Source organism: Apium graveolens, chromosome 2 (genome assembly GCF_009905375.1).
Source record: "Apium graveolens cultivar Ventura chromosome 2, ASM990537v1, whole genome shotgun sequence".
Lineage (NCBI taxonomy): Eukaryota > Viridiplantae > Streptophyta > Magnoliopsida > Apiales > Apiaceae > Apium > Apium graveolens.
Window position 1 is genome coordinate 319,309,992 of NC_133648.1, and position 287,117 is coordinate 319,597,108.

At 35.7% G+C, this 287,117-nt stretch overlaps 24 protein-coding genes, 3 long non-coding RNA genes and 3 other non-coding genes across 36 annotated transcripts in view; 13 read left to right on the top strand and 17 right to left on the bottom strand.

Moving 5' to 3' along the window:
• The window catches only part of LOC141708993 (AT-rich interactive domain-containing protein 6-like), an 8,556-nt gene extending 5,331 nt beyond the window's left edge, over positions 1-3,225 (bottom strand). The window contains exons 1-6 of the mRNA XM_074512872.1: positions 3,065-3,225; positions 1,511-2,058; positions 1,295-1,428; positions 1,147-1,186; positions 837-892; positions 28-73 (exon numbers count right to left, since the gene is read on the bottom strand). Of these exons, the coding sequence (XP_074368973.1) occupies positions 28-73; positions 837-892; positions 1,147-1,186; positions 1,295-1,428; positions 1,511-2,056 (822 nt within the window). The 5' untranslated portion in view covers positions 2,057-2,058; positions 3,065-3,225. The remainder of the gene's footprint in view (positions 1-27; positions 74-836; positions 893-1,146; positions 1,187-1,294; positions 1,429-1,510; positions 2,059-3,064) is intronic.
• A 26,407-nt stretch (positions 3,226-29,632) lies between these two features.
• On the bottom strand, positions 29,633-30,869 carry LOC141706444 (uncharacterized). The gene is made up of 3 exons (XR_012568826.1): positions 30,687-30,869; positions 29,967-30,106; positions 29,633-29,810 (listed from the first exon to the last, which is right to left on the bottom strand). It is a non-coding gene; the product is annotated as an uncharacterized LOC141706444 (long non-coding RNA).
• A 7,453-nt stretch (positions 30,870-38,322) lies between these two features.
• LOC141708994 (protein PIN-LIKES 3-like) lies at positions 38,323-42,681 on the top strand. The gene is made up of 11 exons (XM_074512873.1): positions 38,323-38,459; positions 38,545-38,897; positions 39,841-39,920; positions 40,002-40,126; positions 40,387-40,508; positions 40,750-40,974; positions 41,126-41,218; positions 41,399-41,499; positions 41,741-41,793; positions 41,880-42,065; positions 42,305-42,681. Exons 2-11 carry the CDS (start codon positions 38,763-38,765, stop codon positions 42,427-42,429), a joined length of 1,245 nt encoding a protein of 414 aa, XP_074368974.1. The 5' UTR covers positions 38,323-38,459; positions 38,545-38,762; the 3' UTR covers positions 42,430-42,681.
• A 3,633-nt stretch (positions 42,682-46,314) lies between these two features.
• LOC141708995 (protein PIN-LIKES 3-like) lies at positions 46,315-51,185 on the top strand. The gene is made up of 11 exons (XM_074512874.1): positions 46,315-46,466; positions 46,557-46,807; positions 48,050-48,129; positions 48,228-48,352; positions 48,600-48,721; positions 48,960-49,184; positions 49,394-49,483; positions 49,695-49,795; positions 50,021-50,073; positions 50,160-50,345; positions 50,757-51,185. Exons 2-11 carry the CDS (start codon positions 46,673-46,675, stop codon positions 50,879-50,881), a joined length of 1,242 nt encoding a protein of 413 aa, XP_074368975.1. The 5' UTR covers positions 46,315-46,466; positions 46,557-46,672; the 3' UTR covers positions 50,882-51,185.
• On the bottom strand, positions 51,171-54,294 carry LOC141708996 (cyclin-dependent kinase B2-1-like). The gene is made up of 8 exons (XM_074512875.1): positions 53,944-54,294; positions 52,668-52,809; positions 52,487-52,548; positions 52,270-52,381; positions 52,076-52,169; positions 51,874-51,943; positions 51,648-51,786; positions 51,171-51,558 (listed from the first exon to the last, which is right to left on the bottom strand). Exons 1-8 carry the CDS (start codon positions 54,162-54,164, stop codon positions 51,466-51,468), a joined length of 933 nt encoding a protein of 310 aa, XP_074368976.1. The 5' UTR covers positions 54,165-54,294; the 3' UTR covers positions 51,171-51,465.
• Positions 54,295-55,769: 1,475 nt separating this feature from the next.
• Positions 55,770-62,395, bottom strand: LOC141708997 (pyrophosphate--fructose 6-phosphate 1-phosphotransferase subunit alpha). The gene is made up of 19 exons (XM_074512876.1): positions 62,165-62,395; positions 61,073-61,245; positions 60,642-60,754; positions 60,204-60,278; positions 60,000-60,113; positions 59,856-59,923; positions 59,630-59,713; positions 59,444-59,497; positions 59,203-59,283; positions 59,005-59,098; positions 58,850-58,923; positions 58,566-58,676; positions 58,443-58,487; positions 58,301-58,357; positions 57,393-57,497; positions 57,181-57,297; positions 56,817-56,920; positions 56,493-56,658; positions 55,770-56,086 (listed from the first exon to the last, which is right to left on the bottom strand). Exons 1-19 carry the CDS (start codon positions 62,252-62,254, stop codon positions 55,967-55,969), a joined length of 1,845 nt encoding a protein of 614 aa, XP_074368977.1. The 5' UTR covers positions 62,255-62,395; the 3' UTR covers positions 55,770-55,966.
• A 2,482-nt stretch (positions 62,396-64,877) lies between these two features.
• On the bottom strand, positions 64,878-68,015 carry LOC141708998 (bZIP transcription factor 50). The gene is made up of 3 exons (XM_074512877.1): positions 67,348-68,015; positions 66,735-66,958; positions 64,878-65,319 (listed from the first exon to the last, which is right to left on the bottom strand). Exons 1-3 carry the CDS (start codon positions 67,806-67,808, stop codon positions 65,075-65,077), a joined length of 930 nt encoding a protein of 309 aa, XP_074368978.1. The 5' UTR covers positions 67,809-68,015; the 3' UTR covers positions 64,878-65,074.
• A 28,695-nt stretch (positions 68,016-96,710) lies between these two features.
• Positions 96,711-96,817, top strand: LOC141709767 (small nucleolar RNA R71). The gene has a single exon (XR_012570328.1). It is a non-coding gene; the product is annotated as a small nucleolar RNA R71 (small nucleolar RNA).
• A 5,161-nt stretch (positions 96,818-101,978) lies between these two features.
• LOC141708999 (uncharacterized) lies at positions 101,979-109,914 on the top strand. The gene is made up of 8 exons (XM_074512878.1): positions 101,979-102,138; positions 102,403-105,815; positions 105,898-106,056; positions 106,185-106,364; positions 106,576-106,770; positions 108,301-108,399; positions 108,480-109,085; positions 109,211-109,914. The coding sequence occupies exons 2-8, from the start codon at positions 102,411-102,413 to the stop codon at positions 109,571-109,573; spliced, it is 5,007 nt and encodes a 1,668-aa protein (XP_074368979.1). The 5' UTR covers positions 101,979-102,138; positions 102,403-102,410; the 3' UTR covers positions 109,574-109,914.
• A 1,927-nt stretch (positions 109,915-111,841) lies between these two features.
• On the bottom strand, positions 111,842-114,248 carry LOC141709000 (protein RGF1 INDUCIBLE TRANSCRIPTION FACTOR 1-like). The gene is made up of 5 exons (XM_074512879.1): positions 114,087-114,248; positions 113,959-114,015; positions 113,111-113,311; positions 112,807-113,022; positions 111,842-112,532 (listed from the first exon to the last, which is right to left on the bottom strand). Exons 2-5 carry the CDS (start codon positions 113,959-113,961, stop codon positions 112,212-112,214), a joined length of 741 nt encoding a protein of 246 aa, XP_074368980.1. The 5' UTR covers positions 113,962-114,015; positions 114,087-114,248; the 3' UTR covers positions 111,842-112,211.
• A 4,300-nt stretch (positions 114,249-118,548) lies between these two features.
• LOC141709001 (soluble inorganic pyrophosphatase 1-like) lies at positions 118,549-121,350 on the top strand. Its single transcript, XM_074512880.1, has 8 exons — positions 118,549-118,688; positions 119,527-119,555; positions 119,645-119,710; positions 119,807-119,914; positions 120,016-120,081; positions 120,190-120,310; positions 120,391-120,472; positions 121,067-121,350. The coding sequence occupies exons 1-8, from the start codon at positions 118,562-118,564 to the stop codon at positions 121,107-121,109; spliced, it is 642 nt and encodes a 213-aa protein (XP_074368981.1). The 5' UTR covers positions 118,549-118,561; the 3' UTR covers positions 121,110-121,350.
• A 1,969-nt stretch (positions 121,351-123,319) lies between these two features.
• On the top strand, positions 123,320-124,225 carry LOC141704856 (agamous-like MADS-box protein AGL80). The gene has a single exon (XM_074508021.1). It carries the CDS (start codon positions 123,320-123,322, stop codon positions 124,223-124,225), a length of 906 nt encoding a protein of 301 aa, XP_074364122.1.
• A 4,960-nt stretch (positions 124,226-129,185) lies between these two features.
• Positions 129,186-137,587, bottom strand: LOC141709002 (DNA glycosylase/AP lyase ROS1-like). The gene is made up of 20 exons (XM_074512881.1): positions 137,432-137,587; positions 136,670-137,074; positions 135,085-136,428; positions 134,606-134,971; positions 133,737-133,827; positions 132,665-133,646; positions 132,475-132,554; positions 132,200-132,284; positions 132,026-132,117; positions 131,890-131,958; positions 131,763-131,799; positions 131,588-131,670; positions 130,791-131,255; positions 130,544-130,580; positions 130,406-130,463; positions 130,117-130,256; positions 129,971-130,036; positions 129,760-129,874; positions 129,649-129,687; positions 129,186-129,527 (listed from the first exon to the last, which is right to left on the bottom strand). Exons 2-20 carry the CDS (start codon positions 137,064-137,066, stop codon positions 129,406-129,408), a joined length of 4,668 nt encoding a protein of 1,555 aa, XP_074368982.1. The 5' UTR covers positions 137,067-137,074; positions 137,432-137,587; the 3' UTR covers positions 129,186-129,405.
• LOC141709003 (uncharacterized) lies at positions 130,803-140,912 on the top strand. The gene is made up of 7 exons (XR_012569681.1): positions 130,803-130,931; positions 131,035-131,151; positions 131,907-131,971; positions 132,049-132,338; positions 132,488-133,871; positions 134,121-134,222; positions 140,767-140,912. It is a non-coding gene; the product is annotated as an uncharacterized LOC141709003 (long non-coding RNA).
• Positions 140,913-142,097: 1,185 nt separating this feature from the next.
• On the bottom strand, positions 142,098-147,151 carry LOC141706445 (uncharacterized). Of its 2 annotated transcripts, none has more exons than XR_012568827.1 (3): positions 146,547-147,151; positions 143,874-146,361; positions 142,098-142,787 (listed from the first exon to the last, which is right to left on the bottom strand). It is a non-coding gene; the product is annotated as an uncharacterized LOC141706445 (long non-coding RNA). The 2 variants fall into 2 exon arrangements; XR_012568828.1 differs by having other exon boundaries at positions 142,119-142,787; positions 143,874-144,023; positions 144,506-147,151.
• Positions 147,152-147,614: 463 nt separating this feature from the next.
• LOC141709005 (glucomannan 4-beta-mannosyltransferase 2-like) lies at positions 147,615-151,213 on the bottom strand. Its single transcript, XM_074512883.1, has 9 exons — positions 150,600-151,213; positions 150,417-150,515; positions 150,048-150,300; positions 149,842-149,952; positions 149,582-149,718; positions 148,968-149,081; positions 148,685-148,884; positions 148,394-148,585; positions 147,615-148,001 (listed from the first exon to the last, which is right to left on the bottom strand). The coding sequence occupies exons 1-9, from the start codon at positions 150,927-150,929 to the stop codon at positions 147,839-147,841; spliced, it is 1,599 nt and encodes a 532-aa protein (XP_074368984.1). The 5' UTR covers positions 150,930-151,213; the 3' UTR covers positions 147,615-147,838.
• Positions 151,214-152,639: 1,426 nt separating this feature from the next.
• On the bottom strand, positions 152,640-154,473 carry LOC141704866 (AT-hook motif nuclear-localized protein 7-like). The gene is made up of 3 exons (XM_074508025.1): positions 154,270-154,473; positions 153,603-153,761; positions 152,640-153,094 (listed from the first exon to the last, which is right to left on the bottom strand). The coding sequence occupies exons 1-3, from the start codon at positions 154,471-154,473 to the stop codon at positions 152,804-152,806; spliced, it is 654 nt and encodes a 217-aa protein (XP_074364126.1). The 3' UTR covers positions 152,640-152,803.
• Positions 154,474-156,286: 1,813 nt separating this feature from the next.
• On the top strand, positions 156,287-158,652 carry LOC141706446 (protein PSK SIMULATOR 1-like). 3 transcript variants are annotated; one of them, XM_074509207.1, is made up of 3 exons: positions 156,287-156,396; positions 156,500-156,620; positions 156,725-158,652. In XM_074509207.1, the coding sequence occupies exon 3, from the start codon at positions 156,790-156,792 to the stop codon at positions 158,503-158,505; it is 1,716 nt and encodes a 571-aa protein (XP_074365308.1). In that variant the 5' UTR covers positions 156,287-156,396; positions 156,500-156,620; positions 156,725-156,789; the 3' UTR covers positions 158,506-158,652. The 3 variants fall into 3 exon arrangements, with proteins under 3 accessions (XP_074365308.1, XP_074365309.1, XP_074365307.1); XM_074509208.1 differs by having other exon boundaries at positions 156,500-156,581; XM_074509206.1 differs by having other exon boundaries at positions 156,290-156,396; positions 156,500-156,543; positions 156,725-158,651.
• Positions 158,653-159,746: 1,094 nt separating this feature from the next.
• LOC141709004 (leucine-rich repeat receptor-like protein kinase PXC1) lies at positions 159,747-162,066 on the top strand. The gene is made up of 2 exons (XM_074512882.1): positions 159,747-161,079; positions 161,155-162,066. Exons 1-2 carry the CDS (start codon positions 159,786-159,788, stop codon positions 161,820-161,822), a joined length of 1,962 nt encoding a protein of 653 aa, XP_074368983.1. The 5' UTR covers positions 159,747-159,785; the 3' UTR covers positions 161,823-162,066.
• Positions 161,803-171,673, bottom strand: LOC141709006 (uncharacterized). 2 transcript variants are annotated; one of them, XM_074512885.1, is made up of 9 exons: positions 170,804-171,673; positions 170,278-170,422; positions 170,078-170,131; positions 169,892-169,980; positions 164,007-164,242; positions 163,724-163,903; positions 163,341-163,521; positions 162,764-162,855; positions 161,803-162,675 (listed from the first exon to the last, which is right to left on the bottom strand). In XM_074512885.1, the coding sequence occupies exons 1-7, from the start codon at positions 171,544-171,546 to the stop codon at positions 163,424-163,426; spliced, it is 1,545 nt and encodes a 514-aa protein (XP_074368986.1). In that variant the 5' UTR covers positions 171,547-171,673; the 3' UTR covers positions 161,803-162,675; positions 162,764-162,855; positions 163,341-163,423. The 2 variants fall into 2 exon arrangements, with proteins under 2 accessions (XP_074368986.1, XP_074368985.1); XM_074512884.1 differs by having other exon boundaries at positions 161,803-162,855.
• Positions 171,674-173,842: 2,169 nt separating this feature from the next.
• On the top strand, positions 173,843-183,069 carry LOC141709007 (pyruvate kinase 1, cytosolic). Of its 3 annotated transcripts, none has more exons than XM_074512887.1 (17): positions 173,843-173,979; positions 174,384-174,470; positions 174,607-174,703; positions 175,514-175,611; positions 175,958-176,113; positions 177,092-177,169; positions 177,361-177,492; positions 178,222-178,302; positions 178,427-178,498; positions 178,625-178,714; positions 179,568-179,712; positions 179,984-180,072; positions 180,418-180,513; positions 180,663-180,730; positions 180,863-180,962; positions 181,812-181,871; positions 182,581-183,069. In XM_074512887.1, exons 2-17 carry the CDS (start codon positions 174,402-174,404, stop codon positions 182,731-182,733), a joined length of 1,584 nt encoding a protein of 527 aa, XP_074368988.1. In that variant the 5' UTR covers positions 173,843-173,979; positions 174,384-174,401; the 3' UTR covers positions 182,734-183,069. The 3 variants fall into 3 exon arrangements, with proteins under 3 accessions (XP_074368988.1, XP_074368989.1, XP_074368987.1); XM_074512888.1 differs by lacking the exon at positions 173,843-173,979 and adding an exon at positions 174,086-174,127; XM_074512886.1 differs by lacking the exon at positions 173,843-173,979 and having other exon boundaries at positions 174,153-174,470.
• A 357-nt stretch (positions 183,070-183,426) lies between these two features.
• TRNAR-UCU (transfer RNA arginine (anticodon UCU)) lies at positions 183,427-183,499 on the top strand. Its single transcript has one exon. It is a non-coding gene; the product is annotated as a tRNA-Arg (tRNA).
• A 3,415-nt stretch (positions 183,500-186,914) lies between these two features.
• LOC141709008 (uncharacterized) lies at positions 186,915-189,015 on the bottom strand. Its single transcript, XM_074512890.1, has one exon. It carries the CDS (start codon positions 188,431-188,433, stop codon positions 187,021-187,023), a length of 1,413 nt encoding a protein of 470 aa, XP_074368991.1. The 5' UTR covers positions 188,434-189,015; the 3' UTR covers positions 186,915-187,020.
• Positions 189,016-190,863: 1,848 nt separating this feature from the next.
• LOC141709009 (large ribosomal subunit protein eL24) lies at positions 190,864-192,772 on the bottom strand. Its single transcript, XM_074512891.1, has 5 exons — positions 192,631-192,772; positions 191,884-191,959; positions 191,688-191,789; positions 191,309-191,457; positions 190,864-191,162 (listed from the first exon to the last, which is right to left on the bottom strand). The coding sequence occupies exons 1-5, from the start codon at positions 192,639-192,641 to the stop codon at positions 191,009-191,011; spliced, it is 492 nt and encodes a 163-aa protein (XP_074368992.1). The 5' UTR covers positions 192,642-192,772; the 3' UTR covers positions 190,864-191,008.
• A 1,120-nt stretch (positions 192,773-193,892) lies between these two features.
• On the bottom strand, positions 193,893-196,220 carry LOC141709010 (GDSL esterase/lipase At5g03810-like). Its single transcript, XM_074512892.1, has 5 exons — positions 195,889-196,220; positions 195,497-195,627; positions 195,053-195,286; positions 194,445-194,700; positions 193,893-194,351 (listed from the first exon to the last, which is right to left on the bottom strand). Exons 1-5 carry the CDS (start codon positions 196,133-196,135, stop codon positions 194,158-194,160), a joined length of 1,062 nt encoding a protein of 353 aa, XP_074368993.1. The 5' UTR covers positions 196,136-196,220; the 3' UTR covers positions 193,893-194,157.
• Positions 196,221-196,940: 720 nt separating this feature from the next.
• On the bottom strand, positions 196,941-201,692 carry LOC141709011 (threonine dehydratase 1 biosynthetic, chloroplastic-like). Its single transcript, XM_074512893.1, has 9 exons — positions 201,227-201,692; positions 199,978-200,157; positions 199,187-199,456; positions 198,894-199,100; positions 198,463-198,711; positions 198,299-198,372; positions 198,007-198,124; positions 197,771-197,905; positions 196,941-197,681 (listed from the first exon to the last, which is right to left on the bottom strand). The coding sequence occupies exons 1-9, from the start codon at positions 201,683-201,685 to the stop codon at positions 197,541-197,543; spliced, it is 1,833 nt and encodes a 610-aa protein (XP_074368994.1). The 5' UTR covers positions 201,686-201,692; the 3' UTR covers positions 196,941-197,540.
• Positions 201,693-215,613: 13,921 nt separating this feature from the next.
• TRNAL-AAG (transfer RNA leucine (anticodon AAG)) lies at positions 215,614-215,694 on the top strand. The gene has a single exon. It is a non-coding gene; the product is annotated as a tRNA-Leu (tRNA).
• Positions 215,695-215,755: 61 nt separating this feature from the next.
• LOC141709012 (peptidyl-prolyl cis-trans isomerase FKBP16-4, chloroplastic) lies at positions 215,756-218,966 on the top strand. The gene is made up of 9 exons (XM_074512894.1): positions 215,756-216,114; positions 216,628-216,683; positions 216,809-216,864; positions 217,037-217,094; positions 217,247-217,321; positions 217,661-217,750; positions 218,125-218,202; positions 218,531-218,571; positions 218,670-218,966. The coding sequence occupies exons 1-9, from the start codon at positions 215,904-215,906 to the stop codon at positions 218,695-218,697; spliced, it is 693 nt and encodes a 230-aa protein (XP_074368995.1). The 5' UTR covers positions 215,756-215,903; the 3' UTR covers positions 218,698-218,966.
• A 712-nt stretch (positions 218,967-219,678) lies between these two features.
• LOC141706447 (polyadenylate-binding protein 7) lies at positions 219,679-224,595 on the bottom strand. The gene is made up of 10 exons (XM_074509209.1): positions 224,226-224,595; positions 223,167-223,285; positions 222,853-223,046; positions 222,505-222,764; positions 222,307-222,413; positions 222,018-222,207; positions 221,512-221,804; positions 221,243-221,395; positions 220,459-220,656; positions 219,679-220,146 (listed from the first exon to the last, which is right to left on the bottom strand). Exons 1-10 carry the CDS (start codon positions 224,410-224,412, stop codon positions 219,949-219,951), a joined length of 1,899 nt encoding a protein of 632 aa, XP_074365310.1. The 5' UTR covers positions 224,413-224,595; the 3' UTR covers positions 219,679-219,948.
• A 27,702-nt stretch (positions 224,596-252,297) lies between these two features.
• Positions 252,298-252,744, bottom strand: LOC141704877 (uncharacterized). Its single transcript, XM_074508040.1, has one exon. It carries the CDS (start codon positions 252,742-252,744, stop codon positions 252,298-252,300), a length of 447 nt encoding a protein of 148 aa, XP_074364141.1.
• Between the last annotated feature and the right edge of the window lie 34,373 nt (positions 252,745-287,117).

A 287,117-nucleotide genomic window follows, 5' to 3' on the forward strand; every position in this document is an offset into this window, starting at 1 on the left:
TTCTAAAAAGGTGAAAACAAACACTACCTTTTCGTAGAAAATGCGAAATGCATAAGCAGCAGTTGTGCATGTCCTGAAAAAGACAAAAAAAGTTAGAAACTAATTACATGATTGTAACGGTAACAGTTTTATCAAACAGAACTGCTAGGCATGAACAAACAAAACTAATTAAATTTAGTGATATTCTCTATGGTACCATTGTACAATTGGCTTTTCTCGTTGGTAACATCAATTTATTGACGTCTACCTATGGTAACCCTGTAAATTTGGTTTTTCGTTCGAGATCCCCCTATGTTAAGTAAAATGTAATAGAATTGATTTAGGACTGAAAAACAAATTGTATATTTGAAATATTTGCAAAACACTACATAAAATGAACCTTTGAATCATGTAAATCGGAGATAAAATGAGTGAGATATATTTAAACTTCATACCAAACTTTGACCATTAATATTTCACTCATATTGACTCCATTTTACATGATTTAAGAATCAATTTTATGTAAATTTTCACAAAAATTTCAAATATACAATTTGTTTTCCATTCAAAAATCAGTTCTATTATATTATACTTAACACGGGGGGTATCCCAGTGAAAAAACAAATGTAGAGGGTTACCACGGATAGAAGTCAATAAATTAATGGTACCAGTGGAAAAAGTCAATTTTACAATGGTATCATTGAGAATATCCCTTAAATTTATAAGTTGCTGTAAAAAAATATTACCCTCCTAGATGCACCGTTCAACATATAAACATGGAACCAAAATTTTAGAGTATGAGGCTACTAGCATCCAAAAGGTTAAAAAAGTTGTATATAAATTTTTTTGATCCTTACTTGGGAGGATTGAAAGATTCTCCTATTTGTCGCCAAACCGATTTGGCTGCAGTAACCTGTCAAATGCATATAGCAAAAGAGGCAGGTCAATTACATATACATATATTAAGACCATTAATTTCCAATTTAGTAAAAGCATTTTAAAACAATTGCTTTTCCATTTATTAGAATATTTTGAATTTTAAACAAAAGAACCAGTTTACCGACTGCATTACACATCTAAGATGAATCACCGTTAAAGTGAAGAATAAGCAACTACATAATTACATATATTGCAAAAGAAATGCAACTATATAGGACAATTCCATACCCGATCATAACCACCGTGTCTAATCACAGATCTGTATAACCTGAGATGCAGGGATAGAAAGAATTAGTTATTACTAAACTATGATTACAATGCAAAATTAATCCTGAGAACGACTTGCAATGCAAAAGTAATCCTGTGTAAAACTTACTTCAAGCAATTTAATAGTTTGCCATAAAATTTAGGAGGTCTGAAAACCATTCCGGTCTCCTTGAAAAAAATCTCTAGTTCTTTCATGAATGCGGCTTGTTCCTCTGGTGTCCCAGTTTCTGCCTCCTCGATCGTCTATGATTGGGGAATTAAAGAGTTAGATTTTGATTGAGATCATTTCACAACCTCTCAAGCCAGATAGACATTATAACATTACCTTTATGTCGTTGGTTTCCACACCTTTAACCTTGAATGTCTCACTAGCAATGGGTGTCACTGGTTCGACTTGATCAGCAGCAGGACGAGTGTGATCACTATCTGGCTTATCGCTAATATTATTAGCACCGCGTTTGCTTTTAGTCTCTAGTATGGCATTCTTAACAGCATCATCAACTTTATCGGCTGCCAAGCCAATCTGATCTGCCTCAACAGCTTGCAGACTTATACACACATTTTTCCCTTTCTCGATTAAATTTTCTCCAGAAATATTCTGATTCTCCAAGGTACCCTTGCTAACCATTTTCTCTCCCAAAATGTCACTACGGACCTCTGAAATCTGCGTGCCGGTTTTGCCAAGTATCTGATGGTTTGACGCAATATCAACACTCTTCTGATCTTTCTCCACTTTAACGGATTTTTGACCCTCCAAATGCATGTCTTCTCCTTCCTGTTTAGTTTCCCTGTTGGTTAGCAAATTTTCTCCACTTGTTACGTCGACCTCCATTCTATCAGCATTCTTTATTTCCACGTCAGTATCATTCATATCTGCAAATTACAAAGAACATTTATCTTAATAAATATACGTGCAAAACTGATAATATATAAAATATTTAGGTTACCAAGGGCCACGGGCCAATTCTAAAACCAATAAGAATACCTGATACTTTTTAAAATTTTACCCACCAATGCGGAAAACAGCGGAAAACAACGAGGGTCGCACTAAAACCTTCCTACCATACCGTTATAAAACAACAATAACAGAATATATCCAAATAAATGTAATATCGAAAACATATGCATGGATTTTAACTTAATAAGACACACAACGTTCCACGTGTCCAAATACAAAAGCCTCCCCTTCAATAACAGGAAAGTTTCTCTTCTACAAAACACGGAAACAATTCTCCAAAAACTAGTAAATAACCAAAACAGACTTCAACCCTAAGAACAAAATTTACGAAAAAATGCCTCGGAGCTCATTGTACACTAAAACTTAATCAACCAGACAATTACTTACACGACACGCGAAATTACAAACATGTACATGTAGAGAAATCGAAACAAAAACATTCGACTATAATTATACTAGAAAATAAAAAACAAAAAAAATAAACAGAATATAACATAAAACCCTAAAAAATTAATTCACAGGAAAAGATGCATTGTATTTAAAACCTCTATAGACACACAAGCAAACAAGTAAAAACAAAATCATTTCAAAAATAAAATAAAAACAAAAAATACCGAAATAAAATAAAATAAAAGCAAACAAGTGTGTGTGGGGAGAGAGAGAGAGAAGGGGGAGGGAGAGAGAGAGAGGGGGGGGAGGGGGAGAGAGAGAGAGAGAGGGAGAGAGAGAGAGAGGGAGGGAGAGAGAGAGGGAGGGAAGGAGGGAGAGAGAGAGGGAGGGAGAGGGGGAGAGAGAGAGAGAGAGAGAGAGAGAGAGAGAGAGAGAGAGAGAGAGAGAGTGGGAGAGGGGAGGGAGAGGGAGAGGGGGAGGGCGGGCGGGAGGGAGGGAGGGAGGGAGGGAGAGAGGTTTGTGAAATTTTACCGGTAGGGTTTGACGGTGGTGAAACTGCGTTGTTTTGAAATCGCCGTTGAAGATAAAAGCAACACTGTAACAGATAAATAAAACAACACGGGCGTATTATATTAAAAACACTTGGATTGTGATCTGAAATGACTGAAATAGCCCTGTGATGGTATCGGGTCGTTTTGACACATGGACTAGAGGGGTCCGAGATGATTTTAGAGCTGGCATAAGATTATTTTTGCCTTTTGTAAACCTAAGGTGAAAAATACTCGACCCAACCCAACTTTAACCCGTATTTTATTTGGACCCACTTATTTAATATTTTAAATAAAAGTTTAAATGGGTAATTTCTTTATTAATCCTATTCGTCGAGATTTATTAAATTTTAGAATTCATCTAACAAAACCCAACATGTTTATTATCTTACATGCTTGTGCACTAATAAAGTCATGAACAAAGTTCAGTAGAGACCATGAGTTTTTTGGAGACTTGGAGACCAGATCTGGATCATCCATCTTAACATGATTGAATGGTCATGATAATTTATATAGACAGCTTTTATGCATGTAACAGTTTTATATGTATGCACATAACAAACTTTTATACGTACAGTTATCATCAAACGTGAATATATAAGAAGGTTATCATGATTTAACATTTATCAAAACTTTGCAATTACTTGTGACATTTACCTTTAAATACAAAACTTTACTAAATTGAAGAAAGTATTTTTCATCTAAATCTCTGATATGCCTAACGAAAAAAATGTAAGGGGTTATTTGGTAAATCTGAATCATTTTTTCTGAATAATTAAAATTTTCTTAACGAATCAAATTCTTAATCATTAACATATATATTAAGTAAGCTATTTGACAAATCTGAATCATATTATCTGAATGGCTTCAAAAAAGTAATTCACCGAAATTTTGAATTCATAGTTTATTTTAAATGTTATTACATACATTTAGGGATGGCAATCGGGTCGGATCGGATCGGGTATTGCATAATCCATATCCAAACCCGAAACTTTTATCCATACCCGAACCCGAAAAATACACGAAAATGAATAACGGAACCCGATCCATCAGATCTCGGATTGGATTCGGGTATACCCGAAATCCGAAATATTTTTGAATTGGATATTCATACCAGAACCCGAAACCCGAACCCGAAATCTGAAAATTTGTATAATTATTGATATTACAAGTATTTGGGATCGAGCACGCAACTTGTAAAGAAATAGTTTTTTAACTTATTATTTTCAACCACTCCACCACATCATTAATTGGGTTATCATATGTATACCTAATATTTAAAAAATCAACTCAATTGATAACCAGTTTTTTAGATTTCACTAAAAGATGTTTTGTTAACCTTATAAACCTTATCACCCGTTTAAATGATTGAATAATTATATTTCATTAAACTTCATAATTAGTTAATTTTTAACATAATTATAAAAATATATGTTCTAAAAATTATATAATAATATGTATAATGTATATTATAATATATATATATATTATATAATCTTATATTGTGTAATATATAAAATTCTGATATTATATATATAATAATAATATATATAATAATTCGGGTTTTTTCGGATTTCGGGTTCAGATCGGATTCAAATAGAGTTTCGGATTTCGGATCGGGTTTCAGATCGGTATAACTAATATCCAAATCCAAATCCAAAAAATTTCGGGTTTAAAAATTAAATCCATATCCAAATCCAAATCCAAAAAATCGGGTTCGGTAAATCCAAAATTTCGGGTTTCGGATCGGTTATCCGTCGGATCGGATTATTTTGCCATCTTTACATACATTAAAAATATATTTTTTTATATGTAATTTTTCAACTCATTCTAATTGTATATTTTTAAACATGTTATAATAATTTTAATTTGTATTAAAGACTAAATACAACATAATTTATCCAAATTTATTATTTTTATTTGTAAAACCAAATATATGTATTATATAAGAAAATAAAAAATAATAATAAAACCTTGATAAATAAAGGGAGTGTATACAATAATAATAATAATAATAAATAAATAAATAAAAATAATAATAAAAGAAAGGTACACCCGGAAGTACGATAGCAAGGCAAGGTAGTACACTCCATCTTAATCATTAGGCTTCCAAAATGTTGCTTAATCGGTAAGACATTTTAAGCTCATTAAGAAATTTAAAATAAAAAACAAACAATCTTATGCATTCAAAATTATATCATTAAGTTAAGTTAAGTCAGTTAAGAAGATAACAAATGACCCTTAAGTCTCTATTATTATGTCTTAATATTGTTATGGGTGCTAGGGTTCTATGCATAACATTGTGTCCTGTAAGTGCAAAGTGTTATCATTTATTTTTTAATAAAGTTGTGCAAGTATAATAAAAAATTCTGTGATAACTCCTGATGGCGGGGCTGCTCCTTCGACGCCGTCCTGGATCCTTCGTCGCTGTGGAGGTGTAGCTGTGGTTGGGTTCCTACAAAACAACACCGGAAGAGGGGTTGGAGTCCCGCGGCGCCTCCGGCGTGAGAGTAAGAACTAGCTTTTTGGGAGGATGAAGATGAATATGAATGTAAGGTGGCTGTGTGTGTATATGAGTGTGAAAGAATGATTAACCCCAAAACCTCACCTTCTTGGGCTATTTATAGCCCAAGGGTAGGGTTTTGGGGTTGGTACCTTTAGATCATAACCATTGGTTCTGGGAGCGGAGGACACCTGGCTGGAGTGGATGCTTTACACGTGTCAGTGCGGGACTGGCCGAAGAATGTTCTGAGGATCCTCTGACACGTGCCCTGATTACTCCCATGATTAATGTGTGACAGTTGTCCCCGTCACGTGCCTGGGCCAACGTCTCACGTGCTGGGATTTATCAAGGTTATGCTTGCGGGACTGAACTAGTTAGGAGTGGTAGTGTGTGGGACTACTCCTTCTAGGAGCTGCGTGGAGTCAGGGGCCTAGGAGTAGCCCTCTCAGGAGCTGCATAGAGTTAGGAGCTTAGGAGTAGTCCTTCCAGGAGCTGTATGGGGTTAGGAGCTTAGGAGTAGTCCTTCCAGGAGCTGTATGGAGTTAGGAGCTTAAGAGTAGTTCTTCCAGGAGCTGTACGGAGTTAGGAGCTTAGGAATAGTCCTACCAGGAGCTATATGTACTATCATGTGCCCCCCACTCCCTTATGCGGATTTTCTGGATGGGGGAGTGAATTTGTGTTTGTCTATAGAACGTGAGCTTTTGATTGTTGTGTTAGAAGAATTTGGGCTTTTCTTGCCCCCTAGTCCGGATTGCGATGAGTTCGGCGAATCAGGACTAAGGTGGTTGTCCTTGTCAGGAGATGAGCTTTTCTTGCCCTCCAGTTCGGATTGCGCTGAGTTCGGCGAATCAGGACTAAGGTGGTTGTCCTTGTCAGGAGTTGCGCTTTTATAGCCCCCTAGTCCGGATTGCGCAGAGTTCGGCGAATCAGGAATAAGGTGGTTGTCCTTGTCAGGAGATGAGCTTTTCGTGCCCCCCAGTCCGGATTTCGCGGAGTTCGGCGAATCAGGACTAAGGTGGTTGTCCTTGTCAGGAGATGAGGTTTTCTTGCCCCCCAGTCCGGATTCCGCTGAGTTCGGCGAATCAGGACTAAGGTGGTTGTCCTTATCATGAGCTGAGCTTTTCTTTCATCCCAGTCCGGATTACGCTGAGTTCGGCGAATCGGGACTAAGGTGGTTGTCCTTGTCAGGAGTTGAGCTTTTCTGGCCCCCCAGTCCGGATTCCGCTGAGTTCGGCGAATCAGGACTAAGGTGATTGTCCCTGTCAAGAGCTGAGCTTTTCTTGCCCCCCAGTCCGGATTACGCTGAGTTCGGCGAATCAGGACTAAGGTGATTTTCCTTGTCAGGAGTTGAGCTTTTCTGGCCCCCCAGTCCGGATTGCGCTGAGTTCGGCGAATCAGGACTAAGGTGGTTGTCCTTGTCAGGAGTTGAGATTTTCTTTCCCCCAGTCCGGACTCCGCTGAGTTTGGCGAATCAGGACTAAGGTGGTTGTCCTTGTCAGGAGTTGAGGTTTTCTTGCCCCCCAGTCCGGATTCCGCTGAGTTCGGCGAATCAGGACTAAGGTGGTTGTCCTTGTCAGGAGCTGAGCTTTTCTTGCCTCCCAGTCCGGATTACGCTGAGTCGGCGAATCAGGACTAACGTGGTTATTCTTGTCAGGAGTTGAGCTTTTCTGGCCCCCCAGTCCGGATTTCGCTGAGTTCGGCGAATCAGGACTAAGGTAGTTGTCCTTGTCAGGAGTTGAGCTTTTCTTGCCCCAGTCCGGATTAAATTGAGTTGTGTGGTCCGGTCTTGGAAGTTGAAATGTTTTTGGTATTTCCCCCCAATGATTTGAATAATTACAGTTGTCTTTTTTCAAAAGACGTGCTGTAATAATGACTCTTCATTAATAACCGTGTGTGATGGGTGGTCAGGATGTTGCCACGTGTCGTGGCGATTAGGTTTTTACCACGCCTATAAAAGGCAGTCCCTCCCCTCTTTCTGGTTTTTTATTTTCTTTATCTTTTCTCTTGCTTTTCTTTTCTTCTCAATTTCTTTTCCGGCGGTGGTTCTCGGAGAAGCTCCAGGTTTTCTTGTTGTTTGCTTGGTCGTCCTCAACTTCTTCGTTATCTCAATCTTGTAAGTGTTGTTCTCTTCCTTTGTATTGAGTTTTGTCTCCTGCTTTTGTTTTTGTCACTTTGTCTCGTGTTGTTCTTGTGTTTTTTGTTTATATATGTGTGTATGTATATGTTTTTGGGCATGATTTGGTTCTATGATCTTGTTTTGTAAGTGTTTCTGGAATTGGGGTTTTTGGTTTGGCCCGGACTGGGATACCTAGTCCGGGCTAATGTTCTTTTATTTGGGGTTTGTAATTGGTTGTTGTTTTTGTGTTATTGTGACATCTGAGTTCGTGGACTAGGTTAGTTTTGAGTCCGGAGTAGCTTTTAGGTTTCGGGTTTTGGGTCTCCGGACTGTTTGCTTTTGACTTGCAATAAAATTGAACATAGTGTAGTCCGGACCATGTAGCTTTGAAGATAAATAAATTGTAGGGTTTTAGACTAACCTTTGTCACTTTTTTTAGGTTTATGGTCCGGACTAAAGCTCTTGACAAGGCCTATATAACTTGCTATCCGGGGCCATCTAGTTCAGATTCTGAGTATTCTGCTGATTCTGAACGAGTTGAAATGGGGAAGAGGGCTTCCACTTCGGACTCTGAGGCAATAACTAAACTTACAGTCGCTAAGATTTCTTCAAGAAAGGTACCTTGCAGTCTGGAGGGTCTGTGGGTGGAGAATCTTGGATATTTCGTTACTAAGAGTGAGGAGATAGAGGATAGCTTTTACTATAGGAGCATTAGGTCCAGATATGCTAAGCAGCAAAACGCTGGTCCGGGACCTTACGATAGGGAAGCGTTTGATAGGAAGTTTGTGAATACCATAGTGGCTAAGGAGCACTATGAGCTTAAGGATCAGTATGCTGGGCTAGATCATGAGGCAAAGGATTCTGCGGTCCGGGCTGCTTTTCAGTTGGATCGCCGGATTGAGTGGAGGTGGCCGACTCCGGACGAGAGGGCTCATCACAGGCCGGCTGATGGATTCGTTCCAGTGTGGCTGGAGCATCTCCGGTCTGGATGGAATCCACACTGGCATCTGTTCCTAAAGCATTTGTGCAGGTACGTATACAAGATTTCTCCGATGCATATAACACCTAATGGTATAAAGTGGATGACTTGGTTCATTGCTACTTGCAATCAATTTAAAGTTCAGCCCACGTTCAAGCTATGGCATCACATCTTTCACCTGGTCCGGTCCAGCCAGTTCCCTTTGTATGAACTTCGGTTCCGGGCTCCGGAGTGCGGCTACGGTGGCTCCTATAGGCCTGTTATTCAGCAATCTTCGCTGAAGTATTGGAATGGGGAGTTGATCATGCTCTGGGGTTTAGACTTGTATTATCTCCCCCATATGGATTCAGAAGGGGTCTGGACTCGCTTCCGTAGGGATGTGCTCCGGGCTGATGCCATCCGGTTAATTTTTGCATTTTGTGAATCTCTGGGTTTCCAAATGACCCGAGACACTTTTATGAATCACAGAACTTTGCATAGGCTAGGCTGTAAGTAGTTTTCTTTCATGTCCGGACCTCTCATATGTTTCCTATTTGCTTTCATCTGTTTTGGTTGTTTATTGGTTTTGACTTGTGTTTTTTTTTCTTTATTTCTTGCAGGTTTGGCACACTATAATCCGGACATGTCATCTTCTGCGTACAGTGATGCGTTGAAAGGTCTGGGCAAGGCTTTCAAGTTGCCCAAGAAGAATGTTGTTGCTGGGTCCGGATCTAACGCCTTAGCGGAGGAGGGATCCCAGAGCAATGCGGTTCCAAATCCGGAACCTGAAGTTGGTGTGAATCATCCTGGTCCGGAGCTGGATACTGAAGTTGAAATTGGGGATATTGCTAATCTGGAGGACCTTGGTCCTATAGGCGAGGCTCCGGGTGGAGATTCTGTGAGGAGGAGGAAGATGCTTCGTACCCTTGGGAGTAAGCCTCCCCGGGCCGAAAACTTTGAAGTTGGTTCCGGGTCCGGGGCTGGCAAGGGAAAGACTGTTGATGAAGAGAGTCCGGATGAAGGAGGTCCAGGGATGGAGGAAAAAGTTGCTCGCTTCATGGCTGGGATTCCTACTCAAACTGAGTGGGGGAGGATGAATCTGAAAGGAATATGTCCTAAGTCCAATCATGTATAAGGATTTAGGAATAACTTTTATGTAATCTGTTTTGATTTCATTGATATTAATAAAAGACTTGTTTTATTTTTATTACGGGCTTTATCTATTTAAGTGTTTAAATAAGATATACCATAGTTTAGAGTAAAGCTTTTTATGGATTATGATGAGATCATAATAGTGAGACCTAAAAAGATGATAACTCTAAACTTAAATAGTTCCTGGTCATAGGATTAATAACTGGTAATTAATAATCCGTAAAGATCGGTACTTACTATGCTTGCTTCATTATGAAGGATGACTGTTCTCATAGACATTTCTGTGGTGACACTATAGATAGTATGTAGGTGCTTATTATAGAATAAGTTCACTGAACATGACTAGCACAGCTGAACAACTGATGTAGTTCACTCACGTGTCAGCAGTTGTTCACATAGTGATAGTTGTACAAGTATCCTTAGACTTGAGGTCATCATAGTCATCTTGTGTACACTGAACTATACTTTGGTTTAGTTCTTAGTCTCCAGGGACAATTATTAGGGCTCTTCTGGGTATAGGAATTTGTACACGAAGATAGTGTATGATCAATAAAGGATCTACCCCTTCCAGTGAAGGAAGCGAATGTTCAAGGCTGATCCACTTATGCTAGTTCATGAATCTCCGGCCAGAGTAAATGAAATTAGAAAGGAGTTTCTAATTTGCATAGAACTACGCATAGTAAATGGTAAGCGAAGTGATTGAATTAGATAGGCTTGACACGAGATCCATGCCTTGTATTTAATCGGGACATTGTAGGGTAGAAGGAGTTTATTGTACGGTAACTATTCACTGAATAGGTTCTTGGTATTCTAAGCAGTGAATTCATATTATCCGGATAGTCGCGATATGCTGAGAAGTATCCCTCACGATGTAGAATAAATGTGATTAATTAATTAATCATATTTAATAAATTAGAGAATTTATATAAATAATGATAAAATAGTTTTATTATTATTTATTTCTACTACCGGCTTAATATTGAACCTACAGGGTCACACCATAAAAAGAGAATGATTTAATGGTGGAGGAATTAATTAATAATGGCTAATAATTATTTATTTATGAAATAAATAAATAATTGGCAAATTTAATAATTGATTAAATGAGATTTAATTGATTATAAATTAATTAAAAAAAGTTCTTAATATTATTAATTAAGGATTTAATTTTTGGAAATTAAATCAAGAGAGAGAATTATTTCTAAAGTGTTTAGAAAAAGGATTAATAATTAAAAGGTGTTTTAATTATTAATGAGAATAATAAATGGGGATAATAATAATATTATTTATGGGAAAATTTCAGCTGAAAATTTTGCCTATAAATACACTATTATAGACCCTATTTTATTCCAACCCACATCGAACCCACACAAAACCCAAAAAGTTTGGAAAACCCAATTATCTCCACCTCCTTCCTCCTCCTTAACATCGTTTTCTTGGTGGATACAGGTGGAGTGCTTCACACTTGAGGAGCAACTGCTAAGGATCTCTGATCGTTGTCTCCGAATTATTTTTAAAGGTTAGATTCGATCCCTCGAATTTTTATTCATGATCTGTATGCTTTTATTTGGATTTTATATGTGTAAAAGTGTTTTGTCATGCCCCCGCTGCGTTTAAAATCCAACAATGGTATCAGAGCATAGGTTGTATGCATATAGATCTGTGGTAAAAATTTCAGAATTTTATGTGCTTGTATGAATTAATTATGATTTTTACAAGTTATATCATGGATTAATTTTGTCTGATAAGAAATCGTTTCTCAGAATAATTTTGAATGTTGATCTGGGTTCTACAAGTATTGTAGATCGTCTGGGTATTTTTTTCATAATTTTATGATGTATATATTTTTTATTATGAATTTTTGAAGTTGTTTCAATTAAAATTCGTATTAAATAATCATATATATATATATATATAAGAGTAAAGTTCTATGGAGTCCACCTTTTAATTGAAGTCCTCGGAGTCCATCTGTACTCCATCTGTTGTGTCTGTGTTGTACTGCTGTTGTTTGCTGCTGCACCGAGACAGACGAGACAAGGGACAGGGCTACAGGTCTGCGGCACGGAATTCCATGGGCGGCGGCGGCTGCTGCAGAAAAGAAAAAAAAATAGGGGTGTAACGCATTCCGGGAATGCGTTACACACCTGTGGCGCATTCACGGAATGCGTTACACCCTTTAATGGCTGAAAAGGGGTGTAACGCATCACCGGAATACGTTTCAGGTCCTGTAACGCGTTCCTGAATGCGTTACAGCCCGTCTATTGATTTTAAAATTGATTTTCTGGGAGTTTCGTAATTCCGTTTTGGGCGTGCAATATACCGTTGGATTCGTTTTTCCGAGACGAATCTAATGGAGTGATCAATTTTAGTTTATATAAAAGTTTTTAACTGTTTATATTCCATGAAGTGTTTTAGAGCTGTTTTTGATCGTTTGAATTGATTTTAAATGCTTTTTGTGATACATAGAGATGTATATTGCTTGTTCTAATATGCTAGATGATGTAACATGCCTACCTTGATGTTTATTCATGTTGATATATGTGATATATGCTTAGTTTATTATGCGATGATAGATTTAGGTGAACTTAAATAAACATAAGGCGTTTGTTAGACAACCTAGTATAGTGAAATTGTTTCATAACCTTAATAATAATATTATGAATACAATCATGAGATTCTTGTGTTTATGAAACACGTAATTGAATATGAATTTTCGATATGAGAGAAAGGATGATTCTGTCAACAACAGATTTCTATCTGTAAGAAAGGGTTATTAAGTGACGTCTCTTGACAATGCTCCACCCGATCTGGGAATCATCTGATTATTGATTATTGATTTGAAATATTTAATTTAAAAGGAAGAATTTCTTTATAATATGATTATGATTGTAACATAATATAATCCCTCTAAAATTAAATAATATCAAGTAGTAATTGGCCAATGATACAACGGGCTTGTGTCGGTCATAGCCTTCCAACATGGTAGAAAGTAGTTCTTATTTTTGAATCATTGTCGTTTCGTGCCACAGCCGAGGGCTTTGAATTCGAAATAAGAAATACTTGTCTATTACATAGAGATGTGTACATTGAATAAGAATCTAAAGGTCGTTACGTGCCACAGCCGTGGGCCTTTGGGGACTGATTCAATTGTACAGAATGTTGGGTTAGACTTGACTTAGAATATTGAGTTTGTCGTGCCACAACCATGACTCAATTATTCAAGAGGCTAAAGTTTGATTAGAGAATAACATTAGATGTAATTGACAAGAGTTGTCTGCCTATTGAACATTACATGACGTTTCGTGCCACAGCCGAGGTTGTGTGATGGAATGTAGGATCCCTATTCCCACTAGCATTATGAATGCTTAATTTTTCACGTAGGGGGTTGAATAAATTTAGATAAACTAGTGAGAGCCACTTATGAATAAAGACCCGATTCATATAGTGTTTTGAAATGAAATCGAATATTTGCTAAGTGTTGTTATGTGTTTATCATTTACAGATTTACTTTGTACGTTATGTCTTCTGCACTATCACTCAGGAGCATACTAGATGCTCACAAATTGACTGGTCCTAATTATGCTGACTGGCTTCGAAACTTGAGAATTGTTCTCAGGATTGAGAAGCTGGAATACGTGATTGACTCACCTAAGCCTACTGAACCTGCTAGTGATGCACATAATGATGAACATGTTGTGTATCGTAAGTGGATAGATGATGCAAATGTTGCTCAATGCATCATGCTAGCTTCCATGAACATTGAGCTATAGAAGCAACATGAGCATATGGATGCTCACACTATCCTCATGCATCTACAAGAGTTGTATGATGTGGCGGGGAGAACAGCTCGATATGAGATATCGAAGGAGTTGTTCGGTTGTAGGATGTCTGAGGGATCATCTGTGAATGTCCATGTACTTAAGATGATCAATTTGATTGAACGTCTTGGACAACTTGGTTTTGTCATGGATGGGGAGCTGAGCCAAGACCTGGTCTTGCAATCGCTTCCGAGTTCGTTCTCGCAGTTTGTTGTGAACTTTCACATGAATAAGTTGGATGTCAGCCTGCCTGAACTCCACAACATGTTGAAGACTGCGGAATCGAATTTCCCCCCTAAGAAGAGTTCTGTTCTTCTAATCGGTGAAGGTTCCAATCCTAAGAAAAGGAAGAGGAACCCTTCCAAGAAGAAGAAAGTAGGTGAGAAAATGCCGGTTCCACCAAAAGCTGAAGACCCCAAGAGCAAAGTTGTTTGCTTTCACTGTAACAAGGTGGGGCACTGGAAGAGGAACTGCAAGGTTTACCTTGCAGAATTGAAGAAGAAGAAGGGTAGTGAGACTACCGCTTCTGATTTAGGTATGTTCATGATAGAAATGAATATGTCATTAAATCAAATTTCTACTTGGGTATTAGATACCGCCTGTGGTTCTCAAATCTGTAATTTGTTGCAGGGACCAAGGAGAAGTAGGACTCTTGAGGAAGAGGAGGTGATTCTACTGATGGAAATGGAGCAAGAGTTGCTGCTGAAGATGTAGAATCATTTCATTTACATAGGCCTACGGGCAAGGCTATTGTTTGAAATAATTGTTATTTTGTTCCCTCGATTGTGAGGAATATTATTCCCATGTTAGACTTGGCTGGAGTTTCATTTATTATTAAGAATAATGAATGTTCTATTCTTAGAGATAATATTCTTTATGGACGTGGTGCTTTAAATAATGGTCTGTATGTATGTGACATAATTTATTTCAGATTGAAAAAACTAATAAAAGAAAAGGGATGATGAAAATCTCACTTTATAGTGGCATTGCAGTCTCCATTTAGTAGACATGGAGAGAGGGCTGCAAATTTGCTAGGAATGGTACACACGGATGTATGTGGACCAATGTCTACGCAATCCATTGGTGGATTTTCATACTTCATTACTTTCATAGATGATAGATCTGGATTCGGATATGTGTTTGATGAAACACAAGTCTGAGGCCTTTGAAAAGTTCAAAGAATATAAGTATGAAGTGGAGAAACAACCAAACATAGTATTATAACTCTTCGATTAGATCGAGGTGGTGAATACTTGAACGGAAAGTTTCTGGATTATCTCAAAGTAAATGGTATAGTCTCCCGGTGGACTCCTCCAGATTAGTATCTGAAAGGAGAAATCGAACTTTGTTAGACATAGTTCGGTCCATGATGAGCTATGCAAATCTTCCAGTATTCCTATGGGGTTATGCATTGGAAACCTCAGCATATTTACTGAATAAGGTGCCTTCCAAAATCTGTTCCTCAAACTTCGTATGAGATATGGAAAGAAAGGAAACTGAGTCTTAAACACGTTAAGATTTGGGGATGTCCAGCTTATATCAAGAAAGTTGACCCAGATAAGCCGGAATATCGATCCGGAAAATGTAGTTTTGTGGGATATCCTAAAGAGACTTTAGGGTATTACTTTTGCACCGATCATCGGGTGTTTGTCTCCAGACATGCTACCTTCTTGGAAAAGGAGTTTATCCTTAAAGGAAACAGTGGGAGCAAAATTGAACTTGATAAAGTTCAAGAAGCACAAACTACTACAAATCGAGTGGAAACACCTGTTCTGACTGAACAACCTTTTGTGGAACAGCCCATTCATAGGTCAGGGAGAGTGTCTCGCCAACCTGCGAGGTAATATGGCCTTGTCATTGAGAATGACAATGAGTTGTCGATCATTAATGATGACGACCCTGTGACCTATAATGAAGCTATGAGTAGTGTTGACTCAGAGAAATGGCATAGTGCCATGAAATCCAGAATGGAATCTATGTATACGGTATACAAAAGACAGATTATAGCAGATGGCCAGGTGGAGACCTTTAAGGCCAGGCTTTTGGGAAAGGATTCAAACAAAGGCAATGGATTGACTTTGATGAAACCTTTTACCTGTAGCCCTGTTAAAATCAGTTCGGATTTTGCTTGTGAATGCTGCTTACTACGACTATGTGATCTGGAAAATAGCCAGATGGTTTTCTTTCCAAGGGAAATGAAAACCTAGTGTGTAAGCTGCTGCGAACCATATGTTGTTTAAAGCAAGCTCCTCGAAAGATGGAACATTCGTTTTGATGAGACAATCAAAGAGTTTGATTTTATCAAAAAACGTAGATGAACCATGCGTCTACAAAAGGGTTAGTGGGAGCGCGGTAACATTTCTTGTATTTGTATTAAATTAGAGTTGACACACATAACAACATAGCAGACCCACTCACAAAGCTACTTTATGAAAGTCACTTTGATCGTCATAAAGACAAGATGGGTATTAGATACTAGAGTGATTGACTTTAGTACAAGTGGGAGATTGAAAGGAATATGTCCTAAGTCCAATCATGTATAAGGATTTAGGAATAACTTTTATGTAATCTGTTTTGATTTCATTGATATTAATAAAAGACTTGTTTTGTTTTTATTACGGGCTTTATCTATTTAAGTGTTTAAATAAGATATACCATAATTTAGAGTAAAGCTTTTTATGGATTATGATGAGATCATAATAGTGAGACCTAAAAAGATGATAACTCTAAACTTAAATAGTTCCTGGTCATAGGATTACTAACTGGTAATTAATAATTTGCAAAGATCGGTACATACTATGCTTGCTTCATTATGAAGGATGTCTGTTCTCATAGACATTTATGTGGTGACATTATAGCTAGTATGTAGGTGCTTATTATAGAATAAGTTCACTGAACATGACTCGCACAGCTGAACAACTGATGGAGTTCACTCACGTGTCAGCAGTTGTTCATATAGTGATAGTTGTACAAGTATCCTTAGACTTGAGGTCATCATAGTCATCTTCTGTACACTGAACTATGCTTTGGTTTAGTTCTTAGTCTCCAGGGATAATTATTAGGGCTCTTCTGGGTATAGGAATTTGTACACGAAGATAGTGTATGATCAATAAAGGATCTACCCCTTCCAGTGAAGGAAGCGAATGTTCAAGGCTGATCCACTTATGCTAGTTCAGGAATCTCTGGCCAGAGTGAATGAAATTAGAAAGGAGTTTCTAATTTGCATAGAACTACGCATAGTAAATGGTAAGCGAAGTGATTGAATTAGATAGGCTTGACACGAGATCCATGCCTTGTATTTAATCGAGACAGTAACTATTCACTAAATAGGTTCTTGGTATTCTAAGCAGTGAATTCATATTATCCGGATAGTCGTGATATGCTGAGAAGTATCCCTCACGATGTAGAATAAATGTGATTAATTAATTAATCATATTTAATAAATTAGAGAATTTATATAAATAATGATAAAATAGTTTTATTATTATTTATTTCTACTACCGGCTTAATATTGAACCTACAGGGTCACAACATAAAAAGAGAATGATTTAATGGTGGAGGAATTAATTAATAATGGCTAATAATTATTTATTTATGAAATAAATAATTAATTGGCAAATTTAATAATTGATTAAATGAGATTTAATTGATTATAAATTAATTAAGAAAAGTTCTTAATATTATTAATTAAGGATTTGATTTTTGGAAATTAAATCAAGAGAGAGAATTATTTCTAAAGTGTTTAGAAAAAGGATTAATAATTAAAAGGTGTTTTAATTATTAATGAGAATAATAAATGGGATAATAATAATATTATTTATGGGAAAATTTCAGCTGAAAATTTTGCCTATAAATACACTATTATAGACCCTATTTTATTCCAACCCACATCGAACCCACACAAAACCCAAAAAGTTTGGAAAACCCAATTCTCTCCACCTCCTTCCTCCTCATTAACATCGTTTTCTTGGTGGATACCGGTGGAGTGCTTCACACTTGAGGAGCAACTGCTAAAAATCTCTGATCGTTGTCTCCGAATTATTTTTAAAGGTTAGATTCGATCCCTCGAATTTTTATTCATGATCTGTATGCTTTTATTTGGATTTTATATATGTAAAAGTGTTTTGCCATGCCCCCGCTGCGTTTAAAATCCAACAGAATCAGTCCGTATTTGACGCGACTATGAAGGAGTGTTCCCGGCTCTGGGGTCAGGTACTTCTTTTTTCTATTCTTGTTTCTTGTGTTGATTTGCCTTAGAATATTTTTCTAAGTTTCTCTATTTTTGTAGCTTGGCGGGTATATGGACGGATCGGCTTCTCTGGCCTACAATGAGCTTAAAAACTCCCGGAGTGCCATTGTTGATAAGGATTCGGAGATTAGTCAGCTCCGGGATCAGATAATTGAGAAAGACAATTCTCTGTCCGGATTGAACAAGCACCTGAATGAAGTAACCATCCGGGTTGAAAATGCTGAAAATGAGGTTTCTGACTTGAAGTCTGAGTTAGCTGAGCTCCGAAGTTAGATGTTCGCTGTGCGTCCGGAGTCTGAAGTTATTGTTGAGTTTAAAAGATCTGAGGAGTACGATAGAGCCCTTGCCAATGTTGGTGCTCCGGAGATAGCTCGGTGCTGGTTGATTGCTGAAAGGCATATCAAGACCAATCCGGACGCGATTGGGATAGCTTCGTCTCTGAGTTTATTAAGGCCAAGGAAGATATTGAGCTCAGATTAGGGGAACCGGAGCCGTTCGACGGGCCCTGTCCCAGCTTCCTTCCTTCCAGTGCTCCGGATTCTTGACTTTTTTTTATGAATTTGCTGTTTGTTGAAGAATTTTGATACATTTGGTTCTTGTAATATTCGTACTTTGCTCCGGGCTCATTTGAGTCCGATGAATCTCTAATATTTGTTTTCCTTGCTGTTATTTTACTCTGTGTCTGTAGTTTATTTTTGCCTTAAAATATTTTTCCAAGTAAAATTTATTGCACTAGTCCTAACTAATCTTTTTGTCCGGACTAGTAGGGAGCTTTTTTACTTGGAAATTTATTCCAAATGAAAAGGGTTGCACTAGTCCGGAATTACATCATGTCCGGACTAGTGGTGGCCCTTTAATTAGAAAATTAATTCTAAGTAAAAGTGGTTTATCTAGTCCTGACTAATAGCTTGTCTGGACTAGTGGTGGCTTTTTAGTTAGAAAATTAATTCTAAGTGAAAGTGGTTGCTCTAGTCCTGACTAATATCATGTCCGGACTAATGGTTGCTTTTAGCTAGAAAATTAATTCTAAGTAAAAATGGTTGCTCTAGTCCTGACTAATAGGTTGTCCGGACTAGTGGTGGCTTTTTAACTAGAAAATTAATTCTAAGTAAAAATGGTTGCTCTAGTCCTGACTAATAGGTTGTCCGGACTAGTGGTGGCTTTTTAGCTAGAAAATTAATTCTAAGTAAAAATGGTTGCTCCCTGACTAATAGGTTGTCCGGACTAGTGGTGGCTTTTTAGCTATAAAATTAATCCTAAGTAAAAACGGTTGCTCTAGTCCTGACTAATAGCTTGTCCGGACTATTGGTGTATTTTTAGAAAATTAACTCCAAGTAAGAGTGGTTGCTCTAGTCCTGACTAATAGCTTGTCCGGACTAGTGTTTGTTTTTGAAAAATATGCAAAGTAAAAAAAAAAGCTTTTCATTGATCATTCATACAAGATAGAAGGAGAAACGGATTGGTTGCTTGCCATATTGGCTACAAGTATTTTGGTTACTTTGTTTGCTTTACTACTGGTAGAATTTCCTTAACCTTAGTTCATGCCAAGTGTTTGGGACTTCTGAGGAATCCATGTTCAGGAGCTTGTAGGTTCCTGGCCTGAGGACTTCTTTGATCTTGTATGGTCCTTCCTATTAGGGCATTAGCTTTCCAGTGTTTGTGGGATCTGATGCTTCAGCGTCTCGAAGAACTAAGTCTCCAACTTGGAAGTTTTTGACTCTTGACTTCTTACTAAAGTGCTCTCTTGTTTTCTCCTTGTATTTTTCCATCCTTTATACAGCTTGGTCCCGGACCTCATCAATTAGTTCCATGTTTGTTTTGAGTCCTTCTTCATTTGCTTCTTCTTCAAAGTTTATTGCTCTGTGGGAAGGAGAGCCCACTTCAATAGGCAACATTGCTTCTGTTCCATAAGCTAGTTTGAATGGAGTTTCTCCGGTGCTTGTCCTTGGGCTTGTCCTGTATGACCAAAGGACACTTGGTAGTTCTTCTGGCCATTTGCTTTTGCTTTCTTTGAGTCTTTTCTCGATACCTCGAAGCATTTTATGTTAGTTACTTCTACTTGGCCATTTCCTTGGGGATATGCCACAGATGATTTCTTGTGCTTGATACCGCACTCTTGGAGGCAGGACTCGAACTCTGATCCAATGAATTGGGGCCCATTGTCTGATACTAGGACTCGCGGTATCCCGAACCTCATCAAAATATTGTCCATAAACTTTATGATGTCTTGCTGATTGATTGTCCTCATTGCTTTTGCTTCAACCCATTTTGTCATGTAATCAATAGAGACTAGTAGGTACCTGAGGTCTCCTTTGGCTCGAGGGAAGGGTCCCATAATTTCAATACCCCAAACAGCGAAGGGGATAGGTGACAGGACTGAGGATGGTAGGACTGGGCTTATCCGGGACACATTGCTGAAGAACTGACAATCCTTGCACTTCTTGACGAATTCTATTGTATCCTGATGAATGGTTGACCAGTAGTAGCCTTATCTTATAATCTTATGAGCTAGGGCTTTTCCAGACATGTGGTCTCCGCATATCCCTTCATGCACTTCTGCCAAATACTACTTTGCTTTTTCTGGACCAATGCATTTCAGGATAGGAGATGAGAAAGTCCTGCGATAGAGTACTCCTTCTTCGAGGAAGAACTTGGCTGCTTTGGCTTTCAGTCTTTGAGCTTTTCCTATGTCTTCTGGGAGCTCCCCTTTGTCAAAGTAGTTTACGAAGGGAGTCATCCAGTTTTGAGTGCTTTCTATCTCCAAGACCTCTCCGGATTCAATGGCTGGTTTGTGGAGTTCTTCGAAGTAGACTGAGCAGTCCAGATCTGATGAGTTCCGGACTAATTTGGATAGTATATCTGCTTCTTCATTTTCTTCACGGCATATCTGAAGGATTTGGTGGCTTGGTATTGAAGCTAAGTAGCTCTGAATCAGTGTTTGGTACTTTGCCAGAGTAGGGTCCTTTGCTATGTATTCTCCATTTGCTTGTTTGACCACTATCTGGGAGTCGCTGTAGATTTTTAAGTCCTGGACCCTTAGAGTCTGGGAGAGCTTTAGTCCTGCGATCAATGCCTCATATTCTGCTTGATTGTTTATTGCTGGGAAGCTGAAAGATATAGATGTCTGGATCTTGAATCCTTCTGGACTCTTGAGTATGAGTCCGGCTCCTGACCTCTCGCTTGTTGAAGAACCATCTACCTTTAAGGTCTAGGCTCCCGAACTTGTATCCTTTTTTGGGTCCTGGTCCATGTCCATTGGTTCTGGATCTTCTTCTAGGAAGTTGCATTCGATTATGAAATCTGCAAGAGCTTGAGCTTTGATTGCAGTCCTGGGAATGAAGCTTAGGTTGAACTGGCTCAACTCCACAGCCCAATTGACAAGTCTTCCCGAGACATCTGGCTTGTGAATTATTTTCCTTAGTGGTTGATTTGTCACTACTCTGATTTCCCTCCCTTGGAAGTAGTGCCTGAGTTTCCTTGAGGTTGTAACCAAGGCAAAGGCAAACTTTTCCAATCTTGGGTATCTTTTTTCTGCGTCTTTTAAAACTTGGCTTACATAGTAGACTGGTTGTTGTGTTCCATTCTCTTCCCTGATTAGGGCAGCTCCTACGGCTTGTGCTCCTGTTGACAAGTATAAGTAGAGAGGCTCTCTCGGCTGAGCTTTAGTTAGGACTGGTGGCTGAGAGAGGTAGAACTTGATTTCTTCGAATGCCTTTTGACACTCCGGACTCCAGTTCACCTCTTTCTTGTTTGTTGCTCCTTTGAGTAAATCAAAGAATGGTAGGCACCTCTCTGCTAGCTTTGAAACAAATCTCTTGAGTGCTGCTAGGGACCCTGCTAGCTTCTGCACATCTTTTTGGGTCCTGTGAGCTTTCATCTCCTGGATTGCTTTTATTTTCTCTGGATTGGCTTCTATGCCTCTGTTGCTGATCATGAATCCTACGAACTTGCCTGCTCCTACTCCGAAGGTGCATTTCTCCGGATTTAGCTTGAGCTGGTTCTTCCTTAGGTTTTTAAAGCATTCCTTCAGATCTTCCATATGCCCTGGTATAGTTGTTGATTTGGAAATCATGTCATCGATATAGCACTCCAAATTCCTCCCAATCTGGGACTTGAATATCTTGTTCATTGCACTTTGGTAAGTGGATCATGCGCTGGTAAGCCCGATGGGTAGCATCACATAAGCGTAGACTGCTCTGTGAGTTATGAATGCTGTCTTGGGGATGTGCTTTGGGTTCATCTTTATCTGGTTGTATCCGGAGAAGGCGTCCATGAAGCTGAGCATAATGTGTCCGGAGGTGGCATCTATCAGTTGATCAATGTTTGGAAGAGGATACGGGTCCTTCGGGCATGCGTCATTCAGGCCAGTATAGTCCACACACATTCTTCATTTGCCGTTGGACTTCTTAACCATGACCACATTAGCTAGCCACTCCGGATATTTGATTTCTTTGATGATTCCTGCTTTGAGTAGCTTTTCTACTTCTTCGTTAATGGCTTTTTGCCTCTCCGGAGCAAAGTTTATTCTCTTCTATTTTACTGGTTTTCTGTTAGGGTTGACATCTAAGTTGTGCATTGTTATGGACTCATGTAGTCCTGGCATGTCCGTTGGACTCCATGCAAAAACATCTATGTACTTCTGGAGCAAGGATACTAATCTCTCCTTGAAGGACTCCTCGAGTCCTGACCCAACTTTCACTTTTTTGCTAGAATTGCTTTCGTCTACTTCGACTTCTTCTGTTTCGACTGCAGCTTCGATTTTTGCTTGTTCTTTGTTTGAAATCATTTGGTGAATTTGGTCTTCAGAGTTCTTTTTCAGATAGATGTTTGCTTGTTCAGGTTATTTTGTTGCATTCATAGTAGGACTAGGTTGGTCTGGGACTTGGTTTGTCTTGTCCAGTACCATGACTTGGTTGCTTGCCAGTTCTTCTGGACTTGTTTTGTTCGCTTCTTCCCGTGTTCGAGGTCGGTGCTTCTTCATGCTTTGTTGCTTGAGAAGGACTGTAGCCTTCCTTTTGTTATCTTGATGTGTCTCTGCCATAACTAATCCCTGGTTGTAGCATGTTTCAGCGACTCCATAATCTCCTTTAATCTCCCCGGCTCCTGTCGGGGTTGGGAATTTGATCTTGAGATGGGAGATTGAAGTTATTGCTTGCATCATGGTTAGAGCTGATCTGCCAATGATTCCGTTGTATGAAGAAGGAGCATTGATCACATAAAATTTGATGACATGAGTCACTTGGTTAGGAGCAGATCCAAAAATGACTGGCAGATACAAAGTTCCTTGGATCGGGACTAAGTTGTGGCTGAAGCCATAGAGTGGGTCCTCTCGACATTCATTTGAGCGGACGCTCCCTAACTGCATTCTATCCACTGTGTGCTGGAAGAGAATATTTACCGAGGAGCCATTGTCTATGAGCATTCTTCTTACTTCATTATCGAAAATGTCTAGAGTGACAACCAAAGCTACATTGTGATGAGGGTTGACTCCTTCGTAGTCCTTGCTGCTGAAGGATATCACCAGGTCTGGGAGTGATTGGATTAAGAGCACTTCTTCGCCGAAGTCCGGGCTCCGGGGTGGGGAGTAGGATCCACCTAGGACCACATTGACTACATTCTATCCTCTCTTCTGTGCTTCCCCTCTGTTGTCCCGAACTAAGTACTTGTTCATGTTCCCCTTCTTCACTTGGTCCTCAATGAAGTACTTGAGTGATAAGCAATTCTCAGTCTTGTGGCCATGGGTCTCGTGGTAATCACACTGCCTATTATAAGGCCTGCTTTCCGGAGGAGTTTGTATTGGTTTAGGAGGATAATAGAAAGCCTTGTCTTTTACCTCTTTCAAGATTTCCTCCCGGGTCATGTTGAGAGGAGTCCAGTCCGGCTCCTGCTTTGGCTCCCGGGGCTGCTTCGCGGGTCCTGGGTCACTGCTTGACTCCTTCTTAGGACCAAGTCTCTGGAAAACTGGAGTAGTTTGTCTTTCTTGGCCTTGGTTGCTTTGCTTGAACTTCTTATCCTGATGGTAACCTCCTTTCGGTCAATCATCAGTGTTTTTGCTCCTGGACCCCCCATTTTGGGTCATCCTCATTGTCTGGAGCACATCTGTTTCCTTAATGAATCTGACATCCATGGAATAAGCTGCTGCCAGACTTTGTGGCTCCTTATTGATTAGCTCCACAATATACCTCTCGTTGTGCTCTGGGTCCAGGTTTCTTCTGAAAATGCTTAAAGCTTCCCTCTCATCCAAACTTGAAACTTTATTGATTGCTTCCTGGAACCGGCACATGTATGCAGAGAGGGACTCATTGTCATGCTGCCGGATCGTCTCCAGGTGACACATGTGCATTTCGTGCATTTTGTTTGCCCGAAATCTCCGAAGGAATGAGGCTCGAAATTCCTTCCAGGAGTGGATGCTGCGGGAGGGGATTCTGCTGAACCATTTCTGGGCCCCCCTTAAGAGTTGAAGCGAAGAACCTTGATTTCGTCAAGTCATTGTAGTAATATATCTGCGCTATCTGCTCAAAGTAGTTCAAGTGCTTCTCCGGGTCCCCTAGTCCATCGAAGGAGTCGAAGTTGTAATGCTTCAAGTTCCGCTGCCGGGGGATAGCTTCCAAGGAGTGGCTGAATGGAGTTAATATTTCCCCAACCTCTACTCCTGAGTCTCTTTCCATCTTTCTCTGCAATTCATAGATCATGTCTTTGAGGTCCTTCTGCCCCTCTTCTTCTTCGTCATCAGAAATCTGTTCCGGAGTAGGATCTCTCTGGGTTCTTTTGCTCCTAGACTTGGCCAATAGCTTTTCTTCCTCTAGCTGCATTCTCTTTTGGATCTTTAGCTCTAGCTTTGCTTCTTCTTCTTTCCTGATTTACTCCCGGACTTCTTCCAACTTTCTCTGCTTAGCAGCTTCTGCTTCTTTCTTGCTTTGATCTTTTTTACTTTTCTTCCCTTTGGCTCCAATTCAGTCGAACACAGACCTCTTTGATTGTTGTGAGTCTCCGGATTCCTCCGGTTCCTCCTCTAGTTCGGCTTCTTCTTGGAGCCGGGTCTGCTCCTGCATGTATAGTCTGATTGCTTCTGCTAGTTCATCACTTGTAAGGTTTGCCATGTGCTCTTCGGCTACCGGGACATTGGTGTACTTGTACTGATTGAGCTCTATGAGGGTCATGGCATCCCTGGTGTTTACAATTCTCTCCACTACAGGAGTGTGTAGTGGCTGCTCCTGGAATGTTTATCTCTCGACTCCCGGGTCGAGGGCCTGGGAGTGGTCCGGCTCCTGGACCTGAGTACTAGCAGATGGTCTTCTAGAGGTATTCTTTCCTGGTCTTGCCATTTCTCAATAATACCAACAACAAATAACAACAATATGCCACAAAGAATATCGGTCTATGGTTGCTTTACAAAATTTGCAAAAACTATACAGAATAACAACAAAAACTAACAAATAGCTTCTTGGGAGCAGTTCAAACAATTTTATGGGACTATTCAACGATGAAGTACAACGCAAATGCCATATTCAAACTTAGAGCAATAACGATTAAAACTAACGATAGCTCACACAAACGTGGCTTAATCAACAAAACGGGTTCACGCAAATGTGGCCTAAAATAACGAGCACACACAAACGTGGCTGAAATAAACAACATTCATGCTTATGGAAAAGGTTGGTTGATTGGGTTCTTACAAGTTTGAATAAATGGACTCTTTGAAGAGTTTGTTGATGAAGGTGAATCCAGGGGCACTGAGACCCAAGGATGGAGAGCCCTTCCTTCTAGCGCCAAATGATAACTCCTGGTGGCGGGGCTGCTCCTTCGATGCCGTCCTGGATCCTTCGCCACTTTGGAGGTGTAGCTGTGGTTGGGTTCCTACAAAATAACACTGGAAGAGGGATTGGAGTCCCGCGGCGCCTCCGGCGTGAGAGTAAGAACTAGCTTTTTGGAAGGATGAAGATGAATATGAATGTAAGGTGGCTGTGTGTATATATGAGTGTGAAAGAATAATTAACCCCAAAACCTCACCTTCTTGGGCTATTTATAGCCCAAAGGGTAGGGTTTTGGGGTTGGTACCTTTAGATCATAGCCATTGGTTCTGGGAGCGGAGGACACCTGGCTGGAGTGGATGCTTTACACGTGTCAGTGCGGGACTGGCCGAGGAATGTTCTGAGGATCCTCTGACACGTGCCCTGATTACTCCCATAATTGATGTGTGACAGTTGTCCCCGTCACATGTCTGGGCCAACGTCTCACGTGCTGGGATTTATCAAGGTTATGCTTGCGGGACTGAGCTAGTTAGGAGTGGTAGTGTGCGGGACTACTCCTTCTAGGAGCTGCGTGGAGTCAGGAGCCTAGGAGTAGCCCTCCCAGGAGCTGCATGGAGTTAGGAGCTTAGGATTAGTCCTTCCAGGAGCTGTATGGGGTTAGGAGCTTAGGAATAGTCCTTCCAGGAGTTGTATGGAGTTAGGAGCTTAGGAGTAGTCCTTCCAGGAGCTGTATGGAGTTAGGAGCTTAGGAATAGTCCTACCAAGAGCTATATGTACTATCATTCTGCATACACAAGTCAATGTCCTGCAAGTTGTGCAAGTCAATTTTTTTATTTTGTAAAATAACAACATACATTTTGATTTACAAGAATTTATGTATTTTTTAACAATCACAACATAATTTCTATTTTGTATAAAAGTACAACATAATTTTTTTAGAAAGAATAATGGTTGTGCAAAAATAATTTTCATAAAAGAACATAAGCTCTATATATTTTTTATAAAGAGTTAAAGTTCTGCAAATATATAATTATGTTATACACAAAAGTTTATTATGTATTTATGTTATGCAAGAAAAGAAGCCTATAAAATATAAAGTTATATATTATCACTAAAAATTACTAAATTCTTTCTTTGGAAGAAAAAAAAGAATTACTCATTTAATGTCTCATGTTAAGACAAATTATAATTTAAAGTTCTACACCCTGATTTTGTTTTTTTTCACTAGGATGTTTGCATTTGATTTTTTTTCAAATTTTTGTAGTTGCAGACTAATTTCTTTTCATTTATTCACAATAAAATATTTTTTTTAGTTGCACAATAATATCTTTTCATCTTTTCACAATAAAATAATAATGGTTACTTATTTGAATGTTTTGCTGTTAGTGTTGATCATCTGTGGCTACACGAGGCTAATGTAGGTAGTTATGCCTTACAGTTATTCTTATTTACATCATATATTATTATTTACTTTTCTTATTATGTCCGTCACACGATATAATGATCTAAGGGTCTTAGGATAGGTCTCACGATCTCCAATTTATCACGGTCTCCCCAGATCCCAACTCATATAGTCATTACGGTTATATTCTAATTCGTTAAATTAGCTTAAAAATATATTTATTCCGTTTCATTTTACGTGAACTGCTTTCATTCAATTAAAGTTAAAAAAAATAAACCTACTCTTTATAATACTGATTTGAGATTTGTTATAATCGTTCAATATATGAATATAAATCAATGTTAGTGGAGTTAACCGTAACTTTATTAAATATCGTGCATGTATTTAATTTTAGTTATATTCGTTGTTGGACTTTTACATCTTCAATACAATATTCGCGTTTCATATAATATAACTAGTTTTAGTTACATACTAGCCTATAACCCGTGGGATGCACGGATTGTTTTTAACATTCGATATTTTTTAATAATATATTTTATAATATAATTTTCAATAGGTGAAAAATAAATTGAAGAATATAATAAATTATAACAATATATGTTTTATAATAATTTGAGACTTGACTGAAAATAAATAATATAATATAATATATTGTTTAAATAAAGAATATAAAAGTTTAAATATAATAAGCTGTTGACGGGGTTCGAACCCTGAATCCATGAGAGCAGTCTAAATATTAATATAATAATATTTTATTATTGTATCCAATGGTTCTCATTTTTCCGACTTTAGATCTAACGGTTATTATTTGTCGTACCAAACAACTGTACCGAGCAACTACCAAACAACTGTACCGAGCAACTACCAAATAGAGGGTGTTCTGCTTATAATAGTATATTATAGATTCTGCTACGTAACTTTATCATCGAACACGTTAATTATGTAAGTTAAATCCAATTTTTGTTAAAATATCATGCACGTTCGTATATTAAACTCACGTGATCATGGAGTTTTAATACTTACAATTTGTAAGTACAGTGATTTTGTATGGCAATATAATTTTTTACCTGGTCAATTCACCATGTTGTTCACGAACAGAACTGTTCGCGAACAAACTCGAGCTCGGCTCGGTTCAGCTCTGTTCGTTAAGAAACGAGCACGAACTCGAACACAAAAATATGTTCGTTAAAAAACGAGCTCGAGCCGAGCTTTTTGTATGCTCGGCTCGTTAAAACTCGAAATAAATGCAATATTTTCTGAATATTTTTATAATACATAACCCAAACCATATACATATACGGAAAGATGAAGAGACAGAGTGATGGAGAGAGACGAGGACCATGGGCAGTGAGATATTCCCCGTATCGCAATCAAATTATACTACTTCAAATCAATTGATACAATTAATTGACAAACATGAACATCTCTTCGTATACTATTTCTTGATATAAAACCGCACATGACTGACACAATTGTGTGTATTTGGTGGTTAAGTGTGTGTGTGTGTGTTCAAGCTATTTAGGTTGGAGATGTTTCTATTTTTTTGTGTTTTTGTGTGTATACAATTGAATTTAAGGATTTGATTAGGAAGAGGAAGAAGCAAATGAGGCGGGGAGAGATGAGAACACTCAGAAAAGGAACCAGGTGACTTTTAGGTTAATATTTTTGGATATTGGACTGGGCTTGAATCTGCGTTGGGCCAACAAAGCTGAGAGTTATTATTTGTTAACGAACTGTTCGGTAAAAGATTGAGTTCGGATCGGCTCGAATTTGTTCGCGAACAAGCTCGTGTTCGGCTCGTTAGTTAACGAGTTCGAGCTCGAACACATTTTTTTGTTCAATAAGGAAGTTCGACTCGGCTCGGTTCGTCAGAAGAAAAAAAAACTCGTCTCGTTTATATCAAAACTCGGCTCGACTCGGTTCGTGAACAACCCTAAATATCTAACCTAACATATAAACGATAAGATTTTCGGTTTAACATACATAAGGTTGGATTATATCACTACATCATATTTGGCCTCTAGCAACACCCAGAAAAAGTGTAAAAATGGCCAAAAAGTGTTACCTAAAGCAAAAAATTGGACTATGGTTACACTTTTTGAAAATTTAGCGGTGTTGGATTTTCTCGTGCTACAATAGGGGTCTATGGTAACACTTTCAGAACCTTTGGTAACATGGATAAAAGTGTAACCATAAACATCCTGTGGTTACACTTTCAGTATCTATGGTAACACTAAACAGGTGTAACCACAATTCTATTACAACACACCTAAACCTTTGGTAACACCAAAAAAATGTTGCAATAAACACTTTTGCAACATCATGTTTGTTATTGTAATATTTTTTTTATAAACACTCTTGTCTATACTTTAATATTCTTCTATTTATTGTAATACTTTTTATTATTTTTACCAACATAAAAATATCAGTTGGTGATACTTTACAACAGTAAAATCTTAAATACATATTTAACTTGAGAGTTGTTCATCAAAGTTGAAATTCAACAAATACAAAGTTCCAACTCAACCAAAATAAATGAAGTTTTAAATTCATCCAAAACTCACAACTTTTTTATCACAATTCTAATTAAAACAATGCTATTCTTTTATCTTTGATTTTCCTGTTTAGTACTTAAAAAATTCTTCAATCTTCGGACCATTCGCAGGCTCTAATTTGGATGCATGTTCTTCTTAAGAAGTAGACACTGAGGATTACTTCTATTTGCAACTTCCGCGAGGAAGTTGAAAGGCTTCCAAAGATCAGCTTTCCCCTCCCTTGTGCTAGCACCATCATTTGTACATTTATAATACATATACATAATACATATAATGTTGAAAAAAATATCAAGAGAGAAGCATATGTGCTAACACTTTTAAAGCTCACTACAGTAGAAGTCTAAGAGTATATGAATCAGGAAAAGAAGTCAGACTTCTAACCTGCCTTACGGTCTGATAAATTTGGTTAATCAAGATATACGAGTGGTAGATTTTTCTCTAAAGCTGACTTTAAATACTAAAACAGAACCCGTCTTAGACTTCCGAAGATCACCACATATTCTTCAAACCTTTTCTTCAATCTGCAAAAACAATACTTATATTACCTTTTCTGGGAAAGCAGAAGTATGGATAAGAATAGTTAGTCTAAAAGAGAAATCTTTTATGACTATTCTATTCTTGTATCCCTAAAATTTTATCAGGCCAAGTGCAATGTATTGCAGGCTTACAGATTTTTAACCAAGAATAAAGAAATTGATCAGTCTGAAGAAGAAATTTAAGCAAAATCCCAATCATCAGGATAACTATAGTAAACTAAATCAATCACGAAAAGTCTAAAATTTCTTTAACCAAGTTATCACCCTCACTCCAGGAATAAACTTTGGCAATGGTTCAAGGACTATTTTGATAAAATTATATAATGTACTAGTATACTAATCCCAAAAAAATAGAGCAATCAATTAGTTAATGATGTGAAAAATTCAAATTCACACAGCAAGCATCATGCTAGCTTCTACGAGGAATTCACATACTAACTTCCCTTTTATTCATTCTCTCATTCTCTGGTAAAAAAATAAAAGTCAAATACGTAAGATAGATAAAGAACATTCATAAATCAAGACCGAAGAGGTATTTTGAGAATTTAAAGTTTTTATTACTTACCCCAACTATAGGTTCCTGAAGGAGGACATCGTCTTCAGAGTAGCCAATTTCTTGCATAAATAATGGAAATGGTTCCTTCGAGAAATGCTAGCAAAGAGTCAGCAAGTTCAGAAGATGTTTAAGTTTAGAACTTACATTAGCTCCAGTTAGTTGTTGACTATCTTTACTACCAAATACACTGGAAACTCTTAGGCACCCCTTCAATTTTTATTTTTTACTTCTATATTTGCAAGGTAATTCACAATATATTAATTAATAATAATAATACTTAGCATCTTACTAGAAGAATATATGAATAAAAGAACACTCACAACAGTCACAAGTTATATATAAGATATGCAAGATCAAAACCACAATCCAGAGGTTAAATACAATCTATATACATATATATTCCTCTCTGTGATTGTACTTCTTAAAAAAGTTCAACCTCGCTTGTCATGAAGTCCATGATTCTTTTCAATCAAAGAAGTAAAAGCTGATTTTAAATAAGTCTTCACGGATACAAGGCTAAAGTAAATTTAGCTATATATTAGGTTAATGGAAATATAGCATACTTGTCAGGATAGGCCTAAATGTGTTAATTTTTAAATTTTAGAATTTTTTTAATAAACATCTATTTTCTTAAAAAACAAAGATACATAGATATGCAAAAACTAATACTATATCAAGGGAAAATGTAATCTGTAAAATTAAGTGAGGACATGGTATTCTCATAATTTTAATTGGACAATACAAGCACCCATAAATTATTGGTCCTAAAAAATAATTAAGATAACATACCTTTAATAAAAAAGAGTAATATTGATTGTATGTATTAATACAAAAAAACAAGAAGTACCTAAAATAGGGCATCAACCAGCTTCATTAACACTTTCTGATTCCGTTTTTTAAAAACCTAATTTTAAAGACAACACATTAGTAAATTTAAAATTGTTATTAGGCTTCTAAATTATTAGACTTTAAGTTACTAGACTTTAAAAGAGTACATTGCAAAGTCTATAAAATAAAAATTGCAGGGTTATAAAGCTTTAAATATAGTATTAGTAAAATAAATTTATACATGCGCATAGAAAAAGGGATCAGCCTATGTCTTGTGCAAAATAAAGAGAAATATCGCATTTAGTTGTGTCAATATTTGTTGAATAAAGAGCAGTCGTGCCAACACGTTAAGAAGGATATTTTATTGAATTATAACGAAGTACAACTGCTAATCACATTTAACAAAAGATTATTACAAAGTTGAAAGAATACCCAATGCAGATTTTGTTAGTTGTTAATAGTTCTTAGATTTAGAACTAATTATTCAAACCTTGGATATATCATCTTCCAACTTCTATATTAATAATTATTGTTCACTAAGTTTTGTCGTAACATCTGTGATTTTCCCTTTAGTTGTCTCCAAAGAAGACTTGGTTTCGGATAGCTTGACCTGAGATAGATGGGAAGTAGGAGTTACTATCTAATATAAATTATTTAATAGATAGTTGTTAATATACAGTGGCCAAAGATCACATCTTAAACGCGATAGATTGTTAGAAGTTTTTATCCTTAGGGGAGTGTACCTACTGACATAGGTATTGCACTAGTAAATTGTACTCTCCGTAACAAGATAATAATACAAAAATTAGATAACAGAGTATCACAATAAGTGATTTTTGCAATCTCAGAAGCCGCGGAAAATAGCATAAAATATGTACAACATATTTGCACTAATAAATTGTACTCCCTGCAACAAGTATCACAATCCTTATTCTCGTCTGCTTTCGTTTCGCATGGTGTATCAATAGCAAAAAATATGACAACATAGATACATCTTAATAACGAGCTGGCTAAGCCAAATAATGCAATTCGCGAATAAAATAACATACACGACATAACTTAAATATAGCCCAAAGTTTTTCTTGAAAAGATGACTTTTTAGACAGACAAGTATATGTTAAACATATAATTTCTACGCATTTGACAAACATTAAGCTCTAGAGCAAGCTAATGCATAATTGCATAAAGCACCTATCTCCATGAAATTAATCAGTGGAATCAAGTTATGTAAAATTTAGAGAATATTTTGCAAGATCAGAAGTTTACATGTAACGCAGTAAATAGTTACTGACTGTGTAGCTTCTTCTGTGAAGTACTTGTGGCCTGCTTATGTCGAAGACTATAAAGATTTTCGCTACTGCAGAACTCCATGAATAAACAATATAATTTATCACTCTCGAAGTAAGCGTATAAGGTGGAAAAAAATAGATGGTCCAAAAGACTAAGAATTTCCCTTTCCGTTTGAGTTCAGATTAGCTTATTTCTGCAAACTTAATGTTAAAAAACACAAAAGAAACATATGTCAATGCTCTATCTAAATCGAAATACATAGGCCAATATTATCAAAAGTAACAAATCAATAAAACTATTCAATGCAACATTTGATTTCATCCAAGATTATAACAAATAAGTGACTGACTGGCCGGTATTGTAAGTATTTTCTATACATTCTAATACTACAAAATCATTAACAAGAAATAAAAATACACAAATCAAACCCAACTACAAGAAAATAAGAGCTCACCCGACTAAATATTGAACCCAATAAGAAGAAAACCCCAAATTACAAGCTCGATTAAGAAGAAAGCCCTGGTTATAAGCCCTAATCCCTGTTGAGGAAAAAACCCCAATTTTTTAAACCCAATTTCACTTCAAGCCTCTAAATACTGGAACTCTAATTTCTTCCAAGCTCATAATTACCCAAACACGACTGAGAAGACTAAAAACACTGAACCCTGAAACTCCATCTTTTCGATTAGCTCTTGTTGTGTATATTTTGTGTGTTTGTTTTGAAGAGAGAATGAGTTTTGATATATTAGAGAGTTTTGTTAGTATGTTAGGTTTAGTTTTTAGACAAATAATTGAGCGGGCTCTAATTTAGTTTTTGGCCGCCCAAATAATTGGTCAAAAATTGACCGCCACAATCAACCGCCTAGATTTTGACCTCTATGGTAACACATATTCCAGTGTCAATCCTAACATTTTTTTTATGTTACGGTAGTAATTTTCTCATGTCTATAGTAACATCGGCTAACCTATACTGTAACGCTAAAAAAATGTGTTAGCTCAGATCAAATTTTAGGGATTTAAGGTAACATTTTTGCTTGTAACACCAAAAAAAGTGTTAGTAGAGGCCATATATGGTGTAGTGTATATATACTTTTGGGGTTAGGAGGTTCATTTTTAAAAACCAAACTAATATTGTTGGGTCGACTTTTCACCTCTATTTCGATAAACCTAAACCATGTTCACCACTGCTATTGACACCGTTCATCTTATTTTAATAGCCTATTTTGATAAAATAATGCACTAAATAGAATTGATTAAATTGTTCTTTTCAAATTGGTTAAGTAATATATTTTGCCAATGGACAATTATCATAATCAATATTGTATTCAAAAGAAAAATTCATGTTTTCTTTCATTTTACTTTCGTGCACCTACTTTAATGTATTTTAATTTAATCACATAACTAAAATTAATATTGTATTTTTGATATTTTAAGCTATATATTTTCGATAAGGGAAAATATTTTTAACTATACAGACACTTTGTTATTCGTGCAAAAAATCAAATGTTAGAAATAAACAATAGATAGAGGGGTAATTTAGTACATCATATATGGTAAGGTTTTTTTTAAGATTAAAAATAATAAAGAAAGTTTAAACAAGTATATGAAATAATGAGCAACAAACTGCATCACAATATCTGGTTGAATAAAAAAATTATCATATCAAAAACATATTCAACCAAGATTATAGTCATAACATTTTTATTCGTAATTTTCTACACTTTTCTAGAAACCTCAACAATAACAGAAGTCAGATATTTATATATATGTATCAAAAATAGAAGTCATGAATACATATTGATTATGTTTGCATGCTTAATCATGTTTATTGTTTACACACCTTTGTCTCGGCTGCTTTTGTGTCGACTAACCAATTATAAACAATAAATTTTCAAATCCATTCGAATGAGGAACTACCGTTACATCAATACAAACATATTTTTCTCCATTTCAACCGGAAACTAACACATCAGTTGTTTTAAGAGTTGATTTGAACCTTGATTATTTCTAACAATGAACAATATATTCTTCAAATATATTCATCCCACACGTGACACCTGCACAAGGGACACTAGCTCCATTTAAATCCCGAACAGACACACACACACACACATATATATATATATATACATATATATTAATTGTATCGTATGAAAATCCTATCAAGCTAATTAGCTAAATCTGATAAGTAAAATAATGGCCCGACCCAATATCCATTGATTTCTTACTCTAAATTTTGAATTTCCGGTAGGTCATAAAATGACCAAGCCCATATTTCAGTTAACTTATTTATTTATTTTTTAAAATACAGAACATATCATGGTTTATATAAGTTAAATATGCATTAACTATCTTATAAATTTAATTATATATGCAAATGTAAATGATAATAATAATTAATTTGGTTCAACTTTTTGTGATTCCATTGTTGAGCTTACTAAACAGGTCTAACTCCACATTAGTATGATATTGTCCGCTTTGGACCGAGTCCGCATGTATTTGGTTTTACGCACCTCCCAAAAGGCCCCATACTAGTGAAGTTAACTGGCTGCTTATATACCAGCAATATGCCCCTCCCACAAACGATGTATGACAACTCCTAACAATCTCCCTATTCACACATCGGGCTTGACACATACCAATTCTGCCTCCTGATTGTGTGATTTGTCTCCCCCTTGACTCATACTAGAAGCCCATCTGACTATCAACTCCCTCTAGACCCATACTGGAAGGCCCACCTGCCTTTTACTTGAGCCCATATTGGGTAGCCTATCTGTCTCCTCCTAGGTCCATTCTGGAGCCCACGTGAGATTGTTATAGACCGTTTGTTGCCCAACATATGGTATCAGAATTTCAGGTTATAACGGTCTATAACAACCTCAAACGGGCTTCAGAATAGATTTAGAAGAAGGCAGATGGACTACCCAGTATGGGCTCAAGGAAAAGACAGTGGATCTTCCAGTATATGCTTAGGGGAGCCAGAAAGCCAGAAAAATTCCAGTATGGGTCAAGGGGGAATCATATCACACAATCAGGTGGCAGATTCAGCAGGTGTCGAGTTCGATATATGAAGGAGGAGGTTGTTAGGAGTTGTCCCACGTCATTTGTGGAAAGTCAGTTTGGTATAATATAAGCAGTCAGATAACTCCATCAGAATGGGGCCTTTTGAGAGATGCCCAAAACCAAATCTGTGTAGTCTCGGCCCAAAACAAATAATATCATACTAATATGAAATTAGACCTACTTAGCAAGCCCAACATCCATTAAGGCTCACAAGTTATAAGGCTAACTATTATTAATACACATGAGATGAATATAAAATAAATACAACTATCCTAATTTCTTTAAATAAGAGTATGTTCAATGCTAAAAACCCCAACCTCCTGAAGTTAGTGATATTTGTTGAACGTCAAATACCACATCATATGTTATCATATTAAAATAAAATATTTGATTTATAACAAATTAAAATAATCATAACATATTATTTTCAAAATATAACAGGAGTCCTATTTTAATATAGGAGCCTTAAATGCGGGTCAAGCTTTCCCGGTCACGTAAAGAGGGTGGAAATACCAGAAAAGAGGGTTGGACTTGGGGATGTTTCGTTGCTGGCTGGTAGCACGTCAGTTACTTTTGTCCTTTCTTAAATTGTACTAACAAACACAAAATCTGATTGCATGCAGTTTGGCATAATCTTCTTTCTAAATAATTCTACTGAACCTGAATTATTAAATAATTTCTCTAGGAGCCGCATGCAGAGTTTGTTGATAATCATTTCAAGATAAAAAATCCACTTAAATACTTGATTTGATAGATCTTTTGCCAGCTAAAATGAGGATACTTGTCCCTGGTGCACCTTCCTAGATCCGTCCATGGTCACACATGAAATATATACACGCTGAGAAGTATAACTTGGCTAGTTGGCTACTTAATTGCACTACTTGGGTTCGTGTTTCTTCTCTTGCAGACTCTGCTGGAGCTGGTAAGTGAATCCTAATCTTCCAATATGAAGCTCTCTTATAGTTAGTCTAAACTCTCTTTGATTTGTCATTTTGTTCTTGAGTTAAACTCTGGTACTTGCTGTTAAGTAACCAGTCGCTCTAAAACCTTAGGTGGTGGAGGAATGCCCGAACAAGATCTTATACTCTTTAACGCTTGCTAATTGCTATGCTGCGGTTTTGAGCCAGCTACGATATGGTATCTCGATCCCAAGGTCCAGAACAAACGTTAGTTGCGGATAATTTCTGTTGCCAAAAATATTATAATTAATATGACTTGTATTCAAGTGCAGAACTATCTATGCAGAATTATGTCCTGTAGGTTCAGATGACTGTTTTTTATTGATTTCATTGCTGAACCAGCTGTTAGCAGTTTTGTCTAGTGATAAGATATTGCCTAAGCCTAATTAACTTTCAAATTGTCTGAAATCCGATCTGATTTTTATTTTTTTGCCCCAGAAAGATATGTTCTTGATATGCGTGCCAATGTCGACTTGCTTAAACGTGAAGCATGTTACATAATCTATAACGTATATTATCGTTATCTGTTTACACGGCACACATAATGTATTTCTTGAGTGAGTTATGTCATGAGTCGTCATAGTTTTGGTTATCTGTATTTTTTGAGTGAGTTATGTCATGAGTCGTCATAGCTTTGGTTATCTGTATTTTTTGAGTGAGTTATGTCATGAGTCGTCATAGCTTTGGTTATCTGCACATGCTTAATTTTTTTAACAAATTTTGTACAAAAAAAATATTGTCAATCCTCAATTAACTGTCGTTCAATAGACCGTCGTTCAACATAATTCACTTTCGCTCACCTTGAAATTTATTGGAATAATGTATAGTAATTCTGGAAAGAAAAAAAGAATAGTGCCTCCGTCTCATCTGATTATATACGTTCACTATTTGTATGTATTTCGAGACTTCTATATAGTATAGTTTCATAATGTTTTTTTTAATTTTTTTTTTATATACAAGTTTAAACATAAAACTTTTATTCAGAAAAAAAATTAAAAAATATTGTGAAGTTATGTTTTAAATAATCATTGAAAAGCGTGCTAAAAAGTAATGTTTAGAATTTAATTGGACAGAGTGAATAACATTTTATATCTACGAGAATGCATTCTGATCTGTATTTGCTAAGATCTAACAACTTTCTTGTTGTCATTCTTAGCTAGATATTGACTTTCTATTACATAGATGGAAATAATGAAATGCTTTGAAAATTGACAAGACTTGTCACATATTTTGGTGAGACAAAGTTGATAGCAATAATCTACAAAATCTAATTGCACAGATTTTTATTTCTTTTCTGGTAAACAAATAATTACGTGTGCATTTTAAATTCTGACCATATGGCTGTGAATTAGATGTAGTTGATAATGCCATTATTATGAATTTAATTTGATTCTATGATTATTGATAAATGTATTTCTAATTTTCAAATTTAAATCTAAAAATAAATCTTTTGGTATTGTTTTAATAGACATCACAATCTTGAGTGAGTATTTACATTTTCTGACAAGGTAGATGCATTATATCCTGTGTTTTTTGGTTACATACCTCATCATGCTTCTTGCATTTCGCAGTACATATCTGTACTATATTATTAAAGACGAATCATTGAAAGTTCTGTAGTCGGTTGGTATACAGGATTCGGGTATTAAGTAAAGTTTTGTAGTTACTTGATAATTATTATTTTCTGACATGGCTTAAGTTCTCATTAAGATCATCATGTTTATCAGATTCTTTAGGTTGTCCAGTAGGGGTCTGGAACGTTGTTTTTGCGCGGAATTTGTTTTTATCTGTGAAGACGTGAAGTTCAACTCAACATCGAGAATTCATAATTAAAGGCCATATACTAGAAGAAGAATTTGACATAATAAGGCTTGTTATTCTGTGATTGGCAAATTCAGGAGCGCGAGGAAAATTCTTGTTTGAGCTGCAGAAGGGATTTACGAAGATGGGATTGCTGACTCTCTTTGTAACCTCTTCAATGCCAGTGCTGAAGGTGCTTTTGGTGACAGCTGTTGGTTCATTGCTTGCACTGGACTATGTCAATATATTGACAGAGGATGCGCGGAAGCATATAAACACTGTAAGAAACAATTAATGCATTTAAATCATCGGTTAATTGTTTTCTCCTGAGCAATCTTTGTGTTGTGAGCCTGTTTTCGTAGACAAGTAGTTTCAGCTGCTATCAAAAATAAAAAATCAATGTAGCCCTGAAACACTATGTTCTCTGGACTTTCCAGTACTGTGTAACATTAGTACTACAGTCTTGTGGATTCTATATTTCATCGTTCTATAATACACTTTTAATTTTCACACTTCAGGGTTTAAGCCCGTCAACTCTTGCCATAGTAAACCAGACTCTACATGGTATGTTTGTTTGCGAGGATAACAGTCTCTCGATTATCTATAATCTGCAATTCTTTTGTCATACTCAATCCTTGGATGTAAGATGTAACCGTATAGATAATTCCAAATCACTTTCTAATTCTTCATTTTTTCGGGGGGGAAGGGGGGTTGTCTAATCCCAATTTCACCTTAGCTATTACTGGATTGTGGAAATGAAGTAAAAAGAAATTAAAATGTATTACATGAGACAACCTAAGAACTATATACAGTACCTATCTAGAACAAATATGCCGGTAATCATGGTATTAGTAGTCCCATGAAACAAACACGGCCTAGGTCTCTTTAAAATCTGAAAATACGTGAAAATGCATTTTAATCTTGCAGCTGGGAAATTCAGGTGCGTCGACCAGTAACATAATCTTCTATGACTGAAAGTATGAAAATGAGTGTTGGATGACCCTTATCTGTTGAACTGTTTTGGTTTTAAATACAAAAGAGATGTATTATTTAGTATTCTCCTATTCATTCTTACAAGTTTTGGGTGCTGCAACAATCAGCTTACTCCTTACCACATTCTTTCATTGCTTCATTGTACACTCTAAAAACAAAAAACGATTTTTTTGTGATGCAAGTCTCTTCAAATTTGACATCACTGACAATTTATATATTTTTGCGGACAGATAGTATTTTATGTTTTAAATCCAGCGCTCATTATTGGAAACTTGGCGAAAACAATAACATATGACAGCATGGTTCAGTTGTGAGTTCCTGTTCATTATCACTAAAGCTTGTTGGACCTATCAGCCTCCCTATTTAGTTCTAACTTCTGTTTGAATCGTAGGTGGTTCATGCCTGTAAATGTCTTCCTTACATTTTTAATTGGCTCCTTGCTTGGTTGGCTGGTTAATCTGATCACAAGACCTCCACCACATCTCCGAGGCCTTGTTATAGGCTGTTGTGCTGCAGGTAAGAAGTGGCAACCAAGTAATTATTTCTGTATACATGTCAAATGAGATTTATGGTCTCACAACGTCGTTACCTAGTACATTTGTCTCTCACCTTTACTTAATCATAGCTCGACTGCCTGCAATATTAAAAATAATCTATATTACTTCCTTATAGTTACACCATAATCCTTGACGGAAATTAGATAGCTACTACCATTGCATGCACTTATTAGTATTAATATGCTTTTCAGAAACAGTTTAACAACTTCGTTCTGACAGGAAACCTGGGCAACATTCTCATCATTATAGTCCCGGCAGTCTGTAAAGAGAAAGGAAGTCCTTTCGGAGATCCCAGTGTATGTAGTACATATGGAATGGCTTATGCTTCACTCTCCATGGCCGTATGTCCCCTCTCTCTCTTTTGTTTAGCTGAATGGCATGTCTCCGCTTTTATTTTAACTTAAGTGGTATTACTTGTTCATGCCAAGCACAATTTTATGACAAGTATATTTTTGTACACCTTGGTTTGTCATTAACAAATTGTTGCAGACTTGCAGTACTCAAATTTAAGATTAATCTGTACATGTGATGCTCTTAGCACCAGGTACACTCATATCAGTCCTTGCTGTTGTTGCATTGCAGATGGGAGCTATCTTTTTGTGGGGTTACGTGTATAATATAGTGAGGATATCAGTAGAGGCGAGTTCTGTTGATGTGAACGGTTCCTCTGCTAGTGAGCACACTAGTGAAACAACTGCTGTAAAACCAGAGAGCATGACTGAACCTTTACTTTCTCCAGAAAAATACAACACATCCCAAGATAGCGATGATTCATTGCCTTGCACTAGATTTGATGAAACAAAACAGGTTAGTTACTGCTCCGCGTTCTTCACTTCTACATCCTTCTAGATTTAACAATCATGTTACTGAGCTCCAGCAATTCTTTCTTATTTTATAAGTTTATTATTTCTTCGATGTTTTTTCCAAGCCTTAATCTTACTAATGGATGTTTTGGCAGCTGGGATTTACTGATAAACTGAAGCAGAATGCAGTGAAAATCTCAAGGAAACTCAACGTAAAGAGATTATTTGCCCCGTCAACCAATGGAGCAGTAAAGTCCTATCTATTATGGTTAACATTCGACGTTTAATATGCTAGTCACTGTTGGTATAAATATTTTCCAGTAAATCTTTGTGTGACACATGCTTTATATTATACAACAAAAAGCAAAAGCCACAAGGTTTTATAAAAATTGATATATTCTCTCTTGACTGCCTTTCTGATTTTACAGATTGTGGGATTTTTAGTTGGACTCGTGCCTATGCTAAGAAATTCAATGATTGGTGATGAAGCACCTCTCCGCGTGATTGAAGACTCTACCATGATGATGGGGTAATGTTCTGAATGCATGACTTGTGTTTAAAAATCAGTGATATTTGGTAGACAGAAGCCAATTAGTAGCCTCTTTAAACTAATTTCCAGATGCCTTGCTTGTCATATGGCTACACAGCAATTTTACAATTAAACATTGACTGTTTAAAAACACTGGATTAAGTTAATCTACAGATGTATGTTTGGTGTTTCTTTGTAACTGAATCATTTACTGTATCGATCTATGCTCCTTGACCTGCAGCGATGCAGCTGTCCCAGTTCTCACTTTAATAATCGGAGCAAACCTCCTGAAAGGTAACAATGGACTATATCTGCTTAACTTAAGGCCGAAAATCTATGAACAATCTAAACCTCTGGTGCTTCTGCATATTTCCATTCAGGTTTACGCGCATCAGGAGTCCAGAAATCCATGATTCTTGGCATTATATTTGTTCGTTACATAGCCTTGCCAATAATTGGAACTTTGGTTGTCAGAACCGCGGTGAAATTCAATTTGGTGCATGCAGATCCTTTGTACCAGTTTGTTCTTTTGCTTCAGTTTGCAGTCCCGCCTGCTATGAACATGGGTAAATAAATCGATCACTTAAATCAAGGCATTAATCTGATAGTTTTAAGCTCCTACTGTTATATCACTTTGCAATCCTGTTAGAATAATATAAGATCCTGAAAAAGTCTTTGTCTAAAACCTTAAGATTCTAGAGTAACTGGTTCCTTGACATGATATCAGAGCTCAGGCTGATAAATCTCCGGACCATCTTTCCTTTTAAGTTTTCATCATTTACAAGAGTGATTCTTGCTGTTTCAGGTACGATAACGCAGTTATTTGGTAAAGGTGAAACCGAATGTTCTGTTATAATGCTATGGACCTACGTCTGTGCTACGATATCGCTTACTCTTTGGTGTACTTTCTTCATGTGGCTGGTTGCTTGATTTCACTTATTCTCTAAGGTCTTAGAAATGCAGATTACAAAACTTCGAAAACCAACAGATTAAGTCAGTTCGAAAGGATGTAATAACAGCCTCTTAATATAGACGAGACGACATATTCATTCTTCGATATGAATGTATCGAAAAACTAGCATTGCTCAGATGATCTAGTCTGAAATCTGAACTGAAAACTGAAGCTGTTGTTCAGCAAATATTTGCTATGGCATGTTTTATGATTAGTACCATTGGGGCTTATTGGGGTCTTCCTCTAGTATCTTAAGATTTTAGAAACGTGGTATCAGAGCTTAGGCTGACGAGAGAACTAATGTTCGATTCTCAGCCATCCCCAATATTCTCACAATTTAATGTGATGGGCCCGGTGTTCCACTCTTCGACCCATAAATGGGCTTTCGAGTGAGGGTAGTGTTAAATATATGATTCTATTGGGGTTTATTGGGGTCTTCCTATAAATGGACTTTCGAGTGAGGGGGAGTGTTAAATATATGATCCTATTGGAGCTTATTGGGGCCTTTTAAGAGGAAGGCCCCAGTAAGCCCCAATTTAAGAGGAAGGCCCCAATAAGCCCCAATATGATCATATATTTAACAATCCCCTCACTCGAAAGCCCATTTATGGGTCGAAGAGTGGAACACCGGCGTGGCGGCGTTCATCTTTGGGGCATTAATTGCCTTTAGTGTCCACATTAAATTGTGAGAATATTGGGGGTGGCCGGGAATCGAATCTTAATTAGCTTTCTTCATGTTTCTTGGCAATTTACATAACTGGACAGTGATGATAAGCTCTTGTTTAACACAACAGTCCGCATTAATGTGCTAGCAGCCCTCACCTATATTATTAAAAGTGTTCGTAAGAATTAGTTGGCACATTGAATATGGGGATAAGTAAGTAGCTTATTCAGTTATAAGCTCGTAGGTGTTTGTAGACCCTCGTCAAATTTATGCTCATAAGTTAGATTTTAGTAAAGACGTATTTTTTTCACTTGTTTTGATTTTTTATTTTTTATTAATTTTAGTTTTAAAATATATATTTGTTAATATTATTTAAATTTAAAATTTATAAATTAAAATAATTATATTTAAAAATTATTTATTTTAATTTATTTAAGTAAAAAAAATGGTTTATAAATAAATTATTTCAACACACATAACTTATAATTTTTCATCTACTTATCACTTGTGAGTCACTCATGTATTATAAGTTATAAGTTATTTATTTTAAAAAAATTCATACGGGCACTACATCAAAATATTACAAAATGGCGTGACCTAACAAGAGTAAATTTGAAAATTGGAAAACAAAAAATTTGTAAACGACGCTAAATATAGTTGTCAGCCATGCACAACGTTCTAAAAAGCGGAAATCAATATTGTTTGGTAGAGCAACATTTCAGTGATTAATCGAATTAATTAATTAATTGAATGTATTTAATAAAATATAAAAATAATTAATTTATTAAATTGAATATATAAATTTTAAAAAAAATACAGCGATTAATCTGGTCATAAAAATCGAATCAACAAAATATATTGAAACAATTAATAAAATCGATAATAAATAAAATCGGTAATTTTAAGAATGGAGGCCCCGCGTTAATTTGTTGGGAGCCGCAATTAGGTGGTGAAATTAATACTCCCTCCATCCCAAATTAGTTGTTCCTTTGACGTATTTTAAGGTGGCTTGACCGCATATCTCCGATAATTATTTTTTTAAATTTTTTTTGTGAATAAAAGTTTGAATCTTAAACTTTTATTCACAAAAAGAAAATTTGAAAAATAATTATAGGAGATATGCGATTAAGTCACCTTAAAATACGCGTAAAAAGTCAAAGGGACAACTAGGGACGGAGGGAGTAGTATTTTAAACGTATCATCGGAGGTGGGGCAGTTGCCAAAGAATGACATCTCCGTTTAAGAGCAAATGTGCAGCACGTAAAATCCTTAGCTAAAAATTATTAATACATACTATAAATAAAAAATATAGAGATTATGTAAAAAAATCTATCTCCAATGGTACATTCCTCTTATCTATAAATATAGCCAATCTCGTAATGTTGGCTATATTTGTTGAATCACTACAAACTTGTAAGAAATCTGTAAAAAACAAATTTAATCATTTATTACTATATTGAAGATATATATTCTATTTATAACAACATAAAATTTTAATAACTTCTTATTTTTAAAATATAACTAACCAATATAGTCAATACCAACGAAGTACAATGTTTTACAGATTAAACAAATTTTACATATTGTCTTACAGGTCCGGTTTACCCAACTAATTATAATCAACACCATTGGAGATGCTCTAACCATACTTTTGAGTGGCTTTTATAAGTTGAACAAATATTATTTTATTTCTACTTTTAAAAAGTATGACTTTCGGCAAGTGTTGTCGTTAATTTTGTAAGAGTAATCATTGTGCCCCTATTTTATATTAATTTTTAAAAAACGTGATCAAAATTTTATTTGACCGCATTTTTTGAATAGAAACCTGAAAACAGTTACTCCCTCGTAAGAAAAATGATAAAATAGTGGAGCAAAATTAAAAAAAAAATGAGTAAAATAGTTGGACCGATTAATATTATATATATAAAGTGGATATAGTGAAGAGGAGTAATGAATTTAATTATTTTTTATATTATAAAAATTTTATTATTTTTAAATTTTTAAAATATAAACTAGGGACATTTAAAAAAAACGTAAACAAATGGAATGAAGATGGGAGTATAAATGACTTTACTTTGACGTCACAAGAAAGTGACATCATTTAATCTATAAACGTTTATGTGTGTACGTAGAATCTCATATCATTATTGATATCGTTACAATTTATATAATTATTTGATAAAATTTTGATAACAATCTTTAGTACACTTAACACTCTTAGTATTTATAAGTGTTCTAAAAATCCCCGATTTTTAAAAAAATCCCCGATTAATTCTTAAAAAATATTTGGCCGATCTATTTTTTAAAATCCGATTAATATTTATAAATTATTTTTGAAATATATATTTCATAATAAATAAGGTAAATATATTAAATATTATTAAAATAATTAAATATATTCGATTTTTGTTCCGATTAATTCCTCCGATTAATCCCCGATTTGCCAATTAATCCTTAATCGGTACCTAAACCGATTAGTATCAATTACCGATTTTTACAACCATGGTATTTATCCATCCCATTTTTCAAAATTTTATAAATCAAATATTGAGTCTAAAAGTGGGGATAATATCTTTGACTCAAGTTGTAAGCAGGATGGCTACCTGGGACTCTAAATAAAACAACAAATTTTTAGACGCACGAGCTTACGTATTTTTGGACGTAATATTGTTTGTTTTAACATTGTTTGGAACACCCATGTTTTGGAATTTGCATGACCTGTATTAGCGTTAGCTGTTGGTAACCTCTTGACAATCATACAATCCGTATTTGATTTCATTTTATCAATTCCGAGCCCTCACATCGCATTCTTTCACTATAATTTCTTATACCGGTGACAAATGATTCAAAACAAACGATTTCTATTAGTATAGTCCCTCCGTCCCTAAAAATGTTTCATCTTTGTGTTGGGTATGTTTGTCAATTCACACTTTTGATTGTTAATAATTTTAATACCGTATTAGTATTAAATATAAAAACTTTATTATATTAAAGTACTCATAAATACGAATCCAACAAAATCAGTCATGACTATGTTTGATCTTATATATTAGACGTAAATTAGTAGTCAATCACTTACCACAAACGGTAGAGAAAGTCAAAATGGGAAAAATAAAATAGGACGGAGGGAGTATCGTATTATGACAGGTCCTGTGATAGGATATGTCATACTTGTGAATATGAATCTCTGCATTCATATCAAAAAATATTATACGTGGTAGGGTATGGTAGATATGAATATGGATCCATATATTCACGCCAAAAATTCTAATGTACGTTGAGAGTGATTTTATTGTGACAATTTTGAGCCATCACGTCTGCTAAGGTTTCTTAGATTGGTTATCTGGACAGGTTGTTGTTGACTACTTGCTTTATTGCCTTCATATTTGTTTAAGTTCTTCCTCCAAACTTTATATAAATTAATAATAATGCACACAACAGGCCTATAATTTGAAGGCTATGTGTTAAACGAAAATAAACGCTTGTTCATTCTGCATTTTTCACCGGGAAGAAAGAAGCTTGAACATTACTTTTCGTTCGAGAAAAGATTGCGAAAAATGGGACTTGTGAGCCTTTTTGTTGCTTCTTCAATGCCGGTGCTCAAGGTGCTTTTGGTCACTGCTGTTGGTTCATTTCTTGCGCTTGATCATGTCAATATTTTGTCCGAGGATGCGCGGAAGCATATAAACACTGTAAGACACAATCTACTGCACTTATATCATGTGCCTGTTTCCGTAGATAAGTAGTTTTTGCACTTGAATCAGCCTGTTTCCGTAGATAAGTAGTTTTAGCTTCTATCTTGTGAGGTTGTTAAGTTATCGGTTCTCCTAAGGCGTTGGGGTTACCAGGATCATATATTTTCTTAACATTCCCTCTCAGTCGAAAGCCTGTTTATTCGGGTTTGAAGAGTGGATCCCTAGGTGGTTCGTCTCTTTTTGGACTTACCAGGATCATATAGTTTCTTAAAATAGTTCCCAGTTGAGTGAATTAAATTATCTAGATACTTGTTTTCTCCTGAATATTCTTGATCTCATGTGCCTGTATCCGTAGATAAGTTACCAGTTCTCCTAAGGCGTTGGGGTTACCAGGATCATATATTTTCTTAACATCCTCTCTCACCCGAAAGCCTGTTTATTCGGGTTTGAAGAGTGGATCCCTAGGTGGTTCGTCTCTTTTTGGACTTACCAGGATCATATAGTTTCTTAAAATAGTTCCCAGTAGAGTGAATTAAAAGAGGAACCAGTGAATTGTGAAGCACTATGTTCAATATACTTTTCATCTATGGAGCATTGATTTCTCAGTTTGATAGAGAAGTAACTTAACCAAGCTCTTGAATCAATACACTGTTTGCTTTTACTAGTACAATCCTAGTACTCAATTTCGAGGTTCAGACAATTGTATAATAGCAACTGAACTCTCAAGCTTTCGAGCTTTACAGGCTATTTTTGATGACTTGCAGTTGCAGATCAGTTTGGGAGGACTATTAGTTTCCTTTTTCACCCTAGATAACTTGACCTGACGGAAATGAACACGGGGCAACTTAAGGACTAAACCTAGTGTAGCATCAACCTGAAACAATCTGCAAGACCCCGGGGATTTATCTTGCTTTGACTTGGGTGCCACAAACCTGTGATAATCTCATATAACTGACAGAATACGAAGATAATTGTTAGATTTACCTTATTAATCTATGTAATTGGTTAATGTTTTGGACTTGGATACAAAAGAGATGTGTTATATGAGCGTATTCACCTATTCATTCTTACGAGTTCTTAGTGCTGCACCAATCAGTTTACTCTGCTACATTCTCTTGCATTATAGTACTTCCATGTAATATCTGCAAAACATGATTCTTTATCAAATGACAAATCTAATCTTTTTTTGCAAAATGACGGATCTCATCTTTGACATCACTGACATATTTTTGCGGACAGGTTGTATTTTATGTCTTTAATCCAGCGCTGATTATAGGCAACTTGGCCAAAACAATAACATACGACAGCATGGTTAAGTTGTGAGTTTCATTCACTACTATTGAAACTTGAAGGAAATATCAGACTGCTTATTTGGTTATAATTTATTAAGGTTGCTAAATTTCTGTTTTTCTCGTAGGTGGTTCATGCCTGTGAATGTCTTCCTGACATTTTTAATTGGTTCCTTGCTTGGTTGGCTTGTTAACCTGGTCACAAGACCTCCACCACATCTTCGAGGCCTTGTCATTGGCTGTTGTGCTGCAGGTGAGTAGTAGCGGCTAAGTAATTATTTCTTAATACCAGTCGACTAGGTAATTGAGGTTCTCCTAGTATCGTGGCTTGACTTGCTTCTAACAATCTTAATCTGCATTTGCTTCTTTTATTGTCCTCCCAAAATGAACTGCAACTGCAACATTTTGGGAGGACTATTAGTATCGTGGCTTGACTTGCTTCTAACAATCTTAATCTGCATTTTACAGAGAGTTTTATAATTCATGATTACAATTTACAGGGAACCTGGGCAACATTCTTATCATTATAGTCCCCGCAGTTTGTAAGGAGAAAGGAAGCCCTTTTGGAGATCCTAGTGTATGTAGTACATACGGAATGGCTTATGCTTCACTCTCTCTGGCGGTATGTTCCTTCTTTTAGTTCAACCTCGAGTGCTGTTCCTAGTTCTAATGTAGTTGGACGTTTATCAGACTTAAATCTCGAGTAGAAATGTATTGACATTTCACATTTCTGTATAATTAGTACACACCTTAGTTGGTTTCTTACTAAGAAATTGTTGCAGTACTCAAATATTAGCTTCAGCACATGAATGTGATGCTTTTTATCATCAGTTACTTATGTCGTGGCTGTTGCATTGCAGCTGGGAGCTATCTTTTTGTGGGTTTACGTTTATAACATAGTAAGGATATCTCTAGAAGCAAATTGTATTGATATGGATGGTTCCGCTGTCAGTGACAGTACAAGTAAAACATCCAGTTTAAAGCCAGAGAGTGTCACTGAACCATTACTATTACCAAAGGATTACAACACAACTGAAGACAGCATTGATTCATTACCTTACACTATATTTGATGGGAAAACACAGGTAGATTACTACTGCTTCTTCACTTCTTGTTCTTTTTATTTTCATCATCCATCTGGATCTCTTTGCTAGGGCGTTTTAAGGAAATCTCGGATGCAATGTTTGAATTTATCTTCTTCTTGCTGCTATATTAACAATTAATACTGAGCTACACAAAAATGGAAGCTAACAATTAATATTGTGAATTTATCTTCTTCTTGCTTTCGCTGCAGGGATTTGCTGAAAAACTAAAGCAGAATATAGTGAAAATTTCAAGGAAGCTCAATTTGAAGAGATTATTTGCCCCATCAACCAATGGAGCAGTAAGGTCCTATCTTTTATGGTTAACAATGAATGTCAAACGCCTTATGTCTATGATAGTTATCGTTAGTGATGATTATCCTTTAAATCATTCTGTGACAAGTTTTTCATCATACAACAGAAGGCAAAAGCAACGGATTTTTATGAAAATTTAAGTAAAATACAGAGTCAAAAGATGAATTGTAACTTAGCAGAAAAGCTTTCCTTCTACAGATTGTGGGATTTATAGTCGGACTCGTGCCCCTGCTGAGAAATTCTCTGATTGGTGATGAAGCACCTCTCCGTGTGATTGAAGACTCGACCACCATGATCGGGTAAAAGTTCTAAACACAACTGCTGCATAAAAAAAACAAGACAAGTTTTGTTATGCAGAAGCCAGTTACCAACTTTGAACTAATTTCCTTATGCCCTGCCTGTTATTGTATGCTAAACAGCAATTTCAGTTTTATGGTCAAGTCTTCACTAGATTGAGTCAATGTACAGTATTTATGGTGTTCTTTATGTGTTGAATCATTTTCTGTATCCTTCTTGACCTGCAGGAATGCAGCTGTTCCTGTTCTCACTCTGATAATAGGAGCAAACCTCCTAAAAGGTAACAAGGGACTAAACCTACATAAGGCTGAGATATCTACTAATAAACCAAGCCTCTAATGCTTCTGATTAAATATTTCCATTCAGGTTTACGAGCATCAGGAGTCCAGAAATCCATGGTTATTGGCATTATAGTTGCTCGTTACATTGCCTTGCCATTGATAGGCACTTTGGTAGTCAAAACTGCAGTAAGATTAAATTTGGTGCATGCAGATCCGTTATACCAGTTTGTTCTTTTGCTGCAGTTTGCTGTTCCGCCTGCTATGAACATGGGTAAATCCATCACTTTAATTGAGCTCAGTTTATAGCTCATTTACTGTATTTTCTTTCTGCACACTAAGATTTTGCATGCTTTCCTCTTCCTCTTCCTCTTCGCTTGCTCGTATATATTTGAGTACAATGTTAAATTTGCCCTTGATGACTTGATTGAAGACAATACAAAGCTGTTTACCCTGAATTTTCCCAACTCTGACATTTGCATTAGGAAGTATCAGTAATATGATGTTTTATCACTTTGCAAAACCTAAAGAGTGCAAATTTCTTGTGTTTTATTCTCCATAGCATCTGTAAAAGTATTACTTAAAATAGCGATGAATCTTCAGACCTTTATTTCTATTCAGATCTCATCATAGATACGAGAGTGCTGTGAATAAATTGTAATGTCTATTAACTTGTCTGTTTCAGGTACAATAACACAGTTATTTGGTAAAGGTGAATCCGAATGTTCTGTTATCATGCTATGGACCTATGTCTGTGCTACGATATCACTTACTCTTTGGTCTACATTCTTCATGTGGATAGTTGGTTAGTATAACTTAATCTCTAAAGACAAGGGTGGAAGATTACAGAACGGCAAATATAAACTAATCAGGCCAGTTACTAGAAAGGATGAACAGCTTCTTTAAACAGATGAGACTTATTTCATTCTTTATTCATTATGTATCTAGAAAATAGCATAGCATAGAGGATAATCTTAAAATGAATAGGAAGCAATATAGGCATAATAAATGAGTGCAGAAGGATATGCAGATGTAATGATAACTATATATGTGACAGAATCCCTACTTGTGAAGTTCTGATCTAACACTTCAAACCTTATTAATGTGCCAGAAAGCTTCAAACTGTCTGTTGAAAGCAGTGATTGACTTGTTTGCACATTGAACATGGGCAATACAACTTATGATTTGTCTTTTAAAATCCGATAGAAGTGAGATTGGAGATTATGATTCCAACTCAATAGATTGCAAAAGTAAAGACAAATACAAAGAAAGTCTTTCAGTTTTGTATGAAGAATGCTTGAGAGAAGCAACATAATCACAAAGTTAGTTGCTTGCTTGAGACTTTGCTTAAAAGGGCACATTTGCTAATCCAGCTGTTGTATAACCAGTTAACCTCAGAGCTGAGCTATGTCTATATCATCAAAGTAAGAGTGCTCCATTGCTTTCTTTGCAGAGATTCGTTGTGATGGCTCATACTTCAACATTTGCTGCAAATCCGCCAAAACATTTAAAGAAGCTCGAACTTTTATAACTTAACCAGAACATGTAGGCTTCAAAAACTGTTCTTAAGACTTACCGATAACAGATCCAGACCATCCTCTTCCAAATTAGGAACAGATGACGACAGTCGCTGTGGTTTCCACTGGGGATACTCATGCCAGTTTTTGAGCGTGCTGACTCCTGGCCACATTTCCTCATCCGGAGTCCCCAATAACCTGTATGATATATCCCAAAAGAACTGTTAGGACTGTTCTCATTAGAGGAGGCAGATACAAATGAAAAATGCTACTACTTCAATTAACCTGAAAATGTGAAGCAACTGCTGCAGCTCAGAATCTCCCGAGAACAGTGCTTTCGTAGTTACCAGCTCAGCTAGAATTAAGATAAAAGTGAATTTCAGTACTCTGGAAAATCTAACATTCATAAATGCAATGAGAATAAAATAAAAGGAATAAAGAATCAAGCTCGATAATCTAGTGAAGGACTTTTCAAAAAGTGATTTACCAAATATACAGCCAACAGACCACATATCGACTGCTGTGGAATAATGGGTAGCCCCCAAAAGGACCTCAGGAGCTCTGTACCACAGAGTCAATATCTGCAATCGATAATATATTAATTCAAAGCAAAAACAACATCTCCACAAGATTTGTACCAAATTTTAAAGTGATTACTGAAGAATGAACCAAATACAATACCTCATGTGTATACTTCTTAATAGGCACAGTAAATGCTCTAGCCAATCCAAGATCTGCTATCTTAAGCATGGATGTCTTTTGGTCCATCAAGAGATTATGAGGCTTAAGATCCCTAATTTAGACCAGTGGAAGGATTATAATCAATTTAACTACAAACAATTTCAAGAATTTATATTGGATGTAAGATGATGTGAATACATGATTTATGGCTACATACCTGTGCAATACACCGTGACCATGGCAGAAAGCAACCCCCTTGCAAAGCTGATACATCAAGCTCTGCAAAAAAAGTAGTTTAAAAAAGGCTAAATAATCAACCAAATCCTCAACTAATTGCAAGAATCATACTCAACTAATTGCAAGAATCATACTCATCGATAAATTCCATCCCTGCTTACCTTTACAGTTTTGGAGGGTATGTTCTCCCCGGTGTGACGAAATGATTTTATAAATTTTCGGACATCAGTATCCATGTACTCAAACACCAGATAAAGAACTGTCTTCCCTTCTTTATTTTGTCCTTGCTTGACATCCATCAGCCTGTAATAAATACAAGAACCAATATTATTACCATAACAATTAAAGGCTTGTAATTTGTTTACTTCGCTTAAAATCAATAGCATCACAGCTGATTTATTAGTAAAAACGAGGAACAATGTACTAAAGATTGGCGCTTTGTTTAGTTCAATTATTACCAAATTTACGCTATTATATATATCATATCCTCCTCCATTCAATTCATATGTGTCCAACTAGGGCTCAATCCCACAGACTTGTAATTAAAAATTACAATAGTACTTCCCATTCTTCGCAAATCACATCGAACAAATTTGCATTCACTTTTTTTATATTCTTCCCCCTTACATCCTTCATTCCACCTTCAATTTAATTAACTACTATCCATGTCATTTTACCGCACTCCATTCCTTCCCTCAAAATATATCGTATATGAATATTAAAATTCAACACTAAATTAATTTAAACATATCGAACGGGTACAGATCAAACAAGGAAACTAAAAGCATACTAACCGAACAAAACCAAGCAATAACAAGCATTAATTACCTCTACACCTAAAAGGCGTTTATATACTTTTTACTTCGCTACCAAACATAGGAATCACAGCCGACTCATTAACAAAATGAGGATACAACCAAATTTCCACAATTATATATTTCATATTTTCCTTCCATTTTACTAATATGTGCTTAAAAAGGTCTCAATCCCACAGACTCGGAAACAAATTTACAACAATACTTCCTTTTCATTTCTTCGGAAATCTCATCATAAAAAATTTATGCTCACTCAAATTTTTTACATGGTTCTTTGTTATTCCATCCTTCATTCCTAATTTCATTAAAAAATTTACTATTTCATGTCTCCTCACACAACTCCTTCCATTACACTTTCCGTAAACAAATTATAAAATTCAATTTAAATTAATTAAAACACCTCAAACCGATAACCGATCAAACTAAACGAAAAACTGAATCAATTAAAACATAACCAGAAATACGAGAAAATCGAGTACTTAACAACATGTGGATCTAAAATTTCAAAATTCAATACTAAATAAATCAAACCGATAACTGATCAAACTAAAAAAACACCGAACCGATAAAAACAGAACCAACAATACGCCAAAATTCAATTAAAAAAAGAGAGGAGGACTACCTAACAACATGTGGATCAGTAGACAGCATACGAAGAAGCGAGACCTCACGGAGAGTAGTAGGAGGAACGCCTTCGCTATCTTCGAGAAGCTTCGTCTTCTTCAGAGCCACAATTTTGCCAGTAGCTTTCTCTCTGGCCTTGTACACTTTTCCATAAGTTCCTTCCCCTACTTTCTCCAGCTTTTCGTACGCATCCATCGCGGAATTCGACAAATTCTCCATCTATTTTTCTCGTAGATGTTTGTGTTGGTTTCGAAATTGAAAGAGGGGTAGAAATGAGAGATTGATTAGGGTTATAGAACAGAATGAGAAAGAGTGTGCGTTGTAAAGTGATTTTTTTTTTTTTAAATTCAAATGTATGGCACAAGCGCGGATTATGTGTTTTCACTAACGTGCCCCCTTTTAAAAATGCATAAAAAATCAATGAATGATCAGATCCGGAAAAAAATTAATCCCGAAAAAATTAAACTCAACCCGTTCACATATTTTTCATAAAAAATTGGCTCAGTCTAATTCGGTAAAGGGCTAAATAAGCTCGATACCGATAACACTCAATTCGATCATAAATATCAATCTGACCCGATAAAAAATCAAACTTTTGCAGATTTTCGAAAGATATGAATAAATTCGTTTGCCCCCGATTCAATAGGGGGATCGAATTGATTATAAAGTGGAATTTGTGCTTGTGGAAATTATCTCAGATAAAATCAATAAACTTTAAATAAATAAATAATATTATTAATGTGGAAACTTCAAAATAAATAAAAATGATACATTATTCTGCAAAGATACTTAAAAACATAATTATTAAAATTATTTGTAAAAATAAAACACGGCCCTGTCTAGTTAGATTTATGAGTCTAACGGGTTTAGATATTTAGATATAATCCGGTCTAACTCAGCCCAATCATATTTTAATAATTCGGCCTGATCCGTTTTTTTTCATCTTTCGGCCTAACATACGATATATCTTGTACAGAGTTTTTTTTTAATATAGACGCATAGATTTTAGGTTTTTTTTAACCGAGCATATTTTGTCACGCTTTTTCTTTTCTAAACCTCATATACAAGCTTATAAAGTAATATCTATTCTGATATTATTCTCGAGTGAAGCTTTAGATGAATTGTGTATTCATTATTGTTTGATTGATCAAAACATCAAAACTTCCAAGTTCCAACCCTGTGTATTCACTTCGTAAAAAAATTCGAAAGTTGAAATTGCTATAAATATGTTTGTCAATCTATAAACCAAACATATGTAACATCTCAAACTCAAAGAAACCCCCATTGGGTTATTGATTTGCTAGTTGAAGCAAACCTTTTTTATTATTATTAAAATACACACGCACACACCAGTAATCAAACTCGCAGCAAACCTTCTCACATGAAAGCTTTTGCGAGATTTAGTTCCAGGTTAAATCACTTTAACACAAGCGGAGCTTATAATTCATCCGAGTCAAGGGGCACAAAGAAAACCGATCTTGAATACACATTGGAGAGAGGGAGAAAGCCAGTTCTTCCACACGGAAATTCAGGGTAATCTAAGTTGCAAATTACAAGAATTTAATTGTTCAAGGACAAGGAGTTCAATGTATAATCATGTATAACGTGATTAGATGCCTAATGTATGTTGATAACTTCTGCAGTAAAACAGCATCAATGAATAGTTAGTTTTTAACAGGAGATGTAAATATGAAGATGGCTTCATCTAGTAACAGTCCAGAAGAAACTAAGACTACTAATATCAACTACATCAATCAGATTAGTTGGCATCAAAATAAGACTATTAATAACATCTTACAATCTAAGAACCATAACCACAACAAATTGTAAACAAAAATTCAATTTTCAATAACACTAGTATCTTTTGTAATTATTCGAAATGAAGTTGCTAATTTAAACCGCCACCAAGGTTTATCATCATATCTAATTGTTTCTCACACCTAGTATAATTAAAGAAAATTTAGAAAAATTGCCGCATGATAAAAACCTCCCAAAGGAATTAATACACGTTACTTGTTCTTCTACAGCCCGCTATTGGCAGGGGATGACATCACGGAAAGAATGTTTGTCACAGCAGCCATGGCACTCAATGCTGCTTTCAAGACATCCTGTGAACATCCTGGCTTGACGATTGTTCGCACCTGGTGAAATAGGAAATGACAAATAATAGGTTAGGGTGAAGTACAGAGGTTATTAATTCTACACTCTCAAGAGTCAAGTCTCAATTTGCGATGCCAAATGATGATATGGAAAAACTTTGAGCGGGGTTCTCCTGATCTTTATTTGTCATATCAACAGACACATACAAGCCCATTTAATTTAAATAGTAAACACGGAGATACAAAAGTAAAATAAAATAACTATATTTCCTCCTCTGGTGTAAATTAAATCTAATATTGATCCATGGTTCTTTTATCAATTGCAAGCAACACGCCTAGTAGACTGATATTATTGTATACGCTTCAATGTTTTATGTGCAACATAATAATTCATTTCTGCTTAAATTGAAGATCAAAGAGTTCTTTTTATATTAAGTTGCATATGTACCTTGTCAAGATATACTTGCAATTCTTTTATACGACCCATGTAATCCTGGTCCTCAACACATAAAGTCACAGCCTTTGCATCTGCACCAGGACCATCAAACTGAAGGGGTCCTGGATTTCTATAGATGTCTTCAAGCAAAAATTTTGTTGCATTTTGACTCAACAACCTGCACAAACTAGTGATTAGCACTGGAAGTATAACAAAAGTGTTTATACATTGTAACTACCAATAAAATGTTATGGTGGCAAAGATTGTATATATAAAGGTTTATAATATATTAATATTACAAAGAAACTATTAAGAAAATCAAACAATAGGACATACTCGTATGCTTTGCCTTTTAAATCCACGGTAGCAGGATGAACAGCAGGTTTCCCTTTGAATGCAGCTCCTGGACCACTGCCATACCTCTTGACAGTCATCATTGCCTGCAGATAACCCATTAGGTAGAGTCAAAATACAGTAATAATTGCAAAAACATAAGAGGCACAGCACAGTCTACCGTTCAACTAACAAGAAAATCGCTAATCCGCATGATAGAATATAAAAAATATCTCTATAAGCTATATTTAAAAATGAGTAAAAAGAACTAAATAGGAAGATGTCCCGGTCATTTAAAACTAACCAGAAAATCCATAACATGTGAATATGAAAGTTAATCAAGCTCTGTATACGAAGGAAAGCATACAGTTATAGGAGCAGCACCACAACGCCACTTATTCACAGGATTCTTCAGGTTAGTTACAGTTGCCAAGTATCCATTAAGACCAGCCGCCAGAATATGATAAGCAATGTGTCCAAGCACCTATGAATATTGTTTCACAAACAATTATTAAATCAAATTCTGTATAAAATATTGAAGAGCAAATGAGAAGTAAATGTGAGTGAAAGCTTGCTTACATAAGCAAAATCACAGTCAAACTTTGACGGTAGAGATCCCCGAGCTTGATAGCCAAAGAAGTGACAGATAGCATTGAACTTTTTCCCTTTGTATGTTCCTTCTTTCTATTAGATTTTAAAATAAACACAAAGCTATACTTTAACTCAAAATGAGGTGATAATTTATTTGTTTGATTAAAAAGTAAACATGTTTACAACCACTTTGGATTTCAGTGAAGCATAGTCTAGAGTATTGTTTATATTAAAGGAAATATGTGGTGCAGTTACTGAGACAGCATCATAAATCTAAATGGGAGTCAAAATAACCCTGTAGCAATCCACCAAAAAAAGCACAAGGTGCCAAGGTACAAAACTAATATACAATAATATAGGAATTAAGCGTCCACAGGAGACAAAACTTCCACGGCTCTATTTCTGTAAATGAACTTGTTCAGAAGGCAGTATAATGTATTACTAAAAGGCGGCTAAAGAAAAATTAACAAATATTGCAACTATGCTGAATTGAGAGATATGCATTTGTTTCTCAAAAACACACCCACCCAAGAATATTCTTTCAGATCACCAGGAAAAAAACATGTGTGAAATATTATTGAAGGTTTATTCATCAAAAAACATTGGCTAACAATGGAATAGATATCAAAAAGGAGGAAGGTGCATAATGATCAGTTGATGCATACTCTTAGTTAGATGACTTTTCAATAGACAAAGATACAGACATTTATCCAACATAGATATCAAGAGGCTACTGAACAAAATATAGTTGGAGCAAATGTAAATGTATCAAGTGTTGTAAACGAAAATAAAGACTTGAGAATTGGATTTGTAATTTTTGGTCAATTGTCATATTAGAAAATGAGTGAAAACGAGCCCATCAGCATCACACTGACATCTGTGAAGAAAAATCTTACCGTGCGCTTGTTCATCTCTTCTTCCACAAGGTGAGCAAGAAGCTTCTCTGTCTCGATCTGCATGAAAGTGATATATTACATTTACTAAATTTGTGGATTTCACTTTGTTTGGTACCACAAAGGCAGCCTTCCTTTCTCATACCTGGGAGAGTTGTGCAGAGTCATCTGATTCAGGATGGAGGAGCAACTGCAATATGACCACTTACTATGAGAACCCTTGCATGGAGATAAAGCGAAATCATATGACATGAATGTGAAGATAGACCTGTTTCCTGATGAAGGGAGGCAAGAATTCAAACAAGGCAGATGCCCAGGGTGACAACTGAGAGGATATATTATCTACTGAATAGCCTTCACGGAGCAAACCATGAATTTCCTGCAATAGTTGAGGTGTTAAACAAAAGCATTAACCAATATATTGAATTCTTAAAAACTTACCCTTGAGCAATAATTTCAAGTTAAAAGCTTGCACACTTTTGCAAAACAACTTAGGGTGGTATAAAAGTCAAGCAAATAAACACTTTTTTATTACTTAACAAAGGACTTCACCTGCAACAAAGCATAAACTTCAGGAATGCTTTCTATAAGCCCCTCTGGTAGTAGGATGACACCATGGTACTTGTCTGTTCAGAATGGACTCCGTTAGGTAATGAAATTATGATTACACGAGGAAAAAGGGCAATGGCGAATAAGTAATTTCTTACCTTGTTCTGCTCTGGCTTGCACTGCATCACACAGTTGTTTGGTAATGTCAAAAAGAGTGAGTTTTGATGCAGCCACCTCCTCACCAAGAATAACCTACATTTAACATACATTATAAACATTCATCTCCATGAAGGTAAAAAGTAGGTCCACTTCTACAATAACTTCAAATATGAAATTGCAAAAGAAAAAAAACACACCATGTTTGGATGAGACTGGAGAGTGCATTCCAAAGCAACATGTGATGCCTTCCGGCCCATAAGTCTGATAAAATAGTAATACTGTGGGGAAATAGAAAAATATTCAGTTGTGTTTATGAACACAAGAACAAGAACAAATAGTCATCCTAGAGAGTGGAGAGGGAAAAGAGAAGAAAATTTAGCAAAAAGGGATAAAAAAATCAGAACAGTATGAAAACCTGTTTTTATGTACAAAAATTACCTTCTCAGCTGAAAGGGCATCAGTGCAGACATTGCTAATAAGCTGAGAATTAACCTGTATAAAAGATGCATATGCATAAGATCCAACTTGTTTTATGTCATTTAACAGCAAGTGACAAGGTAACTTAAGAGGATGACATGACAAGCAACTTCATGTGATCTGTTCAATTTTCAAGGGATTACACACCTTACAGATAGTATCAAATCCAACATTTGCTTCAACAAACTGGTTCTTGAGATCCCCATTCAATGTAACAGGAACACCAACCACCTGCGGTTCTCAAACACAATAAAAACTGAGAAGCAACAATCCACAGTAATAATACAAAATATTATGTAAAGAATATTGTTCCTGCAAAGTCACTTTTTATCACCATGCAATGTTTACCATGATACATAACCGAAAAAAATACCTTTGTTGGGCATTTTGCTTCTGCAAAAGTTTCTGCAAGCTGCGCAGCATCTGTGTTTGATGTTACTCCTGTTTACACAGAGAAAATAGTTAGAGGAGAAGAGGAGAGTACACGAGGGGATAACAGAGACTAGACTAAAAGTACCCCCAATAATGACAAGGCTGTCCAACTTCAAAGCTTTGCATGCAGCCAATGCAGCATTCACTTGCTCTGTTGTTCTTATCTGATCTTTTGTCCTTCCCAGCAAGTCATAACCACCTTGATAGGATTGACGAAATATAAGTCTATTGGACCAAGATAAAATATGGGTACCCTAATATAGAAGTAAGTACTCTTGCTCATCCAAACCTTGATTTTTGTAGGTTGCCAGAATGTCATCAGTGATTTCTAGAGTCTTTTGTGCGAATAGACCTTCAGATCCACCTGTTAAGGAAAAGAAAGAGATTAATACGCGTTCATGCTTCTTCACTTGGAAGAATGAACCTTAAGTAAAATACTGCTACTGTCCTCCGAGTAAAAATAGAAATAGCAAAAAGGCCTCTCCTGCTGAGAGACTCCCTATAACCCAAGAAAATTTCCAATGGAAGTGATAACAGCATTCCTAACTCACTGAACACATAATCTAGCAATCTGCAGTATGCAAACTCTATTCTACATGCAAACTCTATTCTACGATCGAATGCAATGAAGAAGTGCTGATCTAAATTCTACGTACCAATATTTTAGTTATAACCTAAATACCAATAAGGTCTAGTCATCTACTGAGAAGAATAGTACAACACGCACCAAGAAATCCGAGCAAAGTACTGCCGGAATTATGAGTTTTGAGAGCATTGTGAAGTCCCCATATGACATTATGTCCTCCAGGCGATTGTCTACCACAGAAAACCACTCCAACCCTGATATAAAATCCAGGTTAGTTTGTACAGGTATACAGATACAAAATGAGGTTCTTCTCAATATTCAGTTAGATATACATACATATATATATATAGTTAAATATAAGAACAACATTATATGAAAGAACACAAAAGATATCTTAGGGGGAAAGTTCTGCAGCGGAAGTAGCTTATCAAGTCCTTAAGATTGTATTTTAGATTCTTAAACATCGCAGAGAGATTTCATTTTAGGGGTACTAAGATTCCAACACTCAAGCTAGGATGGTTGGTTTAGCAAGTGAACTGAAAGAAAAAAGGAGGTCAATGTCACAAGTATACCTTACTGCTGGCTGCTCGGTAATGATCTGAGCATCAGGGACCTTGGCAGTTGCTCTGAGAAAATGAGCTAACGGCTGACCATAAGTGTGTGGATAAGATCGACTTATGGTGTTAGCACCAGAGGGGTCTGCAGAAGCAGTAGCATCACTAAATTCAACCCGCACACTTTTTCCCTGTAAATTAAAGTATACATGAGTTTACAAAAGTAAGAAGCATAAAAATCAACATTTTGTGATTTCCGTTCATAACAAATCACCAAATCAGATCTAAAATACGACATAAAAAGTATTACTTTGACAACATAACTTCAAGAATGCAACATGCTAAAGACAATGTGTTTAGATCATATATGTTCTGGCATTAAGTGAACACAGTCATCCTTCCAGAGCAAAACAATCATTGTCAAAATATGATCTAGTATATTAATTAGATAAAAAAACCGAGACCTTATTACAATCAATGACAGCTAGTATTATCAATTTGATAAAAAAAATCAAGATCTTATTACAATAAAATACACATTCATAAACGAAAGATTAAATTCCACTATGATGCTTAATAAACTACAATGTTAGCTTCATTATACAAACTCAACAAGATAAATCCCTATAGATTATTCAATCCATAACTACAAAACCGTAATTACAAGTCACAACAATCGGAAATCTACACTAATTACTAGCACATTGTACAATGACCTCAACTGGACTCTAACAAGATAAATCCCTATAGATCATTCAATCCATAACTACAAAACAGTAATTACAAGTCACAACTATCGAAAAATCGATCCTAATTACTAACACATTGTACACTGAACTACACAATTCAAAAGTTTTGTAAACAACACAATGCATCTACCGCGATCCATCACTCAGTCCATCACTCGAGATCTACGACAAAAATCCACAAATCCACAAAACCAAACTAAAACACAACAACCTCACTAAATCAAATCGCAAACAAGCATTACGAACCAAAACAATTAAACAGTAAACTTCAAGTCAAAAGCAAACAACTAATTATTCAAATAAGCAAAACAAATAATTATTCAAACAAATAAATAAATTAGTTAATTAATATTGAAAAGACCTGAAGACAAGGAGGGAGCTCAGGCTGATATTGAGATCGGAGTTTCTGAAGGTGAGAGAGTTCTCTCGGAACACCGAAATCGGAATCCATTCGCCGGCGAGTTTTCCGATGAGTTTCTCGACGAGATTTTGTTGTTGAGAGAGAGAGAGAGTAGACTGTGAAATACCTACTTTGAAACAAACTAATTGCTTTGGGGGCTTGGGGTTTTATATTATCCTTATTTATTTATTTTTTTTATGCAGCAGGACGGCGATATATACGAGTGTGGTGCTTTTGGATATAAGCAAGCACCAACCAAGCCCACCTATTTTAAAGCCCATTGTTTTGGTTTTATTAACGGGAATTGCCATCGATCACAGCTTTTTTTACCTGTTTTGTTGCGTAACAAAACTTGTTTATAATACTTGCCTTTCGTCAGTTCTCGAATTTTTCTTTTCGTAATATTTGTTCGAGAAAAATGCCCATATGTACGTAATTTAGGACGGTTACATGAGTATATATTATGTATCATATTTCAATAGTAAAATTACAATTACAAATGTACCTCTCTCTCATACGTACTTAGGAAAATTAAATATTATTTGTTATATATAAGTGTGATGAGATAGTTTAAATAACGATAAGTTCATATTATCTCAGATTTTGATTTTAACTTTGATATATCTTAGAATTCTTTAGAAAAGAATATTATTTCGAAAAAAAACTACTATTCTTAAACAAATTATCGTCCTCTTATTACTGTAATCTAAATTTTCAAACTGTTGATTTTTTGTCAATGAAAATATATATATAGGTTTCCATTCTAAGGTAAGTGACATATTGGCATTGATATAATGTGATTGTCAAATTAAAAATTTTAAAATGAAGTTATTATAGTATTATTAAATTAAGATCTAAGCAGAAAAACTTTAAAAAAAACTCTCACTTTCACAGAATATTTATAAAGCTATTTAACAAATTATAAAAGTTAATGCCTTTTTAATCACAAATTTATACCATTTTTGTTGCGTAAGAAAAGATAATAATTATTGCACTTGCCTTTACTTTGCTCGTAATATTTTATGGGAGTTTGTAAATTTTATTATTTTCGTATATTTAGCAAAATACAGTAAAAATTGAAGGGTAAAAGCGTCATTGAAGACATTTGGCGGATATACTAACAATACAATGGATATGCTTGAAGTTTTAACAGGGCCCATGGACTCTGACACTTGAAATAATTTTGGACCAAAGCTCAACCAACACCTAACCAAACCCACTTTATTTCTTTTTTCTCAAAAATGAAACTACGATTCCTTGTTGAGCTAGAGTATATACTGACCTTGTTTGTTTCGATGTAACTGGACTATATAATTTAAAGTTACTTAGATTTAAAATGAGTTAGAGTGTTTGATTTGTTTAGTTTGTTGTATTTTTAAAATGGACAAAGAAACTTCAAATTCCATGATTTTTGCCGGGGAAGTTAGTTACCAAGTTTCACCATAGTCACCACAAGTTATATAACTATTTAATATAAAACATTAATTACTTACCAAACTTAATTAGGTAACCTCTAGTTATATATCAAGAAACCAAACACATTTACTTTAATTACCTTGGAACTTGTAGCTGTAATTTGATTATGGGGAATTTCAAGTTCCCGTATGATTATAAAAGTTGATGAAACAACAATATAGCTAATTTATCATTAAAAATTACATATACACGTATATTTCTTTTCCAAAATTTAGTTGGCAATCATGGTCTTGGATTATGATTACGGATTTTGAAAATAGAATTTAATGGTCGAGATAATAATTTGTAATTTATATGACAATTTTTGACAAATTCAATAATTAATCAACGATAAGAGGATTATATCCTCCATGTTCCAGTCATGAAATAAATCCAAAAATAAATTTTTATTTAAGAAAGAAATTTTATTGGAACTGTCCATATCCGGTTCATCCTTCATAACCATATCACATATTACTGAATATGATGATATTGGATGAATTAAAACAGTATTTTGTAAATACGTAATTATCCCGAATATATTAATCATTTCTTTCTTTTCCGACCGCCTCGAAGCGACAAAAGAAAGATCTTGTCTGTTAAAACAAATTCTGATCTATATTGGGTCTCTTAGTCGGATTCGAACTGAAGTTCTTCGAACATTTTTGACTGATTAATCGATTATTTTTGAAAAATCGGTCGACTTCTGTAACTTAGCTTGGACCTAATGTTTCTATTTTCTCTTTTTTATGTATGGGTTGAAATGATCGATTTTTTTCCCCATAGCAGTTCCAAAGAATTTTTTATCGAGCAATGTATGTGCAAGGTGGATTGATGAGCAGTGCCGGGGAAAAGTTCCTCATTCTGCTTTATATTTAGCCTTCTTTTATGTTTTAGTTCATAATTTTTTTACGTATGATTTAAGCTTTGAATGAAATGAAAACTTGAAATTAGTTCAATACTGATGATAGTGTCCTCCTACGCCTAATAACATGTTAACAGCAGTCACCGACAACACCATGGATCTCCTTGATAATGGATGTTGGTCTAAACACACTTGACTCTTGGCAGCAGGGTTCGTCACCAAAAGCTTCAGATTTTTCCTTAAAGCACTTTCCAATAATTAATCCTAATAATCTATGCAACTTGGAACACAAACTTGGATCCATAGGTTTTCCAAGATGAAAAAGGAAGATTAAACTAAACAAATCAAACGTAGTTGTGAAACAGATTCATCTCAACATAACCATTTAAGTTTTTCCAAGATCCACATAAAGCACATATCATAACAATATTAAAAACTAGTAATTAAAGAACAAAGAAAATAACTTATACAAAAACAGGGAACATATTTTTTTTTATTCTTGATCGTCGACAAGATCTCCGCCCTTCTACCCTGTGCTACTAGGTTAAAACTTATAGTACAAAGTAACTTGTCCTCATCCTTGACCTCGAAGCTTTGCAACTCTTGCCTAACATGAAGGACCGATGTACTCCATGTTCAACAATCTTTCCCGCTTTTCTTAGAGCCAGACTTCCCCGACTTTGGTTGTCCACGTTTTCTAGTGGAACTTCTTCCTTTGTTAATCGGAGTGGGTCTGGAAGAATTAGAAGACACATGGTGCCCAGGAACCAAAGCAGGGAACCCAACAGCAGGGATTCTACATATTGATCAAACTAGATTAAATCAAGGTTTTAATGGTAAATAGAGCTGCATGATAACCATCAGCATACACCTTCTCTAAGATTAAAGTTTGATGGGATAGGAAAAACGGGTACTTGATACATAGATCCCAAAAGACCATATATCTTTTTCTGACTAATTATTTATTGGGGAGTCTTAATCACTATACACACTATATGACTACAGGTTATATCAAATGCCAAAAGTCTTGTTTCTATTATTAAATGTTTCAGAAGGATGGACAGGAGGAACAGAGGCGTGCACAGAGCTTCATGTGGTGAGTATGTGCATCTCATAGAGACTACGAAGTAGTACAATAATATTGTTAGTGCTTAAGCAAAAAATATATATACGGGACAAGATACTTGTATATATTATAAAATTCTTCTATATTAATCTTTATCCATTTGAGACAGAAATATGGTTCAATGTTTAGGAAAAATAAAGTTTTTATGTGTCCATTAGTTTTTATTACTTCAGCCTACAATCAAATCAAAGTCAAGATCAATGTGAGTACTTTAAGGCAGTGCAACTCGACCAAAAAAAATGTCCAAAGGGTCAAGTGTGTATAATAGTAGCAAACAAAACTTGATCACAAGGCAACTTATGCCTATGCAAAGAAAGTTATAATCATCCAAAGGATGAGGATCTGAAAGGAATACAGACTTCGATTTTAATAGAATACAGCTAGTCGAATGGTTTCTAACAATGGAGGTCCTTCACATACAGATTCTTTTTCCCTTTGCTTCTGTGAATAAAAATATCTTCTAAAAAAGTGTTGTATAACTATAGGCAACCTGAAAAGATGAGGTGAACCATGTTTTATAGTTTACCAGACACATTTGAGTTGAAAACAGTGTGTACAATCAAGCTGCCTTATTATAATCAAAGGAATGGGAGAGTATTGGCTACAACAACAGAGCATGAAAAGATGCAAAAGTTTTAAGAATTATGAGGTCTTATGTCTAAATTCACAAAGGACTTTTTTAGCATAAGGCAATAAGGAGTGGTGACCAGGAAGAACTGATATCCAATGATCGGCGTACAAGTGCCCTGAGTCTATCACTAAACATGATTTTTACCAATGTTATACGGTAGCTAATTCCTAGGCAAACAAACACAAAAATACTTTGATTTCCCCTAAATAGCCTAGAGGCCAGGGCATGCTAATAACTTAACAACCAAAATGACACAAACTATGTTATAATATTGTTTCGCCTAAATAGCCTTGCCGCCTAGGCATGCTAATAACTTAACAACCAAAATGACACAAACAATGAAAAGTAGCTTCATATAGTATGCTGTTATAGGATACAAACATGCGCTCAATGATATGATAACAATAAAACATAACACAACAAAGAAAACAAGGGCTTAATTCAATTTTCATACCCAACAAGAGCACAGCAGACTCCTGCTTGGTCATGGAAGCATCAAATGCCTTTGTACTATGCAAGGAAAGGCGCAAAGCTTGGTTTTCGGCTACAACACAGTTGAGCAACATCCCAAGCCTCTTGCATTCCCCTTCAAAGTACCTACTCTTCATCTCCAATTCCTTAACATACAGTTTCTTTCTCTCTCGAGATCGAACAGCTGCATCCCTGTTCCTCTCTTGCCTGATAATTACCATAATACTTTAACTTAGCAATCACATTTACATCACACAACCATCCAAATTAAAACCACGTTCAACAAATTAAAATCAAGCTTATCAACACTTTAAAACAAAAAATTCATCACCACAAATTACGCTACATCCAAATTATTATATTAAAACGGAAAATTAAGCTACATGCAAATTATTCATAAACATCCGATCTTTTAAATATATCAATTACAATAAAACATAATCCCGAGTCAGAACACCTAACAATCAATTAAATAACCATAAACTAACATAAACTAAAATCCCGAACAATGTACCAAAATCCGATAACTTTCAACAATTAAAAACCCCTAGCATTCAATTAACGAGTCGAGAAAATCATTGAAAATCACAAAATACCTCTTCCGCTTTTTCGTAACAGGATCCTCCTCCTCTCCATCCTCACTCTCCTTATTCAGCTTCTTCATACCCTCCGGAGACTCCGCTTTCGAATCAAAACCATCACCGCCACAACCCCCAACCTCCTCTACACAACTCGCTTTCGAATTCGAATCAAAACCATTCGAATCAGAACCGTTACAACTAACAACCTCGCCACGTGGCGACGCCTCCGATTCAACCGGCGAATCAAGCAACATATTGAACAGTAAACCATTATTCTCATCTTCATCAAAGTCGTCGTTCATTAACAGCTGCTCAATTTCAACGATCTTCTGTTTCGGATCCGGATCCGAAACATGACCCGGATCCGAACCTTTACCCGGAGATTCCTTCAGAAAATCAACGTCGTTGAGAAAATCAGGATCGTTTAGTAGCTGCTCCAAATCGAACTCGTCGTCTCCGATGATCAAATCGCTCATATTTAATTGAAATTTAAAACTAAGACAGATAATTTTAAAAAGTTTTGATTTATGTACAGATACAAGAACCCTAATTTTTGCATAAGAAGAAAAAAAATTACATTGTGAATTTGATGATGTTTGTAGTTATATACATAATACGTGTGTATGAATTGTATGAGGAAAAGGAGGAGAAACGCGGGTTTGATTCCTTGTATGTTAAGGAAAGGCGAGGGGTGAACGGGGTTTTCGAAATTCGGAATTAATCGATTGAATTATATTGGGATAAGAATTTGTGATTTATCAAAATATTTTAAAAAATTAAATATGTTATTTATGATTTATAGACGATTTTATGAATAAGAGAAAAATTAAATAAATTATTGTCGGTTTTAAAAAATAAGCCTATTTTTTTTGGTAACTAACTTGTGGTGGCCATGGTTGAGTTTGGTAACTAACTTCTCCTATATTATGGTAACTACAAACACCATAAAACTTGAAGTTCCCTTACCCAATTTAAAATATATCAAACCAAGCAGAGTAACTCATTTCGAATCCAAAAAACTTTATAGCCCGTTTGGGAAACTGGATTTCATTTGTAATTCTGGATTTGATCAAATAAGCTGTTTGAAAATTTGGATTTGAATTTTATTTGAAATCCTGGACATTCAAATATTAGTATAAATATGAGAATTTGAAATGACAACTCAAATCCTGTCATTTGAAATCCCTTATTTGAAATTAAATATAAGTTTCCAAACGCCCTCCTAAGTTACGTAGTTAGTTTATATCGAAACAAACGAGGCCTTAGATGTATTTGGTGAGTGATTGAGTGTGGCGGGTGTTAAATTAAGGGTACAGATCTAACGGTGGAGTTTCGTGATATTAAAGGTACAAATCTACGGTGGAAATCCGTGATTTTACGCCACACAAATTTAACAGTAGCTAAAAAGAAATTAAAAATTATTTTTCATTATGTTTCATATGTAATGGTGATCGTTTATAATTTAACATATGTATTGTTGGATATATTTGATAATGTCATGTCTAATATGATTTATGTATAATTTTCAGATCTTACTTAAACAGGACAAATCGGTACTTAACTGAAATCAGCACTTATACTGAAGTCGAAACTTAAGTTATCAGTACTTAAGATTCAGGAGATATTTATCAGGAGATAATATCAGGACTTAAAGGAATCTTTGAGATAAGGAAGACGACTGATTGAAAGTAAAGAAGATCAAGACAAACGTAAGAAGAGATATGCATGAAGGAATTCTGTGAAAAATGGAATACTTGGAAGAAAAGATAACTGATTGATATATTTTAGGAAGCAGAATTATATTTCATATCAATTAGCGATTATCTTGTAGTTGTGTGATATATAAACACAGATATAGGGTTTATATTATAAGTGTTATCATTATCGAGAATATTATTCATTGTAACCCTAGCAGCTCTCGTGATATTTGTTCATCACTGAGAGAGGACAGTTCTACATTGTAACAGAGTTTAATAAAGTTTGTTTTCTGTTACTTGTGTTCTTTGAATTCGATTTGATTGTGTTATACACTGTATTCAACCCCCTTCTACAGTGTGTATGACCTAACAAGTGGTATCAGAGCCTATCTGTTAACACACAAATAATTTAAGATCCAAAAACAATCATGTCTGAAGCAGAAACTCCAACCAAGCCCTCCAAAACTGAAGAACCCCCAAAGACTCAAATCCATAGTCGATATGAGGCTATTAGAGTTCTCATACTAAAACCATCTGAATATCCCATATGGAAGGTGAGGATGACTATGTTTCTGGAAGCTACAGATCCAGAATATCTTGACAGAATCAATGAAGGACCTCACAAGCCAACAAAACTCGTTGTTGTAGTTGCAGGTGAAGCAGCAAAGTCTGTACCAAAGGAGAAGAGTGATTACACTGCTGAAGATATCGCATCAATTGCTAAGGATGCTAAGGTACGACACTTGCTGCATAGTACCATTGATAATGTAATGTCAAACAGGGTAATTAACTGCAAGACTGCAAAGGAGACATGGGATGCCTTGGAGACAAGGTGCCAGGGAACTGATTCGATTAAGAAGAACAGGAAGACAATACTCACTCAAGAGTATGAACACTTTGACTCAAAGCCTAATGAGTCATTCACTGATTTATATGACAGATTTGTCAAACTCTTGAATGATTTATCACTAGTTGATAAGGAGTATGATCTTGAAGATTCAAACCTTAAATTCCTGTTAGCTCTTCCTGAAATTTGGGATTTGAAGGCAACGATTATAAGAGACAATTATAATCTTGACGAAACAACTCTTGATGAAATTTATGGGATGCTCAAGACCCATGAACTTGAGATGGAACAAAGAAGCAAGAGGAAAGGAGGAAAGTCAAGGACAGTTGCTCTTAAGGCTGCAGAAGAATCCCCCAAGGCAGCTACCTCAAGGAAAGGCAAGGGAAAAGCGCTCATCACAAAGTCTGATATTGAGTCATCAAGTTCTGATAGTGATGATGACTCAGAAACTGAAAGCTTTCCTGAGATGGATGTTGATGAAGAGATGATGAAGCTGTGTGCTCTTATGGTGAAAGGAATCACAAGTATTGCATACAAAAAGTTAAGGAAGGGAAAGAAGTTTTTCAGGAAAGGTGCAAGTTCTGATAAGAAGAGTTTCAGAAAATCTGAAGGCAAATGAGGGAAGTCTGACAGAGGAGATTACACAAATGTCAAATGCTACAACTGTGGTGAGAAAAGCCACATATCTCCTGATTGCAAGAAAGTAAAGAATGACAAAGGCAAGGCTCTTGTCACAAAGAAGAAAAGCTGGACAGACACTTCAGATTCTGAAAGTGAGGAGAACTATGCCTTGATGGCAAATGCTGATAGCAGTTCTGAAGCTGTTGAGTTAAAGGTACCCCAAACTACTTATGCCTTTCATACTGATGATATTAATGAGTTGAGAAGATATCTTAAAACCATGTTCATTAGTTATAGAGATCAAAATTTAACATGTGAAAGATTAACTTCTGAAAATCTTGCTTGTAAAAAGAGGAATGATTATTTAGAAAAAGAGTTAGTCATGTTCCATCAAACTTAGAAAGATAGAGATGATACTTTCTATGTTAGGGATGAAGTACTTAAAATGAATGAATCTCTAAAAACTGAGTTAGAAAAGGAAAGAGAGATTATCAGGACTTGGACTAACTCTGGCAGAACAACTCAAAATTTGTTAAGTAGTGGAAACTGGAAAGAGGGCTTAGATGGAGATGATAAGAATGATAAAGGAACTGTAGAAATTAAGCCTATAGTTGTTAAACAAAAACCAAAGTTAAAACATGTTAAGTTTGTAGCTGTAAAGTCTGATACTGAGAAATCAGAAGTTAAAAAAGAATTAATTTCTGACAAACTAAAACAGGAAAAGACAACTGAAGTTAACGTAGGTTTAATGACAAAAAAGCAGCTTAAGCATAAGCTGAAAGATGTTAAGAATGTAAACAAGGCAAAGTCGCCTAAGAAAAATAGGAATGGAAAGGAAGGTGTGAATAAAAGCAATGATTATAAGCCTGTCCTGATACTCCTTGGAAAACATGTCATAACTGTGGAAGTTCTAACCATCTGGCTTCTTTTTGCAGGAAGAATAAGAACATAAACTCCTTACCTTCAAAGTCAGGAGTTAAGAGTCAGTCTGTTAGATATAGGCCACAAAATCCTTGTTTTTATTGTGGTAGTTTATGGCATTCCATTTATACTTGTAAGAAATATCATAGTTTGTACTATGATTATTATCAAATAAAACCTTCTTTAAAGAAAGTTAGCATTGTTCCTTCTAGTGTAAGTTCTGATTCAAAGTCTGATAGTGTAAATGCTGATAAGAAAAATGTTAACATAAACTCTGATGCTAAACCCGCTGCAAATGTTAACAAACTTAATAAGGCCAAAGGATCCAAGCAAGTCCGGGTCCTTAAAACTAATCATTAGTGGTCTTTTGATTGCAGGGTAACAAGAAAAATATCCTAGTTCTGGACAGTGGATGCTCAGGACATATGACTGAAAATAAAGCCCTGCTATCAGACTTTGTGGAGAAAGCTGGACCAAGTGTTTCTTATGGATATGGCAACATTGGAAAAACACTGGGATATGGCAATATCAATCTTGGGAATATCATCATTAAAGAAGTAGCTCTGGTCTCAGGACTTAAACACAATCTGCTGAGTGTTAGTCAAATCTGTGACAGAGGTTATCATGTGGATTTCTTTGAAGAACACTGTGAAGTTGTAAGTAAATCTACAGGCAAAGTTGTTCTGAAAGGATACAAGCATGGTAACATTTATGAAGCCAAGCTTTCAACAAGTTATGATGGTTCTACAATCTGTCTAATGAGTAGAGCATGTCAAGCAACTGGATAAATAGGTCAAAGATTCTGTGAAGATCATAAGAAGTGATAATGACACTGAGTTCAAGAATTTGATCATGGAAGAGTTCTGCAAAGACCATGGAATCAAGCAGGAATTTTCTGCTCCTGGAACTCCACAGCAAAATGGAGTTGTTGAAAGAAAGAATAGAACTCTTATTGAAACTGCACGAACAATGCTTGATGAAGCAAAGCTACCAACCTATTTTTGGCCTGAAACTGTGCAGACTGCTTGTTTTACTCAGAATGCAACACTCATTAACAAGCATGGAAAGACACCATATGAGATGGTGAAGAAAAAGAAGCCAAATCTGAAGTATTTTCATGTATTTGGATGCAAGTGTTTTGTTCTTAAGACTCATCCTGAACAGCTATCCAAATTTGATTTAAAAGCTGATGAAGGAATTTTTGTTGGATATCCACTTTCTACAAAAGCCTTCAGAGTCTACAATTTAAGAACAAGGGTTGTCATGGAATCTATCAATGTCTCCTTTGATGATAAGAAGATTACTGGGCTTAAAGATCTTAATGATCATGATCAGCTGAGATTTGAAAATGAAGACTTAAATTCTGATACTGAAAATCCTGACAGTCTAAATCATGATACTGCAAACTCTGATGGATTAAACTCTGATGTTATTGAAACTGTGGTGACTACGCCAAAGGAAGATGCACCTGTGCAGGGGGAGCATACTGAAGATATAACCACATCTCAAGAAGCATCAGAACATTCAACTGGCTCTTCAAGTTCTGATTCATCAAGTTCTGATAAACCAAGTTCTGATAATTCTGAAAACTCAAATTCTGAAGGATCCAACTCAGAGAGCATAGTTTCAGGGGGAGCATCAGAAAATGTTGATGAAGATAACATGGATCATGGGGAGCATCCAGTTCTAGAGAAAACCTTCCATTTGCAAGGAAGTGGACTAAATCACATACACCTGACTTAATTATTGGAAATCCTGATGCAGGTGTCAGAACTAGAATAGCTACTTCAAATGAATGTCTCTATAATTCTTTTCTCTCTCAGACTGAACCAAAGAAAGTGGAAGAAACTCTTCAAGATGCTGATTGGGTGCAAGCAATACAGGAAGAGTTAAATGAATTTGAAAGAAACAAAGTCTGTACCCTAGTGCCAAGACCAAAGAACAGATCTGTTGTTGGTACAAAGTGGGTGTTCAGAAATAAAACTGATAGTGATGGCATAATTATAAGGAATAAAGCAAGGCTGGTTGTAAAAGGATATTCTCAACAGGAGGGAATTGATTATGATGAAACATTTGCACCAGTTGCTAGATTGGAAGCCATAAGGATATTTTTGGCTTATGCTGCTCACAAAAAGTTTACTGTCTTTCAAATGGATGTAAAAAGTGCTTTTCTCAATGGAGAATTGGAAGAGGAAGTATATGTTGAACAACCTCCAGGCTTTGTAGATTCCAAATTTCCAAATCATGTCTACAGGCTTGATAAAGCACTTTATGGCCTTAAGCAAGCTCCAAGAGCATGGTATGAGACTTTAGCTCAGTTTCTTCTGGAAAGTGGATTTAACAGGGGAACTATTGACAAAACACTGTTCTACCTCAACCATGGAAATGACTTACTTTTGGTGCAGATATATGTTGATGATATCATTTTTGGTTCTATAAATGACAGACTTTGCAAGAAGTTTGCCAAACTGATGCAGTCAAGATATCAAATGAGTATGATGTGGGAACTCATCTATTTTCTGGGCCTTCAAGTCAAGCAGAATGAAGAAGGCAATTTTATTTGTCAAACCAAGTATACCAGAAATTTGCTGAAGAAATTTGGAATGCAAGATTGCTCAAGTGCATCCACTCCCATGGCCGCTGCAACAAAATTGGATAAGGATACTGGTATATCAGTAGATATTACTGATTATAGAGGTATGATTGGCTCTCTACTCTATCTAACTGCTAGTAGACCTGATATCATGTATGCTACCTGTCTTTGTGCAAGATTTCAAGCAGATCCAAGAGAACCTCACTTAACAGCTGTGAAAATAATTTTCAAGTATCTTAAGGGAACAACTGATCTGGGATTGTAGTATCCCAGAGAATCAGATTTTAAACTAATAGGTTACTCAGATGCAGATTTTGCAGGTTGCAAAATTGACAGGAAAAGCACAAGTGAAAGCTGCCAATTTCTTGGAGGCAGATTGGTTTCTTGGTTTAGCAAGAAACAAAAGTCAATTTCCACATCAACTGCAGAAGCAGAGTACATTGCTGCAGGAAGCTGTTGTGCACAGATTCTTTGGATGAAGAATCAGTTACTGGATTATGGGTTAACATATTTTAAAATCCCTATTTACTGTTATAATCAAAGTGCTATTGCTATGACAGGTAATCCAGTGCAACACTCAATGACAAAGCACATCAGCATAAGGTACCACTTCATAAGGGAATATGTGGATGAAGGTACAATGGAATTGCACTTTGTTCTAATAGATCAACAAATAGCAGATATCTTCACAAAACCACTGTGTAAAGCTACTTTTACAAGATTGATAAATGAACTTGGAATGGTTTCAGGTTCTTTCTCTAAATCTGCTTAGTTTTTGTTCTGATGCATCAGATTTTATGATCAGTATTTACAGATATTATCATCTTTGTGTATTCTGTGCCTAATTGAAAATTGCTTAAGTACTGATTGTTGTCTGATGTGAATTTCTAAACTCTGATAGTGATATGTATATTTATGTGATTATTCAATCCAATGAGGATAACTGTGATAGATGCTAACCTAGTAGTCTTTGATATACTAAAGATCCCATGTTTGAAGTAATTGTTTATGTGGAAATCTTTTAACACAAGCAAATTCTGATATTGAGCTTAGTTAAGTTTACTTTGTGTATCTTATTACTAAGTCAAAAACTAGAATAATGCTTCATATCTGTTAAGTTCTGATGTTAGTAAATCTGGTGAATGTACTAAGTGCTGATAAGCCTCACTTATCAAAAGAAAAGGAAAAGAAAAAGAAATAAAAATCAAGTACTCATTTGAGATCTAGAGTAAAAAATGTGGAAGGGAAGACCCAAGTGCATTGCTGGTATTAAGTAATATACATCAGAAAAGCAAAAATAAATATTTTTCTTGGTGACTTTTTCACAATCTATGATTACTGGAGAAATACTCTGATAATAGCATAAATTTTGATAAGCAGTCGTGACTCACTTACACTGAGAAGCCACTGTAAAATGGAATTTCAAAAGATGCATAAAATAAGCACAAGACAGTTGAGGTGGACTCATGCATGAACTCATTCTAAAGTAGACTTCAGAATCATGACAGATTTTGAGCAAAGTTCTTAGTTATGCCTTATTTCTAAGATGTACTGAAGTGAATCAGACTTTAATCTTTATCTGATATTTAGCTTACTGCACACACATACACTCCATATGAATGATGAAAATTACTATGGTGATAAATGTTGTTTTAGATGAACGTTTCAATGTCAGTTACATAAATTCTGAGGACAAGTTATGATGGAAGTTCTGATGATTAAGTTTTGAAGAAACGAAATCAGAATTTGTGTGAAGAATTACAGATATAGGCATTCACTTTTCGAGTTAAGAAATCATGTTCTGATGACTGTTAAGTTCTGATATAAGTCTAAGTTCTGATTTTAAACTCCGATTCTTTACTTGACTTATTTGTGGTTAAAAATCTGAAACAGTCTTCTTTAAAATCAGAATATGTGTGGGTGAGATATTAACAGTCAATATAATTTGGGTTAGTGGTACACGTCTATGCACAATAATGTTTACTGGTTTCATGTGCGCATTAAATCCTGTTTTACACTTCCAATGGCTGTTATTATTCTCCTCAGTCTAGGGAGACGAGGTAGAATTATTTCTAGCTGTAACCATTCAAATTTCTTTGTGACTCTTGGCATTCTATTGGCTATATAAACCAACACTTCATTCCAGCCAACACATCTCTCATTTTCTCACAAACTCACTCTCTTCTTATTCTTATCACCACAAATGGCTGAGTTTTGCTGGTTTTACAATTATGGCACCGAGACTGTACATGTTTTTCAAAATGGAATTCCAACTCCATATCACATCAACAACATTCCTTATAATCTCTAGATTCAATTTCCAGAGATCATTAAACATAACCTGTTGACAGTCCAAAGAGATCTACATCACCGTCATCTCCGACAGCAGGAGCGAATCATTCGTCTCGCTGTTTTTTTTGTTGAGAGTAGGAAGAAGAAATAATTTATGCTCCATGTTTCTCTTCACCGTCAGCTTTGTCAGTCTTCTTAGACTTAGGACAAAAGCTATTGATGTTAGGATTTGTAGCTTAGGACAATCTTGTACTTTTGAGCTTGTAATTTAAATTTCATGAAATGTATTTGCTCAATATATGAATGAAATTTTATATTTATGCAAGATTTTACCTCTGAGTCGTTTGATTTTCTGATAATATATTAAATCCTGATACTAACCATATTCTGATGACCTTTTTAGCTCTGATACAAATCAAGTTCTGATTCTGACGTGGCAGGATTTATTTACTTGATTTATTTTTGGTCATTCTCTTATTGGTCATATTTTTACAGAATATTGGTCACACAGTGATAAAAATTTATTAAGTGGGAACAGTTTTAATTTTTAAAAATAAAACTGAACTACCTTGATTAATGGGATTACTTGGTAAGTGGAACGGTTTTTCCTTGAAAAACTGCATGTGATAAGTAATGATTACTGAATACCCGTGCCCATTAAATATCTTTTACTGCTGCATGTCTGACAGGTGTCCCAACGGTTACTTTTTCTACCGTGTATAAGTAAAAGAGAGAAAATATTGTAAAATCTTTTATTTACTTTCACATTTTATCTCTCTCTCTCTCTTTACTTCTATTCTCTCTCATCTACTGACGATTTTTCATACAGACATTTTCTCAAACACCTTACAGGCAACTTTCTTTCTCACGAATTCTCATGGCACCCAAGGACATAATCTTCGATGGAGCAACGTTTGTTCCCAATAACTTCTCTGCTATTCTTAGCAAGCCAGAAGCACCCTCTGAACTTCATTTCATTCAGGACTTTCTTACTAGTTCTGATATTGGGTATGCTCTGACTCAACCCGAAGTAGTTTCTGGTACTCAAGTACTGGAGTTCTGGAGAAGCGGTGTGTATGATGATGGTGGTGCTCAAGGGTCCGCAAGTATCATTTTTTCATCTGGGGAGGATGAGTATGTTGTGACCTTGTCTACGGTTCGACAAGCACCGCAGCTACCTGAGAACTGTGTTTACTCTACTGTTGATGAGCCAGTTCTTCAAAACATGATGGTCAGTCTGGGATATGAAAGAACATTGGCAAAGCTGGGCCAGTTGAAGAGATCTTTCATTAGGAGGGAATGTAGTTTCTTCTTTGATTGTATAACTAAAGCTTTTGCAAACAAATGTTCCAATTTTGATGCAATTCCCATATTCAGCCAACAAATCGGGTATGCTCTCATAAATCAAACTGATTTTGACTATGCAAGTGTTGTCATAGATTTTATTGGGGACATAATGAATGAAGATAGATCTACTATTTATTTTGCTAGATTCTGTCAGCTTATTTATAGTTTCTGTTGTGATAATAAGCCCCAAGGTTATGGTGAATTAATTTCATCATTCAGAATAGCTAAAAGAGCTTTTACTGATTTATTATCTACTGATAATAAGAAGGCTGTGTTAAGACCCCTCTTAATTCCTTTATCTGTCAAACAAGCCTTAAATAACCTATGATCCTGTTAAGTACAATGCATTATATCCTGATGTTCAACCATCTGAACCTCATCCATCAACACCTACCACCTCTACTCAGCCACCACAAACTTCTCAACCTCAACCATCAGAACCAACAGTGCAGCCTTCATCTTCCAAACCTAAGAGGACTAAGAAAGTATCTCAGACACAACAGAAGAGAAAGAGATTCATTCAGCGAGATGAATCAGATGCTGAGGAACAGGTGCCTGTAACAACACCTGTTGTTCAAGAAGCTGAGAAGGTCTCTTCTCAGAAGGATGATGATATTGGGAGTTCTAGGCCTCTAAAAAGACTTAGAAAGCATAATTCTGATGATACAACTCCTAAAGTCACCTTAAAAGCTAAAAGATTCAAAACATTGGCAAAAAGGCCTGAAGATTCTGGTAAAGGAATGGAAGCAGCAGCTAAGGAAGGGGATCAGGAATCTCTGATCTCACAAGACCCTGTTGAAGCTCACAATTCTCCTAGCGCTGATTCAGATCCTCATGCCACTCATCACTCACCACTACATGAGCCAGAATCTACTCACATTCCTACACCTCTAGTATCTCCAGTAAATATTGATACCCAGGGGCCAAGTGGAAACTCTGGAATGGGTGGAGGTCTCTCATCAAGTAGAGCTGGAACTACAAGTCATAGAACAAGTTTTGATACTGGGAGAAGAATAACTTCTGATACTGGTAAAAGGATAAGTTCTGATGAACTTTTGGATCTTGATGAAGAAATTTCAAGACAGTTATTTCTGAAAGAAAATCCAGGAATGGACTTTGAGAGTCTAATGGAAGAAGAAGCTAGGCTTAAGTTAGAAAAGGTCAACTCCAAATCTGAAGCTTCTGTTTTTAAAAAGAAACTTCCTACGGCTAAAGGCATTGTGATAAAAGAAAGGACAAATTATGTGGCAATCAAGGCCAAATCACAATTGCCGATAGATCCAAGGTCCAAGGGCAAAGAAAAAGTTGGTGAACCTGTAAAGGTTTATGTGACTCCTATGGATAAAGAAATTTCTTATGAAGATGTTAATCTTAATCTGACTTCAAGCAAGATTTCTAAGACAACCTCTGACATGACTCAAGTTGTTCAGAGTCAAGATATAGTTAGTTCTGATATAACAATGAAGCAAGCAACCTCTGACATAGCTCAAGTTGGCTTGATATCAGAAGATAAGTCAAAGGAAACCTCTGACATTGCTCATGTTAAATCCTCAAAGTTACTCCTACCAGGATTCACTAAAGCCAAACATACTCAACCTTTGAAGACTACAGCAAGTGGTTTTGAAGCAAGAGTGGTTACTGGAAAGGAAGCAAGAGATAAATCTGGATTGGGTAGTGCTGATGAAAGAAGAGTGTAGAACACAACCAATGATCCAACTTCCTTAAGTGAACCAGGTATTGGAGCAACTCCTGAAAGATTGAATCAACTAGAATCTGTACAGATGGTCTACCATACCTTCTTGAAAGAACACATCTTGTTATATTTCATGACAGATGTAAGGGTTTACCATATAAGGGAAAATGCTATGCCACTAAAGTATTTTGAGGAACTAGAACATGTTTTATTCTTACTTCAAGTGAATGACAGAATAACAGAAAGTGCTGCAAGTTATTTGAAGACTCAAATTCAGAGACAGAAAAGGCTTTATTCTGTAAAGTCTAACAACACATATTGTCCCAAGTACAGAGATCACAAGGGTGATATTGTTGATCAGAACATATCTTGGTATTAAGGGACTTGAATTCAATCTAGAGTCTGACAAAGCCTATGTCATAAGACTAGATCAGGAGTTGAGAAAAGCAAAAATTAATGATCTCAGATATGCTATCTTTCAAACTGGTGAAGATACTGCAGAACTCAAAGATGTTAAAAGGAGGATGATTGATGAACTCAGATATGCTGAGAGATGTTTGTTAAAGAACTATCTCAGAACAACTCCTGACATCAAAGAGATCAGAAAGTGAAGCCAAGTCAAGATCTACAACTGCTCAAATTCTGATATGTATACAGACTGAAGTTGTTATCAGAAGTTAAAGTTGGTAAAGTTTTAAGGACTGTAAGTTGTAGTTATCTAGTCAAATTCTCATGCATTTGTACTTAATATTTTTGACATCATCAAATATCTGTTAAAACATGTATAATATGCTAATTTACAAGTTGGGGGAGATTGTTAGATATATTTGATAATGTCATGTCTAATATGATTTATGTTTAGTTTTCAGATCTTACTTAAACAGGACAAATCAGTACTTAACTGAAATCAGCACTTATACTGAAGTCAGAACTTAAGTTATCAGTACTTAAGATTCATGAGATATTTATCAGGAGATAATATCAGGACTTAAAGGAAACTTTCAGATAAGGAAGGCGGCTGATTGAAAGGAAATAAGATCAAGACAAATGTAAGAAGAGATATGCATGAAGAAGGAATTCTGTGAATAATGGAATACTTGGAAGAAAAGATAACTGATTGATATATTTTAGGAAGCAGAACTATGTTCCATATCAATTAGCGATTATCTTGTAGCTGTGTGATATATAAACACAGACATACGGTTTACACTATAAGTGCTATCATTATTGAGAATATTATTCATTGTAACCCTAGCAGCTCTCGTGATATTTGTTCATCACTGAGAGATGACAGTTCTACATTGTAATAGAGTTTAATAAAGTTTGTTTTCTGTTACTTGTGTTCTTTGAATTCGATTTGATTGTGCTATACACTGTATTCAACCCCCTTCTACAGTGTGTGTGACCTAACATGTAATGACAGAAAAGAAGACCATATTTTATTATTTTTAATCCAGGTGATGTTATGTTTAGTCTGTTTTTTTGTTAATCTAGGTGTTATTGAGTTTCTTAATTACTTTTTTTATAATTTCATTTGCATATTTTTGTGGTGTGAAATTTTTTCAAATTGTATTTTCAGAATCATGGGAAGAAGATAGAATTGTATGTTTTTTTCTCTGTTGTGTTTGTTGAATTGTTATTTGGTACTTATATTTTGGTATTTGGGTGTGATGGTATGTTATTTGTGGCAGGTGTTTCCAATATGGTTGCATGACAATCTAGGAAATTTTTTATCATGAGTTGTCAAGATTGTGATACCGAGTAATAAGACATGGTCTATTTGTTATCAAACGAAAAGATCGAGTTTTACATTTGTAAAGGACTTTGAAAAATTATATGGTCTTGAAGAAAATTATATTCTTATATTTAAATATCCTGGACATTCAAATTTTTTGAGCGAATTTTTGATCGAAGTTCTTTGGAGATATCATATTTGAAATTGTGCAAGATATCAAAGAGGCGTAATATTTTTCCAAAGTCTGAATATCAGTTAAGATTTGGTAAAGGGAATACAATTAATGTTTTTCTTCTTAAAAAATATTAAATGTAAGGAATTGTGCAATTTAAGATTTTTTGTTCGGTATTTTGTTCTTGACTTAACCTCTGATTTTGTATTGTTATTGCCGGGTATTGTTAAATATCATGTTGACATGTTAAATAAGTCTAATGATGGTTCTTCCTTGCTATCATTGTGGAATGGGAGACATGGTTGTGGTGGATTTGTCATTGTATTAGGTTTTTCAAGAATTGATCACAAGTTACACAATGCGGTGTTAAGTAACCAGTCGCACTAAAATCTTAAGGTGGTAGAGAAAGGCCCGAACAAGATTTTATATTCCCCTAACACTCCCCTTTAATCGTACGATAATTTTTTTACCGACTGACAAAAACAAATAGAACCAATACCAATATCAACACCAACAACAAATATTTAAATTAAATAGATAAGGACTGGAGAACTCGAACCCGAGTCCCTCCCTAAACCGAACTCTGATACCATGTTAAGTAATCAGTCGCACTAAAACCTTAAGGTGCTAGAGGAAGGCCCCGAACATGATATTATACTCTTTAACATGTGGTACGCATAATAGTTAGTTATATTTTTTAGAGAATTTAACAAATATACCAACTTTTGGATATTTATTTGCAACTCTACTACCTTACTTAAAATCTTGCAAATTTACTATCTTTTTAAACATATAAACAATTAAATTACAAAAATACCATCCCTCTACCCTATTTATCATCCTCATCCTTCCTCACCTCATCTTCCTCCATCATAACCTCCTCCACAACCCTCTCCTCTTCCTTCATAACCACAACCTCCCACACCACCACCGCCATCTCCGCCGACGGCACCGGTGCCGGAGCTAATTTTTTCTTTTAACAAATTAGAAAAACAATCGATCGCTAATTTTTTCTTTTAACAAATTAGATATTTTTACTTCGAAGAAAAAATTCACTTGAACAATTTCAACCAAACATTCGATTTATTACATATCAAATCAACGCACACAACTCTCTCAATTACACAAACTAATACACGCACTAGACATGGAAGACATTAAGAAGGTGTTCAACGACTTCGATTCTAACAGCGACGGCAAAATCGACACGTCGGAGCTCCGTTCAATTCTCCTCACTCTCGGCACCGTCGCTTCTCCCAAGGAGATCGCTAGCATAATGTCGGAAATTGATTCTGATGGCGACGATTTCATCGACCTCAAAGATTTCGCTACTTTTCATCTCGCGAACTCCGGCGATGACAACGCCGTTAACAGGAGTTACGCGACGCTTTCGACATGTACGACCGTGATAAGAACAGAGTCATCTCTGTGAGTGAATTGCATTAAACATTGAAGAGTATGTGATATGAGAATTGTGGGTAAACTGAAATCTGATATGAGAATTGTGAAATCATTATTGTATGTTTGTATGTTATTTACCGGTCATGGGAAGAGGAAGAGGAAGATTAAAGAAATGGATTTTGGTTGTTTTTTAGTTGATTTGATAGTTGCTTTGTGGTATTAGTATTGGCCCCGCAGGGGCATTCATTTTTCTCCATTTGCAACCACCTGGACAACTAATTTTGCAATTAAACGTAATTTTTAACATATTTTTTCAAATTTGCATTTGTGGTTACATATATGGTTACTAGCAGTTGCAGATATGGTTGCAAAAGCAACCTCCGTATTTTTGCAAATATTTTTTGAAAGATAGTATTTTTGCAATTTATTTTAAAAAATGACAGTATTTTTATAAAAAAGTTTGTAAAACTTGGGTATTTATGAAAAAAGCCCTATTTTTTAAGTATATTAGTTGTTAAATTAATGTATAATGATCATGTGTTTATTTTAAAGGGTTTTTTTCTGCTATAGTATGCTGGAAATTTTGCAAGATCTTTTTCGAAAAATTGGATACATGAATATTTTTCAAGTTTAATTGCTCGTAAAATACAATGAAGAGTTATGATCAAACTCAAAAGAAATATGTGTAAATTTGGAAGTGGGTGAGATAAATTTACTAAAGATAATGACTTGGGTGTAGGGGACATATGCATTTTCAATTTGCTCAATTATGGTCGAAAAATATTCAAAGTTGATGTTATTAGAGTGTGAAACATAATTTGTTTAACTCTACAGGTTATTGATTGTTTTTTTTCTTACTGTTTTATGGTTATTTTGTAAAGACATTTGCGTTAATGAATTAGTACATTTAATTTACAGACGGGGAAAGGAATACGTAGTGGTCTAACCGTGAAAAAATTCTCTGATCTCCAAATTTACATAACTTATATATTTGATTCATCTATTTTCCTTTATTGTTAACAATCAATCAGGGCGTAAGTACGGAGTGATACAAAGAGATGTTAATGCCTGAAGCGGTTTCTTCCTTCAAACGGTTACAAATACAATTAAGCAAACATCGACTATCATTTCTTTAAAATTGGGTGGGATACGTTTTTCTTGAAGATGAAATTGTTGGTTGCTTTATCTTGGATACGTGTTCAGGATGACAACTTTTTGACTATCAAACTGCGTGGCAAGGGGGTGCCGTTTGGGTTCAAGTTCACGGAATCACATGATTTGTATGTTATTATCTGGGTGTTCTTTGGGATCGCTTAGATTGTTTGGTTCTTTGCAATCATGTGAAATTTGAGATTCTTTAGGGTTATTACCTGCAATTTGTTTATTGGCGGCATATAGAGGGCATGTTGAGAATCTGAAAATCCGCCTTCAAACTGAATCGGCTTCAAATCCATTTGGATTCATCTTCACTTGCGGGTACAAACTATTTTTCATCCAGTATTCATGAAGGCACATTTCCGTGATCCGATCAAATTTGGTGCATTGTGCAAGATCGGTGATGGATACTTCTCGTAAATTAATATACATATTATCTCTTCGCAAGAATTTAAAAATGGAGCGGTTACTTTCCGTATCTGGAAATCACACACAATTTTGTATTTATTCATTATTACCCATTTCAAAATGGATTTTAGGTATGTCCCGTGTGAATAATACCATGGGCTAAGGTTTGTTTTGAATCTCTTCAATTTAAGTGGATCATATTTTGGTTTGTTACGAATTGGTATCGATCATTACATATATCTTGTAATGTTCATCTCACTTTTTACGTATCTTTACACGCACGCACAAGCGGGGGGTCTTTCGGGAAACAACATCTTTATTCTGAAATTTAAAATGAGGGGATTGTTGCGTACATTTTACCCTCCCCAAACCCTACGTTAAGCGGGATATATTAGGTATGTTTGGTTTGGTAATTTACAGACAATATGAAAGGATCGGATTATTATGTTTTCTATTTAGTTTTTCTCGGGTTTTAGTTTCTAACTCTATGAATGGTAGTTGAATGTTGTGTTTATGCTTTTGTACCAAGCAGTTGATGTGATTCGGGAAAAAAAACATAAGTAATGTTTGTTTTTTGGTTTTAATAATTTATACTTTATCATTTTTTTGTTTTTTCAACTTATACACATATTTCAAGACTTTTAAATTTCTAGAAAATATAACCAGATGTGATCCTGCAATTAAATGAATAATTATGGGCCTTTTTGGTACAGTTCACTTTCCTCTCAGATTATTGGTAATTTTTTATAGTTGTGATGATGTTGTTTTGCTATTTATCTTTCTTGACTATTTTGATTGGTTAGTTTTGATGTTGTTAGGTATTCACATTATATAAATGAAAGATATTATTAGATTTTGCTACCATGATTCATATTTTTTGATTTTACGATTTTATTAGTATATTTTGGTGTTGTTTTATCTGGTTTTGGATTTGGATAAAATATCCGGATCTGTTGCAGATTATATGACTATTTCTGTTACGAATTTTTCTGCAAATTTTTGTTTATTTTATGTGTCAAAAATACAAGTATCACCCATACAGAGAGTCAAAAATACAAGAATCACCCATACACAGATCAACCTTTGTTACAAATATGCTCCACCCATTACCAAACATGCAATAATAATTGTACCACACAACTTCAATTTCTCAACACTTATTAAATAGCCACAATGTAACTCTTTCTTCGTTGTTCCATTTTTTAAAAATTATGTACATCTTTTCACATATGGGCTACAAAATTAAACAATAAAAAATATTGATCTCATAATCATATCCTGAAAAATAAAATGCACTCCTGATTAAGTATGTATAATCATACATACCACTTTATCGTCCATTGGATTCAAATGGATTGACAGTATCAAAAATCTAAAGAAATTATAGTTGCTCCACGGAACATTGAAAAAAAAAGCACCTCCATTTTCTTCTGAAAGAAAATATTTGTCGGGGACTTCAAAATCAACTGCATCCTTTTCTTTTGACTTGAAATCAGCCTTCCTTACTTCCGGATAATAAATTTCACAACACTTCGGCGAATAAATATTTACAAAGAACTCATCATTCCCAAAAAAGGTAATAACCACATCATTTGGAATACTTGGGTCGTCGAGTTTTTCAAATTTTTTCGGGATCCTCTAAGAAAATAATAACAAAAAAAGGAAATAGATAAACATTTAAAAAAAACTTTCTAAAATAACAAATAACACACACAATTTTATCAAACTCAAAGGTACATGAAAAATTAACCACTACAAACCCGGCCACTATACACTTGGTTGTTGCAAAACAGTTTGAGTTTAATCATTTTTTCAGTTTTGTTAAATTTTTAAAATAATTATGATTTAGATCAATGTAACTTAAAATTGATTATGTATAATATTATACATTACATATATGTGTTATGTTATTATATATATTTATAAACATTTAATTTACATATTACGTTCATATACTTTAATTTTTCTAAATATAAATGACGTACATTAACTTAGCGGGGAATGACAATATATTAACAACTAACTCAATGTTGTATTTATAAAGTAATTTAATAGTTTTAATATTTTATACACACACACACACATCACACACATGAAATCATAAGTTATATCCTAATTTATATTAATAATAATTTAGAACTTTCTATATTTTATTAGATAACGGTCCAATTTGGTTTAACCGATTAAATATTTTAGAAACCACGACCAAACCATTTATGTGTAGATAGCTCGGTTGACCAAACAATTAACAACGATTTCAGTTTTTCTTTATTCGAATTGTCATGATCCAGTCTGGATTCACAGTTTAACCGAATTTTTGAACACCCATAGTGCACCTCTAGACGGTTGATTTAGTTATATTATTAACCCCTGGCTTATATGATCAAGTACTTTTGGCGTCGCTCGCTTCGAGTTGTACTATCACATAAAAGTAGTTTTCTTAATTTTTAGCGAATTTATATATTATTTATTATATTTATTATATATATAATACAACAACAGGGGGATTTGTCGAGCAAATTAATTCATATGACAATTATGCTCCCATTTAATATCAAATAATATGTATTTTGCATTTACTCTCACAATTAATATTTGTTAGTTGACTATTAATTAATATATATTAATCGACACTATTGACGGAGGAATTTGGTATCAACAAAGTTTGAGGTTCGTCGTCAAAATCAAGATCTAAGATGGTGTTTTTTCGCCTGAAAAGTGAGCGGAGTGTGGTAGTTGTGATGAATTGGGTGCTGGGATTGCTTAGGGTTGGTGGTGGCTACTTATGGCTTTCGCTTCCGACCCCTTGCAATTTGCCTACGTATCCCTATTTATAGGAATTCATGTCAACGTAGTTCTTGGGGAACAAGAAACCTAATGGGCTTAGATCTCTTGTCCCGAGGCCCAGTAGAAAACCTACTAGAAACCGTCTTCTACTAGCTTTAGGAATGTCCGCCCATGAGGCCCAACCACAAAGGCCCAAGGCTCGTCCGCGGCTTCGAGACTTCACGGATAAGGCATCTCCCTGTCCAAGGATTACCCTCCGCTATCAGCTATTTTTCTAATCCGTGGACGCAGGTATAGCCGTACTTCACCCCAGATGTTGGACGTATCTTTGTCCCCCCGATAAGGAGCCCCTACCAGATTGCAGGACAGGTGATCCCAACCTTTTGGGTGCAAAGTGAAGGATACTCCAAAGTCTCCCAACGAGGACACCCGTTGACTACAGAGACAAAGCTCCCAAAGCACACACCAGAGTTTACCCCACATCCTCAATGAGGACACTCATTGACTACAGAAGGAGGCCTTCCGTCCAGACGTACCCCTGGAGGTCTCTGACCATGGACACCGCCTCCTGTAATTGCATTACAGGAATGAGTTCTTCAATAGAGTACCTGTAGCAAATAAATTAGTAATAATAATCCCCTTCTTGCTTAAATCATCCAAAGAATCTATCCAAGTAATCATGCTGAAATCTCAACCAAGCCATCTCTTCTACTTAGAGCGCGCCCTAAGACCTTCCACAAGTGAGGAGCTAACTGTTAGGGCAAAATCACGCGCTAATAATACACACAAGTATACGCGTTCGCAAATAATATAGAATACTTTCTAGTTCGTTCCCACAGAGACTCAGACTAATTATGTTCAATTAAACTCACTCACCAATGTATGATTACTTCTCAATGTTAAGACAATAATACTTAGATTTAATTAACTAATTATTAACTACAATTAACTACTAGAATTAAGCACTTAATTAACACTTAGAATTAACAATATTAAAACACTCATGAGATCTTAACTTCATTACTATTTCCTTCAATAGTCATTGTTATTACCCTTAGCATGCAACAGTGATGATATTAATCGAATAACACGAAACTGATAAAAGCCAACTTTTATTGTACTAATACCATTCTACCAAACATCCACAATTAAGATAAAAGTTGAATAGGCATCAATTATGTTGAGTCCCTATATGTCTACAGAAATTGATAACATAACGATTTAAGAACAAGTTATTCCTTTTGATTACACAGGGCGAATAAAACGGTTAGAGTTACCCACTAATCATGCATACTCGTACATGAACCTATGCTAGCATGGCAAGTTCTAAATCTCAAGATCCACCGTCGTTTCACAAGAGATTAACACCTTATCTTATATGTTCGCGACACACATAAGACGAATACGCACAACCAATACTGGATATCATACAATCATCACACACTAAGGTATTAAACAACTAACTAAATAATTCCATAGTAAATCCGTTATGACCCCATGATCATGATTAGCCCATAATAGCACTCATCATCATCATGGGTTCATATGAAAACATGATAAATAAACACAAGAGAATAATAACTAAAACTACTTATATTAAACCAGAGTACGTCACAAGAGTAAATAGTTTCAAAGCAAAAAAAACTAGCATCCAACGTTATAACGAAATAAAGAATCACAAGAAAATATGCTTCATCTTCGTTGCGGTGTGCTAAAACGGTCTTCTTCCTTATCTCCTTTGCTCTTCGATTAATACTACGATCCAACCCCGTGAAACGTCTCTGAAATCAACTTATATAGGAGTCCCATAAAACCCAGATTACTCAGAAGTTGGAAGCCAAACAGAAATAGGAGTCTAAAATAATTATTCTGAATTTACGACCCTGCGCGGCTGCTTAGCATAGCTGAGCGGGCGCTCAGACCCTTTCTGGAAGAATGATCAGTCTGCTCCGTTTCTTCGCTGCAATCTGCCCCTATCTTCCCACTTGCAATGCTAAACACATGCCAAGACTTATTATTGATGAATTCTCTCCCGAAATGTAACTCATACCCTGAAATGCATAAATACTAGAAAAACGCATCAAATACACAAAATACTTGATTTCAAGACACCAATTTAAGCTATTATAAGACGTTGTAAGTGGTATAAAATGCCACTTATCACACCCCAAACATAAATCGATGCTTGTCTTCAAGCGTCACAGACTCAAAAATAAAATAAAAATATGCATGAATGCAATCTATATGAAATGCAGCGATCCCCCTTACTACGACCAAACCAACCAACTTACGACATCTCAACAAATGCAATTAGGCGAATAAAGATCAATCGAATCATACAAACTAACATACAGCCAGAAACGTGGTGTGTGCAGATGCTTAACAGATATGCTTCGAAACTAGATTAATCATCATGACTCAACTATCATCAAGACAATCACATGATTATACAAAGAATAAAAATTCTAGGCACAAAGTGACTTATAACACTTCAAGAATCTTGGAGCTTATTACGGAATCATGCTTTTATTTATAACAACAATGCTTATTTGACCGTGCAATGAGTGAGGTCCACAAAATACTTATACAATGGCATCCATGTAGCGAGCGTTAGTTTAGCGGATCCCAGACTATAAAAGCCTTAGGTCACTAGGCACAAAGTCCCCTAAGAACTTAATAACTCGAATACCAAAGAGCCCACTCGTGATCAATTATGCATTAACTCTTTATTTATTTTTTTTTCTTTTTTTTTTCTAAAAATTTCTGAGCAAATACGTTTCGCTCCATCTTGCTCAACCCTAGACTACTCGCATAAACATACGAGCCGGCTACTAGCCAATTGACACCCAGCCACAATTAGCAACGAATTCCATTTTTCACTCCATTTTTTTTTCTTTTCATGCCTTTTATCACTAAGAACCTATTATAAAATTCTAAGCATAATAAATAGATTAACCTCGAAAATCATTAAACCATAACAACAATCTAGTCCTTAAGCATTCTCTAAGACTTAGTGAAATTACAAGTGTTTCTAGCATGCATATCAACCTACACGATTCAACATCACCTTAACGCTATCACTACACTCGCATCAACATCACAAATCAATTGGTAAATCAGCGCAGAAGGGATCATGGTAAATGCATGAACTACATGACATGATAAACAAATAAAGCTATAAATAAAAAACTATATGGCAAAAATTATGCAATTATATGAACTAAACTATCATGAATATGCAACTATATGACACACACACACACAAAATATTCCTTAACTACCACCCCCAAACTTAAAATCTTCACTGTCCTCAGTGAAGGTAGTAGAAAGGAACACAGGGTATACCTACTCGGAGAGATCATCATTATCATCACCCTCAGAGGGTGGTGTATCAGGAGGAGGATATGCAGAGTCCTCACCAAAAACTGGCCACTGGATGTCAGCTCCAAGGCCTCGAAAAGCAGTCCCTAGTGCAAGGGTGAGCTCCTGAGCAAACCTGCTCTGCGTCTCGTACATAGCATCCATCCTCCGTGACAGCCTCATATACTGGGCATCAGCCATCCCAGCACCCTCCTGAGCTCTAGAAGAACCAGCCTCATCATGCCTTGGCCTCGCCATGGTAGCACCTCGTGTTGGACGCCCTCCTCGAAGACGATAACCCAACCCATGCTCCTCGGGCTCACCACCGGTCCACTCCTGCGTCGCATGCAGAGTCCCGGAATTAATAGGAGCGGCCGACAACTGCAACTGCTCATGAGACGGCCATTGAACTCTCACCGCTCGGCAAAACTTGGTAACCGTAGATGCATAAGGGATGTTCATGTGCTTAGCTCCCCTCAAAAACTTCAGAATTCCTTGGTAGATGAACTCACCAAGGTCCACATAGTACTCCTCATTCAAAATTCCCCACAACAACTGTGCTCTCTCAACTGTGACCTCATGTGCATGCGAAGTAGGCAAAATATTAGCACAAATAAAAGCATTCCATGCACGGGCATACCTATTCATGGCGATCGTCGGAAAGTAACGATACTCATTAGTTCCAATCTTGAAGGTCCAAACTGTGCCCGACCTACAGAGAGTGGCACAGATCTAATCCAAATTAAAATCTTCAGCAGTATTCATGTTCCAGTTCTCCTTCGTGGGCTTCCTCTGTCTTTGCCCAATCACACGGCGAATCGCCGTTGGGTGATAATCAACCGTCATCCCCCGGACCACATAATACCCATTCTTCTCGGCGTTCGCATAGAACTCGCGAACAACGCTCATCGGCACTGCTTCAGGCGACTCACAAAAAGCAATCCACCCCTTCTCAGCAATCATAGGCAACAACTCACCATCCCTCCCCGATGGTAAGAACCCCCTCTCCTTCAAAATTGGCTTACCCAGAAGCCTAGTGTACTCCTCCTCAGCAGCCCTATCATTCAAACGAGGCCTCGCAGCAGTACCCCTCGAGGAATCAGCAGTAGGGACAGTGTTGCTGTTATCCATAGTCCTTGCTCTCTTGGGTGCCATCGAAACTGAGTAAAAGTGTTTGAGAATTGTGTTTTTGTGTTTGGGAGAGAGTTGAAGTGTTGAAATTTTATGGGAGATGTACAGGATAAGTGTATGTATATATAGAGTATGGGTTAGGGTATAATTTGATTAGGAGTGGGTTTAAGGGTAAAAATCTTGGGGTAATGGGGAAATAGGTTGTGGGTTTATGGTTTGTATTTTTTTTTTTTCTGATTTTTTTGGATTTTTATTGAACATAAAAAAATTTCTCCCAGTCGGCCCCTGAGCGGTCGCTCAGCATAGCTGAGCGGGCGCCCAGGGGGCTTCTGGAATTTTTTTTTCCAGGCTCCATTTTTCTAATTTTTTTGTGGTTTTGGATAGGTTATTAACTTCTAAGGGTGCCTGTAACAACAAATCATGGATTTCCTCCCACGAAGCACTTCTTTTTCGTCATTAGATTGACGTTGCGTACCTTTCCTCAAGTTGACAATAAAACGGCATTAACCACTTCCCGGTTTGCCGTGTCTCAATAGTAGTGCTTCAAACGCTGACCATTAACCTTGAATGCTTGGTCCGGATCATTCTCAAAAATCTCCACTGCTCCATGTGGAAACACAGTTTTGACAATAAAAGGTCCAGACCACCTTGATTTCAACTTCCCAGGAAAAAGTCGGAGACGATAGTTGAATAAAAGAACTTGTTGCCCCGTCACGAATAACTTAGGATGTAACTTCCTATCGTGCCACCTTTTCACCTTTTTCTTGTACATTTTGTTGTTCTCGTACGCTTGGAGTCGAAATTCATCAAGTTCATTAAGTTGAAGCATTCTCTTTTTTCCAACTGCATCCAGATCAAGGTTCAACTTCTTCAACGCCCAATAGGCCTTATGCTCAAGCTCCGCGGGTAAATGACATCCCTTACCATACACAAGTTGAAACGGGGACATCCCAAGTGGAGTTTTGTATGCTGTTATGTAAGCCCAAACAGCTTCATCGAGCTTTAAAGACCAATCCTTCCTTGATGGATAAACAACCTTCTCTAAAATGTACTTGATCTCTCTGTTAGACACTTCCGCTTGACCATTTGTTTGCAGATGATAGGCAGTAGCAACTCGATGATTCACTTTATAGCGCTGCATCATAGAAGTGAACTTACGGTTGCAGAAATGCGACCCTTCATCACTTATGATTACTCGTGGCGTTCCCAACCTTGTGAAAAATCTGCTTATGAAGAAAATTCAACACTGCCTTTGCATCATTTGTCGGTAGAGTTTTGACTTCTACCCATTTTGAGACATAATCGACTGCCAGCAAGATGTACTGATTATTGCAGGACGAGACAAAAGGCCCCATGAACTCGATTCCCCAAACATCAAAGACCTCGACTTCAATCATAACATTCAACGGCATCTCATCCTTTCTCGTAAGATTTCCCACTCTTTCACAACGATCACACCTTAAAACAAACTGATGAGCAATCTTAAACAAGGTAGGCCAGAAAAAAACCTGCTTGCAGAATACGAGTTGCCGTCTTCTCACCACCATAGTGTCCATCATAAACTGTGGAGTGGCAGTTTCATAATATCCCCTCCGTCTCACAGAATGTGATACATCTCCTGATGATCTGGTCAGCTCCTTGTCTAAACAAATACGGTTCATCCCACATATACCACTTCACCTCATGCAAAAACTTCTTCTTTTGAGTTGTGGTCAATTTAGGAGGCATTATATTGCTGATAATATAATTCACAATATCTGCGAACCATGGCTCTTCCTCCTGAACTGCGAACAACTGCTCATCCGGAAAAAATTCGTTGATCAATGTCTTATCATGTGAAGTAGACTCGGGATTCTCCAATCTAGAGAGATGGTCAACTACTTGATTCTCAGTACCTTTTCGATCCTTGATCTCTAACTCAAATTCTTGTAGCAAAAGCACCCAACGAATAAGTCGCAGCTTCGAATCCTTCTTGGAAACCAAATAGCGAATGACCGCATGATCAGTGAACACTGTCACTTTTATCCCAAGCAGATAAGATCGAATTTTTTCGAAACCGAAGACTATAGCCAAGAGCTCCTTCTCAGTAGTAGTGTAGTTCATTTGGGCCCCATTTAAGGTCTTGCTAGCATAGTAGACCACATGAAAGAGATTATTCTTGCGCTGCCCAAGAACTGCGCCCACCGCATAATCACTCGCATCACACTTCATCTCAAAAGGCTCTGTCCAATCAGGTACTGTAATAACTGGTGCAGTGGTCAAACTCTTCTTAAGAGTCTCGAATGCCGTCAAACATTCATCATCAAATTTGAAAGGCACATCCTTCTCAATCAAGTTGCACAGCGGCTTAGATATCTTCGAAAAATCCTTGATGAAACGCCGATAAAAACCCGCATGACCAAGAAAACTACGGATTCCTTTCACAGAAATAGGTGGTGGAAGATTTTCAATGACTCCCACCTTGGCTTTGTCCACCTCAAGACCCTTGCTAGAGACCTTATGCCCAAGAATAATGCCTTCACGCACCATAAAATGACATTTTTCCCAATTGAGCACCAAATTAGTTTCCACACACCTTTTGAGTACTGCACGAAGATTATTCAAACATTCATCATACGAATGTCCAAATACGGAGAAGTCGTCCATGAACACCTCGACGTTATTTCCAATCATGTCAGTGAATATAGCCATCATACATCTCTGAAAAGTGGTTGGTGCGCCACATAACCCAAACGAAACTCTGCGAAAATCAAACGTGCCAAATGGACAAGTGAAGGTAGTCTTTTCCTGATCCTCTGGTGCAATACAAATTTGATTATACCCTGAGTAGCCATCCAGAAGACAATAATACTCATGATCGGCCAACATGTCAAGCATCTGATCAATAAATGAAAGCGGGAAGTGATCCTTCCTTGTGGCCTTGTTTAACTTTCTGTAATCCATGCATACTCTCCATCCTGTGACTGTTCGAGTGGGGATGAGCTCGTTCTTTTTATTTGCTACCACAGTGATACCTCCTTTCTTGGGTACACATTGCACGGGGCTCACCCAAGAACTGTCAGAAATAGGATAAATGATTCCTGCATCTAGCCACTTCAGAATTTCTTTCTTCACCACCTCTTTCATGATAGGATTAAGTCTGCGTTGTTGCTCAACAGTCGGCTTACTACCCTCCTCTAGCAGAATCTTATGCATGCAATATGAAGGGTTGATCCCTTTGATGTCTTATATGGTCCATCCAATAGCCGATTTGAATTCTCTCAAGATCCTTAAAAGCTTGTCCTCCTCACTACCTGAAAGGTCAGATGCAATAATAACAGGTAAAGTAGATGCATCACCTAAAAAAGCATACCTCAAGTGTTCAAGCAATGGATTAAGCTCCAAGGTAGGTGCTTCCTCAATTGATGGTTTGAGCTTTCCTTCAGCATTTTAGAGGTCAGAAGTACCAAGAGATTCAAACGGCATGTCTAGCTTTCGCCTCCAGGGAGAAGCATTAAGATATTGTAGTTGCTCATTGCCATCCTCATCATCACTGTCAAAATCCCCCATTAAGGCCTTCTCTAATGCATCAGACATTAGCATATGATCAAGTTCTGAAGTAACCACAGAATCAATCAAATCCACTTTTAAGCACTCCTCATCTTCTGTAGGGAATTTTATTGCTTTGAATACATTGAATGTCACATCCTGATCCTGCACCCGCATTGTAAGTTCACCTTTCTGCACATCTATCAAGGTACGACCAGTAGCCAAGAAAGGTCTTCCCAAGATTATGGGAATCTTCTTATCTTCCTCGAAATCCAAAATAACAAAGTCTGCAGGAAAGAAGAGCTTATCCACTTTGACTAGCACATCCTCCACTATGCCTCGTGGGTAAGTAATAGAACGATCAGCCAATTGTAGAGACATGTAGGTGGGCTTTGGATCATGCAAATCCAACTTTTTAAAGATCGACAACGGCATCAGATTGATGCTTGCTCCCAAATCGTAAAGGCACTTGTCAAAAGATAACTTGCCAATGGTGCAAGGAATGGTGAAGCTACCTGGATCTTTAAGCTTTGGAGGTAACTTTTGCTGCAGCACAGCACTGCATTCTTCCGTTAGAGCAACGGTCTCAAGGTCATCCAGTTTCACCTTCCTTGAAAGAATACTCTTCATAAACCTCGCATAACTAGGCATTTGCTCCAGAGCCTCAGCGAAAGATATATTGATGTGAAGTTTCTTGAACACCTCCAGAAACTTACCGAACTGCTTATCCAGCTTTTGTTGTTGCAATCTCTTAGGGAAAGGTGGTGGAGGATAGAGCTGTTTCTCCCCTGTATTACCCTCAGGCAGAGTGTGTTCAACAGTAGTCTTCCTTGGTTCCGCCGCTTTCTCCTTTTGTTTAGCTTCTGCATCTCCAACTTCTGCTTCTCCTTCTTTTGCTTTTTCAGCATCATCAACTTTTCCAGACCTTAAGGTAATAACCTTGACTTGCTCTTTAGCTTCCTTCCTGCCTGGCACTTCAGTGTCACTGGGAAGTGTGCCAGGTTGACGATTGAGCACTGCATTGGCTATTTGAAAAATTTGATTTTCCAAGGTCTTGATCGACACCGCCTGACTCTTGCACAACAACTTAAGTTCCTCAAAATCAGCACTAGTGGGTGCAGCCGCACCTCCCTGTTGAGGATATGATTGCCTTTGAGCATACTGCTGCAATTGCTAGAATCCAGGTGGATTGAACTGTTTACTTACGCCTTACTGATATGGTTGCTGAATAGCATTCTGATTATTACCCCAGCTGAAATTTGGATGATTTCTTTTGTTAGGATGATAAGTAGCTGGCACAGACTGTTGTTGTCGCTGATAATTGTTCACATACTGAACAGATTCATTAACAAGAGAGCACTGATCTGTAGCATGAGAACCTGCACAAAGCTCACAGACCATAGCTATTTGATTGACTCCATAGGTGGCTAGAGAATCGACCTTCATAGACAGCGCTTGGAGCTGCGCTGCAATAACGATGGTTGCATCGACTTCCAGAATACCTGCTACCTTCCCAGGCATCATCCTTTGAGTTGGGTTTTGATGCTCATTTGCAGCCATAGTCTCAATAAGATTATAAGCCTCAGTATAGCTTTTGGCCCACAAGGTGCCTCCAGCTGCTGCATCGAGCATGGGCCGAGATTGGGCCCCCAAACCATTATAGAAACCAGTGATCACCATCCAATCGGGCATTCTATGATGTGGACACTTTCTCAACATCTCCTTGTAGTGCTCCCAAGCTTCGCACATAGATTCTGTAGGTTGCTGCGCAAACTGAGTAAGAGCACTCCTCATAGCAGCAGTCTTTGCCATTGGATAAAACTTCACCAGAAACTTTTGCGCAAGATCTTACCAAGTAGTGATGGACCCAACTGGTTCAGAATGTAACCAGTCCTTAGCTTTATCCCTCAGAGAGAATGGGAAAAGCCTCAGCTTGATAGCCTCATCAGTCACACCATTATATTTGAAAGTACTGCAGATCTCGACAAAATTCCTTATGTGCATGTTGGGGTCTTCAATCGCAGCACCTCCAAAAAAACAGAATTCTGCACCATCTGAATAGTGTCCGGCTTGATTTCAAAGGTGTTAGCCTGAATAGCCGGATGAAGAATGCTTGACTGAATGTCATCAATTTTAGGCCGAGAAAAGTGCATAAGAGCTGGATCTGCCGGAACAATACGATCACCCATGATTACTGGCTCTTTCTGCTCACTTCCTGAATCCGAATCTTCAAAATCTATCTTCTCCGGAATATCAAGAACTTCTTCTGTCTCCTCAGTTGTATCTAAAGTCCTCTTGCAAGTACGAGAACGAGTTTGCATAAACGCTCGCTAAAGTACCTGAAACACAACCGGAAACAATAAGTAACATGTCTTAATCACTGAGTCCTAATGACCAATGATGGTAAGTACATAAACTAAACAAATACGTCGAGTCCCCGGCAGCGGCGCCAAAAATTTGTTAGGGCGAAATCACGCGCTAATAATACACGCAAGTATACGCGTTCGCAAGTAATATAGAATACTTTCTAGTTCGTTCCCACAGAGACTCAGACTAATTATGTTCAATTAAACTCACTCACCAATGTATGATTACTTCTCAATGTTAAGACAATAACACTTAGATTTAATTAACTAATTATTAACTACAATTAACTACTAGAATTAAGCACTTAATTAACACTTATAATTAACAATATTAAAACACTCATGAGATCTCAACTTCATTACTATTTCTTTCAATAGTCATTGTTATTACCCTTAGCATGCAACAGTGATGATATTAATCGAATAACACGAAACTGATAAAAGCCAACTTTCATTGTACTAATACCATTCTACCAAGCATCCACAATTAAGATAAAAGTTGAATAGGCATCAATTATGTTGAGTCCCTATATGTCTACAGAAATTGACAACATAACGATTTAAGAATAAGTTATTCCTTTTGATTACACAGGGCGAATAAAACGGTTAGAGTTACCCACTAATCATGCATACTCGTACATGAACCTATGCTAGCATGGCAAGTTCTAAATCTCAAGATCCACCGTCGCTTCATAAGAGATTAACACCCTATCTTATATGTTCGCGACGCACATAAGACGAATACGCACAACCAATACTAGATATCATACAATCATCACACACTAAGGTATTAAACAACTAACTAAAGAATTCCATAGTAAATCTGTTACGACCCCATGATCACGATTAGCCCATAATAGCACTCATCGTCATCATGGGTTCATATGAAAATATGATAAATAAACACAAGAGAATAATAACTAAAACTACTTATATTAAACCAGAGTACGTCACAAGAGTAAATAGGTTCAAAGCAAAGAAAACTAGCATCCAACGTTACAACGAAATAAAGAATCACAAGAAAATATGCTTCCTCTTCGTTGCGGTGTGCTAAAACGGTCTTCTTTCTTATCTCCTTTGCTCTTCGATTAATACTACGATCCAATCCCGTGAAACGTCTCTAAAATCTACTTATATAGGAGTCCCATAAAACCAAGATTACTCAGAAGTTGGAAGCCAAACAGAAATAGGAGTCTAAAATAATTATTCTGAATTTACGACCCTGCGCGGCCGCTTAGCATAGCTGAGCGGGCGCTCAGCTTCCTGCACGGACGCTCAGCAGAGCTGAGCGGGTGCTCAGACCCTTTCTGGAAAAATGATCTGTCTGCTCCGTTTCTTCGCTGCAATCTGCCCCTATCTTCCCACTTGCAATGCTAAACACATGCCAAGGTTTATTATTGATGAATTCTCTCCCGAAATGCAACTGATACCCTGAAATGCACAAATACTAGAAAAACGCATCGAATACACAAAATACTTGATTTCAAGACACCAATTTAAGCTATTATAAGACGTTCTAAGTGGTATAAAATGCCACTTATCACTAACTTAGAGAACTACTTAAATTCACTTCTTCTAGGGAGTGCCTCCTTCACTAATGAGGGCGCACCTTGATTATTTAAAGTGTTTTAGCATTAATCCTCCTGTAAGCATAAGGGCGCGCCTCCCTATATCTATAAGGTGCGCCCCTTCTTCCTTCTTGATAAAATTAAAAATAGATGTCTTATCTTTTCCTTAGTTTTAGGCATCAATATCCCAATTCTGACCAATTGACCCGGTTTTGACCCGAACAAGGTTTATACCAAATTTTGGGTATAATAGACACAACATTAATATGCTTCATCATTATCATTATATACTTTATATATACATTAATGTAAATGTAAAATTAATTTAACTAAATCATTATTTGTTAAAATCTATTAATTTTGCATGATTATTATATATATATATATTTATACATATATACATTCATACACATACACGCAAACACACACACATACACACACACACACACGTGCACATGTACTTATTTGAACCAGACTAAGGGGTCAAAAGCGAATACTCGAAATCATGTATCAAGCATACATATGTGCATTGAACTATTTAGGCAAAAGTTCCACAACCACAGTTGGTTCTGGGAGCTGGGGAACCAACCGGGGATCCGCAATGATTTATTGCGGAAGCCACGTGGACTTATACAATGATTCATTGCGGAAGCCACATGGACTTCCGCAATGAATCATTGCGGAAGCTAATTCCTTCTTTAATTATTTTAAAATAAAATAAATATAACATCATTTTATATATTTAAATTATGTTATTATTATTAAATAATTCAACTATAATAAAATTAAGTATTTCATAAATTTAGTAAAAAATGTATCACTAAATAATAATTTTATAATTCAAATATAATAATATTCATTTCATATTTATTACTATTAGATTATTTCGAGAAACGTTTATCCGAGAAGGTTTTTGTTTCGTAAACTTATGACACCATGAGTTTATGTATCAAAAACCATACCGGGTACACGATTCTCAAAATAATATAATAATAGTAATAATTAAATGAATAATATTTTAAAAAATAATAATAATATTGTATTATTTAATAAAATATATTTTTACTAAATTTATAAAATATTTTTTGAAAGATATAAATGTGAACATAAGAAGTCCACGTTAAAAATAGTTTATTTATTATATTTGAATATATATATATATATATTTCAAATTTAAATATACAAAATTCTCCATTTCGAAAAAATGATAGAATTTATACTCAAAGTACTTCATCCGTGGTTATGATGCGTTAAAATAGTTTGATACATAATTGTATAGTATTCTTTTCTAACCAGACTTTATATCATAGATAAATTATTCTAAATTAATATTATATTTGTTAAATTATTATTTTTTTATTTTTTAGTGTACTTATTTTACCAAAATAGAAGGTAAAATAAATAATATTTATGTTCAAAAAATTTTAAAAAATGATATCAAAAATTTATATAAAATCAACAAGGGGTATCAAATTTGTAATGAATTTTAAAAATTTTTATTAATTTTTTTGTGACACAAAAAATGTTAAAAAAAAAAAAAAAAATTCACTGCTTCCGCAATGATTCATTGCGGAAGCATATACTTCCGCAATGAATCATTGCGAAAGGAGAGAAAACATTTTATAATTCGCGCGTCATTGGCGCGTTTGTTGGTTAGAAAATTAAATACTCCTTCCGCAATGATTCATTGCGGAAGTATTAAATGCACTTTCACCAAACTCCTTCAGCAATGATTCATTGCGGAAGCATTAAATGCATTATCACCAACCTCCTTTCTAGCCTTAAATGCATTCTCACCAACCTACTTTTTCGAATTTTCAAATATAAATTACTTAAAAAAATTATAAAAAATTGAAAATAATATAAATTTTTGGTCAAAAAAATTACACAATTTATTTTCTAAAAAAATTTGTACATTTTTTTCTGGAATTTTTGAAAATATTTTTTTACTTAATTCTAATTTTCATATTTAAATTACTTCAAAAAATCATAAAAAATTAAAATTAACATAAATTTAGTCAAAAAAATTATTACAATATTTATTTTCTCAAAAATTTTATCTTCTTACATTTTTTATGGAATTTTTTGAAAATATTTATATGTTTCCTTTTTTATCACTTAATTCGAATTTTCGAATTTAAATATTTTAAAAAATCATAAAAAATTGGAAATAATATAAATTTACTTGTGGAAGGAGAAGAACTAAAAATTGCCTTTGTTATCGCATTAATCGCTTGAAATTGTATCGGTTATACCTATTTTTGAGTTTTAATCGAATAAAAACTATTAACAACAGAGAATAAAATTTATCGGTGTTGAGGACCTTCCGCAATGAATCATTGCAGAATGACCTTCCGCAATGAATCATTGCGGAAGGGTTGGTTGGTTCTGAAAAAACCCCAGCCAACCATGATTGGGGAGGGGACCCAACTATTTATGGCTCTAATTAGACAAATTATATATATATATAGTTATATATATATATATATAACTATGATATGTTTATGAAATGAATTCAAATTTAGGCAAAAATTAATGAACTTTCAATACAAGTTTGTATTGACAAACTTTCAATACAAGTTTGTATTGACAGGACACTAAGTGTTGTATAACCAATCAATCACATTCTTAAACAACAAATCTACAAAAAAAAATTAATCTCATTCCTAACTTAAAAAGAAATAAAATAATTATTAACAAATCAATATTTTATACATATTTAGAGAATGTCTGTGCCTCACACCGTCTAAATCTATCACACCGTCTAAAGATTGTATTATTCTTTTCAAAATGTATGAGATTTTAAAATATTTATCAAAAACTCTATTAAATTACGTACACAAAATCCGCAAAAGAAATAAAATCAGTAACTATCTTTCATAATTTACGAATTATTTTATATAACCCCAATCCAAAAAAGTTGATAAATTAAATTAAAAAAAATATATATTTTAGATTATTGAAATCCGATCTCCTTTCCGAAATATAACACATTCGGGTTTAATATTTCGACATCGGAGCCGATCTTACCCGTGTCCTCTCTATTAAACTGAAAAACAGCACACAAGCACAGCTTCATTTTCAGTTGGTTACGTTTCTGTAAGAAACAACAAACCACTGTTTTTACAATTCATTCCCAGTTGTATTTCAATTGTATGATCACTCGCTTATCACAACAGCCCAGGTCTCTCTCTCTCTCTCTCTCTCTCTCTCTCTATCTATCTCTCTCTCTCTCCCTCTCTCTCTCTCTCTCTATCTCCTTACTTCCCTCTCTCTCAATCTCTCTCTCTTCTCTCTCTCTCTCAATCTCTCTCTCTCACATTGCATGTGTTTGGTTGTTTTATTGTTTAATTATGCTTGTTGTTACTCTCTGTTGCGGATCTGTTTGTTTTATTATTTAATTGTGTATTTATTATAATTAATTTTGTTGTATATATGTGATCGCTAGGGTTGTTAATGATGGCTGGTAGTGTAGATGATATTGGGGGTAAAACACAATTGTGTTCACACCAGGATTGTGGTGGGACCGGGATCAAGTTTGACTGTAATGGGAATGGCAATGTGTGTCGTGATCTCGATGTTTCATATGTTTTTGTTGATGGTGTCGGTGATGGGAATGGTTTTGGTTTAAGTGGTGAGGAGAATTGTGATCCAGAGGTTGCGGTGGGGATGGGTAAAGAGGTGGATTTGCATTGTGAAATTGTTGAGAAAGGGATGAGTGAGGATCGAGTTGAGGGTGAGGCGGGAGAGGATTTGGGATCAAAGAGTGGTAGTGGTTTGGAGCTTCGAGTGAGTGAAGGGACGGGTGAGGATCAAGTTGAGGGTGAGCGTGGAGAGGATTTGGAATATCGAAATGGTATAGAGGAGAATTGTGATCAAGATTTTGCCGTGGGGACAGATAAAGAGGTGGACTTGCACTGTGAAATTGTTGAGAGTGGGATGAGTGGGGATCGAGTTGATGGTGAGACGGGAGAGGATTTGCACTGTGAAATTGTAGAGAGTGGGACGAGTGGGGATCGAGTTGATGGTGAGACGGCAGAGAATTTGGGATCGAAGAGTGGCAGTGGTTTGGGGCTTGGCGTGAGTGAAGGGACGGGTGAGGATCGAGTTGAGGAGAACTGTGATCCAGAGGTTGCGGTGGGGATGGGTAAAGAGGTGGATTTGCATTGTGAAATTGTTGATAATGGGATGAGTGAGGATCGAGTTAAGGGTGAGGCCGGAGAGGATTTGGGATCAAAGAGTGGTAGTGGTTTGGAGCTTGGAGTGAGTGAAGGGACGGGTGAGGATCAAGTTGAGGGTGAGCGTGGAGAGGATTTGGAATATCGAAATGGTATAGAGGAGAATTGTGATCAAGATTTTGCCGTGGGGACAGATAAAGAGGTGGACTTGCACTGTGAAATTGTTGAGAGTGGGATGAGTGTGGATCGAGTTGATGGTGAGACGGGAGAGGATTTGCACTGTGAAATTGTAGAGAGTGGGACGAGTGGGGATCGAGTTGATGGTGAGACGGCAGAGAATTTGGGATCGAAGAGTGGCAGTGGTTTGGGGCTTGGCGTGAGTGAAGGGACGGGTGAGGATCGAGTTGAGGGTGAGCGTGGAGAGGATTTGGAATCGAAGAGTGGTGTAGAGGAGAATTGTGATCAAGATTTGGCGGTGGGGACAGATAAAGAGGTGAACCTGCACTGTGAAATTGTTGAGAGTGGGATGAGTGGGGATCGAGTTGATGGTGAGACGGGAGAGGATTTGGGATCGAAGAGTGGTACTGGTTTGGAGCTTGGAGTGAGTGAAGGGATGGGTGTGAATCGAGTTGAGGGTGAGTGTGGAGAGGATTTGGAATCAAAGAGTGGTGTAGAGGAGAATTGTGATCAAGATTTTGCGGTGGGGATGGATAAAGAGGTGGACTTGCCTTGCGAATTTGTTGAGAGTGCGACGAGTGAGGGGACGGGTGAGGTTGGAGTGAGTGAGAGGACGGCGATTGTATCAGCGGATAAGAGTGAATTGTCGGATAAGAGTGGAGAGGATGTGGAGGAGAATGGTGTGGTTACGATATCAGAGGTGGGAAAGAGTGAGCAGTCAGGTACGATTGATTTGGGGGATGCGGAATGTGAATTGGGAAAGGTTGAGGCTGAGGTTGGGGAGGAAGAGGTACAGGAGGAAACTGAGCTGAAGTTAGTAGAGGGAGACTCGGAAATGAAAGATCTGGGCAATTTTAGGGAAGTTAAAGATTTGAGTAGTGACGCGGAATTTGGAGAGGGACAGGAGGGGTTGATTACATTAACAGATGCAGGTGAATTTGATAAGAGTGTAAAGGCTGTCGAGCAAGATCTTGTAGTCCCTCCTGGAGATTTTGAAGAGGGTAATCAATCCAACACTGTTGCTGTGGGGGATGGTGTATGTGAATTGGCTGAGATTGAGGTTGATGTTGGGGAAGGGAAATTAAAGGATCAAACTGAGCTAAATTCAGTAAAAGAAACTTTGGAATCTGATGTCAGGACAACAAAATCTGTTAATTGTGTGTCTCATGATCTTGAAGAAAATCAGTACAAGTTTGAAGATAAGACAGTTTTGGATAGTGAGCTAGATGGGAGTGTTCAAATGGGTAATGAGGTCAGTGCAGTAGTGGATAAAGAAATCATATGCACGGCTGCTGCCAATGATTTTGAAGGCCTTGATAAATGCATGGATGGAAGCCAACCTGTTAACAAACTAGATTTGACTCCCTCAGATGCTGCAACCCCTTATTCTATGGATAAGGTGCCAATAGAATGCGGTGAAAACATTACTGCTGGTACAGATGATTGTGCAGCAGTGCAACAGGAAGCATCCAAAAGTGTATTAGTTCAGGGGATTAGAGCGGCAAACTCGACGGAATTGGACTCTAATATAAATCAAGCATATGCTGAATTGATTGAGCATGTTCCAGCTAAAGTTTTTGGAAGTGTCCTTCCTAGTATTGACAATGGTACAGTTTCGGATCAAGGACCTGCTCATGCTGACCGCGGAGTTGGTCAAGTTCAGGGCAATGACGCAGAAAGAGTCCCCCTTGATACTGATGGGACACTGACAACTGAAACTGCCACCAGATCTGTCACGGATCAAAGTGAGATTTCACAAATAAACCTTGGGGAACAGAGAAGTGTCTGCACAAAGTCTCCCGAGCTGAATGGAAATCCTGGTAATGCTCAGTCCGATTGTATGGTGGCACAAGTTCAACATGATGTAATCTCGCGGTTTGATTGCAATGGTGCTACAATAATAGAGCCAGAAGTCAGGAATCTAGTTCGTCCAGTTACTGACAACAAGTCTGAATTGGTTACTAAGCATTTTTATACAGAAGATGTGAAGAGTGGCATCTTCTCTGAAACCGATGCCACAGAATCTGAAATTGGAGTTGCTAATGGTCTTTCTAGTGACGCTCCTAATGATGTGAGGTCTGAAACTAAGATCGAGTTTGGTACAATAGATTCGGCAGAGATTAAATCCTGGGGTCGTAATTCGCTTTCCAAATCCCAAGTCTTGAATGGTGACATTGACTGTAAACACAAACAGGGTATCTTCCCGACCAATTTAGTCGAGTCTGAAGGTTGTCCTGGTATGAGTTTAAAATCTGATTTTCAAAACCATTCTGCCATAAACCGTTCTGATATGCATGCCAAAGATGCAACTGTAGCTTCCATTGTTGAATCTGTGGATGGACAAAGTATCGGAAATGTGCCCAACGCAAAGCCATTTCAGTTTCTTGCAAAATTTCCTAGAATTGATGATGATAAGCTTCGAGAACAGATAAGAAATGCTCAGCTGTTAGTTGAGGAGAAGACTGTTCTAAGAGATAATATTAGATGTGAAATCGATGTCAAAAGGGTATGTGCTTTGTCTTGTGAATTTATGATCATGATATGATTGCAACTTATTTGATGTAACAATTGAATGCTTCTGTGAACAGGCCAATCTCCAGTCACTTGGCAATGAATTTGAAGCTACGAAATCAGATGAGAGAGCTGTAAGGAGACTAGTTAAGCTAAAACGGCAGGAAATAGACTTTGTTCAAGAGAAAATTAATAGAGTGAAGAATTCAGTTTCGGTTATGGAAATTACTAACAGAGTAAGCAATTTTTCTTACTACGAGTTTTATCTCTTGTATTATAATACCCACATTTATTATTGAAATTATATGTAATTTATATTTAGTTCATTATATAAACATCAGTGGTTTTTTTTCATTGACAATAGATAGCACATATGGAACACATGATAGAGCATGAGACCCATCCCTTAAAGGAGGAAAAGCAGTTGCTTCGCGAAATTAATGTACTGAAGAAGCTACGAGGTCAAATCTCTGAAAATGTCTGTTCCGCTGAAGAAGTCACTCAGGCTATGAGTCAGTTAGAACCCGCAGAGATGCAGCTAAAGGTACGTATCTCTCAGTTGTCCCTTTATTGAGTTTGTTTTATATTCACAAAAAACAGAGAGTAAATAGATAACACCAGCTCATCACATCTGATTTAAGTAATCCCAGAGTGTTTAGAAGAATATATATGCGCTCTGTTCTAGCCAGAGCTTTTGATCCCTCACTTTAGTTCCATGCGCTCTGAGTTCCAGTCATACATTTTTGCACGTGTAGACATTAAAGAAGGAACTTGGTGACCTTAAGGGCAAGGTCTCTAAAGCTGAAGCTGCTGTTAACCTGTTGGGAAAGCAACACAATGATGAAAGTAAAAAGCTAAGAGAATTACAGGCTCGGTTCCGAGCTGCGAATGATATTCGGCAGGATGCATACAAAAACCTCTTAGGTTTGAAAAAGCAATTGCACGAGAAGGTTTGTTCTCACATAGCTCATTTATCTCTTTTCCTTCAAATCAATTTAAGTATATTTGACCTATTTTAAAGGAAGTTTGATGGAGGAGCTCCATCGACAGTCTCCCTGTAGATTTTATTGCTAACTTGAAATTAAAAATATTGAACATAAGAATACAAAAACTGTACGAGGAGGCTAGAAGTCTAGAACCATGGACTAACCCTGGGGGTCATCACCCACTTAATTAAATTAGTAGTTGCAAGTTCTATAATTTTTTAATTAAGAGTTGGATAGCATCAATTATTTTTATGAAATTTGTTGTACAGATTATCAAGATTTAAGTCCCTGCTCGTTCAATTTTTTTTTTTATCTAAAGTGAGCTAGTGTAAAAACTTGTAAAATCGCAACAAATTTATAGATTGAAATTTTGACCTCACCATCAAGAGCCTTGCACTCTTTCCATGAGGGATAAACATACTTTTTCACTCTTTTTTCCTCAATGTCACATTATAATTGTCTCCCCCCTCCCCCAAACCCAACATTTTGTTCTGGGTCCACCACTGACTAGAACTGTGTAATTAGTAATTACTCCACCTTCGTTGTTCGCAATAAAGATATTGATGACTCTTAAGTTGTTTCTATCTGTTTCCTCATCAATTTACTCATCACCAAATAGGAAACAATAATTCATTTTGGATGGCAATAGAACATCCAGTCTTCCCTGTCAATATGATATGTGTCCATGCTAGTGAAACGGTATTTTTACTGTAGCAATACCAAAATATTTTGTTTTATGCTTTTATATGTCTCTGGATCAGGTCTAATGGTATAAGAGTATAAACACCAAGCTATGTTGCAATATACCAAAATGAGTGCAAAGGACGGGTAGTAGATTACAATTGGACTGTTGGAGTTTTCTCTTGAGTCTGTGTCATTATTTTTCCTTTCGCAACATGACTTTGGCTAGCATATTGAGAAAATTTTATCATATCAGAGTTCCGACTCTTTAACTTCCCACCTCTTGAACTTTACAGTAATATATATTTAATGAATACTCTTGTTAATTAGGCAAGGTGATGTTTAAATTATTTAAAAAATATAAGCGCACTGCTAAAGTTGAGCGATTTTTTTCGCAGAGTAAAACCGTTAGTTATATGTAGTTTTTATTATATTATCAAAATTTACACTCAATTAGTTTAAATATTATTTGTAGTTTGTTATATGCATATTTGGTTCATAATATTCTTATTAGATACTCATGATTGTGTTCCAGCCGAATTCATTGGCGAAGGCCATGCATCATGCATAAACGAATTCTACAGTATAGTTTGGTTAGAAATTTTTTCCGATTTATTGATCTGGTTTACTATAATGTGGAGCTTTTGTATTATAGCCTTTCCATTTTCTCATTTGTAAATGAATTATATTAACTGAACTACAACAGACAAGGCTAAAAGCAATAAAATAGTTGAGATACTGAATGAAGCAACATAAATTACGTCAAAGTAGTTTCATAGAGCTTTTAAATTAAAAATTGCTGGTACATTACAGGGAAAGCATTTTTACATATACAAGGATGATGCCAAGGCAGCTAGTGATTATGCACTCAACGGAGATAAGGAGGCACTATATCATCTTTGCGCTAAACAGGTTGGTTATCCTACCTCTATTTTACTTTTTAGTCTCTATTGTTTTTCCCTTGGATTTGTGCTGACTATTAAATTATTTAGGTGGACACTTTCATGGATCTTTGGAACAAGAATGATGAGTTCCGGGAAGATTATGTTAGATGCAACATGAGAAGTACTCTGAGGAGATTTAAAACATTGGATGGCCGTTCACTTGGGCCCGATGAGGAGGTTCATGTCTTCCCCGTTTATGTGGGCGAAAGAGAGAGTCGGAAACTCGATAATCCATCAAGAACAACGAACCCATCATCACCAACAATTTTGAAACAAGAAAATACAGCACAATCTGTTGAAAGAGAACCAATAGATGATAAATCCTTGGTGATGGCAGAGCCAAAGAGCAAGATGTTGAAAAGCAAAACGTCTGTTAATCCTATTCCGGAGAGTGGCTTGTATATTAGTTTTAGACAACTTGAGGTTGAGGAGACCAAGGAGGAAGAGAAAGAGCAAACAAAAGCGGAACTGGAATTAGCGAGGAAGGATGAGATGTTAAGGAAAGAGGAGATTGTTGCAAAGTTGAAGGAGCAACTTCGACTGGAGGAGAAAGTGAAAGCTCAGGAGGCACTTGAGAGGAAAAAGCGAAATGCAGAGAAGGCTCAAGTGAGGGCTGTGTTACGAGCTCAAAAGGAAGCTGAGCTGAAGGAAAAGGTAATCACCATTCCATCAAATGCATTTATACTTATTTAATATTTTTTATAAGCATGAATATGTTACACAAGTTACATATTTTGTTTTGTCTCCATTTCGTGATGTAAAAACTGATGCTTGTGTAGGAGAGGGAGAAGCGAATGAGAAAGAAGGAAAAGAAGGAAAATAAGACTCCTGATGGTGAAAATAGTCCGGAACTCCAGCCGGACAATATTAAGGACGAGAGTAAGGATAGTCCTACGACAAAACCTAGTAAAACATCACATATTAACAGGTACAACAAAACAAAAGCTACTATCCCTCCTGCTCTTCGCAACAGAGGCAAGAGACGCTTAAAACAATTGATGGGGTGGATTTTTGGCGGGCTGATGATTCTTCTCGTAATATTCTTGGTGGTAAATGGTGGAGCTTCTAAGAACCTTAGACCTCGTAAAGACGACGGCTATTTGGGCAACCATCAGCCGGCTCAACCTATTTGGCAATCTTAGACTTTCGACAGTTCTAAATTCTTTTCGTTCATTTTACTGGCATTCTTCACCAAGAGAGAGAGAGAGAGGCAACTGTTTTCCTTGGCTAATTTGACTCTGTTATTTGTTAACTTGGCCTTGGCTTAGCAACAGGCTTAGTTTATTATAATGTCGAGTGAACATTAGGAAAATAATAATTTCCCTATGCTATGTATACATCAGGTTTCTCGGGTTTAAATCCATTTTCATTTATACAAAACCAAATAATTTAGTCCCTGTAAATTTGCATTCTTGTGGTGAAAATGGCATCTTTGGTCGTTTAAGCACATCAATATAAATGTATAATGCGTCTCCTTTTATTATTTTTCAACATTCTTACATTTACATGGAAAGCTATATTGAAATTTGCGGTATTTCACTTGATGTATGTTCTTTTTGTAACTTAATTTTTATAAATATTTCAAAATGAATTACGTTGTTTTTTATTATCTAATGTCTGTGTGGGAAATCTTAAAATACGTAATTCATGACTTAAAATGAATAAGGGACTTATAAGTAATAAGTAGATGGATACTTATAAGTTAGATAAGTGTTTGGTTAAATGTCAGAATTTTTTTTACTTAACTGAGTTAAAATAAATAAATTTTAAATATAATTATCTTAATTCGTAAATTTTAAATTAGAAAGACATGTAAAAACATAAATTTTTAAATAAAAGTTAATAAAAAAATGAAAAATCAAAATAAGTTGAGAAAAAGTACGTCATTGCTAACATTCAACTTATCAGCTTATAAGTTGTAAATTCAACTTATAAGCTAGGTCGACAAACACTCGTCAATAAGTATTTACAGTATTCTAAAAATTTACGAGTCTGAAAATTGCTCGTTATCAGTATTCTAAAAATTGTCGAGTCTGATCACATAAGCCGTCATTATTTGTCGAGATGCACGTTATCTTTAAAATCATTTTAGGAATAATTTTGAAAAATCTACCATTTTTTAATTAAATATTTATATTCGAAGTGTAGTTTATTTTCTAATTATTTAGTATGTAGGATAAAACATTTTTTCTAAACAAAATATATAAATATGTAGATTTTTTTGACTAATTTGGTTTATATACCTTACAATTAAGTATCTATTCTAATAATAAAAAATCTCGTATTGAGTAAGAATCGAAACCAAAATTCAAACCGATAAAAAAAAGCCCTTAAACACTCAAAATATTGTCTCGGCGACCGTGTTATAGATTTCGGAAATCGGAACTATTCGTTTGAGGTACCGATTTACGATTTATCGGATGATTTTTAAAAAATCGGATGATTTATCGGAAATCGGTCAAATCGGACAAATATTTTTGATCGATTTTTAAGCGATTTATCGGCGATTTTTGAAAAATCGGCCGATTTTTATAACAGAGCTCGGGGCTATGTAAATATCGCGCTTTGTAAATATGTAGATATTTATGTTGGAGGGGAGCATAAATATCATTACGAATATTTACATTTTCAATAGTATACTTTTACAATCAAACTTTAAAAAAAAATAATACAATAATATAACTCAGGCGCAGCCTTTGAGATTCTTCACGGCTCTTCTAGACACCAAGAATCCACTTGCAAATTTTCAATACAAAATTAGTTGGTGGCCAATAGATTGAAATAACTAGAGATAGACACCACGGCAATGAAGATATGGAGGAAAATTATTGTACATTGAATTTATAAATTGACAATGACTTACAAGGCATCTGGAATTAGAGATAGGGATATCTCTTTGTCCATATCCCCATCTTCACACACACAAATATTATTTTCCATCTATAATATAATATACTTTTATCTTGCCTCATTAAGTGGTGGGTGTTACTTGTCCCCCAAGCTTCAAATAGCTTACCTTTTCCATGACATTAACACCAACTACTTCTACATAATGTAATTTGAGGATGATACCGTACTAGAGTCTGGATTCGATTCTCGTTCAATAAACGTTCGAGATTAAATCTCTCTGAAACTATAATGTTCGAGACGGATTCTGAATTCAATTCTCGTTCAAGAAACGTTCGAGATTAAATCTCTCCGAAACCATAATGTTCGAGATTAAATATAGTACCGAATTCTGGATTCAATTCTCGTTCAAGAAATGTTCGAGATTAAATCTCTACAAAACCTTAATGTTCGAGATTAAATATAGTACACCATTCTATTTGTTATAAAAATCGACCGATTTTTTAAATTTTTTCTAAAATCAACCGATTTTTCAAAAATCGGTGATAAACCATGACACCAAATACACAAAAACATAAACCTTGACATTATTTATAACACCACAGGTATATATACTATCCCCACTATGCATACTTTGTATAGAAAAGGAACATATATAAAGTTTGTTCCTTCCCTTCTAAAAGGCCAAAAGCTAAAACTACTTGTCTTATACAATTATATTTACACAAGATACTAACCATATACATTACACTTACATATGTGACATGCACATTTGTACAAAAACAGTTCCACATTTAGTATACCTTGATTCTTGGTCTTGGATTATTTATCAAACACTTTGTTCTGTTTCTAACCTTAGTTTCTTGTTTTGATCAGTAGCTTCACAATGTGCATGAAGAGGACGAGACAGTCGATTTATTAGCCATGACATTATCAAAAGGGCGAGCGGTGTGGAATGCCCTTTCGTCTACTGGTGCTGTGATGATTGAAAATTGGGGGAGTACCGGGAGAGATACTGTGATGCTCCTCGTCTCCTGAAGTAGAGCCCGAAAATTTGTCATAACCAACATTATGGAAACGATGGAAATCGGATGGAAACATTGGGGCATCGATAAAACGACTAAAGGCATTGTTCTTTCGGATCTTCTTGGGGGTTGTGGGCTCATCAGAATCTGATCCGTAAAGTCCCTCTCGACTGTGTTTGACCTTCGGGGTGAATGTGAGCTCCGGATCACCCCGCATTATACCCCCAAGCTGTTAAATTCGAGAAAAACAACCAAGAGTATTAAAAATCAACATCATACAGGAAATAGCAGAAAAATTGAACTCTACATTCCAAATATCAAATCAAACAAGGACAATTCTCAATCTTCTTTTTTTTTTTAAATATAAGCAACCAAGCTAAATTCCACTTTACAAACAAAAAACTGAATTTCATAATTGCAAGTCATAATACACCCTCCATCTCAAATTAACTATCATGTGTTTAAATAAAATGTAAATGTGAATCGGAGAAGAAAACACTAACCTTGCAACCAAGAGAACAGAATCTGAAAGTGTCAAGAAGACTTCTACAGCAAATTTCACAGGTATTGGTAACTCCTTTTCCGGGCCTGGGTTGCGGACGCTCATTCAAGAACACAATCTTAGCACTGTTGATGATGTATGTTTGGACACAAGTTATGTCTAAGTACTTCTGAATTTCACTTACTCTCACCACATTATGATAAGAAGATCTTCTTATCTACAAACATAAATGAAATTATTCCACAAGCAAATAAATTTAAACCAAAGAGAAGTACATAAATCAAAGTCTTAATATAAAAACCAACCTGAATAACATGGTGATCTTTGTGATGAATTAAACAGTAAGAACAAAGAGCATTTCCCATGCAATCCAAACAGTACATGTTGCATTCACTTTTGCTCGAAACTCCATGAGATGGGCACGGAACAAAGTAATTCGCTTTCAGCAGTGGTTTCAACCATGGCGGGCTAATATCTTCGGTTCCCATTCCACCAATTGGACTTACCTATAACATTAATAATATCAAAAACTGCATACTATGAATCACATAACAGAGTAGCAGTACACTTGTCTGACAAGGTTCAAACCCTCGATATTAAAACCAATTGGACTTACCTATAACATTAATAGTATCAAAACTGAGAATCACATAACAGACTAGCAGTACACTTGTGTGACAAGGTTCGAACCCTCGATATTAAAACCAATTGAACTTACTTATAACATTAATCATATCAAAACTGCATACTATGAATCACATAACAGACTAGCAGTACCTTTGTCTGATAAGGTTCGAACCCTCGATACCTATATCATTAATAATATAACCGCATACTACGAATTACATAACATACCATCGGTTAACTGACAAGGTTCGAACTCTCCATATCAAAACTAATTGGACTTATCTATAACATTAATAATATCAAAACCGCATACAATAAATTACACAACAAACTATCAGTTAATATTTTTGACAAGGTTCGAACCCTTGATATCCCCGAAGCATATTTTGGACAAGGTTCGAACCCTCAATATCTCCGAAGCCACGGAGATACCAGGAGGAGGTCACTGATAACTATCAGTTCTTGAAAACAATACAAAAAATCTAAAAATATATATATGATTTGAAACAGGGTAGAAGCATATTACCATAACTTTGTTATTCAGATTTTCAATCTTAACAAGTTGAATGCTGAGATTTTAAACCTGCAAAAACACCATCTCTTAGAATAACAAAGAGAAAATTTAACAAAGGACTGAAGATGATATATACATACCTTGAAACTGGTATTGTGTACAATTTAAATGAATTCACAGCTGTTTATTGTGATTATGTGAACACAAAATATGAGGGAAGGAGGGAGAAAACAGGGGATGTATGTGAAAAGAGGTAAGGTCTGAATAAAGAAAAAGACTCTTGAGTCTTGAATAAATTTATAACAGAGCTCACTAGAAGCACTAGAGGCGGTCCAAAGTAATATTATTATTATTAATATTTATATTTATTACTATTTCATCTCCTCTTTACTCTTCAAACTTCCCGAAATTGGTCCCAAAATCGTTAGAACAAGTTGCATACATATTTATATTCAAATTTATAGTTATACGGTGTGCCCAATTACACACAATAAGCATTAACTCCCATAATTTTAATACGTTTTAATTGATCATCTAATCATAAATATTGATGCACCCTACATTTACAATTTCACCAATAAAAATGCACCAAACTCATTGGAAGTTAGTGTTTATTGTGTGTCTTTGGGCACACATTAGAAAGACCGATAGTTATAATATAAAATTAAAATCATAAAATTCAGCTTTAATACATAATTATACATTGATTGATAAATACATAAATGGATACCGTAGAAAATGACTATATATTCTTATCATATCGTCAAACAGTGTAAAGAGATCCGGTAAATAAGTAGAATAAAATGTTAGCTAAATATGAAATTATTTGAGGATAAAATATAACTAGCATTGAAATGAAATTGCTATTTTCACACTAAAAATTATTTTCTAATGTTATATTATATCAATAATTATAATTATTTTTCATCTAATATTGAATTTGCTCTTACCGATGGTTAAGATGCATGCTTATAACTATCTTAATATTAATATAAATTTTACTTGGGTGGATTTTCAAATTAAAATATGATAAATATTAAATCATATTATTATGTAAAAAAATAGTCAATTTATTTGAAGCATCTAAAACTACTCTTTAGTATAACTAATCTTTAGTATAACCTTTATGGAAATAAATACATTTTTTAAGACATTATAAAAGATAATAAGTATGCATTTTGGAAAATAATATGGAAAACGAGTCTTGTAATACTATAATTTTTTTTTCATAATTCATTTCATTCGGTTAATTAAAAAATAATAATAAATATAATAGTTTAAATGTATGGCCACAGATAGGATAAAGATGGGAAATAATACAATAAAATATGGACACCTAGGGATTAATGAGGTCAATATTGGGACAGAGGAACGGATATGAATGAGTTGAGTGGGACCCTACATTAGTTTATTTTTGTTTTGTAGTATGACAAGACCTTTTAATTTATTTAACCTAACTCTAGTACAAGGTCACAACCTCAAAGCCAAGCCAAATCTGACATGATCATCTTCTAACTTGTTTTAATGCAAATGTATTATTTTCGTTTCTGAATATATGTTTATTTTATTTTTTTATTCGTTAATTTAATCAAATTTTGACTATAATTTACCCCTATAATAACTCATCTTTGAGGTAAATATGATCATATGTTAACACCTCAAAATATAAAATCATATATTTAACATCTTAAAAATTAAAATTAATTTATTTTTGGAAAACCATCCGGCCCCATTCTTTTATTAACATAATTAGTGGGACTTTCACTCGTTTATCCGGTAAAAAAATCCAAATCTTTTACCAATTTTTTCATGAACCAGTTATCAAATATGGTTTCGTTTTTCAAATTTAAGAGTTTATCTGCTTTGATTGTTGTACATGCTAAAAATCCACCTATTGGTGTGCTGCTATCCTCGACCGACCTTATTTACATTTTCAGTTTTCAATTTCGGCTTTTGTTTACTTTTTCTGTTGAGAGGCGGTTTGTTTTCTACTTTATTGTAAATGTTAATTTTAATTTAGTGATGAAATATTTGTATGGGATTGCATTTATGTTCGAAATCTGAAATGAATTGTAACAAAATGGGTACATGCAAATATATAATATTTAATATATTATTTAATTGTCTCTGAGTGATAATTATTGACTTGATCTATTTTATATTTGTTCGACTCGTTCATTTTTATGAACAATATATGACTTTTTGTTATTAAATTATTTTCATTTTTCTTTAAAAAAGAATTGTATACCGGTTATGCCGTTCTGGTTAAAAAATGTTCTTACCCACATATTGGCTTTTAATTGGAGACGGTTTATAATTGCTTGCATTGGTCAATTTTACTTATTTTAAAATAAAAAATACATTAAAGTGACAACTAACAAAAATAAGTAGGTCTATGCCGCCTGTCAACGGATCAGATTCGGATCAGATTTGTCTAAATTCATGTTCAAATTCATTTAAGTTTATCGGATTCAGATGAGATCGATTCACAGCCCGGATATTTTACATGTCAATCCATATCCGCTCCATTTTATTTAATGGATAACAGATTTGATTTCGGATATCCATTAATTCCTTTATATTTACTACTAATTTTTAACCTATCAACATTCACCCTTATTTAACATGAACAACATGACACTCACTTCATCTTGTAAAACTATATCTTTAGTTTGATGTTGTTTTTTATAAAATTAAAAAGAAAATACATGTACATAATTAGAAAAAAAAATGCACGAGCATTAACTCCCCTGTGTTGCACATAAATAAATTCAAAACAGCCGTGTGTATGATGCAACATCAAGCAATAAAGCATTTTCATCTTAAATGACTTGAGAATCGGTAAGTTTAGTTTTGATTCACTATTAAACTTCTTGAAATTGAAATGTGATAGATGCATCCAAAATGAAAATAATCATCAAACTCCACTCTATTCATCAGATATATTGATGAACAGGAAAATTAAAGAAAGAATCAATAAATAAATGTAACATTATTAATAATGAAGATTAAGATTTAATTTTGGATTGAAGTTGTCGGCCGTACCTGTGCATGGAACTTGAATAAGGAACATATAAGATCACGTTATATTAACTAGGTAGATACTTAGATGCTAGATTATATACTATTTATTATAAATTTATTATATATGATATGTTATATTATATATTTATATATAATATAATATATAATTAAACGGATCGGGTCATGGATAACCGGATCGAATTGACTTAAATTCATATCCAATCCATTTATTATTCGGATTTATCTTATCAGATCGGGTTGCAGATCGGATAATCTTAAGTCCAGTCCATATCCAGTAAAAATGACCCGGATCGGATCCCCGCTTCATTGACAGTCCTACGTCAGACAAAATATTGTCGTAAAACACGATAATCGGCGTTAGTCGGGAGAATCATCTTATAGTGATCAGATTGTTGGTAATTAAATAAAATGATTAATAATATATATTTTAAAAATATAATATTATGTATTTTGAAAAACTTGATAAATTAGTTTAATATAAAATATGTAATAATTAATTGGATTCTAAAATTTGAATTGACAAAAGACTTTATAATGATTAATCAGCTAATCGTTAAATTGGTAACTTTTAGAACAAGGACAAAAATAAGCCAATAATGGACGTAAAATTATTATAGTTCACCATTTGGGACACCTTAAATAAATAATTTATGACTTAAATTTTTTAAAATAAGTAACTCAAAATTTAAAATTAATAAATGTCGTACAAGTGATAAAAATATAAATATGTATAAGTCAAATTAGTATTTAGATAGATTTACTTATAAGTCCGTGATTTTTTAATTAAACAAACAAAATAAAATAATTATTAAATATATTTACATCAATTTATAAATTCTGGACTAGAAACACATTTTAAAACGTAAATGTTAAAATTTAAATTAATAAAAAAGTGAAAAAGTCAAAATAAGATTAAAAGGAGTATATCATTATTAATTTTTAACTTATCAACTTATAAGTTATAAATTTTATCAATAATATGGGTATGCAAACACTTATTATATGAACTTTTAAGTTATATTTTTTTGCATAATATATATACAAATAATTATAAAAAAATTAATACCTAAACAACTTAAATGGAGCTGGCCAAACATGCACATAATAAGTTTGCCCAACCCCTCAAAATCTAATATCTATCTCATGCAGGGGTAAAAATGATGGAAGTAGAACTTAAGATGAGAAAAAAATTGATACATGGGTACATAGAATACAATTTGCACCATTTTTTTTATTAACATGACTTATATACCTTATAATTGAGTATCTCACGCAGAATCGAACCCAGAAACTGGGACGACAAGAGATAAGTCATTAATCACTTGAGTTATCTCATCGCGCTCCACCAAAATTTAATATAAGTAAAAAATATAGATAGTGCATTTGCTAGAAAAGCTACACAGCTGTGAGTGAAAACAGGATCATGCATGACTCCTTACCACCCCTTGGCTATTTCTTTTCCCAAATTTACTCTGTGTACCCACGTTTCTCTAGCCATCTTTGTTGTAAATATATTTGTGGGAAAGTTGATATTGTTTGAAACACAAGTTCATCAATTAATCACAAAAAAATGAGCACAGAAGAGGAAGGACCAAAGACTCCTACTGGAGGCAAGGCTCCTAAGTTGAATGAGAGAATCCTTTCATCTTTGTCAAGGCGACAAGTTGCTGCCCATCCATGGCATGATCTTGATATAGGTAACTAATTCAAATACTACATTTGCATACCACATAGATATGTTAATTCATATTTAGACCTCGATTCTCGGGTGTCGGTCATTTTTAGCATAAACGGGGAGGAACTAGGAGGACTGGAGTGAGCCCCGGTCGCTCCCAGCTGTCAAAATTCACAAAAATTCACAAGCGGGGAGGAACTAGGAGGACTGGAGTGAGCCCCGGTCGCTCCCAACTGTCAAAATTCACAAAAATTTTAGTGTAAAATTTTGAAAAAATATAAAATAATTTAGTTCGCTCCCAACTGTCATTTTTACCACAAACTATCATTTTTAGCACAAACGGGGATGAAATAGGAGGACTGGAGTGAGCCCCGGTTGCTCCCAGCTGTCAAAATTCACAAAAATTCACAAGCGTGGAGGAACTAGGAGGACTGGAGTGAGTCCCGGTCTCTAGGAGGACTGGAGTGAGTCCCGGTCTCTGCCAACTGTCAAAATTCACAAAAATTTTAGTGTAAAATTTTGAAAAAATATAAAATAATTTAGTTTGCTCCCAACTGTCATTTTTAGCACAAACTGGTACCTCCTAACTGTCAAAATTCATAAAAATATTAGTGTGAAATTTCGAAAAAATCTAAAATAATTTAGTTCGCCTACATTAAACTATATTGCTAGTTCCGGTCCTGACAAATGGTACAAAACGGTGTACTAAAAAAGTTCGCAATCCATGTCACAAAGTTACCTAAAAAATGTGTTATTCTTGTTCCAAAGTGTCTTTTTTCTTGATCATTTTCTATCTATCCATCTATCATGGCTTGTAGTTATTCATGCAAAATTTAATTACATGTTATTTACTAATCCAGGACCTGGTGCTCCCCAGACAGTCAATGTTGTAAGTACTTGCTTCCATTGCTTCAATATTCTTATTCTGATTAGTATTCTGCCAATGTACCCGGATTCTGTCTCATGATCAATTTACAGGTCTGCGAGATTACTAAAGGAAGTAAGGTCAAATATGAACTTGATAAGAAAACTGGTCTTATCAAGGTATTTTCCGCGATACCAAGTAGTATACCAGAAATCCAAGTACTTCAGTTGTTTGTTGAATCAGTCATCTGACATTTTGCCTTCTTGCCTCACCAGGTTGATCGTATCTTATATTCATCGGTTGTCTATCCTCACAATTATGGATTCATTCCTCGAACGTTATGTGAGGATAATGATCCCATGGATGTGTTGGTCTTGATGCAGGTTAGTTAGCTCAAGTGCAGCCCCTGGCCTAAAATTTTATAGATATCTATGATGCTAATTGAAATTTAGTTATTCAACCATTTTATCTTCTGCAACAACAGGAGCCAGTCATTCCTGGATGCTTTCTCCGCGCCAAGGCCATAGGACTTATGCCCATGATTGATCAGGTGCTTTTACGTGTACAGAATAAGATCTTTTTAGTTCTAAAGATACACATTTGGTCGTGTTTTCGTGCTTATGTTAAGACCTTTTCTATGTGCACATCATATATACAGGGAGAGAAGGATGACAAAATTATTGCAGTGTGTGCTGATGATCCAGAGTATCGTCATTATACTGATATCAATCAGCTCCCCCCTCATCGCCTTATGGAGATCCGTCGCTTCTTTGAAGACTGTAAGCTTTTGTCCAAAATGTTTAGCTTGATCTTATTTAAGTATAGAATTAGTACCAGAGTTTTCCATGTTTATTTTCAGACAAGAAGAATGAAAACAAGGAGGTTGCAGTCAACGAATTTCTGCCTCCAGCTACGGCTCATGAAGCAATCCAGTACTCCATGTAAGCCTGATCACTATATTTTAGGACACAATCATATTACATGTGTTTGCATTACAGTTTTTCCAAGTATTCGCTTCAAGTTTTTCAAGATCCTGAAAAGGGCCTTACTCTAACACCTTGAGGTTTTAGAGTGATTGGTTCCTTAACACTCAGTCTGCTAGGCAATTAGCTCTCAACTATCAAGAGAAGCCGATGAAGTCTAGTTCTAAACAATATAAGTCTATAACTCGTGTTCCATTGCTGTCTGTCGAGACAGAGGCAGCTCAAGAGTGGTTTAGATCAGTTGTATGTGCATCTAGTTGAACTAAACAATACATACCTGCAAGTCCTACTAAAGACTATTTTCCTCGTAACCATGCCTATTGAGAAAATTTCACAGTTTCGCAACATGTTACAGAGAAAAAATGAAATACTGTAAAAATGCAGACACTGACAGAGATAGGGATGATGAGGCTTACTCATGTAAAAGTACTGAACTACTCACAAATTCCAACCATAGTATCTTATGACGTCGTACCAGATTAGACTGCTAACTTACAGCCTTGGTTACTTTTGTCGAAAAAAATAATCATTAACATTTAACTTTCGCTGCAGGGATCTTTATGCAGAGTACATCTTGCACAGCCTGAGGAAATAGGCGAAATGTGATACGTATTAATAATTTCTTACGGTTGTGCTACCAGAAGCCTGTCATCTGAGATCACAGACCAACTGCTTGTTTTTCTTTACAAATGTTGTTTGTTTATTTATTAAACTTGACAAATATTGTTTAGTTACTGATAAATTTCTTTTGTTGAGCTATTGTATCAACTGCTGTGAGGCAATTTCTGTTTAGTTACTTCATATTAATGATTTAAACTCTTTACTTGGGAGCTCTACTTCATTTGAGAACCTAGTAGTAGTAATAGTTGATTGTCGTATCAGTCAAGTGACATTTTGCAGTTAACCCAAACTAAAGCCAAGTTTTTACCCAAAACCTCTTTATGCTATCGGGAGTAGAGTCTGTTTGTGTGTAACTTATAAATATTTTTAAATCAAACTCGCTCGTTCTAATTATTTAAAAAAAATGATCGAGTTTAACCCGATTAACAAATAATTCATTATTTATTACTTAGATTTATTTTTATTAAGATAATTGTTACTTGTATTAAATATATAATATTTTTAATATTATTTTATATTATTCAAGAATGTGTAATAATAGTTTAATTTCTTACTTAATTACATATTGTGTTTGTTATACAGATTATTAAGTATTAAAATGGAATATTAGAATAAATGAAATAAATATAATATATAATATATTTTATTAGATTTTTTAAAAACATTAAAAATCAAACTTGTACATTTCAATTTTTTGTAAAAATATGATATTATTTTAACTCGATTAACAAATAATTTCTTAGCCGTTACTTATATTTATTTTTATGAGATAATTATTACTTGTGTAACTATTTTAAAAAAAATTTGAGTAATTTTTCTGTATTTTGAACTTATGTACTCTACAATCTGTGTAATGGATGTATTTTGAACTTATGTAGGATAAGCTAGCTTGTGAAATGGATAAGCTAGCTTTAGTTTATAAATGACCTTGTCACCCTGACGACCAAACCATAAAAATGTACCATCAAAACTCCCTTACTCTAATTATATATAGGATATAATTAGCAACTATGTACTTTTTCTCAAGTTATTATGATTTTTTGCTTTTATATTTATTTTAGTTTTAAAATATATATTTGTAAATGTTAATCAAATATTAAATTCACGAATTAAGATAATTATATTTAAAAAGTTATTTATTTTAGTTTATTTAAGTGAAAAAAAATCTGATTTATAAATAAAATTATCCAAACACTTACGTAACTTATAAGTATTGATCTATTTATCACTTATAAGGCACTTATTTATTTTAAGTCATAAATTATTTGTTTTAAAATTTCCCAAACGGGCACGTAATGTGGAGAGATCGATGAGTGAGTGAAATTGTATGTATTAATGCATGCAACCGTATCTTCCTCGCTTTCTTTACGGAATGTCGAGATCTCGATGAGTGAGTGAAATTGTATGTATTAATGCATGCAATCGTATCTTCCTCGCTCCATTTACAGAATGTCGAGAGTTTCGACGAGTGAGTGAAATTGTATGTATTAATGCATAAGTAAAATATTATTCTAAATTGGTTTAAGATATCTTATAATTAATAAAATAATTTTAAAAATATATATGTATTTCTGATTTATAAGTAACTTATAAATTATAGTCAAATATACGGAATATCCAACTCAGCTCAGCTCGATTTTGATTTAAATTTTCAAGATGGTTACACCATACTTTCAAATTGATCCAAAGATATTTTACTATTCAATGTAGCCGTTAATTATTTGTACTTAAGAATCACGCAAGTAATTACAATATCACGATTTTACAGATTTGGAAAATCATAACGAGATTATATATTTCCAATTAAAACGATTCTATATTTAATACCTAATTATGGAAACTTATATTTAGCTAGATATTACAACTAATTATAAGCAAATCAATACTAATTATACTTACCTCAAATGACATGAAAACGTGTCAAAGCGTATATTTTTTATTTTTAAAATATTTAAAATCGTACAAAACACAAATTAAGGAGAAACAAAGATCTTAACATATAAATGTGTGTTTAATTATATTGATTTGCCTCATTGGCAAAGAAATCTCAAATGCGTTTACAAAAATGCACACATTTCATATTGAGTAGTGAAAGAGCAAAAAAAGTTATATATAAGCACATAGCTTCCATAAACTTTGATCTTGCCCTGTTTGGTGTTTTCTACAAAAATCATACAAGGCATCATGACAAGAAAGAAGGTGAAGCTAGCATTCATCAGTAATGATGCTTCTCGAAAAGCGACATTCAAGAAAAGGAAGAAGGGCCTCATGAAGAAGGTTGGAGAGTTGAGTACCTTATGTGGTATTGATGCTTGTGCTATCATTTATAGTCAGTATGAGCCCCAGCCTGAAGTTTGGCCTAATACAGTAGGTGTTCAGCGTGTGTTGGCGCAGTTTAAGCGAATGCCCGAGATGGAGCAGAGCAAGAAGATGGTTAATCAGGAGAGTTTTATTCGTCAGAGGATTGCGAAAGCTAATGAGCAGTTGAAGAAACAGCATAAGGATAATAGGGAGAAGGAAATGATTGAGGTTATGTATCAGTGTTTGACTGGGAAAATAGGGTTACAAAATTTGATGATCCCGGATTTGAATGATCTTGGTTGGCTCATTGATCAGAAGTTGAAGGAGATTTATAAAAGAATTGATCAGATTTCGGCTACTAAGAAAAAGAATACCACTGCTCAGATTATTAATCAGGTGGCTCCTGCAGCTGGTGGGAAAGTTGGCATGCAGCCTTTTAATATTCTCAGTAACGACTCGTATTCGAGCTCAGTCACAGGCTCTGGCTCTGGCTCGGGATCAGCTGCTGCAATGTTGAAAGGTAAAGGAGTGGCTAATTGTGCTGATGGAACAGAAGAAAACGCTATAGAGCGCGATATGGAAGCAATGCAGCAGCAGCAGCAACAGCAGCAGAGACCGCCTTGGTTCATCGACTGGATCAACAGCAACAATGGGAACAGCAGTACTGATCAGATGCAGAATCAGCAGCAACACTGCCAGAACTTGGGTTTTAGTCGCGGTGAGGAGATGATGATGCCTTATGGCGATGCGCAGAACGGTGGCATGTGGTCAAGTGCATTTTTCCCATAGTTTCCCTATCAGATTTATGTGATAGTGCTGCTGGTTACTTGTGTTTTTGTTGTTTTTTTGATGAACTTTGAAGGATATTTGTTTTGGTTTTAATAAATTTCTATCTGGTGTGTTATTATTCTCGCGTTGCTACAATAATTCCATTGCTTGTGGTGATGGATGTAACTGTGGTTTGATTATGTGATTATGTTTTGAATTCGTAGTTCTGTGTTGTAATCAACCTTATGATCTTGCTATTAGAACATGCAACTTAAGATATCAGTATATGTTTCCAGAGATAAGTACTTACTACACCCTCTCTATGAAAACAGTAACTATTTTTTCATGGTATGCTGTAAGAAATTTAAAGATTTACAATAGAAGCTCGATAAATGTATATTCGATAAAAGAATAATCTCGACAACTAAATATCTTTTTCTGATATCAACATACGATAAAACCTCGATAAATGAATATTTGATAAACGAACAATCTCGATAAATGAATATCTTTTTCCGGTACCAACATAATAATGGTTATGTATTATTAACGTCAGTAAATAAATAATCTCGATTAATGAATAAAAATTTCGGTCCCAAGAATATTCATTTATCGAGGTTAAACTATAATAGATATCCTGTATTTATAATCTCGGTAAGTAAATAAACTCGATTAGAAATAAAATATTTCGATCTCAAATATATTCATTTATCGAGGTTTAAGCGTATTTTCAAAAAATAAATTATTTCATCCTCCTCATGAGGCCATGACTTTTCTGTACAACACCAGACCATCTAAGAAACAATGGACTCAAGTTTACAGAGAATAAAGGTTTGGGCCAAGCCCTCAACAGTCTCAAAATAAACCCATCAGCTTGGTAAACAAATAAGCCCGTTTATTGGGCCGTCAGAAAAATTGTAAACAGGCCATCATTATGAAAAGTAAAATAGCCCAACATCAGCACTAGAGATCTAAATAAAAGCCTTTACTCTTCTATTGGGGCCTGACCATCAAGTGCTATGATCCTAGACTGCATTAGGTCTCTCTTCTCTGGGCCTGACCAGTCATTTCATCAAACCTCCACCTATGGGCTTTATCCATCCAATCTCTTAGAGAATGGGCCATCCTGAAATCAATTTTTTTTTTTACTTTTTTTGGATTTTGAAGGGAAATCAATTCAATAATTAAAATTCATACGACATCTACAATTACAATCGAAACTCACCAAACGGTTAAATATATCGTTACTGAATCTTTCTTTCTTCAAGAGGCGATTAAACATTTTTTTAAAGATGATATGAATATATGTATTTGATGCGATTCTTTTAAGAAATGTAATTTCCGCGTTCAACTTAAATCGCGCAATAGATGAATTATTAGTATTAGAAATTATATTCTCGCGGAACCAAGACTTCAAACCAGTCGAGACTAAAATGGATCTAATAATTATTCGAATGTCGGACAAAACTTAACATATCTTTTCTACCTGATTTTAACTAAAAGTCAAGACTTGGAAAAAAAATCTCAACTAAATTTAAAATTTAACCGAGACCGTGGTCTTTGTTAGCCCCTTTGGTTCCACACTGTTAGAATAATATAAGATCCCGTAAAAAGTGATTCTCTAACACCTTGAGGTTTAGAGTAACTCGTTACTTGACATGGTATCAGAGCTATACATCTGCGGAAAGCACTAGAGCTATACATCTGCGGAAAGCACTAGACCGTCTTCTAATCAGATGAGTCATCTGTGAATTGAAATTGTGCACTATGGCAAGGCCATCTGTACATTGATATGGTTCCTTAGCTAACACAAGACAAAGGTTCACATGTTTGCTGAACAAACAAAACACAGATTCACAGAAGTGGGCTCAGTATATCAAGAATTTGTTGAAAGTTTAACCCCTGAACAAAAGGAGACAATAATACTACAAGTATCGATGTTTCATGCATTCAAATATTCAATCAACAGACTAATTGTCAAACTCCTTATTCCCAAAGCCTTGCACCATGCAGCAATATGACCCTGAATCCCTGATGCTCTTGCATTATTATGGGATAAGTTCCATTAAAAAATGAACTACAGGTTAATTTTTTGGCACCGGGAACAAAAATTTTACTCCCTCCATTTCAAATTACATGTCCACTTTTAAAAAATCACATATATTAAGAAAAATGAATGTTGATAAGAAAATTATGTATTAATTGCATTAAATGAATATAATACTGTATATGGTATATAGTTGATCTTCGAACTATAAATTTGAGATATGTGGACTAATTTTAATTTTGAAACCATAAATTACATTGAAAGTTAAAGTGGTCAACTAATTTGGAATAATTTTTTTTTATTAAAAGTGGACATGTAATTTGAAATGAAAGGAGTATCTGTTTTCGAACCGAGAGACCGTGTAGCTAGTAAATTGTAATGGATTGGCTAACATGTGCCCTGAGGGAAAATGTTAACCTATATTTATGGAGTAATTTTGTTATAAATGTACTCTAAATGTTATTCCTTTTACGAATGTGCGGTAAATGCTAAACGTCAATTATTTAGAAACGGAAGAAGAGATGAGTACAAACGAACTACGAAATGCCATTCAATGCGCCAATGAAATCAAGCGTCAGTTATTTAGAAACGGATGGAGAGATGGACACAAACGAACTACGAAATGTTATTCCATTCGTCAATGAAATCAAACGTCAATTATTTAAAAACATAAGGAGAGATCTGGACAAACGAACTACGTCTCTCGTGGCAAAACACGACTAGATAAAATAAACACCGTAAAAATTGTTTCAAATTTAACCGACTTTTAATAATTAACTCTACATAATTTTAATCTCGACTGTCTTGAAAACCTGGTTCCGTCACGGACTCTGTTCAGCTATGAGATAAGAACCAACCTGATGCTTATCAAATGCCTCCACTAGAATGAGGACAACTTTTCCTGATCATAGAGTCATAAATATCCACCAGACCAGATTACAACTGTTGTAAACCATGTTTAGAAACAGCTCACAAGCAACACAAAGCAGAGGAGTATTCACATGCATCTGCAAGCAGAGTATATATTTAAATTATTGCAGGCACAATAGTCTAAATGATAATTCAAACTTCATGCTTTTCAAAGCAGCTCTGAAGTAATTGCTACCTTGAACATGTTCTTCCCAAAGCAGCTCACGGGCAGACTTATTGTGAGTCTGTGAAACAATGGAGTTCTGCAAGATTTGCATCAGTTCCTCACCTCCACAAGTCACAGGCACCTAATACTAATGCCGCAGAACTGTATAATGCATGATGAATCAATGTCAATGTCATTACCAATATCCGTGTGAAAAAATCGAACGACTTATAAATAGGACGAAAGGGAAGATTGGAATTCCGTAAGCTGAATTTAGTATCGATTGTTTTTTAAATACGGAGTGACTCACTTGAAATTTTGGATATAGCTGAATCATATTCGTGGACAAAAACCAAATGACTTATAGATAAAACGAAATGAAAAAAATGAAATTCCGTAAGCTGAATTTAACATTCGATTGTTATTCAAATACGTGAAGCATACTCATATAGTGGAGTATTTTATAAAAAAATGTTTAACAAATGTCATACACAATTCAGGGAGACAACCTAGTACTCATTAAAATATTTCTCAGTCATATTTGGATCGAATTTGGTCATTTTTAAGTTATTATCCAAATTCGAAATTGGAACGAAATTGAATACTCTAGAACCATTTAATAAAACAGTTAATGCCTTGTTTTTTGGACCTAAATCAGTATTCCCTCTGTTTTTTATTATATGACGTTTGACTTTTGTGCACACACTTTTAAGTCTTTTGACCGCATAGATAAAATAATATTTTTAAAATTTTTCTTTTTCTTAATTAAAGTTTTAATTATATATTTTTATTCACAAAAAAAAATTAAAAAAAATTATTCTAATTATGCGGTCAAAACACTTAAAAATATATGCAGAAAAATAAAATGTCATATAATAAAAAAGAGAGGGAGTAAAATCATAACGGGCTGTCGATTTGAGGCCCAAATGCAGAGAGCGAAAATGATCCAGAAAAAAAAAAGAAAAAAAAAAGAAAAAAAGGAGGGAAAATCTAAAATCTCGAACGCGCCAAAACACCTATAAATTGGCGTCGATCTCTAAATTTTTCTCTTCGAGACACCCCAAATTAAAATGTTCATATCATTTTGGTGTCTCCTCTCTGGCGCCCAAGCTCATACGCATTCTCAGGTACTATACTTGTTTCATTATTCATTCATTCTTACTAGAAAACTAATACTCATATGATGTTATTTATCTTGTTCTCGACTCAACTCATGATGTAATTTATCATGTTCTCGACTCGACGACTCAAATCAAACTTACGCGTTATTTATCCAGTGCTTCACTCAACTCCGTTCAAATTCAATCATTGTATTTGATTTTACAAGTTGTAAGCCAATTTTACGGAAACACTACTCTTGCTTCGTTATTATCTAGTTATTTTGGTATCGATTAGTGTATAATTGTTAACAACAAAAAATCAGTTTAAGTATAATTTGTTTCATCATGAATCAAACAATTATAAGAATTAGTTATTTCGATTTTTAATTAGCATATTAAGCTGCTAAGAAGAACCCTAAGTCTTCTCACGTTTTAGTTTTCACTGAAACTTGAACTCTCGACTTTGTACTGTGGAGAGCGTGATGCAAGTAGTATCGACAAGAGAGAATGCGGTGCAGGCTGCATCGAATTCTCTCCGCTCACTTTTTTATTTTTTACTGAAACTTTAACTCTCGATTTTGTACTGTGGATAGCGTGATGCAGTTATTATCGACAAGAGAGAACGCAATGCAGGAAGTATCGAATTCTCTCTGTGAAGAGAGAATGCGATGCAGCCTGCAGGTAGAACGTTGCCATTCATTTGACCGTTAATCACGAATCTACGATCATACACTCTCATTAATAGAAGATCGAAATGGATGAAGAAAAAACAATTAGACATTCTTATTAGTACAAGACTGATGGTTACAACGTTGAGCCTGTTGTGCTCTTTCCGTACAAAGAAACAACAACAATTAGACACTCATCCGTAGAAGATTGAAGAACTCGAGCACGTCGTGCTCTTTCGTACAACATTAGACTACTCTGCTACTCATCTTTGTACACGAATCCTAATTCCTTATTCAATGTGTGTTACAATCTACTCATCGTCGTATTTCTTCTCTTTTCCTTTGGTTGCCTTGCTAGGCGGAAAATGTAGCCTAGCCATAAGTGGTCTCGGAGATCTGGTCTCCCTGTCAAATCCTCTTACGCAGACAAACCCTGTAGATTATCAAGAAAATTTTTAGGACACTGCTGGTGCCTTAGGTTTAAAACAGAACTTCATTCGTAACACATATAATAGTAGTTTTTAGTTATAAAGTGTCGTTAGGCTTGTTATTACCTCTCCAGAAGCAAAATTGGATGTCTTTCGTTTGCATACCTAATAAGATAAGATAGCGTTATTTTCCCAGTTCCGACAATTATCTTAAATTCATGATGTTACGAAATTTACCTCTAAATATAGATGTTACAGAGGTTCCAAAGTACACGGTTTTCCTTGGCAAATTCCACAACAAATATCTAGGTATGTTGAGTGGGCTTAAGCTAGAAGCGTGGTCAGCAAACACCTGTAGAAAAAGTTTTTTTTTTAAAAATAAAATAATTTACATTATGGAAATATTGCTTTAGAAAAAATTTGTTAGTCAGGCTGAAAGTGTACTTACCTCGTTAACCTGAAAGTATGTGCCATTGAGCGGGAAACTCCCTCTCATAGCAGTTCGACATGGTATCTGCACATAATGAGGATAAACTAGAAGTTAGGATTTTTTTTGCTTGCCTATTTCGAAACTAGTCAAAATGGTGTTCTCACCAAGATAGTCCCTCGAACAGTTTGGGATTGTGCCTCCCTTGTGCTGCTACATGTAAAACAGGTATCGTCACTGCATAATCCCCCTGATTCCTGTTTGCTACATTGTCCTGCAGGTGGTTGAATTGAGTCTGCGGTTTCACCTGATATAAGAATGTTATTCCTGGTCAATTTCACCTTTGCTAATGCAAAGAACTAGATGAGATTTTCACGAGCTACATGACACTTTAAAGTTATAGTAATATTGAATTCTGAATCCTTTAACAATAGACATCTTGATTCAGTTGCTTACCGGGAGTCCATATAGCTAGTAGGTAACTGCAAGGATCATCAGGTTCTCTGCGATCATGCTGTAATATTATACTAATCAGACATTGTTTATAAACTGAAGAATTACAGTAAATCATGATTGAACTAATATTATACTAACCCCTTCCAACAGAGGGTGTGTGTCCGGAAGCTCATACCTACATACAAAGAGGAAGAAGTTAATACAAACTAGCAAGTGTTCAATCTGCTCCTTGATAACATTTGAGCTATACTAAATTATTCTCGCAAACAGAATAACTTCTGAAACTTTCCCTTCCACATTTTACTTTTTTCATTCCATGATATATAAGCTCCACCAATAATACTCTAAGTATAAATTAGCAGGATGAATGGAAGTACACACTTACACTTGGTGTTCTGTTCTTAATCGGCTCACGTTTTTTAGTTTTACTGCAGGGATCGAGGCAGCTTCTGGAGTTAAAGCCACCAAAGCCTTCGAGACATCACATTCTTGAAGTTCCTTATTTCTGTTAACGTACTCTTGCAAGGTTTGTGTGAACTCCTGAATGTTTAACTTGATAGTTGGAATTTCATCAGGATCTTCATCAAAGAAGTCCTCAATGTCATCTTCTCTTGCTTCTGCTCTTTCAGGCTCTGGTGAAGCTGGCACCTCAACTATGGGCTCTGGTGATGCCGGTATCTCAACTATGGGCTCACACTGGCTGATCTGCAGATTCGCTTCCGATACTTGATCACTCTGAGCTGCAGGTAGCTCTAATCTATTAATGTTCCCACCAGAGTTTTGATGGACTGCATTGTATCCTGACACAACTACACTTCTCTCCTCTGGCGCTGGTAGGGCAAGCCTTGCACTGCATGATATTAGTTTGTTACACAACTGACTAAGAAGCAAGATGACTACTTTTGGTGAATAAATTTCATTGTTTAATGATGCATTGATATAATTCTATGAATAATCCCAGTGCAGCATTAACAATATCTTCAGTGCTTTCGTAGTGCTTGCTGTTGTTATGTTCATCTGTGTCTTTTTAGTTATCCAGCACTCCAGTAGTATCTGCATATGTCTAATTGTCTATGCTAGGTAGCCATTTTGATTATTTATTTATCCCTTTCACAATTTTAGCATTCTAGACTACCAAAACTTTATTCCTCGTAATGCACAATGATCAGGTGGATATCATACCTTGCAAACGCGCTTGCAAAATGTCTGCACTCTCCTCTTAGGGGGCATGCATTGCAATTAGGTTTACTTTTTGTGCAGAAAACCTGCAAAGGTCATAACTTTCTTTTAGCCATTTCATCATAAAGCAAAAATTGGAAATGTACTTGTACTACAGTACTAGTAACGATGAAATTACCTTCCCAAAAGTGATCATCTGGTAGTGCAATTCATATCTGGTAGAAATATCATTATAAGTTAGTAACAGAGAAGTGACATTTAATTAATATTGATTAGTTAGATATGTGGCTGAATAATCGACTCACAATGTTCTTTGGTCCAGCTTGCAGAGTCTTGGCCAGAGATACTTTTGGATTGACTCCAACATAGGATACCTAAAAATCACAGGTTAATTACGTTTCCAGTTTGGCATGATTATAAATTGTGAGATTATGAACTTACATTTCAAGCAAATGCAATTGCAGTGATTCAGGCAGTGGCTGAAGAGGTACCCATCCCAGTCTTACAGCTATACGCCCAACATTTGTATCGACCTGCTCAACAAGACATGTTTTGCATCTGATTTAAATTAAATCAATGGCTGATGGGTGTGAAATGCAAAGGTATGCAACTTACTGGGAAAGCAATATGGTGCAGCGTTAAAAGGCGAACACACTCTACGCTCTTCAAACCCAGTCCCCTGAAGCTCAGTAGATAATCTCTGTCAAAGAAAGTAGTTCATTGATTTAATTTGGCTGCATAACTTATTAAACAGGTACATTTATTAATCTGTTTTCTTGCCTCTTTAAATTTTTGCTAATTTTGGAACTTGTTGATTGGTGAAGCCCAACATATTAGCACAGTTTTTATGGATATATGAAATAGAATAAACTATGGAAATAAAGATTTACTTTGCTTTGTCAGGTGGGACATCCCTCAACCACTCAAGATCAATGCTTCCGTGATCGTTGACAAGTCGATCAAGAAATGCCTGCATAGATTTCAAAAAGTATTTTGAGCTGCTGAGAATGACCTACCAAATCACTTGTAGAAGATAGGTGTGCCACAAATTGGACTATTAACTATAAAATGTATGCATACCTTAATCCTTTCGGCAAGCATGTTGTTCATTCCCCTTTCTCTGATTGTGTCAGCAACTTCTTCAACATCAGCAAGCCTTACTGCCTCCCAGTCCACTGAGTCAAATGTATCAGCTGTTCGCACTCTTTCACCATTGGTTTGTGCCTGTTTTCTCAAGCTATCCCAGTTAATCGGAGGTTTTTTACCTTTTCTTCCCCTTTTGGGTTTGTCTGTTTTGGCATCGGGGATTGTGGGTGAAAGAGAATTGTGGTTTTCTGGACTTGATTCTTGCTTATTCTTTCCAGAAATATCACAAGCACCAGCGCCTCCCATCTCTTCCAATATCCCAGGTCCTCCATCATAATTAACTTTCTCGACCTGGTAGACTCTCTCTTGATCAGAAGACTTTAACTCGTGCTTAAGTTCTGGAGAAGCTGATAGAGGCTGACACACTATATTAAACTCAGCTTGAATGCTGGAATCTGGGAAATCATTTTGGGTGCAGTCCTGCACATTGTTAGTGTGGATTTCCACCATGTGCTGAACTACACCTTGGCTTGCATTTTCTGTTGAAGATCTACTTTCCGCACTAGAAATTTCTTTTCCTTCCCAGTGACCCGACAAAATGGCTACATCTCCATTGTACTTGTTTTGTTCTGCCATATGCAGAAGCTCAACAAAAGATGTGGTCCCACCAATTTCTGAGCAATTGCAGCTTGAAATATCTTTTTGTGTAAGACAACCCATGCTGCTTACAGAGGAGGATTCATTGCTGTTGACTACTTCTATGACTTCACTACATTCAACAGCCTGAATCATTGTAGATTCTTGGTTTAAGGTGGGCTGCTTTGACTTATTTCCATGCCATTCGATGGTATCATCTGGATTCAGCACGCATGCTTCTAGTTCATCTTCTGGAATGTTCGTAAAGTCTTCTGAAAGTGGATTTTGGTTGCTCTTTACGACAAGGGGAAATTGTGCAGCTAGTGACATATAGGCAGAACTGCAAAGACGAAACTTAAACATGTCAAATGTGCTTTCAGTTACCTGTCATTATATCATAGTTCATAAAAGATACAAATGACCAGCTGACCTGGACAGATGGTCCGAGACATTCTGTGTAAGGAATACACCAACAACAGAGTCTACAACCGACCCCTTCCACCTGGAAAAGGTCCTGTCTCCTGTAAAAACAAGATGGACTTCCGCTGTTACCACCAAAACACAAGTAATGTTTCCAATTCTAATTTATGTCTTCAAAAGTTCTATACATGAGTTACTCACAAGGCGTGGAGTGATTCTAATGGCTTTTTACTATTATATTATAGTTTCTTTCAAAAGCACTATGAAATATAAGACTGAAAGGGCTGTGATAAAGTGAAGATTGATGCCTAACGGGCGGCCTGTTTTATCAGATGAATGATTAACATTCTTAATGTTGCAATAAATGTCTAACACCTGTAATTTATCATACCAGGGTTCCGATGAACTTGAAAAGCACCATTTTTGAGGAAAACATTTATTTCACATGGTTAGGATGATCAGAGTTGTTTCACTACGCTGTCCCCATCAAGATCAGGTACTATCTCAAACTGTAAACTATGTCTTTATATGTTTTTTTAGATATGACCTACACATATAAGGTTGGAGTGGGCTTTTTCGTATTTGTCATAGTTTCACTTTGATAACTCTTTTACAATCACTATCTATCTGGAACTTAAGATTGGACAAAAGGTGCTTAAATGACGTTCTATCAGATTAGTGCTTACATGTTTAATATCATATTAGAGTACTACTGAACTTGAAAATCCTTTATGACTTTATTATGCGGATAGCATATTTTTCACATGGTGTAAATTAACTGAGTTGTATTTTTGCCATAAACGGTAACCCTGTAAAAATTAATACCAAAGTTCTTCCAAGTCAGTTGAGATGTTTATAGATTATGGACATTGTAATTACCTTGAATAAGATGCATGCACTTAATAAATGAGTTCGCCCTTCCATCAAAAAGTCTTCTTTCCTCTTCCCACCATTTTTCTTTCTCTTCATCTGTCCCATTAATACCTTCACTGTTGATGTCCTGCAGCAGAAGCTTCCAGACTCTAGTTGTCTCTTCATCTAGTTCAACTTTAGGGCGCGACTTTCGTTTCTTGACAGTCACAAGAGTGCCATCTCTCTGATAAACGACAATTGCGTTTTGCTCTTGATATCGTGCACTATTGTAGCTGCGTGCCCATGCACTAGGATATGCAACTTGGTTTCTTTCTGCATTGATATCCAAATGCCTTAAATGTTCAACTAGAGCATCAACAGAAAACATCGCACCTGGATAAGAATATGCAACAAATGACAAAATGGTTAAAATGTTGCCGAATGAATGTACTCTTCAGACAGAGGCACCTATCAAGTGTTCACACTTTTATGTTGACTGTGCATACCTGAAGCCCGATGATTTCTCTTAGTCCTTTTTTTTGTTGTTTTCGCTGCATGGACGTTTAGTTGATGGGAAGATCCAACTCCTTGCTTTATACTTGATCTTGTTGATTGTATGCTCAAAGCAATTTCAGTAAGAGAAGCGATGTCCCTTACTCTGGTAGAGCCCTTTGACCGCTTCTTTCTGGTTTCCTTGTTGCCTGTGTCCAGCATGGTTCTATAACTGGGAGGTTTAGTACATTGAGCTGCAAATGACGTATAATTCCTGTCTTCTGTAAAAGCGTGTCCCCAGTTAACCTTTGGAGCATATTCTATTGTCTGAGCTATTAGATTTTGACATTTTTCAGTTCTCCTTTTCTTATGTGTTGCGGGAAAGTGCATGCCAGGAACACCATCGTTGATATCTTGATCAACTTGGAACACTGCTAGATATTCTTGGACAGAATTGTGGCGTGCCCCGACTATATTGGTGCTATAGAGGTCAACAGAGGCACTTTGATGTCCTCTCTTCATCCTTCTAGCATATTCCTCTTTGGAAACTGGGGTACTGGTGCTGCAGTTAGAATCATTTGGGCTATTAGATGCTGGAGGAGAATTTAAATCTATCATCTGTACGACGTTCGACTCTTTGTCATGAGTTACGTCTGAGAAAACAATGCGACATTTGCCTCTAGTACTCCCACTTTGAACATCAGCTATTTGATATAATTGAGCTTTTTCAGCACTCCCTTCTGTTCCCTGCACAATCTGCATAGCTGATTGAATTTTTGTGTAAGAAATTTCCGATTGAAATCCTGAAGCATAGTACGAAGAACTTTCATCTTCCTCTTGAAAAATGTCAAAGTTCAACGATCTTCTACAGGATCTCTGCGGACGGCCAGCTGTCTGTGGCTTACTGCTTGTTAAATTTTCCGAGGGAGTATCTGGGTTAATATTTCTGGTTGTGTTGGTTATATTTATTGTAGTAGTTTCTTCGTCTGTTACAGTTAAATCCACAAAGGGAGTATTTTGTGGAATGCTGGTTACTTTCTTTCGGACGTATTTTCTTTTAGGTTTTGGTGTTTCATTTGGGTTAACAGGTTTTGGGGTTTTTGGCTTGGGAGTTCTTTTAGGCTGGCCTTCTCTCACTACTTTCGGCGTGTATCTTTTTCTTCTTGGTTTCTGCTGTGCTGGTGTACTTCTGCCCAAACTTACATTACTCCCTGGACCAGAGTTATTTTTCTCCAACACCTGTGCGGATACATCGCCACTTGCTTGTTCTGTTTGCTGGACAACTCCCGTCATAATGTTATCAACTTGTGTCTCCTTTCTTGGTTGATTAGTTTCATTCCCTTGCGTTGCTTCTTTATCTGTGCAAATGCGTATTAGTGCTTCATTGTAATAAGCCATCCTATATTCCTATGTAATCTGATTATCAAATTTATGTCAACATAGACCCGCCTCCCTCTCTTTTAAGCCAAGTAATAACCGTTGTATATGTATCAAATAAAGATGTAATCGTATCTATTACGAATCTAATAAATGTAACTATGAACTCAATTTAGAAAGAAAATAATAAGTAATGAACTCGGGTTTTTTGCAATGGCATACCTTCAAACTGAGTTGCTGGTATAGAACCAACAAAGTTGTTAGACCCAGAAGCTGTCTTGGCAGCTGCAGCAGTTGCAAGTGCCAATAGATCGCAAAAGGGCATGCTCTTATCAACACAATACATGGAGAAGGCTGCACCATTGAATTCAGTGGTTGCCTCCACCGAATTTGTCAAGCTGCTGTGTGAAGATGAATCAGGAAACCCAGTTCCATGAAGAACATGGGTCACCTGACTCGATCCCCGCAGCTCATTTTCTTGACAAATTTGCCCGGAAACACAGTTGGTAATCTGAATTGTCTCATTTTCTTGCTGGTAGTTACAGATCGGGTCTCGATTTTGCTTCACTGGGGTAACCGGAACCCAGGAAGCTCTTGAATTATCTCCACTCATATCCATATCAATTTCTGCAACACAAACACAACCAAATTTTACAAAAACCACACATAACATCATACAAGAACATATCAAATTCATCAACACATGTAAAGAACCTAAGAAAACATCACCAAGCTACATAAAAGAAACATCAAAACAAAACCTTAAATTCTCGAAATTAACAAAGCAAACAACTCATAAACTCCACAGATCTCTCATAAATTGGTCAAACAATAGCAATTAAAGAAATAAATAGACCTCACAAACATAAATGCAACATGATCTTTGACATATACCAAATTTTCTTACCATAAATTTCATCAAAAATGGTAAAAAGAAATGAAAATTGTCCACATAGCTCAACAACAAAAACAAGTGAAACTAACCTTAACTAGAAGCTTTCTTATCATCAAAGATCAGATTTTCACTTAGTTGTTGTTATATGTGTAAGATTAAATGACTAACAGTTTGTGAGATGAAATAGGGAAACTATAACTAACTGTGGTTAGAAAGTTATATATTTATAGCCTAACATAGATGCTACATAATTAATGTTAAGTTGATTATTTTAATATCTAAGTGTTAATTAATTATTTAAATAATATTATGGGTAGGTTGTTAAATTGAGTAAATGTTGAGGTGCTTGCAGAGGTAATGTGAAGTGTTGAGCAAAGAGTTTACACACGTGTCTAGACTACAAAAACGATGAACATGCAGCAAGCCTCGTAGCATCGAAAGTTCACGGGTTGAATAGAAATATAATTGCAATTTATGATAATTAAACAATTAAACAATGTAATAGTGTAGGGCAAAAATGGTTTTAATGAAGTCAAATGGGTTGGATGAGTTTTTTACCTTGTTGGTCGGGTAAAAAAAACGGTAACATCATGGTTAAAATAATAAATTTATTTTTGTGATAGAGATTTATTGTTTAAAAAGTTAGATATTTTTATTAATATTACTAGTTGGAGAATTAAAATTATATTAATATATATAAATGTTTAATTTGTAGATAATTTATAACTCATTTTATTATGGATATATATAATTTTTATCTTTATAGATAGTATAATGCATAGTGAGATATATGAACTTATAAATATTAATTTCATAAATGAATGAATGGGTAGAATGCACTATTTATGTTAGATTTATTTCTTTCAAAATAACTAAAACTCATCTAACTTATAATTAATATATAACAATGTAATTACATGTTTTAGAAAGTTTTAAAATTTGTTATGTAAAGTTCTCAAGTATCATTCCATAGTTGAATTTCTAATAATGCATTATCTTTACTTTATTTTATATATGTAAAAACTGCATTTAATAAAAGTAGTATAAAAAAATATTAGGGAGATACTCTCACTTCTCAAATAAAAAAATTTAGTGTCTATCTTTTTTGTAATTTATTTTATTAAAATAATAATTTTAAGTAATGTGACAACACATTTTTAAATTTAAAAATATAGCTCATATCAAAATAAAACAAAACCTCGACATCTCAAGAATCAAATTAACGAGAAGTTAATATTTTGAATAATAGTTTTCATTCCCGGTATAATAAACATAATATATGTTTAATATTAATATATTTAATAAACTTTATCGATTTCAATAATATTAATTTATAAAAAATTACTGCCCCGCCAAATTTATGTAATTTCAGCTAAAACAATGTGTAGTGTCATGTAACACTATAAGTTTATAACATATATACGAACATAAAATATTACTTTATGTTCTTATATATGAAGACATATATTTATTTATTTAATATATTTAAATACTACTTTCTCCGTCTCAAAAAATATTGTCTATTTTGACTTGTTACACTGTTTATAGTAAGCGATCAATTATTAATTTACGTCTAATATATAAGATTAAATATATGATTTTGTTGAATTTATATTTATGAGTATTTTAATATAATAAAGTTTTTATATTTAATATTAATATAAAATTAAAGATATTAACAATCAAAATTGTGCATTGACAAATCGTATACAGGATAAATCGGAAACGTTTTAAGGGAAGGAGCGAGTGTATAATGACGCTACAATGGTGAAGTATAAACTGTAGACATGACGGTCTTACTGCCGGAGAAAATAGTGTGACATGAGTGATAAATGATTAGCAATTAGCCTAGCTTTGAGAGTCGGCCTAAGGTCTTAGTCAATTGTATTATCCTTGGACCAATTATGTGGGTCCGTATCAATTAAATTGTTTACTAAGTCAATCACTTAATTCTCTTTTAGAATCTAGACATTTTTTAATGGTTCTTTATTCATGTTTTGTTTTGGACCTTTTGGTTAACGAGCATTTTACACGGGTATGAAAGTCCCAATACGTAGCGGTACGGAGGGAGTAATATTTTTTTTATATATTATCTAGAACTTAAAATCAGGTCCATTCTCGTTTAATTGTGGCTCCAATTATAAATATACAAAATATTAAATAAATTTTCTAATACTGTAATTTGGTGACTACGGTGTGAACATGAAGCGGAGATCGTAACTAGATTCAAATAATCCTTTTTTTACAAATATAATTCTTATAATATTTGGGTTGAGCGAAGATCGAACTCGGGACATTAAATGACATAGGATAAACTTTTAATCACTTGAGTTATTCAACCTGTTCATTCAAATAATCTTGTTTTTTACAAATATGATTTATAATCTTACAAAGTGAGTATCTGTTATAAATTTTGAGGAAAATCAGGGTCAAACCCAAGACCTGGGACCCTCAAAATAAGTGATAAATTCCGGCACATGCTGCGAAATGCTAGTGTAAAGTTGTTCGAAAAATACACAAAACTAAATATTCGGAATTAATATTAGAATCCTTAATTAACATCTCTTGGAGTTTAATCCCCAACACTGTCGGTTGACCAAGACTTTATCAAGAGTAAATGTGAAATGTGGGGCCAGCTTATGGATAAGAACATGCTATGTGCGGGCCTCCCGGGTGCGTTTCCTTTATCTTTCATTCACTGTTTTTTAATTGATTAACGGTATGTTTGATATTCCTGTTAAAAATTGTTGTTAAAAAAATGGTGTTGAAAAAAGTATTATTATAAAAATTATATGATTGTTTGGTAATTTTTTCGATATGTATATATTTTGATGCAAAAAATTAAAAAAGTTAATGTTTTTGATAATGTTTGATGATGAAATCAGCATCTGATTTCCCTAAAAGCTAAAAACAGTATTTTTCTAAAAGAAAGGGGGACTTGTTTTATATAAACGGCAGTTTTTAGGTCAAAAATACTTTTTTGAAAAACAACTTTCAAATTTTACGTGACAGTTTTTCAAAAAAAAAACTAATGTTAATGTCTGTAACTGCAATATCAAACACAACCTAAAACGAGTAGTCGAACTTCTGATCTTCCACCCGGTATACGCACATGCTATATTTTGTTTAGTTTTTTTTAAAAAAAAAACATTTATGTAACTCGTATTTCACTATAACTAAATATTTAATTCGTCGGAATCTTTTATTTGGACGCAATAAAATTTGCCTTTTTTATTAAGTACGTGATAATTATTAGCCGACACTTAGGTAAAAAATGGCAGAAATACCACTTTTATATATTAATAACAAGAATATTAATTCTTAATATTTCAAGAAGATGTTATTTTCTTATTTCTTGAGAAAACATGTTTGTACAATTTTTTTTTTAAAAAAAGTATAGGTGATATAACCTTTCCTAATACAGGTCTTTGGACCAATACCGAATGAAAGAAATATATTTCTGAATCCGCCGCCGCAATGTGCAAGTACAGTTGGGGTGCAGAGAGAGTGAATGATGGTATAAATTTACTCCATCAGCCAGGAAGTGGAAAGAGACAGAACAATGACATTTGTAGGACATGCAAGACTTGGACTCGTACGCCTACAATATTACTCCGTGCGTCCCTTTATACATTTTATATATTGATTTCGGATATTATTCATACTAAATGATTGACTATTAATTTACGTCTAATTTATAAGATCAATATAGTCATGAGTGATCTCGTTCGATCGTATTTATGAATACTTTAATATAATAAAGTTTTTATATTTAATACTAATACAAAATTAAAGATATTAACAATAAAAAGTGTGTATTGACAAACGTGTTCAACACAAACAGGAAACGTTTTTAGGGACGGAGGGAATAAATTAGAGTTAAGCAAAGCATACTATTCTTACTTTATTCGTAATATGACAGATTTTATTAAGTTTAGCAATACTCCACTTTATGCGTCATTTCCAATGTTCGGCTCTTTAATTTTAGTTGTGGGGCCGGTTTTAAAGATTTTACTGTATTTTGCCGACCTTATATAAAAAAAAATAATAATAATTTGCACTTGCACATACAGTGTAAAATACTTAGAAATGGCACGTCGAAATCTAACTCTATTCAGTTTGAGTCCGTACCGGATCGTTAACTTTTGATAGTTTGATATGTGTCAAAGATTTGTGATTCTCCTATCTTTAAGTTCAAATTCGATTTAAAACCTTTATAAAATGGGACATGTTATATGCAGAGCTATATTTGTTGTATTAGCTCCTGCATACACAATTTGTAGGATATTCTTATATTTAATGCTATGCATACACAATTTGTAGAATATTCTAATATCTTATGCTAATAGCTCTGTAAATTAGAAAAAAAATTGGAAATAACATTTCTCTATTAAATTGTGTTTTTGTTTTAAATAAAACCAGGACAAACACAATACTAGGGTACCTATCACGAGAGCAGGGCTATAAGCATGTTTTTTGCCAAAAGGCATGCCCAAATGACATGCCATTTATCAATTAAATATAATAAAATATAATAAATAATTATTATACTAATATACAGTGAACTTGAATATAAAATTAAAGTGAGTTGAGAGTAACAACCAAGTATTATCATAATACTCATTTACATTAGTAACTTTTTAGATATTAAAATATATGTACATATTTTAAAATTATATTTGTTATTTCTGGATATTTCTAATATTAAAATAATTATTAAAAAATAAAAAAAATAGTAAAAAGGTATGTCGAATCATGAAAAGGCATGTCTGGCTAATTGACGTCATGGTATGTCCATCTTGACATGCCCGTGCCGCCGTAACATGCACCCTACACAATACACAGCCAACTAGGAGATTTAAAAGAAACAACTATAATTATTGAAATGAGAGGCCAAACTGTGATACTCAACTCTTTTTGGCTAGTGGGCAACTTCTTAATGAAGAATTAGAGATGTGTAATTGTGAAGCATGCTATCAACCCACTTTTTAGAAATGAGAGGCCACTGAATATTACACACTGCAACATTCACTTTTTACGTTCTCTGAATCCTGTCTGAAGTCTGCTCATTATTACATTTCAACTTCTCATAGAAAGGATTGGATTAATGTAAATAATTGACACAAAACTGTGCAACACATGACAACTATTCAGAAAAAGCTAGTGTGACTTACTTTTCATGGTAATGAACATGGAGGAGTATAAGCATTCTCTGTGTAACCACCCATAATATTCTGCCCAGTTATCTTTATTCTTTGATCTGCACAACTTGCTTCATTTCTTCTTTTCTCCATGCTAAGTCTAACAAGAGTCCAACACATATTGGTGACTAAACGGGACACTGAGTGGCTTTTCCCTGGTCTACCATTTCGACAATTTGGCGACAAAACAATTAATCTTAAACGGCACCAGAAAGCGACTTTATGTTTCCTTAAAGAAGACCGACTGGAAAACGAGAAAGATTATTCGGATCAGTAAAGGGTATAACAGAATTTATCATGATACGCATGTTATCTTATCAGGAATGCGTACCAGAGCGCGCACGTGTGTGTGTGTATAAACAAATATTTTCTTTGAAAAGCTGACAGAGCGAAGAATAATAACTCGAGTCTCTTATTTTGAAAAGGCTATCTTATTTCTTTATATTATAATGTTCTTGGTTTACAATTTCGATTTGGAGCTGAGTATGTGCATTATACATATTTGTTAATAGTTCACAGATTCTACAGATACGTACCTCTGTGATATATGGTAGTTTCTGCGATGCTAAAACAAATACTGGGGCTGTGTTTAATAACACTTCAAAAACACCATGTGACATGTTGGGATTTTGAAGGAGGGTTGAAGATTTAAATTTCATGCTGAGACACTTATTTTTCAGTGCAGGTCAAGTAGGTTTACATGTGGGTTTTGGCAACACTTCTCCCAGTTTAAGAAATAATAACAGTTCTGGATCGAAGTTACACTTATGTTGAGGTGTTGCTGGAATAATATGAATTTGCCTGAGAATTTCAAGTTTGTGGTTCTTCATAGAAGATTAGAGGGGACTATGAACAAGATAGTAAGCTTACTTTAAACCGAAAGTGTAGAGTCTAAATTTCACTCAAAACACTCTTTTACTAGATTCAGCAACTGAACTGCTTTATCAACAAACCCACTTCTTATGTAACATAGAGCCTCAATATTGGAGAGACTTAAAGGTTTCCTACTTTTGTTTGGCGTTTCTGTATTTAAGGCTGGACAAATACCATTGTTGTGGGGGTAGTAACAATGAAAGACACATAGTTAAGACTTAATACAATACTAGGCATTGCAATACGGATGACAGTGAAATACCCTTGACTCTGTTAGTTGGAACTTGGAAGTACATAGCATATTATGTATGACCACAAAGCGGTTATTATAAATTAAGGTTTTCATTGCGACTCCATTACATCTATGAACGTATCAATTCTAAACATTTTGAGAAAAGAAAAGAATAGGAAAAAAATGGAAACCAGCATAAGAAACGAAAATTAATGGGAAGATTACCTGATCACACATGGCAGCCCAAAAGGACAATGCTTTTGGCCAAGTCCAGTAACAAATCTTCAACTTAACTTTAGTGCCTTTGCAATCCCCTCCTACAACAAATCTGATTGCCATGCTCTACGAGAAAGCCAGTAACAAGAATTCTGCAAGCTAAAGCATCATAAACAGCGACCAGATAGAGCCTAAAGAACAGAATGTCAAATATCACAAGAACCACATTAAAGCATAGAACATTACTGTAAAAGTATCATCTCTTAGATCAGCTTCGAAGCAAATATCCACTGTAATTGTAACTCGACATGAACTGGTATCTTACTTTGCTATAAATGACAAAGACAAAATCTCGTTTTTTTGTTTATTATTATGACTAAATTATCATGGCATCTGATTAGCTGGTTAGTGGAGGCAATGACAATATAATATGTTGTGGATAAGCATTCGTGATTAACAAATATATATCTGGTCTACTCAAGATCTCCAATGCAGTAGAGGTTTAAAACATAACTTGGGGGCAGAATCCCTATAAATATAGTCATGATTTATGCCAAACAACTTGGTAGTTATAATTTACAGAGTCTATATGGAAAATAGCCAGGCCCCTAAAGAAAGAATACACTAGAGTGAAATAGTACCAGGAAACAGAAACACACAGCTTCTCCTCGAATATCTTCTGGAGGTCTACCACATATCAGTGCTTCTGAATTCTTCTTCAAGATATGCTTAACTCTGCAATGACTTGGACTGTTTGTTAACTTGTACAACAGGCACCAGCCCTATCAATGAAAATGCAACATTCGTCTATGGAATTTCGTTTTTCAGGTTATAGCGATAGAGATCATAGAGCAAGTAGTAGCAGTCATATAACTCTTACAAGTAGGGAAAGTAAAATCTATACACAATCACCTGTTTGAAATTTCCCAAGCATTTATATTTTCTTTCTTCCATAAACTTATTGTTAACTCTGGAAAACAAGTTGCGATAATCTTGTGTACTGAAGGTGAAAGAAACCCAAACTAGATATCCACTATCCAGATACTAGCATGAAGCCCAATACCATCTTAAAGAATGCTATTTGACAGAATTAACAGTACCAGTAAGATCACATTCTAAAATTTGATTACAATAATTAATAGATTTGCATGTGCAGAGCCTGTCATTCTTATATATACTACTTCTTTTCTCTTCTCTCCATAATAAATATCCTTGATATATACTTAATAAACTTTCTTAACATTTCCTTCAATCATCAATTTCCAATTCTCTCGACATTAAAACTGAAATACTGAATGATGGTACATTGCCTGATGTGCCCTTGTTTTAACATCTAGAGTAGATAAACCTAAATTGATTTCTCTATTACGCAACCTGTCTGGTTACATTACTCGTGGCCCATGGTTCACTTTGTCCTCAAAGTGAAAGGCCGCAAATTGTTGCTGCCATATGTCAAATTCTTCACAAGTAGCTTCACGAATAACAAGCTTCTGCCACTTAATGAGGACTTCCTATCTAGTGTCTCCATATTCCCGTGAACCGACGCCCATTAAGGCTTCTAGGTGGCCAGCATCTCAGTCAATTTGTGAGCATCAAGTATGCTTTATTCGAATTTACTAAAACACCCATCAATCGAGTCTTTTATTTATAAATGCATGCCAAAAACACATTGCAAATAAGTTGGCTGACTAAATTATTCGGATATGCATACGCTGCCATATTAACATTAACATGAATTCAGTTATCTAGTTATAGATAACCACAACATTCAATGGCTTTGTAAATTGTAATCTCAATCACCTCTGATCAACAAATACACAGGCATTACACATTTCTAACTTAATAGGAGCCTCAAGCACTGATCCTCTGGACCCCGAAGAATCTAAAAAAACTGAAGGAGTTCCAAATAGAATACAGAAATTGGCATCAAATCGAATAAGATAGAGACAAGATTAATTATACAGAAGACATTTATGACGTTTGTTCATGAACCTGCAATCATAACTTGGGAAATTGGAACATTAAATGCATCACTTACACTGTGCTCAACTATCTGTAGAAGTATAATTACTGATAGTCTCTAATTTATTGCTAGAAAGGATCTGCAGATATTGAAAATAGAAAGGAGTTGAACTTAAGGTTGTTTGTGGAAAGACAAGATCTAGTTGTTGAATTATGTAGTTATAAAACTTTTTACGTCTTTTAAATGCCAACCTAATGAATACAAGAAAAGGCACATATCTAAGTTCATCTTTTTGTTCTTCTATGCTTAGCACTTAGCAGTAATATCTTCCTTACCACACAAAATCCAGAACTAAGGCTATCATGCTAGGCCTATAGAGCGAGTATTTTAATCTTTATCACCTGAAGTTATAAGATAATAAATTTAAGAGAATGCATGACACTTACTTTGCATAGTGAACTGAAATTCGAAACTCACCAGGACACAGGACATATAATTCTTTAACATAAGTTCGAGTCCCTTGTCTGCTATCACCTGCAAGTATCACACATTCCCGAAAGCATCAATAATAAAAATGATTTGTGAGCAATCACTGGATATGTAGTGCACAGATTGTTATCCTTTCACCGCACTTGTGAGACTATACCAATAATATACCAACTACACTGCCACGCCGACAATGAGTATATTTGCTTAGAACCACGTCAAACCAAACGTACCTAGTATAGTATATCCAACTGGCTTGAGACAAAAACAAAGGCAGGAGGTCTAATATGTATTGTTTAGGGTATCTTCCTGGTAAACGAAAAACGAAGAACATACTTCCACAATACACACATTTGTCCCAATGCAGCAACACCAGTCACAAAGGAACATGCTATTATGCTAATTTTTATTTATTTTATTAGTAACAAGAAGAACAAACAAAAATGGCAGCTGGTCTCTAACATGCAAATGTTGCTAACGATCACTCCGCTATAATTTTTCACCGGATAAGTGATAACCCTACAAGGGTTATATTAAGCACGGACCAATGACGTGACCCTGCTCACAAAATTTCGGTGTAAATTATGTTCACGGAAAATTATAACGGATTGATGGTTGTAACAATCGAATATTAGGGGACCTAAGAGAGTAACAGTACAAGGAGTTCAATCAAACACCTGGAGTGCATCACTTTAAATCGCGTACATAAAAATTATAATAAGTGACAGTGTATATTATAGCAATGGTAGTTTAATAAAAGTTTACTTTAAATCAAGATCAACCATAAAACTAACAAGATCAAGTAAGCATTTATTTTGGTAAGAAAACATTCTGCAAGTGTTACTTTATGTGTGCACTCAATCAAATGGGACAAAAGTTACTTATTTTAGAAACTGTAAAATCTATTTTAACGAGAATTACATTAAAATTTTATTAATATGATCTTTTGACAATTTTAAATTATAGTCTTATTAATATAAATTTCAATCAAATTTTAATCGTTTTGTCAGGATAAAAATAAGTGAAAAATGTATTTAGGGGTACGAGAACATAATATATATTATTAATAAATTAAATAAATTTTTAATCAAGTTATGCAATTACGGTGATGTATTCACATTAAAAAGGAGTCTATTTACTTAGGAGTATCAACTCCGTTGGATGAGGTAAAATTAAAAAAAAAAGTTTTAAAAGCGATCAGGTAACTTTTTGCAAATTATATAATTTTCTGATATATTTAAATAAAATCTAAATATTTGGTTTTGATTCTTTTCCCGTAAACATTCGAATAAATTTAATAATAAAACCGAACATCTTCCTTTTCATTGTAAATTGAAGAATAGGGTAATTTTACATGACCAAAAAACACCCCAAAATGTTTCGTAATAACACAGTAACGTTTTTGGAACTCTATCATTTCTACCCGAAAAACGAAAAAAGAAGAAATAGTATAAACTAAAATGTAACCATAACATTCACAAATAATTTCTAAGCCTAACAAGTACATTCACTAAGGCTTGGCTGATTAAGAGCTGGGAACAATGGTGCCAACATAGCCACATCCCATGATGAGGAAGGCCATGGATTGAATATATAGGTAAATGAAGAAACGAGTGTTTCCATATGAGTAGTCATAGCAAGCTGAGCCAAACAGATAAGCTGAGACACCAAGCTCCAACATATGCAGCCTGTAAATTTTATCAACACTTGTAAGTCCATATGACATGTTCGAAAAATTCGAAAACAATGCTCAAATAATATGATCAGGGCCGGCCTGAGGTTCAGGCGAAATCAAGTTACGGGGCCTTAACAGGGCCGGCCCTGATATTCGAGGGGCCCTAGTCGAAATCAGTTTACTAGGCCCTAATATACATATATCATGAAAATTCATATATATTTACTTAAAGAAGTAGGAAATTTTTGAGGTTCTTATGTGTCGGGGGCCCTAGGCGCAAGTCTTGCTTGCCTATAGCCAAGGCCACCTGGCCCTAACGAGTGCAGGTCTTGTTCGCTTATAGTCAGGATCACTCCTGAATATGACGGAGTAGTCTGCTTATAATAGTATAGTATAGATGTGTACCTTGACCCGAGCCTGAACCGAGGTCTCTTGGGTGCTTTTCTGGGGCTCTTTTTGGTAGCATCCCCTAGTTTTTCAGTGACAACCCATTCATTTGCTCTCCCTGTCTCGAACAGGCCTATCAAGGTGGCCTTAGTGCGGTGCAATGACATAACATTTTCAAAGAGGATCCAGAACATTAGCAAATGCATGGACCTGCAGGGCAAAAGGCAAGCAAATGATCAGTCTGATCCAAAAATACCTAGTATTCACAATTTAAATGGCCTTTGCATAATGCACTATGAAAAAATTGACCTTGGAGTTCCAGCTGCATTGAGTACGGTGATGATGACAGGGATATAAACTGCTCCCCATTTTGGGATTACAACTTCAGGAATCCAACAAGTTGCCGGGATTATGAGACAGTAAAACGAGAAGGTGATAATATGGGCGATAATCTTTCTGATCAGAAAGAAGTTGTAGATCACATATACTTTCTTATACCAAGTTACTGTCTGCAATTGAACAATGAAATGCACAAGCTAGATTAGGCCCTGATGCATTGATCTTATTAGTGTTCGTAAAAAGCACAGCTAACCTTATTCCTAATGATCTCCATAAACATCTTCCTGAACAGATTAGCAGGGCCACAAGACCACCTGTGTTGCTGGAACCGGAATGCCTGGAATGTACTTGGTAATTCACTTTTCACCTACATGATCAAACAGAAATTAATGAATATTCGTAACTTTGCAATGCATTTGTTTGGTACAGATAGGGCTGTAATTCGAGTCGGGCGGCCCGGCTCGAACTCGTTTAAGTGGGCTCGACTCGGCTCGTTTAGTTAAACGAGCCGAGTTCGAACAGAAGTTCCGGCTCGTTTAATTACCCGAGCCGGCTCGACTCGACTCGTGAAATTAAACGAGCCGAGTTCGGGTAGAGTTTTTGGCTCGATTAAGTGTAAAATTAAATAAGCCGGCTCGCCCGACTCGTTAAAATCGGCTCGGACAGAGGATTAGGCTTGTGAAATTAAACGAGTCGAGTTCGGGCAGAGGATTAGGCTCGATTAGTTAAACGAGCCGGCCCGGCTCGGCTCGACTCGATTAATCTCGGCCCGAATTACGCCCGGCTCGAAACTCGGCTCGCTCGGCCCGAATTACAACCCTACGTACAGAATAGTACTACAACTGCATCAAACTGGTGAATATGAACCTGGAGATCTCCAAGATACAAGAATTTCCAGCCTCTGAGACCAGCTCGAACTGCTAAATCCATGTCTTCGACTGTTGTCCTGTCTTTCCATCCACCAGCTTCGTTGATAGCAGCAATTCTCCACACCCCAGCAGTCCCTGGAGTTCATTAGTTTTGTTACGCGTTTAATATTTATGATCTGGAATAACATTACTCCCTTAAATGGCCAAAATCTTCAGATAATATTCAAGAATATTAGCTACAAAGTAGCTGGAAGTTACCATTGAAGCCAAAGAAGGCATGAGTAGATGAACCAACTTCTTGCTCCACTGTGAAATGATAATCCAACGACATTTCTTGCATTCTTGTCAACATGCACTCATCAGAGTTTACTGCAAAACCACCCCACATAAAACTTTACTAATCACAACTTCTAGAAAGTTGAGACTGAAACTTGCAAATTTTATGTAGGCAGTAGGAAAATTACCGAATACCCAACGAGCTTGAACAAGGGCGATTTCTGGATTAAGAGAAAGATAGGGTATGGACCGGAGAAGAAAGTCAGGATCAGGTTGAAAATCAGCATCAAATATAGCTACATATTCACAATCCTTCACATACTGATGAGTAAGGCCATCTTTTAATGCTCCAGATTTATAACCCTTCCTGTTATCTCTAACTTGGTACCTGATGTTAATCCCTTTATTTGCCCATTTTTGACACTCAATTTGCACCATTTGCTAAGAAATTCAATGCATAGACAAACCCTAACTTAGCCGACATTTTTTAGAAAAATTATGAATGAAGCATGACATCGAAATTTCTAAACATTTGAGGTGACAATTTTTCGCGTTACCTTAACTGTGTGGTCTGTTGAATCATCAAGAACTTGAATTACAACACGATCAGAAGGCCAAGAAAGCTTACAAGCAGCTCCAATCGACATTTTATAAACCTGCATTACGATTGAAAACGAAACCATTACATAAACATGACATTTGAAACATACATTGTTAAGCCCTGAATATAACTTAAGTACCTCTCTTTCATTAAACATAGGGATCTGAATGAGAACATGAGGATAATCTGAGTTCCCAGACTCAACATCATCTCTAAAGGGCTCAAATTTGTAACGTTTATCTGGTTTTCGACCAAAAAGTTTGACAAGAACAATCACAATGCTCATATAGACCCTCTCACAGAACAACATCAATGACACCATCAAGCACACCACAACAGCTACTCTTAAAAGAGGTACAACCAATGGCGCTTTGATCATATCCCAAATCAACAAAGCCTGAGCCTTAATATCGTCTCCCGGACCCATAAAAGAATCGGGCATTAGCCCGCTTCTAACAAGCTGCTCCATTAGGTAATCTCTTTGTTTTCTCCCCTGTCTAGAGGCAGAGTGTCTAGAGGCAGAGGAAAGCAACTAATTTTCGACAAAAAGTCGAAAAATTAACAGAAGGTATTGATATTTTTATGAAATCTGCTTCTGTTAATCGGACGTTAACAGAAGCAGAATGAATTATAAAGATGTAATATAGAGAGAATGAGAATGAATGTTGATGAAAAATATAAAGTGATAAATAATAGGTGGTTAAAGAGTGAGAGGAGGAGAGGAAGAGAGGGGCAGCAGCACAAGTTATAAATCAATCTTTTTTCAGATTGTTCTATTCTGAGTTAATATAACTTTGTCTATATTCTTGCAATGTTTACTCAAGATATGCATAGATTTCTCAACTGAACAGATTTTTCGGTTCTCTCTATCTGACCTATGTATGATGTGTACACACAAATATATTGCATGCATGTAGATTTGAGGTATATGTGACATGCAAACAATATGAAATCAAAAGGTCCTTTCTTTACTAATTGGCTTCGAATACGTGACCGGGAACGACAAGAGATAAACTCTTCATGTACCTCGGCTACCAAACACTACTAGAAATAGTAGATACGACATCGGTGCTTAGACGGCTTTGTAAAAAGCGATGTTGAATACAAAGGCTGATGTCATTTAACATCACACGCGAAGACATCGGTTCAGATTTTTTTTAACATCGGTTCTGAACCGATTTCTGATCCCATATTTCTAGTAGTGAAACACACTGGTCTTTAGTCTTGTTATGCCATGCATGCCATATTTTGATATAATCTGAGTAATTTTAGTAGTTTCTGATAATAATCTGGAATAATAATCATTTCTAAGTTAATCCCCATATTAATATCTTGATTTAAGGAGGAAAGAATCTTTAACAAAACAGAAAAGATATCTTCAAAATAAGGAAGATATCACAATATATCTATATTTTTAATTCAAAAAATAAAATTTGAGAAGTAATATGCACAATTACCTTTTAACCCTTCAAAATACGTGTTAAAAGTCAAAACGAATCGACTCAGAAGCCAGATTGTGGGCAAACAAATTATAGCTTTGTGTTTTCTTTTATGTTGGCTGGAATTTCAGATATAAACAAACTATAAAAAATGCTGTATTGGATATGAATGCTAATCATTATATAATATAATCGAGAAGCTACTTTTAAAACCACTAATTGTGTTACATATGCTTAAGCTGCAAGCTTTGTAAACATTGTTGTTGAGATTGCTGCATGCTCAAGCCATCTTTGATCTTTCTTTGCAAGTGTATTCTTGAGTTTTGGCATTGTTATTATTGAGCTTAAGCTGGGAACATTCAAAAATGTTACCCTTAAATTATCATATTCCTATAATTGTGTCCCCCAGAACATTATTATGCATAAACAGTTCAAGTTCTTGGTGTTTGCAAGCAGTAGTCCAACTGGTTTTCTGGTATATAGAGTGCATTAACATAATAAACCTTAGATGTTAATTAACCTGACTTTGTTTCTTCGATATCTGTAGTCATTGGTGATGTTACTACTTGTTAGAATATAAGATCCTAGAAAGGATCATTCTCTAACAGGTTTTAGAATAACTGTTCCTTGACATGGTATCAGAGCTCAGGCTGACAGAGGACTCAGGTTCAATCGGAAAGGGCCATTCTCTAACACCTTGAGGTTGCCTAAAATTTTTAGATCAGATCTTGCAAGGGGGAAGGAAGAAGCTTTTAGTAAAACGATAAATTACATAGCAAGTCGCAGACAAAAATTTGTAAATCCTTCTAATAATCTCGTTCAAAGAAGAAATAAAGTTAAATGTCAGGCACTAGTCTAGACCTAGAGCAAGTTGTGTTTGCAACAAAGAAATGTACTGTTTGAGCTATTCATCAGGTGCAGACATGTTAATATCAGGATATGGCTTTTGTTCTTCAGCTAGAACTTCTGAGCCATTCCAATCTGCGTGAAAGGGGGAAACTATATTGATGCAGCTATCTTCTTCATCATGGTTTTGTACCTGACTATTTGATGGCTGAAATTGGCTGACATTGGTTTCAGCTGATTCGTGTAAATTTGGCCTTGTTGATGCTTGGACCGGAGAAACAGTTGCTTCATACTGCTGCTTCCTTTTATGCATTCTATATGCATCAGGGATGAAGCTTCCAACTACACACTGGATCCAAGAAAATATAAGGTCAGGGGTCACAATAACCTAAAATTCTCTTATTACACTGAAAAGACTTTATTTTTAATGCACAGTTGTCAAATTACTTTGCATTGTGCGAGTCTCTCTGATCTAACTCCCTCTGTGATACAAATCATTATTTCTAGTCAGGATGCAGAAGAAATCTGATGAACTTGGAATACAATCTACTCGAACACTGTTCAAATAGCAGTACCGAAACTAGATGATAGGTACTAGTTACCATTAAGCTATGTACTAAACATGAATGTCGATACAAGCGTTTAGTTGAACATGAGGACTTTGATGCACACTACAAAAGCTGCAAAATTTAAGAAAAATGCTTGAAAATAAGCATTTTGTTGAAAAGTGCATCGTATAATCTCAGAACAACAATTCTACAAGTGCTAGGATGAGCCACATTATTGACTTTCACATATGGACTATACTTTACAAGTCAAGATCAAAACCCGAACGTTGAGCAAAGAGATAATCTTACCTGGATTGGGTTTTCTGCAATCAATGTTCCAGCAATACCACCACCAATTACACGGCCATCCGGACCTGCTAGTGAGACGCTTAATCTGCCAGTCCTTTTAAAACCGCCATTCTCAGAGACTGTAAATGAGCCCGTTAAGGATAAGATCTCAAATCGACCCTGCAAATTCACAGAACATTATTCCATTTTATCAATAAATTGCTGACAAAGTTAATGTGAAAACATGCACATATTAGCTTAAAAATCTGTACAATATGCCAGAAAGGAGAAAATCAGTTATCAGGGGGGTTAACATAATCATATTGTAGAAAATAGATAGAGATCAAAGGCTGTAAATATAGAGATGTGTCCCCTAGTCAGAAATCAGAGTCGTAACGATTCTTCTATACTAATTTGTAGCTCCACAAGTTCATCACTTCATATTAGTAGCAACACTGGGGTACATGAAAACTTTTTCTCTTTATATCTGCAACTTCATTCAGTAAATTCAGTACATCACTACAATTATCATAGGCTCTTTGTTATGGTTGAAGGCGCCTTAACCTTGGCAACTTTCACATTACTAAACTTTTGTAGGCTCTTTGTTACGGTTAAAGGTGCCTTGGCCTTAGCAACATGCTTAGAGAACCAGAAAAATATGCAGCAAGGGGGCAGATACGACTCAAACCTCGTATGTGAGCACACCACCAGAAGAGCCGGGCTGGCAAATGGTGACACTAGAAACAGCTCCATTCGCAGAAAGAACACATATTCCTCTAGCCCCATTATGGAAAAGTGATAGGATCTTTGAAGCCCCTCTTTCCCATTTTATACGAGCCCCTTTCCTTTTTCGGACGTCCCAAAAAATGAACCTTCCATTTATAAAATTCATTTAAGATTATCACGACACAATCACACATTCATATAATACAGTTACTTTAACACCCACTAACTCATTTTTATGGTTCACATTAAAATCAAGCATTAATTTCTTAAAAATCGTGCTTGTCAAACAAGCTCATACATTATGGGACGGAGGGACTGTAAAATGCACACCATCATCTCTTCATTCTAATGTAATTTACCCTTTCTCTTTGACCGGTTTATCCTTTTGAGACGAAACGGTCAACAAAATTAGAACTCGAATGGAGTATATGTTAGTAAAAACTACTCCTACTTTATGATCTTGGTTCAGTAAAAGTACTCTACTATATGTTGAGTGTATTAAGTATTAACTCAATATTTTGTTGACCCACTTTTTTCGAAGCAAGCGATATATTATCTGAATAAACAAATTCTTTTGTACTATATTCAGTATTCTAACCCAAAACTCTCAGTTTTTTTATTTTTACTAATTAATTACAGGTTAAAGTTATTACCGAGCTCCAACAAAGAAAACAAGTGTTCAACCAATGCACCAACCCTCGTTAGCGGACTCTCTAACTTGATCAAGACCAAGGATGAAAAGAAAATAAAAATGAAACAGGATAAAAATCCTGTCTCAACCACAATGGGAACAATAAGCATAATGCTCTCATTTTCTTTTTTTAAGTTTACTGGAAACTAGTTTTAAACAAAGGTGGCGCAGACAGGAATCATTGCATGCTCATTTTTAATAGTGATATTTATTATGTTGTCGAATGAATGCAAAGCATATACTCAGAATAAGGTCTAGATTTTATTAATTAATTTTCTGTTTAGTGAAGTTCCACGTTTTGAAAATTCAAAAATTTACCATAATCCGATAAACTCTATTGAGATGCACCTTCTTTCTCATGAAAAGTTCGAGCATGTGAGCATTTAGAATTAATTAGTTTCATTTTTTAGCCCACCTCGAAGGTGTTCTGAGTTCGATTCTCGCAAATTTCAAGATCTATTCATCCGTTGATACAACGCTTTATCAGCTTATTAGCTATACTCAAAGCTATACTCAAGGGTCATGTTTCTGATAATAATGTGTTAGTTAAGTTTTATCTAACATACTGCTCTAGGACGTCGGATATATATTTCAAGGACCTAGATTAAATTTTTTTAGTCTTCCGCTGCGGAAGGGCTTTTCCTCTTCCGCGGACAATATCCGCTGGAAGGGAGAAAAACCTTCCGCTGCAGAAGGCTAAAAAAATATCCAGTGGAAGAAAGAAAAACCCTTCTGCGAAAAATATCCGCTAAAGGCAAAATTCTCTTATATTTGGGCCCTTGAAATATTGATCTAAGGATTCTAGAATAGTGTGTTACATATCGTTTATCTAGCACACGATTGTTAGGAATTACTACCCTACTCAGAATATATATACATATTTTCTAATGTTTTTAGAAAAAAAAATTAAATAGTTGCGCACTGATTCGCCGAGTCTCATTCAACTAAGATTATATACATGACAAAGCGTAAGGAAATTCGGTGAATTTTGTAAATGCATCGGTAATATTTATGAAGAACTTCTGCGGTTGCGAAATTGATATTGATACCCGTTTGTCCTAGGGTGATAGAAATCCCAAGACATAGATATGCAATAATTGTCTGGTTGAGCATCTGTGAAATTGGCCGCAAAAGAAAACACCAGGATGTGCCAAAGTATAAACCATGCAACACTCTTTGTAATCACCGGTTTTTTGGCAGCTCAAGCTACTGTTCTTTTGACACTTCTTGTGTATTCACGCTCATTGTGTTCGCCGCAGTTATTGTGATGCCTATATAATGCTCATTGCCTCTCGCTTTGTTTCGTCTCACTACTTGCTGTTACTCTCTCATTCGCTCTTTTGAATCAACCGTTAAGTCCTCTGCTAGTTTCCGCGATCAAGGCCAGTTCTTACACAGGTGCACCATTGCGCTGAATCTATGTTATATATGTTAGATCGTTACAGTACATAGTGTAGAACAATGTAGTTTTGACTTTATCTTTGGTTCACGTGGTTTGCAGGCTATTGCGTGAGCCCGTGGGGTTTACCCAGTGTGCACCCAAAGGCTAGCGGCTGCAGGTTCTTTATGATAATATGATTCTGGTTAGAATCTTGCTAAAGCTGTAATTTGATGCAGTTTAGGTGCTTTCTGAAGCAAAAATGATTTATTTTACTAAGCAATTAAGTCTTCGCGTGATGAAATTCATTATTATTCCTTATTATTGTGTTATTGTTTTTGGATGCAGGAGGATATGTGTAACACTTGATTTGTTCAGGCTTGTTGAAAGATTAGGTTCTGACAGATATAGTCATGGATTCAGGGTTTGGTAAGTTGTGGAGAAAGTCGCGAACGAGCCATGGAGCAGAGACTGATAAGGCTGTTATTGGGATTTTGGTGTTTGAAGTTTCTACAATGATGTCTAAACTTGTTAGTTTATGGGAGAGGCTTAGTGATAAGCAGATGAATAGACTGCGTAAAGAGGTTGTGCAGTCACCAGGGGTCTGTAATTTTGTTTCGAGTGATGTTAATTATCTTATGAATCTTGTTCTTGTCGAGATTATGGATGATTTGGGCGGTGTAGCTGAATCGGTGGCTAGGCTTGGGAAGAGGTGTGTGGATCCGTTGTATCACCATCTTGAGTATGTTGTCGAATATTATGTGGAGTTTGATTCTGATTGGTGTGTGTGGGAATATCGATACACGAAAATGGAAAGAAAGGTGAAGAAAATGGGGAGGTTTTCTGCTGTTACAGCACAACTGTATCAGGAGCTAGAGGTACTGGCTGAGCTTGATCAAAGTATTAGCAGGATGCGTGCTGGTGCCACTGGTTTAAGCAAAATGAAGTTACATGATGCTCGAGAGAGGATCATAAGGCAGCGTCACGAGGTAAAGAAATTGCGTGAGATGTCTCCTTGGATTAGGACTTATGACTACACTGTAAGACTCTTGCTCAGATCACTTTTGACAGTACTGGAGAGAATTAAACAAGTTTTTGGGATTGATCAAGTGCAGGGAAATGTAAAGCCTCAGAGCTGTGGTAACGGTCCTCTGGTTCGTAGCCAGTCAATGCATGTCCTTAAGCGACCTTCTGAATACACGAATCCTACTTCAGATTTGCGTCCTTTAGGTAGATCAGTTTCACTTCTGGGACAAAATTCTGTTAGGAACAATCCCGATGCCTATGAATTGCACGTGTCTAAGCAATCATCGATTCTCTGTGGAGTGCCCGTGCAAGGAAATGCCAGAACATTATCTAATGTAGGATCCTTCAAAGGATGCAGTTTGAGTCAGAGTAATCCTCCTGCGATGCTGAGCTGCATGCCAACTAATAATTTCTCGAGAAAATCAGGTGCATTCGACAAGGACACTGATATAATAAATGATACCAGTTCAGGTAACTTTTCTCGTGAACAAATGTACTGTAAGACGATATCTCCATTCATTTCAAACCATAAGCTGTTATCCGCTCCTCAGTCTACTCTTGGCGGCGCTGCTTTAGCTGTACACTACGCCAATGTCATTCTATTCATCAAGAAGCTAGCTTCTTCTTCCTCCATCAGCCATGATGCACGAAACATTCTGTACAATATGTTGCCTGCAACTATCAGGACCTCGATAAGTGCTAAGCTGAAGCTGTTTACGAGAACACTGTCTTCATCCATCTACGACGCTACCCTTGCTGCACAGTGGAAATTCACAGTTAGAAGGATATTAAGATTGTTAGTTCCACTAGCTAGCAATATGATCAAGTGGCGCTCAGAACGAAATTTCGAGAATCAGCGGATAGTTTGCGGAACTTCTGTGCTTTTAGTCCAAACCCTTTACTTTGCAGATCAAGAAAAGACAGAAGCTGCAATTGCAGAACTTCTCATGGGCCTTAACTACATTTCAAGATTTGGTAGGGACTTTTGTGGTAAAGCTGTAAAACAATTGTCATGTCTTATAGCTAGTGATAATCTTATTTCCTATGAGGATTTGTCAAAACCTGCAACTCAAAAGACCTCTCCCAGAAGCCTAGCTTCTTGAAAAATTTGTGCTGGTAATTTTGTAAACGACCCTGAATTCTTATAATTATCCGAAATGAGCACTCTTGCTTGTTGATAAAAGATCGAGACTCGCATACATTATAATTATCCGAAATGAGCACTCTTGCTTGTTTTCGGTATACAATCGCCTTATCGAACTACAGTAAAGCAATTTTATGTCGAATGACTTGCAAACTGCCTGAACGAACTAAATCAAAGCAATTCTATGTCGAATAACTTGTTCATTGACACTAAAATCGTAATTTATCAATTAAAGCAAATTTATGTCGAATGACTTGTAAACCGCCTGATCGAACTAAATCAAAGCAATTTTATGTCGAATAATTTGTTCTACTACCCGCTGACCCTAAAATCGTAATTTACCAAAAATTTCCTCAAAAGCCTTTCCATATGACACACGTCTAATATGCAAATATACCACATAATCACAAATTTGACGGAAAAAATCACATAATAAGGAGTTTAATCTAAGTCATTTTCCCTTCACTTTGATATCATATAGAGTTAACGACCACCGATCTACCATCACTCTCCTTTAAATTATGAGTCGGCCATGATATTTTAAGTGTCTAATCAAAATTTTAACTCTAATATAAACATATCATATATAAATAAATAAGTAGACATATATATTTAAAAAAATTTAAATTTTTTGAACCCATAAATATACGGGCACAGGCGCAAGTCTTGCTCCCGTATCATCGTAGTTTAGTCTTCGAGGCAAGAGACTATACATTTACATAGGGCACAATGTACATAATATATTCTTGTGTAAAAGTGATAAAAATAGTGAAAAGAAAGTGACATTCATACACTTTTACCCAATTTGATAAAGGGCAAAACAACCATCATCATATCACCAACCGGAATAATCATTTCCATTAGACCATGTTCATCACTTGCGGAATAATCATAATTTCTCCCCTCGAACCGTTCAGATCATAAGATTACAATTATAATTAACGAGAATAAAAATAAAAATGTCAATATACGTATGCACCGTAAAATACAAATAAGAACACCGATAACAATATTATTTTACAACAAAATATTGCAGCATTAAAAATATGAAAAATATGCGAAATTTGTTGTCACATTTAAATTTATTCTCACGTATAAATTATTCTCGCAAATTGTTTTTTAAAAAAATCACTTAAATTTTTAGGTAACTGTTTATTTACAGTTACTGAGATAAAAACACGAACCACGTTATATCCACTTCCCGCGTCAACCACTTTACAAATTAAACAAACCAACTCCATGGACCTTCCCGGACTCTCTCTCCTCCTCACTCTCTCCCTATCTCTCTCGATCACAATCTCTCTCCCTTCCGACGACACCGCCGCGCTCTCGCTCTTCCGTTCCCTCGCCGACACTCACGCTCTCCTCCTCTCCAACTGGACTCTCACTTCCTCAACTTCCTCTGCTTGTTCTGCAGCCTGGCGCGGCGTTAACTGTACTAATAACAGAGTAACCGCTCTTAAACTCCCCTCTCTTAATCTCCGTGGCTCGATTTCCTTGCTTGCCTCTCTCGATCAGCTTCGTTTCCTCGATCTCTCTGATAATCGTCTCAATGGCTCCATATCTGTGATCACTAATTGTACTAATTTGAAACATATTTATCTCGCAAGTAATGATCTCTCTGGTGAAATTCCGAAAGAGATTTCGTCTCTACGACGACTTGTTCGGTTAGATTTATCCGATAATAATATTATAGGCTCTATTCCTACTGAATTTTCGTCTCTTAAACGGTTGCTAACTCTTCGTCTTGATAATAACGAACTGTCAGGCCTAATTCCACATTCACTCGAGTCAATTCCGCAACTTGAACACCTTAATCTCTCGAATAATTTGTTAAACGGTCGAATATCCGAAAAATTGCTAAAAAAATTCGGTACTGAAAGTTTTTTCGGAAATGAGGCCTTATGTGGTGCCACTTTGAATTGTTCTAATCAGACTGTCAGATCATTTCCGACGTCGTCAGATATATCTGATGATATTTATTCAAAGCGTAGAGGCCTTAGTTCTGGCGCTATAGTGGGAATTGTGATTGCAAATGCAGTTATACTGTTAGTTGTAATCTCGTTCGTTGCTGCTTACTTCTGTGGTAGGTACTCGAAAGACTTGAATTCGAGATTAGGGAGTGAGAGTGGGAAGAGGAGAAGTAGTTACGGAAGTGAGAAGAAAGTTTTTGCGAATAGTGGTGGTGATAGTGATGGAACAAATGCTACTGACAAGAGTAAGCTTGTATTTTTCGATAGGAAGAGGCAATTTGAGCTTGAGGATTTGCTTAAAGCCTCCGCGGAGATGCTGGGAAAAGGCAGTTTAGGGACAGTTTACAAGGCTGTGCTTGATGAAGGTATTACGGTGGCTGTGAAGAGATTGAAAGATGCTAATCCTTGTGGGAGGAAAGAGTTCGAGCAGTATATGGATGTCATTGGCAAGATTAGGCATCCGAATTTCGTGAGACTTAAGGCTTTTTATTATGCTAAAGAAGAGAAGCTTCTTGTTTATGATTATCTACCAAATGGAAGCTTACACTCTCTTCTTCATGGTACTTGTTGTTCTTTTCCATGTACTTTGTTATTTGTGTTTGTTAGATTTCATTTGTTGTTGTTATTGATGGCAGGGAATCGAGGACCGGGGAGGATTCCATTAGATTGGACTACAAGAATCAGCTTAGTCTTAGGCGCTGCTCGTGGCCTTGCTTGTGTCCATGAAGAGTACGAGACAGCAAGAATTCCTCACGGAAATGTGAAATCATCAAATGTTTTGCTCGATAAGAATGGTGTTGCTTGTATAGCTGATTTTGGGTTAGCATTGCTTTTGAATCCGGTACATGCCACAGCAAGATTGGGCGGATACAGGGCACCAGAACAGGTTCAGCTAAAGAGACTGTCCCAGAAAGCAGATGTTTATAGTTTCGGGGTTTTGTTACTGGAAGTTCTCACAGGGAAAGCTCCGTCGAGGTATCCTTCTCCAACTCCACGCCATTCTCTTGTCGACGAGGAGCAAGCCGTGGACCTTCCTCTGTGGGTTCGGTCAGTGGTGAAAGATGAGTGGACTGCAGAAGTGTTTGATAAAGAACTGTTGAGGTACAAGAACATCGAAAAAGAGCTTGTTGCAATGCTTCATGTGGCAATGGTTTGTGTTGTGCCACATCCTGAGAACAGGCCTACAATGCCAGAAGTAGCAAAGATGATCGAAGAAATCAGAGTCGAGGATTCTCCTTTAGGGGAAGATTACGACGAATCGCGTGATTCGCTTTCTGCTTCAGCTGCTACTACTGAAGGTTAATCTCAGATTTATTATGAGCAAGCTATAGCCATGGTGCAACAATCATGTTGTCAGTCAGCACTTGCTGCTAGCTTTTCGTATATTAGTTGTGATTTATTTTCTCTCCACTTAAGTATTATTATTTTTTATACCAATTCTGGTACTAAAGATCTGTCCTATGATCTTGCTTCTTGTAAACCAGGAAGTTTCAGTTAGTTGTATCTGTTAAATGTATGTATGACATTGGAATGGATATGAATTTCTTTGCATATAAATTAAACCTTCATTGCTCAATACAACCTAAAAAATTAAGTTATACTAGTTAGCACAACTCTTTTTTATTGCTAGCTCAACACACTTTCACACACCAATTTCCAACCTTCAACATCCCGTAAAGAGAACGAGAGAGAATGAATATGAATTTCTTTGCATATAAATTAAACCTTCATTGCTCAATACAACCTAAAAATTAGGTTATACTCCCACAACTCTTTTTTATTGCTAGCTGAACACACTTTCACACACCCATTTCCAACCCTCGACATCCCGTAAAGAGAACGAGAGAGAGATACCGCTACAAGAATTGTCTGGTACCGGGCTAGCACAACTCATGTAAGCATTCAAAAGAAATTATCCTGTTGCACCAATAGAGGCATGATATTCCTCCATTATTACCTTTCATTCGGATTGCAAACTTTAAACATGTGCAAGAGTCAAAGCAGGAACATATAATGATGGAAATTGATATAATTAGGTCTCATAAAAGGTTGGTAATGCTAGGTGTTATTGACCATCAAACACTGCTTTTTAGTTTTAACCTTCCTTTTGCTTTTTCACGAACCTGTCTTCATGATTACAGAATATTTCTTCTTGCCTGTGCTCTCAGAGTGTCATGTACTCAGTTAGGAATAATACCATAGACATAGTTCAGAGAATTGTACTTCTTATCAGGCTTTCCTCACCTGCCAGTGGTTACTCTTAGGTGAATGACAAAATCATTATATTGGGGGCCGGAGTTCATCGTACGGACCATGAACGGATAGAAATCAGAGTGCTGCCAAGGAATAGAAATCATAGTGTCATATACTGTATAGAACTAGTTATAGGAAGTTAACAAAATTGTAGGATTCAGTCTGTTCAGCATCGCAAGGGCTCGATGATTATGAGCTTAAAATGACTGCTTAAAACAGATATAAACTCTACCAGAGTAAGCACACAGATGCTGATAAGGTCTCTCTCCTAAAACTTTGTTCTTATTCATTACAGCTTACATGAGAACAATTTGTAAAAACTCTGTCAACTCTCTTCATGACAATTTACGAAATATACCTCGAACAAAAGTAGGTCTAATGGACTGACCAGTTGCTAAAGGATGCAGATAAATATATACTTTATCCCTCTTTCTCATGTATCTATATACAAGCAGACGGCAGACATATCGTATATTCTTTTTTCTCATGTATCTACAGTTTACCGCCTAGTCGCCTAGGCGACGTCTTAACAACTATGCTATAAGGTAGAGCAAGGGTGCAATCCTACCAGAATTTTTGTTAAAGCCTCTGTGCTTTCTGAACATCAACTGTACAGAAAATTCTTTCTCAAGCAAGCCAATAATTAAGTTGTCAACTGATCTGCCCTGTCTGATCAACCAAAGTTCCAACTCGTTCTCCTGATAATGCTCTTGATATGTTACCAGGCTCGAGTAGGTTAAAGATCACCACTGCAAACAAATTAAAGATATTCAACAATGCATACAAGAAAATGTTTATTCCATGATCTTTGAATCAAATACAGCTCATCACACAGTTTCACTAAACTTGCTAAATTTAGTTTATCTAGATTTGGATCAATGGAAAAATCACAATTTGCACATGAAAGCTACATGTGAACAAAATGGACAAGAATATTACAGAATATGCTACCTGGAAAACTGTTCTCCTCACAGTATGTCACAGCCATCATGTCCATAGCAGATGAACCTCTAGAAGCCATTTCCCTGAAGGATACATGCTCGAACAGATTGTTCTTATTTTTGGACTCAAATTCACAGACACCATCTGTGTTGTTTATCATAGTACCTTTCAGGACAGCATCAGCATGAACTGGTGCAAACAATGTGTCAATATTACAAATTAGTAGAGACTACACTACTTGTCTGGAAAAAAAACATATCAGACATGAAAAGTTTTTTTGAAAGAAACACACTCTCGGAAGCTCTAAGAGCTGCTGCTGTGTCTGTCGAAAAGAGTGGATTTCCTGTACCAGCACCAACACCACCAAATATTACAACTCTGCCTTTTTCCAGATGACGAATTGCTCGTTGTCTACTATATGGTTCAGCAACCTCGGGCATAGCAAATGCAGTTTGCACCCGAGTCTGAATGCCCATCTTTTCCATAGCAGACTGGAGGAGTATAGAATTCATCACAGTTGCCATCATACTGGGAGAAAATCATAAAAATAACAGCTTATTCTCCTCTTAAGACTAAATAAGCATTGAAACCCGATTATATTGTTCGACATATGTATATAAGATTCCTAATTCACATATGAAGAAATACTTGCTACAAAAAATTAAGAAATATGATTGACTCCAAAATGCAGACAAGTTTTGGTAGCTTTGAGTGTGTATCTCAAACATCCATACCACGTTATCTTTGTTAAGGTCCAATTTGACCATGAACTTAAAGAGTATATACACCGAGTTAGACTCTTTAGTTTCGGTTATTTGTAATACAATTCGTTCAAAAACAAACAAATCCAACCTATAACATTCATTTGTCTCGGCAACTATGTTTTAAGCATTATTATAAGACACTGTCGGCTCCATTCTGTTTACCTAAATCACAGATAGGAACATAGTATGAATGTTTACAGTAGTAAAACCAGTAGGGATGAGCGGAATCAAAAATATCAAACCAAACTGAACTTCTTCAAACATGTATACTACACATATATACCAACCAAGACACAGGATCATGGTTTGCTGTATTAAGCGAATAAACAAGAACTAAAAAACGGAAACTATTATGAAGCATGTTTATAAATAAACTAAAACAGATGTACAACTTCATAATGTAAAACAGTACACATCTTCCTCTCGTCTGCAATGGTTACACTCTTTCTGAGGTTTTGTATGTTTATAAATAAACTAAAACAAATGTACAACTACATAATGTAAAACAGTACACATCTTCCTCTCGTCTGCAATGGTTACACTCGCTCTGAAGTTGTGTTAGAAAGCATGAATATGAGGTTGGATTGGGAGTATAGAGAACACAGAGAACTTGAGGTATGTGTATATTATATGTTCTACTACACCTTTTACAATGAGAATGAACCTCTACTTGTAACAGCCCGCACTTCCGGACTATTAATTCTAAATCAAAACTAAAACAAAATACAATTTACTAATCCAAAATTCAATTACAAAGGAGACTATTACAAAAGCGCAGCTAACAGAAGTCCAAAAGTCAAACAACTCCAATTCTAAGTCCTCTAACTCCAATGATTTCCAACTCGAATCTTATACGAAACCTGAAATATAAAAGGGGTGAGCTACAAAGCCCAGCAAGTACAAATTGACTAACTATATTTAACCGGAAAACAATGGGTGTTTTTAATAAAACAAATTTTCTCAAAACGATAATAATTTTGTAAAAACAATTTCTAGAATAAATTCAACCCAAAGTTTTATATTTTAAAATTCAGAATTTAAAACAGAAGATATCAGATTTTTATAACAGATCAGAACAGAGTAAAACATAACGAAACGATAATTCTTATAAATACCACAGTCTTGATCTACGACCACACTTTGCCAGTAGCCGGCATCTAATTCTTATTCTTATTCTTATATACCACACTTTGTCAGTGGCCGGCATCTAAAGTTCAATAATTACGCGCCCTTAATAGGTATCTAAAGTTGCACACTCGTGCGCCTACTAAGGGTATCCAAGGCTAGTTCCGGAACTATAGCGTAAATTACGAACGGGTTCGAAAACGTAGAGACTGGGTTTCAAAAGATTCTCGTATCTTATTTCTTATACAGTTCGAAACAGAATTCTTTTATCTTATACGAAATTCGAAAATCAGAGTATCAAAACTTTTCCGAATATAAAAGCAAGTCAAAAAAATACTTACCCCAAAGCCTGACCAGATCTGAATATAGCTTTTTTGACCCTCTAAACGACGTTATCTTGAAAAACACGAAACACGAAAGTTGAAGATAACGAAAAGACCTCTCTGAAAAGTCCAAAATCACTGAATTCTGACTTACTATGAATTTTCTACGAATTTTACAAGAGTGCTGATTTATGTGAATAAAACCCTACGAATTTTATTAATTAAGGTGAGGAAGACGAATAGGGTGTATTTATAACGAGACAAAACCCTATATCTTAACCTACAAGTTATCCATATTAGAATCTGATCCAAATTTTAGGCCCATTATTCTAATTCAATTTTAAATCCTAATCTTAATCAAATTTTAATACTTTTTATTCTATTATTCTATTATCAATCTAATTTTAAAAATTACGGGATATTACATACTACCCTCATTAAAAAGAATTTGGTCCCCAAATTGACAATAAACCTATACGTCTACTCTCGCTAATCTCCTATAGGACAAACTTAAACTATGGTCCACAAGATCGAATCCTAGGGAATGTACTAGTCCCATAACTAACACACTCCGAAGAACAACCTGGCTCTGATACCAACTGTAACAGCCCGCACTTCCGGACTATTAATTTTAAATCAAAACTAAAACAAAATACAATTTACTAATCCAAAATTCAATTACAAAGGAGACTATTACAAAAGCGCAGCTAACGGAAGTCCAAAAGTCAAACAACTCCAATTCTAAGTCCTCTAACTCCAATGATTTCCAACTCGAATCTTATACGAAACCTGAAATATAAAAGGGGTGAGCTACAAAGCCCAGCAAGTACAAATTGACTAACTATTTAACCGGAAAACAATGGGTGATTTTAATAAAACAAATTTTCTCAAAACGATAATAATTTTGTAAAAACAAATTCTAAAATAAATCCAACCCAAAGTTTTATATTTTAAAATTCAGAATTTAAAACAGAAGATATCAGATTTTTATAACAGATCAGAACAGAGTAAAACATAACGAAACGATAATTCTTATAAATACCACAGTCTTGATCTACGGCCACACTTTGCCAGTAGCCGGCATCTAATTCTTATTCTTATTCTTATATACCACACTTTGTCAGTGACCGGCATCTAAAGTTCAATAATTACGCGCCCTTAATAGGTATCTAAAGTTGCACACGCGTGCGCCTACTAAGGGTATCTAAGACTAGTTCCGGAACTATAGCGTAAATTACGAACGGGTTCGAAAACGTAGAGACTGGGTTTCAAAAGATTCTCGTATCTTATTTCTTATACAGTTCGAAACAGAATTCTTTTATCTTATACGAAATTCGAAAATCAGAGTATCAAAACTTTTCCGAATATAAAGCAAGTCAAAAAAATACTTACCCCAAAGCCTGACCAGATCTGAATATAGTTTTTTTGACCCTCTAAACGACGTTATCTTGAAAAACACGAAACACGAAAGTTGAAGATAACAAAAAGACCTCTCCGAAAAGTCCAGAATCACTGAATTCTGACTTACTATGAATTTTCTACGAATTTTACAAGAGTGCTGATTTATGTGAATAAAACCCTACGAATTTTATTAATTAAGGTGAGGAAGACGAATAGGGTGTATTTATAACGAGACAAAACCCTATATCTTAACCTACAAGTTATCCATATTAGAATCTGATCCAAATTTTAGGCCCATTATTCTAATTCAATTTTAAATCCCGTAATTTTTAAAATTAGATTGATAATAGAATAATAGAATAAAAAGTTTATAACACCCAAGCCCACAACCGAATGCGTACCGGACCCAACAACCCACCACAGGTCAGTCCGAAAAAGTTAGCGATTTGGTACACATTAGTTGTTGACTTGTATCTATAAAGGTCCCAAACACTCTTATTCTTATCGATGTGGGATGTTACAAACACCCCCTCTTATAAACTCGACGTCTTCGTCGAGCCCACAAACACACATACGGAACCCGGGCAGTGTCTTTGCACTTCCGGTCGGGCAGAGTTCTGATACCATTTATAACACCCAAGCCCACAACCGAATGCGTACCGGACCCAACAACCCACCACAGGTCAGTCCGAAAAAGCTAGCGATTTGGTACACATTAGTTGTTGACTTGTATCTATAAAGGTCCCGAACACTCTTATTCTTATCGATGTGGGATGTTACACTACTCTTAGAAAAAAAAACAAGACTTATTAGCTAAGCTTGGACCTTGGTACAAAAGGGTGAATGATGTAGGAGAGTCTTAATACGGAAGTAACCATGGAATTAAAAGTAATACGAAAATAGCTTGGGTGGATTAACTGCAGTAAATCCACTACCCCGAATAACAATATTGGGAGATAGAACTGGGGAACAATCTCTAACCCGATAAATTTCCCACCGCGGAAGGAAGAAGCTCAATAAGATACATAATCTCAGTTGTACATATTCAAGCCGTATTTTACAAGGGATCAAAAAAAACATATATATGGAGATAGTAAGCCCTAACAACTGGACTACAATAACTGCACCTAACAGCTAACCAACTTTTACTAGTTAACAAATATAACATTTAACTAGCTGGACTAGATCTAACTGCCAACTACATAATACTTAGAGTCGAATGATACTAAAGAGGGGGAAAATGATCCCTATGAACTCCAGTTGAAAACATATGTAAAAATTCTCATCAATGTTCACTTCAGTTCCTCATCCGTGAAGGCCAATATTACCGATTTTTTGGTTTACCGTAACAAGGATAGCCACTGTGGCACTGTTAAATTGTTGGCATGTTGAACGATCAAGATACAAATTTTAGTGTTGGGTATTGATGTTACGCATTTCCTTAGTGGGTATATGAGTTTTTTACATTGAAAAAACAGAACAGAATATACGCACTTACAAAAAGAGTATCTTATACAGATGGGAAACCCACTTTGTAAATGTGTATCCTAATCGTTAAAATTGGGCGGTACACCCAAAACTGTTAATTACGTCATTTTTCGTTACATTGCTAGTATACATGATGCCTCCACCAGTGACCCAAACACACTTAAGTCATAACCATTGCTAATATTTAATACTATTGTATATATATTACACAAGTCAAAAAACACACTTTAACTTTTTTGTGATCCATGCTCCTCCGTCAAAGTTTTCTTCTCTTTTCCTAATGGGTTTTCCTCTCATTTCTGTGTTTTAAATTATTTTCTACTTTCTCGACTGTATTTTGAGTTAAGTTGTAATATTTCAGTCTAGGAAAAGAGATTTGAGATTATGTTTTGCACGGATACAACTAATTGACTTGCTTGTTACGATACTTCTTGATGCTATTTAAATATTTATGATTCCAAGCACATCAACTTGTTTGGCTTCAGGCTTGCTTACAAATCGAAATTCCTGCACTTGCTTACTTTTACTTTGATCCAATATCTTGAGTTTTCAGAGTGTTCATTGTATGAATTAATAGGATTTTGAGGAACTTAGATTTAAGCATACCAAACTAACCGAAATTTGTTTGATCGGATCGGTTTATTATATAAATACCATACGGTTAGGTTTCGTAAATTTTGGAAGTTCTGTTTTCACTTATTCTATTTGGTTTTCAACTGAACCAACTGTTTGCTCACCTCTAGGTACAAGTACATACTACATAACAAACAACGGTTTTACGAATGAATTGAATCATTGATATGCTTTAATGCTTAGGTACTGTAAAGGCGTACTATCTATTACGGCATAACTAAAACAAAGGCTTTCAAACCTGCCATGTCAATAATAGATTAAGATTTAAGAGATCTCAAACAACACTGTGGGTGCGGAAACATGAAGAAAGGCACATGCAACAAGATTTCATCAAGACAGACACTTATTGCACGTACAAATTTTCTGAATATAAATCATCAATGATACAAGATTATTGTTGATAAAAGAGGCTCTGCAAAAAATGTAGAAGATAAATGCATTACCCAATCTGATATGCTGTACATCGATCACCAGTTGCTGCTACCCAGGTGTCTCCGCAAAAGAAGTTACGGCCACCAACAACTATCGCCACCTAAGGAATGATGTAAGAATGTTCATTTTGCCTGTCAAGTGCAAGAAACGGCCAAAAGGAAAATATTGGGACTAAAAAATTGTAAAACAGGAAATACCTCCACGCCAAGGCTACTAGCCACTGAAACTTCTGTAGCGATCAACATTGCCACCTAATAAATTAAGCAGCACTAACTCAGATTTTAAGCTATGGGGATAAAAATGACAAATTTTATCAACTGAATATGCTTGCCTTGTTATCTCACACACCCATTCAACGAAATAACAGGGCTAAAATATAATGATGTATAGAGCAAACCTTTGGGTCTATGCTATGAGAGCCGGAACCAGCTAAAGCAGCGCCACTAATTTTAAAGACTACTCTCCGCCATTTGGGTTTAGTCAGTGGTTTTGTATTCACGATAGTAATTTGACCACTAGGGCTGGAAGTCGCTGTACCATATCTGCAAACATATGTCATGTACTTAGTTAAATGAGTACAAGTTCAACTCTCTAATCAAACAAATATATTGCAAAATTATATTACAAAATCAAGGACAATTGTATTACAATTCAATCTTAACAACAACCTGTAGAGAACGAGACGCTGCCACACATAGCCTGCGGTGTTTTTATTATACCGTAAAACTTTCTACATCCTCAAACGACATTTTACTACATTTGTTGCAAAATAAGAGACAAATTTTCCAAAACAAAAGCTTCTAATATAACTCAACAATTCAAATGGATCCTTTAAACAAGTGTAACGAGAAGTACAAACTAAACAGACGATAAAACACATGAATAAACATAAGCTACTAAAATTAACCCTATGCAATGAATACCTCTTGGATTGCTTAAGCGACGAGGCTGATCCACCTACGGACTTCTCCTCTTCCGAAACATTACCAACAATCACCTCCATTTTCTTAAACCAGGGCCAATGAGTAACGGAAACGCCACTCTTACTCATCCTCCGTTTCTCTAACTTATACCTCTTCTTCAAATTATCCATCTTATTCTTACACTGCTCGGTACTCTTCGATTGCTTATCACACCTCTCATTTAACTTCTTCATCACTTCCTCCCAATCTCTCCCTCTCAAATTCCCTCTATTCAATTGCACGATAAACTTCTCCGAATACGCATCGATTAAACTCGCAATCGCTGCATCACTCCACTCCTCTCTATCTTTCCTACACTCTCCACTTCCTCCAGCTGAAACCTTCGCTCTTTTGTAGCTATACGACATCGTTTCGCCATCGCTCACCTCTTCGACATCGTTTCGCTTCAATCTTGGATCATTCTCCAATACAATTGGATCATTATCAGTAGAAAAAGCAATTTCACCGTGAAATGACTTAAGATCAGGCGGTGAACAGAACGCGCCGCCGTCGCTGTACTCCTCGGCATCGCCGGAAAACTCTTTAGGACTATTTACCTGCGAGTTGAGAAAGGGCGGTGGAGGCGCGTGAGATGGAGGCGCGTGAGGGGAGAAGTGGTAACTGGAGGAGCGGTGGTGCTGACGGTGGTTAAAGTTAGGGTTAGGGTTGTTGAGAATGGAGAAATCATCGTCACGCGACGACATCGACGGCCGTTAGGGTTTGGTTGTAGACGTTAGTTTGAAAGGGGCAGAGGAAACGGAAGAGTTACAGAGCCGTTAAGTGTGAAATGGATCCGTTAATAGTTAGGCCCAAGACCCAAAAATCGACATTAATGGGCAGAATTGTCGAAAAATAATCTAAATTTTAATACTCCTCCGTCTTAAAATAAATATTTACTTTAAAAAAAAATTGTTTATTACATTAAAATACAGTGTTCCAGAAATCGCTAGGCGTGCCATGGCGGCGGTGAGGGTATCTTCGATAGATTAATCGGAACATTAATCGGAAAAATAAATATATTTAATTACTTGTTATTTATTACCAATACTTTATATTGGAGATTGACATGATATTGTACCAAAATCTTAAATTTCTCGTCTAATGAACATATTTATATGTACATTCATACACTCGTTATATTTTAACCTTTCTTCCCGAAATTCTATATTCATTATCTTGTAGGAGGTGTCGTGAATACTTCATCTATATCGACGTTATTTCACATAAGCCTAATTGGACAATTTCACCGCACCCCGTTCATTCAAGAAGGATATATGAGGCCAGTCGACAAAAATAGCCGATTTCTCAACAAAATGTACCAAAATGACTTTTCAAAAATCTGGTCAATTATAGCCGATCATATACGCATATGTCAAGAGGGTAATTCAGGATATGCATTCGAGATTGAAGTAATTTGAAATACGCATTTCAGGACAAGGTAATACAAATTTTATAACACAAAACACGCATTTGGCATTTGGTATGGGAGTATATGACCTTTATATGCATTGAACAGATGCGTATTAGTATTATATTATATATACCGTTAAGAAGAAACCCCATGCTCTACAGACGCACCTATCCCATGGGACTATGTCCCATCTACTTTTTCCTGCCTTCGTTTTTTCTTTTTTTTGCAAATTGCAGATAGCAGATGTGGAGAGTACGAGGTGACAATCACTCAGACTATAAATACTTGTAAAAAATCTCTTAAAAACTGTCATTTTTGTAAAAAAACTTCAAAATTCAGTTATTTTGTCATTATTTCGACATATGATGTATTAAGTGCTATCAATTTATACGTCTTAATTTAGATCATGACTTGAAAATCTTGATTATTATTTACCAGCTCATAATAATGTATATCATATTAAAATGCTATCAATTTAAACGACTTACTTTAGGCCATGACTTGAAAACCGTAATCATATGCTCACAATGCTCGTCTTTTGTTTTAGTGTATGAAAACAGCGAGCTGCAAACGACGGGCAGTAAACTAAAGTCTAAAAATGTGCCCAGGAACCAAGCAACTATTGTCTAGAGGAATTGGCATTTCTCATGCGCCTTTTACCAAACTACTGCTCCCTCGGTCCCTAAAAACGTTTCCTATTTGTGTTGAACACGTTTGTCAATGTACACTTTTGATTGTTAATATCTTTAAATTCGTATCAGTATTAAATATAAAAATTTCACTAAAATACTGATAAATACGAATCCAACGAGATCACTTATGACTATGTTTGATATTATAGATTAGACGTAAATTAATAGTCAATCGCTTACCGTGAACAATACCGAAAGTCAAAAGAGGAAATGTTTAACGGGACGGAGGGAGTACTAAATTTAGTGACCCACGGGTATACAATAAAAATCCGTATCCGATTTTAATAATTATAAATTTTCAGGTCAATATGAGGTAAATCCAAAATTTGATACTCATAAAATAATCTTTTTTTTACTGATGTATACCGTATTATTGTTACAGATAGTAATATTAAATTTTTTTCTGAAAAATAGGTAAAAAATTTTAAAACTGTGATATTTGTGGCATAAAAACTGTTATAAAAAAATTATGTCTCATATACATTTGAAAAAACACAATGTTTTTCATTTTTTTACAAGAAATAGTTGCTCATTTAACTATCGAACATCACTAAAATTGTAAGTTTTTAAATTTTTACATCAACTTATAAAAATATCAAAAATATTATCAAACAGTAATCTGACAACACTTTTTCATCCGCACTTTTTAACAACATAACCATTTTTAACGTGGTCACACGTATTTTAAGATATAATAAAATAATATCTTAATTTAATACATTTGGTAATTTTAATTAAAAAAATTAGCACAAAAATAAAATACATTTGGAAGGTACTTGTACTCTTTTTCCTAATTGAAGAGCCCTGGCCCCTGCCTGCTCAAAACCTGAAGCGCCAAAAAAGCAGACCCAAACATGCCACGTTGGCAGTAGTTTATAGTTTCTTGATCAGGAATCCACTACCTGAAACAACTACCCCCCTTTTAAACCCTAGTCTTTACTTACACACACATACATACAAAAACTTACATCAACGGTCTACAAAACAAGCTCTCTCTCTCTCTCTCTCTCCCAGCCTGTCTCACGTTTCTCACAGTAACTCTCTCTCTCTCTCTCTCTCTCTCTCTCCCTCTCTCTCCCAGCCTGTCTCACGTTTCTCACAGTAACTCTCTCTCTCTCTCTCTCCCCCTCCCCCTCCCTCCCTCTCTCTCTCTCTCTCCCAGCCTGTCTCACGTTTCTCACAGTAACTCTCTCTCTCTCTCTCTCTCTCCCTCAACCTCTCCCTCTCCCTCTCCCCCCGTATATAAATTGTTCTCGCTTTCTCGTTCTTATTCTCATCTCTCTCTCTCCTTTTACTCTCTCTCTCTGCGTATATAAATTGTTCTCGCTTTCTCGTTCTTATTCTTCTCTCTCTCTCTCTCTCGGTTGTTTAACGCTACTATTATTATTTTAAAATCGAGCCTGTATTAATTCTCTCCTAATTACTCTCAATTAATTAGGTAATTTGATTAGTAAAAATGCATTCAAATCACTTGCTGCTCGAAGAGCCAATCAGGATGGCTTCGATTCTCGAGCCTTCTAAATCTGTAAGTCTCTTTCAATTTCACTTTTGGATCTGTAATTTTGTTTTTCAGCATCTGATTATATATATGTTTGATTTAATTGGCTTGTATATTGCTTGCATGTAAGCATCTGATTATACGTGTGTGTATATGTGTGTAGAGTTTCTTTCCTGCAATGACAAAAATAGTAGGGACTTTGGGACCTAAATCGCGATCTGTTGACACTATTTCTGGTTGCCTTAAAGCTGGGATGTCAGGTATCGCCATATACATACATTTATTTATTTATTCCGATAAAATTCCATTGATAACGATTTTTTACCATGAGAACTATGATCAACAATCGATATGCACTTTACTATGTCCCGCGTCATTTAGAATTAATGTGTTTGATGCATTTATAACGATAAATTGACTACTATTGTTATCCAAATTCCAAAGTTGCTAGCTCTTTTGGACCGAAGTGGTGTTGTTGGGTCTGGTATGTCATATGTGTGGACTTCGGTTGTTTGTCAAGCAACTTGTGTATGTTATATTGTTCAGTACTGTTTTTATAAGTATCCCCCCCCCTAAAATGTGTTCGGACTGCGGACCCGATATATGTATGTTATTTGAAATTGCACTTTGAATTATTTAGGTTGCTGAATTGATAACAATTGATATGCACTTTTTTATGTTGTAACATCCAAAATCATCTAGAGACTAGAATAAGAGTGTTTGAGGTCTTTGCAAGGAAATGCTGAAGTTGGTATTTCTTTTGAATTGACATGTGGGGGGTTTTTGGGTTCTTGTATACATTGAATTGTGAGCTTGAGTTGTTATAACACTTTTTGTATATTGATTGTCCTGTACTTTTCTAAAAGTGAATTTCACGTGCTAAAATGTGTTCCGCCTAGAGGCTAGAGCGCGCTATATATATTATTTAAGATTTGCAGTTTGAATTTTATAGATAGATGATTAAAATCCAGGTATTGGTAAATGACGATATGTTCTGTGAAGCCGATATTGACTTGCTTCTTTCTCATACTTATTGTTATGTGCACTTTGCATGTTTTTTTTTCTTTTAGTGGCTAGATTTGATTTCTCATGGGGTGAGTCTGAGTACCACCAAGAGACTTTGGAGAATTTGAAGATGGCTGTCAAGAGTACCAAGAAACTCTGCGCTGTATGTGTTTTTAGCTATTCCCATTCCTGATCATTACATGCGACTTTACAAAATTCAAGATGTAATGTGACCTGTCTAGAATAGTTCAGTCCATAATTATAAGTTGTCTATGCTGCCAATGGACTTGCTGTTTCTTTAAACTGATAGATACTTCATCAAAGGCTAGATTATTGACATTTTATAAAATTGTCCTGAAAATTGTATTTTTTGCAGTTAAATTTTGTTTAAGATTCCATCCTCTTTTTTTTGGATAAACACATTATAGTAATGTCTTGGATTACAGCTTTGCATGAATCATTCAAATATTGATTATTATTATTATATTATTATTTTTTGGGTATTTCAGGTTATGTTAGACACCGTGGGACCTGAACTACAGGTGGTTAATAAAGTTGAGAAGTCTATTTCACTCGAGGCAGATAAGACTGTCATCATGACTCCTTATCAGGGTCAAGAAGCCTCTTCTGAAGTTCTGCCAATTAACTTCGATGGACTAGCTAAGGTTTCAAAATTTCAATTTCTAGTCTTTCTATCTGTATTGCTTGCTTTCAAATTTGTAAACCATGAGAACTCCTTAATTGTGAAATGCCCTGGTTGTAAAAACGCACTTTTTTTGGGGCGGGGGTAAATGCACAAATGAATTAAAAAAGAAGAGTTCATGTCATCCATGTCTATCTTGTAGGAATGGAATTCCAGGATCCTAAATAACTGAAATGTAGTGTGCACTTCGACAATCACCAGTATGTGAGGCCTTTTTTTATATATCACAAATTCACGAGATAACTTTACGTGGTTCCATATCATGCAGCACGAAAAAAATAATATAGAAATGCCTTGTGTATGTATTGCTCTCATTGCAGTAATATACATTGTCATGATAGTCCCCTGACATATGTTAAAGTTTTTGCTAGTTCTAAAAAATAAAATTTAACCTCAAAAGTTCTCTTTTGCAACTTTGAACATTACCCTTCTTAGACAGTTGTGCTCATTAACTAAAACAAATTCCTTCCTTTCTATCCCAACAACTTTACTTCTATTTTCCATATAAAAGTGTAATTTGGATCATGTGGAATTGGACATAGGATGTTTAACATGAATGTATGGAGATTAATTTGTCAGTTGTCACTCATAAAAAATGTAAATACAGGTGAATTTTGCTGTGTTCTAATTTTTACACGGACGTAATCATGATACGGTTATACTGACTTCATAAAGTAGGACCTCAATAAATACCCTAAAACTGACTAACCTCAATAAACTACCAACCTTTCTTGGTCCCAACATAATAGATACGATGTATTTTTAAGCTCGTTAATGAATAAAATTTTCAATTTTCTGGTCCTGAGGGTTTACATTTATCGAGATAACTGGTGTATATGTAGAAAATATAGTGTTATTCCAACTGAAGTTGTATCGAGCCATTGTTTCTTCTTAACTTACACAGTATTGTACTTAATAGAGTGTTGGTATGATCTTGCAGGCTGTGAAGTCAGGAGATACTATTTTTGTTGGGCATTATCTGTTCACAGGAAGTGAAACTACTTCTGTTTGGCTAGAGGTATGACCATATGAAATAAATTGCATAAATGACATAATTAATGACTTAAAGTAATCATATTTTCTAACTATGTACTGTGTCAAATTTTCCTGTTTAAACGGTTTACGGTTTCAATTTTTTGTCAAGCATTTGCCTACATTTTCTGTATGATCTGTGCATGACCCGCGATTTGTGTCAACTGGATTGAGTAGGTTGAAAGTGTTAAAGGTGATGATGTGGTTTGCAAGATAAAAAATTCAGCGACGTTGGCCGGGTCGATGTTCACTCTCCATGTCTGTCAAGTTCGTATCGAAATGCCTACCCTCTCTGAAAAAGACAAGGAGGTATGTGATTCTTTTAACAGATGCATAATGAAATTATTATTATTATTTTGCTTCTGCTTGGGATTTGTGTATCTTTTTTTCTTACATGTGGTAGTAAGTAGTTTAATTCACTCCCTCCCTCTCCAAATAAGAAACAGTTCTGTTATTGCAAGAAACCTGCTTGCCATCTCAGTGTCCCTATGGAGTTTGCACCCATAAATCTTTAAGCACTTGAATGTGGAACATACGGCTTTCCGTTATATTCCTCCTGGATCAAAGAGTTAATTGTTCATAAATATACCATTCTTATTCAAGAGGTAAATTATTGCAACTTAAATGTTATTTTGAAAAAAGATGTTAGCTGATCATATATATATTTAGGGCTGAAGTTAAATGCAATGTTAAAATATTATATCATTTAAATACTTGGGACTCCATGGATGAACCAAATACTTAGTGGTAGCTGTTCATTCAGAAATTGAAATACGAAATTTGTCTAATGCAGGTTATGTTTAGATTCTTTAAAATTACTTTCTGAGCATTACTTTTCCAGTCTTTTGCAGCTAATAAGGACATGGTAACCATGAACGATATAAGCATTTATGTTTTAAGAGCTTCATGTACTTTCATTTGTGAATTTCTTGGTGCATGTATCCTATAGCAAAAGCTTCTTTATGTTTCTTTGATAAGTTTCGCAGTTGTCTAACTTTATTGTTTTTGTAATATATCATTTTTCAATCTTAATTTTAGGTGATAAGCACATGGGGTGTTAAAAACAAAATTGACTTTCTCTCACTTTCCTATACAAGACATGCCGAAGATGTTCGTGAAGTAAGTTCAATTTCTGGCAATTTTTAAACAGGCCTTTTCGAAATTTCTTTTTATTGTTTGTTCTATAGTTGGTACGAAATGCTCAGATTCATGGGATAGTTAACTTCTTTTGACTCATTTGCAGGCCCGTGACTATTTATCTAAGTTGGGTGATCTGAGCCAGACTCAAATATTTGCAAAAATTGAGAACATAGAAGTGAGTTCTAAATATTGGTGCCAGATATTGATTGCGTTTTTCAATGCAATTATCTAGTATATTGATTTCCTTCCTCCTGTAGTTTTGCTAAATATGGATCTTTACATTATTTTCTTTCTCAATTAGGGTTTGACTCATTTTGATGAAATCCTGCAAGAGGCTGATGGTATTATCCTTTCCCGTGGAAATCTCGGTATAGACCTTCCACCTGAAAAGGTCAGTTCTCAGAGTAATAATTTATATGATACTAAAATTAAATTTGGATTAGCTTCATACAGGGTGAAGACAATGTGCCGATAATTGCCCACATCACACACACAGTATATATGAATTCAGGACTGCATGCTAGTGTTTGTATCGTGCCGTCAAAATTTGGATAATGTTTGGTACGTGTTTTCTAGGTGGATTGTTGTGTTGGGAGCTTATAGCTATGTTTAATTTATCTGTCAAGTATTATGTAATTAAAGCCTCCAAACGGAAATTTTTTCATGAAGGACACATACATCGCCTTAGCAAGTAGCAGAAATTATTAGGTTTTTGGGAACACGGACAGTTCTGATTATACATCTGATAAACCTAAAAACTCTCTATCAGTGTTTATTTGTTGGACACCTACTGGTTATAGAAACTATGTCAAACTTCTTTTAGGTGGCTAGGTTTCTTAAGAGCTCAAATTTCTTACATTAAATATAATCTTATTGATGCCAGTATTCATTTTGTTATAATCTTATGTTTTGAGTTAATTTTCTCAAAGTCTACAATTTACAAGGTTTGATCATATTGAGGATTGAGCTAATTTATCTGTGAACTGATTTGAGCATATTCAAACCAGTCCAAGAAAAAAATTGGTCCTTGATAATGCAATTCTCGGTTTGGAAAGTAGACTTTTTGGTATTTATCACCACTCTACCTAGGAGTATCAAGTCTTTTCCTTGTATTGTTGACTGCTGCATATGGGGGAGTTGGCTGGCATTTTTTACAATCTGAGATCCATATGAACAGAACATGCGACATTTTTTATTGACTCGTGCAAACTCTAATTGGGTGAAGTTCGTGTGAAATTTTGCAGGTATTTCTGTTTCAGAAAGCTGCTGTTTATAAGTGTAACATGGCTGGAAAGCCAGCTGTTGTAACCCGTGTTGTTGATAGCATGACTGACAATCTAAGGCCAACTCGTGCAGAAGCAACTGATGTTGCTAATGCTGTGTTAGATGGTAACTCATTCTTTCTGCTTCTTTGAGGGGTCATGTATCGGATGGTTACTGATTTTGCTAATACTGTCTTGGTTGTATAAACTATTTATTTATCGTATTCTTAGTTTGTATCATGTGGTGTCTTGTGGTTATTCTTTATTTTGTGGGGTTTATACATTAGGTTTATTATTTATATCCAGCATAGTATAACTGCTATTTTGGTCTGTTATTTATAGTCATTTTAATCTCAAAGAGTTCAAAAGGTTTGACAATTTTTTATATAATTTTTCAGGAAGTGATGCAATTCTTCTTGGTGCTGAAACCCTGCGTGGGTTGTATCCCGTTGAGACAATCTCAATTGTTGGAAAAATTTGTGCCGAGGTATATTTAGGTCGATCAGGATAATCTACTGCAAGTCTGCAACTCACATATCTGAGTTAACTAAGTTGTCAGCTTAAATCTCGTAACTAACATAAGTTCTATCGCTTTGTTGTGTCAAATATTCACATTATTAATTTTGATAAACTGTTTAAAAATAATCCTGATTTTTGGACCTGTATGTTGTTGGTTCATAAATCAGAGTTTTTTTGTTTTATACAACTGGATGTATGAATGCTTTATATCTCCTTACTTGGTAGAAATCTATTTTTAAGAATTAATGTAAGTTATCTCTCTTACTTAACGTCTGGATGGAATGGGTTGTTGATCACTTCTTTGGTACAACAGGCAGAGAAGGTTTTCAATCAAGACATGTATTTCAAGAAGACTGTCAAATATGTTGGGGAACCAATGACACATTTGGAATCCATTGCTTCGTCAGCGGTAAATTCTCTAAGAAAAGTGATTTTAGTAGTATATATATTTTGTGCTGCAACAAATGTTGCTACAACGATGATTAAGAATCTAGTGCTATCGATGAAACAGTTGCAAGTAGAAAGAATGGTTTAAAGGTTTCTTGTTTATTGGCATAGGTACGGGCCGCCATCAAGGTGAAGGCATCTGTTATCATTTGTTTTACTTCATCTGGCCGGGCTGCAAGGTATTTGATAGGTTTTCCAGTATGAACATTTATTTGTTAATAGATTGCAAAATAAGAATATTACACTTGCATGCACAGAATATGATGGTCAGTTTACAACCGAATATAAGATTATTACATTTGCATGCACAGATTAATCGCAAAATATCGTCCAACAATGCCCGTTTTGTCAGTCGTTATCCCAAGGCTCAAGACAAATCAATTGCGGTGGAGTTTTAGTGGTGCATTTGAGGTAGGCTCCTTGCTCAAGTCTATATCTGCTCCTTGTCAGTTTTAGATTTTTGCACTTTTCATATATTTAATGAAATTGAACTTAAAAGTTTTATAAAAATTAGAATCATCTCTCAAGTATCGTATGTAAATAATATCATTGAAATTAGTGGGTTTTGTTTTTACAAATCGTGTGTAAATTATATTGACCAAGGACCAATCTGAGAATTGCAATAGAGCTATTTGAATTTGCAATTTAAAATAGCTACTTGTGAAGAGCAATATATTTGCAAAATGAACAGGCAACTTGCTAATCTTTAAGTTGTAATTTATTTTGTTAATTATTGACTGAATTTGTGGGGTTTCGAAGATGACGATCTTTGATGCAGGACAGTATATGAAAGCAGAATTAAACAAAGAATTATATGATATATCAAGAACAATATATGCAAAATCATTCCCAATAGAAGTGTATAATCAAAGCGTGAGTAATATGTGTATCATGTTCAAATATAACCTAACAGGCTAACAAACTAAGGCCCCAAACATAATAAATCAAAGCCCGAAATAGCCAGGCTAAGATAAAACCCAGTTTATAGCCAAACCAATCTAATATGTGTATATATATATATAACAAAATAACAGGGCTGATCCCCTTAAATTCTCGTGTGATGTTTTTTTAGTTCACGGTTTCTGTTCCTGATGCATGTATACATTTACCCTCTCGTCAATTGCTTTGAAAGAATAGAGTTGAAAGTTTGATTGTTTAAATTAGTCATTGTTCATGTAAGCTGACTATAATCTTTATATTTTGCACAGCCCGTTGATACATAAACTAACATAAATGCTTTTTTTTCTGATGAATGTTTAGGCAAGGCAATCACTTATCGTCAGAGGACTTTTTCCTATGCTTGCCGATCCCCGTCATCCTGTAAGTTCTTATTTTCTTTCCACTTTATGCCTTTCGAAATGGATTTGATTCTTAATCTGTGTAAACTATAAAGGCAGAGTGTTTGCTAATCTTTCCAAAATTCGCATATTGTCTATTCTTGGCCATCTTTCCAATGTGATTAGAGTTTAATACAATTATATTGCATTCAATCACGGAAAGCTTTTGATTGCGATGGTATAGCCTAGAGGTAAGGGCTTATCCCTTACCCCGGGTTGTTAGTTCGATTTTTGCTCATCCCGAGATTTTAATGAGAATGGATACTACTTATTAGCTTATATAAGCTACACCAAAAAAAAAAATCACTGAAAGATTCTAAGCACGGGCATTGCAGCTTTAAAATCTAGTTTTGCCACTTTAATTTGTCAGCTTTAAAATCTAGTCTTGCTACTTTAATTCATTTCGTACCGCCTTCTCTCATGTTCTGTTGGCTTACTAGTGTACCTGTGTTCTATCTGGTTTCATGCATTAATATGCCTCTATCTACCATTAGTGGGGTTAATATCTAATTTATCAAGGTCTTAATGCAGTAGTTAGTTTGACTGAGCTTCTTCCCAATATTATGTTATGTTTTGTTCTACAGTCAACTATAAGTAACCATATTCATGTGGTTAGAAATCTCAAGGAAAATAGAAGTATTATAACCATTGTTGGGAAACAGAATTAATAATCTAGCGTCGTCTCCTTTCAGGCTGAATCGACTAGTGCAACAAATGAGTCTGTACTGAAGGTCGCACTTGATCATGGAAAGTCCGCTGGAGTCATAAAATCCCATGATAGGGTTGTGGTCTGCCAAAAAGTGGGGGATGCATCTGTGGTCAAGATTATCGAGCTTGAAGACTAAATGCTTGTATTAACCTTGCTTAAGATTACTATACCGACCAATTTTGAAACCGTAACTTTCGGCAGCATATAAGAAAGGTTTTGAGAACTTTGGTATTGCCAGCCATGCCAATTACCACTACCTTCACATAGTATGATCTGGGAAACTTTTCCTTGCATTGATGTTTAGTTTGTTTATTTGGTTTTACCAAGGCAACAATGTTTTCCCATTTGAAGCGGGAATTTTCGTATTCTGGCCAAGGCTTTTGGGTCTTCAAGATACTAAATGTAACATAAAGTATTGATATGATATTCAAAATATTGAACATTATATATAATTTGATACTTTTATTGACTAGCAGACATCTTCCTTGAATGTGTGTATACTGCAGTGTCTTAATTCTGGTAATCTGAACATCTCAGTTAAGTAGAAAATACTGTGTTGTATTTTACTTACATTCTTAAATACCATCGGATCAGTTTTTGAATAAAAATATTGAACCAGTGTACTTTATTTGCAGAAACAAAACTTAACGTGCGAAAAACTCAAATGTTAATTATTTTCGAATACAAAGAGAGGCAAACACTACTGTGAGATGAAACAATAAGGTTGTGTAAAAAACATATTAACTGCACTTACTCTGTACGGAACAAACACTGTAATAAAATTTTAAAGATTAATAACCCTTGTTTTGTATCACAGGGAACATCAGCTGCACCCATGGCCTAATGGATAAGGCGTCTGACTTCTAATCAGGCGATTGTGGGTTCGAGTCCCACTGGGTGTGTGCTTTTTTTTTTTTCCGAATCTTTCCCATAAGAAAATGCCTCGAGATCTCTTTACTGGATTCCGTTTTTTTTTGGAAATCAAATTGACACCAAATTCTATATCCATAACTGACAGTTTCAAACTCTTTGAAATGGATAAGATTGTGCTTCCTACCTAAGCACCAAATTCTATATCCATAACTGACAATCTCTAACTCTTTGACAGTGTATCAATTATAGGACCCGTGGGTTTAACTTCCTGAATTGCCGCATATGCGCTTTTGACCGTATAGTGTCCTAACTTGTCATATTTCCAGAACCATGAATCAGCGTCGTTGTCATTCAGAGGTATAGAAAGTATCAACTGGGCGTCTTGTTCATTAAAAATATCATTCACCAAATCCATGTCCCATGAGTTCCTATTTGGTATCATAAGAGTTGCAACTGTTTTATCCTGTATTGCCTCGTGTTGTGTATGCACGTAAGGATCATTGTCAGGCAGCCAAGGATCCTTAATATGCTAGTCATTGTGCCATTCTCAACTCTACGCACAACACCCTGTTTCAACAGAATATGAGCCTCCATAATTGATCTCCAAATATAACTCGGACTACCACCTATATTTGCTGTCAGAAAGGACCCCCTGGATAATATTTTGCTCTATAAATCCTCCCAACTAGACTAATTGGTCTGTTTATTAACCGCCAGCCCTGCTTCCCCAACAAAGCTATATAAAAATCCCTAAGCTTCCTAAACCCAAGACCTCCACTGGATTTCTTTACACACATTTTGTCCCAGTTTAACCAGTGAATTCCCTTACCGTTCTTACTACCTTTCCACCAGAATTGATTCATTATCTTTTCCATATCATCACAGATTTGAATAGGAAGAAGAAAAGTGCTTATAGCATAATTAGGCAATGTTTGAGCTACCGTTTTCAGTAGTAGTTCCTTCCCACCCCTGGATAAAGTTTTCTTCTCCCACCTCTGAATTCTTTCTCTTGAGCGGTCCTTTAGGTATCCCAGTACTGCGTTTTTATTTCTCCCAATAATATTTGGTAATTCCAAATATATTGTACGTTGGTCAGCCTCCTTAAAGTTCAGAACATTATAGATAACATTTTTGACGCCTGAGTCCGTGTCAGGAGTAAAGAAAATAGAGGATTTATCTGCATTGACTTTTTGCCCCGAAGCACGTTCGAAAATCTTTAGCAAATCTAACAATTGCTCAGCCTCCTCTACACGAGCCTTACAGTAGATATATGTATCATATGCGAAAAACATGTGAGTTAACTGCGGAGCTCCCCTTGCAACCTGAATACCCTTCAACAACCTGCTTCTTTCGTGCTCTCTAAGCAAAATTGATAACCCTTCCATACAAATTAAGAACAAGTAGGAAGAGAGTGGGTCTCCTTGACGAATGCCACGGGACGGGATAATCGAACTAAATCTTCTTCCAGCGTGACTAATTTGATACTTAGCAGAACACACACACTCCATGATCAACCGAATAGAATCCTCAACAAAACCCAACTGATACAACATATCTCGCAGAAAGGCCCATTCTACCTGGTCATAAGCTTTACTCATGTCTAGCTTAAGGGCCATCCACCCCACCTTTCCTTGAGTTTTACGCTTCATAAAGTGCATGACCTCGTAAGACACTATAATGTTGTCTGTAATGAGTCTACCCAGGGGATGAAAGCACTTTGAGTTTCGGAGATGATATCATTGAGCATTGCTTTCAATCTATTGGCTAATACCTTCGAGATGACTTTGTGAGCATTGCTTTCAATTTATTGGATAATACCTTCGAGATGACTTTGTAAACAACATTATACGGCGAAATAGGTCTTAGATCCATCATATTTACTGGGTTCTTCTTTTTAGGAATCAGCACGATATTTGCGTCGCCGATATGCTCCTCTAGCTTTCCTGTTATGAAAAAAATTCTGAACCATGCCCACCATATTATTGCTAATAATACTCCAGAACTTCTGATAGAATCCGGGACTAAAACCGTCCGGGCCTAGCGATTGATCAGGGTGCATGCTAAACAAAGCCTTTTTAACCTCAGTTGAGTCAACTTGTGTTGTTAAGACGTCGTTCTGAGCTTGGTTAATTCTCCGAGACACAGCCTCAAACATCACATTCCACTCCGTCTCTGTAGCAGGAAACAGACTGTTAAAATAATTAACCATTGTCTCTTTCAAACCTGTTTGCCAGCCCACTGATTGGGCCGCTTCATTTTGCAGGGTAATGCAGAGACAGAAACAGTGTATCATACTCTCATTACATGCCATTTTGCTAAGTTATGTTAGGGACTAGCTGATAAGCGTATAGATGGGGATGATCTAGCAAGTTTCGGAGGATGGTTTGCTAATGTATTGAATCAATACAGTAATAAAGAAGTGCAAGAGGCAGTTATGGTGTGTTGGTCAATTTGGAAGAACAGAAACGAGATTACATGGAATCAACATGGTTCAAAGCACTCAGAGGTACTTTCATCTGTAAAACTCTTTCTTAACCAATAGAGGATTGCTCAGGATAAGTCGTATGATATTTCTCTGGGGTTTATGACTCATGAGGACGGCAATGAGCAATTGGAAAAACCACAACAAGGTACGGTTAGGATCAATGTAGATGCGGCACTTTTCGAGAGTTCTAATTCGTATTGTACATCCATGATAGTTCGGGACCACTCAGGAGGCTTGTTACTAGCCATTGCCAACTGCAAAATGGGTCAAATAACACCTGAGCTTGCGGAGGCAATTGGTATCAAGGAGGCTTTGAGTTGGGTTAAAAGCCAGGCTGTACAACCAGTGATTGTCGAAACAGATTGTCTATCGGTGGTTGAAGCCATCCGATGCTCTACTGTCAATCTGAGCTACCTTGGCAGGGTGGTAGAGGAATGCAAGGGGCAGCTAGTAAAAGAGTTAAAAAATCGTCTTGTGGCGTTAAATTTTGTTAAACGATCCGCGAACAAGGTGGCTCACTTCTTAGCGAGACAGAATAGTTCAATTGCCGATCGTATTTGGTATGATGGTGATAGTTACCCAGAACTACACCGTGTAATGCATATTGATTTGAATTTTTAATGAATTTTGATTTCCTTTGGCAAAAAAAATGAGAATGAGGTGGGTGATAATGAGAAAATTAACTTATCCTATTTTTGGAGTTAAAGTTTTAGAGTAAAAGTATCTCAAATTTGCATTTATAAGTCATAGGTCATAACCACTTTGACTCCGTTCCTTTTAAAAATTCGGGATCATAAGATGAATTGATTTCAAAAGTTATCATGAAGTGCAATTTCTTAACTATATGTAAGAAACCTTATGAATTCCGCCACGAAAAATCAATGATATCATTGACATATTTTCATCAACCAGGTAAAATCAACTTTCAATGCTTCTAATGTAACTTAAGAACATGCAACTATGCAACTTTCTTTAATGTACAAAAAACCGATTCATTGAACAGAGATGGCATAACAAAACAACTACATCCTACCCATTTGCTATACAAGATCATAACTAATCAAGCTATCCAGCCATGGAGTTCCTATTACAAGGCTGATTTTGTTGTTGAAAATCAAGCAATTCCAACTCTTTTTGCCTAAGCATAAGAACCATTCTTTCATTTTGCAGCCTCATTCGCTCATTCGCCAGCCTTTCTGCCTCCATATCGCGCTCTTTCTTGTGCCTGAACTTCGACCATTTCATCTTCTGCTTCTCAAGCTCGAATGCTTGGCTTTGATGATTCATTCGCTGTTCCTCCAATTGCATCAACCGCATTCTCATCCATTGTCGTTTCTCCCATGAACTCTTTGTACCGTCTTGCACTACATATTTCAACTCGTTACTGAATTCTTGAAATGAGGTAGAATCTGAAGCATACATTTCGCTTCTTGTCCTCTTATGGGAGGGCGTTTTGTTATCGAGATCAGATTCGTGTTCATGACCTCGTGCACCGCCTTCTACTTCATCATTATCATCATCATCGTCATCCTCATCATCCTCGTCTTCTTCAACACTTATCCCTTTCATCATCTTAGACCCTTCGGTTTCTGTTCTTCCCATATTATGCACATTTGGAGAGTTGTCTGTAGAATGCAAACATGTCGTCCTTCTTTGTTGCTGCTGGTGGACGTGAGACGAATCTGCTCCCGCCTCAGCTGAATGTTGAGCACCGCCATTACAACTATTATGATAAGCACACATTTCCCTGAAAAACAAATGCTTCGAATTCAGCAATTTCCTAACTTCCTCCTTCACTTTAGGCGATAAATGATCCATCGAATCGAGCAAACTCTGATTCTCCACAACCTTACAAGAAGTCCCCCTTCCAAGTATATCATTAACCCTCTTATACCTCTTGTTCAAATCATTAAATTTATCCTCACATTGTTGTGGCGACACGAAAAACCCCCTTTCCATCATAGCCTTAGACACTGATTTCCACTTCCCTTTCTTCTGTAAGGCGCCACCTCCAGCTCCACTCTTCTTCTTCCCAACCACATCATTCCCTTCCGAACCACCCTGATCATCTCCGATATAAAACACCATTGTAATCAACAACTTCACCATTCCATCAGTCCACTTCATTCTCTGCCAAGGAGAAGCATTTCTCTTTCCTCCACTATCCTCACCACCAACACCAGGCTCATCATCATCACTAAAGACCAACTGTTGAGTACGCGGTTTCGCACCAAACGGATACCCTTGTTTAACAGGCTGTTGATTCTGAGTGTGGTGATGATCAACCTCAGTTTGACCAAAAGAAACCATATGATGTGTGTGTGGATGTTGCTGTTGTTGTTGTGATAAGTTAGGGTTTTGAGGGTTTTGCTGAGGCTGTAAATGTTGTTGATACTGCTGTTGTGGTGACATTTCAAGCCCCAACATTCCAGAATTTATACCAGAAAACATTCCACTAGTCATACCATTAGCTTCCATAAACCAAATTTTCACAATTCAAAAATACCCAATTGACACAAAATCAAGAACTGCAAAAACAAATTACAAAACTAACAAATAAAGCAACCAAATTTAAAGAAACCAAAGCATACCCACTTCAAAAGAAACCATTCTGAACAAAACCCATGTGCCAAATTTTCAAATTTACCACCAAAAGAAAAAAAAAATAAAAATAAGCCTCAGGTAGTATGACAAGAATGTGTGTGTAGAAAGAAGCAAATTTAAACAAACCAAAGCATACCCACTTCAAAAGAAACCATTTTGAACAAAACCCAAGTGCCAAAATGTCAAATTTACCACCAAACAATTTTTTTAAAAAAAGCCTTAAAGAGCACTATGACAAGAAAGTGTGTGGTTTTTAGCAATGAGAGAAAGAAGAAAGAGTGAGATACAAAGTAGAAAAGTACAATGGTGATGGAGATAAAGACTTGATAGAATATATATAAATATATAGATACTAAGTAATGGATACAATGTACTAGGTGAATACAAAGAGCTGAGGAACCTGGTTATACTGCCCATGGTTTTGGTTTGCCGAAGTTTAGAAGCTGAGACAGGAAAAAAGACCACAGGTTTTAGCAATACTGTTTGCCTTTTTGTTTATTGCAAATTGACTATTTTATCCTTATTATAAAATTGCATATTAAAATATTTCAATTTTTTTCAATAGATCTTGTCCATTCATTTGGGGGCTTTGTTTTGGCAAAGCAGTGTAAGTATTTGAAATTCATTTTTCGGATTTTGGTTAATTTTTATTGTTGACTTTTTTGGTCAAATATGTTTTTTTTTATATCGCAGGAACCCGCGGTCGTTTATCTTCTGGTGCGTACCGGGTAAACCTTACGAACTTATGCAATAATCTGCAAATCATGTAAAACAAGTTTAAGCGACGGATTCTGATTCATGAGTAATAATCATAAATTCCCGTGAAATTCGAATCATTATTCCCCTTTTAATCAACAGATTCACCCTTGCGGGCGGTCAAATATGATTTGATTTGTTTTTCTGGAGGTTTGACAAAAAAAATGAGTATTTTTCAAAGACTTTAGTATGTATGTCAAGATCATGAATGCTTAGGTGAGAAATGTCAAGATCATGGATGTTTAGATGATAAATTATTCATCTAAATAAGTAAAGTAAGTGAACAACGATGAATCTTTATGAATCTTTATAGTATTTGGAAAAATGTCAAACTAAATATATCAATTAAGTTATTATTTTTTAATTTGACTTAATTTGATTAATAATTTAAAGATTATATTAATTTAGTTATTAAAAAATTAAATTTTGTTATTTTTTTATAATATTATATTAGATTAAAATTAAACAGAATTTACCAAAAAACAGTCATCTATTTCAAAACTCTCGATCTAATTTTAATATATTTATTATTTAAGTTTAAGAAGTAACTTTAACTATACAGTCCGAGCTAGTTCATGGATGTTGACCCACTAGGGTAAAATAGCCTCGTATTTACAGAAAAATCAGGCAAATCCCTCAAAAAACACAAGAAGAAAACAAAAGCATACACGTTTCTACTCCTTCGGTGGGTGTGTTTGGCATTACTGTTGCAACAACTTTTTGCTGAAAAATAGTTAAAAAACTGTTTGGTACAATTTAAAAATTGCTTTTCGGAAAAGTGTTTTTGCCTAAAAGGTGCTGTTAGAGAAAGCAAGTGCCCCCATTGCTTTTAGAAAAAAATGTTTTTTTGCTGTTGCGTGAAGCAGATGCTGATTTGACCATCAAACTTTAACAAAAACATTGTTATTTTTAATTTTTTACATCAAAACATATACTTATCAAAAAAATTACCAAACAGTCATCTAATTTTTATAACGGCACTTTTTTCAGCAATACTTTTTCTAATAGCACGACAATTTTTAATAACAATCTCAAACTGAGACTGTTTCATTTTAATAGTCGCTTGACTTTTCTGCACTCATTTCTAGACCCTCTGTTTTATTTTAATAGTCGCTTGACTTTTCTACACTCATTTCTAGGTGCTTTGACCACATAGTTAAAATAACAATTTTTAAAATTTTCTTTTCCTGAATAAAAATATATAACTTAAACTTTTATTTACAAAAAGAAAATTTTAAAAATAATAATTTTTACTATACGGTCAATGCATCTTGAGATGTATGCAAAAAAGTCAAGAGCCGAAATAGGTGTATATTACAATTAGAAATAAAGTAGCTTGAATAAACTTGGACGCACATCAAAGTTGATACATTACAAGTTACAACTAGAAATTGACCCTAGCCGGTGTATGCTTAGAGCTGAAGCATACGATGCCAAGGTACATCGATGCTCATAAGATGCCAAGGGACATCGATGCCCAGAAAGGCATACACTGGGCAAGTTATGAATTTCATAAGTTGTTTAACTTGAGATTTCTTAAAAAACACATTAAAGAAACTTCATATTGTATATAATACCATTATAGATCAGGAATTTTTTTAAAATTAAATCTCCGAGTGCTGTTGAACATAGAAAATAAATTCGAAAGATATCCCGACATAAGACTTTAAAAAAAACAAGAAAAAGCTAAAGCTCAACGCTTGCCACCACCTCCGAGTTTAGCTCCCTTGTTTCCTGCGCCCTTTGGCACATTGCTTCTCCCTGAACTCTTCTGAGTTTTAGCCATCACTTCTGCCTTCTTTGCCTTCTTCTCGTCTTTTGTTTTCTTAATCCTTTCCTTAATTTCACTGTAAAATAACCATAATAGAAGTGTTACCTTAATAGATAAAAGTGTAACATATGAGCAGTTGTCTAAGACAAAAAAGAACTGCGATATAAAACCTAGGTGGTAAAAATATATACTATCATAACACAATAGAATTATATAACACACCGTAAAGCAGCTTCTCTTGCAGCATCACGAACTTCAGGCTTTTCAGTTCTTCTCTTCTGGATCACCTCCAAGGTTGCACCAACGATGGACCTTGAGTAGGGTTTTTTGGTGGCACGACGCCTCTTCTTGACTGCCTCTTGAGCGGCATCCTGCATATCAATAAAAGTTGCTGATCACATATGCATTACAACATAACTAATATTTGAAAAAAAAAACGTACACGTGAGTCCAGTAAAAACTCATTACCAGACATTACAGTACAATCATGAAAGCATTTCATCACTACTTATAGAAAATAAGCTAAATTTGTGAAGCATAGAACTTCTAATACAGGAAAGTCGAGCTTTATAAACAGTCCATCACATAGAAAAAAACTCACCTTCTTGTGCTGCTTCCTGTACATAGCCGTCCAGGTAAGTTTGGATGGCTTCAACTTGTTGTGAAAGTACCTCTTACATTTCGAGTTGACAAACAGGAAAACCTGACAATTAACAAATCAATACACACACATTATCAGCACCAAACACCTAGTACTAATACAAAATCAAAAATTCAATATAAGTTATAATAAAAACCTGAGAATCAGCACGAACAAATCTGATTCCCCTTCCAGGATATATCTTGGCACCACTGAACCGGCAGAGCTCTGTCCTGATATAATCACAAATGTACAACCTCAAAAACTACGAAAATCATCGCTCTACAACTTAACTATCACTAATCAGTAATCATTAAACCGACATAACATGATCCAAAAATATAAATTGTAAAATTAAATCGACTCAATGCTACTATCAGATGCAAAACCATTGCTCTACCAAGGTTTATCTTCAATTCATCGAATGACGCCACGATATAACAACACACACACACACATATATATACACAATCTCAACATTTACGCAAATAGAAACCTAAGGGAGATTAATAAAGCAAGACTTGTATAAACTAATAACACAATTCACAAAGCTACAATTACATTGAATTAGCTAAACAAACAACAATTTTACAATTACATTTAATAAAATTAGTTATAAAATGTGCATTATGAAATGTAAAATTAATAGTTATGACAATTAGCAGTGCGATTCATACTATAACAATGAATCAGCTCAGAAATAGGTAGCTTCATTTTTAAACAGATCTAACACACATTTTAGATACAGATTTATAGATGCATTCAGCGAGAGAGAGAGAGAGACAGAGAGAGAGAGGGAGAGAGAGAGAGAGACAGAGAGAGAGATAGAGATTGAGAGAGAGAGACAGAGAGAGAGGGAGAGATTGGGAGAGAGAGAGAGAGAGATACAGAGAGAGAGCCGTACTTGAGAACCATGGTTGAAGGCTGGGTAGTTTGTGCGGTGGTGGTGTTGTCTTCCTCCTTGCTGCGGAAACCCTAAAACTATAACAGAGAAAAACCCTAAACTTACAGCTTTTAAATGGGCAGTCCAAGTACGATTAAGTCTGGGCTTTTTTGTTAGACCTGATCTGTTCGCATGGGCTTTTACTTTGTCCAGGCTATCCGGCCCACACAGCTCAGAGTAGTCTGATAGTACTTGGTTTGTTTTTGTTACAAAGAAAAAAATCAACCGCACAAACAAATACTCCCCTCTTCGCTCTCATTGGTTCGACACGTATTTTAATACTTATAAATAATATCATTGCATAAATTATTTTTAAAAAAAAAATTATTCTGAATAAAAATTTAATATTTAAATTTTTATTAAAAAAAGAAAATTTTAAAAATAAGTTATAGAATTATATTTTATATACGCAAAGAAATGTAAATAAATGAGGGGAACTGAGGTAGTACTATAATAGTATAGGTTGATATGTTTGTCTATCCATTTGTGTCTTCAACATATTATTTTTTCGGAGCTGAAAATTTTAGTTTAAAAATATATTGTATTTATCGTGTTGGCACTAGAAAAAAATTTAAATTGAGCGAGATTAGTCGTTTATCGAATATTTATATATTCATAATTTTTTAATTTTTAATAAATTTAAAGCAAATTTCATTAAATTTATAGTAACTCGGCCGGGACAAATTCTAATCCACTATGCAACCAGGCTAAAAACAAATAAATGACCTAAATAATTATCGATTTTATTTCCGAATTACTTAACATACTAAATATTCAGATATTCTTGAAAATTCTTAGTTGTTTGGAAAATAATAAAATCAACTTTCATGTCTTGGACAAATGTTTTTTGTGTTAAAAAAATACAACTATTTGTCCCTCTGTGTCAGTGTTACAGATTTCGGAAATCGGAACTATTCGGTTGAGGTACCGATTTAAGATTTATCGGACGATTTTTAAAAAATCGGATGATTAATTGGCGATTTATCGGAAATCGGTCAAATCGGACAAATATTTTTGACCGATTTTTGAGCGATTTATCGGCGATTTTTGAAAAATCGGCCGTTCTATAACAGAGCTCTGTGTCTTGAAAAGAATTTAACTGATATATCTCGAGTATACAACTCTGATTCATCTCCCCAAAGAAGCATAATTGACTACATACTGGATCTTCAAAGGTGCTGCATCCAGAGTTCAGAAAAACAATGTTTTAATTTAACAAGAGGTTGTAAAACTAGAAGAACATTATACTATTACTTGGCTGTTATGCAAGGCCATTCGACAAATTTAACCTATTTTTACACAAAATTAACAAAAATGACCGATTTCTAAAACGCTTCACGAAACGCAGTAGTAATTAGTAAATCCTCTTGAACATCACAAGTTCACAACTTCACAACTCAAAACAGCTAAAGCTATGCACAACACTCACATAGCTTTGTAACATACATTGCCTCTAAATATGTATAACCAGACATAAAAGGAGAGTTTTCAAGAGATTAGATCGATTCCTTGTCCGAGAATAGCTTGTGCCAGCACTTGATTTGCAGCTTCAGTAGGATGAAAGCCATCCCAGAACACATATTGTGTTGCATTTGCACATGTTCCGACAGACCTTGCGTTGCAGAGCAACGATGTTTCTATCGTGCCAGTACCACAGCAGGCTCTCCTTGCCTCAAAGAATCCTGGTTTGAAAAATGTAACAATTTTGAATCAGAATCTATGAATCAGGATATGATTAATTGATGCAAAGCTAGTTCTGACATTGGCAGATTTACCGTTGTCAGCTGGCTTTGTAACAATGTCAAGCAGGGGCTGGTAGATATCGAAAACCACAAGTTTGAGATCAGGAAACTGCTTCTTTAAACTTTCAGATGTGCGTTTGAGCTTACTGTTAAACAGAACAGCGTCTGCGTTAATCCTTGCAACACACTGATTGCTTCCTCCTCCGAACAAAGTGATGGCAGCTGGCACACATCCCGCGGGAGGTAGGCTTGTTACTCCAATCCTCCTAGCTCCCAGTCCATATAGTCTCTGTAACATTTAAGCACTTAGACCATTTTGTTTCATAGGATTATAATCTCGGGACCATTAGCTTACTTATTCTAATATTCTATAATGTCCTTGTACACAAAAATCGGCCTGCTCAGCCTATTTTGAGAGAAAATCTGCTCTTAAGTGTTAATGTTGCTTAATAATGTCCCAGATGTTCAACGTCTGAAGATTGAGTATTTGAGTTTTTAATTTAATGCAACATTACGCTTTTTCTTTCTTACCAGTTTTTCATTAAAAAGGCATGATAGTCTTCAACTATCTACCACGGTGTTACAGTACTGAACAGAAGATATAAGTAGCGCAATTAGTAGGGCAAATAACAGAGTGAAACCTGAACAAAGCCAGAGTAGGATCGGACAAGAATCTCCGAAAACTGATCAGATGTGTAGGTACCGCTGACAGATGGATTGATATAATAATTCTGAAGGAAGTCACTATTTCCTGTACTCAGAAGATGGAGGGCACCTGAGAATATTGCTTTAGCTCTGTCTCTTCCTACCATACCGACAATTTTGCGTTGCCAATCCTTGTAATACTCCAGCTGCAGTGGCAGTGAAACAGCATGCTACAAACAAATACCAAAAAATATGATCCTGAAGGAGATTATCCGTAGCATTTTAGTCTAATGGACACTCTTCTTTCGTTAACTAATTAGTATGTTTCAAGGTTTGAGTCTAGAGAAACGCGTGTTTCAGTACTAGTCTAAGAGATCTGTGTCAAAACCTTGCCCTGACTATAAAAAACACATAGTATAGTGTAAGAGATTATGAATTACATATGAGTTAGCTGTCAAGTTAGAGTAACCAGAAGAAGCCGACGCAAAGTTGGCACCGTTCAGGATGTTGTTTCCTCGCGCATCCTCAGTGAGGTAAGCTGGTGGGTAAGAAGTGAAGCCTAAGAACTCAGCTGCACATAGTAAGACATGTTATCAGTAAGTTACCCAACACCACTTGGTGCAGCGGTATCTCCCTCGTTCCCTTTACAGGCAGGATGTGCAGCGGTATCTCCCTCGTTCCCTTTACAGGCAGGATGACAAGGGGGTGTGTGAGTGTGTTCAACTAGAAAATATAATTAGTAAAATTACTGGTATTCAGCTCAAAAAGATGTTAAATAGTAGATTAAACGGTATAATTTACAGTACAAAATACAAAAAAAAAAAATTGTTACCAGTGAAATCAGTGGCTAATTTTCCATTACAGAACCTTCCAGTAGGTCTATGATTGACAAAGTCTCTGCCATAAGGAGGGAAATTGGCCTTAACAAGAGTGTAGAGATTGTTATTGTTACCGGAATCGACAACCGAGTCACCGAAGATGTTGAATGCAGGAACAAGAGGCTGTCCATAAGCCAAAAGTACAAGATTTGTTGCAGCAACAACAAGAAAAGAAGCTAAAACTTTTCTTGAAAACTCCATCTTTTTTAGCTTGTTCTCAGCAACAAGAGGTAGAAAAATTACAGTGCTTAATGAAGAGTGAAGGTGAAGTAAAGAGGGGCAGGTGAGAAGAATTTATTAGGAAATAAATGTAGAAGGTCAAAGTGAATTACTGTTGGGAAGAACTTCAATAAAGCTCTGTAATTCAACATGAAATGTTGCAGAACCTTCTTAAATTCAGTTGTGATTTTCATGATCATATATAGTATTTAAACAAGCAAGTCAGCTAATAGTAATGAGATATTTTCATTTTCCTAGTTTTTGCATTAGACTCTGTAACAACGGAATCAGGATTTCAAAACAACCCGACGGTTAAAATAACTTTAACAGGAACTCTCGAAAAAATCCAACTGATTTCGATTGCCTTGGACTATAAATACCGATTTCAGGACTTCAAAACGATACGAGCTTGAAATTAAGTCGAAATTATAAAAAAAAAAAAAAAATGGTGCCTTGCTCTAGCTGGGAAAATTGGTCATGTGCTGAAGAGTAAATACTGGTCTGCAGTCTGAGTGCAGCTGTACCATTGCAGTACAGTTTAAATCACAAGTTATTTCTAATGATTCTTACCAAATCAAGTATGAATTCGTCGAGTTTAAATCGAATCAATAGACCTGTTAATAACAGTGGTACAATATCTCAAGACCTGGATGATGAAATACAAAGTGCATTCTACTCTAGTCTATGTACAAACATTTCTTTGGCCCATGCATCCGGCTTTGTTCACTGGTGCTCTTGATTGAAGTCTAGACTGTTAAGGAACCCGTTACTCTAAAACATCAAGGTGTTAGAGAATGACCCTTTTCAGGATCTTATATTATTCTAACATAGATTATGAAGTTAAACTGATAATACTGATGACTATTGCAGAACCTATAAAGGCTTCCCTTATTTCTTCACTTGAATATGAAGGTCGGAAGTTATTACTAACTATACGTTACACTTAAAGGCCAGAGAAACCCTGCTTAATTAGCTCTCTAGTATCCCAACATTCTCTAGTCGAATCTCAAATCAAGTAATGCAAGCTTCTAAACTGTAACTCCGGGCAAGATCCTATCCCAAGTCCACTCGTCTTCGTGGAGAACCTGAACCATAGTGATCTTCTAGGCTTAATGACCTTTTCGGCCTCAAAGTTTGCACCAGTGTACTCATAAAACCCTCAAGTTTAAAAGCGTACATTTTCAGCCCTCGGGTATCCAAAATGTGTTTTTTTACCCTTGGACCCGGAAAAAACCCGGATGAAAACCGGCCGGTCTAAGGGTAAAAGGTTACGTTTTCAGTACCTAAGGGGCAAAAAGTTACGGTAATGAACTACAGGGGCTGATGGGTATTTTGGTGCAAATTTTGAGGTTTAAAAGGTCATTAAGCCGATCTTCTATGTTTACTCTCAGCCGAATAGAAGCTGGAATGCATTGTTACTGTTTTCAACTGTATAACAGTATCCAAGATTGTTTGCGCGAGTATGAAATTCAGCCATCTCCTCGGAAGGAACTTGAATGCCTACTAACACATTTGCACCAGCTTCTCCCTATTACATATTGACAGGAGTTGAAAAATTACTTACAAATTAATGCAATCAGATATGAAGGTTCAAGCACAAATGTTTGAGATTGTAACCTGTGAGCGGTAATGAAATAAACTAATGTTCCAACAAGGACTAAAGGCGTCAAGAAACTTCATTAAAGCACCAGGCTTCTCTGGGAAAACAAACCGGCAAAAGAGCTCGTTCTGTACCCCTGAACGTGCTCCCATCTAGAAAGATCAATATTTGTAAGTGTTTGTGATGATTGATCAGGGATACTTGTTAGATACTGCAGTCTAAAGAAAGTCATGCTCTGAGAGAGTAGACTTACCAAGTGTCGTAGATGATCCTTGACCAAGTCGTTGTCTGTAAGAGTAATGGTTCTGAGTTGAGAAGAGTTCATCCTCTCCAACATGGCCTCAAGTTCTAATTTTGTGTGAATTCCAACTCTGTACATGGGAGAAAGAGTCGAAGATTTGAAAAAACAAATTTCTTAATGGCGTAGTGTGATTATTTCACATTGATAATCCGTTCACCACCACAAATATGTTGATAAATAATAAGCAAACCAAAAATATTAGGCTTTAAGAAAGCACAGATGAACAAAAGTAAGAAGTACTTGCCTGTAAAGTACTAGAGCATCGTCTTTAGCAGAATCATATCTATACCTGAACTCGGTGATGTTCATTGGTCCTACCTGCAGTCAATTTAAATTTTCTATTAAACCTAATTACAGTTAAGAAGAAAGCATGATCAAATCTTTCACGGAATTGTTTAAGCAGCTTACGAGTCCACAAAATTGTTTAAAACGACCAAGCTCTTCTGGGAAAATAGTTGCAAGCACTGCTTCACGTTGCCTACCAACATCTGCAAGCTCAGTTACCAAACCCAGCCTATCAAAATTCATGTTAGCTCCACTGGCTATTGCTACTACATTTGCATCCTTGAGGTTATAATATTTGCAGTATGCTTCAGCTCCTGCAAGAGCAAGAGCACCTGCTGGTTCTAGAATGCTCCTGTTCTCCTCGAACATGTCCTGTCACATGTTAACCATATAGATAAGAAACTGAAATATTCATATTTAAGATTACACAGCCTTGAATAGAAGTTCTAACATCAGTTCTCGTAATTCAGCAAAGCTTTAGGACTATCTGTTAACACCTTTAGACCACGCGTGAAAGACCTCGACTTACTAAGAAAGACAAACCAGACTCTGACCTTTATTGAGGCACATATCGCATCCCTGCTAACGAGAACTATACCATCTAGCAATTCCCTGCATATGCGAAAAGTCTCCTCACCAACTACTTTAACAGCTACTCCGTCTGCGAAGCCTCCCACTTTGTCCAGCACTACTCTCTCACCATGATGCAACGACAAGGCCATTGCATTGGCATCACATGGTTCTACCCCAATTATCTTGACCTATATACGCCACACACTTATGAATGACACGAGGTAAAACTGGTATTTCTATGATGAATGAAATTCAATCAGTTCCATAAACTAACCTCTGGCAAAACCCTCTTTACAAAGGCAGCAATGCCGGCTATTAGGCCACCACCCCCTACAGGTACAAATATTGCATGCAACGGACCTTTTACTTGACGAACAATCTCCATACCAACCGTTCCTTGACCAATAATCACATCAGGATGATCGAAAGGTGGCACAAATGTGCGTCCCTCTTCTTTTGCCCTCTTGACTGCATATGCCTCTGCTTCATCGTATGAATCCCCGACTAGAACAACTACTGCACCCAATCGCTCAACTGCTTTCCACTACAGATTCAACATAACTGTTAGAATAATATAAGATCCTGGAAGGACTCGGGTTCGATCCCTGCCACCCCCAACATTTCTCACAATTTATGAGGGACACGAAAGACAAATTTATGCCCCAAAGATGAGCGCCCGTGATCCACTCTTCGACCCATAAATGGGCTTTCGAGTGAGGGGGAATGTTAGAATAATATAAGATCCTCGAAATGGTCATTCTCCAATACCTTTAGGTTTTGGAGTAACTGGTTCCTTGACAATAACCAAAGAATATTTTACTAAAAAGACTAATCATAAATTTTTTTGAGTAATCTTGACAATACACTGGCATACAGTCATCCCTACCCTCACCGGAACCTCATGACATTGTCAGAGGTTCGCGTCCTCATTTCCCTCAATTCGTATTAAACGTGGTAGCATATCGAATGAAAATGTAATATTATTGAACTGGTGCGAAAACTGTCAATAATATTATCTTAAAAATCAACTAAAACCTTAATGTACAGAGCAAAAACAAGATTAACCTTAATTTCGGGTGTAGTAACAGGCATGACAATAACAGCATTGCATCCTAGTCTCTTGGCTGATAGCGCGACTCCTTGCGCATGATTTCCAGCAGATGAGCAGATTACACCTCTCTCCAGCTGCTTCTTTGGAAGATTAGCCATCATATTATAAGCTCCTCGAATTTTGAAGGAGAAAACCTGGTGCCATTTTGCATTTTCGAAACTCATTGAATCATTAAATAATACAGAATGTGGCACAACGATTCAAATAACCAACTCAATTTCCAGTATATGTTGTTGTGTTCTGTTTTCTAGTAGGGGGTTTCTGCAAAAATAACATCTCTATTTTTTCGAAGCAGAGATAAGATTTGCGTACATTTTACTCTTCCCTCAAATACACCAACAATGTTTGATTCGGTCTGGTTTTATTTCTCGCTCACCAGTTTAATTTCAAATAGTATCAATATAATTAGTAACAACATCGTATACTTTTGTGTAATGTATAAAAATTAAAAGTTGTCCGTGTCCTCGCATTCAATAACGGGGAAAAATGTCGACGCCGAAAGAACTCCCAAGTTGGGTGAGAAACTTAAAACTCAATAATGAGCTAATTATAGACATGTACATGACTTGCTAGAATGTCAAGTACTTGCAAATATATCGATTAAATTATTGCAAGTTACTATAGAAACCCATACATACATTTCTGCTTTTTGAACTTACTACTGTAGAAACAATAGTTTAAGAAAGTTGTGGTAGGTAAGACTACAGGACGATACAAGGGAGGGCTAATATCTTTCGGTGGCCGGTTCATCTAAAATTTTAAGGTGTCAGAGAAAAGTCTCAATAGGATGATATATTTAACTATTTTTCTCACTCGAAAACCCATTTATGGGTCGAAGAGTGGAACACGGGTGAATTGAACATTAGTCCTTCCACAAGACTAAGTTCTGATATAATGTTGAGTAATCAGCTCATCTAAAACCTTAAAATGTTAGAAAAAGACCCCAATAGAATTATATATTTAACATAATCTAGTCTGAAATCTCGTGTAAACTAAAAGTTTAAGAAACTTTTTATAAGTTCACAATTTTTAGTTAAAATTTAGTAAAAGTTATACTTTAAGTCTCGACCAACATCTCAAAATTAGTGATAAATTATCAAGTCTCGACTGTTTTGTGATTCTGGTAACGTTTACGGGGTAAGAGGTGCTTAGCAAAAAGATAATGTGGGGGAGAGTCGCCAAACTAATAATGTAACAACTTACAGGCTGAAAGGTCTCTCGCTTGAGCCAAAAATTCACACCTAGCCTCTGCGACAGCTTATTCGCCTTCTCTAACGGGGTCTCAACCGCAACATCATACACCTTAGCCGAAAAAATGCTTGTCACATACTCCATAGCACTGACCGGACCATCCGTAACGTGATGGTCCGGGACAGCACCAACTTTCCCTGCTTCATACTGCAATGACTCCGCGGAGCATTGTAAAAGTATAGCAGGTGGCACAGGCTGTTTCAACACTGCAGCCTGTGCTTCCGTTTCGACGTAAATCGAAACGGGAGCAAATGGCCTCCTCTTCAACAGATAATTAGTAGCAGTAGTTTTAGGCAAGTATAGTAGTTTAGTTTTGAGATTGAGGCCTGTGAAGTGGAGTCGAGCTTGGTTTGAAAATGCTGAAGTACTGACAACTTCCATTTTGTTGGAGTGTGACAAATATGTTTGCATATGTTAGTCTCCACTCTCGTGAGCTGGTACTTATACACGTTTTAAAAAGGAATCACAATTTTTTTTTCACATTATTTTAACATGAATACCTTTTACTGGTATCTGTAACAACTATATTTGGATAACTGGACATGGATCAAACCTAAAGCCATGTTTGGCATTGGTATAGTTGGTACAACACCCAACACATATTGTCAATAAACTTCATATATACTATTTTATATAATTATAGTCTAGATTACTACATATACATTGAATTATTTAGTTTCTACTATCCTTCTAAAATGTAGATTTTGTTAGTTAAGTATTCGTTATATAACATGTATATAGTATCTGATATTAACAGTAGAAGTTATAAGACAAATCATTTGATTACCTTTGTGCCTACATGACAAACAATTTTAACTACATTTCTTTTTCTTTAAACGAAAGTGTTATTTAAACTCATATATTACCAGGACATAAGCTTATAAGATATCAGTATAGAGATTTTTTATGCATTGTTGTAAAAACAACTTATTTTGTTTTTATTTTTATCATGTTACTTGACACTAAAAGATAAATAACAGAAACGCAAAACTATTAGTTAATTATAACTTATGTTAGAGTGCTCTGTACTTGTGCTGCTTCCGAGTTTGGATTTTGGAACCGGACTGCCGGAAACAGTGTGGACTCCATTAGTTATAGATATTTTTTTTTGGAATAGTTGGTACAACACCCAACACATATTGTCAATAAACTTTAATTTTCTTTTACAATAGAATTGTGAAGCTATATTTCACACATATATAGCCATTATTATAGTTTTTTATGAGCTGCATAGGTAATATAGAACTTAATATAAAAATTTACCATTCCTTGAATATTGCATATTTGCACCTAAGTGCTTCTTAGGTAGAATACTCATAGAAAGAAGCACTGTTCTAAAAATTGCCGGAACTGATTAGGTATTCGGTCCGAGTACCCATTTTTAGCTCCTTATTCGATCCGAGTATCGAGTAATCGGGCTCAAAAATAATTTTATGAAGAATCGATCAAAATTCGATTTGACCTGAGTACTCGAGATCAAATCCAAATTTGGCTTTCTCATTTTTTTTAAAAATTATCCCGATTTTGACTAGGTACTTGGTCCGAGTACTCATTTTTAGTTCCTCATTCGATTCGAGTCCCGAGTAATCAGATTTAAAAATAATTTTATGAAGAATCGGTCGAAACTCGATCCCTAAGTACTCGAGGTCAAATTCAAGTTTGATTTTCTCAATTTTTTATTATTTTGTTTTAAAACTATCTCGATTTCATTTCATTCTCTTATCCAAAAATCTCTTTCGTTGATGTATAATTAATTAAAAATTTACAACCAAACATAGATTAACATGCATCCTTTTACATATCATCATCTTATTATAAATGAGGTGTAATGTGTTCCATCAAAAATGAAAGTACGAAGATTTATATTTAAATTTTAATGACATTAAATTAGTGTGGCCAATAAAAGTTGGTTTAATATCCCTGTCACGATATAAGAGGAGTGGTAGTACTAGAGATAAGACTAGATGGGGGACAATGTGCATGTGTACATTTGTACTAGGCAAGTGTTTGAAATCGAAATATCGAAAGCTTGTAAGAGTTAATAATATTTTGTGCGAGTTAACAAATCAAACAACATTTGCAGGCTGTGGAGATTAGCCGTGCACGGTAAACATTTGTTTTCGCTTCTTTTGGTGATCGAACAAACGGAAGAAATCGGTAAATTAGGAATTAATGTAAAATTATTTAAAATATATTAGTTATATTTAAGTTATAACTTTACTTATAAGAAAAATAATGCCTCGAAAGTTATTTATAAAGATTAATCAAATTATAAAACTGAAATTTAATTTCTTTCAAAATTATAATTGGGAAGTTATCGAAAATATTTTGAAAAATCGAAAATTAATAGACCTCATGTATCCCAGGGAATAGAATTTTTTTCGACCGACTAATACTAGACAAACCAATTCAAGGGTAGAAAACGATCTACTTCTTAACTCGGTCAAAATATCAGAGTAAATACCGACCCTAAATTCATGTCAATATCTTGAATAACCTATGTACGAGCAAATATCATCGCACATGTCGCGTTTGATATGCAAAATAATACGAAATATGGTACCGTTGCGTTCTTAGCTGCCATTCTTAGAGAGGTGACCTGTTATATCATGATCTTATTCACCTCAATTTGGAAAAAGTATGAGGCGGAACGCCAAGAGATAAAAAATCTTAAAATTTCTCAATTTAGGTTTTGTAGTATTATTTTGAGGCGTATTAACCTCATACGCATTTTAAGCTGTAACAGCAACGAGGACGAGGATGAAGAGGATGGCGAGCATGACGAAGAGGAGAGTGACCGGAAAAAAGATAATGGCGCGGAAGGCGGTGGTGGCTCGGAAGACATTAATTATTAGTATTTGGTTATTGGTTATTATGCTTTTGTTTGAATTATTAATTTGAATTCGCGTGTATACATTTAATTTGTTTAACGATTGATTTGCTTAAAACATTTTTGTTGTTAATTTGGTCGCTTAGTATACGTAGTACAATCATCAAATTTAGTTGGTTTAACATATAGTTTTTATTGATTATTATTAGTGTTCATATTCTTGAGTCTAAGTATAATGTGTTTGTTGTTGATATTGTACGTGTTTATGTACAGAAATGACTAATTACAACAAAGAAATTTTTTTGCAGAGAATTTAGACTGATTTACATAAATAACATCCAAAATTTAATCATTTTTGGTTAACAAATACCGACCGAATTCAATAAACATTGACCATATTCATGAGAAAAATGACGCCTCCTTCAAAAACGTTCGATATTGGTTGGTCGTTATAGGACTTAATCCAAAAAAAATTATCGACCAATAACGACCAATTATGTTGTTTATTATACCGACCAATTACATCGATCGAATATATATTGTACTAATAGTCTTACAAGTACCGAAACTCAGTCGTAATAGTCTTACAAGTACCGAAACTCAGTCGTAATAGCCGGTCAGAATTTGCGTACTTGATTTATGTGTAAGAACAAGTATATGTAGGTCCCTATCTACCTTGTGCCACTGCCATGTCAAAAGCGGGTCACGACGTGTAGATTGGCCCCGACACCTGTCATTAACACGTGACAGTAGTCCGGGTCAGTCAACGTGAAATTTGATCAAAAAGTAAATAATAACCCGTAATAATTCGACCAGACTTGTTTAGATCGTTATTTGTAAATATCGACCAATTTTGAGCTTATAACGATCGAACTGGCGGGAGGTAAATGGCTTAATGCATTGTTTCTTGTAGTTTTGATTCTCTTGTATAAATTAAAAACAAATATGATAATAGAATATATTTGACATTTTTTACCCATTTTTTAAATGTGTAGGACTAACAATAGTTTTTAGTTTTTAAATATATATAAGATAATTTAGCTTTTGAAATATGAATATACCTCAAATTTAATGAAATAGTTTACATTTCTCTGCGTAAGATTTCTGTTGGTCTAGGTACCAACTAAAGCATTCGAATTTTATTAATCAAAAAATACAAGTGCTAGAAAGCAACAAACTAAAAAATATTAGCATATGCTTGTGGAAGAACGTGATTGATATGAATAATCAAAGACCCAGGTGCAAAATATATCCGACCTTTTGTTGATCAACGTTTTTATACTGCATGCGACCAAAATTAAGATTGGTAAGCTTTAACAACAATAATTAGAGAAAAATGTCCCCTAATATATACTAGTCCTTCCGTTTTTTAATACATGACGTTTGACGTTCTGACACACATGTTTTACGACGTTTGACCGTATAGTTAAAATAATTTTTTTTGAAAAGTTCTTTTTATAAATATAAGTTTTGATCTCATATTTTTATTCAAATTTTTTTTAAAAAAAAATATAATTCTAGTTAGGTGGTCAACCCTCCTAAATATGTGTGTCAAAAAGTCAAACGTCATATATTAAAAAACAGAGGAAGTAATATTTACCCGCCAGTTATATGTATATGTATTATAATTTAATTATAAATTTGTAATTTTTTTAATCATGTTAATACAGTAATAAATTTTACATCAAAAATAATTTGCACATGACCAAGTTATATTTTTGCCATTAAGTTAAATATAAATTATGAAATGTAAATTTTAATTAATAGATAGTTTTGCTACTTGAAATACCATAATAGGTTTTTCTCATCCTTATAATCAGAAATAAATAACTAATTGTATACATATCTTTTGTTTATAAAATTTATATCGTATTTCTATAAAATTATTTATTTTTGGATAAAAAAAGCATTAAGGTTCAGCACAAAAATATACATGAAATTTCCACACATGTTCTAGGCCAGTTTAGTTTAATTTATTTTTTAAAAGAATAAATACCTATAACAAAATAAATCATTAGTAACCAAGTCAACTTAAAGTAATATAAAATTATCCAAATATTGTATTTGCTAAAGGGTTGCATTGACATCATACTGAACGACCAGAGGTAAGAGTTGTCATTTGAAAAAGAGTTGTGCACTTCCTCAAACAGGTAACATCTAATACTTTTACCTATGAGGTGGCAAAAAAAAAATACTTTTACCTATGATTTTATGCCTCGTTCCAAAGACCGCTAACTTCTTACTATACTTTCAGATGGGAGAAGATAAGTCGTTCCCTTCAGAGTTTAAAACATTGGTTAACAAGAAATACACCATCAAACTTATCATAAAGGAATTCAATGTATTGGACAAGGCCAAAACATACTTCGTAACAAATATTTGCACAGCCTTCATCGATCCAAACCAACATCTAACCGAGGCCACAACCTCTATGCAGCAACAGACAACAACGGTAACACATTACACCCCAACCTTCCCCTGTCAGTATTGAATAACGTATATTCTCAATACAATTCTTTGCTTGACTGCCTTTTACAGGAATCAAGCAGCAGCTACCACCTGGACATGATGTCAAATCTTACCTTTCGGTCTCCAGTAACAAAATAGAAACCCAATCCATGAAACCAGTAGAGGAGAAAAAATCATATTCTAATGATTTCCACAATCTATTTTGCTTGCATTTTGCATCCTGTACAATGTGAAACTCTATGTCCCCATGCTTCTACTTTTCCCTCCAACCTTCAAAGTGAGGAGGTTAAACTATTATGTAATGAATTTTATGATTTTCAAGCATAATCACCCTAAACTGTTATATTTGACAAGTGTGACCATGTATACGTATAATAATAATATAACAGTATGTGTAATGGCATAAATAGTTGTAAAATTTATCACACCTTTCGATTTGACCAAATTAACTTATGATTATGCTGAAAAATTTTATTACCTAATTTCTAGGATTCGGATTTTATGCATTTGATACTACAACTAACTTGACAAACCCACCCATTTTATTTCACAGTTATGAAGATCTTAATAAAAATTAATTGTAACCATACAAATTGTTATGACTGTAATATATTATAATATAAAGATAAACAAAATTGTCTCTTCTTTCATAATCATGTCAACATTTTGTCAGTTTTTAAATATAGTGTTATATAAAATACATGTTCCTTCCTCCAATTTTTACATTTGTTTTCTCAATAAATTGATTAACTTTGCTCGCTTTAATAACTTTGACTGAAATAAATTATTTTCAAATACAATTATATTACATCCTACGTTTAAAGGTACATTCAAATCCGAACCCAAATTATAAAACTAAATTTCAGAATCGAAATATAAATTTAAAAAAAATAAAGAAAATTAATGCCAGAAATTATATTCTTCTTCTTAAAAATTACAATTTAATGTTACAAATTAATACGAGAAGCAATATTGACACAAACTGATATAGAACTGAATAGGTAAGAGTACTCATTTGTTAGTTGTAATCAGACCTTACTATTTCATTTCAATCTTCCAATATATTTGATAAACTAAATTATGTATAGAAGTACATGTAATAAAGAATATTTATATATATATACAGGAGCTTGAACATTGCAATGTAAGACATCGGTTTTGACTTAAGTAGAAGGAAACTGAAGTACAAGTTGCAGAAGAGGAGTTGTATCGTGAACTTGATCTGGCAGAACATCAGGCATACTCCTTTTGAGCGGCTCGATGCTGCACAATACTAATTGGCGACTGACAGGATCTATATTTAGGAGTTGTAGTAAGTTTAAGTGAAATAATAGTTCTGCCAAATTACAGAACCTTCAGTATACAGAACCTTGAGTATATTTACCTACCAACCAGCCTTACTAATTACGTCAGTCTGTAGGCCTTCCTCCTACTAATAGTTACTTACAGATGCCTCTAAACACTATTTTGTCAAGTAGTCATACTCTAAGTAATGTCTACTTTGAAGATAGGTAATGAAGCATTACCTTTCCATGATAATACACAATAAAATTAGTTTTCAAATAAAATGAAAATGAATGACAACATTTAGAAACAAACCACATTCATAAAATATTAGCATAAACCAATAAATATGTTTACATCTGAATCCGATCATCCAAAATAAGACGACATTGTTCATCAAAAAATTAAAATGTAATTAAAATGTAATTAAATAGAAACAAACATAAAACCAGCCACAATCTTAAGCCTTCAAAACCACTCATTCATCTTCATGCGGATCTCACCATACTCAATCCTCAGAAGCCTAATCTCCTCAAGCAGAAGGTGTTGTTGCGCCTTGAACCTATTGTTGAACTCTTCCTGCTGCATCGTCATGTGCCCAGTGAACTGCATGTGGCTCTCCCCCGGCTCCTCTACCATCCTCGACACAACTGCCAGGTTAACATTGAGATTAGTCATGCTCTTTTCCATATTCTCCGACCTGATGAATCTCCGGTTCTCATATGTGGCACTTTTGCACTCATCGGAATTGCTACCACTGTTAGGACACATTAAAAAGGCCATATCATAGGAGTAAAATAAAAAAATTCAAATCTAAGTTCACCAATAATGTAATAATAGGAAATGAAACGATGAGAATGTCATAAGTCAGTTGAAATAATAGGGAAAGAAATCATATGACAAGTATGAGGAATGAACCCGACCCTGGAAAACTACAAACTTTTACCCCCCGATTTAGCACTTACAACACATGAATCCAAATTTTAATAAGAGGCCTAAGTTAATCTATATTTGACATAAGGTATGAACCATTAATCTACACAAGTTGAGGCATAAAGTGAAGACATCAAATATGGGTGTGGACATCCTATTATACAGCACATGAAAGTGAGAAGAGGACAAAGGTTGTAGAAGATATGCAAGTGAGTAAGAAGAAGACATGCATAATATGAAAATCATATAACAGTAAGCAAACGCAAAAAAATATATAAAGGGAGTACAAATTCAGAGAAATGGGAGTATTCACATAAGTATTAAGAGAATCACCTGTTCTTTGAAATGGAGGTCATTGCTGTGATTGATCTGAACTTGAATGAAGCGGAAGAGAAATAGTAATAGGGCTGTCAAAAAAATTCGAAAGATCCGATATTCGTCCGAAAAATCCGCATTCGTATCCGAAATAAAGCGGATATTATCCGTATCCGAAATAAAACGGATATTATTCGTATTCGAATCTGACGATTGCGGATACGGATACGGATATAGGCATATTCGCATCCGATAATATCTGAATCCGAATAAATATATAATATTCAAATATTTATATAATTTAAAATTTATTATATTAAATTTATATTGTGTGTATGTGTATATAAAATTTGTATAAACATAATATTTAAATATTATGTTTATATAATTGTAAAAACAATATTGACATATATAAAAAAATCATTTGAGTTCAACAATGTAAAGATAACAAATATATTGAAAAGATAAATAAAATTAATTATTTAATAAATTAAAATAGGATTAAATCACTTTAAATCTTATTTTAATATTTAAAAATAAAATTTTAATTTTTACTGTATTTTTTTCAATTTTTTTGCATTTTTAATATAAAAATAAAAAATCTGATTGAAAATCGGATTCGGATCCGGATATTATCCGTATCCGGATAGTATTCGTCGGATTCAGATTCAGATATTATTCTTTAAAAATTTCTGGATTCGGATACGGATGCGGATTCGAATTTTCGGATTCGGATCGGGATACGGATATAGGCAGATCTGTATCCGAATTATCGGTTTGACATTCCTAAATAGTAATATGAGTGAGAGGTGATGATGAATGAACCGTTTCTAATTAGATGCAGTCTGCTTTAATAGAGGTCTTGGGGAGATGAATAGTCCAGGTGTATCACATGCAATGGTCTGTTTGTGCGTTAACCAAGACACGGTATCTAATAGACGTGTCTCTTCGATGAATGCTTAGGTAGCAGATGAAAACGCTTCAACCAATCAGTATTAATTATAATAAATAATTAAATACATAATAATAACTTTGATTTAAATACATAATTGTGACTTTAATTGAATAAAAAATTTAAAAACTGAATTTTACAAAAAACATAGATTACATTATTTTTAAACCACAAATGATGTCTCCAGTTATGTCAAAAAATAGTATGTCAATCAATATACAATTAAAATTTTATACAGATATTTTAAAATGAAACATTAATTGTACTTCATTACGTATATATTGGATATATAAAAGGAGAATTATTTCGACACTATAATCATGTAGTTTGGTTAGTGTAACATAAGTACATCATGTAAATTCTGAAGACTGTTTACAAAAAAATCACATTTTTCCTATAACAATAAAAAAAGGTGCTATTAAACAATTATTTTCAACTTAAAATTTTCATTTTTTTTTCCAAACCAATACATTGTTAAAGAACTATGTTTAGTAATAAACAATTATTATTTGCACCTACGTCCATTATATTTAAAATTTAAGATGTGTATTTATTCACTTAAATGAAACAGATTAAAAATGCACTGACATCTACATATTAACTCCTTACAAAAGGTTTTACAAACTTTATTATTCAAATTAATTTATATTAAGCACTAACCTAAAAAATATTGTAACAACAAATACTACAATTGGTAATGACATCCGAATATTAAAATTGGTATTTTGCTCTTAAGAAAGTTAGAGAAGTTAAACATAGTAAATTTGCAAATTACAATTTGCTTAACATGTTGAGTACACGATATTGTTATGTAATTTTAGGAATTTGCAGGTGAAAAACATATCGATGACTTAATAAATTTTTTTAAGCTACGTACATAGTTTACAATTAACTGAGTCAATTGTTTTGAATAAATAAACTTAAACTATACAAAGTAAATTAATTTTTAACTATTTTTTTTGCAAAAAAGTTTAATTATACAATATATCTCCCGCAAATGATATGTCCAATATTATTAAAGCAAATGTTGAAGTTATGGAACAATTCATTTTACGTATTACTAAAATTGAAATTAAATTATTCAACACTTTCAATATATAGACTTATGGAACAATTCATTTTACGTATTACTAAAATTGAAATAAAATTATTCAACACTTTCAATATATACACTTATATTACATTTAGTTGAATTTGAAAATGTATTTATTATTTGCAGAAACTACCTGTTATACAGGAATGAGTTCATAGTTACGAGTAAACAACGCACCCTCTCAAGTACGGATCTTTGACTCTTAAATTACATTTTGCATTATTCATGTACTAAGGAACATATTATGACATTACCATATTATATTTACCACTACTACTTTATAACTGTTAAACGTACAGTTTCTATAGCTGATAAAATCGTCAACGTAATGTCAAAATCTTCAATATAAAATCATCATTATTTTTTGGTTGCAGATGTAAAAACACTTGAGCTCGACCAATCTCGAGATTAAGTGTTTTTCTCACACAAAGCAAAAAATGTACCTAAATAATAACTATATTTTATTACAACAAGTCACATTCTTGAAGACTTGATAATTAAAGTCCGGGGTCCTAACTTAATTGTTTATTAAATCAATAATTACCCCAATATTTTAAATAAAGTTAAATTAAACGTGACTCGAAATAACTATAAAATTGTTACACGGTTATAGAGGGTGAGATTCTATAATATATGCCTATTAAATTATTGTTAATTAAAAATATTTTTTTTTTAAAAAAAAGTGTTAAAGCTGTCCATCTTCGAAGAAAATGAAGAATATATTGGATTCTTATGCGTTTGATCACTTTAATTAAATTAGATGTTAGTTGTTGAAAAACTCGACCCTTTTCCCACATTCCCAAATGCATATTTAACTAGCAAAGACAAAAGCTTAACACCAATTAGCACCTACTAATCTCTTATTATAGTATTGTTCAATTCGAATTAAACAAAATTAGCAAGAAAATTTGCATTAAAACAAGGTTGTTTATGTCACCTTATTTTAAAATATGCTTAATATTACTCCTTAATTAAGTTATAATACTGTGCTATGAGATAGTAATAGGTCGTTTGATTCGGCAAATTCTGGAATCGCGTATGAGTTTCGGCTATTCCAATCTCATACCCGATGTCTGATTGAAAAAAATAGAATTCCATACATATTACTCAGACCCGTGATATGAGTTTTTCATAGAGGTGAGTATGAGGGAAGAATATGAGTATCAACCTTTATTTCACTATTTTAATTTTTATTTAAGCAATTCAATATAAATATTTAGTACTAAAAGAAATCTATGAACCTAAAATCTATTAAAATAATTATAAAATTAATATATAAATAAATTTAAATTATTAACTTAACATATTTTAAATTAAAATATTTATCACAACACGCAACCAAACACATGATATCAGATATGATACTTTATATTCATACCACTCTAATCCGATTCGTGATTACAACCCGGAAGAGTGGAGAATGAAGGCACAGCATTGTAAACACATGTAAAACTCATGCAAGTTATTCTGAGAAGAAAAAATCATGATAGATAACATGGAGTAATTTTTCAACGAAGCGTGTGTGTGGAACATGAAACCTCCAAATTAATGACACTTTTCGCACCTACAACTAGTCAATTACCTAGTAAAAAGGTTAAATCACCTAGAGATTAAAATCATGGTAAATCTTTGTCAAGAAAAAATCATGCTAAATCTTAATCTGTCAAAATTAAAGTGCCTTGTTTGATTTTTTTCCCAAATAATTAAGAACTATAAAAACCGGGATTAAATGGTGTTTTTTTTGACAAATGCAGAAAGTTCTCATTAAATTGAATATAATACAGTCGGGACAAATCCCCAATTGTCGATACAACCAGGTGATAAAACAAATAACATACTAAAAACAATTAGATGATTTGTTTCCTGATCGTTTAACACATAGAATTTAAAAATTCTTGAAATTAAAAACGAAATCAAAGACATCCCAAGCGATCCAAATTGCAGCAATATCTCTGAAAATAGCAACATCGCAATTGACCATATTACATAAAAATTATGGTTAACCCGGTGTTCAGAAACACCAATCGCATAATATGAGATTGGAGAAGCGACACCCCAGCTATCTACATGCCGGACACCAGCTATAGACATGCCGAATGCACCCCAGCTATCTACATGCCGGATACCAGCTATAGACATGCCGAAAGTATAAACCCATGAAAGATGAACAATCTTTAGTTGTGAAAGGTGAGCTCTTGCAATAATCACCACCGTCCCAGATCCGATGCAGGCTTTGCAGATCACCAAAAATATCAATAAATTCGTCCTCAACAGATCCATCACCAGATAAACCCAAGCATGACTAAATAAAAACATAAAAAACACTCCAAAAGGAGAGACAAAACACACACTCCAAGAGGAGAGACACACAAACACCCAAAAAATTGGGTTTTATTGAAAGGAAATAAACGAGAATAATAGAGAATGAAGGGGTTGGGGCTTTCCACCGGAGAAAACCAGTGGAAGCCCCTCGATTTACTTGATCAGTTAAGTGATCACTAAATTTTAGTTAGATCATCGAACTTAAAAATGTCATTGAGGTCACTTAATAAACAAAAGCATTTAATGTAATCATTGGACACATAAAAAAATTGTCGTTAAATATCATTGACTATAGACAATTTTCCGTTAAATATTTAACACATTTTTGCCATATTAAAAATTGACCCGCCCAATTATAAAATCATCCCAATATTTAAACCTTACCTAGTTATAACTCACGACCTTTATCCTAAATTGAAAACCAATACTCCTCATTTATACATACATACCTAACTGATCTAAACCCTAATCATTGTAACAGTTCGAACTCAACTGGGTGTTGAGGTTCGTTTAACTCAACCAAATAATATTAAGGATGAAATCGTTATTGAAGATGTAGATAATGATGATAGAGATAATAAAACGGAGAGGGATGTGAAGATAAGACATATGGTGAAAATGTAATTTTTTTTATAATTTTTCGGGCTTTATCAGGTCGATCAGCCCACTAGAAAAAATTACACTTCTTACATGGATCTTTGTAGTTCTTGCAGAAATAAACCCTCCTACTTGGGGTCTTGAGTTATTTCTTTTCAAGTTTCTTGAAGGGGTGATACTATATCACACTTACAATTAATATTATTATATCTATAATCGACATCGAAGTAGTTTATATGGCTTCTATACGAGTTCAATGAATTGTTCACAGAAGGGTTTACGGTCGTGGAGTCTTTAGAAGTGGACATAGCAAGCAAATAAATAGAAAATAGGGGTTAAGGGTTTTAAATAGTCTGAACGGCTACAACGGTCACATAATTTGGAAATGCCAATTTAGTTGCAAAGAGGCCATGTCTGCTCATTCAGTTTTCCGTGAAGACTTAATAATGCTAATAGACCGTGACAAGTAATCAGTTGACTTTCAGCTTTTTGAATTCGATAATAGAAGTGAAAATTAGTTTAGTTGTCATTTGGCTTATCAAAACATTATTAAACCTATTAAAACCAAGACATGATACACCCCTCACAAAAAATACTTATAATTCCCTAAAGAAAGGTGTCACATTCCATATACCAAAATTCACCTCTAGAGAATGATGTTCACATTCCATATAGCAAAATTACTAATCCAAAACCTAATATTTAGGATTGAGATTTTGATTTCCGTTAATCTGAATCATTGATAATGAATTAAACGACCCCTAAGTTTTAAATTTTAACTTTACTTTTCGTGCATTTTTCTTCCTTAGTCTTATTTTCTATTCTTAGTTCAGATTTTACAAAATCCAAAAAATTGTCTAAGATCATGACAAAAGGAAAATCAAGGCATGAATCATTGTGGTCAATATTTTCCAAAAAGAAAATCAGTGTAGAACTAAAGTCCATTAAATATCAAACTTTTGTGTTTCTAAATAAGCCAGTAGCCCAGCTAAGGGATCATTTATTTATGATCCAAGCCCAATATATCGGACCAAAACTAACTATGTGGAATACAAGCCCAAAAGCCCAAATGTGCGGCTTTTAAAGGTGACTTCTGATTTCATCATACGATTCCTGAATGACAAAGGTATGATGATCTACTAGATCATGAACTTCAAGTTGATGCTTGATATTCTAGTTCTGATGTATACTGTATAGCATGCTAGCCGGAGTGTTTTAAACCGAAATCAAAAATCACGATTGTCTGCATGATTTACGATTAAAGTAAATATAAGGTCGTACCCAGTGCACAAGACTCCCGCATCAGTTCAATTTAAGAAAAGTTTCACTCATACGAGTATTTATGTTTATTTTATATTAAAAAAAATGTTTATAAGTATTCAATAATAGGAGTTCAAGTTCAACTAGTAAAACCTTATAGCCATAATACTAGATTTTGGTGTTAAATTAATAAAAACCTTTTTACTTAAAACTGGGTTATGATCAAGATCATGTTTTTTGTTGGATAATATATAAATAGTGAAAAATGAAAATTCAGACCAACTGTTGAGATGGCCGAGTTGGTTTAAGGCGCCAGATTAAGGTTATGGTCCGAAAGGGCGTGAGTTCAAATCCCACTCTCAACATTCATTTTTTAATTTTTCCCACAAATTTCAAAAATGGTTGAAAATTTGCAACTTTGTGAGGTGAGGATGAAAGCTGGAATGCCTATCATTCTCATGATATTATCCATTAAGTGACCACTCTGTGTGTCAAGGATCTCATACAAAATACACACACAGATTATGTAAAACACACACTAGTCTAACAATTGTCATTGATCAAGAAATTTAGTATGGAACTTACTCTTTTTCTTCACAAACCTACATTACTTCCATGTTCTGTTTCCTCCATTTATGTTAGACCCTTTAACAAGAATCATACTAGTGTTGTTTCTCCATGTCATTGCTCACAGTCTTCCTCAGAGTCTACCCGAAAAACGTCGACTTTATCATTACAGCATGAAGGAAGAAGGGCCTTGTTGGGTAGTTTTCTTGCAGCAACAGGTTAGTTAATCACTTCTTAATGTTTATTTGTACTATAAATCAAGATAACTGTTTTACTAATATACTACGCTTTCAAGCGATGGTCTTGGATTTGATTCTCATCTCTCGATGCTTATTTGTGAGGTATAGAAGCCTAAATATTTAAACAAAGTGATCACTCTGCAAAAGTAAAATGATCACTGCAAATGAATTGAGTTGATGCATGATGATTACTTTAGAAAACCATGTTTTATCTCGAAGATTTTAAGATCAATGTTTAGGTTTTCGGTGGACAGTTTATTCTTTGAGTTATGTGCTTAAGCCTTTGTGTTACTCTGGCTACTTTGTGTTACTCCAGTTCAGATTTATGAGTTTTAAGTGTCTTTGTATATTAAAGGAACTATACAACTTTTGCCTTAACTGTAACACTTTTTTTCCTAATGCACTTATGTTCCTCTATGCCTTAAACTTTCATTTGTGTTTGTTGTTTACTGATACTGTACTATTGTACTGACTAACGTCTGCTATGCGCAGCTGCTGGTATTTATATTTGCGACGAGGCTGGTGCTGCTAGCACAAGCAGAAGAGCTGTAATATTTTGTTTTTCACATTCATCGTTTATGATAATACCTCAAATAATTCTTAGTACTTAAAAAGGCAGGAAAATGATCATTCGTGGTATATTTGTTAAAGATCGGGGTTTTTCTTGCTGCAGCTTAGGGGAGCCAAAGTACCGGAGAGTGAATATACTACCCTTCCCAATGGGCTAAAGTTAGTAACTTTTTAACACTAATTTCTGGCTTTGGTTTCTTTTCATACTTTGCGATGCAATTGGTTACTATTGTATTGTTTCAGTTCAAGATATATGAATTGGTGCTAATGTAACGCCTTTTTACTTTGTCAAGCAGTAATGTTATGTAATTTGCTTGATGATATCATTCAGGTATTATGATTTGAAGGTTGGAAATGGAGCAGAAGCAGTCCAGGGATCTCGGGTTGCAGTACGGTTGTGTGACTTGTGTCCTAATAACATTTTGTGTTTTCCCCTCAACGGTTTCTGTTGCTTCAGAGGATATATTTTCATAATATTCTAGCGCATGGACTCTGGCCAAGATGATATCAATCTACTAACAATGCTGTAACAATATTGCAGGTCCACTATGTTGCCAAATGGAAAAGCATCACTTTTATGACTAGTAGACAAGGGCTTGGAATTGGTGGTGGAACGGTAAGATTATACAGATGATACTGATACAATTCTACAAACACACGCTTATGACTCCAACAGTTTTCACCGGTTGATAAGAGTTCTTCCCTACTGGTAACTGTAAAGGGGAAAAAAGAAGAAAGTTTTCTGTTGTGCCGAGTATGACTGCAGTTAGGACTGCTGAATGTTCATGAAGTACTGTCCCACCGTCGCTTGGTCACAAATAAGTATTCTTTGAACAAAGACTGGAGTGCTTGTGCTCGTGTCCCATTTTCCAGCTGTATTTTAGTTATATTTGTAAGTTGTTTCTGCAAAGATTAAAATGCTTGATCACTAACATAAATTGCTTAACTGTTGCAGCCTTATGGATTTGACGTTGGTCAATCAGAGAGGGGAAATGTCCTCAAAGGTTTAGACCTAGGAGTTAAAGGCATGAAAGTAGGAGGCCAGGTGAGACCTATAGCTGAAGTATAATGTCGATAGAACTCATAAGCAGATCATCCATTAGCATGTGCATTATAGTCTTGATTCGCGAAACATATACTATTTACTGTTTACTGATTTGAAGTTAAGCCAGAATGTTAAGGAATGTAGTAGTCTTATCATTATACTGTTGTGCAATAAGTTCATGAAGCCATGATCTGATATTGCTTTGAATATTGAGTTCTTCTCTGACAAGGCCATTAAGATTGAACTTCTATCAGTCTTATTGAACCTAATATACTGATTTTTTAAATAGCAGCTGTTATCCACACAAGAAATATTCCGTTTCATTGAATTTGTCCTCTATAAGAGTTAAAATTTACAAAATTCATGTATTGCAGCGCTTGCTGATTGTACCTCCAGAGCTAGCTTATGGCAGCAAGGGCGTGCAAGAAATACCTCCTAATGCGACGATTGAGGTACTGATTCAGAACTTAAAAAAATTTCTTAGTGAAAACTGAAGGTTAACCATGTTTTGATTCTGTTAGCTCATAATGCACACTGCTTTTTACCATGATTGGCTGGTATGACTCAGAAGATATTAAGTCCCTAAACACGATAAACTGAGAATAGAATCCTTTTAGAAACCTAAACTTGAAATCTGTAAGTACTTAAGGATAGAATCCAACAGTTAATTCCTTGTCTTGTCTTACAGCTTGCTTACTATTTATCTTCTTCTTTTTTAGCTTTTCACATTAATCCTCAATTAACCTTTTTGTTTAATACATATGTTTTCTAAATCTGCAGCTGGATGTTGAGTTGCTATCCATCAAACAGAGTCCATTCGGGTAGGCAGTCGACGCTCTGAAGAACTTCATCATTTTCTTTCCATGTTTGATTGCCAAATAATTACATTGACAACTTATATCACAACTTCAATGTGCAGGTCTGCTGTTAAAATTGTTGAAGGATGATAAAATTGTATTTTCCTCGTGCTTAGTCGTTCTGCTGCTTGATACTTTCTCCAAGAGCTGAAATTGGCGTGTGGAGTTAGCCCTTAGGATTACTACATTTATATTCTAGATTCAATGCTGCATCTTATACATGTTTTTTCCCTGCTAAACACCTTACCTGGTTAGTGTATTGTATCAAAGGTTGCAAATGGTGATCTTGTCTTCTTTTAGCTGTGATTTTGAGAAACCAGTTTAAAATACTGGCTGCAGTAAATCTCGATGTTATAGTACTTGTCACCAAGTCATGCATGCTTCCTTTCTGTTTAGCAATTCCAAGAAAATTTAATGGCAGATGCTAATAGGATGCCAGGCATGAATCCATTTTTTTGTTGATGGCTGCAGTGAGTAAATCTAGTTAGGTCTCAGAATCAGGCGAAGAGACGTTGACATGTAGCAGTGCCTGCAAGTGTTGGCGATTTTGGAGAAATTTATAAATCTGAGTTATCAAGTGATTGTGGCAATAAAATCAGCATGAGTACCCAACAAGTACTCAATGAAGTTGCTATAATTTCTCAAGACACCAGAATCTAGTCAAGCTATTAGGGTGTTGTCTTGAAGTTGCTATAATATACTCTGCTGCTTACACTCCCATCTACCATGAAAATGTGAAGTCAACAAGTATGATCCTGTATGATGAGTCTGATCATTGCATTTAAGTGTCACCATAACTTAATTCAAGAACCTGAGCATTTCCAACAATTCAGACATGGTGTCTGTCATACACTCGTCAAACGTGATTTATGATGCATCGATGCATCTTAATTTGACAGACTGCAGATAATTTACATTCACATTCAGTGTACATGAAACCATCAATTGTTCTGTATGGACAGTTTCTGATGCCTTTTTGCATCTCCAGAACAGTGAAAAATCATAAAATGTCCGAAAAAAGGACATGCCTCACCAGGCTCAGCAATTACCAGCCAAAATTGAGGAACACCAGCATCTAATTGAATTTATAGTGCTGAGGAAAGGAACGACAAAAAATACTGAAACAGCTGATTAACAGCAACAAGTAACTGTAATTAACAAGTCATATCCCTGAAGCAAAAGACAAGGGAGCCAAAATACTCTATATAGTCTACATAGGTATAGAAAAAAAAGAAGGGAGATTGTTTCCCTAAAGTAAAGGTAACTATCTAAATTTCAGTCAGAAGCTCAGCCTCAAGCAGAACCTCTTCTATGATATAACCTAAGAGACGATAGCATCTCTCAGTTCACTGCCACCTCGGCAGATAGGTAACTAGGATGAAGTGCCTCTTGACCGGGGACAATAGGCTTAGAGACCTTGAGGACTTCTACAGCATTTTCCACCCTTGCAGACAATGACTCCGGTGACTCTAATAACAAAAGCAATTCTGAGGGTTCCATTTCCAAAAGCATTCCAGTTATCTTTCCAGCAAGATCAGGCTGCATAGAAAAAACATTCTATTACATTATACAAGAAAATCAGTAAGGCAATACATTAACCAATAAATGAATACCCAAGGATTTCATACAACACCTCGAAGCACAGTAAGACACGAAACAAAAGTAAATTTAAATAAAATTATTCAATTAAATAGACAATCTGCCTTTTTAATGAAAGCTATATGCAAAATGCAAATCAAAAGAGGAGTACAACCTAAGCCTTGTAGTATTTAGGTTTTGTTTTACTGCAAGTTTCGCCTAAATCACCCACTTTTTCCGTTAAAACAATGTGATGTACTATAATATAAGTACCTTCAGCTGGTTGACAAGAGGGAATAGGCGATCACCAAGCATTTGTTTCTGCTGATCAGGAGAAGCGGCAGCTAACCTACTACTCAGCATCTCTAATCCTTCAGTTCCATCAGAATTTGCAGGGACAGAGGATGCAGTCGTCCCTTTGTTCAGTTCACGGGAACGCCCATTTGGCACATACGTAGCATGGCCAGGCCCCTGCAGCACATGAAGTCAGTAACCCAAAAACTAGAATTTAAATATTCAACAAATACCTGAAAATCATCTCATTAACAATAAGAGTGTATGCCTAGGCCACAAGCATTTAAAACAAAAATAATCAAAAAATGATACGGTCATTAATAATGCTAGTAATATAATTACTGTTAACAAAAAATCAGATACAAACATAGGAAAATTCATTCTAATATCACAGAAATCTAGTTATTTCAAGAAGCAGGTATGGTGCATAACTGCATACTGTATCTTTTGCATATTTGCAAATGCCAGATACAATTTTTTTAAAAAAACAGTACGCAATAAATAAAATGAGTGCATGCAAAGAAAAGAAAAAGAAGGAAAATAATATTTTTATCCAGTAAAGTAAAGATATACCAACAAGATAGCTCAGCATTTTACATCAAAAAACAAAATACATTTTTCTTTAGTAATTTTTCTTGGCATACATGGTGGAAATCTAAAATTTCACTCGACATAAAAAAAGGAAAAACCTACAAACAAAAATAGTCACAATTGCAGAAAGAAATATATTGCAAAAACAAATATATCAATGATGGTAGCAAACCTGATGATTGCTCGCATCAGTTGATGAAACCAGAAAATGTGGTGTTTGTTGCAAATGTGGCACATACGAGACACCATGAGCACCGCCTTGTGGATGCAGATGGCCATTTGCCCTTCCCCTGTTTTGCCTATTTTGTCTTGGATTGTTTGACATCTTAGGAAAGAAATGAATTGCTGTTAACAACTAACAAGTGTATAGAGAAACTCGAGGATGACAAAATACAAAACTAAAAACTGCTAAAAAAAAATAAAAGACGATAAATAACATACAGCTGGATGATGAGATGGTTGAAAAGCTGGTCTTGATGGAGATGAAAAGCCATTAGCCCCCCATCCAGGCCTCATAGCCAGAGGCTGAAACATGAAACCTGGTCTAGGAGAAACTTGTGGAAAAATACCAGGAGCTGTGTAGTAATAAGGAGGATAACCACCAGGAAAAAAAGCTGATTGACCTGCTGCTAGTCCTGCAGCATGCTGTGCATGCTGAAGTTGTAATTGTGCTTGTCTTTCCTCTTTCCTTTGAGCGATTGCAACGTATATTGGCTTTCCATGAAACATAAAACCTATAAAATTCGAAGACAATGTTATTATTACAGGAGCAATACTTGTTGCAATTTATTAATATATCAGATCGTTAAGATTATGGAGTACAAAGGTAACAAAATAATATATGAAAGCAAACAGTCATCCCCTTTGATTGTTTTACGAAATGCAGATAAATCTTAGGGAGAAAATCAAAACAAGCAGCATAATTCGGATCCAAAAAGAATGCTGACCGTGAAGCGAGGTTAAAGCTTTATTAGCCTCCTCCGGTGTGGAGAAACAGACAAATCCAAACCCTTTGCTAATTCCTTTTTCATCTCGCATCAGTTTAGCAGAAGTAATTGTTCCCCACTCACCGAAGAGTTCACGCAGCTCAGTGTCACTCACCTCCTCATGAATATTCTTGACATATACATTTGATGCCTACAACAAAATGTGGGAACTTCTTTAAATACTCTAGTTATAGTAGAGTCTAGGCAACCACAAGAACAGCATGATAGAAATATTAAGTAATATGACTACCTGGTATTTTAAGATATTTTCCTTTCTTTTCTCCTCAAACTGACGACGCAAAATTTGCTCACGTTCTGATTTCTTTTGTGCCCTAGCTACATAAAGAACCTTTGAGCCTGCTTAATACATTTATCAGGTGAACACAATAAGAGTCTGGCAGTTTTCCAGTCAAAAATCAACTCAACTACACAAAGAAAGTTTACCCACCAAGTTGTGATCCATTCATAGTTTCCATTGCCACTCTTGCATCATCTGGGCTATCAAAATTGACAAATCCAAACCCTTTAGAATTGCCATTTTCATCTTTTGATATAACCAAGCTAGCAATTTTCCCAAACTCGGAGAACTTCTCTTTAAGAAGTTCTTCATTGATTTCTAAATCCAGATTCTTCACGTATAAATTGGTATATTTATCATGAGCACCAGATGAAGTGCGGTCACTTTTTCTTAAAAATTTACCAACATACCTATACCAGAAAAAAATAAAAATGAAAAAAAATACACAACTAGCTAATTATGTTCTGATATATTTTAGAGTATACAAAGTACGCATACAATTGTTTGCCTTCAAACACGGTTCCATTAAGCTTCTCAATAGCAGCATGTGCAGAGTCCTCCTGCTCGAACTGAACAAAGCCAAAACCCTTGCTCTTAGCACCCTCAGACATAGCAACTTTGCAAGACAAAATATTCCCAAATTTCTGAAACAGTTCTTTGAGTTTTGCATTATCAACAGATTCATTCAAGTTCTGCAATGAACATGAGAAATGTGTAAGTCATCCAGGTCATTAACATATATGCATCATCAGAACCTTCCTGTATAAAGAATATCACAGTCTTGTTTAAAGTTAAGGTAGAAACACATATACCTTGACAAACACATTGCCAATTCCATTTTTTCTTGCTGTAGGATCTCGAGCCGACCACATAACCCTCATCACCTTCCCATTAAGTACATAATTGTTTTTGAGCTCAATAGCCTGATTTGCTATTCACAATCCAGAGGGACATCTTGATTAGAAAACTCTAAAGAAGAAATTTATAGTTTAATCATCAAAATTATCCAGCTAATCAAAAAAGACATTCCTTTTTCTTAGAGTTCATACAGTATAATACATCAACTGCTTTATTGATTATTGCCTTGTGTCTTTTGATTAAACATGTCCTTCCCTTCTCACAATATACAGATATATTCTTAAAGATACCGAGCTTGTTACGGATATTCAATTAGATTCATCCATGACCAAATAGATTCAAGTGATTAGAAACACAAACAATCAAATGCACAATAGTCAAATCAAAACATGTCAAATTAGTCCTAGTTTTTTTTAATCGTAGGTAACCCGCAGCCACTACCCTTCGGGCGCACTGGGTAAACGTCAACAGTCATTAAAATTTTTAAGATATATGCACTCGTAGCACATTACAAATATCAGGCGATCAAGCTTTAACCAGGAAAGATTCAGTACCATTCAGAAGATTAAGCACAATTAAATTATAACATCAGATTAAAAAAACATCACAAACAGAAGAATCAGGCGATCAAGCTTCAAAACTAAGTGACACGTCACCTATTCCGAATTTAGAAGCAATATTCAAACACTTAATTATATTAAAAAATCGAAACTATAATCACTCACCATATATCTTTACCAACACATGCAAACACACACATTTTTAAAAATATAAAAAACTTCTACATAAAGACACGACTCAGCTCATAAAATTATTTAACAAACTCATCAACAACGGCTACGTAAAGACACGATTCGGATTATAAATTTATTTAACAAACTCATCAACATTTCTCGCAACGGCACGAATTTAAGCATGCATATGAATTCAAGGAACATACCATACACATGACAATTTAATTAAGACAAAATAAAAAAAAATAATTAATAAAAAAATAGAATTTATGATCATACCATCCTGAGCAGAGTGAAAGTTGACGTAACCGTAACAAAGAGAAAGGCCGTTAGTTGAGTCACGACACACACGCACCGTGCCTAGGCTTTGAAACTCCGAAAACGCATCGAACAGCTGCGCATCACCAACTTCTGGATGGAGGTCTCCTACGTAGAGAGACGACGGAATTGCGTTGATCGTCGTCATTCTGATTATAATTCACGTGCACAAGTGTAGATGATATAATGTATGTGAATTTGTGTGTGTGTTTTTTGTGTTTTAAGGGAGAGATGTAAGTGGCGTTTCGTTATGTAATTAAATTGATAGTAAATAAATACAGCGAGAGAGAGATAGATAGAGAGAGAGAGATTTTAAAGAGAGATTAAAAAAGATTGCATTGATAGGAGAGAGAGAGAGATGGCAGAGAGAGTCAGAGAGATTGAGAGAGATGGCATGTAATAAAGTAAAGGAGTTAGTAATTACTTTTTTCCAAATTTTCCAAAATAAGGGATTGTACATTCTATCTGTAGGAATGTGCATTAATTTGGATATTAATAATAGATGAGATTATTAGAATTTTTACCCCGTTTTGTTTATATTTTTCTAGATATTGAGATATACGCGTTTTATATTCATATCTGCACAACCTTCTTTTGTTTCTACTTGTGTATATGTAACAATTATTTTTTTGTTTGAGGCCTATATTTCAGTATCTCGAAGATATAGTTAGTACTAGCCTAAAATCCATCCATGCGATGCCCGATTATTTAAAATAATTATTTTTATATTATTTTTTAACTATAAAAGTTTTGGACCTCAGGTGTTATTTTTTTATTTTTTTTAATTTTTTGGTATTTCGATGTTATCTAAAATAGAAAGGAAGTTTAGAATTAGTTGTGCGTTACATAATGTTACATTGCACGTGATGTGTTAGGAGGAAACTCACACATATTCGAAATTCAATATACCAATATGAAGTACACACACAACAATATATTTGACGTGAAAAACCTACATCACGAACTTGTATTTTTAATCAATATAATTATCAATAATACATCAATACATAACACCTCAATGGTGTCTGTTATAGAGAGAATTTCGTATAACAGGAGGTTATTGACCTGAATAAAGATCAAGGGTGGTGTTTGAGGGCGGAGGGAGGTTATGTATGATGGTGGCTGAGCTTGTATGTTGACTCCTTAAAAAAGAATAGGGTTTGTGTTATTCTCTATCAAGTGTCGACTCATGTCTCATACAAGTGCCTACGTACCCTATTTATAGGGATCAAGCCTCACGTAGTTCTTGGGGAACAAGTCACGTAGGCTAGGGTTAGGGTTTTCCAACCCGTGCAGCCCAAACCCATGATAAAATCAGGCCTTTAGCCAATTAGTCACGTAAATCTCGACCGACTCCACACGCTTCCTACAATCTCGCGACATCTCCGCATTTCTTCCCGTAATTGTAGGAATATTCCGTGTCGGCCCCGAAATCTACCAGCAACTCAATCATCTATGAGTCACTTTCCATGTTGCACACAAAGTCCTTTGATGCGGGCCCGACCTGGTCACCTCGGCCCGCACCGCCTTCCTTTTCAATCAATAAATACAATGTTACCTCTGTTTTCATAAGATGTGGGTTCATGGGCCCAGCCCGCGTGTGGGCACCTGAGCCCAGCCCGTGTGCGTGCAACTGAGCCCAGCTCGCGCAAGAGAGCCCAGATGACAAGTGTGAGCCCACCCTACATGTGTGAACCCAGCTCGCACATGTAAGCCCAACTCGCATATGAGGAGCCCAACTCACATGTCATGAGCCCAGCTCGCATGTCATGAGCCCAGCCCGCATGTGCTGAGCCCGTCACATTAATCCATAGTTATAGCCCACACATGAGAGTCAAGTTATTCAATGGGCCCATGGGGACCTGTTTAGGGCCCATGACCGAAAGCGGACATAACAACTACCCCCCAAAATTCCTGGTCGCATCTTGAGTCTAGGAATTTTTCCAATCATTAGCTTTTTATGGCCCCGAAAGCGCGAGCCCGCGAGGTCGCACCAAACACCTCGCGTTCCTCGCCTCACATGCCTTCAACGATCATGCGTTTGAACACATGACAGTTGTTGGACAGCTGGCATAAGGATGCGTGTCATCCTCTGAGATGATGACATGTGGCCTTCTCCCTTTCTCTCTCCTATCCCCTATAAATATGTGAGATCTTCACTTCATTTCTCACATTTCCAAGAACACTTATCGAACTGCTGCTCATTTTGCTCAAGGATCTATCACGGCGGAAACCATCATCACCACAAGAACCGTCTACCGACGACGATATTCTCCGGGACCAGATTCATCAGGATCATCCTACACTTCACCTACAGGTATTCCTTTGATCTTCAATCTTCCATATCCGTTCATGTTTGTACATATGCACCATGCGAGCACACACCACCTGTTCGATGCGAGCCCACACACAATCACGAAACGCGATGCGAGCCTGTCTGCTCGCTTAGATAGTTAGGTGCGATCCTGTGTGAGACGTGAGGACACTTAGGTGCGCCCCCATACTTGTTTTTACTTTCTTTTTAGGGCCACACACTAATATTCACCATCTTCTACAGATGTCGAGTGCGTCTTCAACCCGCTCCTACGGATCATCTCGCTCTTCCTCGAGCCCGGCTCGCTCTTCAGCCATTCCGTCTCCATTAAATTAATATCCACCCGAGCAGCAAGGCTCAAAGGACTTCCAACACGAGCTGACTTCCCTATCTGGCAGTCTTAGCCAACCTATTTCTCCCGGCTCTGCTATCACCCCTCAAGGGGCCCTTAACATTGCTAAAGTTGAGAACTCGATGCGAGCAGGTGGCTCCGGCTCGCTGGATATTCACCTCGACCCTAATCCTGAAGACTACACTAGGGAGAGGAATATTTACGATTGGAGAAACAGGCCCGTGGACCTCTCCAAGATACTAGCCTCCCTCAGGGTGGAGGAACTTTTAACCCGCGAGCCCGCTCCTTTGGACAAAGAACGAGTTGATGAGCTTTTAAGAGGGATGGTTGAAGAGAGAGCGGCCTGCCTTAGGCAAGCTACAACCAATGACCTCGACCCCATTCATGTCGACTCAGAGTCCACTGATAGCGACCTGGGGAGTGCCTATTATGACACCAAGAAAGGGAAGGAGCCTGTGGCTGCAGAGTATCCCATCTTGGGGCTCGAGGGTGAAGAAGACGGCTCACATCGGTCTTATGACTCCCCTCAAACCGAGGAGGTGGCAGATGTTACAAGTCAGTATAAGATCTGCAACTATAACTATGTCCCCGCAGTTTCTCCTGAGCCTTATGTGCCTCCTGCCCAGCCCGAACTTGAGGGTGAGGTTATCTTCAGAAAGCAGATCATCCCAGATGGGGAGGAGAGCTCTACTGCGGCCGAGGAGATAAAGGTGTTCGCTTGCCGCGACGTGCCCACCTCGCTTACTCAGAAGCACTTGGCTGAGCACATCGGGCAGTTCCAGCTCGAGGGTCATATTGTCTTGCCCTTGCCGCACATGAGATGCTATAGATTCAATCATTCGGAGAATGGAGGCAGAGTGCCTCACATGGTTTTGTCCACCTTTCTACTATGGCTAGGAATCTCCTCTCCCCTCCATCCTTTCATTAAGGATGTTTGCGAATACTACCAGCTCGCACCCCTTAGAATCAATCTAAACGGATACCGGGCCGCCCTCGCACTGTACATCATGTACCACAAATACGGGTACCCTCCTCTAACCACGAGGCAGCTGGGTTATTTCCTAAATTTGAAGCATTCTCCCAACGACTTTGGGTATTTCTACCTCTCTGTCTGGCCGTGCTTCAACAAGAAGAACCTCATCCACAACGGGCCGAGCAACTCAGGGAAATGAAAGAGCCCCTACTTCTATATCCACGAGGTGCCTCGAGTCCAGACTCACTTTTTTTATAATCCATGTAAGTTTTCCCTGACCGCATTCCTTTTCTTCACAATAGTCCTTTCTTAACGAAAAATGTTTTTACTCATCTCCAGCCACCCAGCCTCGCACTGTCCTTGCTGGACAGGAAAAGGTAAACGCGGATAGCCTTCTGGGACTTCCCAAGGCGGACAGGGATATCAGAAAACTCATAACGACCTCAAACCTGGTCGCGTGTGGGTTTTTGAAAGAAGGAGTGAGGCTGACTCCCCAAAAGAAGAAGCCAAAGAAAAGAGCCAGAAAGGGTAAGAACATCGGGCCCGCTCATGCGAGCCCGTGTGCTCGCATGCCTATATTTCTTGCACGCATCATCCCTTTCATTGCATTTTAATTTTCTGCATTTACTATCTGCTCGCATCTCCTCTATCCATTATATCTTGTTGTGACTAACATATTGTTTTATTGTCTTCTTTTCAGAAATGGCCATCTCCCCTATTCCCTTTATGGAAGAGGCTGAGCAAGCTGCGACCTCGGGCCCAGTTCAGCCCGCGGCTGCGACCACAGGGGCTCGCTCTCAGGTTAACCCTCCAGCCCGCATGACTACTCTTACTGAGCATCTCAGGAGTTCAGGGCCTTCTCCTCGGATGAAAAGGCATCGAGGCCATAAAGAGGGAAAAACTGGCGAGCCTGACCCAAAAAAGGCTGCTCCATCTGATGCCCCTCTCCCCACTTCTTCTTCTGTCAACACGGTCGCGACCACATTTGGCCGGCTCGCACAAGCTCACATCAGCGACCAGGATGTGAAGAATTGGTCTTCTTCTTCTTCTCTTGAGGCCAACAACGACGCGCTGACCTGGGCCGCGACTGAGGTGTATTACCGTCAGCTGTCTAAGGCTCGAGAAATGTGAGCCCTCAGCCAGACCAACATAAAGCTCGAATCTAAGGTCAAGTCTCTTCAGAGCAAGGTCGCCGAACACGGGCAGGAGAAAGTTACGCTGGTGAATAATTATAATCAGAAGATGCTTGACTTGAATGCTGCTCACGAGAAGGCTTTAAGGGAGTAGAAGGAGGCTCATGACCTGGCCGCGGATGCGTGGAAGATGGAGAATGATAGCCTCGAGGAGAGGGTGCTCAAGCTGGAGGGGTCAGTTTTTTCCTTGACCACGGGCCGCAAGGCCGCCCTTGCTGATGCGAGGAACCTGGGGGCCAGGAACTTCATGAAAATCTTCATCAGTAAGGTTCCAGACTTTGATTGGGCAGCTCTGGGCGCGGGCACAACTAGGCATGCTGAGAAGCTAAAGCTGGAGATGGAACGAGACACTCAGATTGCCGAGGAGGCCCGGCTCGCAGCTGAGCAGGCCCAGGTCGCGGCTGATGAGGCTCACAAGGAGAAGGAGGCTGATAAGCCTTAGATTAATTTTATTTTGGAACTAAAATTTTGACTGGGTAAGCGGGAACCTTTCTCGCCTCGCGTTTGTATTTGAAACATTCTGCCTTGGGGCATAACTTATTTATCTCTTGTTTGTATAAAATTACAAGTCTTTTGTGCCCGTATTTATCTTTATTGTGCTAGCTAGTTTCCTTAATTTTGTGTAAACTTACCATGCCTCCACTGACCAAAAGTTATCATAACCCTGGTCGCGTATGGTGGGTGTCACACCTTCACAGCGAGCCGAGCTCATCAGCTCGCATCATTGTTCAGTCAAAATAAAATAAATGATATTTTAAGTAGAACATGCTCGCACCATTACTAACTCACAAGTGTTGCATGGGTACCTTCATTAGCGAGTCGGGCTCAGGGGCTCGCATCTTGTTCCTGTGTCCTCACCTCACATAATGCGACTCTGGCCATGTATGGCAAATGTCCATACTTGATAGAGGACTGGGCTCCCCGGCCCGCATCTATCTCCCCGCGAGCCCAAGAATATGGGCTCGCATCGCGGTCGTCTCTAACTTTTAATAGTTTTTGGGCGCCTCTCACTATTTTCATAGTTTTATCTTCATCTTTAATCCGCTTTGTGCTCATTACTTTCCCAAGCGGGCCGGGGCCCAGCTCGTTTCATAGACTTGTTGTGAAGCGGGCCGGGGCCCGCTTGACTTATGATTTTAACATGTTGGATATATTTGAGATGTCATGTCTAATATGTTTCATGTTTAGTTTTCAGATTTTAACTAACATGGAATATCAGTTTTTACTGAAATCAGGACTTACTGGAAGTCAGGACTTAAGGATATTAGGACTTAGATTATCAGAAGATAATATCAGAAGATGGATATCAGAACTTGAGTACTGGAGGACTAACAGTTAAGGAAGGAAGCTGATTTACAGGAAAGAAGATCGAAACTAATACGGTATAAGATATGCATGGAAAGAGTTCGAGGATTAGAAGAATTATTTAAGATATCTGGTTGATATATTTTAGGAGACAGAATTATATTCCATATCAACTAGAAGTTATCTTGTAACTGTGTGTCTATATAAACACAAACATAGGTTTACTCTATAAGAGTTACGATCATCGGGAAGATCATATATTGTAATCTAGCAGCTCTCGTGATATTTGTTCATCACCGAGAGAGGACAGTTCCATTGTAACAGAGTTTGTTATATCGAATACATCTGTTTTCTGTTACTTGTGCTTTAAATCGATTTGATTGTATTCTACACTGTATTCAACCCCCTTCTACAGTGTTGTGTGACCTAACAAGTGGTATCAGAGCCTATCTGTTAACACACATACAATAAAGATCCAAAATAATCATGTCTGAAGAAGCAGAAAATCCAACCAAGCCCGCCAAATCTGAAGAAACTCCAAAGACTCAAACCCACAGTCGATATGAGACTATCAGGGTTCCCATGCTGAGACCTTCTGAGTATCCCATATGGAAAGTGAAGATGGCTATGTTTCTGGAAGCTACAGATCCAGAATACCTTGACATAATTTATGAAGGACCGCATAAGCCAACCAAGCTCTCTGTTGTAGTTGCAAATCAGCCAGCAAAGACCATACCAAAGGAGAAAAGTGAATACACAGCTGAAGATATCTCACCTATTGCCAAGGATGCAAAGGTAAGGCATTTGCTGCATAGTGCCATTGATAATGTCATGTCAAATAGGGTAATTCAATGCAAGACTGCAAATGAGATATGGGATGCTTTGGAGACAATGTGTCAGGGAACTGATGCAATCAAGAAAAATAGGAGGACTATACTCACTCAAGAGTACGAGCACTTTGACTCAAAAAGTGATAGTTTGTACTATGATTATTATCAGATAAAACCTTCTTTGAAGAAAGTTACTTTAATTCCTTCTAGTATAAAGTATGATGCAAAGTCTGATAATGTTAATACTGATAAGAAAATTGTTAGCATAAACTCTGATGTTAAATCCGATGTAAATGTTAACAAACTTAAAAAGGCCAAAGGATCCAAGCAAGTTTGGATCCTTAAAACTAACATTTAGTGGTCTTTGTGATTGCAGGGCAACATGAAGAACATCCTAGTCCTGGACAGTGGATGTTTAGGACATATGACTGGAAATAAAGCCCTGCTATCAGACTTTGTAGAGAAAGCTGGCCCAGGAGTTTCTTATGGAGATGGCAACATTGGGAAAACTCTGGGATATGGCAAGATCAATCTTGGGAATGTCATTGAATCAGTAGCTCTAGTCTCAGGTCTTAAACACAATCTGTTGAGTATAAGTCAAATCTGTGACATAGGTTATCATGTGGATTTCTTTGAAGAATATTGTGAAGTTATAAGTAATTCAACAGGCAAAGTGATTCTGAAAGGATATAGGCATGGTAACATTTATGAAGCCAGACTTTCAACAAGTACTGATGGTTCTACAATCTGTCTGTTGAGTAGAACATCAATTGAAGAAAGCTGGAATTGGCACAAGAAACTCTCTCATTTAAATTTCAACAATATAAATGAGCTTGTAAAGAAAGATCTTGTGAGAGGACTGCCAAAAACAGTATTTGCTCCTGATGGCCTTTGTGATTCATGTCAGAAGGCAAAACAAAGAAAATCTTCTTTCAAGAGCAAAACTGAGTCATCAATTCTTGAGCCTTATCACCTACATGCATGTTGATCTATTTGGTCCAGTCAATGTCATGTCTATTGCAAAGAAGAAATATGCTATGGTTATAGTGGATGAGTTCACAAGGTACACATGGGTGTACTTCTTGCACAAGAAGACTGAAACTGCATCTACCCTAACTGATCATGTTAGATAGCTGGATTAATTGATCAAAGATTCTGTTAAAATCATAAGGAGTGATAATGGCACTGAGTTCAAGAATTCAATCATGGAAGAGTTCTGCAAAGATCATGGAATCAAATAGGAATTTTCTGCACCTGGAACTCCACAGCAAAATGGAGTTGTAGAAAGAAAGAACAGGACTCTCATTGAAGCTGCACGAATAATGCTTGATGAAGCAAAGCTACCAACCTATTTTTGGGCTGTATCTGTGCAGAATGCTTGTTTTACATAAAATGCAACACTCATAAACAAGCATGGAAAAACACCATATGAAATGGTGAAGAAGAAGAAGCCAAATCTGAAATACTTTCATGTATTTGGTTGCAAGTGTTTTGTTCTTAAGACTCATACTGAGCAGCTGTCAAAATTTGATCTAAAAGCTGATGAAGGAATTTTTGTTGGATATCCACTTTCCACAAAAGCCTTCAGAGTCTACAATTTAAGAACAAGAGTTGTCATGGAATCTATCAATGTCTCTTTTGATGATAAGAAAATTACTGGAGTTGAAGATTTCTATGATAATGATCAGCTGAAATTTGAGAATGAAGATTTAAATTCTGATTCTGGAAATTCTGATGACTTAAATCCTGATCCTGTAAGCTCTGATAGATTAAGTTCTGATGTCATTGAATCTGTGATAACAACTCCAAAGGAAAATGCACCTGTCCAGGGGGAGCAAGCTGAAGAACCTACCACATCTCAAGACTCACGAGAAGCATCAGAACCTGTCTCTGGCTCTTCAAGTTCTGATTCGTCTAGTTCTGATGAGCCAAATTCTGAAAATTCTGGAAGCTCTGATTCTTCAACTCCTAAAAAATCAAACTCAAATTCTGAAGTCTCAGAGAGCATAACTACAGGGGGAGCATCAGAAAATGCTGATGGAGATAACATGGATCATGGGGGGGGGATCCAGTTCTAGAGATCAACTTCCATCTGCAAGGAAGTGGACTAAAGCACATACACCTGATTTAATCATTGGAGATCCCGAAGCAGGTGTCAGAACTAGAACTGCAACTTCAAATGGATGTCTCTATCATTCCTTTCTATCTCAGACTGAACCAAAAAAAGTGGAAGAAGCTCTTCAAGATGCTGATTGGGTACAAGCAATGCAGGAAGAGTTAAATGAATTTGAAAGAAATAAAGTCTGGACCCTAGTGCCAAGACCAAAGAACAGATCAGTTGTTGGTACAAAATGGGTGTTCAAAAACAAAACTGACAGTGATGTCATAATTACAAGGAATAAAGCAAGACTGGTTGCTAAAGGTTACTCTCAGCAGGAGGGTATTGATTATGATGAAATATTTGCACCATTTGCTAGATTAGAAGCCATAGGGATCTTTTTGACTTATGCTGCTCACAAGAAGTTTAAAGTCTTTCAAATGGATGTGAAAAGTGCATTTCTCAATGGAGAATTGGAAGAAGAGGTATATGTTGAACAACCTCCAGGCTTTGTAGATCCTAAATTTCCAAATCATGTCTACAGGCTTGACAAAGCACTTTATGGCCTTAAGCAAGCTCCAAGAGCATGGTATGAGACTTTAGCTCAATTTCTTCTAGAAAATGGATTTCACAGAGGCGCAATTGACAAAACTTTATTCTACCTCAACCATGAAAATGACTTACTTTTGGTACATATATATGTTGATGATATCATATTTGGTTCTACTAATTCCAAACCGTGTGAGAAGTTTGCAAAGCTAATGTAGTCAAGATATCAAATGAGATGATGGGAGAACTCAGCTATTTTCTGGGCCTTCAAGTCAAGCAAACTGAAGAAGGCACTTTTATCTATCAATCCAAGTATACCAGAAATTTACTGAAGAATTTTGGAATGCAAGATTGTTCAACTGCATCCACTCCCATGGCCACTGCAACCAAGTTAGATAAGGATACTGGTAAATCAGTAGATATTACTAATTACAGAGGTATGATTGGCTCATTACTCTATCTAACTGCAAGTAGACCTGATATCATGTATGCTACCTGTCTTTGTGCAAGATTTCAGGCTGATCCAAGAGAACCTCACTTATTAGTTGTGAAAAGAATTTTCAAGTACCTTAAGGGTACAGCTGATCTAGGACTGTGGTATCCTAGGGAATCAGATTTTAAGCTAATTGGTCACTCAGATGCAGATTTTGCAGGATGCAAAATAGACAGGAAAAGCACTAGTGGAAGCTGCCAATTTCTTGGAGGCAGATTGGTTTCTTGGTTTAGCAAGAAACAAAAGTCAATTTCCACATCAACTGCAGAAGCAGAATATATTACTGCAGGAAGCTGTTGTGCATAGATTCTTTGGATGAAGAATCAGTTACTGGATTATGGGTTAGAATTTTCTAAAATCCCTATTTACTGTGATAATCAAAGTGCTATTGCTATAACAGGTAATCCAGTTCAACACTCAATGACAAAGCACATCAGCATTAGGTACCATTTCATAAGGGAACATGTGGATGAAGGTACAGTGGAATTGTATTTTGTTCCAACAGATTAACAGCTAGCAGATATCTTCACAAAACCACTATGTGAAGCTACTTTTATAAGATTGGTAAATGAACTTGGAATGGTTTCAGGTTCTTTCTCTAAATCTACTTAGTTTTTGTTCTCATGCATCAGACTTTATGATCAGTATTTATAGATTGTATTATCTATATGTAATCTGTGCTTAATTTGAAAATTCATTAAATGCTGATTGTTATCTGATGTGGATTTATATACTCTGATAAGTGTTTTGAATGTTCTGTGACTATTCAATCCAATGAGGATAACTGTGCTAGATGCTGACCTATTGTCTTTAACATACTAGAAATCCCATGTTTGAATTAGTTGTTTATGTGGAAACTCATTAACACAAGCAGATTCTGATATTGAGCCTAGTCAAGTTTACTTTGTGTATCTTATTACTAAGTCAAAAACTAGATTCTTGTTTTTTATCTGTCAAATTCTGATGTCAGTAAATCTTAAGAATGAACTAAGTGCTGATAAGCCTCACTTATCAAAAGAAAAGAAAAGAAAAGAATAAAAGTCAGGTACTCCTTTGAGATCTAGAGTAAAATTGTGGAAGGGAAGACCCAAGTGCATTGCTGATATTAAGTAATATGCATTAGAAAAGCAAAAATTTTTCTTGGTGACTTTTCACACTCTATGATTACTGGAGAAATACTCTGATGACAGCATAAATTCTGATAAACAGTCGTGACTCACTTACACTGAGAAGCCACTGTAAAAAGGAATTTCAAAAGATGCATAAAATGAGCACAAACAGTTGAGGTGGACTCTTGCATAAATTTGTTCTATAGTAGACATCATGACTGATGATAGATTTTAAGCATATTTCTTAGTTATGCCTTATTTCTAAGATGTACTGAAGTTGATCAGACTTTAATCCTTATATGATATTTTGCTGAATGCACACACTTTCACTCCATATGAATGATGAAAATTACTGTGGTGATTAAGTTATTTTTGACAAACAGTTAAGTGTCATTTGCATAAGTTCTGAGGACAAGTTTTGATGGAAGTTCTGATGATTAAACTCTGAAGAAAACAAGTTAGTATTTGTATGTAGAATCACAGAAAAAGATATTCACTATTTGAGTACATAAGCCATGTTCGGATGACTGTTAAAATCTGATATGAGTTAAGTTCTGATATTAAATCCTGATGGAATTTTTGATGCTTACGTGGCATTTTTCTTTACTTGACTTATCTGTGTTAAAATCTGAAACAGTCATATTTAAATCAGAATAAATTTGGGTAAGATAAAAACAGTCATAATCATTATTGTTAGGTCCCAATTTGTTTGTCAAAGGGGGGGGGGGGTTGAATGCAAACAATACCGTTTCGTCGAATAAAATGCGGAATAAAATTGTGAAACAAAATTCAAGTTAAATAAAACTTTTATTAAACTTGAAAGGTGTTACAACTACGGTATCGATTACAAGGGATTAATCTCAAATCAATTATTACAAATTTAGAATAAATTCGACATGAACTTTTTCTATTTTTGTAATTAAAAGATCAAATGCTAAAAGCGATTTGAGATTAAGTTCTAGGGATTTTAATCCGCTAGATTGATATACAAGAACAAGATAAGTAATTCTAGTGGTTTGGATTTAACATTAACAAACTAGAATATTTGATCTTGAATAAGCAGATGAATGATGAAATATTTTCTTTTGTTTTCTGCTGTGTTCTCTTGTTCTGTATGAATGAATGATTGAATTGCTGCTTCTGCTTCTATTTAACAATCCAACCGAGAGGAAAAGAACTGGAATGACAATCCTTTTTAGCTTGAAAGACTTTCGGTGAGACAATCTATTAGAGCTAGCAAGACAATTAAAATGAACTAGCAAGACTTTCGGTATGACTATTGATTGTCATACCGATTGTCATATTAGTTCAAATGAAATTGTTTTACTGAATTAATAATTGATTTTAATCTAAATAATAATTCTATCAATACAATCAACTGAATTAGCATGACATTCGGTATGACTATCAATTGTCATACCGATTGTCATACTAGTACAATCAGTTGTCTTACTTAGAATTATCACAGATTTTAATCAATTAATATTCTGAAAATCCTTAATATTAATTCTAAATTAATTAATCAATTTAATTCAATTAATCAATAAATTAATCCTTGCAGATTTAATTTATTCTCTTAATTAAATTATATGACTTAATTAATTAATAGTGAATTAATACTATCCCTGAGCAGCATCCATTCTTCTGACAATCTTCTGAAAGTCTCTGAGACTTATGAATCAATTCCGTCACTTCAATGCTGACACTCGATGTACTGTCTGGTTCATGAGTGACTAACTTTCGTGACGTTTCTTCATGTCTTGACTTTGTTGTTCTGATTGAATCCTTGTAATAAATGATACCTTGACGAGATCTCTGTCACTTGATTAAATCCACGATCTTGATTTATATCACTGAGGCATGATCAAATTCTTGAACTTCTTCCAGTGAATCTTCAAGTCTGCAGATGAACAATGTTTCTTTATTCTTTGACAGATGTTACTTTGTGAGATCTCTCTGATGCTTGATCCACTATTTACTTATTACATTCTTATTTGAGTTGAGTTAAATACTCGAATAAACGAGTAGGCTATGACATATGCCTTTCAATCTCCCCCTATTTGCTTGTTAGACAATAACAACAAATACCTAGAGGATAACTCAACTAACAAATAAGAAAAAGATATAAACAGTAATGTAAAGTAAATAGCAGAAAAGTTCTGGATTATATTTAACATTTTCCAGATTCCAAATGAAATTTACAAGTGAATACAAGATAGATGTTCCTCTAGCCTGAACATATAACTACATTAGACTATCTTGATTCATAACGCTCTAATCATATTACATTGAGTTTTGAGCTAATTGACTTTAGTTGTCTTCTCTTCTGACTTCACCTTCTTCTAAATCTTGAAGCAATTCCTTGTCAAAGATACGATCTTTTTCTGAAGTGAAGCTTGCAGGTCTGACTGGTTGAACTCCAACTGTCTTCAACTTATTCTTGAGTTGATTGTACCTTTTAACATTCTTCTCACAATAAGCTTGAATCAAGTCAGCAGCTTGAGTCTTCAACATGGATGAATATCCAGCAGTTCTCAAATGATGTTCCATCCAGACCAGATGCTTAGCTGAGTAGTCTTTAAGAGATTGTACATCTAGCTGACAGATTTGAAGACAATCAGACTTAAAGAATCTCACTTGATGAGGATTGTTGACCACTTGAGGACTAGCTCTGCTGGCAAACTCTTTAAGCCTTTCCCGAAGAACTTCATTCAACTCTGAGCTTCTTTTCACTTTGTTTAAAAGAACCCAAATCTCTGACAACGAACGATTCTCAAATAGATGAAGTGACACCTTGAATGATCCTTCACTCTGACAATATACAAAAATGCTCATCTCATTTAGGGATCTATCAAAAGCAGCTGTGATCCTTGAGACTTCAGTCTTGATAGCATTCATGTACATGTCATTGTTAGAATTTGAGATTTCCAGCTTGTCAAGAAGATGTAAGAACTGCCTATCATTGTTAGTGCATAGCTGAGGCATATCGAGTACTCTCCTAGCTTCATCCCACTTTCCACCAATCTTCAGTCTGACATCTCTTCTCCTTTCTTGAGCTTTAATGTCATGAAGACGTTGCTTTTGAAGAGTTTCTGTTCTTTGTATGTCTTTTCTCCTATCAATGATCTGTGAGACCTTCTTGAGTTCAGCTTCTTTTCTTTGCATCTCTGACTGCTCTTTCTGAAATTCTTTCTCAAACCTAGGATCCACTGTATCTTCTTCTTCCCAATCTTCAAAATCACTTTCTTCTTCAGCTTCAAATAACCCATCTTTATCTTCCTGAACTGGATCAGTGGGAATGTCAAAAATATCGAAGTCATCCTGTTCTCCACTGTAGTAGGCATCATCAGCCTTTCCTTTATCTCCAGCAGAAGTATCTTTTTCTTTCCCTTTGGAACTACTCCCTTTCTTCTCCCCCTTAGTTGAGGGATCCTCTGCTGACTTTCCTTTGAAACCTCCACCACTTCCAGAGCCTGATCCTCCACCAGACGGTCCTTCAAAATAAGCTCTTTGTTCTTCATTAGGGCAATGAGAATTCTTGATCATGTAATATAAGTGCTTCATGCCTTCATTTAGATGTTCCATGCCCGTCTCTATCTTTAGAAATTTTGAGTTGTCCAGTGAATGATTCATCTCAACGAGGTCTTCAAGAGAAGTCATTCTTGTATGTAGGGAGCAGAAGTTGGATATGTCATCAGCTGATAAATTTGGAGTGTCCTGAATAGAATTGAGCTTTGGTATTACAGTAGTCTTTAAATCTGAGATGTCATTCCTTATGATTGCAAGCTGATTGTCGACAGAGGTGGAAGAAGAAGACCGTTCAACCACTTGTGCTTTGAATGCTTGAGCTTCAGCTTGACTTTTAGCAAGTTCTTCTTTCAGGGCAGCAATCTGAGCTAACAGGTTGACAGTATCAGTGTCTGTGTGTGCTCTCACCTGAAGTTCACTCGTATTTGGTTCACTCATCTCACGTGCATGTGTTTCTCTCAATATGATTGCTCGTGAGGAGTCTTCCAATTGCTGTTCTTTTGTACCTGCATTAAAAATCACCCTAGCCTCTTCAAGAGAGGTCAGTGGTGGTGCAATGGGAATTCGCGAGTCCCGATCCTCAGTCAATGCTATCAAATCTTTTGGAATAGATGTCTGAATTGCTTCAGGGATAGATTGACCGAGTTGCCCTCCACTTTCTCCAGATAAATCTGCGAGTGGAGAATTCCATAAGGGAGCCAGAGTTGTTGGATCTGGGAGGGGAGAAAATGACTCTATTAAAGATGGCGGAGAGTCAGATTTTCCCTCTGAAGCATGTGACTGCTCTTCTGCCGTAACTATGGCAGGCACTGTAACCGACTCTACGTGCACTCCTCGCTGGGTGTCCTGAGTATTATCTGGGGAAGTGTATGGTTCCATTGTGAGTAATGGAATTGTGCTTGACTCAGTACAAGATGCCATGGCCCGATGGCGAATTTCAATAGATGCATCCTGTTGAGAGAATGCCTCTAGTAACTGTTCATTGGCCATTTCAAAGTCCATGTCCTGTTGGGAGGACAAGGATGGGCTTTCAGATGCCTCAGAATAGGTTTTTCTTTTCTTAGGAGGAGGCAGAGCTGAGGGTTCACTCATATTTAACATTGTACTACTTGATGTCAATGTGCTTTGTCCTCGAGTGCTGCACAGGGTTGTTGGTGATGGCTATTGCACTTGTGTTGTCACATAAAATAGGAATCTTGTTCAATACAGAGCCATAGTCTCGTAGTTGGTTCCTAATCCACAAGATCTGAGCACAGCAGCTTCCAGCAGCAATATATTCAGCCTCGGCCGTTGAGTTGGAAACTGTTTGCTGTTTCTTGCTGTACCATGAGACTAGCCTGCTTCCTAGGAATTGACAACTTCCTGAGGTGCTTTTCCTATCAACAACACTTCCTGCGTAATCTGAATCTGTATATCCGACAAGGTTAAAACCAAATTCTTTAGGGTACCAAATACCTAGATTTGGTGTTCCCTTAAGATATCTTAAGATTCGTTTAACAGCAACGAGATGAATATCTCTAGGATCCGCTTGGAACCTTGCACATAGGCATGTAGCATACATAATATCTGGTCTACTTGCAGTAAGATAGAGTAACGAGCCAATCATACCTCTGTAGCTTGTGACATCTACCTTAATGGAGTTTTCACATGGTCCAAGCTTGACAGCTGTAGTTGATGGAGTCCTTGCTGATGCAGAATCCTCTAGATTGTATTTTTTGAGGAGTTCCTTGAGATACTTGGATTGACAAATAAATGTTCCATCTAACCTTTGATTTACTTGTAATCCAAGAAAGAACTTCAGCTCTCCCATCATGCTCATTTCAAACTTGCTGTGCATTAACTTAGCAAATCTCTTACAGAGATTATCATTAGTAGACCCAAATATTATATCATCCACATAGACTTGGACTAATATAGTATCATTCTTATGTTTTTTAGAAAAGAGAGTTTTGTCTATGACACCTCTAATAAAGCTATTTTCAATAAGAAATTCAGAGAGAGTGTCATACCATTTTCTTGGAGACTGTTTTAGCCCATAGATAGCCTTGAAAAGAAAGAAGACAAAATCCAAATGATCTGGATCTTCAAAACCAGGAGGTTGCTCTACATATACCTCTTCATCCAGCTTTCCATTCAGAAAGGCGCTCTTGACATCCATTTGATAAACTTTAAAGTTTGAAAATGCTGCGAATGCCAGAAATATCCTGATGGCCTCAAGTCTAGCCACTGGAGCATAGGTTTCATCATAATCAATACCTTCAGCTTGAGAATACCCTTTAGCTACCAGTCTTGCCTTGTTTCTTGTAACCACACCATCTTCATCTAGTTTATTCCTGAATACCCACCTTGTACCAACAGCTTTCTTGTGTACATGCCTAGGTACCAGTTTCCAGACTTGTTGACTTTCAAACTGATTGAGTTCATCTTGCATAGCAATCACCCAATCTGGATCAGTTAGTGCTTCTTCAATTTTCTTAGGTTCCATCTCAGAAAGAAATCCTGAGAACAGACACTCATTTTGAGTAGCACGTCTAGTTCTGACTCCAACATCTGGATCACCAATAATCAACTCAAAAGGGTGAGCTTTATTCCAGACTGTCTGTCTTGGAAGATTTGATCTTGATGATTCGCCTTGAAATTCATTGTGATGTTGTGTCCTACTAGATGATCCTTCAGCATCTCCCCCTGAGTTGTTGCCATGTTGACTTGAAGATTCTCCGTCAGTAGCAGTGGTATCTCCATTATTTCCAGAGTTTCCATCACTATTACCTTGAGTATTATCAGGATTAACAGGTTCTTCAACAGCAACAACCTCAGGTTCTTGACCATGTTCTGACTCTGAATCTGACGTATCATCAAACTTCAGTTTCTCAGAAGGATCTTCAGTTTGGATACTAGGGAGTTTAGTGTCATCAAATGTAACATTGACACTTTCAGTTACTTTGTGTTGATCAATGATATACACTCTATATGATCTTCTTCCATATCCAACAAAAATACCCTCATATGCCTTTGCCTCGAACTTACCACGACGATCATCTCCATCCTTGAGCACGAAGCATCTGGCACCAAATACATGAAAGTATTTGATAGAAGGTTTCTGTTCATTCAAAATCTCATAAGGAGTTTTCATGAAGTCTTTGTTGATTAGAGTTCGATTCTGAGTATAACATGCAGTATTGACAGCTTCAGCCCAAAAGTACATTGGAAGACCTGATTCATTTAACATCGTTCTTGCAGCTTCAATCAATGTACGATTCTTCCTTTCTACCACTCCATTTTGCTGAGGGGTTCTAGGAGCTGAAAATTGTCTGGTGATCCCTTTGTCTGTACAGAATCCATTTAGAAGTGCATTCTTGAATTCTGTTCCATTATCTGACCTTATTGCTCTAACAGGGACGTTAGAATCTAACTCAATCATCTTGATATGATCAATCACAACTTGTGGTGTTTCATCCTTAGAGTGAAGAAATAAAACCCACGTATACTTGGAATAGTCATCAACTATCACAAGACAGTAACACTTCTTTGACATAGAAAGGATATTAACTGGACCAAATAAATCCATGTGCAATAATTGCAGAACACCAGTTATGGAAGATGTGTCAGTGCCTTTGTGACTTGCTTTCTTTGACTTTCCTTTCTGGCAAGCCTCACATAGTCCTTCTGGAGAGAATTCCAGCTGAGGCAGACCTCTTACCAATTCTCTTTTGACAAGAGAATTCATTGTCTTGAAATTGAGATGGGAAAGTCTCTTGTGCCATAGCCAACTCTCATTTGACGATGCTTTTGCATAGAAACAATTGACTTCAAGATTGCTTCCAGAGTTCATGTCAGCTACGAACAGATTTCCTTTCCGTATTCCCATTAAGGAGGGTTTTTCACTTTTCTTGTGCAGAATCTGACACTTCAGCTTGTCGAATAAAACATTGTAGCCGTTGTCACAGAACTGACTAATGCTAAGCAGATTGTGTTCAAGTCCTTGCACAAGATATACATTTTCAATGATAACATTTCCAGCTTGCAAACAGCCATATCCCTCCGTTAAACCTTTGCTGTTATCTCCAAAGGTAACCACTGGGCCAGCTTTCTCAACCACATTTGATAGCAGGGCTCTATCTCCGGTCATATGTCTTGACGATCCACTGTCAAGAATCCACACTACCGGTTGTACCTGTTTAATGCCCTGCAATACAAATGGATTAGAACTTCTTCGGAACCCAAGCTTGGCTGGGTCCGGCATACTTGTAAAATTGGCCTTTATCAGGCAAAACAACATTCTTAATTTCACTATTCTCAACATTCTCAATGACTGAACATTTGACCTTTAAAACAGCCTTATCAGATTTATGTTTAGGCTTAGGCACAAATGTCTCCTTTCTAGCTTTAGGAGGACTAGCAGTCTTAGACCTATCATGCTTTCTATTATTCACATGCTGACGAGGAGTAGTCTTATCATTAGAAGCATGCTTACCATTAAAATAAGCAAACAACAGATTAAAAGCACAAGACATACAATCAGGAACACCACATGCTTTATGAGAAGGATTAACAATAGGCAACTTATGCATGGTAGACATGGCATTTGTGCTATCCAACTCATGTGTGTCTGAGTTAGTCTCAGTTGCTTTCACAACCTTGACTGGAACTTTTGACACACTTGACTTGGAGACAGCTTTCCCATTAGCATTATCTTCAGCACGGATTTCTTCTTGAATAATAAAAGAGGTCTCATCAAATGGTTCAGCAATTGATTCCTTATAGAGGGGTTCATCAACACCCTTAAGCACATGTGGTACTTCCCTGCCTTTAGCACATACATGAGGAGGGGAGTTTATGCCTAATTTTCCAATAGCAGCATTGTAATCATAACCTATTCCATGTGTTTGATTAACAGCTTGCTTATTGTAAAACTCTTTGGACTTCGAACAAGAATTAAAGTAAGCTTTAACCTTAGCCTCAAGACCGGTGATCTTGTCTTTGAGAATAGTTTCGAGTTGTCTATAACAGTCAACTCTATTCTCTAGAAAAGATACTTGGTCTTTAAGTTTATCTTGATTAATGTGCACAAGTCTTAATTCATTGACCTCTTTCTCAAGGTCTTTGATTTGTTGATTTAACAATTCATTATCACGACGAGCACAATCTAAGTTACCTCTTAGATGATAAACCATTTCAGCATCAGAAAGTTTTACCTCTTTTCTTGACGATGAGGTGCTTGCATCACTAGCCATGAGAGCAAGATTCCCAACTTCTTCATCTTCACTGTCAGTATCATCCCAGCTTCTTCCCTTTGCCAGGTACGCCCTTTCAGATTTACTCTTCTGATTAGAATCGTAAGAGTTCTTCCTTGCTTGTTTTGGCTTCCTGCATTCTGTGGCAAAGTGTCCCAACTCATTACAGTTGAAGCATCGAATGGTGCTTCGATCAACCATCCCTGTTTTATACCCACCACTGCTGGTGTTAGAGGATGAAGATCCACCTTTCTGGAATCTGTTGTAGTTGGACTTGTACTTGAACTTGGGATTCCTTTTGAATCTGACATTTGAGAATCTCTTGACAATCAGGGCCATTGATTCATCCTCCAATTGCTCCAGTTCTTCCAAGGAATAATAATCATCTCCTGATTGATTTGTAGTAGGTGAATCAAATTCTGCTACTATCACATTATCTTCAACCTTGGAAGACTGTACCATTCTATCTGACTGTTGAGATTGTTGTTGATATAGTGGTTGTTGTTGTTGTTCATCAGCTACCAGAGCAGTAGACGTGCTGACCACTCTTCCTTTCCCGTAAACTTCCTTCTGCTGAATCTGCTCCAACTCATAAGTCTTTAACACACCATAGAGCCTTTCCAAAGAAATCTCACTCAGATCTCTTGCTTCTCTTATGGCAGTGATTCTATGTTCGAGATGAGTTGGCAGTGTTAAAAGGAACTTTTTATTGACCTCCCTGATGGAATAGTATTTACCATTAATGTTCAGGTTGTTGATCAATGCATTGTACCTCTCAAACACTTCAGTGATTCCTTCTCCTGGATTGGATTTAAAGTATTCATACTCAGAGGTTAGGATTTCTAGTTTGTTCTCCCTAACTTCCTCTGTGCCTTCATTAATAATCTCAATAGTTTCCCAGATATGTTTAGAATCTTTACAATTCATCACATGTCTGTTCATTAGGGGATTAAGGGAATCTACTAAGATTAATTGAAGGCTAGCATCCAGGGAAGCTTCTTCTATTTCAGCAGGAGAGAAGTCCTCAGGATCCTTCACATAAGTTCTCGCTTTGGTGATCACCACATCATTCTCTATTACCTCTGGTTCAATAACCATAGGAATTTTTGGACCCTTCTTCAACACTTGCAAATATTTGGGATTAGCAACCTGTAAAAACAGTAGCATCTTCTTCTTCCACATCACATAATTTTCTTTATCGAAAAGTGGAATTTTAACGGTTCCAACTTTTTGTGTAGTCATTATGAATTTTTGAGTGAATAAAAATTCAAGAAGTGAAAGAAACACAAAAGTCTAGGATCTTGATTTGTACGTTAATCAGAAGGCTCTGATACCAATTGTTAGGTCCCAATTTGTTTGTAGAAGGGGGGGTTGAATGCAAACAATACCGTTTCGTCGAATAAAATGCGGAATAAAATTGTGAAACAAAATTCAAGTTAAATAAAACTTTTATTAAACTTGAAAGGTGTTACAACTACGGTATCGATTACAAGGGATTAATCTCAAATCAATTATTACAAATTTAGAATAAATTCGACATGAACTTTTTCTATTTTTGTAATTAAAAGATCAAATGCTAAAAACGATTTGAGATTAAGTTCTAGGGATTTTAATCCGCTAGATTGATATACAAGAACAAGATAAGTAATTCTAGTGGTTTGGATTTAACATTAACAAACTAGAATATTTGATCTTGAATAAGCAGATGAATGATGAAATATTTTCTTTTGTTTTCTGCTGTGTTCTCTTGTTCTGTATGAATGAATGATTGAATTGCTGCTTCTGCTTCTATTTAACAATCCAACCGAGAGGAAAAGAACTGGAATGACAATCCTTTTTAGCTTGAAAGACTTTCGGTGAGACAATCTATTAGAGCTAGCAAGACAATTAAAATGAACTAGCAAGACTTTCGGTATGACTATTGATTGTCATACCGATTGTCATATTAGTTCAAATGAAATTGTTTTACTGAATTAATAATTGATTTTAATCTAAATAATAATTCTATCAATACAATCAACTGAATTAGCATGACATGCGGTATGACTATCAATTGTCATACCGATTGTCATACTAGTACAATCAGTTGTCTTACTTAGAATTATCACAGATTTTAATCAATTAATATTCTGAAAATCCTTAATATTAATTCTAAATTAATTAATCAATTTAATTCAATTAATCAATAAATTAATCCTTGCAGATTTAATTTATTCTCTTAATTAAATTATATGACTTAATTAATTAATAGTGAATTAATACTATCCCTGAGCAGCATCCATTCTTCTGACAATCTTCTGAAAGTCTCTGAGACTTATGAATCAATTCCGTCACTTCAATGCTGACACTCGATGTACTGTCTGGTTCATGAGTGACTAACTTTCGTGACGTTTCTTCATGTCTTGACTTTGTTGTTCTGATTGAATCCTTGTAATAAATGATACCTTGACGAGATCTCTGTCACTTGATTAAATCCACGATCTTGATTTATATCACTGAGGCATGATCAAATTCTTGAACTTCTTCCAGTGAATCTTCAAGTCTGCAGATGAATAATGTTTCTTTATTCTTTGACAGATGTTACTTTGTGAGATCTCTCTGATGCTTGATCCACTATTTACTTATTACATTCTTATTTGAGTTGAGTTAAATACTCGAATAAACGAGTAGGCTATGACATATGCCTTTCAATTATGGGTTAGTGGTTAACGTGTTAGTTTTGAATAACTGCATGTGCACGATAATAATTGCCTATTTTACGTGCCCATTAACTCCTGTTTTAACTTTTTACTGACTGTTCATGCGTTGCCAGGTGTAAAGTGTATCCCATGCTTCAAAAATATAACTGTTGAGTGGAGAAAGTATATATATGGGAGTGAAAAGATTTTCTAATATTTTATTTACTTTTATATTTTTCATCTCTCTTATTCTCTCTTTCTCTAATATTCTCTGAAACAGTCTTCTTTCAGGACTTTTATCAAACACTTTGCAAACACTCTCCGTCTCACTTAATTTCTTACAGAGATGGCACCAAAAGACGTGATTTTCAATGGAGCTAAGTTTGTTTCTATCAACTACTCCGCCATTCTTCGCAAGGCTGAAGCTCCATCGGAACTTCACTTCATTCAGGATTTTCTCACTAATTCTGATATTGGGTACGCTCTAACCCAACCTGATGCAGTCTCTGGAACTCAAGTGCTGGAGTTCTGGAGAAGTGGAGTATATGATGATGGTGGTGCTCAAGGGTCCCCAAGTATAATCTTTTCATCAGGGGAGGATGAGCATGTCGTAACTTTGGCTACAGTATGCCAAGCACTGCAACTGCCTGAGAACTGCGCCTGTTCCATTGTTAAGGAGCCAGTTATTCAAAATATGATGGCCAGTCTGGGGTATGAAAGGACATTGGCCAAGCTGGGTCAATTGAAGGGACCTTACATAAGGAGGGAATGAAGTTTCTTCTTTGACTGCATCATCAAGGCTTTTGCCAACAAATGTTCTAACTTCGATGCAATCCCTATACTCAGTCAACAAATCGGGTATGCTCTCATTAATCAAACTGATTTTGATTATGCAAGTGCTATTTTAGGTTTCATTGGGGATAGGATGACAGAAGATAGGAATACTGTATATTTTGCTAGATTCTGTCAACTTATTTATAGTTTTTGTTGTGATGATAAGCCCCAATCAGCTAGTGAATTAATTCCATCATTCAAACTAGCCAAAAGAGCTTTTAATGACTTATTATCTACTGATAATAATAAGGATGTGTTGAGACCCCTCCAAATACCTTTATCTATCAAACAAGCCTTAATAATCTATGATCCAGTGAAATATACTGCATTATATCCTGATGTTCAACCATCAGAACCTCAACCATCAGCACCTACCATCTCTACACAAACACCTCAGACTTCTCAACCATCAACACAAACAACCAGACCTTAATCTTCCAAACCTTCTAAGAGAACAAAGTCTGTTCCTCAACCTCCACAAAAGAGAAGGAAGATGATTCTCAGAGATGAGCCTGAGAGTGAAGAGGAAACAATTGAAGCACGAGTTCATGCATCTGAACCTGTGATAGTTGAAGCTGAGAATGTTACTTCTCAGAAAGAAACAACAACTCAAAGTTCTGATACTTTGCAAAGGAAATCTGTAAATTCTGATGCTGCTGAAGCAACTCCTTCTTGGGCAAGGAGATTGAAGAAAATGAAGGCAAGGAGGTATTTGGCTAAGTCTATATCAGAAGATACTGAAGAAGCTGAGGAAGGGGATCAGGAATCTCTGATCTCACAAGAACCAATTATTATTACAGCCCTTCCAGCTCAAGCCAACGACACTGCTAATGACACAGTTCTAACCCCTCCTGTCTCTCCTATTAAAGCTACAGATGATGCTAAAAAACAAATTGAAAATTCTGAAATAGATATTCATAATTTGAATATATCTGAAGTTCTTTATCTGGAAGCTCCATCTACATCAAAGACACCAGCTCTGGAGATAAATTCTGCTGATCAGAATTTAGATAATTTAATTCCTGAATCTTCAGTTGCTTCACACACTGTTGAGCTCTCAGAACAGAATGAGTCTTCCTCAAGTTCTGATGACAGTGTTTCTGCTGAGACTCCAGTACCTATTCTGGGCAAGGAAGAATTGGTGAAGAAATTTGTTGAAAAGGAAGCACCTATTCCTTGGGAGGATACTCATAGAGGTGTTGAGTGGACCAAGAAGTGGAATGAATCAAATTTTATTCCATGTTCTAAAATTCTGACAGAGCATATTGCAAAAGTTGATGAGTTGCTCACAAATGCTGATTTCAGGACACAACTCAAGATCACAGCTCTGTCTACAAAACATCTTCACGGTCTACATACTGCTACTCATGAAAAGGTTGATACACTCAGAGAAAAAGATGATAAGCTAGATCTAAAGATCAAGCTTGACAAGAACAGGTATATCAGACCTATTTCTGAAAAAGTTGCAGCCATTGAGAAAACTCAAGAGAAGCAACAGGCCCAAATTGCCGAGGTTCTGGTTAATCAAGCTTCTCAGAAAGCTCAATTGGATGAAATCCAATCTTTAGTTGAACTTCTTCTTTCTCTCTTACTTCCTGATGATGTCAAAAAGGGGGAGAAGGTAGTTAAGTCCAAATGCTCACCTACTCAAGAACTGAAGAAAAAGGACGATAAAGGTGATGACCAGGGAAACTCTGAAAAGAGCAGAGGTCAAAGAAAAGTTCAAGGAAAATCTTCTATTCAGAACAAGTCAAGTTCTGATGCTGTGAATGCTTAAAGACTGAAGTCAAGTGGTGATAAGCAAAGTCTGATGTCAAGTTCTGATATTCTGATTCAGTCAGGATCTGAAGACTCTCAGAGGTTTTTGCAAACTCTGAAGTTAAAGGGGAAGCAGACTACTGTTTATTACAAAGATCCTACAATCCAGACACTTGATGAGGAGATAGCAAGAAGATTATTTCTGAAACACAATCCAGGAATTGATTTAGAAACTCTCAAGGACGAAGAAGCTAGATTTGCTGCTGAGAAGAAAAATCCTAAGTCTAAAGCTTCTGATGCAAAGAAACCTCCAAGGCCAAAGGAAAAGGGCATTGTGATCAAAGAGAAGTCAAATTCTGAAACTTCAAAGTTCAGAACTAGATCACAGACTGAGAGTAATCCCAAAGACAAAGGGAAAGGAAAAATTGATGAACCAACCAAGTCACTGGACTTGAAAACTTCTCATTACAGTCCAATGATCACTGAAGGTGATGGAAGAGAAATTCCTATGCTGAAGAATTCTGCTAAGGTGGAAGTTATTCTGAAAGGAAGATGCTTATGTTATAATGAAAACTCTTCACATCCTAAGGTTATCAGACTTGGTGATGGACTTGAAAGAACATCCATTCAAGCTCTCGGAACAGCCATTTATCAAATTGGTGACAGTAAAGAAGAAAAATTGATGCAGGTCAAAGCACAGTTAGCTGAAGTTCTGAAGAAAGCTGAAGATAATCTGATAACTGATTTTGTTAAGAATCATTATAGATTCAGATTGATTCAGTGAAGTTGGTAAAGCTGGATGTTTTGTAAGTTGTAATTTATAGTCTTATTAAACTCTTATTACATTTGAACTTAAATGTTTTTGACATCATCAAATCTATTAACTTGTACATTCTTGCATAATTTACAAGTTGGGGGAGATTGTTGGATATATTTGAGATGTCATGTCTAATATGTTTCATGTTTAGTTTTCATATCTTAACTAATAGGGAATATCAGTTCTTACTGAAATCAGGACTTACTGGAAGTCAGGACTTAAGGATATTAGGATTTGATTATCAGAAGATAATATCAGAAGATGGTTATCAGAACTTAAGTACTGGATGACTAACAGTTAAGGAAGGAAGCTGATTTACAGGAAAGAAGATCGAAACTAATACGGAATAAGATATGCATGGAAAGAGTTTGAGGACTAGAAGAATTATATAAGATATCTGGTTGATATATTTTAGGAGACAAAACTATATTACATATCAACTAGAAGTTATCTTGTAACTGTGTGTCTATATAAATACAGATATAGGTTTACTCTATAAGAGTTACGATCATCGATAAGATCATATATTGTAACCTAGCAGCTCTCGTGATATTTGTTCATCACTGAGAGAGGACAGTTCCATTGTAACAGAGTTTGTTATAGCGAATACATCTATTTTCTGTTACTTGTGCTTTAAATTGATTTGATTGTATTCTACACTGTATTCAACCCCCTTCTACAGTGTTTTGTGACTAGGGCTGTTCACGAACAAGCTCGAATTCGGCTCGGTAAAAGCTCGGTTCAGCTCGGTTCGTTAAGAACTCGAGCTCGAGCTCGAACACAAAAATGTGTTCCTTAACAAAAATGAGCTTGAGCCGAGCTTTTATATTTTCGGCTCGGGCTCGGCTCGAGCTCGACTCGAACTCGCTTGACTCGAGCTCGGCTCGTTAAAACTCGAAAAGAATACAATATTTTCAGAATATTTTGATAAGAATTATAGACACATATACATACATACAGAATCAGCCCTGCTCCTATATATAAAATACCAAAGGTGTATTTTGCAGCTTTACTTTCCGCCTTCTAGAGTATACTTTCCAACCTCCAGAGTAACTCATTACTGAACCTTACTTTCCCACTGAAAACATCACCAAAACATCACCCAAGATCAAGCAACCAGAATCCAAAATCAAGCCTTCCACACATATACATACAAAACTCACCATGCAATAAATATACAAAACTCATCAATTAGAAAAACAAAGCAGACAAGAGATTAAGAATTTAGTTTACTAAATAAAATGGGATTTATGAATTTAGGAATTGTGGAGATATGAAAGGGGATAAAGAGAGAGAATGGGCGTTGTGATTTAAACCTACAGCTACAGTTATTTTGATAATTGGGTTGGGCCCAAATCATTTGGGCTGGGCTAATAAAGGTTGATTTTTTTTAAAATTTTTAACGAGATGGTCGGTTACGGCTCGGCTCGATTCGGCACGTTTTTGTTCATGAACAGGCTCGTGTTCGGCTCGTTAGTTACCGAGCTCGAGCTCGAACACGATTTTATGTTCGATAAGAAAGCTCGGCTCGGCTCGGTTCGTCAGAAAAAAATAGAGCTCGACTCGATTCGGTCAAAACTCGGCTCAACTCGGTTGAACAGCCCTATATGTGACCTAACATAACATGTTATTAAAACAACTGTTTTGTCCTCACATGGGCTCCCAAGGATGGGCTCCCCTGCTGGGTATTTTAATTTATCAACAAGAGTTTAAATATCAAGGGCACAAATAGATATCAATCGTTTATTCATAGATAATGGAAAGTGAAAGGAGTACATGCTTGTGGTCTCATGGAGGCACCTATATGGCACTACCCCCCGAGACTTAGGAATATTTTAAGATAATACTAAGTCTGAAAAGAATAATATTACTGATAATACTTGCGGAGGTGTTCCGCGTTCCAGGCCCTCGGTATCAACTTGTCTTGCATATCATTGAGGTGGTAGGTTCCTTCCGAGAGCACTGATTTTATCTTGTAGGGGCCTTCCCAATTTGCCCCAAGACTCCGTGGCTCACCACCTTGGTGTTTGGCATGACCCGACGCGGAAACTCTCCCACCTTAAAAGTCCGGGCTCGAACCTTACTGTTGTAGTGCCTAGATGCCCTCTCTTGATATGTTGCTATCCTGATCTGAGCATCTTCCTGAGTTTCTTCGATCATGTCCAAATAGAGTCGATGGTTGACCTCATTTGCCTCTGAGTCATAGTTGTCCCTCCGAAAAGATCCTGCCCCTACTTCAACGGGCACCATAGCTTCACACCCATACACCAAAGAGAAAGGGGTCTCTCCAGTTGTAGTTCGGGGGGTCGTGTTGTAAAACCACAGGACCTGTGTGAGCTCCTCTGGCCATGTCCCTTTTTTCTCTTCAAGCTTTGTCTTCAAGGTGTGCTTAATGATTTTATTAACAGCCTCCATCTGCCCATTGATTTGGGGGTGGCAAACTGCACTAAAACTCTTCTAAATTCCCAGCTGCTCACAAAATTCCCGTATTTCCTTGCTATCAAAATGCTTTCCGTTATCAGATATTAACTTGTAAGGGATGCCATAGCGGCACACAATGGTCCTATGCACAAATTCCTTTAGCTTTTTTGCTGTGATAGCGGCTAGAGGTGATAAGTGGCATTTTATACCACTTAGAGCGTCTTAAAATGGCTTAAATTGGTGCCTTGAAATCAAGTATTTTGTGTATTTGATGCGTTTTTCTAGTGTTTATGCATTTCAGGGTATTAGTTGCATTTCAGAGGAGTAATCATCAAGAATAAGCCTTGGCATGTGTTCACCATGGCGAGAGGAAGGAAAGGGGCAGATTACGGCGAAGAAACGGAGCACACTCAGGATTTTTCCAGTAGGGTTCTGAGCGCCCGCTCAGCTATGCTGAGCGGCCGTGCAGGGTCGGGAAAAAAGATAATTTATTTTAAGACTTCTACTTCTGTTTGGCTTCCACTTCTATGTAATCTGAGTTTTATGGGACTATTATATAAGTAGATTTAGAGACGTTTCGCGAGGAGGATGGTGGTATTAAGCAAGGACGGCGGACTTAAAAAGCCACCTACAGACGCTTTATGCCCAATCATTCCGGATAACGCTTGCATCCTCTGTATTACCGCGGCTGCTGGAGATAAGGAAGAAGACCGTTTTAGCACACAGCAACAAAGAGGAAGCATATTTTCTTGTGATACTTATTTCGTTGTAACGTTGGATGCTAGTTTTCTTACTTTGAACTTAATTACTCTTGTGACGTACTCTGATTTAATATAATTAGTTTAGTTATTATTTTCTTGTGTTTGTTTATCATGATTTCATATGAACCCATGATGACGATAAGTGCTATTATGGGCTAATCGTGATCATGAGGTCGCAACGGATTTACTATGGAATTCTTTAGTTAATTGTTTAATACTTTAGTGTGTGATGATTGTATGATATCTAGTATTGGTTGTGCGTATTCGTCTTATGTGCGTCGCGAACATATAAGATATTAATCTCTTGTGAAGCGACGGTGGATCTTGAGATTTAGAACTTGCCATGCTAGCATAGGTTCATGTATGATGTGCATGATTAGTGGGTAACTCTAACAGTTTTATTCGCCCTGTGTAATCAAAAGGAATTACTTGTGCTTAAATCGTTATGTTGTCAATTTCTATAGACATATAGGAACTCAACATAATTGATGCCTATTCAACTTCTATCTTAATTGTGGATGCTTGGTAGAATGGTATGAGTACAATGAAAGTTGGCTTTTATCAGTTTCGTGTTATTCGATTAATATCATCACTGTCACATGCTAAGGTAATAACAATAACTATTGAAGGAAGTAATAATGAAGTTGTGATCTCATGAGTGTTTTAATATTGTTAATTGAAGTGTTATTTAAGTGATAAACTAAGTAATTAATTGTAGTTAATATTTAGTCAATAATTCTAAGTGTTAGTGTTTTAAAATTAAGGAGTAATCATACATTGGTGCGTGAGTTAATTAAACAATAATTAGTCTGAGTCTCTGTGGGAACGAACTAGAAAGTATTCTATATTACTTGCGAACGCGTATACTTGCGTGTATTTTTAGCGCGTGTTTCCGCCCTAACAAGAGGCTCGGCCTCTGCTCACTTAGTGAAGTAATCTACCGCAACAACCGCATACTTGACCCCTCCTTTGGCCTTCGGGAGTTCCCCAATCAGATCAATTCCCCACATAGCGAAGGGCCAAAGGCTCATGAGGGATGTGAGAGGGGCCACGGGGCTATTGTAATAATTGGCATATCGTTGACACTTATCACAAGCTCGAGAGAATTCGAAGGCGTCTTGGGTTGAAACCCAACAATGTGCACAATGTGATTTGCCAATTTATGTGTCTGAATGTCAATCCGTTTTAATCTTTTAATAATAAAAAAATAGTGAAGTAAGGGCAGTAAGTAAGTTTAACAAGTATTTTTTAGAAAAAAGAGTTATTTTAGTCAGAGAAAATAAAAAAGACAACTTATTTTACCTAAAACGTAATTGCTTATATACTGATTAAGTAAGGATAATTAAGTAAAATATTGAAACTTTTTAAGTAAGGGTAAATATTTAATTGAACGAAGAACCATACCTACCAGACTTTTAATGGTTCGTCTATTATATAATAGTACACGGACTTTAGACTTCCTTCATTATTGTTTGATTTTTTAATTTAATTTGACGTGATATTTTTTAAAATTAAATTACTAATTTGTATTGAATTAATAGTGCTTTTTAGTTGAAAATGATAATTTGTTATAATAATTAGAGAATAAGAATTCTAAGATTAACCTTAGAAAAATTTGCTAAAGTAATGGTTGACTTGAGTGTATTATATTTGTTATCAAATTGCTTAGTTTCCTAATTCAAAGACATGCACAATATATGGTAAGTAAATATTTAATAATAAATAATTAGGATTATTTGTTTACATGTATTTGTGGTGATCTTAGGAAAATATCATAAGGTTAACCTTAAGATCCTTATTCTTTAATAATTATAACATCATTTTTTTAATCTTGTTAAATAGATTTGTTCAAGTTATTTTGGAAGATATGGTATCCTTAGGGATGTATGTAACGCCCTCCAGACCCGGGGTATAAGTCTGGGGGTTACTAGCTAATCACCAAACCTGTACAATCTGATTAACAATTAATAAAGAAATGAAATTAAATCCCTTTAACACTAACCAGGAACTTTTTAGGTTGAAGTATGAAAACAAGAACCACTAACTACTTTTATTACAAACCAACATTCAAAATCTCACAAACTCTCTTTATTACAAACCATTGTCTAATTCATTTTAAACTAAGTTCAACTTTTATTCAAACACACACACTATCTATCAACACTCCACCTGCTCGGGCAACTCAAAGCTTTCTTTTGGATTGGGATCAACACCTTGGGTATGAGAGAATCCCGAGGCTTGACCCGCTTCTTTACCACTTGAGTCTTGATGGGTTTCATATTTCTTCTTAACTGAAAACAATAAGGTGAATAACAACAAAAGGGGTGAGCCAAAAATTGCTCAACAAGTCCACAAAATATAAACAGTGTTAAAGCATTTTAAATGAATCCGTCATCCTGGGTATATCTGCAAAGATATAACCCCACGAGAATAGAAAGAAGGCCATTACTGGCGAGTACAAATGAACTAAACTGGACACAAGTTCGCATCTATATTCTGCTGATCAGTCAGAATATAATACAGATCCATAGCTCAATATATAGATCTAGTCGGGTACCCAGGCACTACGACCCACGTCGAGGCATCAGGCATCCCGGTCCTCAGGATTAAGACACACTCAATCCCAAAATATCATTATATAATCCATCTCTTAGCAACCGGAACAATCGATATGCTTTGACATATTCTAATCACCAGAATATATCAATCTCAATGTATCATCAATGGAATATGAACCAAGTATCCAAAGAAACGGAGAAATCAAGAATCGAAATGAAATATGAACAAAGGAATAACAAGTGTGTATCAGTGATTAAGAACAATAATCAAAAGAGTACAAATGTGATAAGCATTTGAATCAATATCACTATTCTGAAAGTAGAATAGGGGAAAAACTTGCCTTTTGCGTGACTCACTGTAATTAGATCACTTTCGTCTATCACCTTGGACTAATACCGACTCAACTTGCCTGGCTGGCTTAGCTTCTGTTGGCAAAATAGACTGGTTAAGTCACGTCGTACTTCATTTGTATCTTGAATTGACTTCACACCGTTCCTAACATCTACCCATGCGCTTATGACTGACTCATATATTACTTACTAGAAATTAAGACTCAATTAACCACGTAATACACATAAGCACATTGGCACATAATTATTTTTTATAGTTAAAATAATTTTTAGAACCAAAATCAACTCGTTGATCGCTCAACTAATCGTTATCTGACTCATTTCCCATTTTTCCGGAATTTTTCGGACTCGTCTCGGCACGCATTACGACTGATAATCAAACAAGTAACAAAATCAACTAATTTTTAGAAGAAATTAAGCTTTGATATTATTTTTAATGAAGAGAATTCATTTTTCTGAGTCAACAGGCTTTACTTTCACTCGAATCGGACTAACGGTTGAATTATTATTAATTAAACACTAATAATTCCATTTATTATTCACTATAAATAAATATTATTAATTTTTAAAACTCAAAAATAATTTTTAAATCATTATTTAAGAAAAACCAGAATTAAAAATGATTTTTCTATTATTTTTGGAATTAAAATGAATTTATTATGATTTATCGAAAATTATTTGATTAATTATCAAAATAATTAATCATTTTTAAATAATTAATAAATAATTAATAAATAATAATTAAATAATAAATAATTAAGAAAATAATTCAATCTGATTTTTAGAAAATAATTCAGAATTATTTATAATATAAATCAATTAATTAAATAATTAATTAATCAATTTATAAAATAAATAAATCTGATTTTTAGAATTAATAAAAATAAAATTAAATTCAAAATTCCAGAAACATATGTCAGAAAACCATTCTTGACAAAATCAGATCAAACCCGGGTATTTTACACGGGTCAAACGGGTCAAAATCCGACGGAAAATCCGGGTCGTGAAGAACACGTCGGATTTTGCCCAGAATCCGGCCACCGGTGCAGAATCTGGTGAGCCATTTTCAGGCCAAAAACGGAACCGTTTAGTTCGTTCTTAAGCTGGAATCAATTCCAAATCACTTCACCAATCTGATTCCGGCCACAATCTACCAAAATCATCTTAGAATCTTCATCTCCGGTCAAAAATCGAATTCAACTCCGGCCAAAACCTATCTTTTGATTCTATAAACCAAACTTAATGTTCTATAGTGCAAATTGAAGCTAAGAACATATATAATCAAAGCCCTAACATTACAAGAACCAAATATTCACAGAAATCATCGAGTTGTGTTTTGAAAATCCGACAACCCTAGAAATCGTGAATCACTATCCAGGAATCGTTTGTTCAATTAAACACCATGAATCAACTGTAAATCATCTAACGAAGCTATATCAATCATCAAAACATCATAATAATCCCAGAATCAAAAAGTCCTAATTCGAACATAAACCCTAGAATTTGAAAATCAAAAACTACGAATTAAAACGTGAAATTGATGCTAGAAATGGAAAAAACAGATCAAAACCTTCGATTTGGATACTCGAACTGCTTGATTTGGTACAGAAATCAGATCAAAATCAACGATTGAATCCTCAACCCGAATTTGTTCAACCCGACCCGGCTACAGAGAATTTTGTATATTTTTCTGATTTTTAATTAATAATTATGATTAATGAAATAAAAATTAGGCTATTTATAGTAGTAAAATTAATACTCCTAATTAAAATTAAGGCCCTAATTCTACACTTTTTAAAATTAATAGGCCCCTAATCTTATAATTTTTGAGTATTAAAATTTAATTTATAAATATTTTATATATACAATATATATGCCAAAATTTCCCAAAAATTGTGAATAATGCAAAAATGCAAAGAATTAATATAAATGAAAGTCCTATAATTTTATAAAAATAAAAATGTGATTTTTGTGGGGTTTTTGACACCCAATGGGGCCCGGAAAAGTTATTTTTCGTAAAACGAGAAAATTTATAAAATATCTAGATGTTCAGAATAATGCGATTGTAAAATCCATTTGATGAAAAATAAGGCCCATTATTTTATTTAAAATACTGGCTTTAAAATCATTGTTTGGGTTGTAAAACGTTTGAAATGAAAATGATGAATGCATAATAAAATATCTGAAAAATACCTTAAAAATATAGAAATGACACGAAATGCAAGTAACACATAACAAACAGGGTTTAACAGATAATCACACATAAATGACACATTAACACACCTTATTGATTATGATTCTGATATAATATAAACGTAAATTTCCCAGTCATTACAATGTATTTATGGATGATTCGTTCATGTTATTTTAAATAAGGATAATTATATAATTAAACGAAGGACCGTACCAACCAAACTTTTATGTTTCGTCTATTATATAATAATATAGATTCGGTATCAATTAGAATAATATATATATCAATATGAAATAGAATTTACATTTGTAAAAGATTTGACTTTAATATCAAATATAATTGTACATAGTTCAATATGAATTAGAACGTAAATTAATACATGAAGTTGACTTCAATATTAATTAGAATTATAATGACCGACCGACCAACCAAACTTTCAATGTTTCGTTTATTATATTATAGTTTAGATTTGTAGAAAAGAATATATTTTTTTGAAATTAAAGCAAAGACTGCATTAACTCAAAAGATTAAAAGAAAGCACCTTCAACAAACTGTTGGATTTTATTGCATACACGGAAGCATGGATAATAATTAAATCACATAAAACCCATATAATACGCATACAACTCGTGAATATAGTTATGGATCGATTACTAACCTTTAAAAGCGATCCAAGGATGAAGTATAGAGACTCCTAGCAGCTGCTCCTCAAGTGTGAAGCACTCTACCCGTATTTACCAAGAGATCGAATCAATTGAGGGATGAAGAGGCCGAGAGAGAATTAGGGTTGCCTCCTTTTCTTTTCTTTATAAAAATTAGGGTTAGACAAATAGGGTTTATAATAGTATATTTATAGACAAAATTTCAGCTAAATTTTTTCCATAAAATTATTTTTCCCAAATCTTGATTAATCTCATTAATCCATTAATTAATAATTAAAATCTCTTTTAATCATTAATTCTTTTTCTAAACTCTTTATAAAATAATTCTCTCCATAATTTAATTTTACAAATTAAATTCTTAATTAATAATATTAAGAAAATATCTTAATTATTTTATAATAAATTAAATCACATTTAATTAATTATAAAAACTGCTAATCAATTATTTATTTCATAAATAAATAACGACCGACCATTATTAATTAAACTCCCCCACCAATAAATCATTCTCTTTATGGTGTGACTCTGTAGGTTCAATATTAAAGCCGGTAATAGAAATAGATATTAATAAAACCATTTTATTATTTTTATTAAATATAATTAATAAATTAATCATATTTATTCTACATCGTGAATGATACTTCTCAATATATCGTGACTATCCTGATAATATGAATTCACTGCTTAGAATACCATGAACCTATTCAGTGAATAGTTACCGTATAATTAATTCCTTCTGTACTACAATGTCCAGATTAAAAACAAGGAATGGATCTCGTGTTAAGCCTATCTAATTTAAACATATGTTTTCCTCTTCACTATGCCTAGTTCTGTTTAATGCAAATTAGAAACTTCTTTCTAATTTCATTCACTCTGGCTAGAGATTCCTGAACTAGCATAAGTGGGATAACATTGGACATTCTCTTTTTTCACTAGAAAGAGTAGATCCTTTATTGATCATTCACTATCTTTGTGTACAAATTCTTACACCCAGAAGAGCCCTTATTATTGTCCCTAGAGAATAAGAACTAAACCAAAGTATAATTCGGTGTACACAAGATGACAATGATGACCTCAAGTCTAAGGACACTTGTACAACTATCACTATGTGAACAACTACTGACACGTGAGTGAACTCCATCAGTTGTTCAGCCGTGCGAGTCATGTTCAGTGAACTTATTCTATAATAAGCACTTACATACTAGCTATAGTGTCACCACACAAATGTCTATGAGAACATACATCCTTCATAATGAAGCAAGCATAGTATGTACCGATCTTTGCGGATTACTAATTACCAGTTAGTAATCCGACGACTAGGAACTATTTAAGTTCAGAGTCATCATCTTTTAGGTCTCATTATTATGATCTCATCATAATCCATAAAAGCTTTACTTTAAACTATGTTATGTCTTATTTAAACACTTAAATAGATAAAGCCCGTGATAAAAAACAAAACAAGTCTTTTATTAATATAATTGAAATAAAAAATAGATTGCATAAAGGAAGCCAAGTGGGTTATAATCGTTAGTTGATTTAATTAAGAAATATTTAAATTGTGACTTCTAGAATGTTGCTTTGACGAATGGTAGAAGTACATAAAGACTTCGTGAAAGGCGGGAGTCGATTGACATATTTTAAAATAAAGTCAAGTGGGAGATGTTAGTTTGACTAACATTTTAAAATAGAAATTAAATGAATGTGGGAGTTATAAAGAAATGAATGTGAGAGTTACAATTTAAATATTAATTTGTATTGAATGCAATATTTATGAAGGCTGTTATATTTTAGGGTGAAAGAAATATGTGTATGGCCTATATATAGTGGAGAATTCTAATAGAAAAAAGCATACAAAAGCTTTGTTCTACATCTTTGTTGAAACCTGTTAGGAATATTTTGTGTACTTGATGACAACTTGAACAAAACACTAAGTAGATTTTAATTAAGTGATTTTGTAGCTTTCAACGGATGACCATTATCAACATCTGTTGAAAGAGTAGCTTATGTAACAATAAGACTAGTAGCACATTTCTGCATACTTGGATAGCTTAGTGAACTAGATGTTGTAGATTATCCAAGTTATGTTAACTACTAAATTGATATAAAAGATAGGATGATTAATTGTAAATATTATATGCCTTGTAATCTTGTGTAAATGAAGTAGAGTTAACTATCAAGAAGACAGTCTCAACGAATGATTTACAAAGCTTCAACTGATGATCAACATAAGTCTCGACGGATGATTAACCTGAGTTCCAACGGATGTTCAGACAAAATTCCAACGGATGATCAATCTAAGTTCCAACAGATGTTCAAATTCATAAGAGCAGTTGATAGTGACTTGGCAGTCACATGCGTTGATTGTATGCAAATGGAATGTGGCAGCCTGTTTGAAGGTTTTAGAGAACAAATAAGCATTTCCATTTCCATGCTAAACAGATGATATTCAAAGATGCTGGAAAGAGAAGTGTAGCAGCATGAAGTTAGACTAGAAATAGTTTGTCTTATTATCTTGTCTTTTTATCATGTAACTTGGTGATATATAAACCAAGGGTAGCAAGTTGAACATCAATTGATTCAATCCAAGCTGGCAAGAAAAACTAGAGAAATAGATAAAGCAAAATCTGTAAAGAATTTCTCTGTAGTTCTTGTTGTTCAACTTATAAGCAACTGTGTACTATTTGTATCACAGGGTTCTCTACTTAATATATATCTCTGGTGGAAAAGTTCAATCCACCAGAAAGTTTTTAAATACTTGTATTTAATTGCTTTATGATTTTATTTCTGCTATATTCTTATTCCACACTATTACAAATCAAACATAGTTGTTTATTGGTAGAAGAATTTTTCTTAAATTCAAAAAGAAGCCAGAATTACATTCAACCCCCCTTCTATAATTCTTGTTTAGATTTTTTGGGAATAACAATTGGTATCAGAGCAAGCTCTTGAAGAACTAAGAGTTTAAAGATCACAACAACTAACAAGATGAGCAGAAAAGATGTTGGAGTAAAGATTCCATTTCTGGACAAAGACAACTATCACCATTGGAAGGTGAAGATGCACCTGCATCTCCTATCTCAAGATGAAGCATATGTGGACTGCATTGAAAAAGGTCCACATGTCCCTATGAGAGCTGCTATTTGAAATGAACTATCTGTCCCAAAGCCTAGAGCAGAATGGTCTGATCCTGATATTGAACAAGTTCATAAGGATAAAAAGGCCATGAATATTTTGTTTAATGGTGTTGATTGTGACATGTTGACAATATCATAAACTGCAAAACTGCTAAGGATGTCTGGGACACAATTCAAGTCATATATGATGATACTGAGCAAGTTAGGGAGAACAAAATGCAACTCTTGATTCAACAATATGAGCATTTCCATAGTGAAGAAGGTGAGTCACTCACTAACATTTTCAGTAGATTATAAAAACTACTGAATTCTCTAAAATTGCATGGAAAAATCTATCAAACAAAAGATTCGAACCTCAAATTCCTTAGATCTCTGCCAAAGGAATGGAAGCCTATGACAGTCTCATTGAGAAATTCTCAAGATTACAAGGAATTCACCTTGGATAGACTGTATGGGATTCTAAAGACTTATGAGCTTGAATAGAGCAAGATGAGAAGATGGAGAAAGGAAGAAAGAAGGGAGGATCCATTGCATTGGTTGCTGAGCAAGAAAAGGAGAAGGGGGCAAAGGTTGAAGCTGTTGATTCTGCGCCAAACCTTAGAGTTTGTGAAGGCAAGGGAAAAGGGCCAGTAGTTGAACATGAAGACCAGCTTAGTCAAGATGACATGGATGACATAGATGAGCATCTTACTTTTCTATCTAGGAGATTTGCCAAGCTCAAATTTAAGAAGAATTTTGGAGCAGCCAAGCCAAACAGAAACATGGTTGACAAATCCAAATTCAAGTGTTTCAAGTGTGGCTTGGCAGGTCATTTTGCTAGTGAGTGCAGAAAGCCTGATTTTGGTAAAAAGAAGTTTGAGCCTGTAGATTATAAGCAAAAATACTTTGAGTTGCTCAAGCAAAAGGAAAGGGCTTTCATCACACAAGAAAATGACTGGGCTGTAGATGGATTAGAAGAAGATGAAGAAACAAGCTATGTCAATCTAGTACTTATGGCCAAATCAGATAAAACAGAGACCAGTTCATCAAGCAATCAGGTAATCACTACCAACCTAGCTCATTTATCTAAAGCTGAGTGTAATGATGCTATAAATGACATGTCTACTGAATTATATCATCTGCGTGTTACACTCAAATCTCTCACTAAAGAAAACACCAAACTTAAAGAAAATAATTTATTTTTAAGTGAAAGAAACAATGTGCTAGAGACTCAATTTGTTGAGCTTGAACTAACAGAATCCTTAAAGAAATAGGAGATTTTAAGAAAGCAGCTTGAAAGAGAACATGAAATAATTAAGGCATGGAAATCATCTAGAGATGTCCATGCTCAAATTACTAAAGTTCAAGGTATATAATCTTTCTGTGATGCAGCCTGAAAAAAGAGCAAGGAGAAGCTTGATTCCAATTTGGTTGAAGGACTTTCAACGGATGTGGATTTGACGGATGATGAGAATTATCCTTCGAATAATCAAAAGGATTATCCGTCGAAAGACAATGAGCCACATCCGTTGAGTGCAAGTAAACCAGTTAGCAAAGCTAAGCTAGCCAAGTTAAATGAAAAATATGGATCAGTTTCTAAGAACTTTGTTTCAGGAGAAACAAGTCAAGTGAAACAGAACAAAAGAGTTAATGTAGGTCATCTGTCTATCAAGCAATTGAATGATAGGTTGGAGAAAATTGAAGTAAGAACAGAGTCTAAAAGGAAAAATAATAGAAATGGGAAAGTAGGGATTAACAAACATAACAACTACACATCTAATAAATATGCACCAAGAAAAGTCTGTATCAAGTGTGGTAGTGTTAATCATTTGTCTGTTAATTGTAAACTTGCCATGCCTACTTCCATGTCTGCACCTCCTTCATTTCCCAGCATGCCTACAATACCTGTGAATGTTATGCCTGCACATAATTTGAATGCACAGTTTGCTAATATGCCATTTGCACAGAATCCTTACTGTGCTGCATTTAGTATGCCTCAAATGCCATTTAACATGCCTTACTGGAATAACATGTTTGCACAAAATATGCCTTTCCATGTTAATCAACCTGTGCATGATAATTCTGTAAGGATGAATGGTTTTAAGGGTTCTACTCATTTGACTAAGGATGAACTTCAAGTATCTAAGTCAAATGAAGACAAACCTAAGAAACCTAAGAAAAAGGCTAACAAAACAGGACCCAAGGAAACTTGGGTACCAAAATCAACTTGATTTGATTTTGCTATGTACAGGGAAATAGAAAAAATCTTTGGTATTTGGATAGTGGGTGCTCAAGGCACATGATTGGAGATTCTACCCTGCTCACTGAGTTCAAGGAAAGAGCTGGCCCAAGTATTACTTTTGGAGATGACAGCAAGGGTTATACTATGGGATATGGCTTGATTTCAAAAGATAATGTCATCATTGAGGAAGTTGCCCTAGTGGATGGACTCAAGCACAATTTGTTGAGTATCAGCCAGCTTTGTGACAAGGGCAACTCAATCACTTTCAATTCTGAAGCCTGTGTTGTGACAAACAAGATAAGTAACAAAGTGGTTCTCACTTTAGTGAGAAAAGGAAACGTGTACTTAGCTGATTTCAACTCATCAAATGCAGAATCTATCACTTGTCTATTTATCAAGGCAAGTCAAGATGAAAGTTGGCTATGGCACAAGAAGCTGTCCCACCTTAAATTCAAGACTATGAATGAGCTAGTCAGGAAGGATTTGGTAAGAGGTATTCCTCAAGTGGAATTCTCAAAGGATGGACTGTGTGATGCTTGTCAAAAAGGAAAGCAAATCAAGGCATCATTCAGAAAGAAGCTTGATTCAACAATTGAAGAACCTTTGCAACTATTGCACATGGATTTGTTCGGACCAGTCAATGTGTTGTCCATCTCAAAGAAAAGATATTTCCTAGTAATTGTGGATGATTTCTCAAAGTTCTCTTGGACATATTTTCTAAAATCCAAAGATGAAGCTAGTGAAATCATCATCAATCACATAAGGCAAGTTAACAATCATCCTGATTTCAAAGTAAGAAGGATCAGGAGTGACAATGGAACTGAGTTCAAGAATTCTATGATGAGATTATTTTGTGAAGAAAATGGGATCATGCATGAGTTTTCTGCAGCTATAACTCCACAACAAAATGGAGTGGTGGAAAGAAAGAACATGTCTCTTATTGAAGCTGCAAGAAAAATGCTGGAAGAATCAAAGTTACCAACATACTTTTGGGCTGAAGCTGTAAACACTGCATGCTACACTCAAAATATTTCTTTGGTGAATCAAGCCAAATGCATGACACCCTACCAATTGTTCAAGAACAAGAAGTCAAAACTAAACTTTTTTCATGTCTTTGGCTGTAAATGCTATATTTTGAGGAACCAAACTGATCAACATGGAAAGTTTGATGCCAAAGCAGATGAAGGAATTTTTGTTGGATATGTTGTTGGAAAAGCATATGGAGTCTACAATCTTAGAACCAACATTGTTATGGAATCTGTACATGTTGTGTTTGATGATAAAAAGATTGAAGGACTGCAAGATGAAGATCTCCATGAAAGCCTCAAATTTGAAAATGTTGAGATGATTTGTGAAGATAGTGATGATGAATGTGATCAAGAAGCAATATCCAAGGACAATACAGAAAATCTACAGCTAATGAAGCACATAATTCAACATCCATCGAAAGACCAAGTGTATCATCCATCGAAAGATAATCTGCATCATCCGTCGACAGGCAAAGAGAAACATCCGTTAATCCATTATTAGGATTTGAAATCCAAGTTAGATCACAATCAGAAATAACTCCAATTTCTAGTTAAAGATCCATTAACTCAGGATGATTTTCAGATCATAAAAACTCAGTCAATCATCAAGACAACAATAAGGCCTCTTCATCTAGAGCTAACCTACCCCAACAGAGAAAATGGACTAGAGATCACCCATTTGAACTGATCATTGGTGATGCATCTTCAAGAGTGCAAACAAGGAAAGCAACTCAAGATGAATGTTTATATAGCAGCTTCCTATCTCAGGAAGAACCTAAAAAATAGAAGAAGCTCTGTTGGATCCTGATTGGGTTTTAGCTATGCAAGAGGAGATAAACCAATTTGAAAGAAATAAAGTATGGAAGTTGGTACCCATGCCTAAAGGGAAGAATCCTATTGACACCAAGTGGGTATTCAGAAATAAGATGGATGAAAATGGCATAGTTGTAAGGAACAAAGCTAGATTGGTTGCTAAGGGCTACTGTCAACAAGAAGGAATAGATTTTGATGAAACTTTTGCTCCTGTTGCAAGACTCGAATCCATCAGATTTTTCTTAGCCTATGCAGCCCATGTTAATTTCAAAGTATATCAAATGGATGTCAAAGGTGCTTTTCTGAATGGAGATTTGGAGGAGGAAGTCTGTAACACCCCCAAATCCGGGGTCAGGGGATTTGGTCGTCACTATGAAACCTCAATCCAAAATAACCTATTTAATCAATATATAAATGCCAGCGGAAAAATATTTAGCATCTATGACCCCAAACTAATCCAAGATCTTTTAAGGTTACAGTTCTAGAAACAAGATATCCAAATTCCACAAATAAATTTTTCACTTTCTTTTAAAACTCTTTTCAACAATTCTCAATCTCAAAACTTAACCCGCTAGTATAACTTCGAAAAGAAGTATACTAGGCCCAAATACAATACAAAACTATAATATAATATAGGATAAACAACTTTACATAACAGAACTTACACTAGTTCGCAAACCCTGGAACAATCATCTTCCAAAAGCTTCTTCTTTGCTTCCTCGAATTTCGCGGCTAAACATCGCAAGTTAATCCTCACTGGAGGTTAAATTTGAAAACAGGCAAGTATGAGCGAAAGAAATGCTCAGAAAGATCATTGTAATATATATATGGTCGTTTTGATATAAAACCGACATCTGTAATAGCGCAGATCATTTTAAAATCATATTTGCCGAAATAGAAAATTTATTAAAGAATCGGATAATTGTTTCTCACTGTATTCAAAACTCTTTTTGATATTTTTGAGCGAAATGCTTCAGCAATACTTTGAATCTTGACGAGAATAAAACTCGTAAAACAGTGTTTACGGAAATATCGTAAACAACATCAACATGAAATAATGATTATGGAATGAATCATAAACTTTATTCAAAACTGAACTTTTGATATTAATACTCATTTTGTTGTCATATCAAATTAGATATCAATATGAACTTTGATACTCATAACATCCCATAGTGAAGTCAATATCAATTATCTATACTAATACCACCTTTGATATTTAACAACAACCTAAATATCCACATCAAGCAGAAACTGAATCAAAACCGCATTTCACCTCTTATTCAAAACCAAAACACTTGATAAATCATTTATTCTATGATTATCAAAAGCAATATAATAATTTAGATTGGGATCATTCACTGACGGACGTACTATCATATGCTGATCAGCCCGTGTGATAGCACAAGGTCATGATTCATAGAAACATGTCCCCAAAACACGAGTACTCAAATAAAAAGGCAATATATCTGCCTGTGGCACAAATTGTGTCATAATATTTCATATGACACTTAGGAATAGTCCTCTGCTGGACCGTCCGTCCCGGTCACTTATGCATTGATCCGATCTTAAAACCTTTTATTGAAAAGGGGTCATAATAATTGACACCCAAAATAATTTTATTCCCCCATTTACTTAGGTATGAATATTCGCAACCAAATCATTTTTCTCAAAGTCCAAAACATTTATAAATCCAGTAATTTGATAAGTAAAATCACTTAGCTATTCTGAACATAGAATAGCAGAAGAGTTTTTGCATAATAAACATTTAATTTAGCGATATGTAAAATATTTACCTATTCAGAACTGAGAATAGGGAAAGCAATACTTGCATAATAAGATTCAAAATAAATATCACTTGAATAATAAGTGATGATAGGGCTACTTGCCTTTGGTTTTTAGCAGTTAGTCACACTCGAAATAACACAATTATCTCAGTTTGGCATCTTAAGGCATCACCGTCTTTTACTTCGCTAAATTTCTAATCTGTTGCTCATGCAGTGCTTCAACCCAATATTCCATACTATTCAACTCTAGTCTTCATCCATACCATTTGGTCTTGATCGTCTTGAAAGACTCTGTTAGATATATTTGTGATGTCATGACTAATCTGATGTGTTTAGTTTCAGAATTTAATATCAGGACTTAGCTGAGAATCAGGATTTACTGAAGACAGGAAGATATCAGAACTTAAGGTATCAGAACTTGTGATATCGGAACTTAAGGAAGGATATGCTTTAGGAGTAAAGTGCAGCTGATTTCTAGGAGAGGATCTGGACTAAACAAAGGAAGATATGCTTTAAGAGTTGGACGACTAGAAGACTTATAAAAGATAATATCTGATTGATATATTTTAGGAAGAGATATATTTCATATCAATTAGAAGATATCTTGTAACTGTGTACTATATAAACACAGCTTAGGGTTTATACTAGATGTGTTATCATTCACGAGAATATTATTCATTGTAACCCTAGCAGCTCTTAGTGATAATATTATACATCACTGGGAGAGAACAACTGTTCTACTTTGGAATAGAGTTTATTACGATTGAATAAACTATTACTTTGTGTTCAAAATCAATTTGATTGTACATCACTATATTCAACCCCCTTTATAGTGTTGTGTGACCTAACAAGTGGTATTAGAGCCTCTCTGTTGATATACAAACAATGAGATCCAGTTTACAATCATGTCTGACGAAACACAAACTCCACCTAAGCCCACCAAAACTCAAGATACTCAAAACAATCGAACCCACGGTCGATGTGAAAGTATTAGGGTTCCCATATTGAGAGCATCTGAGTATCCTATATGGAAAGTAAAGATGGCTATGTTTCTGGAAGCCGCAGATCCAGAATATCTTGATAGAATTTATGATGGACCACATAAGCCTACCAAGCTCTTTATTGCAGTTGCTGATCAACCAAAAAAGATCATACCAAAGGAGAAAGGTGAGTACACACTTGAAGACATCTCATCTATTGCCAAGGATGCAAGTGTAAGGCATTTGCTTCATAGTGCAATTGACAATGTCATGTCAAACAGGGTAATTGGATGCAAGACTGCAAAGGAAATATGGGATGCTTTGGAGACAAGATGCCAGGGAACTGTAGCCATCAAAAAGAACAGGAAGACTATACTCACACAAAAGTATGAGCACTTTGACTCAAAAGCTGATGAATCATTAAATGATTTATATGACATATTTGCCAAACTCTTGAATGACCTGTCACTGGTGGACAAGGAATATGATCTTGAAGATTCAAATCTAAAATTCCTTTTAGCTCTTCCTGAAAAATGGGATTTGAAGTCTACTACCATAAGAGACAACTATGACCTTACTGAAACTTCTCTTGATGAAGTTTATGGAATGCTCAAGTCTCATGAACTTACGATGGATCAAAGGAGCAAAAGGCATAGAGGGAAGACTAAGACAGTTGCTTTAAAGACTGAAGAAAAGCCAATTGTCTCTAGGAAGGCAAAAGGAAAGACTCTCATCATATAGTCTGATTCAGAGTCATCAGATTCTGATGATGATGATTCAGAACCCAAAAATTTATCTGAAGTGGATGTTGATGCAGAGATGATGCAACTGTGTGCTCTTATGTTGAAGGGTATCATAAAAATAGCATACAAGAAATTCAGAAAGGGTAAGAAGTTTTCCAGGAAAGGTGAATGTTCTGACAAGAAAGGGTTCAGAAAGACTGAAGGCAAAGGAGGAAAGTCTGACAGAGGAGACAACTCAAATGTCACATGCTACAATTATGGTGAAAGAGGCCACATCTCTCCTGATTGCAAGAAATGAAAAGGTGATAAAGGCCAGACACTTATCACAAAGAAGAAAAACTAGGCAGACACTTCAGATTCTGAAGATGAGGTTAATTATGACTTAATGGCAAATGCTAATAGCAGTTCTGATGCTGCTGAATTGAAGGTACCTCATTCAACTCTTGCTTTTCATACTGATGATATTTCTGAGCTAAGATTATATCTTAAAACCATTTTTGTTAGTTTTAGAGATCAGACTTCAGAAAATGAAAGATTAAAAATCTGAAAGTCTTGCACTTAAAAACAGAAATAACTACTTAGAAAAGGAGTTAGTTATACTTCATCAAACTCAGAAAGAAAGAGATGAGGCTTTGTATGTTAAAAATGAACTGCTAAAACTGAATGAATCTCTTAAATCTGAACTAGAAAAGGAAAAGGAGATAATCAAAACTTGGACTAACTCTGGAAAAAAAACTCAAAAAATCTTAGAAAGTGGAAATTGGAAAGAAGGACTAGGTTACCAAGATGATAAAGAAGAAAATGAAACTATCTAAACCAAACTTTACCAGGAAAGCTGAAAAGCCTAAAGTTAATCCTGTCAAGTTTGTGTCAAATTCTGACAAGTCAAAATATGAAAAGATGAATTATTTTAAATTAGAAGTTAAGGATAAATCAACTTCTAACAAATTAAAACAGGATAAACCAACTTTGGTAAACATTGGCTTAATGAAAAAGAAGCAGCTTAAGTATAAGCTGAAAGAGATTAAAAATGTGAACAAGATAAAGGAAGCTAGGAAAAATAGGAATGGAAAGGAAGGTGTGAATAAAAGTAACAATTATATGCCTGTTCCTAATGCTCCTAGAAAGAAGTGCTTTAATTGTGGAAACCCTAACCATCTTGCTTCTTTTTGCAGAAAAAATAAAAACATTAACTCCTTACCTCCTAAGTCAGGAGTTAAGAGTCAGTCTATTAGGTTTAAACCATAAAATCCTTGTTTTCATTGTGGTAGTTCATGGCATTCCATTTATACTTGTAAGGAATATCATAGTCTGTACTATGATTATTATGAAATAAAACCTCCTTTAAAGAAAGTTAGCATTTTTCCTTCAAATTTAAAGTCTGATATAAAGTCTGATATAAAGTTTGATATAAAATCTGATAAAATGTCTGTTAGCATAAACTCTGAAAATCAATCCGCTACAAAAGATAACATACTTAACAAGGCCAAAGGATCCAAGCAAGTCCGGGTCCTTAAAACTAATCAATAGTGGTCTTTGTGATTGCAGGGCAACAGGAAAAACATCCTGGTTCTGGACAGTGGATGTTCAGGACATATGACTGGAAATAAAGCTCTGCTATCAGACTTTGTGGAGAAAGTTGGCCTAGGAGTTTCTTATGGAGATGGCAACATGGGAAAGACTCTGGGATATGGAAATATCAATCTTGGAAATGTCATAATTGAATCAGTAGCTCTTGTCTCAGGACTTAAACACAATCTGCTAGGTGTGAGTCAAATCTGTGACAGAGGTTATCATGTGGATTTCTTTGAAGAACACTGTGAAGTTGTAAGTAATTCTACATGCAAAGTGGTTCTGAAAGGTTACAGACATGGTAACATATATGAAGCCAGACTTTCAATAAATTTTGATGGTTCTGCAATATGCCTGTTAAGCAGAGCATCAATTGAAGAAAGCTGGAATTGGCACAAGAGACTCTCTCATTTAAATTTCAACAACATAAATGAGCTAGTAAAGAAAGATCTTGTGAGAGGACTGTCAAAATCAATATTTGCTCCTGATGGTCTTTGTGACTCATGTCAAAAGGCAAAAAAAAGAAAATCTTCATTTAAGAGCAAAACTGAATCCTCAATTCTTGAGCCTTATCACTTACTTCATGTTGATCTATTTGGTCCAGTTAATGTCATGTCTATTGTAAAGAAGAAATATGCTATGGTTATAGTGGATGAGTTCACAAGATATACTTGGGTGTATTTCTTGCACAAGAAGAATGAAACTGCATCTACTCTAACTGATCATGTCAGACAGCTGGATAAGTTAGTCAAAGATTCTGTTAAAATAATAAGAAGTGATAATGGCACTGAGTTCAAGAATTCAATCATAGAAGAGTTCAGTAAAGAGCATGGAATAAAGGAGGAATTTTCTGCACTGGAACTCCACAGCAGAATGGAGTTGTAGAAAGAAAGAACATGACTCTTATTGAAGCTGCACGAACTATGCTTGATGAAGCAAAGCTACCAACCTATTTTTGGTCTGAAGCTGTGCAGACGGCTTGTTTTACATAGAATGCTACACTCATAAACAAATGATTGTCTCTATCATTCCTTTTTATCTCAAACTGAACCAAAGAAAGTGGAAGAAGCTCTTCAAGATGCTGATTGGGTGTAAGCAATGCAGGAAGAGTTAAATGAATTTGAAAGAAATAAAGTCTGGACCCTAGTGCCAAGACCAAAGAACAGGTTCATTGTTGGCACAAAATGGGTGTTCAAAAACAAAACTGACAGTGATGGCATAATAACGAGGAATAAAGCAAGACCGGTTGCAAAAGGATATTCTCAACAGAAGGGTATTAATTATGATGAAATATATGGTCCAGTTGCTAGATTGGAAGCCATAAGAATCTTTTTGGCTTATGATACTCACAAGAAGTTTAAAGTCTTTCAAATGGATGTAAAGAGTGCATTTCTCAATGGAGAATTAGAGGAAGAGGTATATGTGTAACACCCCCAAATCCGGGGTCGGGGATTCGGATGTTCACGAGTTCCATATCCCTTAACAACACTTAATCTTAACAATCAACCAATTACTGCGTACTGTGACCCCACAATATATACACACACACCGCAAGTTATAGTCTCAGAGATGAATACCCAAAAAATAACACAAGTCATTTTATTCCAAATAATAAGCCATTACACCTCAAGAAGGTTCTGAATAAATTTACATTTCTTTGCCATTATTACAATTAATATTATACATAAGTCTGGTTCATCAATAGTTGAAAACCTAGCCTATTGGTAGCTCCTAACTCAGCTACGGCGACATCAACGCTTCTAGAAAACTGCGGAACATTTTCTAACCGCTTGCGAATTGGAAGCTTGGTCCTGTTCATCTTGTCTATCTGATGTTGTGTGATGAAAGAAGAAAGCAAGGGTGAGCAACAAGCCCACCAAAATAATATGTATAATGATTTACAATATATGAGCATTCTCATAGTACTCATGAAAGTCTTGGTCAAGAAGAAATGAACCAAGTTTGATATCTTACCGTGACCAAGTCGCAAAATATTCAGTATATATGTATATATACTTTTCAAAATCTTGGAAGTCCTCTTCCATGCATAATATACACAGAGTTCCAGTTTATAACTGTATAAAAATATCGTTGCAAGGTGATCTCATATATCTAACCTTGTCTCAACGTTTTTCTGAAAATCTTTGTCATGCATAAGATAATCATTTACTAGATATAAGTTTAAAAGATGAAGTTACAAGATACTCCAATATACTTATATCTTTTCCGAATACTACTTGAACAACCACCGTTCAAGTTATAATTAGTTCATCCCATAGATTAAGCTACAAGACAAAACTTGTATATAATCAATCTTTAAAATATCATCAAAATAAAATGAAGTTACGAGATACTTCATTTGATGCAAACATCATTTTGAAAGCTTGACCCTGCCAACACTCAACAATCGCCCAACCGTAGCCTTCCTATCGAAGTGCTCTGGGTAGTGTTGCAGAAATATCCAATTGGATGGTGAACTCATTACGGGAGTTTTGTCACGCCAGGAAGACCACTTACGATGATTAGCCGTAGTAGTACAACCCCACCATTTTCTACATGTAGAGGAGAACCTGTCGGATTTACTTGTCAACCGAATACTGGACTCCTAAGGAATGTACCGTCTTAGCGGAACTTCCAGGCCATTTGGGCCAATATAATAAGGCTGGGCCGGCGCCACTCGACCACTTACGCCACTCCTAGTTCAGATGAAATCCATGACTCTGAATCGTAAAGCTCGTCCCCACTTTCCCCAAGTAGAAACTTGTTGATACAGCTCCACCAAGAAGTTGTATCTAGTTGGAAAAGGAAACTCACCGATATTTCCCAGGCGATGCGTGTTATATTTCCCCACTTTCCCCAAGTAGAAACTTGTTGATAAGTCCTCGAATGAATATTCAAATAATAATATTCATTAATAAATTAAGCGGAGTCATAAGTCCTCGAATGAATATTCAAAATAATATTCATTAATAAAATAAACGGGGTCATAAGCCCTCGAATGAATATTCAAAATAATATTCATTAATAAAATAAACGGGGTCATAAGCCCTCGAATGAATATTCAAGGTAATATTCATTAATAAAATAAAGTTATCAAATAAACCTTATTCGATTCATAGTTTTGAAAACTATATCTATATATATACATAAATATATATAATATACTCGGGAGCATCGATTCCCGGTTTCAGAAAAATATTCACCTTCGGGTCCCCTATACTAAGGGTATATGCAAATACCTCTTATCTCTAGCATAGGTATTATCAACTGAATCAACAGATATATGTATCAAGAATACGAAACAGGCATGCATATATACCATATCACATGCTACAATATATCGCAAGAATTTGCTAATAACAATCATGCATCTATCACAAGATAATGCATATACAAAAGTATACATCACCACAACAGTATAACGGGTAGAAAACTTGCCTGAGCGACTGGGGGTTACAAATGGATTGGGACGAGTCTGGTAACCTATAAACAACATATAAGTTGGAATTAAACCCAAGTCACTTATCAATCTATACTTTAACCAATTTAGACTCTAACGCTCGCTTTGCGCTTACTGATTCTCTTAAGTCGCTCGAGTACCCTCGGCTCCACCATTTTTAATAAATCAACCATTACGAGTTTTAAGGCGATTCTTTCGCGAGTGTCTTACCAACTGCCGAATACACTTTACATAATTGTTTCATACTCCAATTAGTCCTTTTAGGTCTTTAACCTATGTTTCAAAGTAAGGAGAGGGGTAATGATTCGTTCGCGAAACGTCGTTACTTAAAACAGTCGTTTCTCCTAAACCGTACATCGGAATCAAACGAACTACATATCAAAACGAAGCTCGTAACATGAACTATCTAATCATGGAAATGGTCAAAACCTAACAGTGAGTTCAAGGGTTCTGATGTTAAGAACAAAAACAGTCTACGGTAAATCGGGCATTACGACGGCTATGTTTACGCGATTTCCCAAAATTTTACCAAACCAATTCAACACCAAACCATCACCAATCAATCCCAATACAACCATATGACAATATCACTCATCAACCACTTTAAACCATTTAAACCAAGCCCAAATCATACCATGAATCATCAAGAACAACTAGTGCTACTCTTAACTTCCAAAATCAACAAAAACACTTAACAACTAAGATCTCAACATGACAAAGCAACTACTACACTTAATCTATCATTCCATCATCATAATCATTTATACCAAACAACTTAATGCTAAGATAATTTAGAGTTATACCTTCCTTGAAGCTTTTAATCAATGAAAGATCCTTGGAATGCACATGGAAGCCTTGATCTATGCTTAAGCTACCTTGAACTTTCATAAAAATCAAGAAAACCAAAGTTATTTCTTGAAGGTTACTATTCATCATCTTCTTCCTTGATTTATTGGAAGAGATTGTGAAGGAATTAGAAGCTTAAACTCATGGGATAGCTATATCTATGTATAAGGAACCTTAGATAATTACCTCATGATTTAACAAAGCTTGGATCTTGGTTTTGGATTTTTCTTTCCTTTGAAAATGAAAAAAGCCGAGAGCTTGATGAAGAAATGAGATAGCTTTTTGTTTTTTGGTGAAAATGAAATGTTTTGGCTTGGTTGGTTGTTTTTTTGATTTGTTTTGTTTTGTTTTCTTACCTTTTACCATGGTAACTTTTGTGTGGTTCTAAATCAACCAACAACACACTTGCTTTGGTCATGCTTATGTCACCATGTGATGTCACCCTCCCACCTTTGACCTATTCTCATTGGTTTGTTGACATCATCCCCACTAATCTCTTTGATTAGCTTCTAATTACTTGGCTAATGACCGCTGATCTGTTATACGGTTCGCTTAACTTTCGTTTTCGTTTATCGTTTGAGGGATCATACCCGGGATCTTATTACTTGGATTCCCTTAACCTTTCTCAATATATTATATTCCTTTTATGATCCTCTCTTAAAATCCTTGAATTTAAATCCTTTTTATCCTGTTACCTTATACTCAATTCTTTCGATATCTGGTGGATTTTCGGGAAAAATCAAAGTGTTCGAATTTGGATTCTAACGATCTTTACATACACTTATATCCCATATAAAGTACTAATAAGATCTCAGAATAACAATAGAAGAACCCCTACATAGTGTGGCATGAGAAATTTTCTTATTCAGCAAAATCACTATTCATAAGGGTTTCAAAAATTCCAAAATTTGGGGTTATTACAGTCTCCCCTCCTTAAAAGGATTCCGTCCCTCAATCAAATAGAAAATGAATAGGGATGCTCTCTTAACATTGCACTTTCTAACTCTCGAGTAAATTTTTCCACATTGTGGTTCTTCCATCAAACTCTGAATAGTTTGATAACCCTTCTCCTAAGCACTTATTCCTTTTTCAATAGATAACCCTTCCTGGTTGCTCCATATAGGTTACGTCTGGTTGCATGTCTAGGCGCTCATATGCTCCTATTTATCTGGCATCTGAATTACACTTCCTTAACATTGATACGTGAAACACGTTATGACTTGCTACATGTTCGGGGGTAGGGCTAGCTCATATGCTAACTCCCCAATACGTCTTAATATATCCAAGGGTCCAACAATTTGTGGACTTAGCTTTCATTTCTTTCCGAACCTCATCAATCCTTTCCAAGGGAATACCTATAACAACACTAGGTCCCCTATTTCATACTCTTTGTCCTTTCGAGTCAAATCAGCATACTTCATGTTTCCATCTTGGGCTACTACCAGCCGTCCTCTGATTAAATCTATTATATCCTTGGTCCTTTGGACCACTGCTGGTCCGAGCATCTTGCGCTCTATAACTTCATCCTAACATAAGGGGGATCGACATTGTATTCCCTCAAAGATCTCATAAGACGACATCTCGATACCTGACATACGATCTATTATCGTGAGAAAACTCAACCCGCGTTAAGTGATCATTCCAAATTCTTTCAAGTCTATTGCACAGACTCTCATTATAGCTTTTAGCATTTGAGCTTTTGCTTCTCAATACCCATTCTTTTCCAGTTCGTAATCGCTACTACCTTCCGTTCCTAATATTATACTGGTTATATTCTTGCTCGTTAGCGTTCTATAACCTTTTAATAACCACGTCAACTTTAGTATCACTAACGCGTTAGAATCAGAATACCACCATACTGATACTACTTCCTTTAGCTGCTTCCATCTTCGAAAGCTTGATCCATCATATAGAAGTAAAGGAATTTGTTGAGAGATCACTATGATCATGAACACTTGTTCTATTGCATAGTTAGTACAGAAGGTGGCCAACCTTTAGTACTTGACAAGCAATTAAACAACATGTGGTATCCTACTAGGCTTCTATCACACAGATAGATAGTCATTCGACAATACCTCCCCTTCTGGAAGGGTTGTTCTTCTCAGCTTATATGAAATGAAAAGGAGAGAAAAGAACGAATTGAAGAGAATTGTATATATATAAAATATACTGCCACAAAATATCTGGCTTGGAATCTACCTCTGAACTATAGAGGTTTGTCATAGGAGAACAAACCATATACGTATATATATCAACATCAAGTATTATAGCATCGTATTTCACATGCCTAAATATTTTTGCTATTCCGTCCATCATTCTATGTACCCATGCTCTTCCTCGAGCTTATACCCAATCACCTTTGAAACTCCCTCGATATCGAAAATCGAATCTGGGATTTCATTCTAGACATCATCGTTACTAGAATTCTATGCTTGCACTGCAACCTTCCTCGTATAGTAATACGACTCTCTATTGATAAGAAAGAATAAATATTCAAAAGGTAAATAATCGACCTATTTTTTCTATCAAAGATAACTTATACGTCAACACGACACGATTAGTGGTACTCAATCTCAACATCCATTCTAATACAACTCTCACGGTTGTAATCAACTCATTACTCGCAGAATCATTGCTGCATTACTATGGTCCACCACTGACCTACTGCCGTCATTCAATTCTATGAAATCTTAATATCTAACCATACAGAGTCCATACATGTAGTATAGAATTCTTCTAAGGAGTTAACATAATCACCATTCGTAATTCATGAAAGAAACACTCCTGATCCTGACATACATACATGACATGAAGCATATAAAATTGCAGAAGAGTTTCAATCAAAGCACCGATAGCAGGTTAATACCATTCTTAATCATATACCTTCAATAGAAGACTTAACTCGAAGGTTCGTTTAGTCCTTTTTTGAAACATGGTCCTGGATTATTCTCAGGATAGTTCCTTCTAAGATAGATAGCCCGCTCATGGTGATTTTTACGAATTAAACCTTTACCAAACTACTATTACGGTTGGGTATTGCACAGTCATCAGAAGGAATGTCAATCTTCCAAACCATAATACAACCTTCACAGCTTTTACCATCATCACTGTATTCCTTTGGCACAAGCGCCTATAATTATCCTCTTACCTTTAAAGTGTCGGCCACCTCTTTGGCCTTTCCTGATAGTAAAATTTCCTTACAGTCAATGTCATTTTAACCACCTCCAAATAAATTTTCTACCTCATTTCAATCACTGCTTATGTGAAGATGTTTTCCTTAAAATCTGATGAATAAAAAAAAAATATCACCATTTTTCCATAAGTTATTGCCTCCGTCTTTAGAGGTTAATCACTGTCACGACTGACTCTCAATCATACTTAGAACATCTTTTATCTTAGGTCCTAGTTACCCTGAACAATTTCGATCTTTACTGGTTCGATCCATACTTTCTCGTGGTTTAACACATGCCCCACTTGGCATTATTATAATTACGTCACATTTCCTTTATCAAAATTTCTATTCTTGAGAACTTTGAATATTACCTTTTTCCTTGTAAAACCTCTAAAGTTATCCTTGAATCGTTCCTCCTGTATTCCCTAGATACAGGGCATATCAAGATACCATTTATTAATACCAGAATCATTGTCTATATACTTCTGAAAAATTTCTCCACTGATTCTTAAAGGTTGTTGTTACCTTAATCCTTCATTCCATACTATCAAAACTCATACTGTCCCTTTTAAGGGTGAAATGCCAACCTTCATGCATTCCCCTATGGTTCATCTCAAGTTATCGAGGTTCTATCCTTAATTCCTCCTTTAAAAAGGTACTTGCATCCTTCCATGGATAAATCAAGTCATATATCCTTGATAGATTATCTTATTCAATCATTCACACCTCGATAGTCTATACCAATTTCACAATAACATCTGTATTCATAATGAGGTCAATCAATATAGCCTCCAAAAGATAACAACGGTTATCTACTTTTCTTGCCTGATTCAGTAATGATAACATGGATGTTCTAGAAGATATTGGTCGTGTTCAACGTGAGCCTTTTAGTTCTAACTACTCATTTACCTCTTTTATTTATCTCAACAGTCATCTCAACGTTGGGATATCTTTCATACCTGGCGTCTCCCTTTCTGGGTATCATTTCACATGCGTTACTTACACTTCACATTATTGAAGGTCACTTCCTTCATCCAACTTTTCTAATTTCTTACTTTCTTGTCTCCTCAGTCCATCCGTGTTTCCTTATTAATCAATCGATCCATCTCAAATTTTCATCGAATACTGTCAACTTCAAGGGAATTAACTATACGTATCGCTTATCCCTTCAAACCTTGAATTTATCTCATGATCAGTCACCATCGTGCTGATGATGATACACTTCTCTATATTTATTGCAAGGGTTTCTTAGGGTTTCCCATACCTAACTCCCTTATCACTTCTCAACTCTATTTCCTTTATATCCCTTTATACTCCTGCCCTTTTCAGTCTTTTATTTTCGTTTCCATTACAACCATTTCACGAACCCACTAATCATTGACTTCAAACATCACGTCGTTCTGGGATTCTTGTCCTCCAGACGAATCTTGACAACTTTTACAATCTTAGACTCATAACTCATCATATCCGTCCGCCATTGTTCTGGCTCTTAAAGATTTTACACTATCTCCATAACCTTGGGATTTACTTTCTCGAAAATTTTTTCACTGAACTTTAATCAGTTTATTATATTCTCTTGCTCCGTGCCTTCCTTGGCCTTTCACCAGCGGGTGGCCTCTCTCTTAGGAGGGTAAGTGACAAAAACAGTCTTTTGTGATTCGTCAATCATTTAGAACCTCAAATGATTCCTATATTTCCTTTAGCCAGGCTCTTGCCTCGACTGGGTCAACCTGTTCCTTGGAACTCTGAGAGCTTAGCGACTTAAACGTCATGAAAGAATTTCCTATCGCATTATTTCCTCAAGGTGGTGGTTGGGGATAATAGTCTAAGTTCTTTTTAGACAGGTCCATGAATTGCCGTATAAGAGTACCATCTCGGGTCTCCTTTCCTTACTCGACTTCTGTTTTCTCAGTATGAAATGTTTCATCCTTCTCCCATAATTGGGGTTATCTTATACGTTAAAATCCTTGTTTTCGCTTCATCATGTTATGGGTTCCTTCTATCTTGATGGCGACCTCCCTGACTATCACGTTCAGGGTTTGCTCTAAATCTTATTCCTCAAACTAGCTTTCATCTAAGATCTCATCTTTAAGCTCTTGAACATTTGGAACCCAAATTCTGTAGGAATACCTCATTATTCCCTTATCATCTTTCTCGGTATTAATCTTTTATCTATTTGTTGGCTCTCTGCCTTCATTCATCACTTTTTCTGGCACAATCTGTTCTTTTCCAATAATTTGGGTTGTATTGCAATCTCAAACAGCTTTTCGGTACCGACTCCGGTTACCTTCACTTCTATTTCCATTTTCTCAAAACCTCTTATAAACTCTCTCAAAGACATTATCATCTTGAGTCTCTCCTTTTTACTAAAGGCATCAGCCACCACATTGGCTTTCCCCGAATGATAAAGAATCTCATAATCGTAATCCTTGATTAGCTCTAACCACCTCATTTGGCGCATGTTGAGCTCTTTCTGCGTGAAAATGTACTAGAGCACTTATGGCTTAGGTAAATCTCGCACTTCTCTCCATACAAGTAGTGCCTCCAATCTTTAGGGCAAAACTATTGCCACGAGCCCAAGCTCATGGGTGGGGATATCGAATTTTATACTCCCTTAATTTTCTTGACGCGTACGCGAGTACCTTGTTGTGCTGTATAAGAGCACCCTAATTCCTTATGCAAAGCGTCAATACAAATCACAAAATCTCCTTTTTCCATCCGGTAATGCCAACATAGGGGCCGTCACCAACCTTTGCTTCAGTTGTTAAAAGCTTTTCTCATATTTCTCTGTCTATTCAAACTTCTCAGTCTTACGAGTAAGCCGCGTTAAAGGGGCTACTATCTTTACAAACTTGAACGAACCCCCGGTAGTGACCGACCAATCCTACCTATGGTAGTTTCCCTAACCATGGTCATCAATTCCTCAATATGAACATCATCCGGTCCTGCGTTAGGACGCTCTATTGGATCCACAATTTGATCTCCAATAACTAATAAAACATCATCGCGTTGTTGCTCCTCAACCTCAGGGTTCGGAGTCCCGCTACCATCTACGATAACGAACTACGCTTCTATCACGATATTTATAAGGGTTCCCATAAGGGTTTTAACTGTCAGTACTACGTTAGGTAGCCCGACTATGAACTTGGCAAGAGTTCTTATTATCTTAGTGAACTTATTATTTTAACGTTATATCATCTCTGAGGTTTATAACGCTTGGCTCTGATACCATTTCTGTAACACCCCCAAATTCGGGGTCGGGGATTCGGGTTGTCATGAGTTCCATATCCCTTAACAACACTTAATCTTAACAATCAACCAATTACTGCGTACTGTGACCCCACAATATACACACACACACCACAAGTTATAGTCTCAGAGATGAATACCCAAAAAATAACACATGTCATTTTATTCCACATAATAAGTCATTACACCTCAAGAAGGTTCTGAATAAATTTACATTTCTTTGCCATTATTACAATTCATATTATATATAAGTCTGGTTCATCAATAGTTGAAAACCTAGCCTATTGGTAGCTCCTACCTCAGCTACGGCGGCATCAACGCTTCCAGAAAACTGCGGAACATTTTCTAACCGCTTGCGAATTGGAAGCTTGGTCTCGTTCATCTTGTCTATCTGATGTTGTGTGATGAAAGAAGAAAGCAAGGGTGAGCAACAAGCCCACCAAAATAATATGTATAATGATTTACAATATATGAGCATTCTCATAGTACTCATGAAAGTCTTGGTCAAGAAAAAAAATGAACCAACTTTGATATCTTACCGCGACCAAGTCACAAAATATTCAGTATATATGTATATATACTTTTCAAAATCTTGGAAGTCCTCTTCCATGCATAATATACACAGAGTTCCAGTTTATAACTGTATAAAAATATCGTTGCAAGGTGATCTCATATATCTAACCTTGTCTCAACATTTTTCTGAAAATCTTTGTCATGCATAAGATAATCATTTACTAGATATAAGTTTAAAAGATGAAGTTACAAGATACTCCAATATACTTATATCTTTTCCGAATACTACTTGAACTATCACCGTTCAAGTTATAATTAGTTCATCCCATAGATTAAGCTACAAGACAAAACTTGTATAGAATCAATCTTTAAAATATCATCAAAATAAAATAAAGTTACGAGATACTTCATTTGATGCAAATATCATTTTGAAAGCTTGACCCTGCCAACACTCAACAATCGCCCAACCGTAGCCTTCCTATCGAAGTGCTCTGGGTAGTGTTGCAGAAATATCCAATTGGATGATGAACTCATTACGGGAGTTTTGTCGCGCCAGGAAGACCACTTACGATGATCAGTCGTAGTAGTACAACCCCACCATTTTCTACATGTAGAGGAGAACCTGTCGGATTTACTTGTCAACCGAACACTGGACTCCTAAGGAATGTACCGTCTTAGCGGAACTTCCAGGCCATTTGGGCCAATATAATAAGGCTGGGCCGGCGCCACTCGACCACTTACGCCACTCCTAGTTCAAATGAAATCCATGACTCTGAAACGTAAAGCTCGTCCCAACTTTCCCCAAGTAGAAACTTGTTGATACGGCTCCACCAAGAAGTCGTATCTAGTTGGAAAGAGAAACTCACCGATATTTCCCAGGCGATGCCTGTTAATGGATTAACTTGTTCCAAGAATTTTACTTCCCGAGTATTGGGTAAGTAATCAAAACTCTTTTATCAAAATAGCAACCTGGTTGCGAATATAAACACACCACAGAGCCAGATCCCTCAGGTTTTGAGCGAATATTTAAATCCCCTTTGAAAGGAAGATCTTAAATATATAAAAAAATGAGTTTTGGGGTCCGCTCTAACTTTTAAAATCATTTTGAAGGCTCGCAAACATTTTCAAGAATGTTTGGAGTAGTGCTGATTTAATGGAATAAATCAGTCCCAATTTATTAGAAAATATCCGAATATTATTATTTAAATAATATTCTCATAAAGAATAATCTTTATAAAAATAATTGAAGTAGAAGTTTTAAAACTTATACTTGCAATGAATATTAAATAACCAAAGATATACTTATACAAAGTACTATCTTTATTTGAACAATCAAAAGTAAGTTTGATTATCGACACATTATTCTTTAATAAAATTAAGAATAATAATTAGTAAATAATCGGAGTCATAAGTCCTCGAATGAATATTTAAATAATAATATTCATTAATAAATTAAGCGGAGTCATAAGTCCTCGAATGAATATTCAAAATAATATTCATTAATAAAATAAACGGGGTCATAAGCCCTCGAATGAATATTCAAAATAATATTCATTAATAAAATAAACGGGGTCATAAGCCCTCGAATGAATATTCAAGGTAATATTCATTAATAAAATAAAGTTATCAAATAAACCTTATTCGATTCATAGTTTTGAAAACTATATCTATATATATATATACATAAATATATATAATATACTCGGGAGCATCGACTCCCGGTTTCAGAAAAATATTCACCTTTGGGTCCCCTATACTAAGGGTATATGCAAATACCTCTAATCTCTAGCATAGGTATTATCAACTGAATCAACAGATATATGTATCAAGAATACGAAACAGGCATGCATATATACCATATCACATGCTACAATATATCGCAAAAATTTGCTAATAACAATCATGCATCTATCACAAGATAATGCCTATACAAAAGTATACATCACCACAATAGTATAACGGGTAGAAAACTTGCCTGAGCGACTGGGGGTTACAAATGGCTTGGGACGAGTCTGGTAATCTATAAACAACATATAAGTTGGAATTAAACCCAAGTCACTTATCAATCTATACTTTAACCAATTTAGACTCTAACGCTCGCTTTGCGCTTACTGATTCTCTTAAGTCGCTCCAGTACCCTCGGCTCCACCATTTTTAATAAATCAACCATTACGAGTTTTAAGGCGGTTCTTTCGCGAGTGTCTTACCAACTTCCTAATACACTTTAAATAATTGTTTCATACTCCAATTAGTCCTTTTAGGTCTTTAACCTATGTTTCAAAGTAAGGAGAGGGGTAATGATTCGTTCGCGAAACGTCGTTACTTAAAACGGTCATTTCTCCTAAACCGTACATCGGAATCAAACGAACTACATATCAAAACGAAGCTCATAACATGAACTATCTAATCATGGCAATGGTCAAAACCTAACAGTGAGTTCAAGGGTTCTGATGTTAAGAACAAAAACAGTCTACGGTAAATCGGGCATTACGACGGCTATGTTTACGCGATTTCCCAAAATTTTACCAAACCAATTCAACACCAAACCATCACCAATCAATCCCAATACAACCATATGACAATATCACTCATCAACCACTTTAAACCATTTAAACCAAGCCCAAATCATACCATGAATCATCAAGAACAACTAGTGCTACTCTTAACTTCCAAAATCAACAAAAACACTTAACAACTAAGATCTCAACATGACAAAGCAACTACTACACTTAATCTATCATTCCATCATTATAATCATTTATACCAAAAAACTTAATGCTAAGACAATTTAGAGTTATACCTTCCTTGAAGCTTTTAATCAATGAAATATCCTTGGAATGCCCATGGAAGCCTTGATCTATGCTTAAGCTACCTTGAACTTTCATAAAAATCAAGAAAACCAAAGTTATTTCTTGAAGATTACTATTCACCATCTTCTTCCTTGATTTATTGGAAGAGATTGTGAAGGAATTAGAAGCTTAAACTCATGGGATAGCTATATCTATGTATAAGGAACCTTAGATAATTACCTCATGATTTAACAAAGCCTGGATCTTGGTTTTGGATTTTTCTTTCCTTTGAAAATGAAAAAAGTCAAGAGCTTGATGAAGAAATGAGATAGCTTTTTGTTTTTTGGTGAAAATGAAATGTTTTGGCTTGGTTGGTTGTTTTTTTGATTTGTTTTGTTTTGTTTTCTTACCTTTTACCATGGTAACTTTTGTGTGGTTCTAAATCAACCAACAACACACTTGCTTTGGTCATGCTTATGTCACCATGTGATGTCACCCTCCCACCTTTGTCCTCTTCTCATTGGTTTGATGACATCATCCCCACTAATCTCTTTGATTAGCTTCTAATTACTTGGCTAATGATCGCTGATCTGTTATACGGTTCGCTTAACTTTCGTTTTCGTTTATCGTTTGAGGGATCATACCCGGGATCTTATCACTTGGGTTCCCTTAACCTTTCTTAATACATTATATTCCTTTTATGATCCTCTCTTACAATCCTTGAATTTAAATCCTTTTTATCCTGTTACCTTATACTCAATTCTTTCGATATCTGGTGGATTTTCGGGAAAAATCAAAGTGTTCGAATTTGGATTCTGACGATCTTTACATACACTTATATCCCATATAAAGTACTAATAAGATCTCAGAATAACAATAGAAGAACCCCTACATAGTGTGGCATGAGAAGGTTTCTTATTCAGCAAAATCACTATTCATAAGGGTTTCAAAAATTCCAAAATTTGGGGTTATTACAATATGTTAAACAACCTCCAGGATTTATAGATCCAAAATTTCCTAATCATGTCTACATACTTGATAAAGCACTCTATAGCCTTAAGCAAGCTCCTAGAGCATGGTATGAGACTCTGGCTCAATTCCCTCTGAAAAGTGGATTTACCAGAGGCACAATTGATAAAACTCTGTTCTATATCAACCATGGCAAGGACTTACTTTTAATCCAAATTTATGTTGATGATATCATTTTTGGTTTTACAAATGCCAAACTCTGTGAAAAGTTTTAAAAGCTAATGCAGTCAAGATATCAAATGAGTATGATGGGAGAACTTAGCTATTTTCTGGGACTTCAAGTCAAGCAAACTGAAGAAGGTACTTTCATAAATCAATCCAAGTACACCAGAAATTTACTCAAGAAATTTGGAATGCAAGACAGTTCAACTGCATCCACTCCCATGGCCACAGCCACAAAGTTAGATAAAGACACTGGAGCATCAGTAGATATTACTAACTACAGAGGTAGGATTCACTCACTTCTATATTTGAATGCAAGTAGACCTGATATCATGTATGCTAT

What these genes read in the sequence shown, in the direction of transcription:
- LOC141709007 (XM_074512887.1), top strand. Translation starts at nt 174,402, where the DNA reads ATGCATTCAAATCACTTGCTGCTCGAAGAGCCAATCAGGATGGCTTCG. An exon ending in ATGCCGAAGATGTTCGTGAA is followed by an intron (nt 178,303 to 178,426) that starts GTAAGTTCAATT and finishes ACTCATTTGCAG; the next exon opens with GCCCGTGACTATTTATCTAA. An exon ending in GTTTTAGTGGTGCATTTGAG is followed by an intron (nt 180,963 to 181,811) that starts GTAGGCTCCTTG and finishes ATGAATGTTTAG; the next exon opens with GCAAGGCAATCACTTATCGT.
- LOC141709004 (XM_074512882.1), top strand. Translation starts at nt 159,786, where the DNA reads ATGGACCTTCCCGGACTCTCTCTCCTCCTCACTCTCTCCCTATCTCTC. An exon ending in CTTACACTCTCTTCTTCATG is followed by an intron (nt 161,080 to 161,154) that starts GTACTTGTTGTT and finishes TATTGATGGCAG; the next exon opens with GGAATCGAGGACCGGGGAGG.
- LOC141704877 (XM_074508040.1), bottom strand. Translation starts at nt 252,744, where the DNA reads ATGGAGGCTGTTAATAAAATCATTAAGCACACCTTGAAGACAAAGCTT.
- LOC141709008 (XM_074512890.1), bottom strand. Translation starts at nt 188,433, where the DNA reads ATGGAAGCTAATGGTATGACTAGTGGAATGTTTTCTGGTATAAATTCT.
- LOC141708994 (XM_074512873.1), top strand. Translation starts at nt 38,763, where the DNA reads ATGGGATTGCTGACTCTCTTTGTAACCTCTTCAATGCCAGTGCTGAAG. An exon ending in GACTCTACCATGATGATGGG is followed by an intron (nt 41,500 to 41,740) that starts GTAATGTTCTGA and finishes CTTGACCTGCAG; the next exon opens with CGATGCAGCTGTCCCAGTTC. An exon ending in CCCGCCTGCTATGAACATGG is followed by an intron (nt 42,066 to 42,304) that starts GTAAATAAATCG and finishes TTGCTGTTTCAG; the next exon opens with GTACGATAACGCAGTTATTT.
- LOC141709012 (XM_074512894.1), top strand. Translation starts at nt 215,904, where the DNA reads ATGGAACTTACTCTTTTTCTTCACAAACCTACATTACTTCCATGTTCT. An exon ending in TCCAGGGATCTCGGGTTGCA is followed by an intron (nt 217,095 to 217,246) that starts GTACGGTTGTGT and finishes ACAATATTGCAG; the next exon opens with GTCCACTATGTTGCCAAATG. An exon ending in CTCCTAATGCGACGATTGAG is followed by an intron (nt 218,203 to 218,530) that starts GTACTGATTCAG and finishes CTAAATCTGCAG; the next exon opens with CTGGATGTTGAGTTGCTATC.
- LOC141709000 (XM_074512879.1), bottom strand. An exon ending in AAGATCACCATGTTATTCAG is followed by an intron (nt 113,023 to 113,110) that starts GTTGGTTTTTAT and finishes TTATGTTTGTAG; the next exon opens with ATAAGAAGATCTTCTTATCA. An exon ending in TCTGTTCTCTTGGTTGCAAG is followed by an intron (nt 112,533 to 112,806) that starts GTTAGTGTTTTC and finishes CGAATTTAACAG; the next exon opens with CTTGGGGGTATAATGCGGGG.
- LOC141709010 (XM_074512892.1), bottom strand. Translation starts at nt 196,135, where the DNA reads ATGGAGTTTTCAAGAAAAGTTTTAGCTTCTTTTCTTGTTGTTGCTGCA. An exon ending in ATTAGCCACTGATTTCACTG is followed by an intron (nt 195,628 to 195,888) that starts GTAACAATTTTT and finishes TACTATGTGCAG; the next exon opens with CTGAGTTCTTAGGCTTCACT. An exon ending in TACAAAGCCAGCTGACAACG is followed by an intron (nt 194,352 to 194,444) that starts GTAAATCTGCCA and finishes TTTTCAAACCAG; the next exon opens with GATTCTTTGAGGCAAGGAGA.
- LOC141709006 (XM_074512885.1), bottom strand. Translation starts at nt 171,546, where the DNA reads ATGTCGTCGCGTGACGATGATTTCTCCATTCTCAACAACCCTAACCCT. An exon ending in TGTACAGCATATCAGATTGG is followed by an intron (nt 164,243 to 169,891) that starts GTAATGCATTTA and finishes ATTTTCTCCCAG; the next exon opens with TATGATGGCAACTGTGATGA. An exon ending in AGCTCTTAGAGCTTCCGAGA is followed by an intron (nt 163,904 to 164,006) that starts GTGTGTTTCTTT and finishes TGTTTGCACCAG; the next exon opens with TTCATGCTGATGCTGTCCTG.
- LOC141709001 (XM_074512880.1), top strand. Translation starts at nt 118,562, where the DNA reads ATGAGCACAGAAGAGGAAGGACCAAAGACTCCTACTGGAGGCAAGGCT. An exon ending in TTATGCCCATGATTGATCAG is followed by an intron (nt 120,082 to 120,189) that starts GTGCTTTTACGT and finishes TCATATATACAG; the next exon opens with GGAGAGAAGGATGACAAAAT. An exon ending in GAAGCAATCCAGTACTCCAT is followed by an intron (nt 120,473 to 121,066) that starts GTAAGCCTGATC and finishes CTTTCGCTGCAG; the next exon opens with GGATCTTTATGCAGAGTACA.
- LOC141706447 (XM_074509209.1), bottom strand. Translation starts at nt 224,412, where the DNA reads ATGACGACGATCAACGCAATTCCGTCGTCTCTCTACGTAGGAGACCTC. An exon ending in AAAATATCTTAAAATACCAG is followed by an intron (nt 222,208 to 222,306) that starts GTAGTCATATTA and finishes ATTTTGTTGTAG; the next exon opens with GCATCAAATGTATATGTCAA. An exon ending in AACCATCTCATCATCCAGCT is followed by an intron (nt 221,396 to 221,511) that starts GTATGTTATTTA and finishes TTCTTTCCTAAG; the next exon opens with ATGTCAAACAATCCAAGACA.
- LOC141704866 (XM_074508025.1), bottom strand. Translation starts at nt 154,473, where the DNA reads ATGAATTTTATAAATGGAAGGTTCATTTTTTGGGACGTCCGAAAAAGG. An exon ending in GTGGTGTGCTCACATACGAG is followed by an intron (nt 153,762 to 154,269) that starts GTTTGAGTCGTA and finishes GTGAATTTGCAG; the next exon opens with GGTCGATTTGAGATCTTATC. An exon ending in TTGCAGAAAACCCAATCCAG is followed by an intron (nt 153,095 to 153,602) that starts GTAAGATTATCT and finishes TCTTGGATCCAG; the next exon opens with TGTGTAGTTGGAAGCTTCAT.
- LOC141706446 (XM_074509207.1), top strand. Translation starts at nt 156,790, where the DNA reads ATGGATTCAGGGTTTGGTAAGTTGTGGAGAAAGTCGCGAACGAGCCAT.
- LOC141708997 (XM_074512876.1), bottom strand. Translation starts at nt 62,254, where the DNA reads ATGGATTCCGATTTCGGTGTTCCGAGAGAACTCTCTCACCTTCAGAAA. An exon ending in TACTTTGCTCGGATTTCTTG is followed by an intron (nt 60,279 to 60,641) that starts GTGCGTGTTGTA and finishes TTTCCTTAACAG; the next exon opens with GTGGATCTGAAGGTCTATTC. An exon ending in AAGTTTATGCTTTGTTGCAG is followed by an intron (nt 58,677 to 58,849) that starts GTGAAGTCCTTT and finishes CAACTATTGCAG; the next exon opens with GAAATTCATGGTTTGCTCCG.
- LOC141708998 (XM_074512877.1), bottom strand. Translation starts at nt 67,808, where the DNA reads ATGAGCGATTTGATCATCGGAGACGACGAGTTCGATTTGGAGCAGCTA. An exon ending in GTTACGAAAAAGCGGAAGAG is followed by an intron (nt 66,959 to 67,347) that starts GTATTTTGTGAT and finishes GGTAATTATCAG; the next exon opens with GCAAGAGAGGAACAGGGATG. An exon ending in GTCTGCTGTGCTCTTGTTGG is followed by an intron (nt 65,320 to 66,734) that starts GTATGAAAATTG and finishes ATCAATATGTAG; the next exon opens with AATCCCTGCTGTTGGGTTCC.
- LOC141708995 (XM_074512874.1), top strand. Translation starts at nt 46,673, where the DNA reads ATGGGACTTGTGAGCCTTTTTGTTGCTTCTTCAATGCCGGTGCTCAAG. An exon ending in AGGAGCAAACCTCCTAAAAG is followed by an intron (nt 50,074 to 50,159) that starts GTAACAAGGGAC and finishes ATTTCCATTCAG; the next exon opens with GTTTACGAGCATCAGGAGTC. An exon ending in TCCGCCTGCTATGAACATGG is followed by an intron (nt 50,346 to 50,756) that starts GTAAATCCATCA and finishes TGTCTGTTTCAG; the next exon opens with GTACAATAACACAGTTATTT.
- LOC141709005 (XM_074512883.1), bottom strand. Translation starts at nt 150,929, where the DNA reads ATGGAGCAGCTTGTTAGAAGCGGGCTAATGCCCGATTCTTTTATGGGT. An exon ending in TCAAGCTCGTTGGGTATTCG is followed by an intron (nt 149,953 to 150,047) that starts GTAATTTTCCTA and finishes GTGGTTTTGCAG; the next exon opens with TAAACTCTGATGAGTGCATG. An exon ending in CGGTTCAGGCTCGGGTCAAG is followed by an intron (nt 148,002 to 148,393) that starts GTACACATCTAT and finishes TAAAATTTACAG; the next exon opens with GCTGCATATGTTGGAGCTTG.
- LOC141708999 (XM_074512878.1), top strand. Translation starts at nt 102,411, where the DNA reads ATGATGGCTGGTAGTGTAGATGATATTGGGGGTAAAACACAATTGTGT. An exon ending in AAAAGCAATTGCACGAGAAG is followed by an intron (nt 106,771 to 108,300) that starts GTTTGTTCTCAC and finishes GGTACATTACAG; the next exon opens with GGAAAGCATTTTTACATATA. An exon ending in ATCATCTTTGCGCTAAACAG is followed by an intron (nt 108,400 to 108,479) that starts GTTGGTTATCCT and finishes TAAATTATTTAG; the next exon opens with GTGGACACTTTCATGGATCT.
- LOC141709011 (XM_074512893.1), bottom strand. Translation starts at nt 201,685, where the DNA reads ATGCAAACATATTTGTCACACTCCAACAAAATGGAAGTTGTCAGTACT. An exon ending in GATGCTCTAGTACTTTACAG is followed by an intron (nt 198,125 to 198,298) that starts GCAAGTACTTCT and finishes TCCCATGTACAG; the next exon opens with AGTTGGAATTCACACAAAAT. An exon ending in TATTTCATTACCGCTCACAG is followed by an intron (nt 197,682 to 197,770) that starts GTTACAATCTCA and finishes AATATGTAATAG; the next exon opens with GGAGAAGCTGGTGCAAATGT.
- LOC141704856 (XM_074508021.1), top strand. Translation starts at nt 123,320, where the DNA reads ATGACAAGAAAGAAGGTGAAGCTAGCATTCATCAGTAATGATGCTTCT.
- LOC141709009 (XM_074512891.1), bottom strand. An exon ending in TTGTTCGTGCTGATTCTCAG is followed by an intron (nt 191,790 to 191,883) that starts GTTTTTATTATA and finishes GTTAATTGTCAG; the next exon opens with GTTTTCCTGTTTGTCAACTC. An exon ending in GCAAGAGAAGCTGCTTTACG is followed by an intron (nt 191,163 to 191,308) that starts GTGTGTTATATA and finishes GTTATTTTACAG; the next exon opens with TGAAATTAAGGAAAGGATTA.
- LOC141709002 (XM_074512881.1), bottom strand. Translation starts at nt 137,066, where the DNA reads ATGGATATGAGTGGAGATAATTCAAGAGCTTCCTGGGTTCCGGTTACC. An exon ending in GAGAAATCATCGGGCTTCAG is followed by an intron (nt 134,972 to 135,084) that starts GTATGCACAGTC and finishes ATTCTTATCCAG; the next exon opens with GTGCGATGTTTTCTGTTGAT. An exon ending in GTGCATGCATCTTATTCAAG is followed by an intron (nt 133,828 to 134,605) that starts GTAATTACAATG and finishes TTGTTTTTACAG; the next exon opens with GAGACAGGACCTTTTCCAGG.
- LOC141708996 (XM_074512875.1), bottom strand. Translation starts at nt 54,164, where the DNA reads ATGGAGAATTTGTCGAATTCCGCGATGGATGCGTACGAAAAGCTGGAG. An exon ending in TACCCTCCAAAACTGTAAAG is followed by an intron (nt 52,549 to 52,667) that starts GTAAGCAGGGAT and finishes CTTTTTTTGCAG; the next exon opens with AGCTTGATGTATCAGCTTTG. An exon ending in CAGTTGCTTCACATTTTCAG is followed by an intron (nt 51,787 to 51,873) that starts GTTAATTGAAGT and finishes TATATCATACAG; the next exon opens with GTTATTGGGGACTCCGGATG.